General features: G+C 44.2%; 1 protein-coding gene across 1 annotated transcript; it reads right to left on the bottom strand.

The window, feature by feature from the left end:
• Nucleotides 1-79289: 79289 nt before the first annotated feature.
• MAN2A1 (mannosidase alpha class 2A member 1) lies at nt 79290-247452 on the bottom strand. Its single transcript, XM_084778114.1, has 22 exons — nt 247111-247452; nt 226075-226326; nt 225401-225545; nt 214057-214228; nt 201264-201391; nt 191832-192005; nt 182472-182658; nt 179746-179923; nt 174209-174408; nt 170433-170615; nt 165930-166044; nt 164198-164268; nt 128709-128874; nt 127091-127312; nt 125928-126050; nt 123505-123619; nt 105370-105503; nt 102224-102365; nt 101056-101189; nt 94660-94863; nt 83435-83545; nt 79290-81867 (listed from the first exon to the last, which is right to left on the bottom strand). Exons 1-22 carry the CDS (start codon nt 247243-247245, stop codon nt 81715-81717), a joined length of 3444 nt encoding a protein of 1147 aa, XP_084634240.1. The 5' UTR covers nt 247246-247452; the 3' UTR covers nt 79290-81714.
• Between the last annotated feature and the right edge of the window lie 40906 nt (nt 247453-288358).

The raw sequence follows: 288358 nt of genomic DNA, 5'->3' as shown, positions 1-288358 counted from the left end.
TCCTTCCTTCTAGAATCATTTATATATTTGGATGAAAACTGAACTGAATTCTACTAAAATGCATAAATCCCCAAGTAGAGAAAAAAAAATCTTGTTAGCCAACTACCAATTACTGTGAGTGATTTTTATCAAATTATTTCTCAAATGCAATTGTTTAAAAGGAAGCAGCAGACCAAGGGTGTGAGTCAGCACTAGCAGATGTGGCATCATCTGGGGTAGGGAAAAGAGATGTGGAGAGTAAGGAATCGGTCCTGGAAACCCAACAGCATCACTTGTCTGCACAGTCAGCTACATCTTCTCCCCAAAGGGAAAGATCAGATTGAGCCATACCAAGTTTAAGATTGCAAAATCCGAATGAAGGAAGCTCTGTGGACCAGATTTGCCTATCAGCAGCAAAAAAAAAAAAAAAAAAAAAAAAAAAAAGAGAAAAGCAAACGACAATGCTTCGTAACGTTCTGCACAGCTCTCTGCACACATCACTGGCGGCAGCTGCCTAAGAGGACATTGATACAGTGGCCTGCAGAGCCACTAGGTAGAAATGGCTGTGCCAGGGCGTTCTGCAGCCTACAATAGCAACTCAGGGCCTGTGACTCTCTGTGGCACAGAGGACAGACACCACATCTCTACAAACAGAAAGAGGTTGAGTAGCGGCGTGTTCTCCCAAGTGATTCCTTTTACTTTGCTGCCCATTTCTCTGTATGACTGAACCATATTAGCACATTCCATAACCCTGTGAGCCTGGAAAGTCCTAGGCTGCTACACCCAGTGAACCCCCAAATATACTTGTCTTAACCTGTTCGGGCTGCTATAACAAAATGTCATAAACGGGGTAGCAGAGAAGCACTAATTTTTTTGACAGTCCCATAAAGTGGAAAATCCAAGAACAAGCTCTGTCCAACTGACCACTCTGGGTTCACAGATGCTTGTGTCTTGCTGTGCCCGTACATGTGGAGGGATGAGGCTTTCCTCTCGGGCCTCTTTTACAGGGACATTAACCATTTCCCAGGGCATGACTTCGAGACTAAACGCCTCCCCAATAATCCTGCCTCCTAATGGGGTCACCTTGGTCAGGTTTCGGCAGATAGGCTTTAATGCAGGAGACAGAAACACCTAAACTGCAGCAACACTCTGCAATATAAGCAGAGGACATTTTTGGAAGGAAAACAGCAAAATATAGAGAATTAAGGAAGTTGCAGAATTTATTTTATTTATCAAGGAAACTACCCCATAAATTCCAATAGAAATAGTATTTAAAAAAAAAAAAAAGAGCCAATCTGTGCATGGCTGGTAAAGACAGTGTCGTTTGTGATCTTACCACCTATGTCATTAAAACCAGGTACATTTCCAAGATAACAAAATGAGAAGATACTTCATTTGATTTCAGTAAGTGTAGGGTGGAAACCCTGCTGCTACCTAACTGCTTGACAATTAAATGCAGGGACGGAGTGCTGGAGAGCATGCCCTTGACCTTGGCGTGGAAAGCACTGAGTCCCAGGAATAGCGGGGCTCCTTTTCTAAATGCCATTTCTCTTTGTACACAACTCCATTGGCTTCAGACGGGAACCTTCAGGGCTGTAAGTGGCAGGTGCTGCCTTCCTCTGTGGATGGGCTTTAATGCTGGACTGCCACAGTAGAAACCCCAGCTCTGCCAAAGAAGGCGCTGACCCAGGCAAGGTGCTCAAAGACTTTGTGTCGGTCTCCTCAACTATAAAATGAAGCAAATCAGTAATAAATAGTGGCCCCCTAACAGTGTTGCTGGATGATTAAAAGATTAATATAGGGCTGGAGAGATGGCTCAGAGGGTAATAGCACCGGCTGCTCTTCCATAGGTCCTGAGTTCAATTCCCAGCAGCCACATGGTGGTTCACAACCATCTGTAATGGGATCTGGTTCCCTCTTCTGGTAGGCAGGCACACATGCACACAGAACATTGTACATATAATAAATGCATCTTTTTTTAAAAAAAAAGATTAATATAGTCAAAAACATGCCTGGCATTAAATAGATATTATGAGTAAGGTTTGTCATTTGTGCTTTGTTCTGCAAATGTATCCATGTCAATGACTCAGTTACAGAGGGACCACCCATTGGTGAACACAGAGAGAGGAGGGGGGGGGGAAGGAGAGGAATGGCTCCTTCACAACACTTTAAGGAACGGGACAAAGTGACTATCTATTTCCAGAGCCAGAATGGCATCTGTCCAAATGTCCCATAGGTCAACTAGAGCATCATTTGGGGTCCCAGAAATTGGCTCCTCACAAAACTGAAATAAGAAACACTCAGGGCTCTCCCACAGGCCTTTGGCTCAGATTTACTACCTGCCAGGAATCAAGCTGGCCCTGCCCAGTAGGGCCACCATCCCAGGACTTTAGCATCAGAGGCCACCTACTCTCCAGAGACTATAAACCGTAAGTGGCAGGTCTGCGAGTTCACTGCATATTTAACTTGCTTCAGACATATCCCCTTCTCCTCAAATTATGTTGTCTTCCATCCAGTACAGAGCTGAGAAATAAAAGTGCTTGCTGTTGGTGTCAAATATATGATTTGGGGGCATCATTGTTGCATGGATCATCAGCATCTGGTGGTTCTTGGCAACTTCTGGGGTAGGCACCTGTATCACACATCCATCTCATCACAGCTTGTTCTAGTTTTATTCCTATTGATGTGAGGTACACACACACACACACACACACACACACACACACACACACACACACACTCATGCACACACATGACCAAAAACAACTAAGGGTTTTATTTCATCATCACAGCCATCAGTAAGTGACATCAGGAACCTGGAGGCAGAAACCATGGAGGAATGGCGCTTGCTGGCTCACACTCAGTTTTCTTATGAAGTGCAGGGCTATCTGCCTATGGTGCCACTTCTGGTACCTCTCTGTTCCATGTCTAAGGATGAAGATGCTGTAACCTGGACGTCTTCAGCAAGTGATGAGGGGTGGGGGGTGGGGGTTTGGGGGGGGCAGGGATGTATGAGATCGCTGTCAAGAGACAAGGACACATTCTGGCAGAGTGACTGCCCCATAAACACAGAAGATCAACCCTCCGGTCTTCAGCCAGGAGAAGGGAAAGGACACATTGATGGTTCTGGGAGCTGTCCTGATGGTGGAAGGCTCCTCTTTCCTCATCCTTTCCTGCTGAGACTCTGATTGCCTTGCTGCCTCAGCTATTACCATCTGACCAGGAACTTTCGATCTATTCTGGAGGGCTAACAAACCCCTATCACTAATAAGAAACCTAAAAGAAAAACATACCTCGTGTGCGTGTGTGCATGAATGCATACATGTGTGCAGGCATGTGTGTGTGCACTGTAAATGTATTTTAGATGGGCTGGTACAAACTGGTCCTTGCATGTGTTGAGGCCAGAGGTCAACATTAGGCATCTTCCTCTATCGCTCTCACCTAGTTTTTGAAGTGGGGTCTTTTGGTGACCCCAGAGCTCCCCGTTTAGGCAAGACTAGAAGCCGGGGAGCCCTTGGTACCTTTCTATCTGCTTCCCCCCTTGGGATTTCAGGTGCACAGCTGCCTGAAGTTAGAAGCACGTTCTGTTACTCCCTGCGTTTCAAAGTTTATCTTAAATTTTAGGTGCTTACTGGGCAGCTATAAGGTGGTTCCTTCAGAAGCCATGAAAGTAGCCAGGAGTGGGGCCAGCAAAACGCTTCTCACTGTGCAAGTCTCTCTGATTCCTGGAACCCAAATAAAGTTGGAAGTGAAGGACTGACTCCACTAAGTTATCCTCTGGCCTCCACGAGTGCATCACGAGTGCACCAGGGGACAAGATAAGCTTAGTGGTGTTAAATACAAATAAATTTTTAAGGTACTTTCTAAGAATTTATTTTTATTGTTTTTAATAATGGATAGGAGTGTGTCTATATGTGTCTATAGTGTGTCTATATGCTGGTTTGTGCGTGCGAGTGCAGGTGCCCATGGAGGACAGAGGCATCACATTCCCTACATGTGGAGTTACAGTAGGTGGTGGGCTGTCTGACATGGGATCTGAACTCAGGTCCTCTGGAAGAACGAACGGCAAAGTGCTCTTAACCACTGAGCCACTCCAGTGCCAGAGCAATGAAAATCTCACTAAGCCCTTTGCGATTCATGATCTCACTTTCACTGTGCATCTATTGATCATAAGAATTGATCTCCATCCCACATGCTGTGTGTATGTGTGTGTATTATCTTGATATACTGTATATTTATCATATGTAACACATATATATGTGTGTATTTACATGTGTAAATATATCTACACATGTATACACAAATGAATGACTTATATTGTTTTAGAACATCTACTTTGAGACCCTTTTTAGGGACTTAGACATCGATTCCAAAGAACCTTGACTTTCTGTGAGTTAAGTATTGAAACAACTGGGCCTTCCGTTTTAGATTCAATTCTCTTTATTATCTCCTCAGGCTGAACTTGGTTGTAAGGTCACACAATCTTGTTGAATCAGCTCAATTTGCTCATTAAAGTCTCCCCATCTTTTCCACTGATGTGGGTTTAAGTGAGAGCAATTCAAACCTTATCAACTGGTGATGTCCTGAGGCCCTCCAGGCCCTAGATCACAGATGGCCCCTCAACCCGCCTACACCTTCTAAGGTGTTATGGAAATGTTAATGGCCAACCCCTTGACACTCTCTCTGTGTAACTCTCCTGAGTCAGTATCGACCTAAGAATGGACAGAGTCCAGGTAGGGCAGTGAAATCCCAGGCCCTTATCATCTGCCCACGGCTGTAACTAGTGTCCATTAACCTCACCTGAATCATAAGCTCTGCAAAGGCAGAAGGAAGCTCAGTTCATGCAGAGAATTAGCTATAAAGTCCCCCAGGGCATCTCACCCATTACCTCACGAGGCTTACAGTAAAAAGAAAGACCATGCAGAGGCCACGGAGTTTACTTTTGCTAGAGATGTCCCCTGGACTATAGAGAGCTGTAACAGAGACGTGAGAAAGGACTAGTTTGAGTCGATTACAAGAAAAACATCTATTCACAATAACTGAGCTGTTTGCCTATACAGCCGCCTTCACTGCCTGTCATTTCTCCTCAGTCTTCCAGCTTTTGAACATAACTCAGTTACGCGCTCTCTCTCTCTCTCTCTCTCTCTCTCTCTCTCTCTCTCTCTCTCTCTCTCTCTCTCTCTTCCTCTCTCTTGTCCATTCTCCTCCTTCTTTTCTTTCTCACTTTATTTTCTTTCTGGCTGTTGTTGTTTTGAGATAGCATCTTACTAGCAAGTCCCCAGTCATTCAATGTTTGATGCCCCTGCCTCAGCACCCTGAGTGCTAAGATTATGGATATATGTTGCTTCCAACCCTGGGTCTTAACATGTAATATCTGTATGTGTGGTTAAGTATTTGAGAGAAAATATGTAAGAAAATGAAACACACAGTCCCACAGCATATAACGCATCAGAAATGTGGTATAGATCACTTGAAGACACAGGGCCTTACTGTCTTTGAATCCTTATTTTGCAAACACACAAAAGTTACATTGTAACCCTCTTTGACTAATCTCACCTAATTCAGAGGCAAATATTAGTATGGATTGGGTATGGTTGCTTTTATGTCAGCTTGACACAAGCTGAAAGAAGGGAACCTCAATTGAGAAAACGTCCCCATCAAAGTGGCCTAGGGTACATCTTCCTGGTTGATGACTGATATAGGAGACCCAGCTTACTGTACGCAGTGCCACGTCTGGGCTTGTGCTAATAAGAAAGTAGACTTTGCAAGGCATGGGATCAAACAAGTAAGCTGCACTCTTCCATGGCCTCTGCATCAGCATCTTCCTCCAAAAGCACCTTCCTTCTTGCCTTAAGGTCCTGCCCTGACTTCACTCAGCAATGGCTGTTACATGGAAATGTACGATGAAATAAACTCTTTCTTCTCTAAGTTGCCTTTGTCAATGGTGTTTCACCGCGGTAATAGAAGCCTAGCTAAGGCAAACTGTGCATTGTTCTTGTTTGCTTTTATAACTTCACATGCTTGAATATGTTTATTAAAATACAATTTGGTCTGTATATATTGCCGCTTAAGTTTCTGTGAGTGCTGTCATCCTGCCACAGTCTGCACTGTAACATCACTAAACTTAAAAATAAGTCAGGAATGAATACCTAGCACTCCAAGTCAAAGATAATGGGTTTACAAGGTAATGTCTTGAAGGACAGAACCAATTCAAAACTGAGCAAAATCCACATGAACATGAATGATCTGAGGGGTTTTCTGCCAAGAGACAATAGATGAGGAAGATAGGGAAAACTTCAAATACCAAAATACTGGAAAGGCATTAAGGACAGCAACTTCACAAGCAGGGGTTTACTACCTGAACACATATTGAGAGGACCTGACATCACTAAAAGGCTGCAGGCTGGAGTCATGTAGCCTCCCCCAGCACTGGCTCTCCTCCACAGTTAGAGCCACATAGGCACAAATAGGATTCCCCTAGAAGCTTTAAAAAGAGCCTGCGAGCCCCTCCTCAGGGTGGCCGCCATTTTGTATGCTTCTGTATGCAGGCTGTTTTCTGCATAATAAATGCTCTTTGTTTTTACATATTATTTGGGTCTGGGACCTTCCTTCAGTGATTTTTGGACTCTTACAATATAGAGTATATGCGCTAGTCCTGGATGAAGGAGAGAAACGCTTTTGGAAGAGGGTGAGGCTGACAAGCGAGAGACCTTGGATTGTACTTGCATAGTTGCCGATCCAGAGTACTTTAAAAAATGCCTGTGTCAAATTGGCTTTCTCCTCTGAGTTGCTAGGATGCTTCAGCCCTTTCCACCCTCCAGGTCTGTGTGCCTGCTTCCTCAACAAGAAAACACTCAGAGCCGCTCACTCCTTCACCTGCATCTCACAGAGCTGTCTGAGACGTGCCTGCCCTGTCCCTGATAGCTAGCACATGTCCCTATCTGGGACCAAGTTCCCCCTCTCACACATGCTAACATTTTTCCCTAGCTTCCCCCTCTAGCACAGAATTCATCTCTGTGGGTTGTAATCTTGTTTCATGGTCTTTCCTACTAAATTATAAACTCATTGGTAAGAAGGGCTTTGGCATATTTGTCTCTTTGCTCCAGGGTGGAGCATAGAACCTGCTTTATAGAGGTGCTAAATTAATGCCTAAATATACTAATTAATGTGTCAATTAATTAATGGTTAATCAGGGTATTCTGTTTTTTAAATATTTTTATGTAAATATTATGTACTTAGGCTAGAAAAATCATTCCTTTCATGCATCTTGACTTTCAGAGCAGGCATCAGGAGAAAAAACAAATCATAGTCACAACATGAAAGAACTGTCAATAATATATGAAATTAGTCATATAAATTATGAAAGGTAAGTCAAAGAATTATTTATTCTGCAGCTGTGAACAAACCCTTTCTGCCTACAGAAAAGGCATAAGCGCTTTGATGTAACTAACCAGAACATTCCAGCCATATCACTTCCAAAAGGAATGTACCATGGAAAAAGCCCTTAAAATAAAAATCCACTCATCCACTCATGGACTATGTCTTTATTTTCTGGTCCCACAAATGTCTGATGAGCATGTCAGATGTCCCCGTTCTTACAGAGCTTTGAAGGATGGGAAAATACTAGCACAAGAAGAACATGGAGGTACACAATTGTGTCTGAGGGTGGCAACGATGTGAGGAATTAAAAAGCCAATAGAGAAAACCGCAGCCTGTGAGGAAGGGCTGGGGAGTGTGGTCAGAAGTCCCTTCGCAGTAGAAGATGTGCAGCTCTGGCCGCAAAGGCGGGATGCAGGCAGAGGTCTCAGTACCTGCAATCATCTCAAGATGACCAGAGGTCAGGGAGCTGGGGTAGCTGTAGGACTGGCCCTGAACGGCAATGACTGGGGAAGGGAGGACCATGGGCCGAGGTCACAGGGGTCTACAGAGCTCACAGAAATCCATTACAGGCCTCCTCCTATGTCTCAAGGCCTAACAGTTTTTGTTTGTTTGTCTGTTTGTTTTTTAATGTTGGATTGCTTGTTATCTGCATCCTCCATGAGAGCGGAGACCTTTTTTTTGGCCTGGCTCTAACCTTACTCTGTGTGTGTGTGTGTGTGTGTGTGTGTGTGTGTGTGTGTGTGTGTTTTAATAAATGAATAATCAAATGATGGCTTCATTTAATACTCACAACTACGTAGTAGATCATCATTCTATAGATGGGAAAAATATGGAAGGAAAAGTGATTTGCCCATGACTGGCGATCTGGGTAGTTTTAACCATCCATTTGGCACAACCTAGAGTCATCAGGGAAGTGGGGACCTTGGTTCAAGAGTTCCTTCTGCCCGTTAGCCTATGGGCATGTCTATAGGGTGTTGTCTTATTGTTAGTTGATACAGGTAAACCCAGCGCCAGCCTCAGTCAGGTGGGCCTGGGCTCTACGACAGCTGCCTAAACTTGAGCCAGCTTAAGTTAAGCCGTTAAGCAGACTTGGTCCGTGGTTTACACTTCCGTTGGTGTTCCCATCCTGATTTCTCACGATGATGGGACTGTACCCTGAATGGAAGAAGCCAAACAATCCCTTTCCTTCCCAAACTGCTGCTGCTCGGAGTTGTTTTCATCACAGTAACAGCATAAAGCTAGACCCTTGACGTGTCTACTCCTTTGGCCCTAATAATGAAAGCACCCCAGTCTGTGCTACCCAGCCCAGCCTCAAGCCTGATGAGACAGTGAATGCGGGCTCCTTGTGCCCAGCACATAATTCAGGGATCTCTGACAAAGAGAGGACAGTAGATTCCCTTGGTGCCTCTCAGACTTGCTCCCTACCCACAGGGACATTCAGGAGGACCTTATCCACAGCATGGCTGTCTCGCCTCCTCCCATCACACCTCTGCCTGAGCCTCTGCCTCCTCCCTCCCTCCTCTTTTTTCTCTTGATCTTCTCTGAGTCGACTCAGAGATGCAGGCCACATCGAAATGAGGGAGTTTTGAATAGATCACCTCCTTTGATGCCGCTCCCTGGATGCCTGCACTCTTCAATGAAAAGGCTACCTAGCTCTGCCAGAACCCTCTTGGTGGTGGCTGACCTTTTGTGGTCTGATCTTTTTGCAGCCTGTCTTTGCAATTCTCTCAAACCAGGTTTCCCTTTCTGTGCACAGAATGCTGATTTATTTGAGAAAGGTGTCATCAGCCCTGCCTTCCTTGATGCACAAGTTCACAAGGACTGGATTTGGTCCAGCCCAGCAACAAATCGACTAACATCCCCCCCTTAAAATCACCCCTATCCTCCTTGCAGCAATATTTTTTTTTCGGGAGTTTGGGGAAGGCATAGCAGCCAGCTGAAATGAAGAATGGATGCTTCGGAAAGCCCAGAAATCCCAATTTCCCTTTGAGGGTAAACCTCTGGGCAAGTCTTATGAAAGAAAGTGAAAGAAAAAAGTACATAACAAACCATAGGATATCTCCCACCCTCTAGTTTCCATGGAGCCCTGAGCATCCTATGCAGAGAAAGATGAGATAGGTACATCCTCACTCCCCAGCCAAAGGCAAGATTTCAGGCTACACCCTGCCCTACCCTGCCTTCCGGATCACGACCAAAGAAAGCTGCCACAAGTGAAGGTATTAATTGAAGTTGCCTTCCTTCCAGTTTTCTCTCTTTTTCTTCCCCTCATCAAAGAAGGTAGGCCTGCTCTTTGATTTATTGCCTGGGGACAGACTCCTATCCAAGTCCAAAACAGGAAGTGCACTGGTGTTTGCAATCTTCTAACTTGAATTCACTGAGGACTGGGGGTGTGGGGGTGGAGGTGGGGGCTGGAGAAGTAGAAAGTACAGAAGAGAGCTCTGGCTGGTGGAGGAAAGGAGGTCTGCAGATAAGGGAAGGGGGAATTGCTGGGTCTCTGTGATGGTGCCTCGGGGGCATAAAACTGTCAGAGAGGTGTTTGCATAGGTACCTAGGGGCAGGACTCTCAGCATGGGGTACCAGCTCCATCAAAGCTACCCACCTCCCCTACATCAGATATCAGGGGACACTGGGGAGTTGGATAACCTGGATGTCAGCAGTAAAAACAGGAGTCTGAGAGTCAGAGGTCATTTGCATAGACACAAAGGAAATGCCTCCTATATCCAGGTTTTGATGGACACACAAGATGAGGAAGGAATCCCAGGGATAGTGACAGAGTGAATGCAAGTGCTCAGAGCCCTAAGTCAAGTTGAAACAAACAAACAAACAACAACAAAAAGGAAAATGTCTTTCTTAGGCTTGGACAATTTTCTTGGCTTTTGAAATGGGCTTTTCTAACAGCCCTCTTACATCTATGTGAAGAGGCAGGCTCGCCTCGTGGCCACACACTGCCAGCAATGCCGCTTTAATCCCATACCACACTCATGCCAGGGGCTCACTGCAGTCTTGCCAGAGCTAGGAGAGAGCCTCAGACTGAACTTGACCCGGGCGTGCTGCGTTGGAGGCGCGTTTTACTTTGTCCTCTCTACTGCGCATGCTCCATCTCTGTATCTAACCGGCCAAATCTCACCAAAGGAGGGGCTGACTTACCCTACATCTCGTGCTTCCCCTACAGCAGCAGTTCTTAAGCTATGGGTGAGGACCCGCATAGGGGCCACACATCAGAGACCCTGCGCATCACATAGTTATGATCCACAGCAGTAGCAGATTACAGTTAGGAAGTAGCAACAACACAATTCTATGGTTGGAGCTCACCACAACATGAGGAAGTGCATTAGGTCGCAGCAGTTGGGAGGTTGAGAACCACGGCCCTACTTAGACCTGCTTTTCCAAACATCCTGTCAGAAACACACAAGTACTTGTCTCTTTGCTTTCTCCAGCACCACAGCCTGACTAAGGCTTTTATTGATCCTTGTTAGTTCTACCTTAATGAAGATGCCTTGGTAGACATTAGTGACAACTTAGATGAATACGATTGAACACAGAAGAAAGACCCAGATAACATATACTTTGTTATCTAAGTTTAACACTGGTAAGTTCTAATATTTAGAATTAAGGTCTGTTTATAGGGAAAAGACTTACATTTAACATACATATCCATTCCACTGACTACTAGCATGCATATGTTGTCCTTCCATGTACCTGGGTTTGGATATTGTTTTGACTAAATGCTCGCATTACTTGAGGTGAGCTAGCAAAATCAGGACATTTCTGATAACACTCAGACTGTCAACAGCCATTCAGCCTCTGTTCAGCTTGGTAAGTCAACTAAGGTCAATCAATGACTGCTATCTAATAGGTCAAAGAGCCTTTCAAATTAATGCTACAACAATTTGCAAAACTGTCCTCCAGAAAGGGGGGGAAAAAAAGAAAAAGAAAGAAAACAGTTGATGGTTCAATTGAGATATTCATCCATTCTTGGTGAAATTGCATTTGAGCTTGACTTCTTACCCTCCCCCTCCCCCTCCCCCATCTACGTTGCTTTTCAAATGCTACAACAGTATCCAAAAAAGGGGTTTGTTTCAGTGGCTGTGCCCGCATTAGATTACATCTCAGAGATGCACAGAAGGCTGACTTTGGTGACTAACAACTGGAAACTTAGACACAAGAAATTGTGAGAATCTATAAATAGGACACTGTCATTGGCAGATTCGGGGTGTGTTGGCAAGCCTCAAAGCTAACATCCTCCAAGGTGGCAAAAAGGGAGCAAGAAAGGGAAGCAGATGTGCCGCTGAGAGTGTCATGCCTCCTCGCATCCAGGTCTGAGCGTAGGGAAGGGCTCTTTAAATATTTACAGGAGTAAGGGGAAGGTAACTGGTGCACTCTCTAGAAGGTTCTTCATCTTTAGCTCATTTGCTACCAGTCTGGCTACTTTGACTGAAGTACTTGCTGTCTAAACATGGGGACCTGAGCTTGATCCCAAGCCAACACATAAAGAGTTAAGCAAGCAGCTGGAGAGATGGCTCAGCAGCGAAGAGCACTGACTACCCTCCCAGAGGCCCCTTTAATGCCCAGAACCCCCCATGGAGGCTCACACCCATCTGTATCTCTACTTCAGGAGGAGCTGTTCAGTCCTCTGCAGGCGCCAGGCATGCAGGAGGGTGCACAGACACACCTACAGGCAAAACAGTATATGCATAAGACAAAAAACATGGAAAAGAAATTAAGCAAGGTCGTTTTATACACCGGTAATCTCAATCTCTGGGCACACAGGCTAGCCTGGGCTAATCCACAGAGAGACCTTCAGAGACCTTATCTCAAACAAAACAAAGCAAAGTAGACAGCTCCAGTACAATACCAGACAGTTTTCTAGAATGTTTATATAGATCAAATATACTTAGAGTCTACTTTTTGCTGCTTCTTCATAGCCACAGTCGTTTGACTTTATGAATCTGCCTTGCCCACTGGTTTGTGCTCATACTTTTAAAAGGCCAATGGAAGAGACACCCCATGTGGCATTTTATTTTGTATAGTTCTGGAGCTGCCAACAATCCCTAGGCTTTACTTAGAATGCACGCTCAGATACTGGCCGCTCCATGGATCTTCTGAGCCAGGAACACAACGCCCATGCCAGTCAATGTATTCTGACTGGCTTTCCCAGCCAGGCAATTAACCCCAGGATTTATAGGCAAAGTTTGAAGGCTTTTTTTTTTCTTTCTGTGATTGCCTGTCACCCTGCGCTACCTGAAGCAGAACTTATTAGCTTAAAGTTGCATCATCTACCACTCCCAGACGCGGCTGCTTGTCTGTTACCTGGAGTAAATGTTTTAGGCAGTGGGGCGTCTGCTGAATAAGTGCTTTCACATGGAGAAATTCCCCACAGCACTCCCTTCCTTTAGCAAAAAGAAAAGAAAAAGAAAATAGACTTCAGGTTTTTTTTTTTTAAAGGAGATACTCAGCAAAACAGGGAAGATTTTAACCAGGCAGACTTTCTCTTCTCTTCTTGCTCAGGGCCCCTCTTCTGTGCTTTCTTCCTTTCTCACGGTTCAAATGCAAAACATCTTTAATAGTTTCTTAGTACCTCATGCTCGTGAGACGAGGAAAATAGTGACTCTGATAAAAAGCTTGATGAAAATTAAGAAAAGTATGTGTAACTCAGGCCAAACATTTTTATAAATATGTAAAGGCAAACAAATTGATTGACAGACAAATTATGGCCAGTGTAGATCTATTTGCATGGGCAGAGCTGTACACATCTACTGAAATGTGAGCAGTCTTATTGGTAAGGCATACATTAGGCAGCAGTTTGGGTTATTGTATTCACTTACTTCTTGCACTTTCCATATTTGTTTCTTACAATACCAAACTCTACTTCACGATAAGTTCGCCCAGACTAGACTAAGAATGGCGAACTGCTTTTTCTATTTTTTTCCCAGCTAGTTCATTTTCACCTTACAGAAACATTACTGATTTCGCATGTTGATTTTGTATCATGTAACTTTATTGAAGTTGCCTTTCTTTAACAATTTATTTTTTTCCCACAGTATCGTTTGTGGAGTCTGTAACTTTTTCTGCATATTTTTGTGCTGTCTGCTCGCAGGAACCCTGTGGTTCTGTGGATGCACATTTAAAGGGGGAAGAAGGTGATCTACAGATAAGGGAGAGAGCCAGAAATTTCCAAGGTCCACTGTGATATCAGTGTGTTCCGGGTTCTATCAGCACATAGTTTGTAGGAACAAGTGTTTCCTTATCTTTTAGGGAAGAAGATGTTACTGCAATAATGAGCACAAAGGGCCCAAAACTTTGCATCTAAACTAGGTTTTATGTCCTGTGGACCGAATCAGGCCCTCATGAAACTGTTTAAAATATAATCAGTGCCAGGCCAGTGAGATGGCTCCGTGCCAATGAGCCTGAGTCCAGCCCTCAGAACCCACATCGTGGAAGAGAGAGAAATGACTCCTCCAAGCTGTGCTCACGCGCGCACACACCGTGTGTGTGTGTGTGTGTGTGTGTGTGTGTGTGTGTGTGTGTGTGTGTGTAATGTGCAACGCCGCTTGGACTCTTTGTCTGATTGAATCAGAAATGGCCAAGAACATTCTGAGCACGCTTGCCCCACTGATCCTATCTGTTGCTTTATGATAATACGTTAGCCTGCCTTCCTGCCCCGAAATCTAAGACTACCCTCTCAAAGCTATAAATTATATAGGAAGATCTTCTGTGCAGAGGTCAAACCTGGCTGCCTCTATGGCTTTTGTTCCTGCCAAATGCAGGAATCCTGCCTTGTCCTGGAGAGAAGACGCCTCCCACAGCAGGAACAGCAGAAACACTGCTGACATGACCAGTTTTGCTCCTGTTTCCCATCTGCCCTCAACAGTTAGCCTGACTCAGAGTACCAGAATGCCCTCATCCTGATGGCTCAAAGCTCCAAAGCAGCAAGAATTGGCAGCTCAGAGCAGTGAGGAAAGATCTGGAACCCTTCACCGATGATTCCCAGATGACTGTTTCAGAGCAGAAGACACTTCCCTCAAACCTCTGGTAGGACTGTCTGGAACTAGTCACTGTGCTCAGAGACTGAACAGAAACAGGAACACGGGGATCTTTCAGACATGTCCCTCCCATGGCTATAGTGCAGTTCTCCAGCAACCAGGAACTACACACTAGCATGTTGGAACATTTAGACACTATCTTGTTCTGTGTTCTTCTAACTCCACCAAGATGCCACAGAGCTGCCAAGGGTCTGCTGTGTTCTAGGGTCAGTAAATGTGCAAGACACCAAACCGTGCACTAAAGCACAGACACTAAGACTGCGACACTGGGTCTGAAGCTGCTTTCAGCCAGTTTCTTTTGGTCGACTATCTTTCTGTTAGTTACAATTAAGCAAAATTTCCTTGAAATGGCTTTGAGCCAAATGAGGTATGGAATACAGATCTCATGCAGAAGCCAATTAGTTGATCCTCAGAATAAACTAGAGTTAGGAATGAGAAAACCACCTGCCCAGGCTTGCTTTTTTGTTGCTGTGTTAAAATGGCATAGCTAAAGCCTCTTTAGAGGAGTTTGCTTGGGTTTGCAGCTCTGGAGGTCTGGATGTGATGGGGAAGGCACTGGGGAGTGGGAAACCGGGAGACCACATCTTAACCACACACAGGAAGCAGAGAGCCAAAACAGGAAATAAGGCTAAGGCTATAAGCCCTCAACTCCTGTCTCTATTGACATTCTTCCTCCAGCAAAGCTTCAATTCCTGAAGATTCTATAGCCTCCCCAGCCAGAGACCAGGTGTTAAAATGTAAGAAGCTACATGAGACATTTCTCACTTGAGCCTTGTAAGTACAGTGCCCCGCCTTCTCTCCTGTCCCCTCCTTACTCATCTGGTTTCGATGTGGGTGACGTCCCTCATGACTACTCTGCATGCCCAGGACAAGTGCAACTCCAAGTATAAATATTTCTGTCAATAAAGCAGCAGATTGAACTAGAAATGATCATAATGAGTGAGTTCACCCAGAAGCAGAAAGAGTCAAATGGTATATACTCACTTATATCTGGACACTAGCCCAAGGGGCATGTCCCATGAAAGTCTTCACTTACCAGGAAAGTGGGACAGAGGGGAGGACATCCTATTGGGACTCTAGATGAGAGAAGCATGGGAGAATGGAGAAACAGAAGGATCCAGAGGGTCCTAGAAACCTACAAGAAGAACATTATGATGGGTGGATCTGGGCCCAGGAGTCCTGCTCAAGCCAAGGACAATATGTGCAGTAAACTTCGAACCTCTACCCAGATCAAGCCAAGGGACAGGACATTCTCCACAGTTGAGTGGAGAGTGGGGACTGACTTTCACACGAATTCTGGTGCTCCATATTTGCCCACATCCCCTGGATAGGGAGGCCTGGTGGCACTCAGAGGAAGGATAGCAGGCTACCAAGAAGAGACTTGATACCCTATGAGCATATACAGGAGGAGAAGGTCCCCCTCAGTCACAGCCATAGGGGAGAGGAGTAGGAGGAAACTGGGAGGGAGGGAGGAATTGGAGGATATAAGAGACAGGCTAACAATTTAGACATAATATGAACAAATTAATAAAATATATTTAAAGATAAAGCAGTGGAACTGACAGGTATTGCTGAGCCTCGTCCACGCGTCCTCAGGTTGGAGACTACATCTGCGTGGGTTGGGTCTGTCAGCTGTGGTGCGGACCAGGAAGGAGGAGCCAGTGATGCTGTACAAGCTGAAAATGGAGCAGGGAGCTTGAGTGGGCACCAGGATGGGCTTCTTAGACTGGGCATCGTGCCACAAGGTATGGATGCTAGCATTCAGCCTGCTTCAGTTCTACCCCTTGAGAGTTTCAGCTTCTACCCGCTAACACACTGCCCTGCTCACACACTTTGTAAACCTTGAGCTATGGTCAACATGGCCCTGGGGCATACTGCTGGGCTCTTGGCTATGGGAAGCGCATATGCTCCATGGGCCAGAGCAGTTGCAAAAGAAAGAGAAAGGCAAACTATAGGACAAGAATAACAAGCATGGGCATACGGACCAGGGACACCAAGCATGCCTGTCCTTCCCTAACCCACTACACCTGACCACCATCCCCAGTGCAAGCATGCAGGTGGCAACTTTAATGACCCTATTAAGGACCAGGGGATTGGCTGAAGAGATGGCTTGGCTTAGAGGTTAAGAGCACTGATGCTCTTCCAGAGGTCCTGAGTTCAATTCCCAGAAACCACATGGTGGCTCACAACCATCTATAATGACATCTTGTACCCTCTTTTGCATGTAGGCGTTACATGCAGGCAGAGCATTGTACATATAATAAATAAATAAATCTTTTTTTTAATTAAAAAAAAAAAGAACCAGGGAAGGCATGCATTATTTCTGCACAAATGTTTCCAAAATTGAAAATATAATGATGAAATTATCAAATCCCTTACTGTTATTTTTTTTTAATCAGCATAAATACACAGCTCTGTCCCAGAGAATGCATGCAGCCTGGTAGCAAGGAAGGGGAAGTCTTGTGTGCATGCCGAGAGTCTGCCCACGTGTTCATGAAGGCAGTGAAGACACATCTCTGGCTTGCATGAAGATGTGTACCTGCGTCATGTAAATGAGCCCTTGGTGGGATGTCTTGCCATGGTACCTTCATCCTAGCTTACTTCTCATTTAGCATACACATCATCTCCTTCCCCTCCTCCCCCCCATCTGTAGCTCCCTGAAAATGTTTGGAAAATGATAAGGTTTCCTTCAGTGACAGTTACTTCTGAATCAAGTACATTTAGCTACTATCTTGGTGCTTTTCTAAATTACTGTCTTCAGCAAATGCTTAGATAAAACAGTCTTTTTATTATTCTGATGGAATTCAGCAAACAGTGTCTATGGGACTTTTGTTTTGGTGAAGTGCTCTGTTGCCAGGATACCCAGGGTGAAGATGTCAAAAGAAGACACGTTGAAAGGACAAGCTATAGTGAATATCCCCAGGCCTTCCCCTTGAATACTAATCATTTTGGTTTACCTATGCTTTAGCTTTTTGCTGTGTGAAAGATACTGCTAGTCCATAGTTTTAAAATAATAAACTATCCAGAGAACAGGAAACATGTGCCACTAAAGAAGCCACACACGTGTATCTTCTTTTTCTTCATTCTCCTTTTGTTTAAATTATAGGATTCTGACCATTAGAGAAAATTCTTTTCTTTTCATAAATGTGTGTTGAGAGATGAAAGAGAAGTGTATTTCTTCTCAGTGACTTCAAGAAGGTGATGAAACACACTGAGGAGACAAATTAAAGGCTGAGATAAGTGGAGTGGCTCTGATGTCTGTTTACTTTAAAAGCACATAGTAGGCATCTTAAGAAGCAATATTAAGCACCTACTAGGTGTGTAGTATGGCACTAAGACTCGCGATCTAAGCATAACTAATACACTTGAATTTTAATGACATAAAATTTTACCCCAGAATAACTAAAGAGAAAATCCTGGAAAACCAAACAGGGGTGTAGGAACATTGTCCTGATTGTTGTATCAAAAACTATAGAAGAAGAAATGTTTATGGTACGCAAATGATAGCAGTGTCAGGGTGTGGGAGCAATTAATTCTAGACTTTCTGAACTCTGCTATCCTGACCACATAAATACATTGCGTTGTTAGAACGGTTGCTTGCCATACTGTATGGCATATGAAGTAGGTTCACACAGGCATAACACTTTAAGACTATGACATTGGCTAGCCATATTCAAGCCACATGAGTGTCACAGCTTATGGGGGTGTGGATGGTTGAGTAGGGGAAAGTTCTAAAAGTAACCCTTTCAAAATACCCAGTTAGGAAACTGAGTATATTTAAGTCAAGAGAAGGGTGGACCACTGGCAAAAGTTCTATTGACGTATTGAAAGCATCAAACCAATCAAGAGTTATTGAGAGTTCAAATGAAGTATTATCTTCTTATTACTCAAAAGAATAGAAACTACAATGCTATGTTTTCCAAGGAATGCTTAGTGGGCATCCCCTTCCTGACATGCACTGCCAAGCATGGCACACACAGGGCACGGAGACCGTGAGAGCGAGCCTCCTTTCCCCACAGAGAAGCAGGAAGGCAGAGGCTAGCTGCTATTCCTTACAGAGAGGCGGTTTCTCTGTGCCAAAGACAAGGTCCCAGAACACCGTGGGATCATGGGAACCAGCACCTTGGAATGAGCTATTAACGCCAAGAAGACACAGCACCATGTTTCCAAAATCGTGCTGAAATCCAAAGGAGCACTGAGTGTACATCCAAGGAAGTCCATACACTGTGAGCGTTATGCCCCTAGAATCTTTATTAAAATGTGCTGCAAGTACCCAAATGAAGACCACCCGAGTCCATGGAAGCTAGTTAGAAAGAAGAGCTGTCTGTGCTTCCTCCCTTCCTGACGCCGGCTTGATTCTCAAAACAGCCTGAATAAACCTGTAATCAAGACAAGAGGCATCAGGGCTCCCAGGAAAGGATCAGCCCAGGAGACACTGCAAAAGTGACATTCAACCTAGACAACCTGTATGAGTGTCAATTGGTGTTTCATATTGAAAAGGGCAAGTTGCTAATCCATGTTTTAGAGATGTCAACCAATGACTACCATATTAAAATTTTCAAATAATTAGAGAAAAATGAAATATAAAACTGTATAAATATAATTGGATATTAATAAATTATGCTGAGACCTTAAGAGTGACCTCATTAGAATGGTAGACTTAAATATATTTTCTGTAATAAACTTTGATGATGAAAATTATTAATTTTTTTTAGATCTTATTTCTCAATTTATCCTTACTTTGAAAAACTTAAAAAATATGAATCATAAAGAGAGGAAAAAGGGGGCTGGAGAGATGGCTCAGAGTTTAAGGGCACTGTCTGCTCCTCCAGAGGTCCTGAATTCAATTCTCAGCAACAACATGGTGACTCACAACCTTCTATAATGTGATTTGAGACCCTCTTCTGGCCTGCAGGTGTACATGCAGGCAGAGCGCTGTATACACAATCATAAATAAATAAATATTTTTTTAAAAAGAAAGAGGAAAAAGGAGTATCTTTTCCTTTGGACATTCATACTTAGCAAGCACACCACATTATTTCAATATAACTCATGTTTAACCAGCTGCAAACAGCTGCTTGAGCTTAGTTGCGTCTGGACTGACTTTTCTAGTGGTCTTGCCAGTTTGGCAACTTTGTTCCATTTGCTTGATACTTAGTAAACCCAGATCCCTCAACGCCTCTGGTTTTCCACAGAAATGCTGCCTCAGAGGAAGCTTTGCTTGTCTCAGAAAACAGGAAAGAGGGAAAAGAACATAGAAAAGCCTCAAGACATGAAATATGGCAAGAGATCTCAAACGCACCCTGGAGAATCCCTGTGCAATTATTAAGCAGCCCTGGGTGAAAATGATTTCCCAGCTACATTTCAAATTAGCATGCTTCTCTCTTGCAACAGAATTACTCCTAACTCACTTTCTCCTTTTTTCTCAAGCTCTCCTCTTTCGCTGAGTTTTCTACTCCCCCCTTCTCTGTACAACACACACACACACACACACACACACACACACACACACACTACACTCAGGTGAAGAAATAAGTGTGCTAACTCCCTAGTAGAGCTCATATACTTGTAGATGTATGTACATATCCATACTGATAGACAGATGATATAGAAATAGATATACAAATAGATACCTAAATGATTTCTAGATGATGATGATAATGATAGGTAGACAGATGATAAATAGATGATTGATATAGATAAATGATTGGTAGATGATAGATAGATAGATAGAGTTGATAGATAGGTCACTTGTCACATCCATGGCAGATCCAGGGTTTAGCATTCTTTTTCTGTGCATTTATGTGTATATATATCTGTATGTACATTTGTGTACATGTTCATGTGGGTGCATATGTTTGTAGGTGTGCATGCACATACATGTATGTGTACTGTGCATGTTATATATAAGATGGAGAACAACCTTAGGCATTGTTTCTGCTCATGTGACATCTACCTAGTTTTTTTGAGACAAGGTCTCTCATTGGCCTGGGGCTCACTGATTAGGCTAAGATAGCTGAGCAGTGAGCCTACTGGTCACCTATCTGTTTACATATCTCTAGTGTTAAAATTACAAGCATCTGGCTTCTCTACATAGATTTGGGGCATCAAACTCGGGTCCTCATGCTTGCACAGTAAGCATTTTATGGACGGCATTATTTTCCAGGCTGATAGAAAAATGAGGTTCCAACTAAAACTCTACTTCACTGTGGTAAAAGTCCTACTAGCTGACAACTGCTCTGGGTCCCCAAGACAAAGCATCATTGTGAATTTTCTCATCCAAACTGGATAGATCTGCATGGATGTAAACTTAGACCACCCGGGAAAACAGGGCTTGTCAGGTGAGAAGGGGCACAATACAGGCCAGGGCCACCTACTGTCCATTTCCCAAACACCCATGTGCACAAGATCCTGTCACCTTAAAACCTAACACAAAATGTCAGCTAAATGGGACAGCTAAATTGGATCCGTTTGCATGTCCCTGTGCCCCACCTTGACAAGGACATGACAAAATTCATGCAGAACAGCTATTCTGACTGATCCAGTGAGAGGAAAGTTAAGATACATTAAAGATCATTAAACATACAGCTAAGAGATCATTAAAGACAGAAAACTCGAGGTTGACTTTTAATGTCTCAAAAGAACAGGAGGTAGCTTCCTCTCCATATGGAAAATATGACTCATAAAGCCATTTTTGGCTGAAATTTGAGTGCCGACAAACTTACCTTGTGCAACAGCACGTAGCCAGAAGCAGCACTCAAACTGGCCTCTCTCCATGAGCCCATGCTAGAAGCACTGTAGGTCTAAGCAAGAAATGCTTCAAACCTCAGCCAGCTCCATTGGCTAAGGCTGAAGAGATCCAACCCGATAGTTGTGTTTTAGAAGAAAATGTGCATCCTACTCCTCTTACCTAGACTTCCTCATCAGCACGTCAAAGGACGTGCATTCAACTAGGACTTTCAGTTCAACCAGAAAGATACTCACATATACAAAAGCCAACTTCTCCATTCATTTAGCTGTAACTACTTAGGAGGCTGCAGCACAAGCCTCTGCAATTAGGCTAGGACACAGACAGCACCGGTTAGCTGTGAAGTGGGTGCTCTCTCCGCCAAGGGGACCCTTCAAAATCTAGTCTTCAAAGGGAATCCAGGTTTCTCAGTCGCCCCCCGGTCATCGCTTCCGAGCCAAATTGGCTTTGCTCTCTGGCAAAAGAGCCCAAGTTTCCAGGTTGCAAAAGTCACAGATGAAAATGCTTTGGAAGCAAATGAACTACTATCTGTTGAGTAGAAAATGCTGGGCTGTGACAAGCAGCAGCCATAGGGAATGAACAACAGAAGATGAAACATTGCGAATTGCTATGAGAAAGCGTTCTCAAAGAAGTGTGTATCTGATCACGGTATAAAGTTAACAAAAAAAAAAAAAGCCTGACAAACTACAAGAAAAATTCAAAACCAGTGCAAATAATCTTGTAAAAGCTTGATTCTTTATTATAACCTCTTGGGGCCGAGATCCAGATCACATTGTCTTAACTCTAGGTGTGTTCTACTTCCTGCAGAGTAGTCATGCACACCTGGCTCCTACATCATGAGTCCTCCCTGTGCCCCACCATTTACCAGGTCCCAAAGAGTTCACAGGTACTTGCTCACCACACAGGGAGAGCGTATGTGAGGGTCCACATCACATGGTAGCGGCAGGCCTGGAGTCTAGGCTAAGATTTCTGGCTCTGCTCTGTCTCATCACTAGACACTTGACTTTGGAAATTTCTTAAGCTTATGTTCCAATTTCCTCTCTTTCAGAAGATGGAGAAGGGTGAGAATAGAATGTAACCCACGGGACTGTTAGAGGTTGGGTCAATATATGTAAGAGCTCAAAAATGGTGCCTGAACATGATACAGCCTATATGAATGTTGATCATCATAACAGGAACATGTTGACAACGGGAACACGTCTATTGCTCTTCTGTTGGACACGTTGCCTGTGCTTGTTCATGTTTGCATCCCACTGTGTTCTAGACGGAATGCCAGACAGCCAACGAAAACCAAGTTCAGCACAATAAACGTAATTTCCAAGTAGGGTGGAGCTAAAATTAAGATATGACAGTTCTTTGTGGGTTTTATTGATCTGTCAAAGATGATTAAAAGGGCTGTTAACAGCTAGACAGATGCACAAGAAAGGAGACTCCCTGCGTATTATCGACCTAATAGTTTTCTGGGTGATGTCTCATGACATCCTGTGCTTCCTCTGAATTCAGCATCCTGCCCGGTGTTGTCCTCTTTTCTTCTTATTGCTGATTGTTAATGCTCATATCAGAAATATAAGCAGATACTGGAACATACAGTTGAAACGAATGGAGGGAGAGAGAGATAGAGATAAAGAGAGAGAGAGAGAGAGAGAGAGAGAGAGAGAGAGAGAGAGAGAGGGTGGGGGGGAGGGAGCTAGTGCACAGGGAAGCTAAGAACAAAGGCAGGGACAGACCAGAAGGAAGGGAAATGAAGCAAAAAACATTTAAGGTAATACCCGCCCTGCCTGGCTCTATAAATCTAGTGCCCAAAGATGTATTCGCTCTACTCCAGAGGGCTCTGAGGCTCTCAGAACCTACAGGGAACTCCTGGCCTGGCCTCTGCTTCCAGTTAATGCTTCTCATTAACATTTCACCAGGGTGATGCATTTGTCTTCTGAATATGGTAATGACCTCCGAGTTCTTCCCTGTGTTGGGAGAATTTATTCATCACAAGTGCCTGTTCCAGGAACCAATTAGAAGAGCAACAGTCTTAAAGAGTTTCACCTCAGCTTGAGCAGCAAGACTAACTTCAGCATAGGTCACGTTTGTGTCATAAACAAGGAAGCTGTTGGCATTCCAGAACCAGAGGACTCAAGGAGCAATTCAAAGTCGGATGCTTGAAGCTGAAGTGGAACCTTCTAGAGAATGTGGGAAACTGCGTTTTACCCCCAGCTGAGATGACGCGGCCTTCTCTAAACCACACATTCTAACCAGAACACAGGCAGACTACATTTTCCTCATTAAAAGTTCTAAATTGAGCATGATGTGATTTTCTTATTTGCCGATCTGAAAGCAGCGCTGACTGCTCTCAGATGTGGCTTCAGAGCTCTGAGTACAGGACTGACTCCCTTTATAGCATCCCTGGGCCTCCGGTGAACCTTTCCAACGGTCCAGGAGCCATCTGTCCTGGCAAACATTGCTATTTATCCTGAGAATCAGTTATCTGAGCATTGTTGCCATTTCCTGGGGAAAACCACACCACCAGATTATTACATTGGCAAGCATACTTCTATTAAAAACTTCATCAATAAAGTCTACCTGGAAGACCAGAAGATAGCACTTTCTGATACCCATTTTCCTCACTGCCCAAAAATACGGCTGCAAATGCAGTCAGTGCCTTCTGGAGACAGGCCCCTTGGGTCTCATCTATAGCCTCCTGGGCCAGCCTCTTGAAGTCTTCCCTCACCTGTGAAATGGAAACCAGAACTTTAGTGCCTGATTGTTGCAAATGTTAGTGCCATAGAATGAGTAAAGCAGGGATGGAGAAATGACCTGTGGTCATCTCCTCAGAGCACTTGCTGCTCTTGCAGAGGACCTAGATTCCATTCTCAGCACCCACATGGCGGCTTAACTGGTGTAACTCCAGTTCCAAGGGATCCAACCTGTGCTCTGAACTCCGAGGTTCCCTGCACACACATGGTGCACAGGCACATACTCAGGCACACATACAGACACATAAAGTTAATATTTTAAAGTAAAGTACCAGTACAGAGCACCAAATAAAGCAAGAAACGTGTCTAAAGACAGTAAGGAAGATAAGCAGTCACGTGGTAGGACAGTACAGTAAGAGTGATGCCTGGCTCCTGGGAGACTAGTGTCTACCAGAGATGTCACTGGTACTTAGACAGCTCTCTCTATGGACAATCCTCTAAAAGGCTTCTCCTGCCTCCTCTTCTTCATTGTCATGGCGCAGCACAGCTTGGCGCAGCACAGCTATTGCACTCAACAAAACCTTGTTGGAACACAGACACACAGACACACACACACAACACACACACACACACAAATGGCTGATCTACCATAGTCTGAGTTTGTATTCCAGGATAGGGCAAACACAGGAGGGCTTAAGACCAAAGAGATTAAAAGCTTTGTGAACATGTGAGGTTGGATAAGAAGGAAAGCACGCAGCAATGCAAGAACCACACAAATCTTGATTACAACTTCTGGACGAACTGAATAATTCTGAAAGTCCACTCTTACTATGCACTTACAGGTATCATAGATATTTAGTGGTTCCTTGAGGTTTAATCATACAACCTTTTTTGTCATTCTTTCTCCTTCTGTGCTGCCCTTTCTCCCTTGCCCCCCCTCATAGAGTCCTCCCCGCTGATGGAGTTCCCCCCATGGAGTCCCTGCCCCCTATTTGTCCCTCCCCCCCATTGAGTCCCTTCCCACTAATGGGGTCCCTCCCCCCCATGGAGTCCCTCTCTACTGATGGGGTCAGGGTCCCTCCCCCCCATGGAGCCCCTCTGCACTTTATGGGGTCCCTTCCCCCCATGGAGTCCCTCCCCCCACGTAGTCCGCCCCACTGATGGTGTCTCTCCCCCCATGGAGTCCCTCCTCTGCATGGAGTCCTTCCCACCCATGGAGTCCCTCCCCCCCATGGAGTCCTTCCTCCCTAATGGAGTCCCCTCCCCCACCCATGAAGTCCCTCCCCCCATGGAGTCCCTCCTCCCTGATGGAGTCCCTCCCCCACCCATGGAGTCCTCCTCCATGGAGTCTCTCCCCCTACTCCACCCTGAATTCTATTGTCCACTTCATGCACCTGTATCCTGCTATTCCCCTCTCAAGTCCCCTCTCGAGTGTCTCCACCCTGGCCTATACTTTATGCTTCCCTGGCTTCTGTGGTCCCCCTATGTGGGGCACTCACAACTCAAGACTTGGCGCCAGGAACCACAGATGACAGAGATCATGCAGCTTTGCCTTTTGGGGCCTGGGTTACCTCACCCAATAGAGCTTTTCCTAGGCTTATCATTTTTCCTTTACAGGCGGATGGTGCTGCGGTGTGTACATGCACTGCATCGCTATTACCATTACCCGTGCATCTGTGGGTGTTTCTACTTCCTGGCTGCTGTGCACAGGGCAGCAATGAACACTGTGGAGCAAGTATCTGTGGAGTATGATGTTCGAGCACATGATGTTGGACATATGATGGGGAGCGGCATCGTGGGGCCATGTGGTAGATTAATTTTAAGTTTTATGAGAATTCTCCATCGCAACTTTCTGAGTGGATATGTCAGTTTGCATTCCCACCAGCACTGAATAAGGCATCTTTCTTTCTCCACAACCTCACCAGCATTTGATGTCAAAGGAAACCTCCTCTTTCCTGTGGTTAGTCAGGGTGGTCCCAGTGACTCCTAAAACAATATAGATTATAGATGTAGTCCGTGGTTACTTCCCAGGCACTGAGGGTGTGGGCCTCCATTGCTAAAGACACTGCACACTTACGAGGACTTGAACGATTAGAGCTGGATCTGACCTGAAAGCCACTCTCCTGAGGTCTTGCTTCAATGGTTCCTGAAAATACTAGGTAAGCTTTCAAGAGAGAAGCAATTAAACTGGCCTACCCAGCTTCAAAGACTGTGAGCCATGATGATTACCAGCACGGCAGATATGCCTAACGTACAATAGGGGGCACTCACATGTAGGTGGCAACAACCGCTGTCTAATTAGACTTAAGGCCTGCTCAACAGGAGGAAAAGCATGCCTGATACTAGAAACCTAGCCAGCTTCCCTGTGCATCAGCCATCTCTAGGCTTCCTACAGGACCTTCGCTACTTGCAACCACCCACAGGTCCCTTTTGGACAGCCTCCGCCATCCTACTAGATAGCCAGACTTCCTCCTTCCTTCTCTAGACTCTGAATTAGGACCCTGAACCTCCACACCCATGCCTCTGCTACAGGCCACAAACAGTACACTCAGCATACGGTGAACTTCCTGGCTGGAAATGAGCTCCAGGTCTGGGCCAGGATTCCCTCTAGCAATACCCCAAACCACAGGACTCTTCTATTCCTTATCCAAACTTTTACCAAACTTTCATACTCCAGGCTTGGAACAGGAAGGCACTTCCTGAATACCAGCACACTTCCCTCTGTCCACATGGCTTCATCTAACCCAAGGTATTCCCAACCTCTAGACTCAACCTGCCCCCACATCCTCTCTTCTTTCTCAAGCTTTTTTTTTCTATAGAAGACTCAGAACTAATGAGGAAGTTAGTTAGCATCCCAGTAATAACAATAATATAAAAGATCAAGCCACTGTCATCTCTCTAAAACCTACCAGTCCCGTAGAAATCCTGCCAAAGAGAATTACGCATGCCAGGAGACAGAATTTAAAAGAGCAATCATAAACTTCATCGATGAATTTAAAGATTCAAGGAGTTTAAAGAAGAGAACGAAATCAAGGAAAAAGAGTTTACAAAGACTAAACACCTGAGTGATACCCAGGAAAACACAAACAAAAGGCTGATGAAAATGACAAAGACAATCCAAGGCTTGAGGAGAGAATTATGTCAGAAGATATAAACCTTGAAAACAACCCAAGCTAAAATGAAGAAGGAATTGAAAAACCCAATAGGCCAATGAGAATACACACACACACACACACACACACACACACACACACACACACACACCCTTACAAGTAGAAAGAATCAAGCAGTAGGCACAAGTTCTGGCCTTAAAGATAAAATAAAGGACCTAGTAAAAAAGGACCAAAGTAAAAAAGAAACATTAAAAAAACTTAAACATATGAAATGAGGCCGGGCGTGGTGGCGCATGCCTTTAATCCCAGCACTCGGGAGGCAGAGGCAGGCGGATCACTGTGAGTTTGAGGCCAGCCTGGTCTACAAAGTGAGTCCAGGATGGCCAAGGCTACACAGAGAAACCCTGTCTCGAAAAACAAAAAAAAACAAAAAAAAAAAACATATGAAATGTAGAACACTCATGGAAAAAAAAAAGTTTGAATTGTAGGCATAGATGAGAGAAGAATCCTAAGCCAACGGCACAGACCATAGAAGAAAACTTTCCCAAACTAAGGAAAGACACGCCCACGGATATTTAAGAAGCACACAAAACACCATATAAACAAGACCAAAAAAGGGAAATCCCCACAGCATATCATAGTTAAAACATTAAGTACATAAAACAATAAAAGTTTATTGAAAACTGCAAGAGGAAAAAAATTAAGTCCTGTATCGGAATAACAGCTGATTTCTCAATGGAAACTTAAAAAGCCAGAAGAACCTGGAACAATTAATTCCAATTCTTAAAACACTATGAAGGCCAACCTAGAATAATATACCCCCAAAACTCTCTGCATGATTGAAGGAAAAAGGAAAACTTTCTACAACACAAAAAGTCTTTAAGAAAACCTATATCTAACAAACCAAAGAAAATACACAGATCATCCTTCATGTCTGAAAAGAGGAATGAAAGTTGAGAGACTCTAGAAAGAATTATGAAGCCATAACGATCAAAACACAAAACAGCACTGAGAATACAAACAATAACACCAAAATTCTACAACATAATGACCACAACTAACATACATATTTCAATAACTTTAAATGTCAATGGCCTGAATCCTCCAATCAAAAGACAGACAGACTGAATGGATCAAGAAAGTAAGTCCATCTACCTACCACCTACAAGAAACACATGTTAGTTTTAAAGGTGGGGACTGTTTCAGAGTAAAAGAAAGAACAAAAGAACTCCAATCAATGGGGCTGGAGAAATGGTTAAGAGTACTGCCTGCTCTTTCAGAGGTCCTGTGTTCAATTCTCAGCAACCACATGGTGGCTCACAACCATCTGTAATGTGATCTGATGCCCTCTCCTGGTGAGCAGGTGTACATGCAGGCAGAGCACTGCATACATAATAAATGAATAAATTAAACCTTAGAAGAAGAAGGAGGAGGAGAAGGAGGAGAAGAAGAAGGAGAAGGAGAAGAGAAGAAGAAGAAGAAGAAGAAGAAGAAGAAGAAGAAGAAGAAGAAGAAGAAGAAGAAAAAGAAGGAGGAGAAGAAGAAGAAGAAGAAGAAGAAGAAGAAGAAGAAGAAGAAGGAGAAGGAGAAGAAGAAGAAGAAGAAGAAGAAGGAGAAGAAGGAGAAGAAGTAGAAGAAATCGTCAAGTCAAATGGCACCAGGAAACAAGCAGGTATTGGTATGACAACATCCAATGAAAGAGACTTCAACTAAAACTGATCGGAGGTAATAAGATGGACACTACATTCTATCGAGGGACCAGTTAATGAAGAAAACATTACTAGCTTAAACATATACATACCAAATTTGGGGTGACCAATTTAATAAAAATTCTATCACATTTAAAGACACAGCTAAACATCAATCCATTAATAGTAGGTTATTTCAAAACCTCACTTTTCCTAATAGGTCATCTGGAACAAAAAAACCCAAACAGAAACATCAGAATTAATTAGCCTCATGCATCAAACAGACTTAACAAATATCTATTATAATATTCTAACCAAGAACTAAAGAATACACATTTTACTCAGCAGCATAGGGAACCATTTTTAAAATAGACCACATCCTGGGACCTGAAACAAATCTTTACAAATTCAAAGATTGAAATAATTCTTTGAATCCAAAAGTATGATGAAACTTAAAAGTGAAAGCATAAAAACCAAGTTGGCTTTATCTCTGAAATTTAGGGATGGTTCAACATACACTAGTCAATAATGAAATAAACCACATAAACGGATTTAAAGGAAAAAATAGAATCACATGATTGTTAGAATATGGCCAAAGAAAGGGTGCCTGGTGAGCAATGCCTCGGGGGACTATGAGAGAGGCTCCAGGAAAAAGGCAGAGCGCCTATTGCCTCACTTGATCCCTGGATTGTTTTTGGACTTGATTTCATGCCTCCTACAACAAACATTTATATCTAATGTATAAGTTATGTTTATTCTTGTTGGGTGTCAGAACATAGCCATAGAACTCAATCTGGTAAAAGGATACGATGCTAAGTCCTGTCCTCAGTGCACCCTGAATCTGGCCTTCTGCCTTGATTTTGTGTCTTCCAGATATAATCCATAGTATGTGCTGGGCAATTATGTTTAAATTTCTCCACCCTGAGAAAGTTCTACTCTGTCAATATTTAGTATGTGCTTGCTAGTATTTATTTACATTTTTCTGATCTGCTTTTTTTTTTTCCTAAACTCAAACAACCTTCCTCGGATCATTGCGTTTTTTTGTTGCATTTGTGTATAAAAGTACAGCGAAACTGAAGTGAGGTTGTCCACAGCATCAGACTGTAGGCTGCCCCATTCTTTCAGGACCTCAGATCTCAGATCCCACAGACACAAAACTGCAGAGGTTGATGAATGTCAAGACAAGATCACTTCATTAGATGCAGACAAAGCCTTTGACAAAACCCAACATGCCTTCGTGATAAAGGTTTTCATCATGTAGAGCTAGAGTCCGCATTCCTCAACACAATAAGAGTCATGTGTGAGAAGCACATGCAGCCAGCATCATCCTAAGTGGAGAAGAGCTGGAAGCAATCCCACTGAAGTCAGGAATGCGACCCGGATGTCCGCTACTCCTGGTGCTTTTCAATATTGCCCTTGAAACACTAGCTGAATAATAAGGTAAGAAAAGGAAATTAAAGGGAAAAATATAGAAAGAAGAAGTCAGACTATCTTTAATTGAAGATGATCTGAGACTATATATCAGTAATCCCCACAATTCTATGAGAAAACTTCTGAAAACAATAAACAACTTCAGTAATGTGACAGGAAACAATCAACCTGCACAAATCAGTAGATTTCTCATATACAACAACAAACACACAGGGGAGGAGTTCATGGACCCACTCACAGTAAGCTTCCCTAAAACAAACTGTCTATAAGTAAACCTAACAGAGGAAATAAAGAACTTCTACAAAGAAAACTTTAAAGAGATAGAGAACGACACTGACAAATGGAAAGATATGTCATTCTCATATATTGGTGGAATTAACCTTGTGAAAATGGCCATTCTTTCAAATACATTTACAGATTCAATGCAATCCCAACCAAAATTCCCATTTCATTCCTTGCAGAAATAGAAAAGGCTATCCTAAAGTTTGTATGAAACCACAAAAGACTCCACATAGCCAAAACAATACTGGAAAAAAAAAAGCTAGAGGGATTGCCACTACAGATCCTAAGATAGATTAGAGAGCCGTAAGCACTGAAGACCCAAACATAGGCATGCATGGCTTTAGTCACTTATTATTTGACAAAGATGGCAAAATGTAAGCTGGCAAACAGAAGGTAGCAGGAAATGGTTCTGGGAAGCCAAGTGTCTACATTCAGGAGAATGAAATTATACCTCTATCACCTTGCACAAAAACTATCTCCAAATGGTTCAAAGATATAAACTTGAAACCTAAAACAGTGAAGCTGCTAGGGGAAAAAAAAAAAAACATAGGCAGCTCCCTACATGAGACAGCTGTAGGAGACGACTTTCTGAATTAAGGTCCGCGTGTCCAAGAATTTAGGCCAAAACTGACAAGTGGGATTTCATAAAACTAAAATGATTCTGCACAGCTAAGAGAACAGTCAGCACACCAGGGGAGAATCTTTGCCAGCTGTACATTTGACAGAAGATTAATATCCAGAATTCACAAAGAACTCAAAATTAAAAAACAAAACAAAACAAAATAAGAGTTCTGGGACCTGAAGAGTACTTTCAAAGGAAGAAAAAGCTAGTCAAGAAATACCTCAAAAAATGTCCATCATCCTTAGCAGTTATGGAAATGCAAATTAAAATAACTTTGAAATTTCATCTGACCTCAGTCAAAATGGCAAAGACCACAGAACAACTGACAACAAATGTTGGAGAAGGCCCAGGGATGGGAGCGCTCTCATTCTCTGTCGGTGGGACTGCAAATTGGTGAAGCCACCACAGAAATTAGTGTGGAGATTTCTCAAAACCATATGACCAGCTACACCACTCCTTGGCAGTGCACGAAGGACTGCACACACTAGTCTATAGATGTTTGCTCAGCCATGTTCGCTTCTGCTCTGTGCGCAATATCTAGGAAATGAAAGAACCTACATGTCCTACAGTCAGTGAGGAAACAAGGAAAATATAGGACATACACACCATGGAATACATTTCAGCTGTTAGAAAAATGAAATCACGAGCCAGGCAGTGGTGGCTTGTGCCTTTAATCCCAGCACTCGGGAGGCAGAGGCAGGTGGATCGATGTGAGTTTGAGGCCAGCCTGGGCTACAAAGTGAGTCCAGTACAGCCAAGGCTACACAGAGAAACCCTGTCTAAAAAAAAAAAAAAAAAAAAAAAAAAAAAAGAAGAAGAAGAAGAAGAAAAGAAAAAGAAAGAAAGAAATCATGAACTTTGTGGGTAAATGGATGGAATTAGAAAAGATCATATGGGGCGAGGGAGAGAGGGAGGGAGGAAAGGAGGGAGGGAGGGAGGGAGGGGAGGATGGTCCAGCTCATGCTGCTTGTTCTACAGGCCACTGCTGGAAGCTGGGCTTGCTTCTGAAGCTGTCTCAGGAGCAGCACGCTGGCCTGGATCACCTGCTAGTTGGTTATATTCCTCTGTGCTGAGGATTCCAAGAGTGCGATCACCACTCACCACGCCTCCACTGCTGATTCTCTATGTCCCAATTCTTAGGGACACACTCATTTTTGTTTTTCAGGAGAGCTCTTAAACTATAGATATCAGTCGGGAAACAAAAGTCATTGGTCAACTAAAAATTATAAAACCAATGAACTGCTTTTCTAAAAAACAACAAACAAACAAAGATAAAAATCCATATATCCCAAGGAATATCTGGGCACCATTTGTTGCTTTAACCATCTTATGCACATGCTCTGAGAAGTGTTTGCCAACTGGAGTTACACGTTGCCACCCTGTGTTAAGCCTCTGGTTTTACCTATTCAAACCACTTATTTCCAGATTACGTTCCTTTAAAGTTTAACATGAATTTCTCCTGTCTGTATACACTACGCCCTGCCACTCACAGGAGCCTTGCCCACATGAGCATATACACGTCCTAAGCACTTTATTTTATTTACTTCCCTTTTTCACGTTCAATTTATTTTTCATAGAAATGTTTTTTTTTCTCCCCTTACATTAATTATCAGCTTATGTGAGACTAATAAGTTCAGTGATGACAATTTGAAGGATAACTGGACAGGAGAGACTTAGAAACAAATACAGCTGGCTCTTGGTTCACACACAGGCACACTACAGACCGGATGGCCTGTATAGTACAAGAGTATAATGCCGAGCAGACGGCAGGCTACTCATACTCAGGGTGTTTGGAGAAGAAAAGTAGGAAAATCAGTCAGCTCCATAAAGAGATTGGCACGACACAGCAGGGACTTCGTGGTCACCAAGAGATCCCATATTACTTTATTCTCAACTGTCAAAGCGCCCCTTCTGGTGGTGAGGAAGAATTCTCCAAGACTTGTACCATCCATCACACAAACTAAAACTCAAGAGTCAGTGACTGCATCAACTGAGTGCCTGCATGTGACAGGCACTGTTCTGGGCACAAGGGATCAGATTCATTTATGGAGCCTGTCATGGTGGGTGTTCTACTGTGGCAGGGCTGGCAGGCCTGCGCCTTCTCTGCTCCAATAAAACTCAGGAAATTACATCTGCCTGAGTCAATCGGTGAAGGATTTTTTTCAAGGCTGTCCTGAATGGGATGGATGAGGTGGGGAATTTGTTCCTGGTATCTGGTTAAATGATGTTATCATTTGCTGCATGCACAGCATGCTGTTTATGGTACCGTAGATTGATTACAGTGCCTGGAACCAAGTGATAGATAAGGCATGGCTGTAGTGGTAGCAGGAAAAAAAAAAAAAAAGAAAAAGAAAAAAAAGAACAAGGAAAAATAGCTATAATTAACATACAGAGCCACAGGAATGCAATTTTGTCTTCTTTTATTTAAGCAATTTCTAAATTTGATATGAGCCCTTTAATTAATTATATAGCCAAGACTTTTTCATTTTCAGTTTTTATATCTGCCTCTAAATGACTTTAAAAGTTCTGCTTGCAACTTTCAATAAAAAAGAATCTTGCCTTAAGGGTGCAAAGCTATTGCAAAGATTGCGGGACTGTTTGCAGTTGAGGCACATGGCCCTGGGAGCGGCCTTCAGGCTTTGGGTTGTCCACCTGCCTACATAGAGCCACCCACCTTTCTGCCTGTGTTCAGTAACTCCCCTCCTTCCTGGGCTCCCACACTCCGAGGCCGACCATCTCTCTTGCATGCACAGACCACCTCTAGGTCTGACCACCCGTGTACCCACCAACAGCAGCGTCTTCCTTCCTCTCGGTGAACGAAGGCCCAGACTTTGCTATGTGACCCATGAAGGTCCCATCCCTCTCACTAAGCTCCATTTTCTCCCTGCTTCTGTGTCACAGGGCGTGTAAAATGTGTGCTCCATGAATAATCTTTTAGGAATGACCAAGTTCCAAGTATCTAATGAACAAGAAGCCTGAAAATGGCGATCAGTATCATGCGTGCTGTACCATGGGCCCAGCCCAGGGGCTTGTGTCTCCTTGCAAGGCTCCGTTCCTATGGTGTCAACACTGTTGTAGATTTTGTTGCTCTAGCTTTTACTCACACAACACTGTCCTACACCCAAACCCACCTGTTTCGGGTACACAGAACATGGTCACAAGCTGACACACAGGTTCCTTGCAGACAAGGTGTGCGCCGAGCAGGACGCTGGCTGAGTTAAGATGGAGGTGATCAGCTAAATCTCAAATCAGACAGCAGCAGATCTTCCTTCCCAGAAGCCTCCCAGCCCCCAATAATCTCAGGCAGCACGTCTGGGGCCATCTCTAGACTGCCCCCGCCCCCCCGTGCTTTTGATTAACTTCTGTATTTTTTCAGCCTTTGCCGTGCTGAAGAATCCATTCTTTTTCCCCAAGTGGGACAGAGAGCTGCAGGTAACAGGCAGTTAATAAGCTTAACAGGTAGGGACAGAGGCTCATTAATGGTTGCTCTGTGATTTGTGGCCAGTTCCCCCAGCACCTAAATCTTGAAATAAATATATTCAGAGACTCCGTTATCCCGGAAGAGGACATGGATCATTTTTCTTTCATTAACAATGGAGCCGCTACAGCAACATTTTTATTTATATGCACATTTCCAAGCCTAAAAGCTTGTCCCTTTAAACCTGCTCGCACTAAATTTTGATCAGCCCTTGATGAAAGAAGACTTACGGGCGGGAGACAACCTGGTAACCATCTGTGCCAGATGCATATTAAAGGGAATGTAAATTCACAAAGGGCTCCCAGCATATATCAGCCTCCCCATCCCGGGAAGACGGAGCATGATTACAGAATCTGTGACCGGATCCCCAGTTCAGGAGGGCCATGTTAATGAGGAGCTCAGCAGCGCAGTGGGAAGGTTCCTTTAAGGGATGAAATTCCTTAATAAATGGTAGATCTAAAATGTCTTCTCTGTGGATGGCATGATAAATACTTGGGTGTCTCTGTTTAACTGTAAGATCACACACACACACACACACACACACACACACACACATCTTTGAGCTCTAAGCCTTGGGAAACATGGGCCCTAGTAGCCATGTTAATTTTCTCTGTTCTGACCTTCCTGGCGCGCTGACATACCTCCCTATGACCATAGGCTCAGATCTGTTCCAGGTCCTGGCCACTAGTCGTATCCTGAGACTAGACCTCAAGACAAATGCCACAGACTTCCTCCTGAAGCCTTTGAACCTTCTCTGACCGAACCCAAAACCACCAGCAGCTGCTCTGTTGGGGTAAACTCCCCCTGTGTGCCTCAACTTGAGGCTTCACAAAGTTGGAAGGTGTGTGGTGGTGGTGGTGGCCATCTTCTGACGTCAGCATGAAGAAAGAGCAAAGTTTGGTGTGACCAAAGAAAAATACAGTGACAAGTAGACAGCCAGAGATTTGTAAGTCAGAGGGACTGGTTGCAGGAGGGAGAAACAGAAACAGACGAGCGCATAGACAGAGAATGTGAGACAGAAACTGTATTGCTGCTCAAAGGTTCTCACGCTCTAGGTCCACACCCAGCCACAGTGTCTCCCAGGTCCCTGGAAGCAGCCACTCTGAGGCATCCATCCTATGCGTCACTTGAGTTCGCGTATGAGGGAAACTGAGGCAGTCTCCCATCTAAGAGAGAGCAGGGCACAGCCTCAGAGGAGATTCCCCCTTACCCTTGTGACAGCTGAGAGCCTGGTGTCGGGCACACCACCTATGTACCCACTGGCCTGTTTCAGAATTAGATTCTTTGCTGGCCCGCTCCTTGTCAGGGCCACTGAGTTAGGAGTTACAGGTACCTGGATAGAGACGAGGCTTGAGTGCAAATCCAGTGAGAGCTGTGGGCAACTGCGTCTCTTCAGTCTGTTACCAGACGTTTCCTCAAGTCGCTTGCAGTATCAGCCATTCACATTGGAAGCTGCATCCTTGAGCTTCTGCGGTGGAAACACAATGGGCCATGAGGAAAGCTAGGTAGAAACCCGACACCCTTCATCCCCACACAACCGAAGGCCAGCTTTTAGCTTCCACACGGTTTTGGCCGTATTACAACTACGTCAGAAATGGAGCACCCAGCCTGATCAAAGATGGGTTCTTGGCTGCCCTGTACATCTTAGGTACTGAAATCAAAAGAGTTCACCCTCCACCCAGCCAAGGCCTGCCCCAGCGCACTTGGTGGCTTTGTACTCACTCCCCACACTCTTTCCTCTCTGCCTTCCTTCCTTGACAAGCATCCTTTTCAGTCTTTGGACCGCCTGAGTGAAAGGGCCCAATTAAGCTCTGCATGGGACGCACGATCCCGGGAAGGCTAAATATGAGTTGAGACTTGTGACTCTTTTCAGCTCTAATCATGTGCTAATTTCTTTGATAAAGTCACTGCAGCGTTCCATTCAACCCAGACCCTTGGCATCAGGCCTTGGAGCAGTTCTGGGTCTAGGCCGAGGATACCCTGGGCTCTAAGCTCGGACAGTCACCACATCCCTCCCTCCTGGAACCTTTTAACCTGCTTTGTTTTGATTATTTTAAAATCCTGCCAAACCCATTAAGACTAATGCTTAGCTGAAAGCAGCCCCGACCTCTTGTCTGCATTAGCACTGCCAGGCCAGTAGAAACAGGAGGAAGCCCAGGGCTCCTCTGAAAAGGGCCAGAACACCCTGTTTCCACAGAGGCCAAGAAAAGCGAGAGGGACCGGTAGGTACACCTCCCGCTAAACCTCTGAAGTCCGAGGCTGCCCCCGCTCCCGCGGCGCCCCTCAGCCCTTTGAAGCCTGTGAACAGCTGCAAAATCTCCAGGACTCACAAAAGCACACCAGCAGAGCTCTTGGTTTGTAATCAGAACACAGCGCACCCACCTGTGTTTTGGCACGCTTCAAAGGGGTTAGACGCTGGGCCCGAGGACTACAAAAAGAGAAGCCTAGTGTTTCTGCCACCTCGGCTGCTCTGTGACCCTGAGGAGTCACCCAGTGGACCGTGGGCTTATGAAAAGTTCACAGAAGATCAGGTGTGGCATTAAAGAAGGTCACCGCCTTCCAAATCCCCCACCTCCCCCACCCCACCCTCCTCCCACGCCCCTCACTCGCAACCCCCCACCCCCATCTCAGGAATGTAGTCCACAGTGGAAGAAGTCAAAGCCCCCTGACCTTCCCTGTCTCAGACTGGCACCTTTGTTCTAGTATTGAATGGAAGGTCTCACCCTTTGTTCTTACCTTCGCCTTCTGCTCAAGCCTGGAATATTCTTTAAGATTCGGTTGAGTCACTTCATCTTTATCCTAGTTAGGGTCCCTGTTGCTGTGATGACGCGCCATGACCAAAAGCAAATTGGCGAGGAAAGGGTTTATTTGGCTTCTGCTTCCTTATCTTTGTTGCTGCTGTGTAAGGTTGTGTCAGATTGAAGCAAACTCAAGTCATCTGAGGTGAGGGAACCTTAATTAAGAAAATATGTCCATAAGATCAGGCTGTAGGCAAGTGTGTAGGCAATTTTCTTAATTAGTGATTGATGAGGAGGGCCCAGCCCATTGTGGGTGGTACCACCCCCTGGGCTGGTGGTCCTGGGTTCTATAAGAAAGCGGGCTGAGCAAGCCAGTAAGCCACACCCCTCCATGGCTCCTGCACCAGGTCCTGCCCAGTTTGAGTTCCTGTCCTGACTTCCTTCATTGATGAACCACAATATGGACATGTAAACAAAATAAACCCTTTCTTCCCCAACTTACTTTTGGCTATGATGTTTCATTGCAGCAGTGGAAATCCTAACTAAAATACAGTTCATCATCAAAGGAAGTCAGGACAGGAACTCAGGCAGGGCAGGAACCTGGAGGCAGGAGCTGATGCAGAGGCCATGGAGGGGTGCTGCTTTGTCAGAGAAAGGCAACCACAGTTGCCAGTAAATCACGGTCATCTGGGTGTCCCCTTCTTTCTATTACTGCACAATCTTCTGTGTCCTAGTCTGTGGAGTGTTACTCTAACAAAAATATCAGAGGCCATGTAACTTATGAAGCAAAGAGGCTAACCCCTAATTTTGATAGCCGGCCAGTCTCAAAAAACATGGCTCCAGTATCATGGGGTGGGACCTCTGTCTGCACCGGAACATGGTAAAGAAGTGGAGCGATGACTCAGAGGCTAAGGGCACGGTCTGCTCTTCCAGAGATCCCGAGTTCTATTCCTGTCTGCCACACTGAGGCTCACAACCATCGGCAGTGAGATTTGGTGCCTGTCTGTGACAGGCAGAATATTGTATAAATAGTAAATAACTCTTTAAAAAAAAAAAAAGAAGAAGCAGAAAGGGCCCCACACACATGCACACATGGCAGTGTAGCTGGTCTTTGCTCCTGTGTGAGTTCTTTTTCCCACCCTTTATGCTCCCTCCCCCACCCAGTTTTATGTCCTAATACTAGATGGGAGAGAAACAAGGAGAGAAGGGAAAAAGGAATTAGAAAATTCCTGAATCTAATTTCTTTCCTTTTGTTTCTTCTTAAAAAAAAATCAATTATTCATTTATTCATTTTACATTCTGATCATAACCTTCCCTCCTCCCAGTCCCACCCTCACACACCCTCACCCCATTTGCCCCTCCCCTTCCAGCAGGACTAAGTACATCCTCTCCCACTGAGGCCAGACAAGGCAGCCCAGCTAGGGGGAAGGGATCCAAAGGCAGCTAACAGAATCAGGATAGCCCATTGTTAGGGGACTCACATGATGACCAAGCTGCACATCTACTATACGTGTGTAAAGGGCCTAGGTCCAGCCTATGCATGCTCTTTGATCCAGCTTAGTTTGCTCTTTAGGTCTTCTGGTAGGTTCTTGACCCTTCTGGCTTCCTCAATCCTTACCCCCACTCTTCCACAAGACTCCGGAGCTCCGCCTATTATTTGGCTCTGAGTCTCTGCCTCTGTTTCCATCGGCTGCCAGATGAAGCCTCTCAGAAGACAGTTAAACTAGGCTCCTGTCTGCAAGCATAGCAAATTATCATTAATAATGTCAAGGGTTGGCTCTCTCCCATGGGGTAGGTCTCAAGTTGGACCAGTCATTGGTTGGCCTTCCCTCAATCTTTATCCCTGCACATCTTGTAGGCACGACAAATTTTGGAAAGAAGGTTTTGTGCATGAGTTGGTGTCCCCCTCCCTCCACTGGGAGTCCCACCTGGCTACAGGAGGTGGTCACCTCAGTCTCCATATCTCCCACTAATAGGAGTCTCACCCAGGGTCACCCCCATAGATTCCCAGGAGCTCCCCCACCCAGGTCTCTGGCTTGTCCCAGAGATGTCCTCCTATCAATTTCCCTTTTCTCTTCCGTCCCTCGCCCCACCCTGCTCTCCCAACCTCCGATCCTTACCCCTGGTCTCCTTCCCACCCCTTCCCCACCCAGTTCCCTCTATCCATCTATTTCACATGTCTATTTTATTTCCCCTTCTGAGTGAGATTCAAGTATCCTCCCTTGGGTCCTCCTTGTTACTTAGCTTCTTGGGCCTGTGGACTGTAGCATGGTTATTCTGTACTGTATGACTAATATCAACTTATAAGTGAGTACATACCATGTCTTTTCTGGGTCTGGTGATAAAATTATTTTCATAAAACTGTTTGTCATTTTCTCTTTTAACCCACTATCACACAAATAACTGAGACTCTATTATATTATTTAAAGAAGCTTCACAGCACAAGAACTGAGCAGTTATTACTCTAAGCGTACATCCCACAGATACTTGCACTGTGTAGCTATCCTGCTTCAGCAGTCTTCCCCCTCTCTCCTGATGTTACCTGCTATTGAATCCCCTACTTCCTCCTCTAACTCCTCCTCCCCTGGCTGGCCGGAAGTCCAGCCCTATTCTCTCCCCTGCTCGGCGGCTGGCTGTAAGCTCCTTTACTGGCATGCCAGGGGACAATTAGGAATCAGTGTTCACACAACACTGAGAGACAGGAGATTCTCAGAACCAGGTGTGCAAGCAGATATGGAAGGTACGGAAATCAGCACATTTGAATTACACAATAACCTTATGCCTGCAGTCTGGTTCATAGCAACTTTATTCATAACTGCCAGAAACTGGAAGCAACCTAGATGTCCCTCAACCAAAGAATGGATAAAGAAACGGTGGTATATTTATAGAATAGAATACTACTCAGCTATTAAAAATAAGGACATCATGGGACTTGCAGGCAAATGGGTGGAACTAGAAAAGATGCCTTCGCTTCTTCGTTGACCAACCTCCCTAAACAACCACCGAGCACACCTCTCAGGGCCCTGGCATTTATGTACCTTCTGAAAAGTTCCCAGAATTCTAAACATCACACAATCTCAGTAATTATCTGCAGGTGGCAGAACTAGGCCTCTGCTAGAGCATGAGTTAAGTCATAGCTGCTCCAGACAGTCCAAAGCAGCCCCACATCCCTACACCTGGGATTAAAATGAGAACAAACCAAAATGCCAAGATCCTCACTACATGGTAGTCTTTCTGCCTAATAATCTGCTTTTGTGAAAATTAGTGCAGTCCTGGGCTAACTGCATTGAGCTCTTCTGAGAGCGGTGGTATCGTGTTATAACATTTTATAGGAGCCCCCTCCCCCTGCTCTTAGGGACCAATTTCCACCATTTAAATTCTAGGGCAACAAACCATCTCCAAACCAGTACATTCACATCAGTGGAGGACTCAGTAGTGTCAATAGAGATGGTTTCAAATTCATGAGTGCGGCAATCTTTTATTGAGACACATATATGGAACTTCCCAGTCTTTTCCTCTACCGGCAAAGATAGACCCATCGTCTGTCAACCTCAAGAAGTAATGGCTGGACCACAAGTCTCCTACAGCTGCAGAGAGAGAGAGAGAGACCATGAGTGGTCTGAACCACAGGGATGTCCACAGAGGCTTGACTTGTCACTTGGAAGATAGTTCTGGCTGAGATGGGAACGGAGGAAGACTGCAGTGAGGCTTTGCAATGAACCTCCAAATAAGGATCTATGAGGCCGCACAGGTAAAGACCCCTAAGCAATAGAGAGGGAGGGACCTGTACCTGCCACACAGCACCGGAGTCTGTATGCGCAGGCGTGCTTCCGGCTGAGGCTTCCTAGGAGCTGCCCCTTCCGGATGCTGCAGGACGACTAGTGGAGGCCTCTCGTTGCTTACTCTCAGTGGAAGAAGAGGAAGCGAACAATGTATACTCAAAGCCAGGTCTTAACAGAATTCAAATCGTAGGAAGGTTTCAGGGGTGGATGAGGTTCTCAGGGAGGGGGGTACACAAGGTACTGAGAACTGGACTCACAGCCTTGTAAATGCCAGGCAAGGGCCACACTGTTGAGAGGCATCGCCAGGCCCTAAGAGGGGTTGGTTTTTGGTTGGTTGGTTGGTTAGCTTGTTTGTTTTTATCAGTTTATTATTTGACAACTTTATACATTGTGTATGCTCTGGTCATACTCATTCCCCCACTCTCCTTTTCCTCCCTCACCAACAACTCCCACTCCTCCACCCACCCCCTTCCCGTTCTTGTGGTGGTTGTGGGGGGTGTTCTGTTTTGGTTTCGTGACTGTGTTGAGTAGGTTCTTTGGGGGAGGGGGTTGTTGTTTGTATGTTTGTTCTTTTGTCCTTTGGGGTTTGTTTGGTTGGTTGGTTGGTTGTTGGTTTTGGTCAACCTAACAAAAGCTACAAAGTGTGCACATGTGAGAAGTCCAAAGGATGACCTTCTGTCCAGCCGGCCTCACCCAGCAGTGGCAGCATCTAACTCAGCCATTCCTTTCCCCGGGCTCATCACTCCCTCGTCATTCCTCATAACACACTTGGGCTCACAGTCGACACTGCTCAGACAAGCCCATCAGCCCCACAGCTGCAGGAGAAATGCCTGTTATCAGGCTTATATGAGATTAAACTTAGTAATTATCGTAGAGGAGCATTATCTGATGTTGACAAAATCCCTCAAAGTTCACTGCAGAGAACTTTAATTTCCACATTCCAATGAGATTTGAATTTGATCAGGCACCAATTAAACTCTGCGTGTTATGCAGTGACCTAAGCTCTGAGGGAAAGTCACTGCCTGCTCCATGCCAGTTCAACATGAGCATTGTTTCCTCTTGCAGCTACTGTGGAAGGTAACAGGTCAGACTTTAAGATCATGGGCAAAATGTTCACACAAGTACACTGGAGCTGTTGTGCTTCTTAAGACAAAAGCCAGAATACCCTACATTCCAGGCTCCTGGTTCAAGGTCAGCTCCCCCCTGCAGGACACGACCCCTGTTGACTTAACACAAAGGTGTTAGAGCCACCAGACCTGAGGTCACCCCTGTCTCCTGTCTCATCACTCCAGCCATGTCAAGGTTGGGAAATTTAACTAACCTTTCAAAATGGGTAGAGGTGCCTTGAAAACTAACAATAGATTTACTGTGGGTCCAGCAAGGTACAGATTCAAAGGAGAGATTAGTGAGACACCTGCGTTCCCACATTCCTTATAGTACTGCTCATAATAGCCAAAATATGGGACCAATGTAGATGTCTATTGATAAATGTATTTTAATACTATATATATATATATATATATATATATATATATATATATATATATATATACTTAATAGAATACTATGAAGTCATAAAAACAATATTGTTGGAACTGGAGGACATGAGTTAACTTAAAAAAAATGTACAGAAGCCCAAAGACTTCAGAATCTCTGGAATGTATGAAAAATAAACAAGTTGATCTTACAGTACAAAAGAACAGAGCATTGACTGGTAGATACTAGGAAGTGTGGGGGAGAGGGAGTGGATAATAAACACAGAACAGAGAGGCTGGAACAACAGGGTCTAGTGTTCCACACACAGTAGGATGAGCTAACCTTTACAAAATGTATTTTATATTTGGGAAGGGCTGGAAAAGAAAACTCAGAATGTACAAATATTTAAAATGAAGGAGATGGAAAAGCTAATGACCCAACTTCCTTATCACATGTGGTATTCAAGAATCAAAAATGTCACACTGTGCTTCGTAAAGACATGTATTTTGTGTTAAAGGCTGGGGAGGTGTCTCAGTGGTTAGAGCACTAGCTGCTGTTCAGACAACCAGGGCTCAGTTTCTTCTGTACTGTTTGCAATGTTGACATAGCTATCACTTCTTGGGGAGAAATAACTCCCAGACAAATTCTGGTACCCAGTGTGTCCACAAGGACAAACAGTGCACTGGAGACAGGCAACAGAGTGGCAAACCCTAACTCCACAAGGAAGATCTTCTCAAGCTGGGTGTGGTGGCTCACGCCTTTAATCCCAGCACTCGGGAGGCAGAGGCAGGTGGATTGCTATGAATTGGAGGCCAACCTGGTCTACAAAGTGAGTCTAGGACAGCCAAGGCTACACAGAGAAACCCTGTCTCAAAAACAAAACAAAAACAAAAAAAGGAAAGAAAGAAAGACTGTCTCTCCTGATTAATCAATGTTAAACACAGAAATGAGGAGATAGATACAGTAGTAAGCTTTAGAAGTTTGTCTTCAGGGAACTTAATTAGGGAAAATAGAGGAAAGAAAGAATAAATAATTTAAAAAGTATAACGCTACATACTAATATATGCTCTGGAGAAAAGGAGGGTGAGGGAGTGCGGTAAGAAGTCAGCGAGCAAGGACTAGTGTAGATAAGGGCTGTGTGTGTGTGTGTGTGTGTGTGTGTGTGTGTGTGTGTGTCTGTGTGTGTGTCTGTGTGTGTGTGTGTCTGTGTGTGTGTGTCTGTGTGTGTCTGTGTGTGTGTGTCTGTGTGTGTGTGTGTGTGTCTGTGTGTGTGTGTGTGTCTGTGTGTGTGTGTCTGTGTGTGTGTGTGTCTGTGTGTGTGTGTGTGTGTCTGTGTGTGTGTGTGTCTGTGTGTGTGTGTGTCTGTGTGTGTGTGTCTGTGTGTGTGTGTGTCTGTGTGTGTCTGTGTGTGTGTGTCTGTGTGTGTGTGTATGTCTGTGTGTGTGTGTGTGTGTGTGTGTGTGTGTCTGTGTGTGTGTGTCTGTGTGTGTGTGTGTGTGTGTGTGTTGGGGGTGGAGCAATCGTTATGCAAACTTCCTCAAAGACCTGAAGACACCTCAGAGGGAGGGAGCAGCGCCTGAGAGAAGCCTGTGGACCAGACTGGGAATGTCATCATAGGTGTAACTGAAATGTACTGCAGGACTTTAAATGAGAAGAGGCGCCATCTGAAAAGTCATGGCGCATGGCATATGAAGCATAGATTTGGGGTAAAATGGTGTGTTGGAGCTGTTTGCACTCGTTCAGATGGCAAAGGATAGTGACTCGGTAGGACGGGAACACAGTAGCACCTTACTGGTAGAAAGCAGCAAAATTAGATGTGCAGTCTGTGGCCAGATGAGACGCAGGCCATGGAGGAGGCGGACCACTCAGTGGGTACTCCTGGAAGTTTGAGTCGCAGAGTGATGTACTAGACACACAAAGCTCGAGAAATGTGTGGACACTGGCGAGGCCACGGGGCACCTGGGTGTACATTCGGAATTCAAAAGAGAGGCTGAGGCTGGAAGTAATATAGATTCTGGTGGAGCGTCTGGATAAGCCTTTTGGAGGCCCACAAGAGGATGGCACGTAAAGTGTCGGCTGCTCCTAAGACTCCTCCAATGGTCCTGATCCACTGCATACAGTGTTGAGCTACTAGGGACTCCTGGCACACCAGTGAAGTCTCAAAATGGACCCAAGGCTAGGGCGGTGACTGCTTCCCCCTTCTTCACAGAAGTCTCCTAAGCCACCCAACACCCACACATTTCCTCATAACTACACCAATGTTATTGGTTGCTATTGGTGCTTGAGGCTAACATGGGATAGTCTGATTGGCCCTTCAACCTTTTAACGGCCTTTGCACTGGACAATAAAGTTAGATCTGCACTTCTGCGTCTCATCTCCGGAGTCTGTTTCCGGGGATTCTGTCTGGGTTCAGTTGCCATTCACCCGACTTCCCCAGGTTCCTGATCCCCACAATGGATAGAGAGGACACTGGATGAGAGTCCTAGGGATACAGGAAAGAAAGAGTGGGGAACCAGCAGAGAAACTGAGAAATAGTTGGAGGTATAAAATGGACATCAGAAAAACTGATTTCCCAGATGCCAAGTGAAGTGTGTCGATTAAGAGAACTGAAAGCTTGTATAGAATCAGGCTCCAAGGTCACGCAAGATGCTGGTCACGAGGTGGTCACTCGGTGTGACGGTCTGGAAGCAGCTGCTCACTCTACAAAGATGCTTTTGGGGGAGTTGGTAGGCTCAAGTGAAAATAAACAGACTCTTGGAGCGCCCTGTTGTCAAGGCACGTAGGGGGCGGGGCAGCAGCCGGGGGAAGACTCAAGACTTAGGCTGTGACAGGAATCTGGCAGATTTGACTCTGGGCTTTTACATAGTCTTACTACACTGTCTAGACCGGGCTCAAACAACTTCTCCTATGTCTGGTCCTTCTGCTGTTGCCCAAATTAAGATAGAAAGTGTTAAGACTCACTTCCTGCGGGATTAACGCAGTTGAAGGAGGAAATCGATGACAGAGAGAGCAAAGGATGAGTACAGGTGAATACAGGGTGCTAGGCTGCGCCTCTTGAGTGGGTCTAAGAGTCGGATTTTGAGAGGACAACGCTTTCCAATCTATGTGCTTTCATTTCACAATAAAATAGACTACCCATTTCCAGTCTCTCCATCTATAAGGACATTTTTTTTCTGGGTTATGTACACATCAGGAAACAGAGGTCACATCTTGTTCTGTCAGAGAACGACCTACCTTAGCTGCGTTTCTGGTTCCCTGTGAGTAATTTTATTGAGCATGAAGCAAGCAAAAGTGAAAAGATGACTAGCAGGCAGGAATAGGCAGCAGACCATCTTCAAACCGGGTACTTACCACACCCAGCGAAGCGCCTGGCAAACTCTGAGTCCCGGGTGGTAGAGAGGCTTCCCGTGTGTGAGCATATGCAGCTGCATCACAACTGCTGTGGTCATTTCCTGCCCTGGGATTAACAGTAACCACAAACAATGGAAACGGTTTGTTTTCGGTTGGGGGCACTGCTTTTAACATCATTAGCTGTTTGCTGATGTCTCTCTCCCTTTGCAGAACCAGGGGGGCAGCCTGCCCCAGGACAGGGCAGGACTCCTGAAATAAATATGCTTGAATCCGAGACCAGGAGCCCGTGTTGTTCCCAGTCACCTCTCACCAAGGAGAGAAGCCCAGGACAGTTCACCAACACAATTTGGACGACTGAAGTGACTTGTCTGAAGTCACCACTGACAGCACATTAGAACCAGGGCTGAAACCAAGTCCGTGTCCTAACCACAGTTCTTCCTGTTTTCCCACATAACAGCATATGCGAGAAGCAATTAAAACGCAGCTCTCGGGAGTTAGTTCAAAGCAGTTGGTTTAGTATCTTGTGCAAATTAAGTGAGCCAAACTTTGACAAATTCATTCAAAAGCCGTGTTTTCAACTTCGATCCACACCTGTCTTTTCCCCAATTATCCTAGAGCAGAGATTCTGAGCTGACAGATGGCTGGAGCCACTCTGTCAGGGGAGCACTTCTCTCCAGTATGTCCTGCGTGCCCTCCCAGATGCATTTCTCCTCAGACAGCAGCCTCATCAAGGTTAGGTCTCATCCTGCTAGCACAGAGCCCAGGGACAGGCTAGAAGCCCATAGATGGCAGAAGAAAATGGCCTGGAATGCTATGCCCACTGGACAGAGTGCCCACACGTGTAATCAGTTGACAATAATTGTTCTGGTTAGGCACAGTCTTCTAAAGGTCCAAGAGAGGTGGCGTAGTCTACAGCACTCAAACGTGGGCATTTATAACCCTCCTCTTATTATAAATTAGAAACTGGGGAGTGGTCCTTTTAACAGAATTTCTTCTCTCTCTTATTCAACTCTACTACCACCTAACTTGCCCTTTAAAACTATGCTCAGACTCCTCCAAGGATAAAGCCAAAGTGAGAGACAAGAGGATACCAATCCAAAAGCCAGGTTTGGCTGTCTTGCCACATGTGCTCAGAATTCTGCAGCTGGCAGAGTCCCAGAGACTACAGGAATGATTAACAGGTCACCCAGCTCCTAGTCTCAGTGCGCTTCTGAGACGCTCAGGGCTATGGCCACAACCCTGAACATCATGAATGGGAGAGCAAGGGCTCCCAGACACCCAGCTACCTCATCCTTTACCAGGTCTGAATCTTTCCCTTCTGGCTAAGATGCTAACAGACGCGTTAGCTGCTAAATGGTGGCACCCCTCCCCTTTCCGTGCAGAGAGCTATTTCACAGTTCAGTGGGTCTTGTCATCTAACTGTGTTTTCCAGAAAATCACTTGAAATTCATCTTCTGCTAATTTCTTAACATAACTCATGTTTATTCACTTTGGCAACTCACCTGCAAGCAGCCTTTCTCCCAAATTAACAATTAAACAAGTAAGTCTAAAAAGGAAGATCACAAGCCAGCCACATGGCCATTCCTTTCTTTTTTTCTTTCTTTCTTTCTTTCTTTCTTCTTCTTCTTCTTCTTCTTCTTCTTCTTCTTCTTCTTCTTCTTCTTCTTCTTCTTCTTCTTCTGTTCCTCATCCTCATCATCATCCTCTTCCTCCTCCTCCTCTTCCCCTTCCTTAAATGAATCCAGTATGCCAAGACTCTTTGGGCATTGAACACCCAGTAGTTTCATGTTGCGTTTACTCATCTTTCCAGTTTTCACGTCATCACTTCCAGTCACCCCTTGAGCAGTGCTCCTCTACAAGGCCTGGCAGGAGATTCGGTCATCAACACACATTTCTCCTCACTAATTCCTTCCTGGTTCTAATGACCTCTGAGAGTTTCAACAAGTTCGACCTTGTACAGATTACAGAGTCGGGACAGGCGTCAGAAGGTGTATACGGCAGCCAAAGTCAGGGTGAGAGGGTCCCCATCTTCCAGCGGCTCTCTTCTTCCCATGGTGACACTCTGCCTCAGGCCGGTCCTCTTCTCCAGCCACACACTCCTTCTGAGCCCATTGTTCTCTGTTTCCAAGTTTTCACTCAGCCTCCTTTTTTTTCTTTCTTCCTCTGCCTCACAGCTCTTGTTTGCACCCGACTGCATCTGACTTCCCCACCCACCCACCTGATTACACACCCACCTCTCTCTGATAAAGACAGTCTGTGTGGTACACTGAACATTAAGTGTTTTCTCCTTCTCGCAGATTGACCTATGAAGACAATGTGGTCAGGTGACTTTCAAATGACTTTTCCAAAATCATACACCCGTTGCCAGCATCAGACAAGAGTCTGTGCTCTGGCCTTCTGCTGGTCCATCTATCCCTGCTTCCTCTTGACTCTACACAGCACATGTCAGCCACATGCAGTGGGAACAGGCTCCACTAGGGAGGGACTGCACACATGACGACACTTACTGACTCTATACAACACACATGTCAGCCGCATGCAGTGGGAACAGGCCCCTCCAGGGAGGGACTGCACACATGATGACACTTACTGACTCTACACAGCACACATGTCAGCCACATGCAGTGGGAACAGGCCCCGCCAGGGAGGGACTGCACACACGACAATGCTCACTGTAGCTGCTTCTAGCTTTTCTTTATAGAAAATAGGCCTTGAAATTTGTTTTACATGCTTAAAAATAAAAGCATGGTTTCTTACAAAGGTAAATTATTTTTCTTTTTTTGTGTTACATTTAGGCCAAATGTGTTTGCTGAGCAGAAATGCTAAGCAAATTGCATGACAACTGGGAAGTATTTTAAGAGAAGTTAAATTTTGAATAAAAAAAATCCATTAGACAAATTTCTAAAGACAGCCTTCCTTTTTCTCAGCACTTGCTCACATTAAACACCCACCCAGCCAGAGGCAAACACAAAGCTTCCATTGTCTTCAGAAACTCAGGATGTCTTCAGGAGCTGTTCTGCCTCAGAACACGCAGGACTGACTTGAGGGGAAACAAGACCAGAAAGAGCAGCACTGGGAAGGCTGTCGTGGCTGGGTGCTGGCTACTACATCTCTTTTAACTTTTTGTACAATATGAACCATGGTCGATTTATACCTGGTATTTTTGGAAGTTTTTTTTTTAATTCCATTACTCTGGTTTAGTATCTTTAAACACACACACACACACACACACACACACACACACACACGAAGGCAGTCAGTCCTGCATGCACACATGCACACACTCCACGTGTGCACTTTCACAGGGCCAACTGCTCATCCCAGGCAAATTAAATGAAGCCCCTGGCATGCAACTAAAAGTTTGTTTCACCTAATTAAGCAGCTAATGGGTGTGAATAAATTTGAGATTCAGATAAAAATATTGCTTTCAGCGAGCCTCTCTGATTAGCATGCTCTGAACAGGCAAGAGGAAATATTTATGCAGCCATTTTTGTAAGCATGTTCAAATATTAGAGCGCCTAGGAGGGTCTGCTCATGGTTGGAAGAAGAAGCTGAGCGCCAAGCTCCAGGGCTAGTCTGTGGTTTGCCTTCACCCAGGCCTCTTTCGTGTGCCTTGTGGCCTATTTCCACATGCATTTTTTTATTCAGTAACTGTGTGGGTCTCCAGTCCATTGTCTCAGCCAATTAAACAGGCTCCTCTAATAAGTGGCCTTGGTGCCACTGAGCCGCTGTAGTGGGGTGGCTGAGAGAGATGACAAAGAGTTCTTTGAGATGTTAACGTCTTTGAAACCTGAATGTCAAAAATGGTGATCTCCATTCTTCTTAAAAGAAAAAGTATATTTTTAAAACCATCTTTTATTAGCAGCTAACTAGATGCATGTAGTTTCCCACAATGCCCAGTCAGTCACGAAACCAAAGCGTTACAGTGTTTAGACAATCACGATGCCATCCTAAAGTCAGTGAGAACTTTAAAGACAAGTTTTCAAATGACTGTCATTGTCACAGATTTGCCTCAAAGCCCATCTGTGTTATCTTTGTACGTATGCTGGACTCTGAGGGTCTGTGTGTGTTTGCGCCTTTCAGTCACCTCTTGCTCATAACCGAGGGATTGGAGAAATACTGGCCCTATGGTTCTGAAGTTTATGTCACAGAAGCCATTCTCTATGACCAAATCAGGCGACAGTGCCCCAGCTAAGGTTCCTTCCATGGTCGCCAAGCGCTTGCTTTTTTGGATTCATAAGCAAGGTAATCACATTCTACAGTCACTAAAACTAGTGAACCTTTACAGCCCGGGCGCTTCCTGAGCACTGGTGACTCTGCCAGCTGTGCCCTGCCTCCAGGAGGCATGCACTCTGTACCTGTACACACAAACACACAAAGGAAGACATGAATGTGACTCTCTCAGAGCAATCTGAGCCCTCTCTCGCTGGGATGAGAGTAAAGTATCTATTATTATTATTATTATTATTATTATTATTATTATTATTATTACTATTGTTACTATTATTATTATTGGCAGTCCGGAACATGCTTCCAGACGTACAGATGACAACCCCTCACTCTAATTGCCAAGCAAAACTTGTAAAGCAACGAATTGTGTGGCTTTTCTAGTGTTCTCCCCAGCTGACCATAATAAACTCCTCCTGGATTGAGTAACAATGAACCGTCCTCGCTGAGGCCTGTAAGGCTGTGGGACTTTGCTTTCTGCACACTCACTAGAGCTCAAACATTGCTCCTGTCCGTGCTGCAGTCATTTCCAGTCACCTCTCTCCTGGGTGCAAAAGTGACAGATGCTAACTGCACATCATTTCGTTGTTGTTTACTCACTCGATGAAAATGTTAAAGCTCATGACAGGCCTTTCAGATCGTATTGTTGTTCTTGCAGATGAGACAAAAATGAGTTGAGAGTGGCAGTGGTCACTGGCATTTGAGTGTTCTCTTCACAAAAAGCATCGTGATAATCCTACTTGTGTAGCTGCCCCCTCAAATGGAGGGAGCCTGTGAAAGGTCTAGAAACAGGGGCACTGCCTAGTCCTTAAGCCCATAGCAGCTGCTTCTTGAAAGTTGCCAGGAGCAGTAAGAGAGCGCCCGGAAGTGGAGATCTTCTCCGGGATGTCAAGGCTGTGCTCACAAACCATCCATCTCACAGGCCCAGGAAGTGTTTAATGATGCTGACTTGGATCAGTGGAGATGGCACTTAGGCAGTTCTCCAAGATTGCTCAACGGCTGGGAAACGGGCCCACCTCAGGCAAGGAGCTCAATGCTCCTAGTGGCTTGATTGTATTTTATTCTGTCTTTTAGTTTATGTATGTGAGTATTTTGCTTGCATATATGTCTGTGTACCACTTGCTTGCCTAGTGCCAATGGAGGCCAGAAGACAGGGCTGGATCCCCAATAACTGTTTATTAGAAACAGTTGTAAGTAGCCACGTGGGTGCATGGAAGCAACCCCAGATCCTTTGGAAGAGCACCCAGTAATTGTAACTGTTGAGTCATCTCTTCAGACACTGGTTTTATTTAAAAATAAATAAGGAAAAGACCCTCTTTAACAATTTTTAGTTGCCCGTTCTATTGAAGGCTTTCACTTATTCAAATCAAACTAAACAGAATTGTTGAATGCCTACTCTGAGCCAACCACAGCTACAGAACACAAGAGTTAGTGCTCAAGGAGGCTGTGGAACCAAGAGAGTATGTTGATTCCTCCGAGTCATGAAAGGAAGCAGATACAAGGCTGTGAAAGAAGACAGACAGGGCTGCAGGAATTCAGAGCAAGGATTCCGTAGAAGCCAGAAGAGATGCTGTGTATATGAAGAAAGCACCTAAAAACTCATTGATGAGGCCATTCAGTGGACAAGTGCTTGGTGGGCATTTCCTGAGAATTGGAGAGACAAGGGGAACACCACCCCTCCCTCCAAGGCATGTGTATTCCGGCCATAAGATAATTAGAAAATAAGTGAATGAATGAATTACATCTTGCATGGATAGTAATGATCTTCACTGGGCATCCCCGAAAGCAGCGGTAAGGAGACATCACTTTACAATGCTGCCAGTAGCCCAGGGAAGCTCTTTCTTCCATATCCGAAGTTACATTGCTCAAACGATGACCAACAAGGTCCAAAAAGATGAGCAAAGCTTAAAGTTTAAGCAGCTTAAAAATTAAATAAAATTATATGAGTTCCTTTTACTTACTTTTCTTAAAGGATTTTCTATTGTAAATTAAATTGGGAGGTGATTTTGGTAGTAGCATTGTCTATATTTAGGGATATGAGAGCAGTGTTTTAAAGCCAAGGCCACAGATACTTTGCATGACACATTTTAAATATCTTTGCATGATGCATCTTCAGGCGCCCAGCACCTCTCTGTAGGCACTTTTTGTTTTATCAGTTATTTTGGCGCATTCCTCCTAGGTGCTCCTAATTCTCCATCTTTCTAGCCTGCCTCTGCACTGGTTGGGGCAGGATCCCTTCTTCAGGAAAGTGGATAAGGAAGCTCTTGAGTGGGATATAATTTTTGGTGGAAAGCTGAAAGATGGATAAGAGCCACTGAAAAGTGAAGAGGCAATACAGATAAGCTATAAACAAACAAACAGCAGGGAGCTGGGCAGCAAGCTAAGAACGCACAGTCCTGATTCATCTGTGGCTCTGTTTTAAAAATCTGGAGGTGCAAAGGCAGATAAAAGAAAGACGCATTTCAGAAAAGAAGCAAAAAAAATGTAATTAGACTAAGTAAGAGACTAAGGGAGATGAAGCAACATAAACAAAATCTTGGGGACAAAAGCGGTGGGAGAAAAATTATACCCTTATCAAGGGCTCCTTTATCCACTTACCTAGAGAAGATTTCCTTCCCCCCAACTAGTGTGGAGGCAGCACAGAAAGATGGGAAGAATTAAGAGGCCATCATCAAAATAACTGATAAAACTGACTACAGGGATGGTGCTTGCTACTAAATACATTGGCTTTAGTGACAGGACAGCAGGAAAATCTTTCTTGCAATAGTCCTGGGTCATCTTTGTGTGTGGGACTTGACTCTTTTCCTTAGTTCCAGGCTTGTTTCCCTGACTCCTGACAACAGTAATAATGTTTAAGAACTACAGGTGGTAGAGTTTAGACACTTAAGCAAACATCAAACATCCAAAATGCAGTTGATGCAGTATTTACTGCAAGAGACTACGTCTTCTTAAAAATAAAAATAAATAAGATAGGAGGTACTTTGTGACCAGGTCACTTTAGAATGTAACATTTGAGCCCTTGAAGACTTACAAGGCACACTCATATAGAAAAGACTGTAAGATATCTAGTAAAGAAATTTTGTACTTTTGTTCAAACTTAATTTATTTTTTCCTTCTAATTAAACAAGGTCTTGGTCCCTTTGTTGCTTAGGCTGACACTAGGAACCCTTGCAATCACTGCCCTGGGCCACATGCCAGTTATGTAATTTGCAAGCACAGTACAAACTGAAAATATGGGACCCTTTACTAAGAAAACGGAAATGGCACAGCAATAGCGCGGGCATGAGGCTGTTCTGAGGGGTAGAGAGTCTGGCGAGATCATTCAGAGAACACACAGCCAGAAGTCGGCCTTGTGAGCAGGGGAATGCACGTGACAGAAAGGGGAACAGGACCCAGAGAAAGGAGGCAGTCTCCTTAGGGTGCAGTCACACTTGGTCCCAGAGATGAGCCTTAGCCCTTTACCAGTGATGGCTTGTTGCAAGGAGAGGCAGGCATTTGCGTGGGCCTTTTCCATGGGTCCTGAAGTCAGGCCCCAGCCAGATGAATAGCGCCATGTTCACTGGTCTCACAGTCTTGTCCCTGACCCTCGGGTCCCTCTGCTAGCATGCCTCTAACTTGCCACTCAAGGGAACTGCAGTGCTCTCGCAGTCTCTTTCTTGCTTTATTTATGGTCATCAGCCCCAGAGCTTCATCACAGTCTTGATGGTCATTCTGGGGTCTCGGCGTGGCTTTAGGGATTTGAGCTGATTCAGAGGACATGGCTAGGCAGATAAAATGCCCGTTGCCAGGATAATCAGAGCTCTAGCCTGGGGAGTCCAGGTAAAGATAGAAGAAAGAGAACTGGTTTTTGAGGCCTGTCCTCTACCCTCTACATAAAGGTACTGGCACACGCAAACTAATTAATAATAAATAACAGAAGCTATTTGGGCCAGGGAGAGCTTCAGCCTTGGCTTGGATATAAAGGCAAGAAAACCGGTGTTTCAGTTCCAATACAAGGGGGAAGAAAGGGCCCCTCTGCCTATTCCTACCTCCCCTTCAGAAATAGTTTTTGTTCTGTTCAGGCCTTTGTCTGACCGGATAAGGCCCATCTACACTGCGGTGGGTCATCTGGTTCACATAATTTAGCAATTTTTAAATGTTCCTCTTATGTAAAACACTTCCTGAGATAACATTTCTTCAAGTCTGTGGCCTAGCTGAGTTGAATGTGGCATTAACTGCCATTCGTGCACCACATAAGCCATCTGCGTTTGCCTCTATAACTTTTTTTTTTTTTTGAGTGGTGGGGGAAACTACATCTGCTGATGCAGTGAGTGTGACTGAGGCTGACACGAACTTGGAATCTCCAGGAATGAGTGAAGAGAGCACTCTGGTGCTCCGCAGAGAGATGTCTCAGGGACAGACCAATGAGCATCAAATAGCAAGGCTTTGGCAACAAACAAATAACAGATAGATTCAAGTGGGAAAAGAGGCATCTGCTGAGCTCACTAAGCCAGGAAGAGGTAGGGTAGAAACTGTTGGGACCACTCTCTGGGAAGGACCTTCTTAAGAGCAGGACCAATACAAAGAGACACAGGGAGAGAAGAGCAGGTGGTACCTGGGGACAAGGTCAGTTTGACCACTGACTCAATGTTGCCTACAACTTTCACTTGTGTGACTTACACGTGTTAGCTACAAGAGTTTCATTTCATGCTTAAGTGGCCTTACGGTAGGTCCTCATCTTCTGCAACTAATGAGTTTTGGCGATTGCTGCGAGCACATTATGCTCAGGAAATAAGCCAAGGGAACGGGCCTGACTTATCTAAGCCGCAGCATGCCGGCGGCTGGCAGCTCCCAGATGCCCTTTTGAACTACACTTCAGCATCACTGAAGTCACATGGTTGAGCTGGACTCAGCTCCTGAGGCTGAGGCTAAACCTGTCAACAACTAATGTCACACTCTTTCCTGTAAATGATTCCAGCCCTGAAATCCCATCACTTTGACAATGAAAATCACCCTTTGCTATTCAGTGTGGGCATACACGGTCTATGCTATCAGGCTTGGGCTGGAGAGTTAGCACACAGGATAGAGTTCCACTCTTAGCACGGTGAGGAACCAGGAGCGCAGTTCAGACCCTGGAAGGTTTCAGATTAGAATAGTAGGGTGGGAAGACGGAGACACCACACGTTAGTGCACGTCCACCCAAGTGCTGTGCTTCCTTAGATGTTTTCCTTTTCCTCCTCTTTGTGCGCATCCCCACCACATGCACAGTTTCTGAGAACTCTCCTATTTAAGTATGTGTCAGGACTGTGAAAACAAGCACAAGACATTTACCAGCTGAAAAAGACAAGTGTTGTATGTTTCCTCTTTTACACAGAATCACACACAGACACACATATATGTATATAGACATACACACATGCATATGCATGCATATATGTATATAATAAACATATAAGAAAAGAATGGGAAAGGGACTCGTGAGAATGAGATGGGAGACGGCAGAGGGAAGTGAGAGGTAGGTGTGACCTAACTGCATGGTATACTCACTAAGAGTTCTTTATAAAACCCATCACTTTGTACAATTAAAATATATAACTTTAAAGTGTAAATAATTAACTAGTTAAACATTTCCCTACTTTACCTAGAAGTCAGATGGGGGGAGCAGGGACCTTGTGAGCTCTCATGTCCCCAAGCATTTAAACCACAGAGCACTGGAATGTTTATATGCTGGCGCTGGGAAGGTCCCAGTGGTGGACGGGTGGGACACATGCAAGGCTGCTCCAGTGCAGTGTTGAGTGTGTGCGTGGCAACACGAAAGGTTCCAGGTGCATTTAAACTGCCTGAGGCTTTGCCATAACTCCTATAGCAAGGTAGGCAGTAGTGAGGCAGGCTCTTTTCCCAGAAGCCCTTGGGTCAGCTATACTGGAGTACAGTAGCAGCAATGAGGCCATGCTGCATGGCGCTGGACCACCACATGCTCATCTTGGTGCCATGCCCGCATTCACACATAAATATATACCAAATAAGTGATAACCTTTAAAGAATACTCTCCTGGTTTGCCAACAAATGCTACAATCACTTTTCTATATAGTTGTATAAATACTTACCAATGTTATTTACAGTTGAAAAAAAAAAGCACCAAATGTTTGCCCCTGAGGGGTTATTTAATTTTGCCCTGGTAATTTATGCAATAAAACACTATGCCTCCATTTAAAGTTGTTTTCTTTGTTGACAGTTGAATGGCATGGACCACAGAGAACCAAACAGATTGAACAATCAGATACAGTTTCTGGCAGGGAGGAAAGTATTCTAAGGAGAGACACTTCAGTCTGCCACACTACTAAAACAATGCTTCTTGAAAAAGCAAAGTTTCCCTAGGAATGATGGGAGAAGGCAAAAAGCTGAAGCCTGGGCCAGCTAGAAGAGGGCCTTGTCTCTAGAAAAGGAGTGGACAACTTGCTAGACCACCTTACAGGGGAAACTCAACACTGAGCAATGGCCACAGACAAAGCAGAGTGGCCTGGCAGGGATGAAGAGCGAGGCAGCCCCAAAGGCGTGTGGCAGGCCACTTAACACTGGCTCTCGGGGGACAGAGACACTTGCTCACCCTCTAGGCCTCCTTTATAAAATAAAAGTCAAAGATATCCTCTAGGGGTAGTCTGATTACCAAAGATAATCTTTGGTACGGTGCAGAATGACAAGCCGTGGAACTGGCAATAGTGCTTTTTAAAAATGGAACTATTATTTAAAGAAAAGATTTTCATCTTTCAGTTTGAGAAGATCTTTAAATCATTAATGTTAGCAAGACTGAGATAAAAAATATGCTTTAATGTAGCACAGGCGGAAGCGGAAGCTGGAACAGCTTTCTGGAATGTAACGGCGTGATGTATAAATATTCTAATCTCTGTGATCTCATCTTTAGGGTTCTGTCTAAGGAAATAGCTCTTGATGAGTCAGGGGTCTGGCCAGGACTGGGGCTGAGTGTGCATGTACTGCTGAGAAATCTTGGAAATGCCCACAACACCCAAGAATAGGGGCGCAATTAAGCACAATTTAAAAATAATGTAACAAACTTGAGAAAAATGAAAAAATTATTTCAAAGCTGATTTGTGTTTCAAAAACTAGCCTTAAAAAACTAATAATTTTAAAATAACTGTAAATTTCCAAGGAGTTGGATTTCAAGACTATATACATAAATAAATGTAATACAAATGAGCGGCAGTCGGAATGTCAGAAACTTCACAGCAGCTTTGCTTTTTTCTCAGTTGCCTACCATGAGTATATGCTGGTTCAGAGGTAAAGCCAACACTTTAAGTTAGAGGCTTTTCAAAAAAGAAAATCATCTCATTCCCTTTGTAGATTTCATTGATCTTTTTGGAATGAAGAATGAAAGAAGAAAAAAAAAAATTCTTTGAAAACGGGTGTGTTTTAGATTCCTACTCCCAAAGCAGCTTCAGAAAAGACAGCGCAGTGGACCACCATCTCTTATTCAGGAAAGCAGGCGTTGAAGGGGAACTTTCAACACTTGGAAACAGCCAGGGTCTTCTGCAGCTACAAGTGGCAGAGCCAGAGCAACCATCCCTGATCTTGCACCTCTTCTAGACAGAGTGACCCCGAGGTGACAGTTTTCAGGTATATATTCTGATTACTGTAGCCCCACCTGCTCTAATCTCCCTCCCATGCCCATTCACCTCTCACCTCTGGATAAGGTCTCTTTCTCACACTCGTGCCCTTTTATTTACTCAGAGCTGCTCATCTGCCAATGGGGTTGACTGAACAGGGCAGGCACCCAGGCTCAGGGTCACTTAGGCTCCGCAAACAGAGATGCCAAGCAGAGCAGGGAGGGAAGTCCGTGTTTTGGCATCATGCAAGTCTTCCCCACTTTCCAGGTTCTTTCCTTTCCTAGTGCTGTTATTTATTTAACCTCCTTGAGCCTCAGTTTTCTAGATTATAGAACGGAGATTATAATCTTGGTTCTTTATGGATGGTGCACACCTACAGCTATGTTGACCATAAATTTGTGGAAAATCGTCAGTTACAAGTTGGTTAGCAATCCTTCCCTTGGGCTTCTCCAAAGCCACCAGTGCACATCTCTCCCTGGTCCTGCAAGATACACAGAGAAGCCCTCAGGTTCTGCTTGCGCGCACACACTGTGGCGGGATGTCTTTTGAAGGATCCGTGGAGGAAACTAGGAGTTGTTCCGTGTTTTGAACATCATCTCTGGTTGTCGGAATAAAACATGAGTAGGGGGAGTCACGCGGCTGAGATTACAGCCTGCAGAGCTTTGAACTTTACACAAGACGCGTGTGCACAAAGAATCTGCCCAAATCAGGAGGGCATGTTCCCTTTTGGGACCAAGATATCTGCCCTGAAAAGCAATGGAAACTGAAGCAAGGCCTTAAAAACACAGTGCAGGGCGAGACCTCAGAGACACTCTCTTAACCCTTCAGCACTGCCTGCCCATGCTCAGAGATGGGCCAGACACCGATATTTATTAAGCCTTATTACGAAGCATTCACACAACTGGCTGTCTTCTCCTTGTTCTTGCAAAAAGAAAAGAACTAGGTTTGCACAATTAAAAAAATAGCTTTTTGAACAGAAAATAAAAAGCCTTAGACTTAAGCAGATCATGAGAGATTTTTTTTCCGCCACTGATGAACTTGAAAAACAGAACTTGTGTCCCATCTCCCTTCAAGCAAGGCTGCTGGCTCTTCAGAAGACAACAGCTCAGAGGAAAAAGAATCCTCAATGTATGGTCCTGGTGTTTTCTCAAGGCTACTCAGCCCAGCCCTGTGCAGACAGTTATATGTGAATCTCATCACAACAATTACAAGGGAACCATCACTAATTCTATCAGTTAGTCCCGTAACAGACAGCAGATATTCTCAGCCTCCAAATAGTCTGGTGGGAGAGAGACTTTGTAGGACAAAAGCCTGAGAACCTCCTCAAACTGAGGCTCTCCTGCCAGTTTGCCAAGAAAAAGCGTCAAGTCCAGATGTTGGAACATCTGCTCATTACTGATACTTAGGTAAACACAAGCTATGCAAACATAACTACGGTCCTGTACTTGACAACACACTACTCAGAAGAAAGTGTGTGATATCAAGATGGAGCAGTTTCCTGTGAGCTGTGCTGCTTGGTAGGGAGGGGAGGGCTATCCTAGCCTGAGAGCACTGAAATCAGGAAGGATTCAGAGCTTGGTTTTCATGTGCTTGACTTCCTGTTACACATTTCCTGTCTTAAAACGGTGTGTCTGTTCAGCTCAATTCTGTGGAGTCTGGGGCAAAGCAACCGCCACACACAAGTGCATGTGCCTCTTCCGGGGACTCACTTTGCACACCTGTTATACACTGACTGATTTGGAAACTTCATACTTGAAAGACTCCAGAACACCCAAAGACAATTTCATGAATGGTTATTACTTGATTTTGTTTTTAATCCTCAGACAGCAGAAGACTTCTTGAACTCGTAATTAGTCTTTGCACGAGCACAACGCACACTTCACAGGTGATCTGTCTGTGACAAAGGATGCGCTGAGCTTCAACGTGTATCATCTGCCAGCTTTGTCTGGCGACTTCTATTTCAAGACCTCCTCTCTCTAATTAGCCTCCCCAAATGGTCTGTTTGATGCATAACCAATCTTGCTCTTTTCTGTGACTGGAGAGAAAATTGCACTTCATTTTGGTGAGCCACGGTGCTTATGTTGCGCATTTATCAACGAGTGATATTTTAGAATCCCATGTGGCAGCTGTTCAGAACTTTCTCATTGGCAATATTAGACTGTGAATTACTAGTGGAAGATGTGTAAACTCTTTAATATGCAACACGATCAATGTTGTTCTAAATATTTACCTTTCTATATTCAAATTATTTTTTTTAAGTAGATTAGTCTGTGGGGACGTCTTTGGGATGTACAGGAACGGTGAAAGCACTTAAAACATTCAAACATGTTATTATTGATGTTAAGAGCATAATTTGGGGCTGTTGACTCACATAGCTTTCTAGCTCTGCATCTATGCCAATTTTAATGTACTTTCTCATTTTCCTCTCAGCAGCAAATAAAATATTTTAAAAAAAAAGTTTAGCCTGAGACAGGCAGTTGTGCCCATGTCTTGTCTTTCCTCCAAAGGCATTTTTAACATTCACCTTTATTTGTTATTCTGCTGAAAGTAAGGATAAAGCACAAAACAAATGCACACCACCTCAAATACAACTGGCAAACAGAATTCACAACATGATTCTTTGCTATTTATATAAGCAACAAAAAAACCTGTGGTCTCCGTCTCACCAGATGGAAGAGAACAAAAGTCTGATGAGCTCAAGACTCCATGGGACGCTAGATGATGACGCACAAGAGGAACCAAAACAAAGAACATGTCCCCTCACGGTGCTTCCCAAGATCTACAGCCCTCGCTTTCATATATACAACTGTCTCAGATTGAGTAGACAAGAACAACAACCAAATTTCCCTGCGTTTGCAGGCTGGCAGATACACAGCAACGACTTGTTACATTGTAACAAGACGCAGAACCAAAGAATGAATAACGCTATGAAAAGTTGCTATGTCAATGATGTCACAGAAGAAAAAAAAAAGAGAGGGAGATGCTAACCAGTGGGAGAAGAAATAAAGCCCCAGCTATAAGGAACTGCAGCAGCAAGTGAGAGATCAGCAGAGAAGTTACGTACACACCCCATCCAGATCCGAGTCCCTTAGGCAGATTACGTGGATCCCAGTTTCAGCAGCTGGGAATCTCTACTGATTCCCAAATGATGCTCAAGACTGCCTATTTAGTGAGGTGATCTAAATCCAGCGTAGCAACCCTTGGTTCATCTCATAAGAGAATAAAAAGGCTTGAAATTAAATATCTGGAAAACACTAATTAGGAGAACAGTTCTTTGCACAGCATGTGACACAGTGCCAAGGCCAGGCCCTCTGGGCCTTTCTACCACCACTCAAGAGGTGGCACTGGCTTTGTGCGGACCTCCATGGGGATTTTGAGAACCCCTTGTGATGTGATCTCTGATACCAGACTGGCACATGACTCACGGCTGAGAAAGGAGCAGGTGCCTGCTGTTGTTGAATGGTTATTAGACTCCAGAGGGCTTCTCTACCCCAGCCACTTCCCAAATTATCCAGATAGAGACCTTTTGGATTTATAAAAGCCTTAAAGCACACTAAGTTGGCAGGTATCAACCCTCCAAGCTATTTTGCTATTTCCCAGTCACATGCCTCCAGTTACTTCCCATAACTGTTGCTGCCTGGGCTGCTTCTCTTCCATCAGGCCAGCCCTCAGGGCCACATGCTCATGGTCCATACTGCCCCACGACAACATCCTTCTCTCCTGCTTCCTCTCTCTCCTCCTCCCGGCCTCATGGTCCCTCTGAGACTCCGAGCCCGGGAACCTAAGCCCCGCCTACCTCTCTTCTGCCCAGCTATCAGCTGCCAGCAACTTTATTTAACCAGTCAGGGAACATTAGCAAGCAAAGTTTACACAGCATCCCTTGGTGTGTGTGAGAATGTGCTCATCCGGGCTGCAATCAGATCTTTGAGGGGTGGGTGTGGGCGGCAATTCGGCATTTGAATGCGTAGGACCAGACCAACCCCCAACACCTACAACAGGGCTGAAGGAAAACTGGGCTGTCCTAAGGGAAGGCTTTGTTCTCAGAGATGAAGGTATGTCACCAGACATTCAGGCAGCTGTGGGAGGAAGACCAAGGGGTTAGCCGAAGCTTGTGCTCATATAACAAGGATTTCCAGAACGGGGCGTCCCGAGAGAACCCAGGGAATCAATTCTAGGGCTTCCCCAGCCCCTGGTTAGGGGATGGCAGGGAAGAATTGCAGCAATGTTGGCCACATGCTGCCCTCTGTCCCCTCAGAGATGCTGACAGACAGGCACTCGGCTTGTGGCAAAAGCTGTGACTGTCCGTGAGGTTAGAATTTTGACTGAACGGGTGCTAGAGCTGAGACTACTCTAGGCTTTATTTTCCAAGAAAAGCCAGGCACACCCACCACCAAGTTCACCTGAGGCAGGGAAGTTCCCGAGAAGTGGGTTTGCTTGCAGTAGTTGTAAGAAAACAAAAACCGAGTGGTTCTGTGACTGTCCCTGAACACTCCTGTTTGTTCAGTGCAGTGATGATGCAAAAAAAATGAATATAAGTAAAGCAAGCGGGTGAGAGCAGGCTGCAGAAATGAGAACAGGTGCACTGAAGAGCTGCAAGCCTGGCGAGGCCTGAAAAATCTGCTGTACACACAAGGCCGAGAATCCACCAGGTGGTTAGCACAATGGAAGAATACGAGTAAAGGGGACTTTTCGGCACCTTCTGGCTTCGCCTTTTAGAAGGTGTCATCTCTTGGCTTGAAGTCAAATTTTCTTCATTGTGAAAATAAAATAAGGGCAGTCTATTTGTATGGAATAAGCATTTCCTAGTGGACTCATCAGATGAAGAAGAAGAAGAAGAAGAAGAAGAAGAAGAAGAAGAAGAAGAACAACAACAACAACAACAACAACAACAACAACAACAACAACAACAATATTGGTATTTGTGGGTGGGTGACTGGCTCGGATGCTGGGACCACACACACCTCCCCCATCACAGAGGGAAGTTCGTGGCCCTGTGTGAAACAGGCTTCCGTGAGAGTCAGGGGAACAAGCATGCTCTCCCAAACACTCCTCCCTGGTGCATACTGACTCCCCAGATGTCCTGGACTGAGAAAGGACTGTGTCAGAGCTAGCCCCTCCAGTGGAACAGTGACACCGAGAGTCACGGAGACAGTGCATAGAAGGGAAATGAGCATCCTGTGCTTAAATGGCAGGGTTAGTCCCTCTAGAGTCTCTCACACCCACTCTTTGTCTACCCTATTTCTGCACATTGTATACAGAAATTGCTTGCATCTATTAAAGAATTACCTTGGAGCAGGGCTTGTCTCCGGCTCCGTTGCCTGCCTTTGGGTCCCTCTTCTCTAGCTGGGCTGCCTTGTCTGGCCTCCGTGGGAGAGGATGTGCTTAGTCCTGCTGAGACTTGATGTGCCAGGGTGGCTTGGTACCCATGGGGGGGAGCTCCCCTTTTCTGAGGAGAAGGGGAGGGGAGGTTGGGTGTAGGAGGGTGTGAGGGTGGGACTGGGAAGAGAGGAAGGAAGGGGCTGAGATCAGGCTTAAATAAGCAAATCAGTGAAGAAAAAGAAAGAAATAAGAAGCCAAATTAACCAGAAAAACAAAAACAAAAAACTAAGAATTACCAAGAACCATTACCAGAGCTAGCCTTGGCCTTTCCATTAACTAGTGCAGTGATCATGACCAAGTCATTTGCTTTTCCAGACCTAAGCTGTATTACTTAATAAGGGAAAGTTTGGGATAGATCAGAAGAATAAAATAAAAAAAAGTTTTGCTTATGCTTTAAATCATACCCCAAGCCCCTCGTGAGAAATTTGTAATTCAGTAGATAATAGGTAGGTCATCTCACATTCTAACCCCTTGAAGATGAGTCAGAAAAAGATGATTTAAACAATGCATTAAAATACACGATCTCTAAGGCCTCTAGCAATGTGGACTCTGCCATCTGTTTTCATTCATAGCTACCTATTGAGCACTTGTCTTATAAACCCTGGCACAGGTCAGGTGAGTACGTGAAACCCGTAAGCCAGGGTTACTAAGGATTCCGGGCAGGCATTGTCTTACACCCCAGCTCTTGGCTGAATATGCACTCACGTTTTGCCCCACTGGCTCAGGCTAGCTAGCAAGGACAGAGTGTTCCCAGCAGCCACAAGGTGATACAATCCTGACTCTGATCCTCTCAGTAACTCTAGCAGGTGCCGAATGTCTTCTCTGGCATTTGGCAGAACACATATTTACTCTTTCAGGAGGCGGTGGAGAAGTTCTCTATGTGGCTAAGAATGCTGGAGTGGAGGTTCTTCAAAGTTACCACTCCGAATATAGATAGAAATTCATTCTCTATTTTCTGGCTAAAGATACCTTGGATTTGGACAGTTCAAAGTTGAATTTCTTCCTATTACTCTGCTCCCTTACTTTCATCTCACCCTTCCTCTATTGGCATAAAAATACATTTATATTTGCTGCCCTGTGACATACAGGAAGCATCTTCAGGGGTGTCCATTGTCCTCTGACCTTTGCCAGCTTTTCATACCTTGTAGATTGTTTGGTCCAGTGCCCAGGACACAGGGATGGCACCCACTGAAGTGTGGTTTGTTCTTTTCAGTTCTTCCTGCTGGGCATCCCCTGCTGAACTCGCAACCTTTTCTTTTACCTCAGTTCTTTTCTGACCCACCGCTTCCATCGTCTTCATTGCCCTCAGAGAAAGAACGTCATACAGGGCATGGAGAGACTGAGCGAGAGCTAGCCACCAGCCCTCTAGATAGCCCACACATGTCCAGAGCTCACCCTGGCACCGCCCGAGACACATGCCCTGCCACCCACAGGGTCTGAGCACGTGGCCAGAGTGAAGCTGCTTTTGCGGATCAGGTTTCTGTGGCGTCCCCACAGTTTTGGTTCCAGGAAGGCCACAGGGCTGGGTGTTCTTGTCTAATGACCCGTGTTCGCTCTCCTCACTCCTCTTAGCTAGGGCACTCTGAGAAGACAAAGCTTTTCCTGTTCAGGTGATTGTATTCCCAACAGCACCCAGAAGCCTTGCCGCATGCTAGGCCTTAGAATAAATTCTAGTAATCCAGATTCCCTGGGCTCACGTATGATTTGTAAAAGAGATTTTAGCAAAATGAAGCAACACCCTTTCCTTTCTCAGCAAGGCCTGAAAACAACACCAGGAACCCACCATGAAGTTTTTAAAAATATAGTTTTCCATTGACAGCCAAAAGATACCTTTCTTCTCAAACTGTCCCCCCAAATGGAGAAGACCATTGATTAAATAAATGCAGAGTTGACAGCAAAGGATTTCTGGAAATAAGAATGTCCAATTAATGCTTGCAAAAAACATTTTCCTGCAAATCCTGCTCTGGATAGGTCTGCCTCTGGGAGACCGGTCACTAAGAGAAGGGCTGATTGAAGGGTGACAGTTACATCCAGTGCAATCAATGGTAAGCTGCTTACACTCAGGTACCACCGAGCTGTGCTTCTGTATCTCCTACAGCTACTGTGGCCCCAGCAACCTACACACAGGGCATGAAAGGAAAGTGCAACAGAGCTCCATACAGCGAGGGTGGACGGCTCCTCTTAGGAAGCAGATGACACTAACGGTACCAACTCTTCATAGCCTGGTGTCAGTCTAGCACTCCAACCGTGGCCGCCTCTCCTCACCTTTTCCAACACACCAGGAACCCACAGACTTGCAGATACACCTGAAGCATCATTCCAAATGCTGTGGCTGCTCCTACACTTCCTCAGTGGGAACACCGAGGCATCGGGGCTTTAATGGAAACTGTGAGAGCAAGGAAGAGCTATAAGCAGAGGGGATGGGTAAGAGAGGGTAACGGAGTACATATGACAAGAAAACAGAAAGAAGAACTAATGAGAAGATGAAGAGACCCAACAAGAGGGGAGAAGAAAGATGGGGAGATCAGTAGAGTAGGGGTGAATTGGAACAAAGTAATACCAACATATACGTGTGTATACAAACACTACACATATATATATATATATATGAAGAAGCCATAATGAAACCCATTAGGAAAAAACTGAAAAAAGAGTAGTGTGAAAATTCATAAGGATTATTAAAAACCCAATTTCTTCCATGATTTTCATCAGGCAAGAACTCATGTTGTTAAAGGAAGTGCCATATTTAGTTAGGTACTTTTTAAAAAGTGGGTCACAGTGATGATATCTTACTTTGAGGGGAAAATATCATACATAATTACCATTTGCTATAATTTGTCTACTCCTTAAGAAAAAGAAAAAAAAAACCCAACCTGTGTGTGGGAGCCACAAGACTGAGCCTGACTCTTGGGGTAAAGGAGAAAGTGGAGCATAAGCATTGAGCCAGAAGTAGGGAGATGGTGTTTGTTACCATGGTGATGGGTATCCACCCAGGCTGGGTGGTGCTGTTGCTGACTTGTGCTAGAGAGTCAGAGAAGAGCACTTTCCTTCTGGGCTGTGTAGCTGAGGACAGGATAAAGAGAGGGACAAACTAACTCCCAGCTCCGTGGAGACACCCTGGTATGCAACCTACAAGTGGCAGTGTACAGTGGCCACTTCAGAGGTCTCAGAAAGTTAAAGACTCAATTCCCATCTTAAGCATGAAGTACAGTTCCAAGAGGGAAAATGGCTTGTTTGACATCTAATGACCTAGCACGTGAAGGGACAGAGCCAAAGTTTATATCCAAGTCTTGTTTTAAGTCAACCTCGTGCCTTTTCAGTGGAGACCTAGTTCCATCAGGCCACACGTCATGGCAGGAAAATTCTAACTTCACCAAGAGTGCACTCCAGAAATGCATGGTGGGAGATCACCCTAGACTCTAGGGGCTAGAAGCTCGTCACTACTTTCTGTGTCTCATGAGCTTCTTAGAGAAATAGCTGCTGTCCTGTTTCTAAATTAGTTTTCTGATCACTGCTTAATTAAATGCTTAGGACATGATCGTAAATGACAGGCTTCAATGTTTTTCCATCAAGGTGACAATATGGCAATTCACTGGCTCTAATTAGTAAATGGAAGTATACATCAATATGCATTTGTATATATAGTGTTCACATAAATGGATTGTGCTATATGCATTGAGCTACAATTCTCATTTATTAAAATCCCTTACCAAATATTTACATGTCTTTATATGTAATCTACTTTGTCGATTGCTGTATAATGTTCTACATTACGGATATACAATAATTTTAGACAAATAAAATTCATGAATATTCCAACTGATTGTAATTTTAATCTACTCTACAGAGGAAGGGTTGGCAAACTTCCTATGAAGGATAGGATAATAAATATTTTAGGCTTATGCAAACAGAAAGCCTGTTACAATTATTAAATTCTACTGTTATGATAATAAAACAGCCAGAGATGATCAATTTAAAAATAAATGTGGCTGTATTCCAATTACACCTCATTTTCAAAACAAGGCAGGGGGCTGGATTTGGTCATGGTCTGTCTCTGATGCACGGTTTTGATGCTTGTTGCTGTGTTAATGTGGTTTTGCTCCTTCTATTAATTGCTTTTAAATGCACATACACACCACATATACAATGTCAGATGAGATCATCATAACAAAGTACCATAGTCTGCAGCTTTAAACAGCAAACGTGTGTCTTTCACAGTTCTGGAGAGCAGGGTGCGAGATGAAAATGTTTGTTGGTTTGTTCTTGGTGAGGATTCTCATCCTGTCTTCCAGTTCCTTCATGGTTCGTCACACTTGTGGGGTTGCTGGAGCTGTGAGAAGAAAGAGAGAGAGAGAGAACTCCTTTGGTATCTTCTTTAAAATTTTTTAAATATATTTAGCTTAATATCTATTATTTGTCACTCTTGGGTACTGTGTCATCAAAATTCAATGTGTACTTTAAACTTGCTGCACACTTCCCCCTCTCTTTTTATCTGATTACTATTGTTGCATGTACACATACATGTGTATGTGTATTACAACCTGCTGAGTCTTCTTAGTGTTGTTCATATGCCTACGGTTTGGGTGCTGGCCAGTTAGCATTGGATGACAGGGACATCTGTGGGTGAGATTGCAGCTTCTATATAGGACAGAAAAGCTGCATCCATGAAATGTTAACAATGTGGTAGCCTAAGCAAGACCTGAACAATGACGTCACCAGTTACCATACCAGCAAAAATGTGGGAAATATCACAAGGCCCCAGCTGAAAATGAAGTTATAGACATTTAATGACTGCTGGTGCCTGTATTTATAAGGGCTATCACAAGAGCCCACTGTCATGACTATGTCTCTTCAAATATTACACTGCAAGTTAGTCCCCTACATATTAATTTTGGAGGAACAAAACAGTCAGTCCATAACACTAAGTAGAAAAGTAGGTTTTAAAATTATAAATATTAATATATAATCATCAGATTTTCTACAATTTATAGTCCTATCAAAGCCTGTGAGAACATCTAATTCCCTACTCATTGTTATTAGTGCCTTATTATGGCTTATTTTATTATTTGATACTCAAATGGGTTAATGGAATATTTTGGTTTAATTTGTATACCTTTGGTTATTCATGAAGATAATTACATGTTTATTGGTAAACTATATTTTTTTTATCTAGGAATCTCCAATGTATGTCTTTGTTCAACTTGTCTATGCTAACATTTTTCTCATTGATTTTAATAAATTATACATGAGAGATGCCAAGCCTTATCTAGTTTATCCATATTGTAGGTTGCTGTGACAACTAGATGCGACCTCATAATGCTCATCATATTCAGAAGCACTCGCTCCATGTGGTCCCTTACTCAGTACATCAAGTTTCTTGAGGTCAAGATTACATATTGCCATTTTGGTTCTAGCAATGACTGTTATTTCTGTCTCAGAGTTGGTGTACCACAAGTAAACTAATAATACATACTGAAAATATTTTTTCATTTACATTAACTTTATAGCATCTCCAACAATATCATTTTTAACATATATAATCAAATTAGTTGACTTTTTTGTTAGAAAGGCCTTTAGCCTCAAGCAATTAAAGTATTTCTTTTCTATCCCACTGTACATACAGCCTTGGATCTTTGGTGTACAGCTCCATTTTCCTTTGTGTGTGACAGATATTCGATTTTATTTTCCTCCTAATTAATGCTGTGCTGTTGTGAATGATCTTCTCTTTACCAACAGGATAAAATGTAATCTTCATCATACACGCAATGCTGGGACACTTTGGCACACGATGGATATGTCTGTTTTTCTGATTTTTGCTCTTTGCTATATTCATGAAAGAACACTTTTCTTGGTTGGCATAGTTTTACCTTGTCAACTCTCTGTTGAGTCTGTCGGTCACTCCCTACAGGGTAAGCCAACAAGCGGCTCCCTGGGTCACGGAAGCTTATTTCTCAGCCTGGCTTTCTTTACTAGCTCCCTGGCTTTATGCCACAAAACCTTCAAGGCTCCATCATCACACAGGTCTGACCTCTTGCACAGTTACCGTGAGACTAGGGGGTGGAACTTCATCTACATCTAAAAGTTATAAGCTCTTGGCAGGTGAAAACCATTCCTATATCCTATGAGGGACAGATACCCAGTGGTTCCATCTCTAGAAGACTTTACTCAAGACAACTGAAGTGAGGGGAGTGGCTTTCTGTGCGAATGGAGGCGAATCCTTGAAAACATCTCCTTCCAGGTACTTTCTACAGTTCCACACAGTACACACACCAACCCCAGCTGACGGTGTTCTCAAAGGGACTCTAGCAGGCCTGAGCATGGTGCACATGGCTCTGGCAGGCCTTGCCCTTCTCCCCCACTCCCTCTGCCTTGATAAAACAAACAAAAATGCATCAGCCACCAAGGGCTATTCCCTTATTTGGCCACTTCCTCCTCCTGAGGCTGACCACCAAGATCCAGCTACCAAAGCATCGAGGTCCAGCAATCAAAAGCCCCCTTAGGCTCACCTAGTTAACACACCCAGTCAAAACAAGCCAATGCATCCTAACACAGGGTTTCCCCCTTTTACCTTTACAAACTGCCATTTTCCGATGGGCCACATCTGTTTCCTCTCTGTCCCAGAGGCAGTTGTCTGCTGCCTCCACCCAGACAAATATCCTTTCCCCTCCTCTTGTGCCTTTCCCCTCTCCTCTCCTTTGTCTTTTATTCCATGCCCTTTGTCTCTCTTGGACAAATAAATCTCCTCTGGGCTGAGAACTTGGTCTTGGGGTGCCTTGAGCTGACTCCAAGGGTTCCAAGCACCCCTGTGCCATTGGCATGCCTGTGTCTGTTGGGGAATCCTCATAGTTGCTCACTTCGTTCTCTGGCAGGACCACAGGGTGCCCAGAGTCTGCCCTAGGAGGCAGTCAGAATGAATGATTATGATGCTGTTGTCACCAAGGGCCACCAACTGGGTAGCTCAACACAGCAGGAACCTGTTCCATCCTGTTCTCATTCCAATAGTGTCAGCACTGGTCCTCTGGAGAGTTCAGGAACGCTGTCCCCTTGGCCCCTGCCTGGCATTCCCTAACTGGCAGCCACATCAGAGCAGTGGCTGCCTCACAGTTTGGTGTCACCACAGTCACATTGCCACCTGGCCTCAGGGTCCTTAGTCTGTCTCATCAGTACATTTGGCAGTGAACTTAGGGCCTATTCAGAAACTTGGAGATGGTATCTTCTCTACATCTTTAATTCACTGGCACCTTGCAAAGGCCCTACCGCCTAACCAGGTCTTATGTAAAGCCTGCTGAGGTTGGCCCATGCATGCATGCATGCATCAGTTTGAAAGCTACTATTCAATCCACTCTGAGCGTCTCATAATAGGAAATGGATGTTAAAAACGGGCTCAGTAAACATAGTGCTTAGTCAACACGATAGCCACCTGGCCACAGCTGGTGTTAGCGGAAACGGAAGCTCATTCTCAGATAATGAGTTTGAACATCTGATATTTCTCTGTTCCTAAAATACACGTGTAGTAACTAGTTCTGGACTCTGACTGAGACTAGATCTTGAAAATAGATCCTGTAGAAAAAGAGTCAAGACAAGTTAGCAACCGACTAACGCATGCTTACTTCATAATGAGGCATCCTGAATCAGTACCCACTGTCATGGAGATGGGTCTCTCTCAAGACCCTGCTATTAAGGCTGCAGTCCACCACATCTCTGTAGCTCTCTGCGCTCTGTGCAAAATGGTGGAGGACTCCCTTAGTCACTGGGCTTCCTCTCCTCTGCCTGACCTATCTGGAGAGCATCTCTAGGCACAGATGCCTGGCCTTGCTTGGAGGATGATGCTGCACAGAGCAACACAACTCAACCCATGAGTCAGTTACAATAATTACGTACAGTGTTATGACTTATCAGTCCTTCCCACCTGTAACTGTAAGCCTAAGAACCTTTATATACCTCACCCCTAAAACAATAAAGTGAGCTCTCTCTCTCTGAAGCTGATTTCAGGAGTCTTGTCTGTCCTACTCGCGCCTGTCTGACCCCATTTGTCGCTTTTGCTCTCTTTGCCCTCATGGGCTAGTGGCCCATGATCCCCCGGGGGAAGGGAGGACCACAACTAATTTCTAATTTTTTTTAAAGATTTATTTGTTATTTATACAGTATTCTGTCTGCATGTATGCCTGCATGCCAGAAGAAGGCATCAGATCTCATTACAGATGGTTGCGAGCTGCCATGTGGTTGCTGGGGACTGAACTCAGGACCTTTGGAAGGGCAGCCAGTGTTCTTAACCTCTGAGCCATCTCTCTAGTCCCTGTAAGATTAATTTTTAACTACAAGGAGCCCCAAACTAAGATTTCTTTATTTTTGCCTAAGATCCACCTATTTAATTTTTTTTTTTTTTTTTTTAGAACCATGTGGATGTTTGTGTGTCTGTGTGCAGGTTTGTCCATGTGAGTGAGGTACCTGGGACACCAGAAGGAGTCAGATCACTTTGAGATGTGAGTGTCGTACAAGAGGTTCTGGGAACTCAGATCCTCTGTAAGAGCTCTTAACTGCTGAGTCATCTCTCCAGTACCATGAGTAAGCAGATCTGGTGATTTCCCATCTCAGTTATTTTACAAAGAGAGTTCTTGTCTCAGCGTCTCTGAGCTGGTCTGAAGCGATTGCATGCATGAGTTCCCAGCGCAGACCCACAGTTGGGAACACCTGTTTTCATATGATCCTTTCTCAAATTTTCATATAACCCTTCAAATTCTGCCTTCAGCTTCTCCAGAGAAAGCTTCAAGAACATAGTTTTTTTTTTTTTTTTTTCAGATTTAGGTTGTTTCAGGGGAGGAAATCACTGGCATTTACAAAAATAAAGAAAGCAAAAATGAGTTTTGCATTGAGATCATTCTATTCCCAACCCCGAACACCCAAAGGTGTTGAAACCAAAACACAGAGACTTCAAAAAGTTCTTTGGAAATAGCTGTAAGTGTCGCCACAGGGGACCAGGTAAAAGGCACTTGGCTTTATCTGCTGAAAGAACTCTTCCCAGACCAGAAAAAGTGTTTAGGGGAAAAACAAAAACAAAAAACAAAAAACAAAATCAAAAAACAGATTTGGAAACTGCAGTGTGGCTTTAATTAGACCAGGAGAGAAAACTAGTTGCTAGGAGGTGGTGTGACTTATTCCAGGTCCCACGGCAACGTTTGGTGTAGTTAAGACTGGAGTCCAGATTGGCAGACACCAATCCAGTGTTCTTTCTGCTGCCGCCACTGCCCACTTCCTAGTCTCCTCTCTAATTAACATTTCCTTGAAGTGACAGCTCTGACAATTCCCTCTGAAGTGGAAGGTCCTGTAAATAGCCCTATTCTGCAATACACTAAGAGGTTACCCCACCCCCACCTCTCTTTTATTCTGGAAAGGACCTTTAGTAAATGTTTTCAGCTTTGAAAGCTGAAGCCTGCGATTTAGCTACAAGTAGCCCATACAATGTCTATAAATCAATACTATGACTGATAAGAGCTTGTTTATAGAAACAATCAGTGCAGCTTTGGCTAGAGTTTTCAGACCACTGCACAGGCAGTGGTTGGAATTCGGTTTCACCAGTCTTCACTTCCTGTTTTGTAAAATGAATAGGACAAAGATGTACCCATTATAGTGTGGCCATGAGGCTACAATGCTTGCTCTCACACTGTGCATGTTTGCTACTATCTATCAGGACTATGATCTTACCTCCATGCCTTCTGAAAGATGAAAAGAACCAAAGAAACTAATCTTAGCGATACCTTCTTTCCTGGTCACCCCCCACCCACCGCCCCAGCTCCCTCCTTAGCCTAGCTTGCCTCCTGTTGCTGTGATAAACACCATAACCAAAAAGCAACTTGGAGAGGAAAGTCTTTATTTCACCTTACAGCAGTGGTTCTCAATCTTCCAAATGCTGCGACCACCAAAGGGGTCGCAGCCCACAGCTTGAGAACCACTGCCTTACAGCTTATCAGGGGTTGATGTTGACCCCATGAAGGAAGGCTGCTTACTGGCTTGCTTTGTAACGCTCTTTAAAACTCTACTTTATTTAGGGTGTTTAGGCCTCAGCCTCCCAACTCTTATGTAGGAAAGAGAAGGTTAGTGGGGGAGAGGGGCCCCTTACTTCTCCTGGCTATTTAGGGTCAATTGGATTCTTTTTGGTTATACCTGGCTCCGTCCAGCAGTCTCCTCCAAGCCGCTGCTTGTCTGTCTTGTCTCTTCAAACTGCTACATGCCACAAGCCAACATAGCACACCACGCAGAGCGCTCTTAGCGCTCTTATTTAGACCATCAGAGCCCTAGACCACGCCCCTCTCCGTGCTGCACTCGGAAGGCCTTTACCAGCTGGTAAGGCCACGCCCCTCATGATTAACAGGTGTGGACAAGCTAAAGCTTGTCTGAGATAAGCAATTTGCCTTCTAGTTAGAACGCTAGAAAATTCCTCAACTCCAGACAACCTCCTGGCTTTTTGATACCAGGTACCCAAATAATTTTTCCTTCGATACTAATCGGGTTCATTTTCATCGATTATTTCTAGAGTTTTGTTGTTGTTGTTGTTGTTGTTTGTGGGTTTTTTGGGTTTTTTTGTTTTGCAAGAAAGGGTTTCTCTGTGTAGTCTTGGTTGTCCTAGACTTGCTTTGTAGACCAGGCTGGCCTTGAACTCACAACGATCCACCTGCCTCTGCCCCCTGAGTGCTGGGATTAAAAGTGGGCACCACAACGCAGGGTTTATTTCTAGAGAAAGCTTCTAACGAAAACCAGGTGCAGCATTTCAAAGACCAGCCGTTTTTTGTCATTGCACTCTGCTCTTTGCATTTTCTTTTAATTTGAATATGTGCATAAAAGAGATACACTTTCCTTCTGTGTATTAAAGCATCAAGAACAGGTATCTGTGTCTCTGTTAGAGTGCTCTAGAAAGCTCTCCCATTTCATATCATGTACATAGGGTGGAATTTGGGTGGAAGTGACCCAGTCCCTTTAGCTAATGTTTTTCTGAGGTAAACCACCTCATCCTTGTAACAGCACTTCATAAGCACAGGCCCAACAGATTGCATTATGACAAGGGTCTAGTGAACATTAAAATATATAGATTGCCTTCAAAGCTAAAACTATTTTCATATCTATCTTACTCTTTCATGTCTTATGTGTCTAGCAAATATCACTAAGTTTATGGTTGACAAATTAAATACTATAGATAATCCTAAAATAGATTTACTGTAGACTAATGAATGGTACTTTAATAACCTATAATAATACTGTTCTGCCCAAACTTAGATTATATTTTACTATTCCAGTTATAGTGTTTCATTGTATTATTTTATTACAGGGGTTCTGGAGTCAACAGACTTGCGTATAAGGCTTTTAAATTTCATAATTATCTTAATGAAGCATGACATGGCTATAATAAAAAAAAATCACAAATTAGGCATACAAATTCTTTCCTTCCCAGCAGACTAAACTAAGCAGCAAGCCTGAGGGTTTCTGGTAACTATGCCCAGACGTATTTCTTTTCATATTCTTACTGTTTCTACCCTGTATTAACACACAGGCTACCATTTTGTCCCGTCTGTAGAATACACTGTCTAGACCCCGAGAACAGGGCATTTCCTGTCTGACAGCCTACCCGTTGTTCTTCCCCTGACTCCACCAGACCAGAGTCTCGGGTTTTGTGCCGAAGTTGTCAACTCTTTGTTCCCTCCCATTCTAACTCGACCTTTAGGCTCAGCTGAGCACCCCTCCCCAAGGGTCCCAGAGCCCTGTCTGTCATTTGTGCTAATGTGACTGACACTCCTGCCCTCTCACCTCGGGGTACCTTAATTCCACCAGGCTTACTTTAGAGAGGGGCTCCCCAGCGTCCAGCATGGATCCCCTTACCTGGATGGCAAACTGAGCTAATGTTTATTAATTGACAGTAGGATAACAAGGTAGACGTGGCTGCCTTCAGGTTTGATTAAGGATAGGCCATAAATTCTGTTAAGATGAAGCTGTGGAGTGTACTTCAGTTTTACATCTCAAAACGGTATGCTCTGCACTTAGAAAATACATTTAGGAACATAAAAGACATGAGGTAGGTGTTAGGATGCTGCTGCAGTCTGCCTACCTATGATGTCATTGCTTACCTGCCAGGGGGCGTGGCCCTGCCCAGGGCCAGATGTGGCCCCTTGCTCTCCCTCTTCCTCTCTCTCTACTCTACCCCTCCCTCTCTTCTTACTCTTCCTGTCTGTCTCTGTCTCTCTCTGGGGGCACCCCTCCCCCTTTTCCTTCTCTCCCTCATATAAACTCATATAATATCTGGTACCTTGTATCTATTATCTTATATTTATATATAAAATTGGTACCCCTCCCCCCTTTCCTTCTCCCCCCATGCTCATTTAATAAACCCCATGTAACATAATATCTGGTGCCTTGTATCTATCATTATCTTATATAAATATATAAAAGTAGGTACAGAGCCCCCCCTTTTTTTCCCCATTGCTAAACTCACCTCATAGAGTCAGTGTGAATTTATTTTGGCCCTGTGTACAACAAAGAAACCCACCCCAGGAAAGGCAGGTGCTCTGAGCCTTCTACTGTGGCAGGAAGTCCAGGACCAAAACAAGAGGCAATTCCCAACTTCAGAGCAGGTGTGGAAAGCCGACCGATGATGGTGCCTTTAGATTGGTGAGGCCTGACAGACACACACTAGGGACACACTGTGCTCACCAACACTGCCTATAGGTCCTGGATTAGACAGTAAGCCTTGTGGCTCTGCTGTGAACAAGCAAACAGAGCCGTGAAGCAATGCAGAGCCTGGGAAACACTAGACCCATAAAATCAGTTGTGTTTTTCAGCATGTTGCCATTGCTGAATTCGGAAATTCACGCCTTATATTTCAATGATCCAATTCTAGTCAGAAAAACGTCTGTGGGTACCTAAGGGTGAGATATGCCAAAGAAGAGCGCTGCTGCGGCTCACTGTTTCCACATCCGGGTCCCTTTCCCTCCCCCTCGGCCTCTGGCTTTTGGTTTCCACTGGGAAGGGTCATCTTATATCCTATTCGGCCCAATCTCACATTCGAGTCAAAACATTCTCTGCTGTATACGTCAAAATAGCCTTTCAACCATCAAGCATTCTGTTAGTGCCCACATAATTGATTATTAGGCAATTTTTACATTCTTTCCTCCCACCTTATATTCAAAAGAAAACTTCCTCCCTGTGATACAGTGAAATGATCTGTTTTATTAAACAGTTTGAAGAAAATATGCGAGGAAGCGGTGGAGACAGCACGGACCTCTACTCTCACGTTGGGGTATACAACAACGGTGAATCACTCGAGGAACAGAGAGTAGCCAGGAAAGCATCTATCTGAAAGTTTTCTTCAGGAGCAGTGATGACACCCGAGAGTGTCAGCTGAAATGAGTATGTGACATGACATTAAATTGGAGTGACTTGGAAATAAAGTGGTTTATCACTTCACATGAAAGTACAGAGCTGGTTCATTTCGCCTGGTCAACATCTGAAACCTCAGTTGCAGCTCATCTTCACAGGGTTTTATCTTTGTCCTCAGGCCAGTGCTTGCAGGGTTGCCGATGGCTACAGCACCAGCCTTCCCATCGGTTACCCCACAGCACTGACCTTGAACCTGTTGCCTGGTCGCTCTTCTTAAGACAGAAGGAAGAAGCCTCCCTCAGAAGCCCTCAACTAACTTCCCCTGACAGCTCCTTGGCTAGAGTGTGTCATGTGGCAATTTCCAAGGTAAACAGGTGCCTGGAAAGGGGAGTTAGACTGATTCAGGACATGATCCAATTCCTGAAGTCCATGATACTTAAAGCCAGGACTTCGTCAGGAGAAAGATGGCAGAGGGGCAATGACGGGTTGGTAGGCACAGGACCTTCCATAACGTCACATCCTTTGGAAGGATTAGAAACCCAGCTTCAAAAAGTTTTGTGTTCATTTCTGGCCTGGAAATACCATGAGGGTTTCAAGAAGAGGAATATATAAATAAGCAAGTAACAACAACAAACAAAGTGGTAAGGAATTTTCAGCTTTTTATTCTTTATTACAATTTTTTTTGCTTCTCAGTTTACATGTGGTGAACCCATTGCTTACTTATTGAACAAGTATGTACAGGACTCCCACGCTCAACTTGTAAAGGATACAGAGCTTACATCCTGGCCTTGGAAAGGGAAGCAAAGCAAGAAAATGACTTGGAAAAGAGTAGTGCCGGAGGTACTATCATATGCTGCTGGTCAAACGGAGATTCCCAAGGTGACCGCGCGGACACGGCTGCCCTGTGCAAGGGCCTTCTGTGGCGCGACACAGGTCCGTGAGCACAGAAGACAGACAGCCATGCGGGGGCCAGGGGAGAAGATGTGACGGTTAGTCACACAGGATTTGCTAAACTTGCACGGTCAGGTTCAGGCCAGGTGGGTTCTTTAGCCTTTGCACAGCGTTATGCTTTTTCAAGTGTGTCAGTAAAGAGGAACAAAAAACAAGGAAAAGCCTTCTAAATACCTTTTCCAGAGGAGCTCCCTTTGGCATCTGTGTGGGGAAGACAAAGCCAAGCCTGCAGCGAGCAGGCCTGCATGCAAGAACTGCCTGGACCCAGAGGTGCCAGTTGCCAATTGCCTTGCCACTTAGCAGTTGGGAGGTCTTCTAGCATGTTTTGTAGGCCACAGGACTATTTCTAAATAGCCAATTAGAAATCACACAGAGACCACTCTTCAGGAAGCGTGTTAGGCTTAGTGAGGACGGATTCTCAAGAGAGACTGTTAAAATTTGGATTCCAGCTTCCTTGGACTGGGGTAGGGGCCCAGGGTCCGTGGTTCCAGCAAGTTTCCAGGACAGGCCAGTGTCTCAGGTCTAACCAGTACAGCGGGAAGACTGGAGCAAAATGTGGCCTTCAATTTGGCTCATCTTGTCTGTTCTATTCACTCATGTTATCACATGCTCAAGGGACCGCGTGCTGCGTTCTCAGCCAATGAGGGGCCCTCGCTATGAACACTGAGAGGCCTCACCAGTCCAGCGGCTAACGCACCAGACGACTCATGTAGAGGAGTCTTCCTTTGTCAAGATTTGTTTAGCAGCCCTGGAGAAAGTGGACCCTGGTCTTTAGCACGTTTCCCATGTGGTTCTCGTTTTTTTAAGTTTATATTTTCAGTGCAATATTGGCAAATGAGCTAGAAGGCAGGCAGTGACGCTAACTATTATGACACGTGTTTCACACTGCAAGACGAAGGAGCTCTCTCCACCAGGGTCTCTGCAATGTCTGCACACAGGTCTGTATCGTCTGGTGGCCAGGTTGCCGACAACCGGACAGCCCGGGGGTGAGGACACGGGAAAGCCAAGCCAAGAGATAAAAGTGTGAGCCAGGGAAACCCACACTCAGCTGCCACTCTAAATCACTCACGGATGGCATTTTTCTATAGTAGATTAAGGCAGTTCACACTGAAGGATTCTTGTCCATTTCAGCCTCAAGCATTTGCGTTCAGCTTGGTATGACGGCCACACTTGCTAATTCTCCTGTAGGTTTTGACCCAACCATTCAAAACCAAAATCATCTCAGTTGCTTTCAAATCAACTTTTGTAGGATGTGCTTTGTACACATACTCACCTGAAACAATTTTTTTTAACCAGTTTAGTTTTAATACTAAAATCCCTGTGACGTGCCGATAATCAAAACTTATGGAGCCAAGGACTTGGTTTTCATTACTCCCCAGGGAAATATATTTTTACACTTCTCTCCCGCATGGCACCCGGATTTAATCAAAGTTTCCCAGTTAGCATGCACCTGTGGACTTTTGGGACAGTCCTCTTTGCCCTCACCCACTGGAGATTTCTGAAGGAATTCCTCAGCCCTCACAACTGTGTGCTCCCTTGGACAGGGCAGTGACAGCATCCGGAATCCTCTCTTCCTACCAGCTCTATTTTCTGGATCAATTTACATGGACCGACCTTCTTAGCTCCATGTGATGATGTAGCTCCGTTTCCTGGTCTGTCCTGCACTTAGCATACAGAGGATCTAACCCAAGTCTTCCTGTTACCCATCTGGCTAAAGATGGATCTCCGGACCCAAACAGTGGAAGTTTCTCCAGACTCTAATCCAGACAAAGGTGCTCCAAACATAGACGTGCAACTCACTAGTCTTCATGTGCCACCTGGTCACAGAACTCTCTTTTCTTCTGAGAGCTGGGCTGAAGAAAGATGATTTTCTCATGAGGGAACCACAACCAGATTCTACCGTACTTCTGTGCTATAAATGTGTATATAGATCGGTTTACAAATAGGATTAAGAACTAGTCTAGAAGACAATGCTGAGAGAGGATAAGATTATATTTTATTAGAGATCTTATATTACATATTCCCAAAAAGTTATAAAAATTCTTCCAAGAGAAAAATATCAAAACCTGCTGATTTCAATGAGCAAAATAATCAAAATGAAAAGTAAACATTTTCTTCCAGACAAAGGACTGTGAAAACATTTCAGCACAAGGTACAACAAAGACACAGGAAGATAATTACCATGTTTTATAACGTCTTACACCGGTTTATTTAAATCAATATTTTTAGAAAACAAGAATGCTGATGTTTGGACAATGCACCTTTAAAATGAAATTAAAACTTCAAAATGTGGGGAGAGAGCAGTGAAATAATTACTTGGTCCACTGAACATCTGTGGTAATAAATGTAATAAAACCTAACCAAATAGACCACAGGCCATAGCTAACATGTGGCTGCCAGAGGAACTGAACGGTTCAGTGAGTTCCTGACCATAACCCAAAGCAAAAACACCCTCTCTTCATTTCCCTGACGCCGTAGTCTGAAAGTAATTTTAAAAAGCAGAAACTTGCTGGTTAAATGGAATTTCTGCTTCACCTGTGAGTAAATAGCTGGTGGCAACAACGTAGGGCAGAGCCGCTGCTGTCGCAACAGTTTTCATCTCTTCTCCTCAGAGTTGGCTGTGGTGATTTAAGCAGGGCCACTTAACCACAGAACACAGCGAGCATCCAGAGGGAGGAAGAAGCTTAAGAGACAACAGGAAGAGCGGCCCTAGTCCCGGGATTTGCGTATGGCAACCCTAGCTAAGGTCTGTAGAGGTCTACGGGAGGAAGTGGTGGTGTTGCGTTATAGCTGCTTATTACCCCATAGTGAGGAAGGGAACGTATGCCCCATGCTTATTGCATGAAATGCTACCCTTGCAGTATTCTTGTCAGCTCTGGTACAGTGAATGTAGGAGCTGCCTCTCGAGTGCAAATCCAGATGACTGTCAGAATAAACGGTCAGGCACAGGTGACGTTCTCCGCAACGGTGTTCGAATGAGGGGAGGTAAACGGAAGTGTAAAGTCAAATAATACTAAATTAGGGTAAGACACTGAGCAGTTTTCAAAAGTGTACACAGCCAGAGAATTCTTTCTGTACTGCAATTAAATACTATTATTATACTAAAGAAACAATGATCTCAAGTTAACTTAAACATCCTGTGATGGCACATGGGCTAGAATAACACGCTGAGTTCACCATACACACAAGTTTGGGACATATTCTTTAGTAAGATACATCCAGATGAGCTACACACAGTGGGTTTTAACACAGTCTATTTTAAAGCCTTCTCTCTTATATATGGTTAACTACTGTGAAATGCAGACAGCATTTGGATCTCGTGTGTTACAAAATCCTTGCTTCAAGTTGCAGTTTCCTTGGCAGCAGCATATTTTAATTAACAATATTTCTCTTCCTTGTTTTGTTTTCTGACATCTCAGTACATTCAAATAGTCAAAATGTTTAGAGTAACACCACCACAAATTTAATGAAACAGATCAGAATGTGGCCAGCATTATCAAGCAAAAATTACATAATTTATGTGTCATAGAAAGTACCCACCCCCTGCCCCAACCTTCCAGAAACACCACTGCCCCCCCGCCCCCCAACAGCAATACGGACACCAAAAGATTTAACAAGACTTATAAAAAAATAAGGCACATTTATTTTTGATATGGTAATTTAAAAATAGAAAACCCCGCCTTGGAACACCTGTATTCAAATGAGCTGTGTAAAAAGACACCTTGTGGTACCTAAAATGGAATTGCTTCTTCTGTTTCAGTGACAATGGAATAAATTGCACCGATCCCACATTGTCAAGTAATGAAAATATGTCTCTTTTTCTACTGGTGGGTGACTAGAAAAATCAGTTATTTTTTTTTAAAATGTATGGGTAGTCTAGAAGGTTATTGTAAAAGAGTAAGGAAAATCAATTCATCATAAGGATTGCACTTTCCCACACATTTTAACACAGAGAAACATTAAATTTGTATCAATGTTTTGGCCATTAAGCTATTATCTACCAACACTTGATTTTGTTTTCCATTTAGGTCAAATGGGTATTTTTATAAAATGAATGATCAGAAACATGGCCGCTTCTAAGAATCTCTTTACAACCCTCGATGCAAACATAATTAGTAGCATTTAACCTGAGATACAGTCTGTTGAGGGTTTGTTGTCAATAAGTCTTCATTTTTGTTATGTAAGTTCACACTGACAGCGGTAGTTGTGGGACAAACTGAGAAAAAGAAACCTTTTTGGAAGCATGGCTTTTTCTTTTTCTTACTAGACTTGTTTAAAAAAAAAAAACTCACAGAATTCATGTTCTCACAGTAGCCAGAAGCTAAAGTAATGTGCTTGGTTATTGCACGTTACACCAAGGACGGGAAGAACGCCAGAGGTTCTCCATGCAAAGCCAGGTTCACCTCAAGCGGATTCGGAATGTGCTGATTTCCATGGGACTCAGTTTGATTTCACTTATATTGTGGGCATCCGGAGGCGAATGCATCAAGGACAGGGATGAAGGGATAAGACTTTCGACAGCAAACTTGTTGAAAATCTTCGGGACGGATATCTGAAAAAGCAAGTAACAAGATTTGCATATTCAGATGAGCTTCCCCCCCCCCCCCCCAGAGAAGACTAGCAGCACATCTATAAATTCAGTTTAAGAAGAGCCCAGGAGGAAATATATTTATATGTTGAAGTTCCTTTTTAAGACCATGGGGGAGGAAGAACATTCCCTGGGGAGACACATGGCTCTTGGATTTCTTTTAGTATTACACGGAGACATTTCCAATATAAGATTGGACAGAAAGAGCCAACAAATCCCAACTGTCCTGAAGGCCTGAAAGCCATCCGATTCTGTTGATTGATACTTATCCCTAACAATGGAGGTTCTAACCAACTACCCTACCTTTTCCAACAGAATTGAAAAAATACAATAGAGGTTCACAATAACAGTGGCTCACCTTGTTACTGGCCCCAATCTACAGGGACATTGAGAAAATATGTTCTTTATCCTTGCCAGATTATCCTAAAGTGTCTCTTGGAATAATATGCCTCTACTGTCCCTCTTAATACTAGAAGCTTCCTTACATATATATTCAGATCACCTTGACTGGAGTGGAAATACACCCTAAAAACACACGAAATGGGGAGAGACAACCGATCCAAGTAAGCCTTCTTCTCAGACCTTAGGATGTATGCTAACACACAGCCTGGGACCAGGCTGCTCAGATCTGCTCCTCCGTGGTGTGCCTATGGAGTTCTGGCAAGAAGCTGGCTCTGCTGAGCTGCTGGGTGGGCAGACCGGGCTATGTGCAGGGAGCAGCCTGCTAGCTGCTTTGTGAGTCATGGCTCACTTAGAGGCAAAGGACGGGATTTCCATCATTCCCAGGACAGGCTGATGAACTGCCGGAAGACCAGCATGAGGAGAAAAACCATGAACAGGATGCAGAGGAAAGACTTCTTTGGTCTCCACAGTAATGAGTAAGGAGACCCAGACACACATTTCTTCCTCCAAAGGAATCATCTGACTTGACCCTGCAAAGCTGTCTCTAGGCTGTGTTCAATCATTTCCCTGCCCATGGTCTTGCTGTTTGTGCCATAACTGTACTGCTATGCCAATCACCTTCAGTTGTTTTGTTTTTTTAGGGGGAAGGGGGACAGGGTCTCTCTGGGTAGCCCTGGCTGTCCTGGACCAGCTTTGTAGACCAGGCTGGTCTCTGTCTCCTTGAGTGCTAGGATTCCAGGTGTGCGCCACCACACCAAGCTCATCTTCAGTTAAAGCAAGTTTAAATTACCAGGGCCAGACTACACGGTATGTGAACACGGAAGGTCCAGAGGAGTTGAAAATAAAGAGGAGACATGAAGAGCTCTGCAGTCTCTAAATGGAAGACCAAAGAAATGACAGGAACATTGTCTTAAGAAAATGTGCAGACTCCAGCCGTGCATTCTGAAGCTGACAAGGACAAAACTTCAGTGGAGCAAGTGTTTCCTAAAGATGAGCACTCTTCAGCTGGCTTGCAGGAAAGTGTGAACAAATGAGTTCGAGGCAACGTAAGGCCGTGCTGTGCTATCTGCAGGGAGCAGGGATGTCAAAGCATACTGTTTAGACTGGCAAAAATACACTCACAACTTACCTTTCCCTGAGTAGTCGAACAGGGCAGCCCCACGCCTCTGCTGGAGAACTGGCAATCAAACCCTTTCCTGTGGAGGATCAAGGCTGCCTCATCTGAGTAACCTTTACCTGTCTGAAAATGGGAACACCAATACGCCATGTAAGCATTCAAGTGAGGATTCACAGCATGTCACACACCAGCTGATGTCTGCACATTTATTTGGCAATGAGATATGATCAGCTTATCTCTTCAAAGGCTTTGCATTTTACCCCAAAGATTAAGTAACTTCATGCCTTTGTTTCCTCCATGGTCTCCAAAGAGTTAGGTTTCTCTTTGCCCACATGTTAATATTGTTTTATCAAAATATCCTCAAAATACTTTAGGTTTTTTTTTTTTTTACATACACATGTATTGAATAAAACACACCTACATTTAGTTCCAATTTGGTCAAGTGATGACAACATGACATCAGCCTTAACACTGAGAGACGCCTCTTTATGAAATACTGCTTTTCACGAGCTGCACTAACATTTTTAATCTTTAATGTGTTCGTTCATTATTTTTATACAAGAGACATTTAAATTGAATTAGCTATGCTATGTCAGCCCACATTTATTAACTTGATACATCATTTAAGGCCACATTACAGAAATCCTCCTGGGCAAAGAGAAAAATACCAACCATGTTTGGTAAGTGATAAGGAGAAACATACATTTCACTTATTTATTTATTCATTGCAATAAACTCTCTTGCATTCATTTAAATAGTGATGCCACGAATGATTCAGATTTGGGGTTATTTGAAGTTAGAACCATCTTAATATATTTTGTTTTCTAGAGTGTAAAGATGGGGTCTTGGGAGATGACTCAGTGAGGAAAAAGCACTTGTTGAGCCTGGTTCAGATCCCCTGAACCTACACAAAAGGCAGAGGCACAGTGTAAGCGTCCGTGATCCTGGCAGTCCCTACCAGAAATGGGAGACGAGGCAGCAGCACCTGTGGACACTCACAGTTAGCACCCTGCCTCAAACAAGGCAGAAAGGTGAGCACCAACACTGGAAGGCTTCTTCTAAACACACACACACACACACACACACACACACACACACACACACACACACACACACACAATAAAGAATAAAGATGTTGGTGATGATAAGCAAACTGAATTACAAATCATTGGAACTTTTATGAAATGTAGTTACTCAAAGGAGAGCCATCTGTTGCTAGGTACGGATTCTATGATAAACACAATTTACTTCTCTTCTCCAGCCATGGGTATGGTGTGCCCAAGCTCATCAGCATCTTCACTGGAGGGCAAGCTCCATTTAATGTGCTACAGATGTTTACTCTGAGTGGCTGACAGCACCTGCACTGGATTTGATGCTAAGGGGCCTGAGCAGTTTAAACCATCCTACCTCAGAGTCTGACCTGGGACAGCTTATGTTTTGATGCTTGCTTCGCATTGGTATTTTTCAGTGGCATTCCAAGATTTTGTTTGAGGGGAGAGAAAAATTCCATTTAAGGAACTGTGGGTTGTCAAGGGACCTTGTTATACACAGAAACTTTAAATCTATAGATGATAACGATGTCTCGTAAGACACTTCAGTACAATGCTGGGCCCTGACACACACTTCACAAGCACACAGAAAACCCTTCACTGATTATACACAGCTCATCATACGAATGACAAAGAGAATTCAGCCCTCGTGTAGCAACCATGGCACTGGAACAGCAACTTACTTTAAACATCAACTAGTCTACAAAGTGGAACTAATGTTGGTCTACTTCCCACGCAAGTTCATCCTGTGGATGACTCCAGTAGGAATTCTGGTCCACAGTGGTCTCACAGGGCCTCAAAGGACAGGATGTGCTAGCCGAGAAACAAAGGTGAGCGGCTCAGAGCCTAGGTTAGAATTCGGTCAGCCTGAAGTCTGGCTCTGTGCTTCACAACTGAGTAGCTGTATTCAGTAAAACCGGGTTTTCTTTTTTCTATAAAAAAGATAAAATGACCTAGACATAACCTAAACAAGGGTGTGGCCCATCCTTGTTTGACACAGGATGCCCTTGGAAAGTTAGCTATTTGTGTTTTTAAAGAAATTCATCAAATTAAAGTAGGTGATTATCTTATAAATATTACAGATTAATACAAATGAAATTCCTATTCATAAATGTCCCCACTGACAATATAGGTTTTTTACCTAAAGAATAAAAGAACTATTAAATTATATACCTACAATTATATATCAAACCCCCAAATAGTCTATTTGTGTGTGTTCACAGACTAGATGGCCTCTAATCAAACTAACCTAGAAGCATTGTCACTATTAACCTAGAACATGTGGCACTGGCACTCTCTGGATCACTCATGAAGCTACTTACTGTAGTACTGTACAAGATTCCTAAAGGATGTACGAATCTGAAAGAAACCTAAATGGAATCACCAAATGACGGGCAGGAGAATGGCCCAACTATATATCGCTCATTACAAAGCGAAACTCCCAGTGCTAGGGATGGGTCACATCTAGTTGGCTCTCTGGTTAAAGGTGCACTGTGGAAACCCTCAAACATCATGGGCTACGGACAAGGCTGTATGTTGCCCTCCACCACCAAGGTGCAGGCCCACTGCTAAAAACACCACTTACAGATTACACTGAGCACAAAGCTGAGCTTCACTTGAATTCCTATACATTCATTCACAAAAACACTGTTCTGCTATAGGAATACAGCAATAAAATGACCCCCGATGACATTCTGCAATACTCATAGATCAGCGTCCCGCTCAGCCATCATCACAGAAGCTTCCTCTTGCAGCAGATGGGAACGAATCCAGAGACCCACACCTGGACAGTGTGCAGAGAGTGAGCGACTTTGGAGCACATAGTCCTGAACGGGATGTCTCCATCAACCTCCCTCCCCTCAGGGCTCAGGGCTCTAGGCAGAAGAGGAGGCAGAAAGACTGCGAGAGCCAGAGGGGATGCATGACTCCAAGGAAACAGTCTTCCAGGACTGACACACACATGCACTCACAGAGCCCGTGGCAGTGTGCACAGGGCCTGCACAGGTCCAAGTCAGGTGGGGTTCCCAGATGAAAGTGGGGATACTGACACAAGCTCCACCCCTAACCAGGAAGCTATCTGCAACTGACACCCACTAGCAAAGGGAAAGTTAGTTTGCTCCAGCGGAGTCTCGCTAGGCATGTTACCTCAGGGCAGGCACATGTCCAGGAGGAGTTGGTCAACACACAACATGGACTCAATGGTGTTTTGGAAACCTTCAATCTCACTTGCTTTATTTGGGTAGGCTTGAGACTCCTTAAGGCACCCCCTCTTGGAACTAGGTACTCTGGAGAGGAGATGTGTAAACACTGGCAAATGCCTGCCCCGACGAAGCCCTCAGCCACAGACAACAGTGACTTCCAGCAATGGCAGCAAGCTGGCCCAGTCCCAGCGCTAAGGAGGGGAAGCAGATGTGGGCTTCCATCTCCATGAGAAGCTATGTGCAGCAGACACACTTCCAGGAAGGCACCATGCTCAGCAGTAGACGGCCAACAGAAAACAAACTCAGTGGTGTTTTATGAGCTTTGGTCTCATAATGTTTTGTTTGGGTGTATATATATATATATATGTGTGTGTGTGTGTGTGTGTGTGTGTGTGTGTGTGTGTGTGTGTGTGTGTGTGTGTGTGTATGTACGTATGTATGTATATATTCCTACATGTGTTTTATAGCTCCTGGCAGTGTCTTGTAAGAAAGAGAGAGAACTGGTACAACGTTCTTAAATGGGCAGGGAGGTGGGTCTGATTTGGGAAGAGTTGGAGGAGGGGAAAGCAAGATCAGAATATATTCTGTGAAATTTTTTTCAATAAAATAAAATTAATTGAAAATAGTAGGGAAACCGTGAATTTAACTTTGTACATTCAAGCCGGTATATTATGTGCTCTACAAAATCTATCCTGTAATAATTTCAAAAAGGCCATTAACTAATGTGTTATTAATATCAGGACCTCAGAGAAGGAGGGTATATGGGGGAAAATGTATACCCTATGAAAACTCTATCAAATACTGTTAGGCAACTCCCCCATTGGAGGGTGAATCACTGAGGTCAGGCTGACTGGTCAACAGTCAAAAATTCATGACAAAAGTCCCTTCTAGAGACAGAGATAAGTTTCAACATTCCCGGAGCTGGGCTGTGAGGCTATTTCTACAGCTGAGGTGGGGTGGGGAAAGGCGAACTGGTCTACACAAAGAAACCCTTGGACAAGGCTGGGGGCAGACAAAGCTGGACTGAGCGAGGGGTCGGTCCACAAACCAGTCACGAGGCTATGAATGACCATAAATGCAGAGAGTTGGGTTAGACTAGTGAGAGTGATTACTAACACATGTTGAATACAGGCTGTATGCCAGACAAGACATATAATGGTCTTGGGAGATTAACTCACTTTCTGTCACAACAACCTTTATGATGGTTAACAAACCCAGTGAAATGATACAATGTTAGCAGGTTTGTATATGCAGGAAAATCCACACCGCAAAGCATTCTCTCTTACAGTACGAAAGCCATGGTCACTCACAAGCCTGCTTTAGCACCTCCAGGGGCTGCTTCACTAACTCAGTGGGTACTACATCTCTATGGAAGATAAGAAAGGGCATTGACTTATTTATTTATTTATTTATTTATTTATTTATTTATTTATTTATTTATTTATTGTGGTTTTTAGAGACAGGGTTTCTCCGTGTAGCCTTGGCTGTCCTGGACTCGCTTTGTAGACCAGGCTGGCTTTGAACTCACAGTGATCCGCCTGCCTCTGCCTCCCAAGTGCTGGGATTAAAGGTGTGCTAAGAAAGGGCATTTAAAAAAAATATTTATTTATTTTATTTATTGCATATGAGTGCTTTATCTGCAGAAGAGGGTATCAGATTACATTATAGATGGTTGTGAGCCACCATGTGGTTGCTGGGCATTGAACTCAGGACCTCTGGAAGAGCAGGTGATGCTCTTAACCACTGAGCCATCTCTCCAGCCCGAAGAAAGGGCATTTTTATCCACAGCATTTTCCCCTTCTTCTTCCCATGCTAAGAGGCAGCACGGAATGAGCCCTGACTCTGACCAGTTTACAAGGACAACAGGGCCACAACCTCCTCATAGAATTTCAAAGGGGCTCATATAGTAAGGCACAGCTAAACACCTTGCAGGAAGATTGCTCTCAACTGCTCATATTCTTCAGAAATTTAGACTTTTAGAAACATATTTAGTTACCCATATAACACTCATCTTCATTGTATTCTGGCAGTGAGAAGCCTTGAAAATCCCATACTTCACTCCAAGTCCCGAGACAGAAAGTAACCAGTGAAAATTCATTTTTTTGGGACACTCATTAAAATGCCCAGTAACAGTTTTCGGTTTTGATCAACAAGATGAGATAACAGATGCTAGGGGAAGGTGAACAGTTGTTCCTAGATATGTACAACAAAGGACATCCCACCCCTTCAATTTTCACCTTTTCAGAAGCTAGGGAGATCAATAAAGCACCAATCAATTCTTATAAAAAAAGGAAGAAGAAAAACCTCAAAGTGCCATTTATAAGAACGGGGGTGGGGCGAGTGGCGGTCGTGGTATAAACAAATGAAGACAGAAAGTTTCATATCAAAAGTATCATTGATTTTTGAAATGATTGCTTAACTATTTGCAAGAACACAGTTAAACACACACACACAAATCACACAGAAAAAAGTAATATGTGCAAATTAAATGAAAATGTCAAGACATAACACTAGAGTAAGTTGACAAAATCTGGGCCAAATGTTATTTCTCAAAGCATTAAAGCCGATTGGCACCATCTCCAAGCTGAATTCTGGACGGACTATCTCTTTGGTTCCCTCTGTTCCAAGAGTAATTTGCAGGTGAAGCTTTCAGAACTCTGACTCATGATCTGCTTTCCCATGGGAGCCGTAGGGATCTGAATGCGAATGGCCCCCACTGGCCCACATATTTGAATGCTTGGTCCTCAGTTGGTGGAACCGTCTGGGAAGGATTAAGAGGTGTGGCCTTGTTGGAGGAGGTGTGTCACTGGGGGTGAGCTTCGAGGTTTCAAAAGCTACACTGCTCCTAGTTAAGCCTCTCTTTCTATGTCTCATAGTTGTTGTCTCTACACACAAGCACTCAGCTACTACTCCAGCACCATGCCTGCCTGCCTGCCAGCCTGCCTGCCTGCCATGCCTGCCTGCCATGCCTGCCTGCCATGCCTGCCTGCCATGCCTGCCTGCCTGCCATGCCTGCCATGCCTGCCTGCCTGCCATGCCTGCCTGCCTGCCATGCCTGCCTGCCTGCCATGTCTGCCTGCCTGCCATGCCTGCCTGCCATGCCTGCCTGCCATGCCTCCCTGCCTGCCTCCCTGCCTCCCTGCCTTCCTGCCTGCCATGCCTGCCATGCCTGCCTCCCTGCCATGCCTGCCTGCCATGCCTGCCTGCCAGCCTGCCTGCCTGCCTGCCTGCGATGCCTGCCTTCCTGCCTGCCATGTTTCTTGCCATGATAATCATGGACTAAGCCTCTGAAACTGCAAACAAGCCCCAGTTAAGTGCTTTCTTTTTGTAAGTTGCCTTGTCATGATGTCTTTCACATCCTCTCTGCCAAGAATCCTCTTTCCTTAAAGAATTACCCTTTCCTGGTGCCCTGGACTCTTTCCTGCTTAGTAGACTTTGGCAGTGTTCATGTTACCCAGATTTCAACCCTGTAAAGAAGCTTCAGCTGATAGTAAAGGGAAGAGAGGATGCTCAAGAGAAGACAGTTGACAGAGGCAAGGGTGGCAAGGCACTGTGGGATAGCAAGGCATGCGGGGATGGTGAGGCATGCGGGGATGGTGAGGCACGTGGGCATGGCGAGGCACCCGGGGATGGTGAGGCACCCGGGGATGGTGAGGCACCCGGGGATGGTGAGGCACGCGGGGATGGCGAGGCACCCGGGGATGGCGAGGCACCCGGGGATGGCGAGGCACCCAGGGATGGCGAGGCACCCGGGGATGGCGAGGCACACAGGCATGGCGAGGCACCCGGGCATGGCGAGGCACCCAGGGATGGCAAGGCACCCGGGGATGGCGAGGCACCCGGGGATGGCGAGGCACGTGGGCATGGCGAGGCACCCGGGGATGGTGAGGCACGTGGGCATGGCGAAGCACGCGGGCATGGCGAGGCACGTGAGGATGGCGAGGCACCCGGGGATGGCAAGGCATGCGAGGATGGCGAGGCACGCGGGGATGGCGAGGCACCGGGATGGTGAAGGCACGTGGGGATGGTGAGGCACGCAGGCATAGTGAGGCACGCGGGGTGGGAAGCTTAGCAGTTGGCAGCAGCTGGAGTGAGCCAGCCCACACTACACACACTGGCGGACATGGCTTCTGAGGCATCGGCCTATCATCTCATTACAAACACACAGCAAATGCACGCAGTCTAATATATACCTAGATAAAACCGTAAGCTCATGTACTAATGCCGCGATGATTCCTGCAAGCTTGGGACTTTGGGAAACAGAAAGATTAACAAATACCACTGTCTGAGGCCACAAACAGGACTCAGAAACAGACCCGCTAGGTGGTTTTTATGCTAATTTCATCTCTCACCCTTATTTTAAATGGAGGTAACTTACTACTTTTTAGTCTCAAAAGGGAAGAATTTTATAAATTTTGGTTCTAAGATATTTTAAATAAATTACATTAAATATTTATTTAAATTACCATTAAATGTCTAGACTCTGCTCCCTAGACAGACAGAACCAGAATCTCAAAGACGGGGACATTTGTCAAAAATCTCTGTCTCTAAGAGCTCCCAGATGTGAGCTCAATTCAGAGAATCTGCAGCATGGAGCTCAGTTTAACCACAGAAGCACTTTCAAGCCACACCTGGCCGTTCTCACTCTGACCACACTTCCAGCACTCCCTTGGCATCTCTCACTGGTCTCAGGAGAACTGAGTGGCCAAGAATGGGAAATGGACAGAAAAGGTGCTGCCATGGTGCTGCTACGTGTAGATACTGGGCCCCCACCCAGCCCTCTCTGGCTTTCTCTGGCATGGCGCCGCCACTTCTTTGGCATCTTATAGAGTTACAATTGGTGCTTTTCTAGGCAGCAACTTTGTCGAGAGAACACTCACACCCGCTTCATGGAATGATGACCTTCCCTTTTGCAAATGCTATGGACAAAGAGCAAGCCTTTATAGATTTAAATGGATAAATGAACTTCCTCTGCCCTCAGTGACTATTCAAAACATACACTCGGCGTCCAGAGCTAACTCAGGACCTGTTGCCAGTAGATCCAGTCATGCAGAAACAGCCTCACGTCTCTGGTTCCGGTTCCACGCTGGCATGGGACAATGCCACTAACGTGCCAGCCCTTCCTTTTCAAGTCTTGATGCTCTCTTTTTGCCTCTTCTTAAAATCTCTACTTGCTCCCTGACAGTCACACACTGCAAGCATCGCCAGGACCCTTGCCTGTGTGTGTCATCCAGAGCCTTTGCAAACATCACTCTGTTTTTCACAACAGCCTCCATGCAGGTATCCCCGAAATGGCCCCATTTCATAAACCAAGCTAAGTTAGCAATCTCTTGGACTGCAGGAAGATAAGGAAAGGTGCGTGTGAGGGCAGGAGGCTGCGGTAGGTAGAGTGTAGCCTGCGCAGAGCCTGAATGCTCAGGGCCACCAACCACTCTGGTAGGAAATGGGATTTTTCACACGGATTGTATTGATTGGCCTCAACTGTGCCAACTTCATCGTCATCTGAGAGGAAATCTCAGCGTGAGTAAAGTCTTTATCAGCTTGGTTTGTGGATAAGTCCGAGAGGGATTCTTTTGTCTGACTGACAAGGAGGATCCAGCCCAGTACCATCTGCCAGGTAGGTGGCCTAGGGCTATCAAAGAAAACCAGCTTAACACACAAGACAGTGAGTAAGCCAGCAAGCCTTCTATGGCTCCTGCCACAGGTTCCTGCCTTGAGTTTCTGCCGTGCCTTCCCTCAGTGGTGGACTGGTACCTGAAAGTGTAAGCTGAAATACATCTTCCCATTCCCTAAGTTACTTTGGGGTCAGAGTGTTTTATCACAGCAAAAGACCATGAAGAAGTCACCACTAGAAAGCAGTGACGTGAAAAGCGGGGCGGGGGAGGGGGGAGGGGTGGTGGTTACGGGAGGAGGACAGCCTTGGACTATGGAAGGCACAACCCTATCCAGCGCTCAGTGACTCTGGCAACTTGAGCAGCTCCTCAAAAACCACACCTTTAATACAATTACAGGAGAGGAGTCATCTAGAAATGAGGCTGAGGGACAGTGGCCAGAATTCTTCCCCACCCCCTACTGTCAGAAGCCAGTGGGATTCTCAGGTTGCTAATGACCTCAGGCATCTCTGCTAAGGAGCCAGACCCTCTGTTGTGGAGTCTTTTCTGACCTCTGTTCTTTTGTTCCCTTTCAGCTCATGAATTAGTGCCTCAGAGAGGCTACCAATCCCCAGCTGTTCTTTCCATGGGCCACTCTGGGCTTTGTGGGTACAACAGAAAACACACGGAAGGACATGATTAAACGCTAGAGCAAACAGCCCCATGATTTGCTTATTCAAAAGATGGTCCTGTCCCAATGGGAGGCTCTGCTCTAGGCAGGAGGCTATAGTAATGGCTAGGAGAGGCGCTGAGCTCCCATATTCTGGCCATAGGTGTCCCTCACAGTTTCATATTTGCTTTTCATCTTGCCACAGTCATTTTTTCACTGCCCCTTAGGGTCCCCCCGAAATCTGGACTGGACCTTGATTTCCTGACCCCCCCCTCGCCTTCTACTTCAATTCTTACCTTCTTTACGGGGATCTCTCTACCACCCCAAGCAAACCTGCATTGCCTTCTCCAAGCTGCTCTTGGCCCTTTTGCTCTCCCTAACTCTTGCCACCACTTAACATACATTTGCTCTAGTTTTTCTTCTCCTCCCACAGAGACTATGACGGAGGAACGGAGCGCGCCCGTCTGTCTGGCCGACAGCCGTAAGAGCAGTGCCTAGGTAGCACCAGGCAGTCTTAACGCAGGCTCCGCCTGTTCACCTCACATGGCAAGACACGCGTTTCAACACAAACGCACATACAGTTACGTCAGCAAGTTATTACAAGTCACACAGCTTCCTGCGTAGCCCGGCTAAGTTCCTATCTTAGGCGTGGAGTCTGTAAACATCCACAATGCAGACATTCGTCCTTACTTACTCAGTGTGTTCCCTTTATTCTTAGACTCTCCTCTCTTTGTATGTTGAGCTTCTTCCTCTCTTCGCACTGGATCCATTTGCTTTGAGATATTTCCCACAGAATCCCTGTCACCTGCTACATCCAGCTGTGCACCAGCTTGCAACATCAGAACAGCTGCATCACACGTAAGGAGGATGGCAGATGTCGAATCCGTGCTCACTTCATACACAGCCTTTTCTACTTTAAAATGTGGAACACACTAGCAGCTATGCTGGATGCCTAGTAAACCCCTTCTGTGCTCTTTCTCAAACGTCCTAAAAGTTGGTTCCCAGCACAAGGGCAGGAGATGCGGTGTTCTCAGACAAGAGCTATGGGAGGCAAAGCCCCTGCGGCAGAAATGACTAAACACTCTGGACGGTGTTTCTCTGACTTCGAGAGCACTGGCTAACAAACAAGAGCAATGCAAGAAGTGGCTAGAACTGCAGAGCCTGGCTCTGCCCCTAATTACGAGACCCAAGGCTAGCATTGGCTTCCATGAATGGGAAAGGGTCAAACTTCGATCTGCTCATCACACAGGACTGTCCTGAGAGGCAAATAAATCAATACTGGACTATCTGCTAAGCCAAAGCAGCATAGTGGCCAAAAGTCCTTGTCATTACTCCACAATTCACAGGGATGCTTACTACGTGTTATATTAAGATGTTTATTTATCTATGTATGTGGTGTTGCTCTTTGTGTGTGTGTGTGTGTGTGTGTGTGTGTGTGTGTGTGTGTGTGTGTGTACAATGGAGGGTGGTGATCCCCAGAGCTGGGTTACAGGCAGTTGTGAGTCACTAACTCCGAGTGCTGGGAACTGAACTTGGGTCCTCTGCAAGAGCCGGGGTGCTGAGCAACTGCTCCAAGGCTTCCGGTACTTCTTTCTCCTCCCCTTACCCCTTGAGCCAAGTATAGACTGTAAGCAGCAACTTCATTCAAGTACGGAGTATAAGAGACAGCTTGATGCGAGCACAGAGTGCAAGAAGCCATGTTACCCAGGCACATCTGGGAGCTTACCTTTGACTGTATTGTTCGCAAGTTCACCAGATGGATGTCACAAGGCAGAGACGCCTGTAGGAGAGGAAGTTCGCCCAGTATCTCCAACGCAGGCGAGGAGAGCTTGACGTTCAGTACCATGGGCAGGAATGGGTGATTGAGAAAGCTTGAAGTCATGTGGCTGAGGAGGGAGGGGTAACTGACTGCGCTCTTCTTGTCTTCTTCCTATCAGGACGAACCAAACGTGAGTGCACGCTTTATATCTGCAACACCCATCGGATTAATTCACTGTCTGACAAAGTGTACATACGAAAACACAGGAACCCTCCTGAGGTATACTGCACAAAGGACAGTCACAGAAGATACACAGCAGAGGACCATCAGCCCCCGGGACCATCTAACAGCACCCCCAACTCTTGCTTTGCCCTTCTCCCCCACCCAGATAACACTGAAGAGCCTATAGACAATCCGTGGTTTTGATAGTAAGGAGCTTTTAATGAAAACTCCCGGCCTGCCACAAAACCTTCAAAGTCCAAGAAAGATAATGTCCCCATACCACACACAACGTCACAAGTTGTCACCCTTCTCTGGAGATTTCAGCCCCCCCCCCATTCTCAAGGTATAGGTATACATTTAACAAGGTATAGATAGATCTAAAAAACATCCGAAGCCTAAACATTACCAACTTATGCCCCGAAAACCAAACCAAACCAAACCAAACCAAACCAAACCAAACCAAACCAGCTGCTTGTGTTGGCACAACCCTATAATCTCAGAACCAGGAAGTAGAGGTTAGTGGCATTGGCTAAATAGTGAGTTAGAAGCCAGCCCGAGTTACAAGAGATCCTACTTAAAAAAATATAAACAGATATTTCTCAAAAGAATCTGATGTGTTCAAGACATAGATTGTCAAGACTGGTGATGTATTTAGGTCATTTGTGATCTTTAAATGTGTTGAGTTACCACCAACTTCTTTGTTCTATTGTATTTTAAAACATAAACCATTCTGTATATTACTACATAATTAGTATACATTTATACAGTACCCTTTTACTCAGTTCAACTTAAATATACTTCATTCTTTGCTAGGATGTATCTAGTCTTATTAGGCAACATTTATTCATTTGTTTGTTTGTTTTTGGGTTTTTGAGACAGGGTTTCTCTATGTAGCCTTGGCTGTCCTGGCCTCGCTTTGTAGACCAGGCTGGCCTCGAACTCACAGACATCCACCTGCCTCTGCCTCCCGAGTGCTGGGGTTAAAGGCGTGCGCCACCATGCCTGGCCTTAGGCAACATTTATATATGCCAAATATCAAGTAAGTCGGCCAGGGTTAGGAACCTGATAAGCTAGATAACATAAAAAACTGAAAAATCTCTAGGCATGGTGGCATACGCCTTTAATCCCAGCACTCAGGAAGCAGAGCCAGGTGGAGCTCTGTGAGTTCAAGGCCAGACTGGTCTTCAGAACAAATTCCAGGGTAGTCAGGGCCACACAGAGAAATCCTATCTGCCCCCCTCCCCCCAAAAAATTGAAAAATTGAAAAAGCAATGCCTAGGTAAACCCTTAGCCAATAAATAAAAACAGACATAGGAAGGACGGAGAGGAGGGAATAGGGAGAACAGTTATTTGATCACCAGCTACATTTCCTGTGGTTTTTTTTTTTTGAAATGACTGATATCTTCAGGTTTTGCATCTTTTTTGTGTGATAACAAGGCTCAAAGGTTTGACGAGTATAACTGTATGAAAAGACCAGATTCATAAAGAGATGAAGCTTAGAATTCAGAATGTCAGATTAGCATTGGACAGAGGGTGCTAGCAAAAGGCGACTCACATTGTGCCAGAAGCTCAGCTAAAAAGTCGACGTCATTACAATACAGAGCGTGGAGAGAAAAACCACTTAGCAGCACCAGAGGATCACTGAGGTACTAAAACTCTGACAAAAGTTAGGTCAAAAGAATTGTATTGAAATGTATTAATTCCACACTCTTCTTAAAATAAAGAATAAATAAAGCAAATAAAGGAACACTCTCCAACAATCCTGCCATTTAATGTAGCTCGCAGAGCAACACGGCTAGAAAGGGAGCATGTTCGGCGAGGTGCTTGAATGGACTCGCAGATCAACAACTCCATAATCTGGGTCAGGTTTGCTGACAAAATCGCTTTTGAGTAATGGAAGATGAAAGATTCCAACAGAAAGGAAAGCACGGCCTTATCACATTCAAGAGGCGTCCAGTCCACTCCGTGTCAAGACACATTCAGGAAACACTCTCAGCCTCGCTCTGTGTTGGAGGGATCCTAGACACTCAGTGTCAGATGAGGAGGCACTTCACCCACAAATCGCCCACTGAGAATGCTATGCATGTTTTCCCACCTCCCACACCTCCCTACCCACGAGCCAAATCCGTTCCACTGAACCTAGTGCTTCCCAGCTTGGACTGGGTAACAAAATACACCCATGGGTCCTAGGCCAAATCCACAGAGGCAGGAGCTCCAAGGATAAGCAAAGACCTTGGCATTATGAAGCTGAAAAGCTTCTGCAGGCAAACCCCAAGGACTGGGCTACAGGCTGCTCCGTGGGGCTGAGCTGGGAACTGCCACCATAGACTTCCGCATGGAACCAACAAGGCTCAGCATCTAAGCTGTTTTGACAAAAACGCAAAAGGAAACAGTGTTTTAAATGCAACTACTTGCAGAATTAAAGATCTGGCAGTTTTTATTGTTCTCAGAAAGACAAGTGAACTAAGAGAAGGGGGTAGTTGGTTTCCTCCATAAAAGCATGGTGGACTAATAACAGCACTGGGGCTGGCCTGGCTAGTAAATAAAGTCCCAGCCGAGGTCCCCTATTCATGTACATATTGACACTAACAAGGGGCTCAACAAACAGAATGGCTCTTGGCAAACAGGATGCTTACAGATGAAGCACCACGCTTTGCAACTCCCTAAAGAAGCCCAACTGTCTGAGACGTATTTGCAGTAGAAATGTTACCTATTTGACCAAGCTACAAGTGGACCTGCCAGCCATTCAGCTATCGATATTGTCAGGTACTAAAAGCGTTATTTGCTTTCTTGTTGTTTGGAAGGTTTCAGATGATGCGAGTCTATAGCCTTCTTAGCACAGCCTGACATTAAAGAGTTTCCTGCTTGTGCTGATTCAAACCACACAGGGGTGCTGAAACCTTCTTCGTGTGTGTGTGTGTGTGTGTGTGTGTGTGTGTGTGTGTGTGTGTGTGTGTGTGTGTGTGTGAGTCTTTAACCAGAAGCTGAGCTTCTCCTGCTGCTCTCTGGTACCTTTTATTTATTTCACTGGAGTTGTCTGATCTTTAGACATCAAAGGCTGCCATGTCACCTACTCAAGACTTGTTGATTATGTGTAAGAGGAGGCTTTCGGTTATTTGTTTGTTTGTTTGTTCATTTGTTTGCTTGTTGGGGAGGAGCCGCAGCTGGAACCCAGGATTTGGTGTCTGTGATGCCAATTCTCCAGCACGGATCCACAGCCCTGCCTATCGTCGCTGAGGAAAGCCATCTTTGCTGACCCACTTTCACCCGACACATGGTAGGGGCATTATACATGTTTGTGGAAATAAGTCCATTCATTTAAAAAGCCATGATTCTGTAGGTCTGCATTGCATTAAAGCTTCTTAAAGCTACCTCTTTAGAAACTTAGACTTCACAACCAACAAGGGTGGGCACGGTGGTGCACACCTTTACATCCCAGCACTTGGAAGGCTGGGAGTGAGTTGGAGGCCAGCCTGGACCACATAGAGTTGAGCCTGCCAGCTCTACATAGTGAGATCCTGTCACAAACAAACAAACAAACAAACAAACAAACAAAACAGTATCAATAGAACAAACAAAAAAACATACAAAAGGTAACCCCCAAGCTGTCTCTAAGCAGGTTTTTTTTTTTTTTGACCAAGGAACTAGATCTCTGAGTTGCACTGGACCAGCATTCCCACAGAGAAACCTGGAGCTGACTGAAACTCTCAATGGGATGTGTGTCCTCTAGTTTACCAGGACTTTCTAGTTCCCACCAACACCAACACTTGCTCTTAGACGTGGGAAGCTCTCCTTGCTGGGTGTTAACTGATACTGATCTTTCCCCATCTGTTTTCTTTATATGAAAAGAACTGTCACCCGGAGGCACAACACGACTGCAACACTCACATGGCTTCTACACCATCAGCAATCTTTTCTATTTCAGCCATTGCCAAGAAATGGGGAGGGGTGTCAAAAAAAAAAATCAAAACTTGAAGAGGTCAATGGCAGAAATAACCACCATTTTCTCGGTTTTGTTGCTCATCAGCAGGATCGTCCCAACTGGCACCCACATCTGTGTCCTCCCTGCCTCTCCAGGACAGGCTGAGCAGGCCCCATGGCACTCAGTTTGCCCAGTGTTTCTACAAATCTGAGGAATTCTACTTCTAGGACTCTTTCACTATCAAAGACACTTTCTAGAGAAGCTACACCATGGGACACATAACATTTTTTAATCAAGTGTCTTCTAAATCAATTTCACTACAAATTAAAATGTATAGTTTTTTTCTCTAGTTTATTTTTTATTTAAAAGAAGCTATGGATTCAAGCCTTAGAATCTATAGTTGAGTAAAAGAAAAATTTAACAAACACAGGATTATTGAACTATTGGACCAAATTTGAATCAATTGCTACCCAAGGAGTTTTGTATGGAATCAACAAATTGTTTAACCGAGTGAAAGCTCTCTAGGTCTAAAATGAATATTTTTTATTGCTGTAGTAAAACAGAAGTTTTGTATGTTAGTGTCAATAACGAGAGAAGAAACCAATGTAGTTTTAGCTCTTAAAACTAGGCTATCTTGTCAGTGATTGATTAAGACCAGAAGTCTTGAGGGCTAATATAAATTTTAACATCCAAATGGATATTAATTACTTCTTTTCCAAATAATTCTAAATACTATAAAATCGTTTGTGTTAAACCATCTGTTTTCATCCCATCAATCTATTTGATGAATGAACCACCTACATGGGCAAAGCAGCCCTATGATCCCTGAAGATGAGGTGGACACGCCCCAGGAGTCTACAAGGGAAGACCACAATACCTCTACGGTCCGCATTCACCTACACATCTGGGCACACATCTGTATGACAAGTCAGACCCTTCCTCTAAACAGAAACGATCGTAGAAGCAGAGAAAACAGTCCCACAGTCCCTACTCTCGTGGAATTTATGGTCCAAAGCAGGAGATCAACTCATCACACTCCAACATGACTACAAGACGGACAACTCAGAGGGGCCACTAGAGGAGATGATGTGGGCAAGAAAGACGTTAGCTCTGGTCTGACCTACTGCTAAGCCTTCCCTTGACAGGGAGGAGGGAAGGGTGTGTGCAAACACGCCACAGAACAAGAGGGCACAGGAATGGCTTGGCACTGAATGGAAGCCAGTGGGCCTGAAGCCAAAGTGGTGGGAGGTATGTGAGACCCTCAGGTGACAAGAGACCCAGCACGAGGGGCTCCACAGCCAGTGGTAAAGCTTTGGTGAAAAGACAGGTTGCTCGCCTAGAGTTCGGCTTGTCCAATTGCTTAACACCGTGCTGAGGTTTTATGGAGAGCACTAAATACTGACTACAGAAGGCATAAAGCCAGTCTGTTTTCAGATGATATGCTTAAGATTACAGTATAGTCACCAAGGTTTAGAATACACTGCATGTATAGTTAAAACTATCCTGTAATTCTTTTAAAAATTAATTTATTCACTTTATATCTTGATCATAGCCCCCCTTTTTGTCTCTTGTAGTCCCCCTCTCCCTCTCTCTTCCCCTTCTCCCCTCCCCTATTCCTCAGAAAAGGGAGCCCCACCACCCACCGACCCCTGCTCACCAAGTCGAATGAAGACTGAGCCCGCCTGTTCTCTTTCCCCGTGGCCTGGTGAGGCAGCCCTGCCAGGGGGAGCGAGCAGAAAGCAGGCAACAGAGTCCGTGTCAGAGTCGGCTCTCACTCCCCTTTCTAGGGGACCCGCATGAAGCCTGAGCTGTCCATGGCTACATCTGTGAAAGGGTCTAGGTCCAGCCCATGCGTGGTCCTTGCTTGGTGCTTCAGTCTCCACAAGCCACTCTGGGCTCTGGTCTTCTTGTGGAGACCAACAGAGCCGACTATTCTGTAATTCTTATCTCAACAGATCAGCCTTTCTTTGAAAATAATCTCACCCAGCTTGCTTCCTTGAAATTATTTTTGGTTGCATAGTAAAGGAAAAGAAAGAAAAAACCAATATGGCCTGAATATAGCCCTTATTTGGTATTTCTAACTGAAGACTTTCTATGAAGATAAGCTAACTCATTATAACATCTCAATATTAGAAATTGGGTTTAAAGCTTAAGTTATCCTTTGTATTTTTGGGGGAGAGAGAACCCCGGCATAAGAAGAGCTGGTCAGTGTTTCCTACCACATTCACGCCACCTCGCCTCTCCAGCAGGATTCGAAACAAATTCGCCGTGATCTTATTATCATGCACGCCTTGCCCAAGGCCACGGTTATCATCCTGCATCAGTCTCCGATCCATGAAGACTTCGATTTGACCTAAAAACGAAGAAACAAAGAGATGTGAGAAGCATCATTTTGTGCAGATATTCACCGAGGGCTGCTTAAAGAGAAGCCCAGGTACCTCGCTTTGAACTAAGCTCCCCTTGACTTAAGGACGGGATCCAGGCACTCTGGGACATGAAATGCTGTGGCTACTGAAAACGCATAAAACAAGAGACCGTTTCTGCTTCCTTCAGTACTGCTTGGCCGTCACTTTCCAGTCCCAGCCATGGGAGCAGGTCTTCATCACATGGGCCTTTGAGGGGACGGGTCATAGGACCACAATCCAGGGGGGAGGGAATAATACTGTCCATGCAAACTACAGCATTGCTTTTGCAAAGTCACACAAATCATCTAAACTTGTGGGGTTTTAGGTTTCCAATACAATAAGTCACGATGACAACACAGATCTCTGAAAACGATAGGCTAGCAAAAGTAAATCAGAGCTGCAACTTGTACATGCAAAGCCTCTGCATTTTGGAGGCCTGGTCCCTAGTGATCAAAAGGAACTAGATCAAAACTAACTTCGTTAATGGTGACGTGTCGATATTTCACATCTGAGCGGGCTGTTACAAGGCAGAGCCTAGTAGAAGGGTGTCATTGGACCGAAGCCTGAACGGTGGACCCTGAATTCAGGTCCTCTGTCTTCCCCTGCCTTTTCCTGTCTCTCATATTCTCCCTCCTAATTACCATGATGTCAGCTCACTACAGCTTCATGTCAAGAGAGCCACGTGACGGCCTGAAGCTGCTGGGACTATGAGCCACAATGAAGCTTTGTGCCAAAAGTTGTTTCGGGTGTTCTGTTACAACGGGAAGCTAACAAATATGCTCAAAGACCACAGAGACGTGGCGTCTTAGCCTCCTGGTCACTATCTGGAGACTGAGGTGCTTCATCATGCTTAGTTCTCACAAAGCTCCAAGTTAGCTCCCTGTCTACTTCTGAAAGGAAAGCAATTGCCGGGGGAGGATAATTAACATGTATTTGACCACAGAAACATTATACATGGGACAGGATGTTAGACAGCACACACCGGGAGCCATACTAGACGCGCCGAGAGCCTGAGCAGAGAGCAGCGTCAGCCGGTGCTCTGCATCCTGGATGTACGCCATGGTGCTCATCGGGTAAACATTGGCCTGAAGGGGCAACTTGCTCATCGTCCTTCTGGGTTGGATCTGTGAAGCCAAGCAAGCCTCATTTCACAAATGTATTTATTCACACACACACATTCTCATAGCTTCGATTATTTAGTTGTCTCTTTCCTAAAGAGAAAAAGGCCTAACTTTCGCCCTTGTTCAAGCATAGAAATATTTTAATGTTACAACACTCCTTAAAATGCTACGCAGAGAAAACCACAAGGCTCTTAGGAGACAAGTTTTAGGTGTGAAAGGTAGAACTTGTCCAGATTTTAAAATGGTCATTTCTATTTAAAGTCACAATGAAAATGCCCAGCACAAGCTGTCTAGCTTTGTATATTTGCATAAAACAAATTATGAAGGCATTAAGTATTCATTTCTCACCTAGATCTAGCACGCTGCGTTTGTAATAAATGCTAACCGCAGTAGCTCTCTAGCCCCATTCAAGAAATGTCTATTATTCTTGAATCAGTTTTAATAAACACCACAGAGCAGGCCACCAAATCTTCCAACAATATTACATTGTTATCAAGTGCACACTTACAGTTTGAATTTTTCAGTGTTTGCTCTTCTTTAGTTTAAACCGAGACAATTCTGAACCCCAGCGTTTCAGCCCCATGTTGGAAGGGATGAGACAGAATTGCACCCTTTGAGAGGCTGTCAGTCCTGAAAGCCATTACAGGCTCAGGACCCTGTCACCATTAGAGTTTACTCATCCCACTGCAGAATGCCACCTCCTTGTTTAAATGTGTGAAACTTTAAAACGAAACTCAAATGGCAAAGGCAGAAAGTTAGTACCGCGGCTCTCATAAGCTGAGCACCCAGCAACGGAAGGGTGGTCCTAACTAAGCATGCTGGGATCTGACCTTCGACCTTCCTAGCAAGCTTCACCATTCCCACCACCCACTGGTCAGGCTGCGTCTCTTCAAACTCACATTTAACTACAAGCTGTGAATTGATCTTATTTTTGAGACCAGAATCTGTTCAGAAATCGACACAGCTGAAACCTAGCATCATTCTGAGAAAGAGATGTGGACACACAGTGACGCACACAGTGACACAGTTAGAACATCATGTGACACCCGAGGAAGAAGCTGGGGAAACAATCACGGGTCATCTAAATGTGTAAATGTGAGAAGCTAGGCAGCAGCAATCGAGGTGCTGTCCTCCAGGCTTCCGGGGGTATGACCCTGCACACGGTCTGACTCTAGCCGTTTGGGCTCCAAGAGAATGAAAGTATAAAGGTCTGTGCTCTTAGGAGGCCCAGATTGTGTAAAAACAAATGCATGGCTACCCTAGGAAAAGAATGCACTGCTACAGACAGGACAGGGTCGGAGGGGAGGAGAAGAGGAGAGGAAAAAGGAGGAACGGAGGAGAAGACAAGGTGGGAACACAGGCAGGCTACCTGCAAAGACTCCCCTGTCGCTCCTACTAACGCCACTCTCCACACCTGGCTAGACCTGTCCTTTAAAGCTAGGACAGGACATGTAAGGATGCCCCAATTGTGTTCTTGCCATCCTCGCCCTCCTCCTATGAGTCTCTCTAGTCTTGCCCCAAAGCTACTATTCCCATAGGTTAAAATATGGCTCGTTTTAAGAACTATTTACACTGTGGACTTGAAATAATATGACTATCTCATTTGATCATTGGCAAAAAAAAAATTACATTTTTAGTAATTCATGTTTTACCAAGTTTGCTTATTCACGTGTAATATGCCATACACAAATATTCACTTCTGTGAGGTTTTAAGAAAATTTTCTTTTGTTCATAAGAAAAATGCATCACCATAAAGTCAGAGTTTCATTTGAAGACCAAAGGGCTGTAATAGAGCTAACATGCTAATCAGAATACATTCTGCAGTTTTTGTTCTCTGGAGAAGATTTAAATTTAACTTTTTGCAGGAAATCATAGAAGAGAAAATTATCCAGCCCTTTCCACTTATAGCCAGTTGAAAAATCAGACCAAGTGAAAAGCATATGCTGTGAAATTATTTCTATTCGTAGCCAGGAATTTTTGAAATGCAAATGTTTCAGAAATATGCTCATGTTTTTAGTGGTATTATTCAAAAGACAGGTTGTCACATGTATATGCTCAAAATAAGAAATTAAGACCACAATCCAAGAAGCTCTCTTAAGTACAATTAAAAGAATCGACAATATACAAGTAAAATGCAAGAATTAATTTTCCTACTATAGTTATAATTACTGTACGATGGTCTTGGTTAAGTATATAGCAGCCCACATTTCTAACGTGGTATATGCTTCCCTGTATACATGCATGCGTGTATAAATGCTCACTCCCATCTACGTTAACAGACACAAAGAACTGTCATAAAACTTAAAAGATACCACTAGTATATCACAAAGAATAAATGACATATGTATACATGAGTTCTTTATGAAGAAAAAAGATAGCTTTCAATCCTAATTATGTTTCCTTTCATGTATAATTTTAGAAAAGTATTTAATATATGTATGGTCATCAAATTCTCATTTTTAAAATTTTGTTTTAAAAAAATTGTACGTATAGGTGTGTGTGTGTGTGTGTGTGTGTGTGTGTGCGTGTGTGTGTGTGTGTGTGTGTGTGTGCGTGTGTGTGTGTAATGTGTGCATGGAGGTGCCCAGACAGGCCCAAACCCCTGCGACTGTAGTTACAAGCGGTTGGGAACCACCTGACGCGGGTGCTGGGAACGGGACAAGGCCATCTTCACACAAGCACTCTCGCTAGCCCCATGGCTTTCAGTCTGAAGAGTAAACTTTTACAAGTAGATATTCTAAAAAACATCACCTCTCAAAGATTTACCCTAACTGTGGAAATTTGACAGTAGGACCTATAAATGTCTGTCAAAATGTACCTTTATTCTAGAAATAGTTTGCAACTTGAGGAATATTTTCCAAATGACTCAAACTTAACTGGACAATTATTCTGCATCAAAAAATTACACACTCGCAAAACGAACATATGCATGCCCCGCACATTCCACATAAACACATAAAAATGGCAATATAAATATAACTATCACAGTGGCCTTAGAGAGTGTTACCTGGTATCCATTTAAGTCAGTATAGTATCTGTCCTGGCTGTTTATTTTAGATGACATTCTCATCACGATCTCACGGTTGTGCACGGTCCGGATGTCCACGATATTGGAAACTTCTATGGACTGGCCTTCTATTCCTAAATTAAAAAAAAAATACACATTAACAAAAGCAGTTATTAATATACTGTAAAGAGCTCTTCTTGTGTACTTCCTTGTTTTCTGATTCCTAACCAGCTCTCATGTATAAAATGGTGTAACAATTAATCATTTTTTTCTTTCTTGATATCAGACTGTAGACATTAGTATTTATCTAAGAGTATATGAAATTCAATAAAAGGATGAGATAAAGCAGAAATATGGCATGCCAAATTTTTCTCAATGAAGTCTGAGGGGAAGGAAGACAGGAAGTGAAGAAAGACCAGGCTGCACAGGCTGGCCCTCTCTCGCTTGCACCACACGCTTTCTTTACACCCTAGAATCAGGAGCTACTGAGTTCACCCTTGCTCGTTCAACACAGTGTGCCACTGCCCTGTCCATATCTCATAAGGAGGCAGGGGATCCCATGGGATAACTTATGGCTAGAATCTTCACTAACATATTAGTATTTATGGTTTATAATTTAGAGAGAGCCTTAGAAATTAAATCTATTTAATTTGAGTTTCCTTGTCCCTTTGGGCCCTCCGTTATGCCTCGATCCAGTCTGCCTTGTACTACCTTAAGCAGAAGACAGCTTGAAGATGGGTCAGACTTAGAGCTTTAACATTCTTTTGCAGGAACCTGAGTGTTTATTAGTATCTATCTGCCGCTCTGCCCTAGCTGCATTGCTGGATCCTCAGGGAAGCCTTGGGTTGATTCCAGAGACGAAGAGGGGTGCTGTGAGGAGATCCTACACGTTTAGAGGAGACGGAGTCTCGCCAGGAGCTAGTGCAGCCTCTTCTCTGTGGAAGCGAGGGAAGTGGGCAGAGAGGAGACCCAGTCCTGGACCCAGGCCAAAGCTGATACTTTGTGATGTTCAGTTACCCTGGGGACGCGTGCGTGCATGCACGTGCGCACACGTGTGTGTGTAATGCATGTGTATATGTGTATGTATGTGTGTATACGTATATATGTGTGTATAATGCATGTACGTATGTGTGCATGTGTGTGTAATACATGTGTGTATATGTGTGTATATATGTGTGTATGTATGTGTGTATATGTATATGTGTGTGTATGTGTATATATGTGTTTGTGTGTGTGTGTGTGTGTGTGCGTGTGTGTGAGTGTGTGTGTGTGTATAGTGGCCCAGCCCCATGCTGACAGCTAGCACAGTCTTTAACAAGGTAAACTAAATCAAGAAAAGGAGGACGAATAGAAAGGAAGACTTTTTTCTCTATGACCCAAAAAGAACCCATTTGCTTAGACAATGACAACCAGTCACAGCAACGAGTCTTGGGGGCGGTGTCTGTGGACAAGGGGAAAGTGGGGCGCCACAGTGTCTGGAGGTACACTGGACAGGACGAACCATGTTTTAGTCAGGGTTTCTCTTGCTGTGATAAATCACCGTAACCAAAGCTGCTTGAGGAAGGGCTTGTGTGAGCTGACACGTCCCTGTCACTGATCACTGCAAAGGGAAGTCAGGACAAAAAGCTGAGGCAGGAAGCTGGAGGCAGGAGCTGACGCAGAAGGCGTGGAGGATGCTGCTTCCTGCCTTGCTCCCCATGCCTTGCTCAGCCTGCTTTCTTATAGAACCCAGGACAAAAATCCAGGGGCAGCACTACCCACGGTGACTGTGTTCTCTCCAGTCAAGCATCAATCAAGAAAACCATAGGCCTTTTTGTTATTTTGTCTTTTGAGGCAGGTGGACTGCTGTGAGTTCGAGGACAGTCAGGTCTACAAAGTGAGTCCAGGCCAGCTAGGGCTACACAGAGAAACCCTGTCTCAAAAAAACAAACAACAGCAACAACAACAACAACAACAACAACAACAAAAAAAAAAAAAAAAAAAAAAAGAAAAGAGAAGAAAAAAGAAAAAAGAAAAGAAAAAGAAAGCCACTGGCTTACCCAGAGGTCAGTCTTGTGGGAACATTTTCTCTATTGCGTTGTTCCCTCTACCCAAGTGACCCTGGCTTGCGTGACGCTGACAAGAGAGTCCCAGTGCAGACTGGGAACAAATGATGCTAAGGGCAGGAACTGGGCTGAAGCCAACCCCAGTGCACTCTGCAGAAGCTTCACAGAACTTCACTCTGGCACATTCAGCGCTTCAGCTCCAGCACCTCACCTGGTGCCAGCCTCGGTCTCCCACATGTTTTCAACTCATGGGGTACAGCTGCAAGGAATGGGGTGTAGAGGCATCACCAGTCAATAAAAAGCTGATGGCCTGTTATCTGAGGCAGGAAAAGGGTGGGAGGGGTTCCAGCAGAGAGAGATGAACCCTGGGATCGAGTCAGAGGCGGGAGACTTGTCCCAGACTCTGGGGGACCTATGAAACTGAGGAGAGGTGACCAGCCATGTGGCACACATAGGCTAGAATAAACGGGCACGGTAAGTTATCAGCTGGTCAGGGAACGAGCTTAGGGCCTACGCATCTTTCATAAATAGTTATTATCTCAGAAGCTGGGGCGTGGGTAGAAAACCTGAGGTTACAAAGGGGAAGAAATGAGGGAGGGAAGATACTTTTTAACGACCATAATCAGAACTATAGACCAGAGAGTTTAAAAGAAAGAATACCTCCACCACAATTGACAAGTTAAATGACGTGTGTGTGTGTGTGTGTGTGTGTGTGTGTTATATGGTACAATACAATCTCCTTTGAGCTAGGATATACATCACTCTGGATGCAAACATTACTTTTATTATGTTTACAGAAACTGGAGTGTTTTAAAACTAAAATGAAATGCATGAGGAAATTTAATGAACCTAAGATACCCAAATACATAACACAGGGCTCGGGGTGTAGCTCAGTGGTAGAGCGTGTGCTTATTAGCATTAAGTGTGGCCTGGAGTTCAATTCCCAGGATTCAAACCCTCAAAATTAGATGCCCCCCAACAAAAATGAAAGTCCTCGTGTAGCTTGAAGGAGCGCAGATGGTGACAGGACGTTAACGCTAGTTCACTGAGAGTGCCTGCAGGACTTTTGGGTGGTGTTTCATCTTTCCTTCTCTCTAGATTAGATTTTCTCTCAGGGGTCAGCAGAATACATGAAATAAAATGAAGTCTTAACAAGAGAGAGCATCATTAATTTCAATTCATGTCTCTCCAGAAAACATTTACAAAGAACATGCTTTAAGGAAAAAAATTAATAATTTCATGTTACCCCTGGCAATGATAAATTATTCTGTCGAGAAGCTCATCTTTCTCAAGCCCAGTACTGCGCTCAGATCCTGTTGTGGCAACAGATATTTCAAGTCCCTTAAAAGGAGCCCTATGTTCATTCACAAATCTGCAAGGCATTAATTTAAATTCTGAACCAGGCTAGTCTTCTAAAATAAGTTCAAACCTAAGATGCCTATTATGAAAACAATGAAGCAAATAAAAACCTGTAAGTGCAATAAAAACAAGCCTGTGCACCAGAGTCCTCAAAGAGAGATACAAACAGTATGTGTGACTAGGACGGAAGACCCGCCCACTTCACCCTTCCCTGTAAAGAGTTCCCTCAGCTCCTTCAGAAAGACCTGAGGGTTGAACAGAGGGCAACCTAGGGGCATGTTAAAGCCACTGGACTGTGTTCTCTACAGTAAGTGACAGAAAGATAGTTAATTTACCAAAGTGGTTCTCTCTGGTCTGGGCAACCAGAGCTTTCTAGGCTCTTGTAAGTTTTTCTGTAAACTTGGGTGGGGGGTGGGGTGCAGGAGGGGGTAGGTGGCAGGGAGGCAGGGAGGATAGGTGGAGGGGAGGCGGAGGGGGGGGGGAGAGGGAACTGGTTCCAATTGTACAGGATAGTCCTTTGCTGGAACACATAGCAATGAGAAGTAAGTGCTAAGCTCTTTGCAGCAAAGAGAATGTTGTCCTTACTAACATAAGGCAAGAGTAAACAGAGACAGGTAAAAGGCAGTGCACAGAACAATGAAGAGGCCATAGTCTTTCCCTAAGGGGAGATCCCAGTCAGCCTCTGGGTGAGGAGGTTGTCTTCTTCGCAGGGTGCAGCGGCTCAGCAGACATGCTATCTCACATGTCATCCTTACATTCCAGTTCTGAGCACCCTGAGCACTGAGTGCTCAACAGAAATAACTGTGAAAGGAAAACACATCCCTCACCAAACAGAACTAATGTGGTATGGGAGGGAATAAAACTGGCCCATGAGAGAGTAAAAGCATCTGGGAAGATGGGGGAATAGTGATTTTCCTCATGGACAAGTGTGCACACATGTGAGAGTGTGGGCTCCTCACAGCCATGGTGCTATGTGTACCAACTGGAGGGCAGAAGCTGAGAGGGCGAGGGAACAGCCAGCACGCGCTTGCTCTTACTGGCCACATTTTCTTGCGAGTTTCACAGATCACATACTTCATCCTGACCCTAAGCCTGGGAGGAAGTCGCTGGCCAGCGGTACCAAGGCTGGAGGCCTCAGAGTTAAAGCTGCCTCACCGCCACCATGCCTCCAGCTGACCCATGACCGAAAAGTTGAAGTTGCTTTAGAAGAAGAAGAGAGAGAGGTCTGGGGGAGGAGGAACCATGCTAACAGTAACTGGGTAGAAAGAAGAGCTCAGAGAGAAGGCAGGGAGAGCCGGGAGGAGTAAGGAAAGGGGGAGGAAACAGGGGAGGGAGGGGAATGGGAGGCTGGGAAAGGGAGGCAGATGCTCAGCTGAGATGACGCAATGCAGGAGGAGCCGCCCGGTGAAATGTAAAGGCACAGGGCTTGCCAGCTCCCAATCAAAACTCTTTACCAAACAACCCCAAGCCCTACTTTTAAAAGGCCACTTTTTTCTTTAGACGTCAGGAAAATAATATATATTTTAAACCCTGGCTAGTCTAACTGTATAGGTTTATTGAGATGTATATAGTTTCTGGGTCTAGTTAATGTCAGTTAATTGTAGAATGACTCCAGACATGGGCTCTGTCCCCCAGCAGTTCCTACTGACCGCACTATACCCCGCCTCGGCCCAGAGCCCCAGAGTGACCCTCCCCACCTCAGAAGTGAGCTGAGCAGTGCTGGCTCAGGAAGCACGCACTGGTATGTTCTCTGCTACCACTTCTAAGAGTACAACACTGGAGAACAGTCTGGGAGATGACTAGAGGACCACCGTGCTATGGGACTCAGTGCTAAAAGGAAAAAAATGAGGCAGTTGTCGATCGGGCAGAAAGATCCCTGGAGAGAACGCACACTTGTACGCAGTTATAAACCTTAGGCTGAAAACAGACATTAACACGATGCTCTGGGTTTCCAGAGGCGTGGAAGTGTCTGTGTGCGCACGTGAACACACTTGCGTTTCTGCTCCTGAAGAGTGCATGGGGCAGAACGATTACAGAGGGCATAATGTATTAAAAGTGTGGTAAAGGAGTATGTGTGTGCTATTTGTATTTATGAACATACTTTAAAGCACCCAGAAAGAAAGAATATTTTCTTAGCTGTCAAGAAAACCATGGGTCACCATAAGGAGACCTGGTCAAACCATCATTTCAAGAAAGGAGCTGCAGACTCACAGAGAAATGGTGCTGGTGTCTGCAGAGCCTCCCCCCACCCACGCCACCCCCACCCCCGTTTAAGAGCTCAGGAGAAGGGGGGCAAGAGGGAGGAAGCATCACCCACTTAGTATTTGCTCAGCATTAGCTTAGTGACAGCAAAGCTCAAGATCATCCTCAGCATCCCCTGGGTGTGGAAGGTGGGGTGTAGGAAAAATCCCAAGGTATACAGACTCTGCGCATGGCCAGGGGCGGGGGCGGGGCCGGGGTCGGGGGGAGCTCAATTCTGACCAGCAAAAGTGACGATGGGTTGTAGTGACGCCTCCTGCCCACTCCCTATGGCCCTTCCCTTATCTTTGCCAAATCTATCTGGAGCAGCCTAACTCAGTGCCGAACAGATCAGTGTTGGCCTTCTCTCTCTCTCTCTCTCTCTCTCTCTCTCTCTCTCTCTCTCTCTCTCTCTCTCTCTCTCTCTCTGTGTGTGTGTGTGTGTGTGTATGTATGTGTCTATGAAAGTACCAGGCGGGACCAAACCGAGAGAGCGAGGCAGGAAACAGAGTTTACCCCTGGTTTCTGCTTCAGGTTCCTGCCTTGAGTTCACTCAGTGATGGGTTGCAGTATAAACTATGCAATTGCAGCGATGGATGTGCAAGTAAAATATGATATAAACTCTTTCCTGGAAGTTGCGTTTGGTGAGAGTGTTTTATCACAGCAACAGAGAAGTAATGAGAACACCTCCATAGGCAGCCTTGCCACTAATGCCCCACTGGGCACATCTCACCTGCTGGTCAGTATTGGAGGCACAGGGGTTGGCACTGGCAAAGATCACTGATGTTTGCTCTCCCCAGACACCTAAGTGGCTCCTTCCACTACTATGAAAGTTGGGCAGCAGGGAGAGGTTCCTGGACAGTTCAAGACTGGTTTCTCAGTATCCCGCCATCAAAGTCTGTAGTGTCTTCAGTAATCCGTGTTGGGCAACCAGGAGCAATGGCAACATCTCTCTCAGTTCACTATCCCTCAGTGCCCCAATACTAGTTTCCACTTGTATTTCAGGTTACACACACACACACACACACACACACACACACACACACACACACACACACACACACCCCTGGACTACCTGTCTGAGGAATGGTGCCACCTACAGTGGGCTCCTACCATGTCCACATACCAACCAGCCCTAGGCAATTCCTCAACAGAGAATTCATTCTCCTTTCAAACGACCTAGGGCTGTGCCATGTTGACACTTATGGGCAACCAGAACAGCAATGACTCTCTTGGTTAGATTAGAATGGAAGGAAATGCACCCCTGGTACTGTAACATAGTAACAGAAAAATCATAGTAAGGGAGGTCAGATGCCCTAGATCTAGGTGGTTGTTGTTGTATTTTATATAGTCATGCTAAACTGCCTTCTAAATATTTGTGTTTATATCCATAGATTTGTGCTGCTCCCAACCTTGATCCGAGAAGCTTTTTATTGCAGTGGGTCATGGTCAATGTTGTGACCCATGACCGTTTACTGCCAATCATAAGGGACTGAGTGTTCATCCACAGCTGGGACATCTACATTGATCTGCACCTCGCCCCGCCCCACCCCAAGCCTCGGGAACACTATGGCATGCTGCTGTAACCGCCTTCAGCCCCTTCGTCTCATGTCTGAGCTGAGAAGGACTAAGCAATTACACACACAGAGTGGCCAATAATAGCTGTTGGGGAAAAAAAAAAAGGAGCTTTTGACTTTGAATATTTTCCTCCAAAAATTTCAGAATATTTTGAATCACCAAAAGTATAAAAAAAAATTTTTTTACCATGACAAGGTGTGTGTGCTTCCATATGCACTGTTGCACTAGTTACTATAGCTAAGAAATGGAACCATGCTAGATAGCCATCAATGAGTGGATAAAGAAAATGTGATATATTGATACAATGGAGTATAAGAAAGAGATCAAAAGAGGGCACGACATTTAAGTGGACCTGTAAGTCATGTGTTAAGTAAAATAAGCCAGGAAGAGGAAGCCCACATTTTCTCTCCTATATGGTTACTAGATGTGAGTGACACGTCAAGATTCTAGATGGAACTATGAAATAAAGAAAAAGAAAAGAAAAGAAAAGACCTTAAAGGGGAAGAAAACAAGACAGAGAAGGTACCAGAACATATGTTAATGGGGAGCAGAAGGAGACTATCAAAAAGAAGGCAGGGGGCCAGCAAGTGGGGACAGGAGAAGAGAGCGGGGTGCTGAGGTCCAGAAAGTCTGGAGTTGTCAAGCACAAACCGTGGCCCGATGTGTCTCAGTGACTACAGGCATGAGTTGGCCTAGGAGGAATGTCCTCCAGGGCAGCAGAAATGCAGACGGAAGTTCTTAGTAAAGGGGTAAAGTACAAATGTTGCTTAACACAGATCAATTCAGAATAACTCATTTAAAGAAGGGTTAAAAGATACCCAGCAAAACAACAACAACAAAACCAAAACTGTTTTTCAAAAAGAAAGCAATGATTTCATGAAGCAACAGGCTTGGGAAGGAACATAACCCACCAAACAGTTCTAATTTTTAAATAGATCACCAACAAGACAGAGCACCAGGCTGGGAAGACCGTGAAGGGACTCATATCCCAGTCTCCCTGGGACTTCCCCTACATACCCGGCTTGTCCCGGCCAAGGGCAGAACTGCACCCACTGGGCACTGAGGACTACTCTCAGGCCACTTCCTGCCAGCTCTCAGCCATGCTCCTGTCCCAGGTGCCCTTCACAGAAGCAGGCAGTTCATAAATCACTCTTTGTTGACCTGTCCAAACCAATCCTTCCAAGGAAGCACACACCTATAATCTTCTGTTTCAATTACTCCTTTATAGAATTCCTTCCCACTTACACAGGTAGTGTGGAACAGAATCTCATTTCTCACCCATCTCCACTCACATGGGTGCTAAGCAAACATAATTTGAAATATTAATGTCTGATTAGATTTGTTAATGGCTAACAAATAACTTTTGTCAAACATAGTTTCCAATTGCTTGGTATTGTTAATACCTTTACGATAACCTTTACCAAAACTGAGGAGGTGCCCAATCAGGTTGACATGCAGTAGTTCATTAAAATAATTAGCCAAAACTAATGTTTGATAGTCATTCTGTGACTTGCAGTGCCTAACACAGAAGGAGTTCAAAGTGTTAAATGACATTCCTATAACCTTTTTACAGCTTTTAATTTGTATAGATAAGATTCCTTTATATTTGGTACTTATAAAAACCAAAAGGTACAGTTCATTGACAGAAACATTTTCTTTTTTCTTTTTTTGGTTTGTTTTTTGTTTTTTTGTTTTTTGAGACAGGGTCTCTCTGTGTTAGCCTTGGCTGTCCTGGACCAGCTTTGTAGACCAGGCTGGCCTCGAACTCACAGTGACCCACCTGCCTCTGCCTTTTGAGTGCTGGGATTAAAGGCGTGCGCCACCATGCCCAGCATTGACAGAACATTTTCATTAAAATTTATAAAATAAATTCTAAAAATGGTTATGTATTATTATTTGCATCATTTGGATAACCTAATCCAGAAAAGAGCCTTAGGATGAGTTTTTAAACTTTCAACATACACGCACACGCATATAATCACAGATATGATTACAGGCTCAGAGAAGCCACGAAAAGTAGATCAACAAACAGGACTCTCAAACACAAAAACACATTATTATGACATATCCAGTGGAGACAAAGAGTGCAAATGTGACAACAGGGGGAAAATGAGGATGTGAAAGTGGTGACTGCCAGAGAACAGTTAGTACAACCTTTTAAAAAATTCATGACTGTGCAATGAATTGCTACCCGTGGAAGTGTTTATTTTTAAATGTCAGTGTTAACAACGCCAAAATGATGTCCTTTGCAATTATTTAAATATACAAAGAAAAAGAGCATGTCAATTAAAAAAAAATCACATTCTTCTTCAATTTTTTACAGGAACCAGAGTTTGATCTAACCAAAGTCCCTTTATTCTTTTCCTTTCTTTCTGCTCATTCAAGTGATGTTTTACCAAAGCCAAGCACCACAAAATTCACTTCCTACATCAAACCTTCCCCCTCTCCTAGCTCCAAGGACTATTCTGTGGCCGTTTAGATATTTCATATACAAATTATACAGGTTGTCTGGCTCACTGTCTCTTAAGTGGATTTGGTTCTTCGCAATTCACCAGGCTTCTGTACTGTAACTTAGTTATCCCCTAAAGCCTGTACCGTGGAGCCCATAACTGTCAGCACTGCAGGGTTAGAGCTAGGAGTTGTTCCTATGGGCTTCCCCTGTGCTTCCCACCCCGCGACCCCAGGGCAGAATTCAGCAAAGCACACCTACGCCAGGGATGCCATTTCCCTGTTAAGGAGCTGTGCTCTGATCTGGCTGCGCCTAAAACAGCCCCAAGACAGCCCGAGTCTGAATTGGTGCAACCAGGCTGTGCTTACTGACCCTTAAAATAACTTCTCTTGCATGCCTGTAGGGGATAATCAAGTTCCACACATAGTGGCTTACTTCAATTTTTAAAAGTTCCAATTAACAGGAAAAAAAAAAAGGCACATTATGCTATTCCGAAAGTGTTTTAATTACCTAGGTCTGCCTAGCCATAACTTACTGGTTCTTACTCTTATACTAAATATGGAATATAGCTCTGGGGGAAAGCAGAAGATTGATTGCAAGCCCTTTTAACATCCTCATGAATCTTTTTATTGAAATAAAAACAACTTCAGCAGAGTTCGGGGATCTTGGTTCCAAGGGGGCAGACCCCGGGAGCTGGAGGCCCTAGACTCAGCCATCCTTAGCAGGCAGCTTTAGAACTAAGCAGTCACGTGCAAGGGACTTCATAGGCGTCTAAGTTTTATGAAGACCCCTGATGGTTATTCATAAGTGGCCCTGTGCTCTTAAGATTAAGGGACAGAGTTCCCAAGATCTTAGAGGATGGGTCCGAAAGGTTATGTGGCTTTCTCAGAGATGACAAAGGATTCACAGTGAACACTGGGCTCCCTCTGCCTTAATGGGAACATTTAACACGGCTAAGCAGGAGAAGGTCACCTCGAGCCTCTAAAAGTCAAGCTTCATGTAATAAACCCACCGAGGTTTTATATAACATGCTCAGAATTGCACAGCTGAGCAAGGATACGAATCTTCTGAGTGAAAGGAGGCTCCCCTCCTGCACTTCTAACAGCAGTCCGTTGCGCTTTTGCCTCGGGCTACTTGGTTCCTTTTAGCAGGATCCATTACATGTACACAGTACTGTTATAATATATTGGTGAAAACAGGATAAAAATATTGCACTTAAGATATTTCTCCTAAGGCTGAAACATGGCTCACACATACATACTCACTCATTTGACAACCACCTGCCCACAGCCTTGAGGCGGTGCTGAACTAGGTGGACAATAGTTAACAGAGCTGGGGCCCAAACCTCTTGCCAGTGAAAGCATACACGACACACTCATAACCCATAGCAGCCTAATATTTCAAAGTAGCGGCTGATGTCAGAAAACTGGGGCATTAAAAAGCCTAACAATTAAAATTGTGAATAAGAGTGAAGCTTTAGTTGCCCGTGCCACTTATCGATCGCTATGTTGCTCCTTTTGTAAATATTCAGCGTCAGATACAACACACACTTATATCATACAGTTCTCTACAGAAGGAGAACACGAGGACGCTTCAAACGTCAGCTTAATGAAAAGAAAGACGAGTTCCTACCCCCACCAAGTTGTTTTTTGTTTGTTTGGTTGGTTGGTTGGTTGGTTTTTTGTTTTTGTTTTTTGAGACAGGGTTTCTCTGTGTAGCCTTGGCTGTCCTGGCCTCGCTTTGTAGACCAGGCTGGCCTTGAATTTACAGAGATCCACCTGCCTCTGCCTCCCGAGTGCTGGGATTAAAGGCGTGTGCCACCATGCTTGGCTCTCCCCACCAAGTTTTAACACCAGAAAAGTGTCATTTTCCGACAATCTAAGTAATCTTTTAGAAGATGATTTCAAATGGTTCCAAAAGGGTGTTAGATTAAGTTGTGTGGGTTATAAATGGATTGCTTACTAAACCTGGAAAAAAAAAAAGCAAAGGATTTCCTCGGACATGGCTGAAGTTGTTTTGATACTGATTTTTCAAAGCTTGTGAGCATTAGATTTCCTTCCAGAACCCTCCTGAATGTGCCATGTGAGAGATAATGAAAAGGGAAACACGATATTTGTTTTTCTTAAAACTTTGTGTGTGGGGTGTGTGTGTGTGTATGTGTGTGTGTGTGTGTGTGTGTGTGTGTGTGTGTGTGTGCGCGCGTGTATGCACCACACACATGAAGTGCCTAAGGAGGTGAGACAAGATCCCCTGTAACTGGAGTTAGGGATGATTCTGAGGCACCATGTCGGTGCTGGTCATTAAACTTGGATTCTCAGCAAGAACAGTCAGTGCTCTTGGCTCTCTAAGCCTGAGCCATCTCTCCAGCCCTTAAACATGGCATCTGTGAGTAGCTAAGTGATGTTAAGAAATAGAGAGCCTTTCAACTGAGCTCATTATTTTCCAAACCTGTGGAGAACACAAAATGAGAAACTACAACTCAATACCCAAAGCAGGTGGCTGCCCCAAGCCCTCCCAACACAGTTCTTTTCACAACCGATAATGACCAAATTGGTCTGTGAAGTTTGGGAAGTGTTTTTTGATTTATGTTCTTGGCAGAGGTTACATTAGGGGAAAGGGGGGCCACAAAGCCAGCGGAACAGACACCAAGGACTGGGAGGGTGCTTGGTACGGTCTACAGATTTTGGAAAGACTATTTCACTAAACTGAACATTTAACACAAACTATCAATTAAGAGACAATCTACAAGATCAACTCATTTTCTATTTGTCAATGTTGCTTAAAAAACAATAAAATATTATAAAGTTAGCAGTTAACAACCTAGTACAATGATATGTACAGGATCACACAATAGTAATAAGCCCATTACTTCCTGTCTCATGAATTTGGTACTGTATGAACCACACATTACTTTATATGTTAACCTAAAATCTTAGTAAAGGGGCTAGAGAGACGGTTTAGCGGTCAAGAGAAGATATTGCTCTTGCAGAGGACCCAAGTGTTGTTCCCAGCCTGTATCACCAGGTCCAGGGGATGCAACACCCTCTTCTGGCCTCTGCAAGTTAGAGAAAGCAGAATTAGCACATACAAAGAAATAGCTCAGGAGGTAAAATGTGATAAGTATTTTTGCCATTTTAAGAAATATTAGCTAAGAGTCAATCTACAGAAACACAGACATTGCCTGTAGGTATTTTTCTATATAAGAAACTAACCTTTTGACTACGCATTCTGATTAGTCATCTAAACACTTTGTTTACTCAGGAAGCCAAACTGCAGGGTTAATCAAGAACTTCAGGGTGTGTTTACATACCTGGAAACTTCATCACATTTTAAACCTCAGATATTGTCCACTTGAAGACCCTACTACAAGCCTTGAGTGACTACAGAAACCTTGATGAACCAATACCCTGATAGAGTCCTCAGGAAACCATGAAAGAGGACGTCGGATGGGAATGGACCACCGAGAGCAAGGAGGGAAGGCTTCGTCTCTCCTGGGCGCTACCAGTCTTTTCTAAGAGGCAAGCTTATTGAAAGGTCAAATCCAGATGAGGGAGGGGATATGGTTTGTAGACGATTCAGGTCTCTCATCTCCCACCCAACTACTTCCATGTTACAATAAATAAATATAAATGCTCAGGGCTAGAAAAAAAATGCAAGGCTTATACGTCACTTCAAGTTTGTATATGCTCACTTCAGGTTTAATCTAGACAAGCAGGGAAAAAAAAAACCAACTCAGCCAGAAAAGCACTCTCGGTTAACTTCACACATACTTCCTTCCCTGTCACTTCGAATACATTTCTAAACCCTCCTGCTTTTGAGCTCAACAAATATCTAATATTGGAACAAAAATGTGTGATATCAAGTTTATTCTACCCATTGAGAAATCCAGAGGAAATATAGAGCCTGCATTAAAAACAACGCAAAAAAAAAAAAAACCCAAAAACTATGTCAATATTATTTGTGCCCTATTCAGAATACTCTCCGTTGCTTAACTAAAGTTTATTTTAAAGGTATCACCATTCCCTAGAGGCCAGACTTCCAGAGATTTCAAGAACTTGCAAGAAATTATACTCTCAGATTTGGAAGTATTTATCAAGCATCTACAGTAACAGATTATGAAAGCTGAGGGAAGGTGAGGGAAGGTCAGGGAAGCTGAGGGAAGGTGAGAGAAGCTGAGGGAAGCTGAGGGAAGCTGAGGGAAGGTGAGAGAAGGTCAGGGAAGCTGAGCCGAGGACGAGGACCAGACTCCAGCGGCTACTGACGCACAAGGCTGTTCAGCTCGGTAGTGAGACCTGCCCACTGGCCGTATCTCTAAAACCTGTGCACCTGATCCTGGAACAGGGAAGAGAGAGAGAACCATCCAGGAAGGAAACACCAGGAAGAAATAAAAGGGCAAACTAACTCAGGGAAAAGAGACAGAAGTCAAGCCAGCAAATAGAAATGGACTCCCACAGAGAGCCAGCAACTGCCAGTGGAACAGGGCAGCAAGAGGCACCGGTTGGAAGCCAGAAGCCATTGGAAGCTCAGTTTCTGCTGCTGGGCTGCCAGTCAGGCTGGACAAGGCTGAGTCCAGGAGCAGGACAGAGGAAAGACGGGGGAAGGATGACAGGCACTTAGTTGTGATGAGCACAGTGTTTTGGCAGAAGCTTTTTGGCAGGTCAGAGCTGATTAGTTTCCAAATCGGCTGCTGGTCTGTGACAGCAGGCAAAGCTACAGCCACCAACAGCAGGAGAGACTTATCTCCCTGACAGGCCATCCTGAAACAGGGCTTCCCAGGCCCTGCAGAACCCAAGGAAAGCTAAGGAGACGCAGCGGCATAGATGGGCAGGAGTAAATAAAAGCCAAAGCAACTAAGGAAATATATTTCAATGAGGTTAGACTTTTCAGAGGAGATGCTCCAGTAATTATTCTGAAATACTGTATCTAAGTTCAACTAAGGAGAAAACAAAGGTAAATAAGGCATGGGTCTGCGAGGTTGTACTTAAGGGGCGGGGTCTTCCTGTGGAAGGAGAGGAGACAAGGAGAAATAGAAGGGGAGGACACGATTGAGGTACATTATATGAAGTAAGGAAATGCCAGAATGAGACCTTTTACTTTACACCTTAATATGCGCCACTAAAATATCTTAGAGGCAGCGCTGAGGGCTGAGCCTGGACGTACAACTGCTAACCAATCACGCTGCCACTCGGCGCATCCCTACTTAGCCTTCCTTTCTTGCTTTGAGGCCAGGTCTCACTAACTTACCCAGGCCTTTGTGTAAGCAGGCAAGCCCCTGACTCAGCCTCCCAGGTAACTAGGGCTATAGGCCTTAAAAGAACAAAAGCCAGATGAATATTTTTATGTGAGATGCTAGTTCCCACTAATAATACGAAAAGGTGACCTTAGAGCTTTCAGAAGTGAATTACTAAAAAAATGGCCAAAAAGACTTCCCCCGCCTTGGTTCTGACTGACTGGAGGATTTGGAAAAGGCTGTTTTAGTGCTCGCCTCGGCAGCGCATATGCTGAAATTGGAACAATACAGAGAAGATTAGCATGGCCCCTGTACAAGGATGACACAAAAATTCAGGAAGAGTTTCATATTTTTTTTTCCTTTAAGGGGGGTCGGGCAGGTTTTTCATTGTTTTCTTGGGCTATATAGGGTTATTATCAATGGGAGTTGGTTACAAGTTATTATTGGTTTTATTTATAAAGAAAGCAAGGTTATATTCAGCAGTGTCTCTCTTTTCCCTTATCTTGCATTCTTAAGTTTGGAGATAAGGGTTGAAAAAAGAAGAAGGGAGAATATAGAAATATATAGGGAAGATAGAACAAAAAGATTAGTGAATCTACTCCTCAACTTAATGCCTCAATTGTCACTCACAAGCTTATTTTTAATTCACTGGTATAGACTTTTGTATATAGCTGCAAAATAAGTATAATTCTAGATACAGTGGTATAGAATTCAAATGTAAGTTTATTCTTCACACACATTACATACATATTTTTCCTACTCTAATATGAGGTATTGTAGATATATAACTCAATTATAATACAAGGTTTACTTCCAATATTTTGAAAGTGCTGTTGCAGGCTGTTTAGGATAAATAAGTTATATAAGTTAATTTTTAGCTGACCAAATCATGGTCATGTCAATCACTAGTCTACTTTTATCAGAAGAATATACATCTTAGGCACAGCAGATAGATATGATTCTATAGAAAGATAGGTAGGATAGTTAGATAAGGTCTTCAAAATCCTCAGAGACATGCAGAATGTGGCATTTAAAAATGTTTTTATTATTTTAAAGATTCACGGACAATGAGACAGGTTAAGTCCTGACAACACCCAGCCTACCTCAAAGTGGATGAAGAGCATCAAGGAACCTCCTTATGGAAATGGCTTCAAATGTGGCAAACAAGCCACTGGGCAAAATGTCCTCATTTCTACCACAGACAGAATTCTGCCTAAAAAAGGGCAAGCTTGGATGCAGACAGAGTTGACGGCCAAACTCTGCCAAAACAAAGTAAGCAAGTCCTCAATAGTTCCTGCCTCACAACTATGTCTGTCAGATATATTGGGTCAGAAGGCTGAAGAATATACTCCAACATTATAGAGAGTTTTGGGTGACTCTGTATTGTGGTAGAAAACTGTCTCTGTCATCTCTCACTTGGAAAGGTACTAACCTGCACTCCCTGCATACTCAGGTAATCAAGTTTATTCTTTCTCAAGTCTCTGATGGGGTTGAAGACCGGGTAGCTTAGTTTTATAATGAAGCTTAGTTGTTCAGGAGTTAAGATGTTTTTATGTCTAGATAGATGTTTTAAGTTGATAATGACAAGATGTGATAGAGATTGATTTACATTCAGAATTTTAGATGCACCAAGATAGGAAAGATGTTTTCTTTAAGGCTGTCAAATACAAATAACCAAAACACTAAGAATGTAACATTTATATAATTCCTGATTGTGTCATGGTTCTTCTTGTTATAGGTAGTTTATTATATATACATGTAATAATATAAGTGTATATGTAAAAAATAAAAATGTTTAATTAATAAAAATAAAAAATAAATGAAAAAGAAAAAAATTATTCAAAAAAAAAAGAAAGAAAAAGAAAAGAAAAGAAAAAAGAAAAAGGCTGTTTTATAAGTACAGGCTTTGCTGTTGGTGGAAAGACAGTCTACATAACACAGAAGTCACTTGACGTTGGTTGATATCTGGTGCTAGCCTTTACCTCTCTAGCGGATTCCTGATTCAACCCAGGAACCATGGTTGACCAGTGAATGCTCTGTATTACTCCCAAGAAGTCCTAGTAGAAAAAGAAACTGACCATACCTAGTAACAAAACTAGTAAAATATGAAGTGACAGAGTTAAATAAAGCAAAATTAAGTTTAGATTGTGAGATCAAGACAGTGACCATCAGGTATCTAAGTAATTCTGACTGACGATGCCCTCCCTATAACCTAAGAACAGCCCACGCGTGTTAGCCAGTCACTGTTAGTTGGCGGTACTCCTCATTTTCTACTGCATGAAAAGTCACGGTGGAATAGTCCTGCTTCCCTGGATTTTTTTCTTCAGTTTAGGTAACAGTAAGACGACTTCAAGTGGCATAACTTCAAACGCCATTGCTAAGACAGTTGATGGCACCACAGTTTTGCTGGTCTAGTTGGTAACTATGCTACTATTTTATTTTATAAAACCTAAATACTGAATTGCTTTCAGGTCTTAAAAAATAAAGATTCCTGGCTGATAATCTCGTGACCAAGACAACTGCTAACAAGAAAGGAGGAGACGTAGAAAGCTGAATGGGGAGTGGGAATGCTTCACTGCTCCCTCTATCTGTACGTAAATAAGACACTGGAAGTCATACTGTAGATAAAAAGCCAATTTAAAACATCCTGTTGTCTCTAAAACAACTTATAATTCAGTAAAAACAAACAAAACCAAGATGCATTGTAGGCTATTTGATCAAACTGTGAACCCTGAGACTGTGTTGTTTACTGGGGGGAAAATATGTTTCTAGTTGTGGTGTGGCTCAGCCCTAGCACACACCTTTATTCCAAGAGCTTTCTGTAAAGAGGATTAAATAAAACCAACCATAGGTCAAGAGGTGGAGAAAGCTGCAAGTTGACAAGGAGTGAATATAGGGAAAAACCAGAGAGAGTGAGAGGAAGTCAGGAAGCAGATAGGAGGGACATTTAGTTCGAGGTTTTTTGTTTTGTTTTGTTTTTGTTTTGTTTTGTTTTGTTTTGAGACAAAATGAAGAAGGGGACTTTTTTCCCCCATTTGGGGACTTTGGCTGAGGAGGAAGGTCAGCTGGGTGCCTTCACTTCCTGTGTGAGCTAGCAGGCTTTCACCCCAGCATCTGGCTCCTCAGTTTTTACTGGTAAAAATGAATGACTGAGATTTTGTTAAAAACAACAAAGACGGAAGAAAAGTAAAACTCTGTCACCAGGTGGCGTGTTTGACAGCTGCGCTGTGTCTTACCCTGTATGTTGTACAGTCGGACTTTATGAGTGACATGTTCAAGGAAGCAGGTCACTTCTGAGTAGATCCTTCCACGTGTCACTCTGACAAAGGGCCGCCTTAGGGAAACGTACGGCTGAGGAGGAAAGGACGGTTTTAGCAAAAACAGGTTGGTTTCTAAACTTTCCAAAGAAGTGTTTAGGGATAGTTTGTAAAATGACAAATTCGTACAATTCAATATTCATAACTTGATATGAAAGTCTTATAACATCAGAATACACAAGCTATAGACCGTGGATGGACATATGGTAAGATTTTTTTTTTTCCTTACAAAAAAATTATAAAGCCTGTATTGGCAAATGCTTACAATTTGGTCTTAGATAATCTACAAATACTCTCCTCACTTACAAAGACTTCTAATTAATATTCTTCTATTGCCCATATAGTTATTTATTGGAAATGAAATCATTCTAGGTGGTGACATCTCCCAAGCTGGCACTTATGACCAATAAGATGGGCAAGTGGTGGGATAAGCAAATAGGATACACACAGTGAGGCTTACTGAGCTCACAACACTCCGCCCTCTGCAGGAAAGAGCTGGCTGAACAGAAAGCAAAGTCATGATCTTAGAAACCATTGGGTTAGTTCTCATTATTTAGACCCAAGAAAATTAGGAAAATAAGCGCACAGGTTACGTGACCTGAGAACAAACGTAAAGCATCTATGTGAATATCATTTATTTTAGCTCATCAGAAACACAAAGTGGAGCTTTCGATGGAGCACCCTTGAGCAGTGAGAGACTCTCAGAACCGTGTGGCTTTACTGCAAGCCTGCGTCTTTCCCAAAGAAAGAGACACTAAAGCCAATAAAATGTGTACCACTTGCGAAGCTCTTTTGCATAATTAACACACAAGTAGAAAATGGGTACAGGGGATGGGAACAGGACAGAGTTTTCTGGGCACCACTCTCTTCTGATACAGCAGCCAGCCATCTCCTTCCCTGATGTTGTCACTTTACCCTTTGTAATATTTTCTTAATTGTTTCATCTAACGTTATAGATAACTTAATTACTATATTAATTACTATATTAATATTATCCATATATAATATTCCATAGTCACAGTGAGAGGCTGAGGCAGGTGGATCATGAGTTTGAAGCCAGCCTGGGCTATAATCATACTGAGATCCAGTCTTAGTTAAAAAAAATTTTTTTTAAAACAAAGACTCTGAAACAATAATTATCAAATGAAAAAAAGCTATTAAGTGAGGCACATCCAAATGGCTTAGAAGTAAGATTCCCAACTCATTCTGGGATAAATCCTATAAGCTCTAACTCACCTGCAATCTTTCACGGGCGTGAACATAAACAAACAAACCACCCCAGGGTGGCCTATATAATCCCTAAAAAGCTAATCATTTTAGTGGGCAGCTTCTCTAAGTTGTAGAAGAAAAATATCTTTCTCTGATGGTTAGTCACTGGGCAACAAAACGTTACTGAGACTAACTCAGCCTGAGGTAGGGAAACATGAAGGAAATGGGAAAAAGCAATGTTTAGGCAGCATCTTCGATGGGGCAATTCTCAGGGCTCGGGAAAGAGTCAAAAAACATAGGTGGGAATGAACTTTCATACAGTCCTTCCAAGGCAAGAGAATCAATAAGATTTACGAGCCCGTAGAGCCTTGCTTCACACACTGACCCAGAGCGCCTCTGCTCGGCTTCTTGGGAAAAGAAGCTACCAAGAAAGCCAGTTACAGGTCACTCTAGTGAGGACGTGTTCCCAAGTGGACTTGCAACATTCGGACATTCTGACACGCTAAAGCCAGGGTTAGGATTCTGCTTCCAATGAACATGCCGCCAGATGGGGTTAAGAACGAAACCCAAAATACGTAAAGGCAGTAAGACAAAATGGGGTGTGTGTGTGGCTACGCTCAAAGAAGATAAAAATCATGTCCAAACGTTGGCAGTAATTCTCACGGGGCTGCCGACCACTGTAAGTTTCATTGTTTTCTTCACGTTAGCTACACTCGCAAACTGTGCCAGACTCCGTATGTGTTGCTTTTACAGTCAAGAGTAGGAAAAAACTGTTTACTAAAATCCCTGAAGAACAGGGAGACGTGATCGAGTGAGCAGTGGTTTCCCCTCAGGGGCAAGCACTTCAAGTCTCTACGTGCACAGTGCTGCGCAGCTCGGCAGTACCTCAAATCACCTCCCCGGGAGCCAAGTGGAGAAGGTTAGCGTTCTTCACGGAGAACACCCATTGTTTGTGCCTCCCTGGCACATCAAACTTTCAAGAATAACCTGCCAACCTTTACTAAGGACAAATATGATTCCACAGCCAAGAGCTGATCCATCTCTGAGGCTAAAGCAGCGAGACCGGCTTATCTCTGTCCTTAGCCCCCGCCCCTCCAGTAAGCAAGCCCACCATGTGTGGGAGCAACGCTCACCTGGCCTTGCCCATCAGGCAGGAAGAGGTAGGCACCACTTTTGTCTCTTTTATTTGTGGTTCCGTACCACAGGAACTGCACCTTTACTTCATGCTGTTTGCTTTCTTCTTTCATTTTCACTTTCTAAGGGTTATAAAACAGAATAAACAGACAGACAGCAATTCATTACCAAAATACTATTAAGATTGAATTAAGAATGGAAATACAAAATATATAAAGGCGGTAAGAGAAAACTGAAAAGAAGGACTGTGGGTATGATCAAAATAAAAAAGACAACAAAATCTACCAGGATAGGTTAAAAATGCTCAAGTACGGCTAGAGAGAGAGATGGCTCCACGGTTCAGAGCAGTTGGTTTCACTGCCAGTGTCCATATGGCAGGTCACCACCCTCTGTAAATAACGCCAGTTCTTGGGAATCACCTCAGGGACACCCAGGGGCACACCTGCATGGGAGGAAAGCCCACATACACATGATTTTTTTTTTTTGGGTTATGTAACTTGGAAGGCTACAGCAGAAAGATTGTCTAAGTTGAAGGTTAGCCTGGGCTTCAGAATGAGCTCCAGGCAAGCCTAGACTACGTAGTCTCATCCTGTCTCAGAAAAGAAAAGAAGAGGAGGTGGAGTGAGACGTAAAAATGTTAAAGTAAGTCTCTAATGTGTGAAATATTTGGTTAGCGTCAACATTTTATACTTAGCCTCAGATTTTAAACCCTTAAAATAGGAACAAAAATGTTACAATATACTTTAGCAAGGAGCAAAGGACTAAGATTTATGCTTCTCAAACTTTCTATAAAAGGAGACTTATTATAACTGCCAAGATGCATGGGTCAAAATACAATAAAAGTGAACTAAAAGTCAGAATTAACCTTTTAAAAATTCACTTTGCATTACACTCAGTAAGTATTTCATCCCATTAACACTGTTTTCCAACGTTTCGATAAACACTTTCAGCCCCCACACTTACCTAATGGATAGCCAGCAGTTCTGCACAGCATCCTGTGAGCAGCAGGTGGCCATGGGAGGGAGACAGCAGCTAAGCAATCCTGTGTCTCAAGAGTGTCCACCGCAACCCTGGGTAGGAGGGCTGTCCCCCTCGGCACAGTCACAGACACAAGCAGGAAACACAGCGAGGTCTACGGTTGTCAAAATTATTCAGAACATACCTCCATGAGCCCAGACTGGTCAAACCAGAGTGTGAGGAAGGGGTTCTCTATAGTTATGGCTTCCCCTGCATCCACCATGTTCTTCGTGTGGAAGAGCCCGCTTTCTGCTAGTCCGTCGTTATTATACAGGAAGTATTCCGCCAGGTGTGTACTTGAACTCTGTGACTCCAAGACCCTGTAGACTTTCAGTCCCAGTGGTGGCATATGAGCCAGAAAAGAAACCTTTAAAGACAAGAGAGGGCATTATTATTTAAAAAAAAAAATCTAGCAACCAAGGTACAGCATTTATATTTGTGGTTAAAACATCAAACTACCAAACTCTTAGAAAGAGGACATCTTATTCTACAAACGCTTTGGCAGCTCAGTTGGGCCATCCACACCTCAGTCAACCCAGGAAGCTAACACCTCAGGGTGAAAGGCTGACCAAAAGCACCCATGTTTCCATTGCTTCTATGAAATTATATAACCATCCTTCAAATGTTCCACAGTATACTCAATACAAGCCTCAAGGCAGAAACTCTCCAGAAGGTAAGGACTTAGTGTAAATCATGATTTCTTCCTAGTTATCAGGAATCCTTTGGTAAAATTATATTACAGTATGCGAAGAAGATAAGCATTGCTCCATAGATATGATATCGGCCAGTTCGGCCAGCACCGGCCATCGAAGCTGCCTTGGAGTGAACACACACTGGGCAAGGCCTGCAGGAGGCACAGTGAGCTGGACCCTGTCTGAAAGACCCATTTCACTTTTGAGACGGGACGCCGACTGTAATGCTGACCTGACCTTGGACTCTACTTGACATTTTATTTGCAGAACGATGATTATCTGAGATGCAGCAGCAGTGAGTTTACAAAGCAGACATAACCCCTCTTACATTGCTCATTTATTACTGTGTCTCCAAAAGTATTTAAATCACCCCCAGAGCCCAAATACTTAAATGTTTCTAGTGATATGCGGTTCATTTAAAAACCGTTTACTGAACACACACACACACACACACACACACACACACACACACACACACACACACACACATACACACACGGGGGTGGGGGTGGGGGGTGGGGGTGGGGGGTGGGAGACTCTCTATAGGTTGAGTCCAGTGTTCCATCATTAAATTTCCAAAAAAGATATTTTAATGATCTTAATTAAAAAATCTCTCTTCCCCCCAAAAAGTCACCATTGTTATGAAAAATTACAACAAACCAACATTATTATTAAAAATAGTGCCAGTTGTCTAAGTTCTCTGAGTATAATTATTCAGTTAGACACAAAAATTCCAAAATTATTTACTTAATTTATTATTTTAGAATCTAGTTAAAACATGCATACTTAAGAGTGATATACGAACCCTGCTAGTAAAACGATACCTTCTAAAAATATTAATTTTTTTCCTTTAGTGTCACTTAGCCACCCAGTTATATCCTTTGGTATGGATTTGACTCCAACATGGCAGCTCAATGGGCATGTTGTATGTTACCATGCAGGTACAAGCTTTGTTGTTGTTGTTGTGGGTTACCATGCAGGTACAAGCTATGTATCTGGACTGGGTTTTTTGTTGCTCTTCTTCTTTCATCCTTTTTACAGTGTCTTTTTAGTCCTGTGGCTATCACATACCTCATAGGCTGTCTGTGAGGTAGATTTCACATCATTCCAGACGGCACTGACTTGAACCTCCACAGGTTTCCCTGAATCAGCCAGCACTTTCACTGAGGCCGAGTTCACACAGATTGACACCACTGAGTCCCGCTCTTGTTCAAAGGGGTTGTAGACCACAAGGTACCTGCAAAGACAGCTGTGTCAACAGTGCACTCCAAAGGCCCTTTCTGTCTCTAACACTCTTCCAAAAGCTTCTGTGTCACTCCTTTTTAAAAAAATTTTTTATTAATTTATTCATATTATATCTAAATTGTTATCCCATCCCTTGTATCCAGAGACACTAAATTGGTTAGAAGAAAAAGTGGGGAAGAGCCTGGAACACATTGGCACAGGGGACAACTTCCTGAACAGAACACCAACAGCCCAGGCCTTACGGACAACAATTAATAAATGGGACCTTATGAGACTGAGAAGCTTCTGTAAGGCAGGAGACACTGCTAACAGAACAAAGCGACAGCCTACAGACTGGGAAAAGATCTTTACCAAGTCTACATCTGACAAAGGTCTAATATCCAAAATATATAAAGAACTCAAGAAATTAAACACTACCAAACCAAATAACCCAATTGAGAAATGGGGCTCAGAACTAAACAGAGAATTCTCAACAGAGGAATATCCAATGGCTGAGAAACATTTAAAGAAATGCTCAACATCCTTAGTCATTAGGGAAATGCAAATCAAAACAACTCTGAGGTTCCATCTTACACCCATCAGAACGGCTAAGATCAAAAATTCAAGCAACACCACATACTGTTGAGGATGTGGAGAGAGAGGAACACTCCTTCATTGCTGGTGGGAATGCAAACTAGAACAGCTACATCACTCCTTAGCCATAGACAATGCGAAGGGAAGCACGGTGTGGTGGTGCATGCCTTTGATCCCAATATTTAGGAGACAGAGGCAGGCAGCAGATCTCTGAGTTCAAGGCCAGCCTGGTCTACAGATCGAGTTCCAGCCAGGGCTACACAGAAAAACCAATCAACTCAGCTCAGTACGTGCGCGACAGAAGCACTTTCTAAGAGTGAGATTGTCTGCCAATGGTTCACCCTAATATGCACATTAAACATGCTCCGAGTCCCCCAAGTGACATGTAAGCATTGTTTCAGTCACCTAAAGGAATCAGTCACCACTTTAACTCTGGTCCCTGGCTCATCGTGTTGACTAACGTAAGCATAATTTGTCTTTGCAATTTAGGCATGATTAACTTCAAATAAAAAGCTAACATTCATTTAGATCAGGAAAACACTGTGGCAAACATGATTCTATGCGCAGATCTCACAAGGCACATTTTACGTAGACAGGGTCTTTGTTGCTATGCTCAAGAAACTTGGTCATGGGATGAAAAGAATCTAATTACAGTGAAGCCACTTATTAATAAAAAGGCACATATTTTATGATAAATACTATTGATAAAAAAGTTTTGGTAGGGGACCCAGCCAACCAAGGGAAAATTAAGACGATAAGAGTTAACTTCCATCAACACCAACAAGAACATCTAATTCTTAGTATAAACAAACGTGAGCTGCGATGTTGGCAGAATCTTTGACATCCTGCATGAGTACATTTCAACTTTATAGGTTGGTTTCAAACACAGTTATTTGTAAAAGATTATCTGATGCCTTCTTCCTTTCTCCTGTGGTTCTCTCAGTTCTCCACTGAAGCCCTCACATCCTTGCTTTCCTCACCATCCCAACCTCTCCTAATACTGCTGCACACCACCAAGGGATGGACCTCGGCAAATCAGCATGGCTCGTGATCTCACGTTACGGCTCATGCACACAATATTACCTCCAAATAAACCAGCATTTCTGAAAGACAGAGGCTGGTACTGTTCCCTGATTCACTGGTGAATACTTATTACCTCAAATGTTTTCCCTAGAAAACATGCTAACTGCAGATTCATCAACAGCCTAGGCAGATTAGAAACATCTCCCCATCACCACAGCATCTAGAGCAGTAGAGAGCTAGATAGGCCCCATCTCCCCATCACCATAGCATCTAGAGCAGTAGAGAGCTAGATAGGCCCCATCTCCCCATCATCATAGCATCTAGAGCAGTAGAGAGATAGATAGGCTCCATCTCCCCATCAGTATTAGCATCTAGAGCAGTAGAGAGCTAGATAGGCCCCATCTCCCCATCACCATAGCATCTAGAGCAGTAGAGAGCTAGATAGGCCCCATCTCCCCATCATCATAGCATCTAGAGCAGTAGAGAGATAGATAGGCTCCATCTCCCCATCAGTATTAGCATCTAGAGCAGTAGAGAGCTAGATAGGCCCCATCTCCCCATCACCATAGCATCTAGAGCAGTAGAGAGCTAGATAGGCCCCATCTCCCCATCATCATAGCATCTAGAGCAGTAGAGAGATAGATAGGCTCCATCTCCCCATCATCATAGCATCTAGAGCAGTAGAGAGCTAGATAGGCCCCATCTCCCCATCATCATAGCATCTAGAGCAGTAGAGAGCTAGATAGGCTCCATCTCCCCATCACCATAGCATCTAGAGCAGTAGAGAGATAGATAGGCCCCATCTCCCCATCACCATAGCATCTAGAGCAGTAGAGAGCTAGATAGGCCCCATCTCCCCATCATCATAGCATCTAGAGCAGTAGAGAGCTAGATAGGCCCCATCTCCCCATCACCATAGCATCTAGAGCAGTAGAGAGATAGATAGGCCCCATCTCCCCATCACCATAGCATCTAGAGCAGTAGAGAGCTAGATAGGCCCCATCTCCCCATCATCATAGCATCTAGAGCAGTAGAGAGCTAGATAGGCCCCATCTCCCCATCATCATAGCATCTAGAGCAGTAGAGAGCTAGATAGGCCCCATCTCCCCATCATCATAGCATCTAGAGCAGTAGAGAGCTAGATAGGCTCCATCTCCCCATCACCATAGCATCTAGAGCAGTAGAGAGATAGATAGGCCCCATCTCCCCATCACCATAGCATCTAGAGCAGTAGAGAGCTAGATAGGCCCCATCTCCCCATCACCATAGCATCTAGAGCAGTAGAGAGCTAGATAGGCTCCATCTCCCCATCACCACAGCATCTAGAGCAGTAGAGAGATAGATAGGACCCATCTCCCCATCATCATAGCATCTAGAGCAGTAGAGAGCTAGATAGGCTCCATCTCCCCATCACCATAGCATCTAGAGCAGTAGAGAGCTAGATAGGCCCCATCTCCCCATCATCATAGCATCTAGAGCAGTAGAGAGCTAGATAGGACCCATCTCCCCATCAGTATTAGCATCTAGAGCAGTAGAGAGATAGATAGGACCCATCTCCCCATCAGTATTAGCATCTAGAGCAGTAGAGAGCTAGATAGGCCCCGTCTCTCCGTCACCACTAGCATCTAGAGCAGTAGAGAAATAGCTTCCATTTGTTCAGCTGCATCCCAGAGTTGTCATACATTTGTGCCCATGCATCTCCATTGTCACACACGTTACAAGCCTACATTAAGAAATAAAGTACCTAACAGAGCAAAATGAAGGGCACAGGAAGAAAACATGCAATCAAAGATGATAAAGAACAAAGCCTATAAACCATTTCACTTATAAACTGCTTAGGGAGAGACACATTTATGTCCTCAATATTGTTTTAAGGTACGGCAGGTAATATAATTGTAAGGCTATCTCTAAGTCCTGTAGGCTTGTAGGTCTACGCAGCAGGTCACAAGGACCTAACCTGCAGCCCTGTATTCACTGACTCATTGGGATGCCACACACATGGACAGGAGCAGATGAGAGAAAGCACCAGTCACAAACATATTTACAAAGAACACTAAATCCCACCGCTCATTAAACCCCATTCCTAACCCCGGAAGCAATTTCAAGGAAAGTCATCGTGGAGCTTGAGGAGGGGTGTCCAGCAGACTTATCAGGCAAACTTTACAACTAATTTGTATACTCTCGGTGTTTGTAGCCACAGACTTTTCCTGGCTCTCCTCTGGTCATACACACATGGACAATCACAGTACTGGGATTTTGTGTGACCAGAGGGACTGTATGAGACTCCTACAGTGCACTAGGGGAGAACAGTGGGAACACATTCTAGAGTGCCCTAAATGAGCAATTCACTGCTAAGAATCTACAGTGTCAGAGGTTTCCAAAGCTAAAATGTGAAGGATTGTACAGGCCTAGAGTACACCCAGGAGCTGGAAGAACACTCAGCTTCCTTAGCCTGCTGCTAAAGAGTCTGGACAGAGCAGCCATGAAGGCTGGGGGCGTTCAGAAGCTGAAGCAACAGAGTCTGAAGCCGTAGAGCATGATTCCTTCCCTCAGGGAACTTGGAAAGTGACTCACGCTTAATCATAGCTCTAAGCACATATCTGGCTTTGTACTATATAAAATCACGTTATATGGTGGTCTGTGAACTGGGTTTTGTTTTGTTTCATTTAAGTAGATAATTAGTATTTGGCCATAATATGCTTCTACTGTATTGAATGATTATGTAATTTTTGTGCCAAGAATCTATTTAAAAACTAAATATGTAAGATATTAATGAATAAAATGCAGGGCTAAGAAAATAATTTCTGACATAATTAGAGATTCACAAGTTTATCTGACATACATACAAACTCCAATTTTTTCATTTTTAAGTGAAATACAGAGAAAGCGTAATCATGAACTATATTTTCTTATAAATAAGTAGACCCTCAACATTAACTGAGTCCCGTGGCTACCGCCACATTTGGCGGTCAAACAGCCACCAAAGTAGCAGTACCAAACTCTCAGCAAGGGTTCTCTTCCTAATATTATCTCTCGGAGAATTTTGTGCAGTCTGTTTTTGATAAGACTCAATTGCTGAAGATACCACACACCCGGAGTGAGTCACAGAACAAGGACAAATCAAACTAGTACCGTCATGGAAATTTCTCCCCTCCTGGAGAGCTTTCATAATACCAGAAGGGGCAGTGCAGGCTACCAGGGGAGAAAAGTAATCCGCAATCTCACCCTGGACCAAACCCTGGCAGCCACAGGGATGCATGAGCTGGCAAGGCAAGCCCGCTGCTGCAGTAGAAGGCACGGACAGCACGGCAGCAGAGTAAGCCTGGGTTCTTCTAAGCCCATCGGGTGGGAAAGACTTGAAGAAGTTTCCCTATCGTAAATGCTACCACCTATACACTTATCTCCATAGTAACAAGAGTGTTGCTCATGTTCTGGAAACGGGAAGGGTCTGCTTCTCCTTTACATGATCCTGAACCGAGCAGGGAACTTGTTTTATTAATAACTTCTCCTCTCCGGTTCTGCTCACATCAGCATTGGCTCCGCAGACACTATCTGTCACCAAGTCATGTCTGGCCTCGCAGGTCTCACTGTGACACCAGAGCTTCGTGACTTGGTGTCATGGGCAATTATTTCAAGAACAGCTCATCTCGGGAAGAAAAAGCACTCATTTGTTACCTGTCAGTCAAATTACAAAACAGGAGGATAATGGACCTCAGCGAGGAGGAGAGTAATGAAAGGCCACTCGGAGGCTTGTGTCAATCTGGAGACTAATAGAGGAACCAGAATTTCACTTCCAAGAAGGCTCCGTCCTTGAAAACCCAATGAGAACAAGGATCATTGGACTTCCTACGCCCTCTGAGCAGAGATAACTGACGTCATGTTAGGAAGGACAACTGCAGCAGTCACTGATCCTCCCAATGGCGCAGAAGGGTCAGGGCCTGCTAAGTACCGTGTGGAGCACTGCTTAGGTGTGGGACAGTCCTCAGGAGTACGTAGAACCCGGGAAGGCTCAGCACTCCATCCTCCTCGTGAGGATCCTTCTGAGAGGTAGATATGTCACCAAGACCTACAGGGCTAAAAACGCCATAAGCTCAGAGCCATTTTCTTTTGTTGTTGTTGTTGTTTTTGGTTGTTTTAGAGACAGGGATTCTGTGTATAGCCTTGGCTGTCCTGAACTCACTCTGTAGACCAAGCTGGTCTCCATTCACAGAGATCTTCCTGCCTCTGCCTCCCTGAGTGCTGGGATTACAGATGTGCGTCTGTGTGCCAGGCTCAGAGCCATTTTCTTAACTAAATGGCTCATAGTCAAGTATGTGAGGGTCATTTTGGCAGCTGGGCTTCTCTGTGGAGATTCCTACACTGCCAAGTACGTGTGAAGAACTTTCTATTCGGCTGCTCTGAGCATGCTCATGGAGACTCTTTCCTCAGGAAACTCATGGTAGACACAAAGTGATTTACACTTAAAGTAAAAGAAAACTACAAACAAATAAAGGCAGGGGAAAAAACCCCTTATAATATGTACTAAGGGTTTAATCTGATGATCTCATTGTATGCACTAAGCCAAAACAGCATTCAAGGAAATATTTGAAAAGCTACGTATCTTTATGACTGTGTAGGGAAGATTAAAATAAATATTTTTGGGTCTTCTATATGTGCAAATTAAGAATATTTTAGCAAACATAAGAAGGGTCTATAAAAAATAATTGTAACTTGCAATGTGTACCACAGTGACTGTCATGGAAAAACATTCAATAGATGGTTCATAACTGAATAATATAAAAAATTAAATAAAAAATTACTTATCATTCATAAGTAATACCTACTAGTATGGGGCATTATAATTCTATCAGTGCATTTTTATTTTGCTAATTTTTATTCCTCAAAACGTACAAAGATCAAGTCCTTTGTAAAAATAAGGAAAATGGCAGGCTGATCCAAGGTCACAGAGAGTTAGGATCAAAGCAAAGACTGGAGCTCATTTTCTGTGATTCTTAACACAGTACATTGAAATATTCCTATCACACAAAGACATATTCATCTTTTCCAAGTAACCTAGCTAGTGAAACAAAAGCAAAAGAATAGATTTAAGTACTCAGAATATGGAAATGCATGAACTAATATGTTAAGAAACATGGCAAACTCTAGACCTGAAGTTCTTTTACATTCTACCTCACTTTCTATGAGAATAAAATGCTACCAGGAAGTAACGATATTAAAAACAAAGGTACCGAGATGTTAGATTTCAAAAACCAAAGTCCTGTCCTGTGACCCCTGGGATCTGGAAGTCAGAAGCATTTAAGGCCAGATTCCCACTGTGACATCAGAAGATTTCATTTCTCCAAGATCAAATAAAATGAAGGGGGAAGATTACTGCTAAGAGCTAAACTAGAAAACGCTTGGAACACCACCTTGGAATAGCTGTCTTCAAGCGGAGGCTGGTAACCACTCACTTCCTCATCACTTCCATCTTGGCCACGGTAGCCCTTTCAGAGATCCGGTAGGTCGGTCAGTCAGTCAGTCAGTCAGTCAGTCAGTCAGTCTTCGCAACATAACTGCTCTGCTTCAACGTGCATGTGTACATGTGTGCATGTGTATGTGCCTGCCCGTGCATGTGCCTGCACGTGCATATGTGTAGATCTATATAAAGGAGATGAATGGCAAATGAAATGTCACTGCCACACTGAACCAGCGGTGGTGGTGACGCGGTAGTGGCGGGCAGGTTGAGGAACCATGCACTGGCACGGAAGGGGCACACATGCGAAGTAAGCACACGGCTTACAACTAAAGTGAGAAGAGGAGCTTCCTGTGTGCAAACACGGAGTCTTTGGCATGGAAGCACCACCTACAAAGGAGAGCGGGAGACACTCAAGCAAACGGGTAACTTATTTCAGTCACAAATCAGACAAAAGCATGCGTGCTCCTGTCACTTGGGGCATACACAGAATGAGGGTCACCAGGGTGATTACAAACTAACCAGGGGAGCAGCTGTTTTATAAATTAATTTTTATGCCAAACTGAGTAGATTATACAGAAGTTGACAAAATTCTACTGAGAGAAATAAAAGGGGAGAAAAGAAAATAATGTAAAAACCTTTCCCGAATGGATTCATTAATCTCATTCAACATTAAAATAGCATGCTAAGTCCTGGTGAGGTTTAAAAGTTAGAGTGGGGCCTAAAGAGTAAGACCTGGAGGGCTGGAGAGATGGCTCAGTGGTTAAGAGCACCACCTGCTCTTCTAAAGGTCCTGAGTTCAATTCCCAGTAAGTACACAGTGGCTCCTAACATCTATAATGTGAACCGATGCCCTCTTCTGCAGATAAAGCACTCATATACAACAAATAAATAAATAAATAAATAAATAGTAAGACCTGGAAAGCTGGGTAAGAAAGAGATGACATCTTTTGGCTTCAATCCAGCGCTCCGGGATGCTGTGATAGCATCAAGCAAGGCAGGACTCCATCAGCGTGTCTAGCACTCAGTACGAATGAGGAGGCATCCCAAAAGACTAAGCATTAGGAAGAACTACACATGACCCATGCCATGGTGCAAGCTTATAACTAACCTATCTATGAGTGTATCAGTAAGAGGAAAAACATGATTAAAGAACTTGAGAAGGTAGAACTCAACATACTGCAGACAAACCAGCAAGATTCCGGAAGGACCGAGGTGCAGAGTAAACGCCACAGATACATTTGTCACGAGAGTGAACCCAGCTCTACCCAGGGAAGCGAGTGCCCAGAGGACGTCACTGAACATCTAAGTGAAGGTGCAGGCGAGACAGAACGGTGACTAGAAATGAACATGAGGGACACAGCAAATCACTGAGATGAATGCGTAGACGGCAAGAAAGGAAATCCACACATTACAAAAACAAAGCAAAGCTCTCTGTGCTCCCCAAACACACCGTACACATGAGAGGCCATGCTGTCCTCTCAAACCTCAGAATCCTTCATAGCACCCAAGGAGAGACAATAGGGTCAATCAAACATGCAAAACAAGCCAACGGGCAACACATTAGAGAGGAAGGGTTAACATTTGAAGAGATTGAGAACAATAAGGAAACTGCCAGCCTTGTTATCAGTATTCAGGGAAAAAAAATTCTTCAGAAAATTAAAGGATGATTTTTGAGAGAAATTGAGATTTTTGGTTACTATCAAACTTGTACTAAATGAAATATTAAATCCCTCAAGCAGAGGAAAAATAATCTCAGGGAAACACGGAATTGTAGGAAATTAAACAGAAAAGCAGAGCATAGAGGGATGCCGGCCTATAGGAAAGTCCAAGCAGAAATGTGCTATCCAAGAGCTGTGACCTGAATTAGCCAACACTAAGTCCTGCGTGCTTCTGTATGATAAGCACTCCCACCACAGAGAAATTAGCTACAGCTATGAACTGGGATGGAAAATGCAATTAAAGTAAATGCAATTAAGTCCCAGCTCTTGGAGTGGATTATTCAGACCTGGGCAATCCACCCCACAAGGGTCCTTACAGGAGTGCAGGCAATGGGAGAAGAGGAAGGAAAGCCACGAGGACGGAAACAAGGCCCAGGATGGCTGGGGAAGAAAGGACAAGACACAGGTCCCTCCCCAGGGGATGCCGGAAGCAATGGGTCAAAACTGTAGTCCAAAAGAAAAAGGACACAGAAGAAATTTCCCCAAATTATCAGCAAGAGCTATGTTCAGGAGGAAGCATTACAGACATTTAAAAAAAATATTTTCATCTTTCCTATATCTAGTATTTATAAGTTGGGAATAAGAAAAATTAGGAATATTTTTCTTTGGAAATAGTGTTTCTCTTTTAATATAGTAATCCCCGCTTTTAGAAATATAAGAGCCAGGCACAGTGATGCACACCTATAATCCCAGCACTCAGGGAGGCAGAAGTAGGTGGATCGCTGTGAGTTCGAGCACAGCCTGGTCTACAAAGGGAGTTCCAAGACAGCCAAGGTTACACAGAAAAACTCTGTCTCAAAAAAATTTTTTTCAAAGAAATAAATTATAAGGAGCAAAGCAGAGACTAATAAACAAAAGTATTTAGTTATATTATACATGAACAATCTAAATGTTTTAAGAGCTAGATAGAGTATTAAATTTCTTATTTAAGTAGCATAATGGTTGAAATTGAGAAATTTAGCAATAAAAAGTATACTTATATGCTACAGCATTAGTAACTTTTAAGTTATTGAGAAAAAATTTAAATACTAGAGAATGTTATACTATTAAGCACAAAGGAATATTTTGGACTATAAATAAGAAATGAACTAAAAAACTATATAAAATCTTAAAGAAAGACAAATTGATAATTGATCCTTCTAGATTCTGGGCTTCTATGGTCAATCTGGTGATTAGTGACCTCTCCTCCCCCTCCTCCCTCTCTTCCTCCTCTCCCTCCCCTCTTCCTCCCCCTCCTCCTCCCCTTCTCTTTTTCCTCTTCTACTTCCTCCCCCTTCCTCCTCCCTCTCCCTCCTCCCCTCCCTCTTCCCTTTCATCCTCCCTCCTCCTCTCACTCCTCCCCTTCCTCCCTCTTCTTTCCCCCCTCCTCTTCTCCCTCTTCACTTTCCTCCCCCTCTCCTTCCTCCTCCTCCTCCCCCTCCCTCTTCCCTGATCCCTGAAGAATCTAATACTCTGCTTTTCACCTACTAGAGGCCTGGCCACCTGAAATCCTTCAGTCCTGGTTTCCTTCTCCAGTATCCAAGCCCTTGCTTCCATTGTCATGTGGCCTTCTCCTCTTTTGAACATTCCTCTTATAAGAATCTGTGTTTAATGCACTGTTTCCATCTTAAACTGACACCAATGTCACCTTAAGACCCTTAATGTAGTCAGCACCTGCAGAGTTACTTTTAGGACATAAGGTTCTGGAGAGTGGGGTATGGACATTGTAGGGGGTCCACTTTAAGGTTTATCCTGTTGTAATAAAACAATATTTCAGCTTACAACTTGCAGCCTAGCATCCAGGAAAGTCAGGACAGGATTCAAAGCAAAAAACATGGAGGCAGGAGCTGAGGCAGAGGCCATGGAGGAAGCTGCTCACTGGCTGTCCCCCGTGGCTTGCCCAAGCTGCTTTCTTATAGCATCTAGGACCACCAGCCCAAGGCTGACACTGCCATAGCAATTTTCAATCAAGAAAACACACCATAAACCTGTGCCCACAGGTAAATCTGGCTAATTTTCTCAACTGAGGCTCCCTTTGCCAAAATGCCTGTAGCTTTTCAAGCAGACACAAAGCTAGCAACACAGGACCATCATGTCAGCTGTCTCTCCGGGAATCCCGATTTCTCTTTCTTCTACTGGAAAGATCTATCATCAGTTGTAGATAGACATAAGGTCCTCAGAGTCCGCCGGTATGGATGTCCCTCACACATATCCTGACCAACACCGGAGTCTGACTTTGTTAAGTCTAAACCTGGGTTGGCTACTTGACTCTTGAAACCCCTCCCAGATCTAGTGTTTAGCGCTCAAATGTAGCTAGTGGCACCGCGGTGCCTAAACTACACTAAGTACAAACCGGGCATTGCTGTAGAACCTTGTCTTTCACCACTCCATCTTCGCCAAGCACTCTACTACTGATCTCTATTCTATGATCTCCTTCTAAGAGGTTTCTAGAAGTAGCAGTGACTAGATTAAGAGGCAGATACTATTTTACAATTATTTTTCTGAACTTGTAATTTGCCTAATTATAAATATTAGCTCTAAAAATATTTTAAGAATGGATTGTAATGTCACCTTCTCAGAATAACTATTGCTAACACACACTTGCCAAGGGACCCAGGATTTATTCCTGTGTTTGCATTTCTCTTATTTCAGTTTTCACGTGCCCTTCTGGATGCATCTGAACCGCCTGCTTGTTCTTGCTTTGAGTCAGGGGTTGACCTAAAAATCCTCCCATTAAAAATAGATATTAAAAACAAGAAGTTTGACCCTGTTGAGGTAGAGGGTATATCCCACTGGGTAGAGGCTGTCTGGCATGCACAGGACTATGGGCTCAGCCCTCAGCACTCTATCAGTTCAGCATGGTAGCCTTCATCACCAGCACTGTCAGGGGAGGCACGGAGATCAGAAACTGAAGGTCGTCGCTGGTTACAAAACAAGTTTAAGACCAGCCTGGGATACATGAAACTGTCTCAGGATAGAAAAGTTGGCCGTGTTAAGCCTTCCATTTAGTCACCGTCACGTGCATAAGCCACATTGTGAGTCCCCTTGAAGCTTCAGTGGTCCACCCTACCACATAGTCCGAGTGATGCCGGATGCTCTCTGACTTAGAGCGGCTACCCCTTTGGCTTCCCTTCATCTTCTTTAAAACACCTGCTTGATTTTGTCACAGAAATGTTAAAGCACTCAGGGGCTGTGTCCTCACCACAGAGAAACCAACTACAGCCTCAGAATCCTGTCACCCTTCCCACTCCTCTTTAAACACCCACCCCAGCAAAGATTCATCAGTGTAACAACTCCAGCTTTCAGGTGCAGGGCAGGGTGACGATGCCACCCATGGGGTGATAAGGATCTGGCCACTCCTGGAGCACCTGTTCCTACTTCCTGTGAGAGGGGGGAGAACAAACCTGGCTGTTGTTTTGTAATAAAGTGAGGACGGCCTGGAAGAGTTTCCTCACCCTGTATACTGTTGGACAGACTACGTTATTCTCCAGAGCTGAGTTTGAGTGCTCTATTCCTGATGTGCCTCAGCAGGCAGAGAAACCAAATGTAACTAGATACGGTGGAAATCCTCTGTGCCCTACTGCCACCTCGCTTCCCTGCTCCCACCCCGCTGCCCTGCTCCCACCCTCCTGCCCCTCTCCCACCTCTCTGCCCCACTCCCACTTCTCTGCCCTGCTCCCACCTCCTACCTCTCTGCTCTGCTCCCACCTCACTGCCCTGCTCCCATCTCCCATTTCGCTGTCGTGTTCCCACCTCGCTGCCCTGCTCCCACCTTGCTGTCATGCTCCCACCTTGCTGTCATGCTCCCCCCTCGCTGCCCTGCTCCCACCTCGCTGTCTTGCTCCCACCTCGCTGCCCTGCTCCCACCTTGCTGTCATGCTCCCCCCTCGCTGCCCTGCTCCCACCTCGCTGTCTTGCTCCCCCCTCGCTGCCCTGCTCCCACCTTGCTGTCATGCTCCCCCCTCGCTGCCCTGCTCCCACCTCGCTGCCCTGCTCCCACCTCGCTGCTCTGCTCCCACCTCGCTGCCCTGCTCCCACCTCGCTGCCTTGCTCCCACCTCGCTGCCCTGCTCCCACCTCGCTGCCCTGCTCCCACCTCGCGGCCTTGCTCCCACCTCGCTGCCCTGCTCCCACCTCGCTGCTCTGCTCCCACCTCGCTGCCCTGCTCCCACCTCACTGCCCTGCTCCCACCTCGCTGTCATGTTCTTTGCAGACTCTGATAGTAAGATCTGACAAAGAGCAATGACACAAAAAGTAAAAAGTATGAGAAATGTCATCACAGTTTGTAGCAAAAGAAAAATGCAATTCAAAACCCAGTGCATTAACCCTCAGGAGCACAAACGTCAGGGTTTCTGTGTATTGTAGAATCATTTCCAGAATGAGAGATGTGCGCAAAGTTGATCCAGCATGGAATCCTGGCATTTTTATGGCTAAAAACAGGCTAAAGATTCTTATTACTTCACTTAGGGCACAACAGTAAAAGAGAGTAAGCTAAAAGGAGAAATGGCCCTTCTTAAGCATGGTAAACTCTTTTGATACTAAATCAATTAAAAAGAAGACAGACAGAAAACTTGTATTTAATTTAGCTGATCCCAGGAGTGTTGTCACCAGTCAACCTGCTTTTACCCTAAAGAGTTTTGTCTAAAACAAAAATACCATCTGTTTCACCTAAAACATTAAGATGTTCTATTTTCTTGTCAATTCAGAATCACATCTGTAGTCATTTCCAGAAATGACAGCAAAAGGCATTATATTTATGGGTGACTGCATAAGAAATGATTTTTCAGTCAAAATGTAATTTTCATCTACTGGAAGGAAACCTCATCTCCCTGATGAGTAAACGCTGCCGGTCTGGAAGAACACACAGTACGTAAACAGGATGATTTTCACAAATAAAAATCGTCACACTTAACACAGTAAGATAAAGCTGTCCTGTCCAGAGTTCACATTCTCTTTGTGTATCTTTATTGATGAGAGAAATCTAGCATCTACCAAGTTTCCAGATGAACAGAGGAGAAAACGAGGTTTTCCTGGCGCTGTCTGCCTTCCTGTTAGAGAGGTGTCATACGGGAAAACTACAAAATGCCAGCCACTTTCTAGTCTGAAAACCACTGTTAGAAACAACAGTGGCCCTAGAAAAGAATCCTTCTCGTGTATGCAGCGCACTGTTTGAGGGAGACCCAACACACCAGAGAGACTGCTCTCACAGTGAGCGCAGCCATGGGGTTGAGGCAGACAAGGAACGCATTCCAAAGAAAGACACACACCCTCCAACCGCTTGGCTCACTCTCGGCATGGATTGAGAACACACAACAAATACGAAACCCAGCAATGTCTTCCTAAGTGGCCCAATATTCTTGCCATATGTGTGTGTGTGTGTGTGTGTGTGTGTGTGTGTGTGTGTTTGCTATTTTCCAATATGGATGGAATGTGAGAGTCCACAGGCTCTATCTATGAAGTGCTCTGAAACCGGCCGGGGGGGGGGGGGGGGAGGGGGTTGGGGAAGGCCTCGCCAACCTCTTCAGGGTCAGGACGCCTTCACTAACCTCCTTCTCCTTCCTCCTCCTGCAGCACACCCTTTATTGATCTGGTTCAGACGAATGGGAGACCTTAAAATATGCCACATCACTTCTTTCTAAGCTCTGTACTGCTTTCCCCTAATATTCACAACCCCAGCAGGCCTGAGGGCGGGACATGCAAAGGAATCTCCAGGAAGCTAGAAACTGGGTGCAAGAAGCCAGGGGGGAAAAAAAGCTGCTAATGGAACCTGCCACACCATCACCAGTAGTCCCTAACCCTCCCTGAAAAGCACTCACAATCACTCAGAGTCTGCATGTTTAAAGTACTTCAAGTGCCCACACACTTAGTGAGTCCAAGTCCAGGAGAGCAGAACTGGGCATCACTGAGAGACTGGGCCAGATGCACCAGCATCAATGCCAGCAACTCCTAACTGAGCCCCCCCCCCATCCTTAAAGTTACAAACTTCTAAGTAGCCTAAAAATAGAACTTCCAATCTTTGCTGGACTGTGTATGTGGTATTTACTCTTATTTGTCTTCATAGCATGAAGGATCAGAATACATCATTGTAATTCTACACAAACAGGTATTAAGGGGAGGTTGCACGATGCTATGAGGCCCCACCAGTCATTTTAATTTCATCAGGCCAACCACATAACTAAAATATACTGTGTGCAAACCTAATCAATTATATAATAATCTGACAATAAACTAGAACCGTATGGCTAGTTTTCAGAAGATTGATTTAAAAATATAATAAAGGACAATTAGAATACAGACTAGCCAGGCCACTTAGCAGGTGTTCTTTGAACTCTTAACTGCATTGCCACCATCACGTTTCAAAAATAAAACTCAAAACCATCATTGTAATGTAATCTACCTAATTACTTCCACAAGTAAAAGTGAAAATAATTTGTTCCAAGGAACAAAATCACAGCCGACTAATTAGAAAACCACAAGGTCGCGTCTTTTAAAATCAAGCGACAATGACAAAAGGCCTGGTTTCAGACAGCATCCCTTAGAAGCTGTGAGGAGCCCAAGTCCACACACTGTGCACCTCTTAAAACCAGTGGGAGCCACTGGCCTACAAAGAAACAGTTTCTCCAAACTTCTGACAGTTAAAATGTACGTAGTTCACAGTCACATTAAGGTGAGCTATTATAGACGTTAAACTGCCCCGGGGGAAGAATTGTCTAAGAAATGTTATTGCTGGGACTGCAACAACAGAATAAGGAAACAGAAGCTAAACAGTGGGTTCTGATAGCGAGCAAACACGAGGGGCACAGAGCCTGGCGAGACTTCGGGGTCAATGCCGGCACGTTTCACGCTTAGAAACTGCAGTGCAATGTAGTGAGCCGGCGCATGTTCCTGGAGTGGCACGGTGCTCAACAGGTCTTAAAGGGACCGAAACAGAGAGAAAGGCCCAAACGTGGAAAGTGCAGAGCATATACTTAGAACTTGGCACAGCTCAGAATAGCTAAGGCGCACTCTGTGGCAGGGTCTTGTACGAAGTGGCTAATTGCTTTAGTCAAGTTCTTACATTTCCAAAGCCGCTACTCTACTCTTCTTGACCTGTCATCTACAAAATCCAAAAAGCTTGAGGAGGAGAGGGGGGCGGAATAAAGAGTTTTCATAACTCATTTAGTGGGAAAACCTACAGTGAACTCATACAATGCAATATAGGATCTTTATCATGTTTGACGTGAACATCCAGAGACGTTAGCAGAATCTGCGGTTTTATCCCATGGATACATATGACTTTTCCTAACATTAGAAACAACAACAACAAAAATCCCTCACAAGTATATTTCCCTCTGAAGGCTTCAGGCAAGACAATGGAGACTGGCTTTCACCGCACACCATATTGCAGATGCTATTTCAGAGACCATAACAAAAAGACATTGTGTAGGTTCTGGGAAGTAATTCTCAAGAAATCAAAGGACCAAGACAACACAACTTTCATGGATGCACAGAGAATGCAAGGCAGGCTTGATGAAAGGACGATGACGTGGGAATAAAAACCTTATTTCACTGTGATCCTGGTACGAAAAACTGCCTACAAACATTCCATTTCGTTGTTTTGTTTTGTTTTGTTTTTCTGAGACAGGGTTTTTCTGTGTAGCCCTGGCTGTCCTGGACTCACTTTGTAGACCAGACTGGCCTCGAACTCACATCATTCCTCCTGCCTCTGCCTCCAGAGTACTGGGATTAAAGGTATGCGCCACCATACCCGGCTCATTTTCTTAACATTTTAATACCCCTAGACCCAGCAGGAGATACTTATTTTTATTTCACAGGCTTCTACTTTATATATTACTGATTCTTAATTTTTCAGGATCTAATTGTATCTTAGTTTTGGAATAAAAAAAATGAAATTTCTCATTTCCATTAATAAGTGTTTAATTCTATTTTTCTACCTAACTTATGTCTTGAGGTCAAATTTTTAAGACTTTTCTCGCTCTACAGAAAAGCTCACTTGCTCAGCATATCTGATGGTATACAATGGAGGACCCCAGTTAATAGTGCCAAGGAAAAACAGCCAATATAAATGGCAGCCACTCTTTGATCTGGTTAACGAGCCTGAGTAGAAGCAGCAGCTGCCAACCCAACAGCAATCACTGATGAATAGAAATCCAATTTGCTGCAGGTTGGCAACAGTTCTGTTTTGAGGGGGTGGGGGACCATTCAAAAGATTGGTAAGAATACAGTTCGGTGGTAGAACCCTTGCCTGGCATGTGCAAATTCTTCAATCCTTAGCAACACACACACACACACACACATGAACACCCACACACACATGAACACACACCCACACCCACATGAACATATCCACACACCCACACACACACACATGAACACACACACACACACATGAACACCCACACACACATGAACACACACCCACACCCACATGAACATACCCACACACCCACACACACACACATGAACACACACACACACACACACACACACACACACACACACACACACATGAACACACACACCCCAAATGGACATCTGCATTCTTCTAGCCAGTAAGTCATCGTTACTACTAAGTGGAGGTCCTGAGCAACTTATTACGTTCCTACGGAAGCCTCCATCGTTTTTACGATGGACCACACACGCAATGACTAGAGAAGCCTGATCCACCAGCGACCCACAAGATTAAGAGCCGTGAGCTGAGAGTGGCAGAGCTGAAAGGCAGAAGGAGCCTGGGCTAATGATGATGCCGGAGATCGGATCATGAGGCTTCAGCTGCCTGCTGGGAAACTCCTTCACAGGGCACAATCAACCCCTGCCTGTGACGACACTAAGTTTCAGTTACAGCGGCTGAACCTATTAACAAAGTAAAGCACTGCACGTACAAGAAGCAGTGCTAGGTCACAAAAGGGAAACACAATCACACTTACAAAAATCATAAGCAAAGATGATAACACTGACTCTAAAATTGATTGTCATTTTTTAAAAAGTCCCCAATAAAGACCTGAGTGAGGCAATATTGTGAAACTGTCTCTTACACTCTGAGAGACGGACGGAACTTCTGCTGGACCTCACAGCCAGAGTTAATAACACACCTTGAGGTCTCTTAGGACTTAACACTACTATCCTATTATGGCCTCAAACCGTTTGTTTAATCTGCCTTTAAGAAAACAACGTAACTGAGACTGCAAAGACAAATCACTGGTTAAGGGTGCAAGCTGTTCATTCAGAGGACCAGTTTTGATTCGTAGCACCCACGTACCAGCTCATAACCATTTAAGGACACTGGTTGATAAACAACATCTGGCTTGGTTGGGATCGTTCAGAGTCAGTGACGGGCAGGCCCTCCTGCAGAACTGTCAAAGACTTCTGTAAAGTGTCCCATTCCTGCCCCATGCCATGCTCTCTGTGCTGTTCAATAAACAGAGCAAAACCCATTTATAGGCACACAGAAACAGACAAATGTACACAGACACTGAGAAATTATAAAATTATAAAATGTAAGACGCTTGCTTGCCCTGCCCAGAGGCTTCTCCCAGTTCTCGTTACTACCAGCCTCAGAGTCCCACCCTAGTTCCCAGAATAGCTACATGCGAGCTCCCTATATCAGAAGTCCCATATGGTTTCTAGTAACCGCCCTAGGGACCCACACCCAAGTCCCCACAAGAAGTCTCCCACTGCCAATGTCCATATGGTTTAAGCTTGATAAGGAACCCCACGTGCTTTGTGGTTTTTTGCCCTTAAAAACTAGTCTGTAACAGCTACTCGGGGTCCTTCACCTCCCGAAGGCTGAGGGACCCTGGTGCGTCAGCAATAACAATAAACCTTTGCTTTTGCATCTGTGTTGTGCCTCGCGTGGTCTCTCACGGCGACCCCCCTTCCCGAGTTGGGCGTGAGAGTCCAACAACACTACTCACAGACAGACACGCAGACAGGACAGACAGAGACACAGGGACAGACAGACAGAGTCACAGGACGGCACAGATTCAGACTCATGCAAAAGTCAGAAGACAGAAGACATTGGGAGCCTAAGGCCGGGATTCACATCTGGATTTGCTCTTTGTTAAATACTCCAAGGGGAAGGGGTTTAGTTAACAGCCATGTTTGCTCAGTCAAACAGCACACGCAACGTTTTTTTCTAGTATTTCACCACTGGCACTTCCCGATTTTACTTACTAGCTTAGAAAAGACTTCCTGTTTCCTAAGTACACCTTATAAACTTCACTGTTTACAGTTATTTTAATTCAAACATTTCATCTTTATCTTCTCTAAGGAACTTCATGAAATCTTAGGCTAAAACCTCAGAATTCACTATTTTTCAGATTGTTCCCTGTATTACAAAAATGTTATAATAGTAATTTTTTTAAAAAAATTTTGAACTTCCTGTAACATCCTGTAATGCTGGATTTTGATTGGTCCGCTCTTATTGGTGAGAACCTTATGTCTCTCAAGACATGTGTGCCCTTGCCACACAGTGCCAAGAAGCAAAGCCTGCCCACAGTGCCCCCAGCTCTTCTCCACCCCCAGATCTTCCCCGCCCCCCCCCATTCCAGCCAGCACTGATTCCATCCAGGGCAATTTATAGATAAAATGCCTGCGGCACACACTGCAAGACGGATTTCCTCAGTGACTGCTGGGTGCCAGGTGACGATATTGAACCAGAAACAGCTTACCTGTCACAGGTTTACGCAGAACCCCTTCAGAGGAGCATCACAAACGTGGTCAGTAGGATCCAGGGGGGCAGACTGACACCTACTCTTTCTTCTGGGTCGAAAAGAAAGCTTCCCCATGATGCCAACAACTAAGATGAGTTCCTAGAAGGCATTGGCAAATGCGCCCGCGCTAGGTGGCAAGTGGTTTTTGTGGTGGTGGTCTGGTTTTGTTTCTGAGCAGCGAGGACCCGGAGGTAACATGGTGTCTATGAAAATTAACAGTCACTAAGAGCCTGCAGCAGACAGGGAGGGCTTGAGTGATGTGGGAAGCAATTCTAGAGTCCAAAGTACAGACACAAGCCATGTCAAATACTCTACAGTCCATACTTAGGGCAATGGAAAAATACGGGTTTCAAATGCAGGAATTAGCAGATAATTATGATTGCTGACTAAGTTCATACACATCATTTTATTTTGGCCACTCAACAATATAATTCAGTTACCTGGGTAGTAGCATCAGAGGATGACAGATGACACTTAATGTAAAGAGGACAAATTCAATGACAAAACTGAGCTCCATTTAGAAGAGAGAACTAAAAGATCCACTGCATATTTGAGTACAAGGTGAAAGAGGAAGATAAAGGTCCTTGTAGAATTTATAGTAGAAATCAATAAACATGTGAATGAAAAAAAGCCACTAATAAAAAAATTGTAATATATGGTCACTCTGAAGTTGAAAGAGTTTGGACCAAAAACATGTTCAAACAGGAAAGAGGAGTACTGTTTGTAACCTGTTGAGAGGCGTGCGGTATTGCACTATACTCCAGAGCCATGTAACTGGTGTGTGTGTGTGTGTGTGTGTGTGTGTGTGTGTGTGTGTGTGTGTAAGACCCACACTTTTAACCAGGTGTGGTGGCTCACGCCTTTAATCCCAGAACTTTGGGAGGTAGAGGCAGGCGGATCTCTGAGTTCGAGGCCAGCCTGGTCTGCCAAGTGAGTGCAGGACAGCCAAGGCTCTACAGAGAAACCCTGTCTCAAAAAACCAAAAAAAGAAACCCCCCCCCAAAAAGACCCACACTTTTGCCAACAGAGACCCATGTGAGAAGTGCACAGGGCCTTGATGTAAATGAAAGCAATTCTGTAGGAAACATCTCTCTATCAGAGGCTTCCGGTCTACTCAACTTCCTGAGGCAAAACAATCACTGAGGGTGCTGTGCATGCTTTAGTAAGACATCTGAAGCTGCAGGCAAACCTAAAGGACTGGGAGTAAACTTGCCTGATACTTTAAAAATTCTATGGAAACCGTATAGAGACATCTACCTCCAATTCGGCAACAGTAATTCTTTTCACTTCTCAGTATTATTTCCAATGCCCTTTCAATTTATTTAATTAGATCATTTAATTTATACATTACACATCTTAGCCTTTGAGAATCGCACATGCGCACTCAATACGTTTCAATCAGCTCATTCCCTGCTTTTCCTCTGACTCCTCCCAGATTGCCACACACATCCCACCTCCAACTTCATGCCCTCTTCTGTTTTATACGTAGCCCACTGACTCCATTAAATGCTGCCCATGTAATCACAAGCATGGGGCCATCTACTGGAACATGGCCAGCCTGCCAGGGACCATAACCCGAAACTCACTCTCCTTTCCTGAGCAGCCAGCCATTAACGAAGTTGGCCATAAAGAACTATCCTAAACTGTATTGTTAAAGCGGAAGGGCATGCTTCACATTTTGATATGTAAAAGTATCTTTTTGTTGCCTTCAAATAAGAAATGTAACTTTGAGGGGTTGAATACTGGTCTAGTATGCATGAGGCCCCAGGTTTAATCATCACCACAGAGAAGGAGAGGAGGGAGGGGAAAACTGGAGGAAAGCACTGGGAAGAGAAGAGGGAACCAGGAGGCAGGCAGGCTTAACTACAGTCCATTGTAAGTATCCCATTTTATCACACAGAAGTTACGCTGATTCTCTGCTTTGTTGGTATTTTCTCTTGACTTGTCGTTGGGTTGAGGTATGAAAGTATCCAAAGACATAATTATTTGTTTAGTGCAAACATCTTTTTTTTTAAAATAAAAAAAGCCCTCATTATGTGTAATCATTGTACATTAAAGCGTGTCTATTGTGGACATTTTTATACATATCTATGATGGAGATCAAGTGCATTCCTCCTTATACCTCCACACCCTCCTCTTCCTCTCCTCTCCTCTCCTGCTGATTCCATTTGGCTAATTAGTTTTGGTTCATTTATCTATACAGTATCTAGGAACCACAAATGAAAAAAAAGACACACTCAAAATTTGTCTGTTTGAGTCTGGCTTAATTTGCATAGCATGATTATCTCCAGTCTTGGACACGACACAATTTCATTCTTTACGGATAAGGGGAATTTTTCATTGTGCATATTTACCACATGTTATTTATCCACTCCTCCGCTGATGGACACCTAGGTTGGTTCTATAATCTAGCTATTGTATATAGTGCTGCAGTAGGCACTGATTACTAGTATGCTGTGCTGTGCTGGCCTTGAGCCCTGCAGGTAAACAGTCAGAAGTGGTGTAGCTGGACCATAGGGACCACATGGCTTTTAGTTCTTAGGGACACTGCCATACTACTTTCTAACGGCTGCCATTCTGGCTCGGGCGAGATGTTACTTCAATGTATTGACCAGAATTTCCCTGATGGCAAGAATGCACAAGTATTTACATTTGAGATCTTCTCATTTTAAGGCTGGATCTACGTTTTATGGTAAAAAGTATCACTTTGGAGAGAACAAACTGGTGGATCCTAGGGGTTTTTGTTTGTTCGTTTGTCTGTTTAAATCCATTCTGACCTGTGACTTTCAGTGGAAAAAGAGACCACTAGTATTTAGAGTTACTGAAAAGTGTGTATTGATTACGGTTTATTGATTTGATGTTTCCTTATTCCTCACTTGCTTAATTAGCCTTCTAGCATAGATTCATCTTTCCTGTAGCCTAATGAGCGTGATTATCTTTCTGTTCAGTATGAAGAATGTAAGTATCTTTGCAGAGATGACTTAACAGTCATGAATTCCTTCAGGCTGTTCTTACTGTGAAATTTGTTTGTTTCTTTGTTTCTCCTTCCATCTTAACAGATAGTTTTGCTGGGTATAGTAGCTCAGGTTGGAAGTTACTGTTTTCTTCATAACTGGAAATACATCATTTCAAGTCCTCCTTGTTTTTAAAGTTTCCGTTGAGAAATGTGATATCTTGAAACTTTCAATAGACTGTGTTAAGTCTAATATGGAATGGGAAGATTATTTTTTCAGTGTTGTTTGTCGGTATTCTAAATGCTTCATGTACCCAGATAGACATTTTTTGTCACACATTTGAGAATTTTTCTGCTATGACTTTTGACATGTTTTCTATAGTTTTAACATAGAATTCTCTCTTTCTCCTATGAACATAATTCACAGGTTTGGTTCTTCTATGCTGTCCCACAGCTCTCATATGCTCTGTTCATACTTTAGTAACTTATCTGTCATTGCCTGAATGTTCTGATTCATCTACCTTGTCTTCCCTTGGTTTATTCTGCTAAAGGCTTTACGTTGAGCTTGTTTGTTTATTTGTTTTTGGAGACAGGGTTTCTCTGTGCATCCTTAGCTGTCCTGGACTCTTTGTAGAGCAGGCTGGCTTCTAACCCACAGCAATCCACCTGCCTCTGCCTCCTTGAATGCTGGGATCACAGGCGTGGATCACCACACCCCACTGAGCATTTCCTTTTTTTTTTTTTTTTCCCAGCATTTCTGTTGGTTTACTCCCACTATTTCCACCTTTTTATGGAATTTCACTTTCTTGGTTTGTACTGACTTCCTTATTTCATCCAGCTGTTTCTATTCTCTTGAAATTTATTCAGTTTATTTCTGTCTTTTTAAAAAATATTTTTCAACATACTTGTAATCATACTCTTGGGTTCTTTATTTGGGTTTTTATCTAATTTGCCCCCAGTGGAGCCAATACTGTGGGGTTATTAGTCTGGTGTCTGCATGTCTGTGTGTGTGTGTGCGCGCGCGCGCATGTGTCTGTCTGTGTGTATGTCTGTGCGTGCACACATGTGTGTGTGTGCACACGTGTGTGTGTGTGTGTGTGTGTGTGTGTGTGTGTGTGTGCTATGTAGATGTGAGTGTGGAAACACTTGTACCAGGACGCATGAGTGAAAGTCTGAAAAAAATACTCAAGAGTTGGTCCTCACCTTCTACCTCGTTTTGAGGAGGAGGAGGAGTCTCTCTTGTTCTGCGGCCTCACGGGTATTGCAGGGAGGCTACCCACAAACTTCCAGAGGATGCTCCTATTTTTGCCTTCCATCTCACCACAGAAAGATAGTGACTTCAGTTGTACATGACCAAACCTGGCTTTTTATGTGGCTCACAGAGGCCTGAAGTCGAGCCACCAACCAGGCTTGTATTACAGCGTGTTTGCCCACAGAGGCATCTTTGGTTGCCCAGAATTAACAGTTTTTGAAGGAGTTCTCTGGCTTGGTTTACCACATCTCTTATATTTCTGTGTTGTAACCTGCATCTCTGGAAATAGCCGAGGTTAGGACATCCGTTGGGTCTTTTTTTAGTCATTCCATTCTTTCAGTGGAAGTGTTTTCAGTGTTCAACAGAGACTAAGTGATTGTTATTTTCTCTGCTCGGCCGGTGCGTGCAGTACCAGGCTCACACACAGTACCTCCCTGAGAACAGAACACTATCTGCGTAAATAATCATTGCCAGGGGTGGGCGCACAATGAAATTACAAGAATAAAGCAAGGCAGAGCAGATCTGAGCAACAGAACTGGGTACTATACAAACGAGGAGTAAATGTGACACGGAGAGAACGGCTGGCAGTGCAGAGCTGAGTAACATTTCCTGTTCGCTTCCAGTCTTGACTACGCCTCTCATACACAAGACACATGTCCAGGCAGCCCTTCATTACGGATGCTGGCTCCACCCCTGGGCTCTGGTCCTTTTCAAATGTCAGGAGTTCCACCTGCTCTCTATGCCCAGGCCAAAAAAAAAAAGACCCTGGGTCTGGCTAGATTCTGATAAAAACAAATTTTAACCCTTGTAGTTGGAGGAATTCCATGGGGGTACACTGCATATCATGGTCTTAGAGTACCTGCTCTGGGTCCCAAAAAGTGCAGCTTATGGCAGACCCGGAGGGACCAAAACACTTGCTCAGCTGGGTCTCTTTCAGATGGCATCTCTGCTACTCCAGCCGAGCGCCAAGGAGAGAGAGGGTTTTCTTAGCATCTCTTCCATCTGCCGCGTGCAACTTTTCACACCTTTCTGCCCGTCTCTACAATGTGTCTTTCTGTAGCCACCTGGAGCTTCTGCCTTTCTGTGTTATGCCATGGCGTCAGTCACTGTCTTCTCTTGGGAGGGGATGGCTCTCTAAGCCATGCCACTCTCTCATTAATGGACTCTAAATTTCTTTCCTGTCTTCATTTGTAAAGATTCCTGTTTCCTTTGCTAAAGAAAGAGGGCTTCCCCCCCCCCCCCAGGTATCCCTCCACCTCTCTGATAGCCGACATTCAGCTTTCTCAGAACCTAGCTCTGTTTACCACTAGAGTGAGGTCGCATTTCGGCGGACTCTCCCTCAGTCGCAGCTTTGAGCACTGCCTCTCGTTTTCTTTTGCTTTCCCTTAAAGGAGATCCATAACTTTTGTTTGGAGCCTTTGCTCTTCTTTTTCATTGTTTTCATGCACTCTTAAGCAGGCTCTCATGATGTTTTTATGCCACTTTCAGTTAGTATCACTCTGAGCATCTTGTTATCATCCACTGAACATGTTTTTTTTTTCATTCCTCCTCTTTTCCATTCCACCTGCCATTTAATTATTTTTTAAGGTTTTTCCTGTTTACACTATTTGCGTTTTCTGTTTTTTAATTTCTTCTTTTTATTAAATTCGTGTAGCATTTGGGACTGAGCCCAGGACTTGAGCAGGCTAGGCAATCACTCTGCTGCTGATGCACATCTCCTGTCAACCTTTTCCTGTCAGCTTTGTATTTTAGGGGAGATTTCTTAGAGATCAGAGCTCAAGTTTCAAGAATTTTAAGTAGCTACCTCTTCTCTTTAATGGCCCCAGTAATCAATCATTGCAGAGGTAATTTGTTTCATGCCTTCTTGTTTCCTGGCTCTGTTCATCTTCTGGGCTCCCTATAATTCTTCTCTTCACTGATCCTCAAGGCAGTAGGCCTCTACCCAGCCAGACGCTGTCTGCGTCCACTCCCTTGGTCTTTGCTGTTTTAGTATTAGTTGAAGTCCTTCTTTTAGACAGAGTTAATCTGACAAGTGTTTGTGAACAATCTACAGTGTATCTGCTGGGGAATTCAAACGCAAACTGCTCTCTGCCTTCATGGAGCTAATGTTTTAGCAAGGTAAATGTACATCAGGTGAAAAAAAGAAGGAAAGAAAGAAAGGAGAGAGAGAGAAGGAAGGAAGGAAAGACTAAATCATTTAGTTAGCCATGTGAAGAATGAAAGGGATACCAGCTAACCAACAGGCAGTAACAGCTTGACAGCAGGTTGCCAGAAGGCTAGCATCCAAGATGCCGCTGCCTGATTGGCATTCACTCTTCCACCTCCACTCAGGGGCTCCCAACAAACGTCGCTCCTCTCTTCAGCACCACACACCACAGTAATCTTCTGGCCTATGCTCCCAATACCAGCAATTTCCCTGAGCAAACACTTCCCTCGGTCATTGATCTACCATCAGTCTCGACTTGTTTCTAGCTAGTGTATGTCTGGCAGATTCAGTTTTCCAATTCATTACAAAATATGCTCAGCGAAGCATAGCGATCAAGGCAGGCAATAGACCTGCCAATCAAAGAGTAAAGTTGACCTGTAAGTGTGAGCAGGGAACCGTTGGACAAGCATGTGCCACTCTCAAGAGTTTTACTTCACCATAAAACATACAAGTGTGCATCACAGTCTCCTCTACTGATGCTTGAGCAAATCCTTTTCTGTGAGAAGGAAACTACTAATTGAAGTATTATGCGTTAGTTCCTACACAACCAAATAAATACACCCAAATCGTCTGTGGCATTAAGCTTGGGCTGCCTGGAGTCCACTCAGGATGTACATATTAAGCGATCGGATGACTGATTGTGTCTGTCTTTTTATGATCCCTTCCATACCTCACACAGCAGTTTGACCAATATTCTTCAGTGGCTGTTTCATGGACTCTTTCCAAAACAGACAACTTAGTATAAAAGAAGCTCTTTTCTATAATTTATTAGTTTCATAAAAATTCATCAGGTCGTAAAAGAGAAATAACAATAAAATGTGGTTTGGAAATAAGTGGCTGATTCATGATAATCACAGAACCCAAAAGCTAGATGCAAAGAAATGCACTGGGCTCCCAAGGACTGTGGCCCCAGATGAGGTCCGCACAGCACCATGGAGCAGGGACTGTCCAGTGAAGGCTCAGAAAAGGGAGGGGCTCATCTGCCTCCTCGCAGCTTCAAAATAAAAGCAGAACAACACTGTCTACTCCTTTAAGGACTGAGCACCAAATTTTCAAAGGCAGTGGGGTAAATGTTCGGAAACTCAAGAGGGCTGAATTTCATACTTGCATCTAGAGACTTACGCCTTGTACTCATTTCCAGCTGCTGTGTCAGCAGCTTTTCAGCCCACTGCCACCAGTCCGTGCAGCACAGACTATGGTGATGACTTCACTGTAAATGCTCCTGAGATCTGTTTGTTTTCATGAGCACTGATAGGACACTGAGGGTCTCAGGGTCCCTGGTCAGTCATCATGGCAACAGGGAGTCTACATTTTTTTCCACTAATATAATAAGTACTACTTCCCCTAAGTCAACGAGAGGTTCAAACCGTATTTCAGGAATTAATATTCATGATTCTTAATATCGTGAGATAAATGGGATAGTAAGGATGAGGAGAACATTGTGGGAGTGGCAGAGTCATAACTTCTGTTTCCCTAAAGCATGAGGCAGAGTGTACACTGCAGGCATGTGCTTCCAGCTCCCTTAGGCCCTGAGCGGTTTTTTTAAGTTCTGTATTCTATTTGGCCCTTGGGGTATATCCCAAACACACTTCAGCAGATTCCAGGCAGGATGGAATATACTTCTATGTCATCAGAGGACTGGCCAAATGCTATCTTTAAAAAGTCAAAACTAACCAAAACAGCACCAACAGGATAGGCACAAACACACAGATACTTTTTACACCTAAATTATATTTAAGCAGAAAAGCATCTTCTCAGAAGAGCTTAATGAAATCAGGCCTTAAATCTAAAATAATTTCATAAAGGCATTGTGCTACTGTACTTATACACCTACATCACGTTAGATCAGCTCCAATGATAGTAAGATTCTCCAGTCCTCCCAGTCAGCAACTGTCCCACAAAGAGAAAACTCATGGATTAGTTTTGAAAGGAAGAGTATTTGAGTTGTTTTCAGAAGCTGTGGGAGGTCTCATCACTGAATTATAACTAATTTATATTCTCTATTACAGCCTTGACTTCCCCTAGGATAAACTTCTAAAATGTGATGCATCATTTTCAGGGACACAAACTACTGAACTTCCGGTGTTATACATTTACTGGTCTGCTAACCAGTGTGAAGGCACGTCTATGCATGCTTTCTAGCACAGTGGGTTTGATTTCAAGTAATTATGGTCCTTGAGCAGCTCTGTAGCCTTTATTATCATTGCTAGCATCTCCCATCCTCCCACAGTCAAGCATTAGGCATGCTCCCTCTCTCCACACATGTCTCTCCTCCTGAGATATATTTCTCAGACTAGAGTAGCCTCAATTCAAGTCCTCAAGTCTCAGTTACATTATAAACTATACATGCTTCTGTCAGTTCTACACTACAGTAATAAATAATAATAAATATTATAATACATAAAATTGTCAAGCATAAGTAGATATTAAATTCTATTCCCTAGAAATCCCATTTACAAAACAAAAGTAAATATGAAAACTTGGTTTGGTCATTTAAAATCTACACTTATACAACTGGTTACATAATCTAGATATTTTCTCGAGTACACTCTCAGCTAGTATAGAAAATACCAATGTTAACAAGTAAAGCACCAAGAAGAGACTTGATACCCTATGAGCATATAAAGGGAGAGGAAGTCCCACTCAGTCACAGTCATAGAGGAGAGGAGTAAGGGGAAAATGGGAGGGAGGGAGGAATGGGAGGATACAAGGGATGGAACAACCATTGAGATGTATTATGAATAAATTAATTTAAAAGGATTAATTAATATATACAAGAAAGAAAAAACAAAACAAAACAAAAAAAAACAAGTAAAACTACAAGTCATCAGCAGCCTTGAGCCCCATTACCCAGGAGGCGCCTATACGAACAAAACCCCTCACAGAGAAATGCTAAACCATGTAACGTCCATAACAACAGCAAAGTTCTGAGTGTGAGAACACACCTGATGAGGAAGCCCAGCTCTACACACCCTTGTCCTGAAGACTCTTCCAAAATATAAGCTCATGGGTGTTAACTTCATGAAGATGCAATAATTAGATGAAGCCTAAGATCTTTCATGTCTGTTTCATAACATGAAACTCTAACACCTGAAATGACTAGTTATACAAGTTCAAATATCTCCTGGATTGTTAGTTTATTTGTATGAAGTTCATTAGGACACACTATGGCACCCTACCTCCCAATACCAAGTGGGAGACAGACGTAGAAACTACACCAGGTCAGGACATTTTTCCATGGAACACAGCACATTTTATGCATACGGTGTCTGAAATTTAATATTATCTTCAGTCAATAGTTAGACACACCCTAATAAATCTTGATATTGAATACTCACTACATTAAAGACACAGGCACAGTGGTCACAGTAAATTTAAGTGTGTGTGTGTGCACAAAAATAAAAGAATCCCAAATGGAGCCCATTACTTTGTATGATGATGATGATGACGATGACAATGATGATGTTTTTTGAGACAGGGTCTCTCTGTGTAGCCCTGGCAGTTCTGGACTTGCTTTGTAGACCACGCTGGCCTTAAACTCACAGAGATCTGTCTGCCTTTGCTTCTCAGGTGCTGTAATTAAAGTTGTGCACTGCCACCACCACCCAGCTTTGTATTATTAATTTTCCTTTGGCGTGCAATAGTTAATAGCAGAAAATTTCTGCTACTGATGATGATATAACTAGGTAAAATTATTGTAATTTCTGAAGTGGCAGAAATAAGTCACTATTCACTGCAAAGCTGTGTAAGTGAGCTGTGTTAGACATGATAAAGATGGGAAATGAGTCACTACTGTAATAGAATGAGATTTTAGACATCTTGGAGGGTGAGCTTGCGTTCATACACAGTAGGTAGGTGAGCAGAGGACAGTAGGCCACATCTGATAGTCTCCAAAGATGAGAGACATCATCCTTGTGTATTATATAAATATGTGTTCCTCCAGCATCTTCAACAAATGCCTCTGGTCAAACCAGACCAATCCAAAGAGATCCATACTTAGTGCCCTGCACAAAACTCAAATCCAAACAGATCAAAGACCTGAACATAAAACCAGATACACTGAACCTAATAAGAAGAGAAACTGGAGAATAGCCTTGAACTCATTGGTACAGGAGAAGACTCTCTGAAAATGATGCCATTAGTGCAAGGACCAAGATCAACAAATAATAAATGGGACTTCAGGAAACTTGAGAAGCTTCTGCATGGCTAAGGACGCTGTCATTCAGAGAAAGTTGCACCTACAGAATGGGAAAAGATTTTTACCAACTATACATCTGATAGCAGGCTAATACCCAAAATATCTGAGTAATTAAAGAAACTATAAATCAAGAAAACAAATAACCCAATTAAAACTGGGATACTGATCTAAAGAGAGAATGCTCACAAGAGGAAACTCAAATAGCTGAGAAACAAAGAAATGGTCAACATTCTTAGCCCTTAGGGAAATGCAAATCAAAACTACTTTGGGATTTCATCTTACACCAGTCAGAATGGCTAAAATCAGTAATGCAAGTGACAGCTCATGCTAGAGAGGACGAGGAGCAAGGTTAATGCTCACTTGTTGGTGTTGGGAGTTTAGACTTGTGTAGCACTGTGGAAACCAGTAAGGAGGTTCCTCAGGAACCTAAGACTCAATTTACCTCAAGATCCAGCTAGAGCACTCTTGGGTACATACCCAAAGCATGCTTCTGCTACCACAGAGACACTTAACCATGTTCACTGCTGCTCTGTTCAAAACAGACAGAAGCTGGAAACAACGTAGACGGCCCTCAACACAAGAATGGATAAAGAAAACGTGGTACACTCACAGAATGGAGTATTACTCAGCTGTTTAAAAAAAAATGAAATTTGCAGGTAAATGGATGGAACTAGAAATAATCATCCTGAGTGAGGTAACCCAGACCCAGAAAGACAAATATAGATACTTGTTTATATGCAGCTATTAGCTGTTACGACAATGATAACAAAGATACAATCCATAGAACCACAAAAGTGAGAAATGGAATGAGGAATGGGGTGAGATCTTCCTAGAAAAGGGAAGTAAAATAGATAGTTATGCATGGATGGGAGGGGGAGATGCAATCCCAGAAGTAGGTGGGTAACAGAAAATGAATTCAATGGCATCTTCGGATGTTCTGTGTCTCAAAATGTTATGTCAAGGCTCTTTCTTATTGTTTGTTTGTTTGTTTTATTTTTTCTTCTGTTTTTAACCTACAGGTCTCTGCTGTATATATTATCACTTCTGGTTCAGTGTTTTTAATGGGATTCCCAAGTGTGGAAGAGTGGGTCACTCAGCCATCATCAGAGAGCTTCCTCTTGCCATAGATAGGAACACACACAGAACCAATGCACGAACAAGTATGAGGCTTTGAAGTGCTCAGTCCTGAATGGGGTGTCCCCATCAAATATCTCCCCCAGGGGCTCAGGGATCTATGTAGGAAGAGGACGCATAATGGTTCTAAGAGGCAGAGGGGATGGAAGATATCAAGAAAAAAAAAACTCACAACCACAACAGGACTGACACACACATGCACTCACAGAGACTGTGGCAGTGTGCACAGGGCCTGCACAGGTCCAAGTCAGGTGGGGTTCCCAGATGAAAGTAGGGATACTGACACAAGCTTCACCCCTAACCAGGAAGCTATCTGCAACTGACACCCACTTGCAAAGGGAAAGTTAGTTTGCTCCAGCAGAGTCTTGCTGGGCATGTTACCTCAGGGCAGGCACATGTCTAGGTGTCCAAAACTCAATGGTGTTTTGGAAACCTTCAATCTCACTTGCTTTATTTGGGTAGGCTTGAGACTCCTTAAGGCCCTCCCTCTTGGAACTAGGTACTCTGGAGAGGAGATGTGTAAACACTGGCAAATGCCTGCCCCGACGAAGCCCTCAGCCACAGACAGCAGCGACTTCCAGCAAAGGGAGCAAGTCTGCCAAGACATTCAGGCCTGCCAAGCTTGGTCCCAAGCTCCACCCTAAGTGGGAACAGGCCATCAGTTCTCCAGAACCCTGAGAGACATAATAAATTATATTCAAAATGATACAACTGAGATGATTTTTGCTTTGTTGTTGTTGTTGTTAAGGAAACAGACTACTAAAACATGACTGTTTATTATACTGCCTCTGATAGGTAATACATTTCCTGGAGAATGCTATGAGAAACTTTCTGAGAGCACTATTTTTGACTAGATTCCACCAATACACAGGTAATAAATTATGACTATAAAAGACTGAAAGCAAAAGAGCCACAAGACTAAAGTCATTCAAGCAGAGCATAAAAGGCAGGTAAGAACCAGAGTGATGGAAGGAGACAGAGCAGCCAAGAACCAGAGTGATGGAAGATGGAGGAGACGGAGCAGCCAAGAACCAGAGTGATGGAAGATGGAGGAGACGGAGCAGCCAAGAACCAGAGTGATGGAAGATGGAGGAGACGGAGCAGCCAAGAACCAGAGTGATGGAAGGAGATGATGGAGCAGCCAAGAATCAGAGTGATGGAAGGAGATGATGGAGCAGCCAAGAACCAGAGTGATGGAAGATGGAGGAGACGGAGCAGCCAAGAACCAGAGTGATGCAAGGAGATGATGGAGCAGCCAAGAACCAGAGTGATGGAAGATGGAGGAGACGGAGCAGCCAAGAACCAGAGTGATGGAAGATGGAGGAGACGGAGCAGCCAAGAACGAGAGTGATGGAGGAGATGGAGCATCTAGGAAGGAGACAGAAGTCAGGGGGAACAGGGTAAACATCAGAAGACTCCACGCTCTACACTACATTAGACATGAACAAAGGCAAGGTCAAAATGAATTCTGGGATCAGAATAGAAAGACTAAAAGAAAACAAGGCTATCTAGCACATTGGGATCCAAAAGGAAAGCAGGCATGTGGAAAACTAAAGGATACTAAATAAGAGTGCAGGAAATGCCAAGGCGGGGTCAGCCAGCCAGCAAAGAGCAAGGGCAACATGGAGGGTCTTGTCTGCACTAGGCAGCTCTTATTCCTAGCTGTTAGTGCAAAGCCCCTAAACCACTGACTTCTTTTTCTTCTGTGTCAAGTTAAGCACCTCCCCCTCTCTCTGTCCTTTTAAGAGAGGAAGTAAGGAAGGAAAAGGGGAGGGGTGGAAGAAATGGAGAAAGGGGAGAAGAGTATTATTTGCCAATAAATGCCTTACTAAAAAGTAAAACCACTTACAGGTGCATGTGTAATAATAGTTTAAGTAAGCTTATCTCCCCCTGCAGTCGCCTGCCATGGTGTGCGGGTTCCTGCTGAGATCTGAGGATCTGCCTATGATGGACTGGCTAGTATCAGAGGAAAAGGCTCATTACGCGACTGCAGTTTCTGGTAAACTGACGCACTTGCCGCCCCCACTTCTTACTATCCTCCCACCTGCCACACGCGATGGCCCATCACGAAGCCCTCCTCAGAGGCAGCATGTCCACCTTAGACTGTCCACTAATGGAGCATGAGCCACTTAAAGTTATGTTATGGTCATTAATGTTCAGCCAGCCTAGATTTCTGTTGCAACATCATACATGAAGTAAAACAACACATTGACTTGAAATGTTTCCATTCTTGGGTTTATGAAGTTACTTTTACATGATTCTGACTTTATTCTTAGTGATGTTTCAGAAAATCCACCTCCTAGAAAACTTGCCTTTACAAAATGGTCAAAGTGCATGGCCTCCTGGCCTGTGTGACCATGAAGTTAATTCTTTGTTTTCCTGAACGGGTGAAAAGCAGTCTTCACATCACCTGTCTTACATGCACAGCCCACACCATCAGTGATGTCCAATACACTAAACTCCCTGCTATTTTCTAAGCCTAGGAACACTCTAGAAGATCTACAAAGGCTGAGAAACGCTGAACAGCACAATTCTAAGAGCTTCAGTTAAAGACTCAGAACAGCTGTTTAACTTGTAAGACCAGCTCAGTGAAACTGTCAAATCCTTCTGCTTTTAATGGCCACGGTCACCCTTTTAGCTCTTTGGCATTTTACTAGTAAGTAGGTGTGGTCACAATGTTATCAAGTACAAAACAGAGAGACAGAGAATTGATAACCAAACTACAGAATTGGCCACAGCAACCTCTCTGGCAGAAAAGTATTATGGAGAGAAAACAGGAGATAAAAATATTGCTTAAACAGAAGCTGTTCAAGGGCATCTTGTGGGAGAAGCCTTAAATCCAGTCTGTGCGAATCTGTGAGTGCGGGCATCTCCTTCACTGTAGCCGCCTAAGGCCCGGCTCTCCCTCCGATGTGCTGAGACCCCAGCCTGCCTCAACCCACCACAACACGCAAGGTCCTTGGGGCCATGCCCCAAGTCAAGACCTTCCCGAGTCAAAACAGAAAACAGGGGCAAAGTCTCTATGATCCTTCCTAAAGCCTGTGGCTTACCATTGCATGATGGTTAAGAAGCAGACGTCTAGCAGACATACATCCAAGCGTTCTTTTAAAACAAAGAACACATTTCTTAATTGATGTTTCTTCCCACCCATCCTACGAGTTGGCAGTTAAAGATTTAGTGACCTCAGTGGAGTTTCTGAGCACCCATGTAACTGACGAATCCCCACTTCTTTTTCTAAGGTGCAAGATATGTACGTCTCTACTTACAGGAGAAATTAGACAATTGTGAATTTGGAGAATGCTTCTTCAAACTGCCAACTTCACTCCCTCTGTAAATTGTCTCTAACGCTACCTGCATTTGGTTTTCATACTTTTAATAACTCATACTTAGTTAAAAATCGTGTTGCCTTTAAAATTGTTTTTGGCCTTCAGTTTGTAAGAGGTAACAATAAGTTTCTCAATTAAAATTAAAATTAAGTTGTATCATGAAGAGACACCACGTGCCAGGTCCATGGGTAGTAACAGTGGGACATGGTCACTAAACACAGGAAGAGCTGCACCAGGTACCCCGGCTTTTGTCTCATAAACAACTTGGTGGTTAATGTCAGTCAGAGTACATAAACAGTGCTGCGGCCTGATGAGCCTCCGGGTGCTCTTCCTATGAAAATGTAAACGAAGGAACTGTGATCTGCAGGTAATTAAATTCCTTCTTTAAAATCATTCACGTCTCGGATTAATGAAAATCAAGTAACTTCACGAAAGGTTAATGCAGAAATCTGAAAACAGTATTACAGAGACAAGTAAATACTTGGATCACAAGCTACATAATTACCATCCCTTGACTGCCATTTATAAAAGTATTACAGTCATAAAGGCAGTAATCACTGTGCCAAGGTAGTTCATGGAAGAAAACCTATTTCCTCAGGAAAAAAGTTTAATTGATTAATACTTGTTTTAATGAAAACCTTCCTTAAAGTATGAACTGAATAAGGTCAGGAACAAACACACACACACACACACACACACACACACACACACAGAGAGAGAGAGAGAGAGAGAGAGAGAGAGAGAGAGAGAGAGAGAGAGAGGAAGTGCTAAGGAATTACAGCTTTACCTTGGCTCCTGTGCACTCAGTTGTATTATAACTTTTTTTGGCAGAGAATCTTGCGAACTTTGCTTCGTATCCTGAAGAAGAAGAGAAAAAAAAAAGACACAGTATTTTTAAATTTTACTTTTTAAAACTAAGCATCAAAAATTAGCTATCCAGGCTGGAGAGATGGTTCAGCGGTTGGGAGCACTGACTGTTCTTCCAGAGGACCCGGGTTCAATTCCCAGCACCCACATGGCAGCTCACAACTATCTGTAATTCCAAAATCTGACACCCATAGGCATACAATGCACATAAAATAAAAATAAATAAATTTTTAAAAAAATTATGTAGCTATCCAATACAACCTTGCAGAAGTTTTGAAAAGAGTATAATAGAGGACAATGATTCTCTTACAAAGTAGATGAAGCACGTTAAAATTCAAAGCAAAAAATCCTGGACAGGGAGAAAAACAGGAAGAGGGTATCAAACTCAAGCACACACGCGTGATGGGCCTGGAATCCACCAGGGCACAACGAGCTGCTCCATTTTGTAACCAAATAAGTCTGAGAACTAGAGAGCATTCTCCAGAAATCTTTGCATCCTGAATTTCACATCCTTAGGAAATGTATCTCCACTTCCTGTGTTTTTTCACTTTAAAATGAAAATTTGTAATCATGACTTGATTACAAGCATCCATCTAAGAAAATATGGAAGCCGCGTCTCTAATTGCAAATGTGCAAATTCAAATTGCACATAAAATTCCAAATCCCAACATTTATAAAAGGTACTAATGGTAACTAAGTTACAATTTTACATATCTAAGTTGCAAGGAGGATGTGGAGAGGGTAACCAGCCACCTCCTCAGTGGAGCTTACTGCCTGAGGAGCGGCTTGACCCTCGGCGTGCGTGCGCTCTCTGCTATACTAGCTGTTCTGCTCCTCACAGCAGCACAAGCCAAGGCAAGGATTAGCCCTGTGTTACAGATAAATAAAAATGACTACGAAAACTCCTTCAAGGCCCCCACATCCTGTTCTGACAGTGGCTAGTGGCCTAATGCAGTGGTTCTGAACTTGAGGGCCGCAACCCTTTTCATAGAAGTTGCCTAAGATCATCGGAAAATGCAGATATTTATATTACAATTCATAACAGTAGCCAAATCACAGTTAGGAGGTAGCGATGAAAACAATTTCATGGTTGGGGGTCACCACAGCATGGGGGACTGTATTAAGGGTCACAGCATTGGGGAGGTTGAAGACCACTGTCCTAATTAAACTTTGCTCCATCACTGCACATGCCTCAGGCTACCCACAGAGCCAGTGGACTTATCCTGACACCAAAAGGGCCATTACAATCAGTTTTAGCAAAAGCAGATAAAAACAATCAAATATCAAGAAGTTTCTAATTCAAGCCAAGCAGAGCACCTAACCATAGTGCCCAGTGGCTTTACCACGCAGCATCCTAATAAGAAAAAGAATCCATCTCATTTATGTGCTTAGAAATAAGTTCACTGGGACATTTTTCACACTGAGATTTGGGCAGAATCAATTATACATACAGAAACCAAATGGAAACACGCTTATGGAAAAGAGATGGTTGAATATGCAGATAATTTATATAAACTGATAAAAATGTTTAAATAATATAAAAAAACAATTCTTCTGCTTTAATGTTCTCTTAATGGGGCTTCGCGTTTCTTTTCTAATCCAAGAACAAAAGAGTCGCCTGGTTTCTACCATGGCGGAAGGGATCAACTAACCATCTCCAAGAAGGTGTCAGAGGGATGAGACTGGTACGTCTTCTTGTCCTTCAGAATGAGAAGAAACGCAGAATCACCAATTACCTTCTCCAGAGAATTCAACGACTGAAAGAGTCTGCAAAGCAAAACTGTATTAGTTTGAGAACTCAAATACTGCATCTTTTTTCATTTTTAAAACAGTGGATAACAATAACAATTGAGATGTAATATGAATAAATTAATTTAAAAAAAAACAGTGGCCAAATCACCACCTTATATTCACAAAGCGGACTACATGGTGGTTCCGTAAGGAGCTGGCTCTTTATTTTCCTCTAGAGCTAGGCTCTAAGGGAAAATGCTGGATCAGCAGAGCCCACCAAGAAGAGCTCAGTTAAAATAAAATGCCCTCAAACTAACTTATCAAAAACGCTCACAGTTCTTACAAACACCGTGCCAAGTACGAATGTCTACAACGACCACCCCAAGGGCTCCAAAGCAATGATCTACTTCTTCACCCCAGGGAGCAACCTGAGTGCTGCTGATAGAACAGCAAGAGAAAAATATGCTGTTAACTCTTTGTTAGCAAGAATACCCAGTCTGTATGTAAGCCATCCCTGCAGGAAGGAACACCGATATCTGACTGGATGTTTCACGTTCTTGTTCAAGACAATCACATAGGAAAAAAACTTTTCTCTGATCCGGATGATGGACCAGTCTTCATCCTTGTGGCTTTTCCTGAGTGCTGACGTTAATAACTATGCTTGTCTTATTTTATACCCCAGGAAAAAAAGCAGACCTAGGAATCCACTGATTCTTAGTTGTGGTGTATAAGTCTCAGTAGATCACTGGTAAGGTAACAGCCAAGGCAAGCCACAGTACGAAAGGACTTGAGGTAAAGGTCTCTACAACTTTCCAAGCCCGTGCTTGTGCTCGGCTTTATGGACCAAGCATCCTTAAGCAAACATGTGTGTAGAAATCTGCAAATAAACTTCGTCAACCATGCAATCTTTGGTCAGAACGACCTATTATGCTTATAAAATTGACCAGCATTTTCTTTAACACTGGAATCAACCTAGTATCTAAGTGCTAAACACTTCTGGCATGTAACAACAGCAGCAAAATTCTATAAAAAAGAAGCTGGATATGTGTATGACTTCCTCGACCTCCACACGCAGAGTGTGCAGCTAAATCAGTCAGATCACCATAAACGTGATACCAGCCAGGAAAACATGCATGCTGAGGTCAAGCCTGAACTACAGAAGCTCTGCCTCAAGACAAACAAAAGTCTCCAAGTGAATTAGAAAGGGGGGGAAAAACCCAACCCTTCTTTTTGCAGAATGTAAAACCTTAAGTATACAGGATCAATATTATTGCATAGTAAATCTTTAACATTAATAGCAAAATCTCATGTGCTGTAGTTCATATTATTATCCAGATAAATTTCTCAGCATGTTCATGTGTAATAAGTGTTCTCAACAGGCTCAACACCAGATGCCTGAGGTAGTTTAGTTAAGGAGATGCTTCCTTCGACCCAAGCTTGTTCTTGGTATCTGCATGTCTATATCAGACAGCTAGACCTGTAGAATAAAAGCCATGCTCTACAACAGCCTATGCTGTACACGGGTCACAGTGTGTTAAACAGCCCTAACTAAAGCGCGTGAAAGGCCCTGGTTGACGCTTGCGTATGTGCCATGCATGTGCAGTGTCCTGACGAGCAGTGAACAAGAGTGCTCCCCAACAGCTCCTCAGGATATATAAGACTGCTTTGTTTAAAACAGAGCCAAACGAAGCACAGTAAATACGTTCAGTAAACACGGAGCAGAACGAAACTGCAGGTGTTTAAATCTCTTGTCAATGTGAGACCCACAGTGCCCCGAACACTCTAACATGACCTCCTCATCTTACTACAGAACACGGTTCGGAGATGGAGCACTCAGGAGCCATGGCTTCCCATTTACGGCCTGCTGTTTAAACTGCGGGCACCACGTGTGTCAGCCAACAGTTTCATCTGTCCATTCGGACCCTCAGACTCACTTTCCATTAGGCTCTCTTTACTACTTTACAAGACGAGGATAATTGAGAAAACTTTAACCTTTACGCCACCGACGTCTTCCCCCGTCCACCCGCCTATTGTGTGTGAAGCTCAACATAGTGTCCCAGGCTGCTTCATTCTTTTTCATGTCGTAAAATTAACCCTCAAATATGCCACGAAGCAGTCTCTTCCTCCATCCTAAACAGCCTGGTCTACACAGACTGTTTAAGGAGTTCTATCTAGAACATTCAGGGCTACAAAGAGAAGCCCTGTCTCAAAAAAACCAGAGACAGAGAAGGAGGTAGAGGTGGGGATGGAAGGGGGAGGGGGGAGGAGAGAAGGGAAAGGGAGGGGAGGGAGGTGTCAGGAAAAACCCTTTTGAGAGCACAGCTCTCAGCCTCAGCCAGAGAGAGAGAGAGAGAGAGAGAGAGAGAGAGAGAGAGAGAGAGAGAGAGAGAGAGAGAGAGAGAGAACCTGGAAGGGCCTGGATTCCCTCCAGCACTGCGGAGTTGACATACTGACTGGGTGATCTCCAGGCTTTTAAATATGACATGAAAACAAACAGGGCAAGATTAATCCTGCTTGGAGCTGCTCTTAGCAGCCTTCAATCCCTCCGTCATGCAATTGTTCAAAGGGGACACGCCTGCCAACATCTGAATGAAGAGCAGTGAGCAGCAGAGTGTAAGAAAGCACCCATACAAGCTGCCTTTTTGTCTCTAATTCTCTAGCATGTGTTTTGAAATTTCTTTCTTAAAAGTGTCTGTGCTAATGACTTGATAATTGTTTACAACTTTTCTGTTGAAGTGTGAAGTACTGGCAGAATAAATTTACAAATGTCAAGTACAATTTGAAAATTACTATGTCTTTCCGCCACCTCGAACACGCAGTTTTGCACAGGCCTGGTTGGTTGAGCTAGAAGCATTAGATACCACACTGGGTACCTAGTTAGTGACTGGCCTACAAAGGTCATGAGACAGAAAATGGATGAAAACTAAGTGTCCTGTGGTCAGGAACATTTGCTGTGGTGGCCAGATAGAGTAAGGAAAGCAGGAGAGCTCCTTCCCCACTGCCCTGTGTGTCCAAGACTTATTTAGAAATTCTCAATTAGTCAGAGGCAAGAGTCAGGACTAGCAGACTCTGACACGACTTTCAAACTGCTTTCTGTGAGAGGAACAGTTAGACTGTCAGTAAGGACAGCTTGACCTTCGTGCAGAATACATTCGGGAAAAACTGAGACAATATTCAAGATACTACCTTAAATATACTATTTTGAAGGACTGCAATCAATAGTGAGGCTTTAACAATATGTTTCCTTTTTGTTTCCTGACAACTAGTTAAAATATAATAACTAAAAACTTCAGCGCTTCGTACAATGACTAAGTCAACTGAAAGGCAGTTGTTTTGTGTTGATTTGATATGTGCTGCACACTTTTCACTACAGAAGTAGTTATAAAACAGTTCAAGTTTTAAATGTGTAAGAATATCATATCATATGCCTGATCATTTTAAAATAAGAAGGTATCGCATCTTTAACGCATACTTTTTAGCACAGAGGATTAAACTATCAGGTCACCTGCAGAGTATACAAATTCGCTACCACTGGATCTCCCCCACCCCCAACACCCCTACACAGCAGTGAAATGATAAGAAAATGTCGACGAAACAAGAGACAAGAAGTAAAGCTCCTGGTGCGATGCGAAGCCCGACCTGAGTAGACAGAGGCCGGCGCCTGGTTATCCCATCTGACGTAAGGACTGAGATTTCAGTCATGAAAGGTCAGCGTCTCCGTTACTAGGAAGCACTGGGTGTGAAGATCACAGCCTCTACAAGCCACACAGTGCTCATGGCTTCTAGTTCTGTAATCTAACAAGTTGTTTTGGAAGTAGCCGGGTACCTGCTTCCTCAGTTGTCTGAGAAATTCTCCATGAGGAAGATCCCTTTATCTCAAAGCCCCAGCCACCATTCTCACTTCCAATTGCTTCCATACCCCCTCTTCAGCCCCCCCCAACACCACTGACTTATGCCAGGCCTCTTGTTATCCTCTGATGCTGCGCTTCCCCATCGGTGTCCCTGTAAAAACATGTCAAGCATCCAACAGCAACTGGGTATGAAAGAAGACAGGACTGAGCGGCTGTCCAGTGGAACGGCACTCCTTTATCTCCCCAGGTTATATGTGATGGATTAAATGGTCAAGTTCTTGATCAAGAAGACAGCCTGGACTGCCACACTGTGCTTCAGAGAGAGCAGAATTGGCTGGAAGACGGTACTTAACATCTGGAGACAAGGACTGACGTTGGAAGCTGAGGCTACTACGATGCTTCCACGGGAGTTCTTGAAAGTTGGTGATGTTTGACTATAGCAATATATAGAACAAACAGCACTGTGTGTATGATCTGTTATACACTGGCAGCATCACACACACACACACACACACACACACACACACACACACACAATGTTAAAAAGATTTTACGTTTCTATAGTTACATTACCTGGTACCGTAATCCACAACCACCCAGTCCTTAGCGGTCCCTGTGATGGCATCGTGATGTTGAAACAATCCTAAGTTCCTCCTGGCTTCCGTCAGCGTTGTGTAATGCGGTGATGAAAGAAACTTGGTTATCTTGTATTTCTGAGCTTGTTTCAAGGCCAAATAGTAAAGAGTTTCAGCAGCCCTAAGTGCATGAAAGAGTCATTAATGTATTTCCTGAAACGAATATTTTAACTTACAATCACTGATACTGTTGTTGTTGTTGTTGTTGCTGTTGTTGTTGTTGTTGTTTGAGACAGGCTGCCTCTGTCCACCCCATCACTGCCCCCACATGCACTACCATACCCAGCCCATTGATGATTTTCAAATGTAGTTTTAAAAAGAGCAATATACAATATCAACACAAATTCTTTATATAAAAGATACAAGTGATAAAATTTTCTATAAAACCAACATCGCACCTATCTACTGTATTTACGTTCTCAGTCACCAGAGCCCACTGTGAACGCAGTGATACTGCTGGTTTCAGCATCCTGGAAAGAAGTCAGAGCCTGCTGGCAGGAAGGCAGGTTCACCTGTTTGTCACACAGTGAGAAAGATGAAAGCAGGCAGAGCTGGAGGCTGAGCCTGGTGGAAGCCTTTGAAACCTCAAAGCCTATCCCCAACGACAGGCCTCCTCCAGGGACACACCTCCTACTCCTTCCTGCCAAGTGGGGACCCAGCACTCAAGTCTATGAGGCCAGGTTAGCTTCCACCTCTCAGCCTCTGGGTGCCAGTTTCTTCATATGCTTTAAAGATTAGAATGCCAAGCTTACGATCGTCAGAAGACACGCTTCAAAATTGGTTTCCTCTGAAATGTTTTCAAAAACAAACATGTACTAAAAGACCTAAGGAGGTTCTGTGTCACACACATGCTAGAGAAAATGGATATAGGTGTCTTAAAAATGTATCGACACTGAGGAAAAAGAAGATATTAGAAGTGCTTTTTCATAAAAAGTCATGAGTTCCCTAAATTGTAGAAATAAGGAAAAGATAAGAAGTAACCCCCACTTCAACTTTCTTTTCCAGACTCAAGCCAGGGGATTGAGCAAATCAGAGTTAAATAAATCATATGTATGCCACATACATCTAGGGCAAACATAACTGCTTCTGTAAACAGTAAACACACTACAGCAGTGGTTCTCAAACATGCTAATGCTGCGACCCTTTAACACAGTTCCTCATGCTGGGATGGCTCCCAACCACAGAATTATTTCATTGCTACTTCATAACTGTAATTTTGCAACTGCTATGATTGCACTATAAATATCTGATATGCAGGATGTCTGTAATGCGGCCCCTCTGGGGGTTGCAACCCACAAGCTGAGAACCACTACATTATAGGGATATGTCAAAATATTCATTGAAGGTTTTGGAATGAATGTTCGTGTGTGTGTGTGTGTGTGTGTGTGTGTGTGTGTGTGCATGTGTGTGTGTGTTTTAGGAAGTGAACTAAGGATTGACCTCAGACATGTTAGACAGTTACTATCACACTATGTCAAAATATCAGATTTTCTTCTTTATACCTTTCTATTTGTACCTGCTCTTTAAAAATGAGAGTGCAATAGTACTATTGGGCAATAAGTTTGTTTTTACACTCAGAAACTCAAACCTATTATATACTTTTTACTTCATCATGCCATAAAGTATGATTTAAAAATACATTCCTAGTTATATTCCTAGTTATAACCACTGTGCCTTGAATATATTTCATAAATTAAGATATTCACAACTCCTTGCCATTTGAAACTAATTAACACTTAAGACTCACTAATCCCTTGGTATAAATCTTTATACTATTTATCATAAAAATCTACAATGGTAGACATCACTTTATGCTCATCTCTTTAGTATATGAAAACTATTTTATAATAGTATAAATGTAATAAGTATAAGAAATATATTACAGCAGGATGTAGTGGCACATGCCTGTAATCCTAGCACTCGGGAGGCAGAGGCAGGCGGATCAATGTGAGTTCAAGGCCAACCTGGTCTACAAAGTGAGTCTAGGACAGCCAAGGCTACAAAGAGAAACCTGTCTTGAAAAACCAGAAAAAAAAAGAAAGAAAGAAATACATTAAAATATAACTATTCTCCTCTCATACCTGAGATATTATCTTAAAGAAATGAATGATATTTTAAAAAATGTCTTTCTAAGAACTATTCACAAGACATTAACACATGAAACAGAATGGGCAAGCTCTTAACTTGATTTTAACATCAAAACTCATCTTGCAGGGGCTGGAAAGAGGGCTGGGTGGTGGTTCAGAGAACCAGCTCCTGTTCCAAGAGGACCTGGGTTTGCTTCCCAGGCCCAGCTCCCACAGGGCAGTTTATAACCATCTGCAACTCCAGGCCCAGAGGATCTGGTACTTCTTTCTGGCTTCTGTAGGCATCAGGCACATACGTGGTACACATGTACAGCAAAACACACATATGCATAAAGTAAAAACTAACAAATTGAAAATAAATTTCTCTACTGGGTCCTAGGTGAAGAAAAAGACTTAGGCATCTCAGGGTAGTTCACTTCACAGAACATCTGACTTGGTTTCTTAGCAACCTGTTTCCTAACATGTTTCCTAATGGGACCATATGTGGCTAGAGACATGTGGACAAAGTGTAATGTGGGAAAGATTAAGCTTTGTCACAGGTGGAAGCAATCTTGGCGGGCTTTACCCTTGGGGCACCCCATGAATACCTTGTGACAGACTGTTTGGAGCCTTCCTGGGCTTGGAATTCAGGAAGCCGACCTGGGAACCCCACCGTGGCTATTGTTTTCCTAATTGACCCTCGAAGGGAGAAGGAGACCGCCCTTTGCTTGTGACTGAGAAGGTGGGGAGAAAAAAAACAACAAGTGGAGGCCAGGAGAGCGCGCATGGAGAGGAGAGCAACTGGACCGGACCAGCTCGAGGGACAGAGAGACACCTAAGGACCCATCCTGTGGAACGGATCCCGGAAGGTTCACTCTTCTGTTCCTTTAACCTTTTTTTCCTTCTTGTGTATGCTAGTTGGGTTGTACAATAAAGTTTAATTGTTAAAAAACAGAGCCAACAGTGTACACTCCAGTTCTCAGCCACACTGGCCACATTTCCAGTATTCAAGTGTAGCAGTGTCCACAGTGGAGATCATGGAAATCAAAGCTGTCTGCCAGTGACTGAAACTGCACTGGATCTTGCTGTCTGATGCTCTAACACTTTCAGCCGACATCTCTACAGAAGTTCATTTCCTTATTCAACCAATCATCTGCTTGCTCTGTGAGTTCTCACCTCTTTCAAACTTTGTTCTTCTAAGAACATCTATAGAAAAGCACTTAAAGTGAATCAGAATTGAGATGGAGCCTCTGAAGTTCTCCCACAAGAACATCCACTCACTTTAGAGTGTGCACTTAGAGCCCACAGCAGTAACCGTTTGCCTGCTAGGTTACCTGCCTGCATGTACACATGGGATCGCCCCCTAATATTAACCTAGGGCAGGAACAACACCCAAAAATTAATTAGAAAACACGGATATGAACTGAAGAAAATACAATTCAATATATTGCTTTTCCCTCAGAACAACAACAACAACAACAACAAATGTGACAAATTGATTACACTAAGGAGACATATTCTGAGTGCATTAGAACTTTGTAATTACATTAAATACACAGCACCACCCAAAGGACATGTGCAAAACTCTCTTAGGATGCTATGGTGATGTAAAAGAATAAACAAAGGGAGCTACCTCAAAGTCTAGTACCTTAGGCGTGACTCTATGATTCTATCCATCCGTTTGTAGAAAGGTCTGGATGTGAAGTAGCCGCTCCAATAATGATCGTCTCTGTCAGCGTAGGTGAAGAAGTCTCCACTCAGGGCGGGGAACAGAGACTGGGCACCCTTCTCGGCTGCCACCGCTTTCTCCAATGCATCGAAGTAATCCGACAACGTTCCAAACTGAATCTAGGAAATACAGTTTATTTCCATGTTTCACTTTCCCTTTATATCTTAAAATAATTAGTTCTTATGCAGAAAGGGAAAAAAAAATCAGTATTTAGGAAGAGTTTCCAAGTTGGCCTGAGCACAGAGGTTAGGCTAATGAGTGAACAGTGGGGAGTGGAGGATGTCAGGGACTCTTTTCTTTGACTTGCACCAAGGTCCGAATTTAACTAAGAGAAAACATGCTTACCTAAGTAGTTTAAAGAACTATTCAGATCTGCAAGCCTACAGACCCAAAACTGCACAAGGGCTCAAAGGGCTGAAGAATTCAAGCAAAAAGTAGTTCAGATGAGCATAGACAGGACAGTAGTAAAAATGTGAAAAGTGCAAAACGCTCCAGAGATCTGGAAACACTGTTAGCCACAAGGCATCTCACACGTCAGATCTCTCCAGACCTTATTCCTATGAGAAAGGATGGCGCAGCTGTCAGAACAACAGGCCAGTCACACAGTGGACGGACTTCCTCTAAACTGAGCAGAAGGAAGCAGTAAGAAGGTCAGGAATTGCAAGGCCGGTGCCAAAGAGCAGCCAAAGCGTGAAGAAGGGACAGGGTAAGATCGGAGGAAGGAAATAGGGGAAGAGTGTAACACATGGGGAGGCCTGTGTATCCACCGCACTCCACGCGGGGGACGTGTCTAAGTCACCGCATGAGGCAGGAAGACCGAGCAGACGACACCGACAAAAAGGACAACTGACACAATGCAGCACTTAGTCATATAACAAAGTTTAAAAAGAATAAAAAATAAAGCAGTAAAACTAAGAAATAGCAGGAGGAGTTCTCAATCTGATGTAGGGATTGTGAAAAACCCTATAGCAAGCTGCTAAAAGCCCACACACAACTCAAGTTAACAACTCTATTACAAGGCTCCTGGACATAAGGCCAATGACATTATTGTACTGAGAATATATCAAATTCACAATGCCCAAAGGTTAGCTGTGAGCATCCAGAACTGCATATGCTATATAATTCTAACAAGAGATCAAAGTTTTGAGGGTTGTTTTTGTTTTGTTTTGCTGTAGAAATGTAAAAGCTTGCCTAGACATACATGGAACTATAAACAGCTCTGGCCCCGCGTAAGCTCAAGCAGACGTGTATTTGTCCCAGCCGCACAGCACACACTGTGCTCTATTCCAGACACGCATGTGGACCCAGTGTGTGTCCAGGCTTGTTGCAGTACCATTCACAATAACCAGGTACAGTTTCTGCCTGGACATTTATCAGTGGGTGAATGGAAAGAGTATGTGGCACATACACATCACAGACTAGTACTCAGCCATGAAGGAGGAGGAGGAAGAGGAAGATGAAGAAGAAAAGCACCACCATCATCACACTGGATACAGTAAAATGGGTGAACCTGGAGATCATTCTGATAAATGAAAAAATTCTGACTCAGAAAGTCAGTAAAACAAATATAACGTTTTCTCTCTAAAGAAAAAGAAGAAGAAACCAGATAGGATATTATTAGGGAAAGAGACTCTTATGAGGAAAAATCAGGGATGAATACGGATAACATGAACACAATACCTGACCTATATGTATAAAAACACGGAGAAGCCTGTTATGGGATACAATTAACATACACTAAATGAAACGAGAACACAACAGCAACTGACTTATTTATTCCCAGGGTAGCAGAAAATGAACTCCCACGTCTATTAGCATGGTTTGGTTCTGCAGACCGCAAAGGCTCGTGTGTGAACACTGAGTTCTTCTTTGATGGCACAGTAGGAGGTGATGGACTCTTTAGGAGGCGGGACACATGTAGAGGAAGCAGCTCACTGGGTATGCTCTTCAAAGCAGAACTGCAAGCCTGGTGCTTTCCTTTTTCTGTTCTTTGGCTGTCATGAAGGGCAGCATCCCTCACTATGCCCTCCCACCACAAGGGGCAGCATCCCTCACTATGCCCTCCCACCACAATGGCAGCGTCCCTCACTATGCCCTCCCACCATGAGGGTCAGCATCCCTCACTATGCCCTCCCACCACAAGGGCAGCATCCCTCACTATGCCCTCCCACCACAAGGGGCAGCATCCCTCACTATGCCCTCCCACCATGAGGGTCAGCATCCCTCACTATGCCCTCCCACCATGAGGGTCAGCATCCCTCACTATGCCCTCCCACCACAAGGGCAGCATCCCTCACTATGCCCTCCCACCACAAGGGGCAGCATCCCTCACTATGCCCTCCCACCACAAGGGGCAGCATCCCTCACTATGCCCTCCCACCATGAGGGTCAGCATCCCTCACTATGCCCTCCCACCACAAGGGCAGCATCCCTCACTATGCCCTCCCACCACAAGGGGCAGCATCCCTCACTATGCCCTCCCACCATGAGGGTCAGCATCCCTCACTATGCCCTCCCACCATGAGGGTCAGCATCCCTCACTATGCCCTCTGACCACAAGGGGCAGCATCCCTCACTATGCCCTCCCACCACAAGGGGCAGCATCCCTCACTATGCCCTCCCACCACAAGGGCAGCATCCCTCACTATGCCCTTCCACCATGAGGGACAGCATCCCTCACTATGCCCTCCCACCACAAGGGCAGCATCCCTCACTATGCCCTCCCACCACAAGGGGCAGCATCCCTCACTATGCCCTCCCACCATGAGGGGCAGCATCCCTCACTATGCCCTCCCACCATGAGGGGCAGCATCCCTCACTATGCCCTCCCACCATGAGGGGCAGCATCCCTCACTATGCCCTTCCACCATGAGGGGCAGCATCCCTCACTATGCCCTCCCACCACAAGGGCAACATCCCTCACTATGCCCTCCCACCACAAGGGGCAGCATCCCTCACTATGCCCTCTGACCACAAGGGGCAGCATCCCTCACTATGCCCTCCCACCATGAGGGTCAGCATCCCTCACTATGCCCTCTGACCACAAGGGGCAGCATCCCTCACTATGCCCTTCCACCACAAGGGGCAGCATCCCTCACTATGCCCTCCCACCATGAGGGTCAGCATCCTTCACTATGCCCTCCCACCACAATGGCAGCGTCCCTCACTATGCCCTCCCACCATGAGGGTCAGCATCCTTCACTATGCCCTCCCACCACAAGGGCAGCATCCCTCACTATGCCCTCCCACCACAAGGGGCAGCATCCCTCACTATGCCCTCCCACCATGAGGGACAGCATCCCTCACTATGCCATCCCACCATGAGGGACAGCATCCCTCACTATGCCCTCCCACCACAAGGGCAGCATCCCTCACTATGCCCTCCCACCACAAGGGCAGCATCCCTCACTATGCCCTCCCACCATGAGGGGCAGCATCCCTCACTATGCCCTCCCACCATGAGGGGCAGCATCCCTCACTATGCCCTCCCACCATGAGGGGCAGCATCCCTCACTATGCCCTCCCACCATGAGGGTCAGCATCCCTCACTATGCCTTTCCACCATGAGGGGCAGCATCCCTCACTATGCCCTCCCACCATGAGGGGCAGCATCCCTCACTATGCCCTCCCACCATGAGGGTCAGCATCCCTCACTATGCCCTTCCACCACGAGGGGCAGCATCCCTCACTATGCCCTCCCACCATGAGGGGCAGCATCCCTCACTATGCCTTTCCACCATGAGGGGCAGCATCCCTCACTATGCCCTTCCACCATGAGGGGCAGCATCCCTCACTATGCCCTCCCACCACAAGGGCAGCATCCCTCACTATGCCCTCCCACCATGAGGGGCAGCATCCCTCACTATGCCCTCCCACCATGAGGGGCAGCATCCCTCACTATGCCCTCCCACCATGAGGGGCAGCGTCCCTCACTATGCCCTTCCACCACGAGGGGCAGCATCCCTCACTATGCCCTCCCACCATGAGGGGCAGCATCCCTCACTATGCCTTTCCACCATGAGGGGCAGCATCCCTCACTATGCCCTCCCACCATGAGGGGCAGCATCCCTCACTATGCCCTCCCACCATGAGGGGCAGCGTCCCTCACTATGCCCTTCCACCACGAGGGGCAGCATCCCTCACTATGCCCTTCCACCATGAGGGGCAGCATCCCTCACTATGCCCTTCCACCATGAGGGGCAGCATCCCTCACTATGCCCTCCCACCACAAGGGCAGCATCCCTCACTATGCCCTCCCACCACAAGGGGCAGCGTCTGCCTCACAAAGCCAGAAAGACAGAGATAAGAGACTCTAAGACATCAGAAATCCTCCCCATATTCAAGATGTTTCTCTTCAGAATCTGTTACACAGACAAAAAGCCTAACACTTCTATTGGAGATGAGCTGTGGAGAGGTGACTCCATGGTTAAGAGCACTGGATGCTCTTCCTGAAGACCTGGGTTCAGTTCCCAGCACCCACAGAGTTTACACCCTTCCCTAACTCCAATGCCAAGGAATCCGATGCCCTCTTCCTGCATTCTTGAGTAGTTCATTCATGCAGTATACTGACATACACGCAATACCCATACACATAAAATACAAATAAATGATTTTTAAAAAAATAAAAATACAAAAAAAAATAGTTCTGCTGAAAAAAAAAAATTCTGCTTGAAGCTGTGGAGCAAGCCACTCCCTACGAAAAAGCAGCGGAAGCACCAGAGTCCCTCGTGTTACAGATGGGTGAGTACGCACATACCAGACGACAAAGGCCCCGTGCCACAGCCACACGGATTCACACAGTAGCCAAAGCCTGCCCGATATGTTCAAGCAGTTTTATTTACAGTAGAAAGAAACTGAAAACAAGCTAAACACCAAACAGTAGTAGAAATGTTGGAAGTAGGCTACAGACACTAAATGGATACCAGAGACACGGGACAACACACAGTATAGTAAAAGAATGCAGAGAAGCTTCCGTGATGAGGGTGAGGACCACACTTATCCATGGGTGTAGGGACAAATACTTAGAAGGCACTTAGGGATGCTGTTGCTTTAGTAAGGGCAGCAATGGAAGTGTGGGTCTCCTAGGAATGACCAAAATTGCAAGTGTGTTCTCTGAACGTAAGACATCTGTAAAACTTGTGACATGCGTATTTGCAACATCCCGTCAGGCTGGTAAATCACAAGGGTGCGACCGCCAGGAGGAAACAGCAACCTTCCGTGCTGTAAGCAAAGCGGACATGCCCCAAGAGAGAGCCATGGCATAGTGGGTGCACATTAAAAAGAAAAAAAAAATGACATAAACATGTTGCTTCTGTAATCCCTGCGCACTAAATGTCCCCACCCGGGAAGGAAGGGTGGCTTTTCAGAAGGGACTGGTGGGCAATGGTAACTTTCTATCTGTGTGAGAGAGTGGCAGGTTCCGGGGACACTGACTTAAGGGCGGAGCTCAACGTTACCTTCACTTTAAGATGGGGTTGGGAATTCATGTAGTTAAAGAGCTGCTCATAGTTCCTGTACTGCAGATCCCATTCTGTGTACTCACTGAACCGAAAATCATCTCCTAGTGGAGCCAGAAGAACCTTAGTACGGAAAAGTTTCGACTTCTTACGGTATTGGTCCAGCAGCATCTGGGCCCTGGGAGAGAAACGGGGGAACTGTGAGAAGTCGCATCAGGAGAAAGCCAGCACAGCAGCTCAGTGAAAAGGGGGGGAACTGTGAGAAGTCGCATCAGGAGAAAGCCGGCACAGCAGCTCAGTGAAAAGGCAGCTTGCAGATTCAAAAGTGTACCATATGAAAAAATACCAATTTTTAAAAATGAGTGAGATTTATAAGGCAGGCTTTCTGCCATCACTTACTATCTGTCTTCATGGCCACGAATTCTTATTGTGGGGAAACGACATAGCTTCCCAATGGATTATCCTGTGAGAAAGCCCTGCCCAACTGAAATACCAGCACCATCCTAGAATCCCCTTCCTCGCCACGGCAGTTAGACACCAGACAGCACATGCTTTCCAATAATCTCACATAAGAAAACTTAAGGTTCCTCAACTCTACATCAATACTGAACTTTGCTCTACTTTAAGAGTGCACTTCCTACCAATCAAAAATTCTAACAGTCTGGTAAAATGTAAAAGAAAGCAACATTTGAAAAAAGATTAGAAGCCATAAATCATACCCCATAATATTTTGTAGAATTTTATATATTCTTTTCCAAAAGAACACCCACTCAGTGCACACCTGCCAACGACAGTCTGGTCGCTGTCGCACTGCCCTTTCGCTCACAGCTCACACTTGGCAGTTGAATTAGCTATTCAGGTTTCTACCCTCTGGGTCCATGACCCCCAAGGCCCCGCCAAACAGGACACGCTGGTGTCAGCAGCTTTGCTACTTCACATCTGACACTCTCTTTTTGGGGGGTGTTGTGTTGGGGCACCAGTGAGAAAATAGATAGGCTCACAGAATGGAATTAAATGAGCAGATGAAGCCAGAGTCACTTGGTGTGCAGAAAGCCAAAGCTTATGAAACTAGTGTTTAAATGACAAGGATGGGGTTTTTTTTTTTTGCCTAGTTTTCCAATTTTCACTTCAAAGATTATCCAAAAGTAAATTCCAATTCCCAACATAAAACCTACGAGAGTGCATCAATAAGAGGTATTTTATGAAAAATAACATTTAATTAAACTTAGAATCCCATATGGGCTTTGTGAAATTTATAGTCCCTGAAACTGCTTTGCAAATACAAAATTTTAGCAATAATTTAGTAGCTTGATGAGTAAAATATAACCATAGCGATTGCATATAATATATAATTCTCAGTGTTCTGTGAGCAGCATTTGGTAAGATAGTTCATCTTTATTACCAATTACTTAAACTTTTCATATTTTCTAAAAGTACTTTAAATTATTATAGTTTCAGATGCACATGAACAATGGGATTAACCACATATAAGTTGAAATGGTAGAAAAAGAGATTAAAAAAAAAAAACAAAATACAACAGATAAAACATGTACTATAGATGAGCACCCAACTACATTCCTGATGATGATGATGATGATGATGATGATGATGATGATGATGATGATGACGATGATGATGATGATGATGACTGATCAAGCAAAGCTTCTATGTGTGGCTTACACACAAAGTGAAGACAGAGCAAACACCCTCAGGTGTTCACCTTTGGCATCCTTCATAACCACAGACAGACCTCCTCCTTCCTGATTTATGTACTATCATCTCTATTTATTTAAAGAGTTGCTCAACCTTCCCCACGCAAGTGCCCTCTTGCTCTGCTTCAGGTTCATAGCCTTTATTCCTTTAGGTGTGTGTGTGTGTGTGTGTGTGTGTGTGTGTGTGTGTGTGTGTATAACTGACATAGTTCTAAATATACTAGAGAACCTACAACTCGCACTTTAATAAACTCTGCATTTTTTCCAGGTAAATTTCAAATACACACATAAATCTTAATTTATTCAAAAGCTATATTCTTTCCTAGCAGAATGTAATGTCTACATAACGGCACAGGGTACTATGTACATCTCACTGTAAGTGTGGGAACTGAACTTTACAGGAGCCACAATGAGAACTATAGGTAACTTGAAATGAGAAGTTTCCTTCGGTAGCACTTTTTTTTTTTAAAGAAGTGGTCCATCCTGGTGATTTTTATTCAAGTGTATTTAAATATAAATCTAATTAAAGTCTTCTGAAAGTCAAAAACATGGGAAAGATGCAAAGATGTGTATTCATCCGAGTGTGCGAGTCCCATTATTGAAACTGCTATTAAGGTAGGAGATAATTACACTCTTCATGTGCTCCATTTCAACAAATGTGGTTTTGCAGCTGAGTTGCTTTTCTTACCAATTTGTACAATGGGGACCAAAGTCTTATTATCAACAGAAGTATATGAAATCAATCAAACACAGTAGAAAGCTTTTATAATGAGTGCAAAGGAGATGGTAATAGCAGCATATTGTAAGCTGCCCATTGTACATTGATCTACCATTGTTCACTTGCCATTAAATTGTAACACGAAAAGGTATGGCCAAGGCGCTGACATTTTAAAGTTGCTTTAGACCTCAGTGAAGATAATGTTGACTGCCAAAAAACCCTTTATTCAACCTTCCATCAACCCAGCTGAGTAGCCACGGTGTTCTTGACGTCTTACAAAATACATATTTTAATACCTGCTTTGGACATTTCCAGGAGATATTGCTTCTGGGGGGACTCCCCAGGGACAACCATATCTGCCTCCAGGAAGCCGTTTGAAATCAAACTGGCAGCATATTTTAGGATCAGGTCCACAGGTGTGGGGGATGTCATAGCTGTAGAAGGGCATCATGTGGCACAAAATATCTGTGACAGATCCAAGATCTAAAACAAAAAGTCAACATATTTCCGTTCACAAAATTGTTTCTCTCCGAAACTATCCAAACACTGCCTGTCTAGGTAATGCAAGCTGTGCGCTAAATCAGCAGTCATTTTTATACTCCAGAAACACTTCACAGCCACAGCTGAAGGAAGGTCTGTAGCTCGCCCTCGTTCACCTCGTCTGTCTACTAGAACGGAAATAGAAAAGCCCCTGGTGAACCAGCAATTGCTGACCTGGAGAACACAACCTGGGCAAAAGTAAGAGTTACAGCTGGCTCATGCACAGCCATGACCTTGTCCACCCTGGGCTGCCAGCTTCTGCTACATCTTTTCCTAGGGACACACTGTGACAGCTCCATCCGCCAGGGTGGCTCAGTGAGAAGTGAAATAAGAGGGAGAGCTGAAGGAACAAAGGAGAAACGGTGGGCAGAGGAGGAGGAGGAGGAGGAGGAGGACAGCGCTGGACAGAGGCCAAGTCCCCTACAGCAGCAGAGAAAGTGGAACACTGCAAAGTTCCTGGAGTCTCTCCTGCTGGTCCCCAGGAATGACTCAGTGGTATTTTCCATCACAACGGATGGAACAGAGGAAAGGGGAATTTCCAATGCAAAATTCAAAGCAAAGCAAAATAGTATGGAAACTACACACTATCCACAGATAGAGGGCTGTGCTTTAGTTAAGACCTCAGAGTCAGCAGGAGACTACTGCCCTGAGCAGGCAGACACAGAGCACACACCAGGGAGATGGGAGATTTTGAGGATGCTCCACTCTGGCAGCACTCTCTTTTTACACATATGTGGATTTCCAGCTTCTACAATGGGTATTGCTTCCTTAATAAAGACAAGGCAATCGGCAAATTTTTTAACAATGAAAATAACTGCTTCATTAAGCCCAAACCACACAAACAAGCTACACCTAATTTGAAAACATCTCTCAGGATGCCACATTCTCAAGCCTGTGCGAGAAGGCCTATCCAGCTTTAACCACATTTTTGACAACTTTTCAAACTAATTAAAACCTGTGCTTCTGTGCTGTGCCCTGCACATGTTGATGAACTACACCCCGTAGTGTGACACCAAAGACAAGGATCACTGATGTTTGCTGCATGATACGGGCTGACAGGAGTCCCAAAACTGGTGGCTAATAACCTCCAGCGTTCCTCTTTGGTCAAGACTTAGCCTGGACCCTTCCTAACCGCCACCACTCGGCAGCTTACGTCACACAGTTCAATCTCCTGTGTTCTACACTAATCCCACATTAAAATATCATTTCCTTATACACAGAATATTCTCTATAGTCCTTCCTTAGCTGTGATAAGTACAGAAAACTACTCAATAGTTTCTTACCAAGTGATAATTCTAAGCAACTTGTAACAGGGCAATTGTCTAGGCAAAGCTCCTTTAAATTAATTCTGTTTTTCAGATTAAGGTGTCTTTTATCAAACTACATGTGATGTAACAAATACCTTGCAAGATATGGGCCTCCCTGCTGGGTAAGTTTTTTTCAGAATTAAATTAGACAGACAGACAGACAATAGATAGATGATACATAAAGCATTTCATGTAAGGTATGCCCCACAATAATACAGATAGATAGATAGATAGATAGATAGATAGATAGATAGATAGATAGGGTAGATAGAGAGATGATGGATAGATAAATAGATAACATAGCTAATTATGTTCCTTACTGAAGCATAGGAACACATATGAGAGTTAGTTTCTAAATGTACAAACAATTTTTTTTCTGAACACTGGGCCGGGGGTGGATTACTCAGAAAGCAAGAGTGGGGGTTGGTGACCTCCTGATAGCATTTCAGCACCAAAATCCCTTATAGAGATGGAAGCTGGACTCCAGCACATTGGTCCTGGGGCAGAGGCTCCGGCTCAGGAGCTACACAACACTAAGTTCTACCTCTCCATAGAAGTCCTCACAAGTCCATTTCTTTGCCATAAAATAGTTAAATCAACTCAGGACACTGAGTTAGAGACACACTGAGAGAAGATCATAAAGCATTTCATGTAAAGTATGCCCCACAATAAAGACTCAACAAATAAAAAGAAATATAAGACACCCAATGGGTACCCAGACTTCGACTTCCCACATGCTCCTCCAGGGTCTAGCTGGGGAGTACCCCTGACATCCAGATCATGATGTCTCAGAAACCTGCCAGCTCTAACCCAGGTCTTACTCCCAATGCCGAATCCCGACAACCCCATGAGTGTAGTGACCAACCTCTAGGCTTCCACAGAGCCCCACGTCCCTTGCCCAGCTACATGAGCACGCCCCCCCCCCCACCTCTGCCACAGCCAACCTATAGACTTACACTAGAACCCACCCTATCTGCAAGAACCCACAGGCACTTTCTGCAAGCTCCCAGTCACCAGGCTTGGGAACTAAACTCCCATGTCCACCCACAGCAGGCTCCAGCCTGGTGAGGGCACCTCACTTCCCCATCCATGGTTTTTCCAAAACCCACCAGATCTGGCCTGGGTCCCACAATCTAGGTGGACCAGCCTAATCTGGCTTCTCCCTGCCTACTCTGCAAAGGAGCTCTAGACATCAGCCAAGATCAACCCTATCTACGACCTGATCCACAGGATCCGCCCAAGTCACACACAACCTTTCAAGCCAGCAAGATCTACCCCCCAAACTCCAGCCTTGGAACAGGAAGCACAGTTTAAAAACTTGCCTCATCCCCTCTGTTTATTTGACCTCACACCACCCAAGCTATAGAGCCAACCACTAACTAGGCCCAAAATGGCAGGAACATCCTCTCTTAACAAAGCTGCTCTGTCCAGAACACATCCAGCTAACAAAGGAAGCCCACATGCCCATATCTCATCGCAAAAATAGCAACAATATAAAAGATTAAGCCTGAATCTTCCCTCCAAACACTACCAGTCCTGAAGAGATGTTTATCAATGACAATTACATAGATATACCTCAGGCTACAGGAGTTAAAAAAAAATCATAAACTTCATCAAAGAATTCAAGGAATTTACATTAATTCACAAATAAATAGCTCAATAAACTTGAGAAAAACACATGCCGGAGTGATAACCAAGAAAATAGGAAGCAGAACTTATAAAAATGGCGGCAATTCAAGACTTGGAAATAGAATTCAGTCAGGAAACACAACACTGAAGACGACTCACGCTGAAATGAAGATAGAGTTGAAAAAGAAGGAATCAGGCAGAAGACAGAATATCAGGATTCAAAAATAAAGCAGGGAATCTATGCTGAACAAGCAAGTAATATGAAAACAACAACAACAACAACAACAACAAAAAACGCAGGAAAGGAACATGAAAACACCAAGCCTTCCAAGTTAGGCATAAATGAGAGAGATTTCCAGTCAACCACACAGACCAGATCTTCAACAAGATCACAGACTATAAGTTCCCCCAAACTAAGGAAATCCACACTTAGGGATAAAAGAAGTCTATAAAACATCAAAGAGACAAGAAAATAAAATATTCATAGCATATAATAGTTAAAACACTAAGTATAAGCCAGGTGTGGTGGCGCACCCCTTTAATCCCAGCACTTGGGAGGCAGAGGCAGGTGGATCTCTGTGAGTTAGAGGTCAGCATGGTCTACAAAGAAAGTTCCAGGATAGCCAGGGCTATTACACACAGAAACTCTGTTTAAAACAAAAACAAAAGTGAAAAACAAAAAACCACAAACAAACAAAAAACAAAACAACAACAAAAAACCACTAAGTATATATAACAAAGAGAGTGCACTGACTCTGGTGCCTTACCTTTGACCATGTCCCCTGGAGGGGGAGACCTGGTGGCACTCAGAGGAAGGACAGCAGGTTACCAAGAAGAGACTTGATACCCTATGAGCATATATGGGGGCGGGGGGAATCCCCCTCAGGAACAGTCATAGGGGAGGGGAATAAGGGGAAAATGGGAGGGAGGGAAGAATGGGAGGATACAAGGGATGGGATAACCATTGAGATGTAACAAGAATAAATTAATAAAGGAGAAAAAAAAAGAGAGTGCACTGAAAGATGCAAGAAAGAAAAAAAACACACAAGTCACATATAAATGAAAACACACTAGAATACTGATTAATTGCAATTAAAAACTTTAAAAGCCAAGAAGAGCCTGGAGAAATCCAACCACTAAGTGCCAAGAGACTATGTTAGCCAACCTAAAATAATATACCTAGCAAAACTATCTATCATGATTAAAAAAGGAAAAACAAAAAGCAAAATGCAAAACAAAACAAATTTCTACAATAGAAACAGCTGAAATAAAACTATACCCAAGTAACCAAACCTAAAGAAAACTTAGGAAGCATTATTCAGGCTGAAGAGAAGACTGAGTATAACAGAATCTGTGGAAAGAAATATGAAGTCATACTTATTTAAACACAAAACAGTAACGAGAACACAAACATCAAAAACGTAATGACCACAATTAACACACCTATTTCAATAATAACTTTAAATATTAATGGGCTCAATTCTCCAATCAAAAGACACAGACTGAATGAACAGATCAATAAACAAAATCTAGGGCTGGAGAGACAGCTCAGTGGTTAGAAGCACTGGTTGCTCATCTGGAGGACCTGAGTTCAATTCCCAGAACCTGCATGGTGGCTCATAATCATCTACAACAGAATCTAATGCTCTCTTTTGGTATGTAGATACATACATAAAATACATAAGTATATAATAAAAATCTTTTAAAAAACAAAATTTATCGGTTACCTACAAAAAAATACACCTCAGTTTTAAAGATAGGCACCACCTTAGAGTAGAAAGATGGATGAAAGTGCTCCAATAAAATGGTAGTAGGAAGCAAACAGGCATCACTATTCTAATATCTCACAAAACAGAGTTCAAACTATAGTTAATCAGAAGAGATAGAGAGGGACACTTCATTCCAGCCAAGGGAACAGTTAAATAAGAAGGCATTGCTATCCTAAACAAATATACACCAAATTCTGGGGTGCCCAAGATGATAAAATATCTACTACTGGATTTAAATAGATTTTTAAAAAATAGATTAACATCAGTCCATTAATAGTAACTAACTTCAGTACCACACTTTCTCCAATAGACAAGTCATCTAGACAAAAATTAAATAGAGAAACATCAGTATTAATGATATCATACAACATATGGACTTAACAGATATGTAGAAAATATCCCACAAACATGAAAGAGCATACATGCTACCCAGCAGCACACAGCTTTCCTAGCAGAGATCACATGCTAGCACACACAGTCTTACAAATCCAATAGGGTAGAAGACTTTTCTTGTATCCTGAGACTACAATGAAATAAAACTTTAAATTGACAGCAAACAGGCCTCTAATAAACAAACAAAGTCAAGGAAAGTAAATAACCAATTACTGAACGATGTATGGGTCAAAGGGAAATCAGGAACTAAATGAAAATGAAAACACAACACAAAAACCTCTGGGACATATTGAAAGCAGCCCACAAGGGAAATTCGTAGCTCTTAATGCCTACATTAAAAAAAAAATCAGGACGAGCACAAATACACAGCTAAATGAAGTGACTCAAAAGATGGAAAAATGTCAACAAACCAAATCCAAATCCAGTCAATGAATATAGTAATAAAAACAATGAAAACCAGAGGAGAAATTTACTATATAGAAACAAAGAACAAAACAAAACAAGAAAATAATCTAAGACCTGCTTTTGGGAAGATAAATTGACAGACATGTGGCCCGACTAATCAAAAGAAAAAAAAAAAAGAGGACTCAAATTAACAGAGTCAGAAATGAATAAGGAAAGGAAACATTACAACAGACACGAATCCCATACATTACTTGGGAATACCTTAAAGACCTGTACTCCATTAAGTTGGAAAACCTAGACAAAATTGATGATTTTTCTATGGTTAGTGAAACTGCCAAAATTAAACCAAGACTTTAACAACCTAAACATACCCCTAACATGAGGAAATTTGAAATAGCCTTCCTTCTGGCTTAAAAAAAAAAAAAAAAAAAAGTCCAAGGTCAGTTGAAGTCACAGTAGAATTCTACCAGACATTCAGAGAAGATGTACAGCCAATCCTTTGTAAACTGTGAAGAGAAAGAAAGGAAGAAAGGAAAGGGCAGGGAGAGAGAGGGGAGAGAAAGCAAATAAATGACCCACTAGAAAAACGAATGTGGGACATGAATAAAAGTTCTCAAAAAGAATGGGGGGGAAATACCTAAAAGTGACTTTTTAAATGTTCATCACCCCTAACAAAATTAGGGAAATGCAAATCAAAAGAACTTTGATATTTGATCTTAACCCACTCAAGGTGGCCAAAGGTCAGCAGAAGATGGAAAAGCGAACTGTCGCGGAGGTCCCAGGGAGAGGGAACCCTCACTCCTGTCGGTGGGGCTGCAAACTGGTGCAGCCGGTATGGAAACCAGTGTGGAGAATCCTCCAGAAGCTGAAAATAAATTGACCATATGACCCAGCTATGCCTCTCCTTGGCGTGTGCCCAAAGGACTCGACACCCTGCTGTATGGCTCATGGCTTTGTTCAGCCATGCTTGCCGCCGCTCTAGTCACAACAGCTACAAAGTGGAAACACCCTAACGTTCTACAACTGACAAGTGGCTAACGAAATGAAGCACAGGCAGGTGATGGGGACTAGGAGAAATAAAACCATCAACTCTGAGAAAAGGTCATATTGAGTGAGGTGACCAAGACCCAGCAAGAGTAATGTCACAGGTTCTTTATGACTGGAGGCTCCTGGCTCCCAATCCTCAGATGTGAGCACAGACCCTGTAGTAACTACAGATACCAGAGGAGCAAACCAGGACCCCTGCCAGAATGGGGGTGGGGAGCAAGAGAGAGGAGAGCAGCAGGGTTCTGATCATGGAAGTGGAAAAGGGGAACTCTTTAGGGAGTGGAAGGGAAGTAAAGAGAGAAAGAGGAAGAAAGCAAACAGGAAATAGTAGGGTACAAGGGTTCTGACAGAGGGAATAGGGAAAGAGGGCATCTTTAGTTGGGAGAGGGAGGCAAAGACATAAGGAGGGATGTGGGTAAAATAACAATACAGGATTCTGAGAAAGTCATAAGGAATTGTACTATTACCTACCTTAAAACTAAACCCTGTAATACATGTAATCTATGTATAAATACACATAATTGTCTTAATAAACATTTCTAATTTGGGTTAACAGTGCTACCTCCAAGAGTGAAAGACCACCTAACAAAAACCTCAATAACAGCTGGGGAAAAGACACTTTTGAGTTGTTGGCCAGGGCTGTCCATGAGCCTCCCAAAACACACGAGCCTATTACCACTGGCCTTGGCTGAGGCAGAAGGTAAGTCCCTAGGGCAGAAGACCCATGCCTTTCAAACACAGGCCCAGAGCTCCGTGAGCTGGAACTGACCTGTAAGACCCCTCCCCAAGGACTGGATTTCGATAGTATCAGAAGGTGCCATGCAAGCAACGTCCAAAGGAGGGAGGCGAAGGGCAATCCCACCCAGCTGTGATGCGTAGGAACAATAACCAGGGGTCAGGTCATGGCAAGTGTGCCTTAGCAGCAACCAACATCTCTCTAATTGGCCTTAAGTCCCACTAGAAACCTGGCTAACTAGCCAGTGCTAGTGAAGCCACTTACTGGAGGAGACTCGACATCCACTACTTTACTAAACCAAGACAGCTCCTAACAAAAAACCAAGCACCTCTGTCCTGACACACACAGTCAAGGTTAGTCTTCGCCCCTCATTAAGACAACGTCTCTGCCACAAACAGAGATTAGTACATAAAACTACAACCAACCAAATGCCAGCGTTGTAGAGGCCAGTCCCTATGGATAAATCTAGAAAATGCTCCTACGCCTAAGGCTACGGGAATCCTGTGGGAGAGTGGCTAGAAAGATGGTTAGAGGCAGAGGACCAGAGAGCTTGCTATGAGATTATGTCTTAATTTATCTGCACACACACAGGTAGCTGATGACTCCCTAGGAGGACAAGATCCAGGTCATTTCAAGAGAACGTCTTATAAGACACGGAGACAAGAGAGAAGGAAGGAAAAGTGGCTGGGCACGAGACACGTGACTACATGCTCAACTTTCTGAGAAAACAGTGCTTTTCCTGCTAGACGAGCAATTCTTAGCCTGTGGGTCATGGCTCCTTTAACAAACCACTATTTCCAAAACTATTTACATTACGATTGATTACAGTAGGAAAATTACAGTTCTGAAACTGCAATGGATTCAATGTTATAGTTGCGAGTCACTACAATGCGAGGAACTGTATTAAAGGGTCACAGCACTAGGAGAGTTTGGAACCACTAATAAGCCATGTTTACTCCATGGGATTAATTAATTAATCATTATAAAGACCAAAGTAAAGCAGCAGCCGACACAATACTAAATGCTTATATCTATTTGCTTCTGCCAGTCATAAAAAAAAAAAATCACAATCTTCCAAACATAAATTGACACCAGTGCCTATAAGACACTTGACACAAATACAAGGGGAAATAATTGTCCTATAAAAGAAACTGTTTTAGAGCCTATAGTGTAAGTAATACACACTATAGTGTGTGCTTTCTTTTATATATTTTGTTTGCTTGTTGTTTTAGGGGTTTTGGTTTTTGAGACAGGGTTTCCCTGTGTAGCCTTGGCTGTCTTGGACTTGTTTTGTAGAGCAGGCTGGCCTTGAACTCACAGAGGTCACCTGCCTCTGCCTCCCTGAGTGCTGGGACTATAGACTTGTGCCACTGCGCCCAGAGTTGCGCCTTCGATGAGAACGGACTCGCAGCTCCTATGTTTGAATGCTTGGTCCTAGTTGATGGAACTTTTGGGTAAGGATTAAGAGGTGTGGCTTTTGTGGAGGAGGTGTGCTAGTGTCGGAGGAGGTTTAACACTGAGATGAGCTTTGAGGTTTCAGAGGCCAATGACATTTTAGCTGGCGTTCTGTTTTGAGGTTATACCTCAAGATGTCAATTCTCAGCTACTGTTCCAGTGTCATGCCCACTGCCATGCCCCCACCATGGCGAGCATGAATTCCATCCGCCTGCGGCCAACAGACAATTTCTTGTACAAGTTGTCATCATCCTGGTGTCTCTTCCTAGCAACAGAAAAGTAGCTAAAAACACCCACATGGTACAAGGTCAGAACCCCCAGACCATCATCTCAGCCAAGTGGACTCATCGGAGCTCACCAACAAATTCTACATACCCCAATTCTGTCTCCAGAAAAATTCCAGAGTTTTTTGCACAGAGAAGTGCTTTTTCACTGAATAGTGGACTCTCTGGATGAGCATGTGCGAAAATCCAGCACGCTTTAGAAGATAGGCCATTGTGGGCGAGTGTCCAAAAGGATCTATGGCCCAACCAGACCGAGGTTTCACTCCTGTGAATAAAGAAAAGAACTGTTAGTGTTCCCTTTGTTTTTGTTATGTTTTAATGATAAGTGAAATACAAAGACATTATGACGCACTGAGACGCACCGCCACGGTCTGCTGGGCTTAAAGATAATGGGCGTTCTCACTGCACCAGCCTACAGCTATGACTAAATGGCTGCCAACTAGTGGAGTTAGACCAATACCCAGTCTGTCATGTGGGGTTAGCAACCCCAGGACCTGGCTGGTCTGTCAACTCAATGTATATTTCCCAATCCCAACAGGCTGCCACTGACACCTTTACACAGCCCAACAGGCTGAAATAACTGCTCCTGGGGTGTCCCCGAGTCCCCAGGGATCTTGGTGCTCCTCCTGACTGTCTACCCAGAATGAGGTCAATGAAATGGTTCAAATATGCTCAGATCAGTTACAAGAGCCATCAGCTAAAAACGCACCTCTTTCACAGAGAACACATGGGACAAAAATAAATAAATAAATGCATAGATTATAATTAATCAGACAAGAATATTCATCTAGCATTATACAAATTGGATCAGTCAGTTATTCAAGACTCTTAAATATGCCTTCTACTTACAGTGTACAATTTGGCATAAGTAGAGCTGTGCAGGGTTTTTTTTTTTTTTCCATTCAAGCACCTGTTAAGCGCTCCCACACAGCTACAGTTATGAGAGGGGCCGGGGGTTAAAAAAATGAGTTAAAGCTGATCTTGGCTCTCGTAGCAAAGACTATCATTCAAAAGCTATGAACCAGAGGAACTAATGAGACAGGAGAAAAAGGAACTTTGATGACTAACTCTAAAGTATCACAAAGGAGACTAAGAAGGAAAAGTGAAGACCGAAATAAGTCAAAATACACACATACATATGCACGCACGCACGCATGCACGCACGCACGCACAGGTGTTCATGAACGAGTTGGTGAGGAGTAGAAAGTTCTTATTCCTAATACATCTCCTATAAATTTATTATATTTCATTTTTATTAATTGTGCTACATAGTTTTAGATCAACTTGACACAAGCTATAGTCATCTGAGAGGAGAGAACTTCAATTGAGAAAATGCCTCCATAAGCTGGGGCCACAGGCAAGTTTATAGAGCCTTTGTTAGTGATTGATGGCAGAGGACCCAGAGCATTGTGACCTGGTGGCCCTGGGTGCCATAAGAAAGCAGGCTGGACAGCAAGCCAGTAAGCAGCAGCCCTGCATGGCCTCTGAACCAGCTCCTGCCTCCAGGATTCCACCCGGGTTGAGTCCCAGCCCTGATTGCCTTCATGATGAACTGTGACGTGGAAGTGTAAGCCAAATAAACCCTTTCCTCCCCACATTGTTTTGGTCATGGCGCTTCATTGAGGCAACAATAACCCTAACTAAAGCATTAATTATTTGTGTATCTTGTAGCGGGGGTAGGGGGGTAGCGGGTGGGGGGTTGGGGGGGTGGCGGGGGTATGTGGACTTACGTGTGGACACCCTTGGAGTGCACAAGAAGGTGCTGGGCCCCCTGAAGCTGGAATTACAGGTCTGAGCTCCCCAACATGGGGGCTATGAACCAAATTTGGGTCCTCTGGAAGAGGAATCACTGCTCCTAAGCGCCGAGTCATCTCTCCCATCCCCTCCTACTTTAATGTACTAGAAAGAAGTTCAGCAAATACACCTGAACAAACGGATCAAGGCTAGCACTGCCAGCCTGGTACAGGGAAACATCATTTGCCTCTCATAAGAAGTAGGGGGAGTCGGGCGTGGCGCTGCACACCTATAATCCCAGCACTGGGGAGGCAGAGAGGCAGGCAGGTCTCTGTGAGTTCGAGTCGGCCTGGTCTACAAAGCGAGTCCAGGACAGCCAAGGCTACACAGGAAAGCTCTTTCTTGAAAAACCAAAAAAGAAGAGAAGGAGGAGGAGGAGAAATAGTAGTAGTAGCAGCAGCAGCAGCAGCAGCAGCAATAAGAGAAACCATTGGCACAGAGACGTTCTAGCTGAAGAGATAAACACTACAGCAGTGATTTAACCTAACCCTGAGAGAACAAATTCAGATTGACAGAGTTTTGTTTTGTTTTGTTTTTTAAACTGGCTTGTACTCTTCAAAATACCATGGTGAAGAAACTCCAAAAAGCTGGACGTAGTGGCGCACGCCTTTAACCCCAGCACTCAAGGAGACAGAGGTTGACTGAGGCCAGCCTGGTCTACAAGGGGAGTTTAGGACAGCCAGGGCTACACAGAGAAACCCTGTCTGGGAAAAAGAAAGAAAGAAACAAACAAACAAACTCCAAAAAAAGCTGAGGAAATGTTCAAGATTAAAATAAACTAAGAGACACTATAACTGACTGTGACCCATGTTCCTGGACAGGGTAGTTGGCTTGGAGGGCACAGCAGCCTCTAAATGCAGTGGTGAGCAGTAGTTGAGACGCCCCAGGTGCTGCCTGTGGTCAGACTGTCCTGTGACATCACTGCTTACACTGTTGGCTTGACAACTACCTTCTATTCACACCTGAAAGCGGCCTGATGTCTTAGCAAATACACTATCAAGTGTTTACAAATGGGGACAAACACATCTCTGACTTATCGTCACATGGTACATTAAATAAGACGGCCGCAAATCTCTGCTCAGGGAATATGGCGCCCTTCACAAGGGATGCCCTAGAACATTTTATAAGTGCGGAACTTAAGGAGGAATAAACATCATCACAAATAAATGGAGTAGTAACATTCTACACAGGACAACAAGTACATCAAATGTCAGCATTTAGTGCCCATCATCTTAGGATCGCAGGGTCATTGATGATCCGTTCCTATCAAAGTCACTGGACCCACAGAAGAGTGACTAGCTTCAGTTGAAAAAGAACCCAAAAAACATAACAATACTGAAAAGACATAAATTGCATTTAAAAAAAACCCTGTGGTATGAAAGGAGTTAAGAGGTGGGGAGAGATTTCTGGATTCCAGAACTTGCCAGGGTTTTCCTTGGCATTGAACATATCTTAGTTGTTGGTACTTAATAAAAGGGTAATATTTTAAAAATCCAAACTTTTATAATAAAAATATATAAGAAATTCAGATTATTATAATAGTATATGTCACAAACAGTTACGAATTATCTATTTCTTCTTGCATTCTGTTGAAGTGTTACTGTCTTACTTTTCTACAAATAGCAATTTTTATTTAAAATTATTGTTTAATACAAAGATGTCTATGTATAATTATTATTTTATATTATAAATAATTAAAATGTTGGTAGCTCTGGTTAAAACAATTTCATTTGACATTTTAGATGGAAATCAGATTATTTCTATACTTATAGAAATATTTTAAAATAATTTTTAAAAATCTACCTACAACAGAAGGCTCTGTAGGTATAAACTGTTGCAGTAAGTTTTTCAAAAATGCCCATAAAATTCTTGGAATGTAAAGGGTGAAATGCTGACTAGTTATTACATTAAATATCATAAACCAATAAATAATTCACATAAATGTAGCACATTAAGAAAGAAATCTAATCTCGCTTATGAAAACAAATATAAAAATCATAAAACAAAAAGCACTATAAACAGATTGAACTCCACAGCACCCAAGCCAAAAGAGGTTTACGCTGGAAGTCAATGACTTTTTAATTGAGCAAACTGCCATTGCACTCAGAGAACAAATTAGAAAGCCACACAGTGTTAATAGATAGCTGAAAAAAGAAACACAGTGCGTACTGCAAACTGAAAAGTACTAAAGAAAGGTTTTCTCAACACTATTAAAAAATATCTACATACAATAATAGATAAAGTGATATTTAATGCCTCTAGGCTATTTCATTAAATATCCTAAATAAGAAAGTCGAGTGTCCCTGTTAACATGTGACAACTACTGAAGATTTGAACAAGGCAAATAGCTACGAGGTCAAAACACTAATCGTACAACAGGTTTCATTGTTAAGGCAGTACAAATATACTATATGTAATAAATTATATAAACTATCAACAGTAATAAAAAGATAAAGTAAACTTGCTAGGTAGATTTATATAGTTACATAGTCACCCATACAAATCAAAAGCTGTCTTAAATCCTAGAATTAAACAGCTAAAAGAAAGAAGAGAGACACTGTCATGGCTGGCGCTCATTGTACACGTGGCAGATTCTGCAATCACTTGGGTGATGGACCTTAACCTACCTGTGGGGATCCTCTTGACTATGGTAATTGATGGGTGGAGACCCTCCTAGCTGCAGGCTGGGGCCCAGACTATGTCTGGGAGGAATGTGCTGAGCACTGGTTTGTATTCACCCCTCTCTTCTTAGGGTGGACTCCAGGGAGCAACCACTTCAAGCAGCTGCTTCACCTTCCCAGCATGGTGGACAGTAACACGGAAGTGTGAGCTAAAATAAACCCTTTCTCCCTCAAGTTGCATTATCAGAGTATTTTAGCACAGCAACGGAAAAAGAAAGTAAGATGGGGATCATTAAAATGGAAAAAAACATAGGCTGGCAAGACACCTCAGCTGGTAAAAACACTCGCTGTGGCAGCTGGATGACCCAAGCTCAACCCCAGAACTCAAGATGGAAGGACAGAGTGAACTAGTAAAAGTTGTCTACTGACTGCTATACACCCACCAGATGCACACCCGTCTGCACTCACACACACACACACACACTGACAACATATCATACACACCATAGCCCCCACACATACAACATACCATACAAACTCACACACACACACAACATACCACACACACAGAAAGAGACTCAGACAGAGACATAGAGAGTAATAAACTCTTGTTAAATTATTTATTATTTATTCAATATTCTGCCTGCAGGCTAGGAGAGAGGACCAGATCTCATTATAGATGGTTGTGAGCCACCATGTGGTTTCTGGGAATTGAACTCAGGACCTTTGGAAGAACAGGCAATGCTCTTAACCTCTGAGCCATCTCTCCAGCCCTAAACTCTTAAACAACAAATGAACAATCGAAAAATGGTAGGAAATCTTCATACAACATAGATTCAGCTCAGATTCAGAACAAAGAACACACAAAGGTAACAACCCAATTGAAAAGAAAAGTGAAAGCCAGACATGGTGGTGCACGCCTTTAATCCCAGCACTCGGGAGGCAGAGGCAGGCAGCTTGCTGTGAGTTCAAGGCCAGCCTGGTCTACAAAGTGAGTCCAGGACAGCCAAGGCTAACACAGAGAGACCCTGTCTCAGAAAAAAGAAAAGAAAAGAAAAGAAAGATAAAGAAAAAAAGAGCGAACGACTTGAAAACTTTAAAACAGGCAAAACCCTGGGCAATAAAAACAAAAATGTACTCAACATTCTCAGCTGTGAAAGAAATGCAAGTTGAAACAATAAAATCACTTTATCTCTACTGATACTGTTACTCGAAAAGACTGTCACAAGAAACGAACTGGCAAAAATATGGAACAAATTCATTGCTGGTTGACTGTCCAATAGCAAAAGCAGTTTCAAAGTGCCCTGGTACCTACAAAGTTAAACACACTGTGTGCAGCAAGTCCACTCCCAGGATTACCAATAACATGCCTAAAGAGAGCTGGTACGTAACTGCATGAAAGCCCGTGCCACACAGCTAACACCCAGAAGCACACAGTTAACAGGAATCTAGTCTAAAAACCAAACAGCACCCAGCCCTGAAAAGGAGTGAGCTAACAGCATACATAACAACCAATCACAAAACTTCCTGGCAGTGGCAAAATATAAAGTCGCTATATAAAGACCAACACACAGAGTTATGCACACCACTACCAACTACTCCCAACTGAAACCAAGAAAATAAACCCACTAGCAGTGGCAGCCAAAAAAAAATAATACCTAGAACCAAATCTGACAGAGATGCAAAACTTTCACAATGAAAGCTATGACCGCATTGCCGAGGGGACTGAAGGTCTACAGGAAGGGAAACTCGGCTCATGTTCCTCTGTCAGGCGTTCCCGTGGTTAACATGGCAGTGTTTCTTGTTTGGCTAACATATTCCACACATGCCTACCAAAATCAGAGTTTGTATTTATTTTTATTTTATGTATATGAGTGTTCTGACTGCCTGTAAAGTATGTGCACAAGTTGCATGTAGTGCCCAGGGAGGCCAGAAGAGGGCATCAGATCCCTGGAACTGGAGTTAGGAGCCAACAGGGTTTTATGTATCCCCAGCTGACCTGGAATCCGTCTACTAGGGAGACAAGGACCTCCAACTCTTGATTCCCCTGCCTCTACCTCCTGAGTGCTGGGACTACACTGAGGTGTACAGGTGTGCATCACATACGCCACGCCCACTCTAAGTGATGCTAAGACCTGAACCCAGGGCCTTATGAATGCTAAGTATTCTCTCTATTGGGCCACATCCCCAAGCACAGGTAGTGCTTTTGCGAAAAACTAATTCAGTGATCTAAATAAAATTCTTGGCAGATAAACAAACAAAAAGGAGTCAAACAAGTTCTTTCTTTTTGTTTCAAGTTAGAATAGTCATACTTCTGAAGATCAGGTTTTAATATGCAGCTAATTATCGAGGCAGGGATAAGGGTAGATTTTGTCAGCAAGGGAGCCAGGACAACACAAGATCAAAAGAAGCATGGATCACAGACACAAAACCTAAATTCTAAAGCACTTACCAGAAGGAAAACTAACCCACAGCCTTGGTTTGGCCAATGTCATCTCACTGGGCCATCAAAACCACAAGGGAATAACAACCAGGAAAGTAGACATGTTAGGAGAGAAAAATGAGCTGGGCGTGGTGGCGCATGCCTTTAATCCCAGCACTCGGGAGGCAGAGGCAGGCGGATCGCTGTGAGTTCGAGGCCAGCCTGGTCTACAAAGTGAGTCCAGGATGGCCAAGGCTACATAGAGAAACCCTGTCTCGAAAAACCAAAAAAAAAAAAAAAAAAAAAAAAAAAAGGAAAAGGAGAGAAAAATGAGCCTGACGGACTCCGCACACATTTCTTGTTTTGCCAAAATAGTTTTTATGTAGCATATACATTTTTCTTAAGCCAGTCTCTATTATATGCGGGAGGCAGTAAGTGTAGCGGTCTTATGTAGACACTAGGTCATTTATTGAGGGCACCTTGCCTTTTGATCTGTGGGGAATTCTAGAGCCAGCCCCCACCCCTCACCCCACCCCCACCCCACACAGATCTATTGAGGCAGAGCTAATTCAAAGAGTTCGGTGGGAGCCTGGGGCAGGCCTGGAGGTCACAGGACACGAGAACAGTGAGTGTACTGGATATGAGGTTTGTTGTACATGTGTGTAAAACTTCTAAGAACAGATCTTGGTGATCACTACGGAGCTGTATAAGCATAACACACCACCAAACCGCAAGCTTTAAATGCATGCGCCGTATTATATGTAAATATGCCGCAGTCGGGTTGTAAGACAAAATTATACTACGCACAGAAACCAGCTGCAAAGGAGAACGTATCTGCAGCAGTAGGAATTGGGGAGCACTTGGCTGGACGGTGAGAGATGAGGGCAGGAAAGAGTGCCCCTGAGTGGTGGATGAAACTAGTATCTGTGTACATATGTGGATCTGTCAAAACTCACCAACCTCTACATGTAAGATTTATACAGTGTACTGCGTCTAAGTTATATTTCAACAAAGCTAAACATTAAGAAGAATCCAAAAGTCAGGTTTATATACAGTGGATCTCTTGTCTTGGGACATATTTCAATACGTAAGGAAAGGGGCCATCCATCCCAGGCAGGTCTGCAAGATTCCCCCATCCCCACACAATCACCCAGGTTTGCTGACTCACAGAAACTTCTGAGCCTCAGAGTATTGTCACTCGGCTGGGACTTAGGACTGAGAAAGAGCAGAGTAAAGACATCAAAGATAAAAGACACAAGGAGGTGCATCCGGAGGAGGAAGCCTGATGGGCATACACACCTAATTCTTCTAGCACCAAATTTTAGGAGGATGCGTGACATGCCATCAAGTGGGAGGCTCATCACGCCTTTGGTACCCAGGATTTCCACTGGATGCTGCTCACACAAATGCCAGGTTCCTGAAGGAAGCAAGTGCTAAGCACACAATAGGCTTTAAAAAGCAGTAAGTTGCTCTTAGTTTTAAAACTCCAAGTGCCCAGCAACAGCCAAAGGCAGACTCACAAGTCTGGCCTTAGAGGTCAGATCTCAGCCACAGTAATGCATTTCCACCCTCGAAGCACAATGTATTCTCTAAGCTGTGAGAAACAATTACCAGCACAACAACGGTATGGAAAATAAAAAAAAAGAAGAATATCAAAATGCTAGCAACTGGCACATATGGAAGTTTTCTAAGATTACTTTGCAGTAGTTTTTAAGTTGTGTTAAAATAAAAAGGAAAGAAAATACTTGTAATAGCAAGGGATGTTGATTCCTAACAGAGGAAAAAAAACACGTTATCTAGAAATAACTTCAATAAAAATCATGAATGCTTATCATAAAGAAAACCGTAAAAGCTACGGTGAGATATGAAATATTTGAAAAGAGCTTCAAGTCCTGCTGCAAAACGCACAATGAGGCATAAAGAGGATGCCAGGGAGTTCTAGGTTTTGGTGAGCTGCAGAGGACCGCTGATGCTGTCAGCCACAGTCCTCCTTGATGCAGTCACACTGAGGACCTGCCAGCACAGTTCAGGGGTAACCCTTCCCCTGCCATCCATCTCCCTAGAGGACCACTGACATCAAAACAAGTCCTGCACCTCAGCGCTAAGGCCAGTAAGATAAAGCATTAAGAGAAATACCTTATCCTGGTGGTTACACTGGAAGGGGCAGGCAGCATTTCTGCTGCCTGGGGCCACCTTTCTTACACACTGCTTAGGAAAAACAGGATGGTGACCAACACACAAAGAAGATGAGCCCAAGGAAACAACCTCAGTAGTGTACCTTAGGGCCCTGGATGGAAGCATGCCCGCAGCTGCCACAACACCCAGATCTCCAGGATTCTCCCCGATATAATAAATGAACGCCTTTTCTGTTTCTTCTTTGCCACCTCCAATGTGGATTAAGCTAATAATAAGGTTTTGCCTCCTGTGATCAAGTCTTCACTAATGCATAATTAAAATAACAAACTTATAAACAAATGAAACAACTGCCAATGAGTAAAATAAAAGGCATGATTGACGTCCATAAATGAAACTTACATATGTCTATGTAATTGAGACCTAATAAATACAATTAATGAAGGATAAATCATTCAACAATTATTAGGAAAATTAGTTCAGATCCCCTAAGTATAGCTTCCCCAAACAGCCCAAATGAAAGGGGGGGGGGGGGCACACTACAAATACATACCTAGATTTTTTTCCAGCCATTGGTGTCCTTCAATTAGCTGGTCAATTAAGGAAAAATAATGCGGAGTGGCTTCATCAGGCATTACCCAGCCGCCAGTCACAATCTCGAGCTGACCACTCTGTAGTAAACTAGGGGGAAAATAAATAGAGATTCAGGTAACAAAATTCAGAGAAGAAACTAAAGTACATAAACACTTAAGATCAATCTTTATAAGTAGCCAATACTTACTGAGGGAGGGAGGAAATTCATTTTTAAGCAAGTAGCTGAGTTTCAACTTGAGGCCTCAGAGATGAAGCACCCGTAATAAAGACTCTTGGGTGACCTTTCTTCCCCTCCGACACTTTTCCCCCACAGGCATAATACAAAGTCACATTTTTTTTTCTGAATCTCAGAGAGCACGGATCAATGTGCTCTTCCCAGGCAACATGTTTGGTGTTTACTAGAGGCTGTCATTTCAAAGGTGGTGTCTGTTTCAATGTACCAGTATCAAAAAGTGGTATTTACCTCTGTCCTTAGAACACAGTTAAGGAAATTAAGCACACTGACCAGTAAACAGTAATTAACCACTGTGTTTCAGTTTTAGTAAAATGTGGGCAATAGGGCGTTTTTAATTCATGGGTTGAAAAGCTGTACCATTAATGTTACCCATCTCTTGAGTGTTCCTTCGCAATCATATCATACAAGACAATGATTGCTAATTGTTAATTATTAACATCTCTTTCTCTGAGAAGGAAAGAAAATTATGAAGTATCAGAAATTTGAAAAGCATCTTAGAAAGTACACAAGTCAAAGACTGTATCTCCGATCTCACAGACTGTCAGTTTGAGAGGTGTGGAAGTTTAGAAAGCTGGGACGCTTTTATAAGTATTCATCGAGACTTGACCAGAAAGAGCTGGAAGCTCTAAAATCTGCATTTATTTAAGAACACAGCTAAGCCCACAACTATGTACCCTCCCCACTAGTGGGCAACAGGCGTTTACTTAACTGCTTTGCACTGACCCTTAGGGCTAACTTTGCCCCACTCCAGAGGCCATGTGGCTATGACCGCTGGGCCTCAAAACCAGAGTTTGGTACTGTGAGATGTCAGCACCCGTCAAATATGGATACACTTTCAATTCCATTGTTTTACTATCCTAATCAACAAATATTATGTAAATTTTCAGATATGATTGCTTGAAAACAAATTATTTTCTGGCCTTGACTAGACAGAAAGTGCAAGTTACTAAGAAGTAAAATGAAATAGAAAAAAAAATAATTATTCCAAAGACAGACAAATTTTTTTCTTTTCAACCTATATCAGTTTTATTTTGCAAAAAAAAGAGAGAGAAAAAGAAAGAAAGAAAGAAAAAAGAAAAGAAAGAAGAAAAGAAAAGAAAAAAAAAGAAAAGAAACCTCCCCCATCCTATATGCCTGAACAATCTCCAGGAATAGTCAAGCAAGAAAAGCATTATACATTCGATGTCACCAGCTGCCTTGGTTATTAGCAAACCCCCATCCTTGCGAGGCCTGGGACGCTCCTCTGGTGAAGTATCTGAGTTCTTGTCTGTGCGGAATGGTCACTCCAAAGACTGCGCCTCTTTCTTACTAAATACTATCAAGCAGTTTCATGCTGCTCCTCCTCATCAACCTGGATGGTTCCAGCTGTCTTGATGTCTCAATCCAAATACAACTCACCCAGACCACTGAGCCCCAAAGCAATCCAATACTCCCCTCTACCTCTCACTGTATGACAACATAACCTTTATCACAGAGCAAAATCACCTGCTCAGCCCTGTCTGCTCTCTGCCCTCCCTCTTACCCACCCACAGAATGCAAGCACCGGGTCAGGGATAAGCATGTCTCATTAAATGCCTGGTGCTGAGAAGCCTGCTTGAGAAACAGACCCATGACACTCTCCGTTTAATATTAGTAATTAGCGAGTAGTTTAAATTAGGTCAGGCTCACATACAAAATAAATCAGTAAGGCTGAGGTCGCTTAGAATGGAGTTTCAACAACGTAGGCCGGTGGTAGAAAATGCGGAAGAGGAGCAAAGAGGGTCCATAAAGACCTATCTGTGGGAAATCAGGGTATGATTGGAGCAAGAGGAAGCAAACACTGAGAGCAGCACAAAATGACTCTGCGTTCCCAGGTCCAGGTGTTTAACAGTGACATTAACATGCACTGGGGTCAAGACTGAGAAGGCGGAAGGCGCTCTGTGGTAACAAACATAATCCAGGGCGGGGGTGGGGGTGGGGGTGGGGGTGGGGGATGGGCTGCAAGGCAAAGGTAAGGTAGGAAGTGTAACTCCTGGAGAAAAATCAGTTTCACAGACTGAAAGGAGAGGAAATACGGATTGACAGGAAATCTTTAAAAAGAAATCAAAAGGAAAAATCAAAGGTCAGGTGGGAAGAGAGGAAACAGAATTGACAGGAAGTGTTAAATAACTGTGAAAAACATCTAGAAAAGAGTCTAGAAGCCAAACTGGTCCTTATAGTTTGTAAAAAGCATTAAAGTCACTGTAACTGTGGCAGAAGAGGCAAAAGAGTGGGTCAGACTCTAAAGCTGAGAAGTGGGTTATTCAAACAGTGGTGCTAACGAGGCATCAGAGAGACTGGAAAAAGGAAACCCAGATCATGGCATGGAAACCGAGGGACTTCCTGCAAAACAATATTCTCATGCAGGATTTTAAGAAAATCTGCAGCTGGGCCCAGTGGTCCTGCATGTCTTTAATCCCAGCACTAAGGAGGCACAGGCAGACTGATTTCTGTGAGTTCGAGGCCAGCCTGGTCTACAAAGCAAGTTCCAGGACAGCCAGGACCACACAGAGAAAACTTTTCTCAAAAAACAGAAGAGAGAGAGAGAGAGAGAGAGAGAGAGAGAGAGAGAGAGAGAGAGAGAGAGAATATCTGCATAAGCAGGCTAAAACCAGAACAAGAGCAATTTTAGTTATCTTTGCATAGTTTGTCCAATCAGACAAGACAGAACACTGAGTGGAAAAACCCACTGTGAATCTTAAATGTGCAGCAACAGCCTAAGTGCTATGACAGAGACAGAGATAGCCAGGCTGGAGGGGTCACCTAGTCTATGGCAGCATCTGTTTCCTACTGTGGAACCCTTTGAACCATCCACAAGAATATGGGAGGTAACATTATAAAACCAAGTTTCTCATTGGCAGGAAGGTTTGGTTTGACACAGATACCTACTGAAGTAGACCAAATAACCCCCGTGCAACCACTCACCCATTCACCACTGTCAACAAGAACAAACAAAACAAAACAAAACAAAAAGGCACAAACAAAACAGGATGCGTGTCTACAAAAAGTCTCGCACTTTAAACTGTTTGCAGTCACGTGAAAATTAGTAAGAGTGTATCGGTACTTTCTAGACCTTAAAATTAAAGGGAATAAATAATGGGAAATACCTGTATCTACAGAAATATTTATTTAAGTAAGTACTTCTATGTACTTAGTGTTCAACCGCATCAAATGAAGCATTTCTGTAAAAAGTGGGGGAAACAGTGCACCCAACGATGCACACCTACCCTACACGGCCTATTTCCTAGTCTCTGAAAGGCTCTCTGCTTTCTGGCAGATGTACACGCCATTATCTGAGCTAAAACAAGTGAGAGCTGCATGCAAACATGAGAAAGAGAGAAAACACACTGAGCAAACGCAGAAGCCTGGAAGCTAGCACCTAACTTTTTAAACCACCAAGGCTCACACTTCACTTTTGACAAAGGTGCCTGGCTGCCTGGCAGAAGATGTTAGCCGTGCCTCCCAGCTTCTGCTCCAAGGCCAGGGGATTCGGTATAAAACGCTTAAAGAAATAACTGATCAAAAGTAAGCTGCGAGTGTCTGTCACTGCTCATTGTGCCCAAGACGCAGCTTTTACACTTAAGAACATACTGCAGTGCCCAGGAAGCTGTAAGCCGTTTTTCAGTGACTGTCATGTCTTCCTCCTTGTAGGCGCATCAGACATTTGGAATTCGGTCACACACAGACTGATACACTCAAAGAGCTTTTCTCCCTGATGGGGAGATTGTTACAGACAACCCAGCAGCAAACAATGCATCATTTAGCAGGCTTCAAAGAATCACAAATTAATTTCACAAGAGAAAATGAGTTGAATTTGTAATCACGCATGGAGGAAATATGAAATAATGTAAGATGACATACTGGGCTCCATTCTTAAATACAAAATTAGTTCAATGGAAAAGTGAAAGGAAAAAAAAAAAGCTGTTCTCCCCCACAGAATCAATTCATGCCCTGAAGATATCTGTTAATCGGATCAAGTGATGCATACTCCTTCTGTGTACAGTACCTAGTGGAAAAGCACACCTAAGACTTGTCTTAAACCCCCGTGAGAACGAGGTATCTTTACATTTTCTTTTTCTGGAAGCCAGACTTTGAAGATTGAGTATATGAGAAGGAAAAAAAAAAAAGCAGCCATCTCTCTAATTCCTTCCTCTTTTCTTTCTAGATTTGTTCCCTCCCTCAATAGGCCATCCATGGCTTACCACCCTCAACCGCCTCCCCTTCTAACAGTGCTCTAACTGGCTCTCATGAACTCACACTAGCCATCGTAGCCTACACAAATGCCAACAAAACCATCAACCCTCACAAAATCTAAAACCCTCGTTCACAACATCCATAGCTGAGAATGCACGGTCACTTCCTTTCTCCTCCAGTAGGACATAAGCGCCAGTAGGGCAGGGATTCCCTCTGCTGATGCTTTAACACTGAGGAGTCCCTCCCGGTATATATATAAAAAAAAAAGTAAGAAATGGGTACCATTAACACAAGAGGAAAACAGCGAATAAGCATCAGAAATTTCAGAAATAACTGATCTCTAAATAGGAAATGTCGCCTCATTCAAAAAGAAAACACAAGCTGTTTGGGAAGTGGCATGCCGACTCTCACCTATCAGGTTACAGAGATCAGAAGGTTACGCAACATTCTGTGACGAGGCAGACATGTGGAAACAGGTATCCGTTCACATGTGATACTGCAGGATCTATCCAAACACAGGCTGCAATCCACCCAGAGTCACTCAGAAAAGTCAGAAAGTACCAACACTAAAGATAAAAGATGTGCTCTGCATCAGCACGGGACAAGGAATAAACTGCAGGGTCACCAGAGGGCAGGGATTAAGTTAGGTCCCTTTCATAAAAGACTCCGAGGCCAGGCTCTGTAGCATGCCTGTAATCCCAGCACTCGGGGACACGGAGGCAGGCAGATCTCTGCCTTTAAGGCCAACCTGTTCTATAAATTGAGTTCCAGGACAGCCAGAGCTACAAAAAGAAACCCTGTCTCAGACAACTAAAAAGAAGTGTATTTCATTAACTCATCTTTTATTGCCAAGTAACATTCTATTTGGTTTTTGTTTGTTTGTTTTGGTTCATCGTCTTGTTGACAGACATTTGAACTATTTCCAGTCTGCTGTGAAAATGTATGCACAAGTCTTTTTGTAAATAGGATTTCATTTCTCTCAGGTCAATTTCTAGATCAGCCCCTCACACACAGCATGTACGTTCATTGGAAAAACTCTGTGGAAGGCACGCCGTTTAAGATCCAGCAGCAAACCGCTACGGCGTTCCAGATGCAGTGTCTTCCCCACGGCCTTTGCTGCTATCCACCTATGTTAACAGCCTAGACGGGCACCTTCCAATGGCTGCTGAACAGCCTGTGCCCGAGGCAACAGCCTAACCATTCTCTTCAGGTGTTTGAGGTGCCAAGTTCTTCCCACTCCTTGGCCTTTAGCCACAGTTTTCGCCTCGGCACCTAGAATTTCCTCACAGCCTCTTCTTGGTTGGCTAGTTTTATTCACCCTCAGATTTCATCCTGAATACAAAACATGCTTCCAAACTTCACTGAAAGTTGTTCTGTTGCTGTTCGGTATTGTTTTACAACACTGTGCTTAACTGTGCCCTTTCTGTTTGCTGAGGGCTTACCTTAGATCTTAGCAATGTAAATATTTATCAAGTAAAGGGCACAGTAAGTAAGGGAAGGCTTATGAGATGTGGAAATATTTTACCTGAGTCATGGGAAAGATTACGTATGAAATTACTCAAGGCAGAGATGGGCAGATCTCCATGAGCTCAAGGCCAACCTGGTAGCGAAGCAAGTTCCAGGGCAGGCAGGGCTACAGAGAGACTCAGTCTCAAACAAACAAACCAAGCAATGAATGGGTCCCCTAAATAAAGAGCCGTCACCTCACAGGTGAGAAGGAGACCAGGGAAGTAGTTACTTCAGATGCCCGTGCAGCGCCTCTGAGCTCTGAGGAAACACGGCAGGCTCCTCACACAATCTAAACTGCGACTGACTTTAAACTTCACAAGAAAGACACACTAACTTCACAGTGCTTTGTAAATTTTACAGCAGCCGTTGGTTAAACACCATAAAACTCAACCTGTATAAATATATTATAAATGAGTCTGTGCAAGCGCCTTAATGGGCCATTTTCCTGGGAAAACCCAAAGTGTGCATCAGTTATGTCTGCCTGAGTTGAGTCCAGCAGTTCAGCAAGTAGCAGCAAATGTAGATGAGCTCCTTTCACTTAAATACAAAACCGGAGAAGATGCAACAGGATGCTTGAAATAGTAGATGTAAAAATACAAAGTGTACACTTAACTGATGTACAGCAGACATGAAATACATAGTTGTCACCAAAAAGCAAACCAAACAAACAAACAAACAAAAAACCCAACAGAGTGAGGCTGCTCCAGCCACTCAGTGGGTTTCACCACTATAGGCTGGCCATGACAGCAGGAGCAGATGCTGCATATAGGACATTCCACTGTCTCAGAGCCCAGGGAGGAACCAAGCAGGTCAAAGGAAATGCGAAGGGGCAAGGATTGCCAGACTCAAACACTAGTCAGCTGCTTCTTCCCATTTCAATGGATTGTAAGCAGTATGCACTATCTCACTACATACACCCAAGAACATCCAAACGTAATGCCAGAAAGGTGAGCAAAACACGTGGACAGAATGTGCTGACAGTTTAAAGGGGGTTTCTTTTAAATCCTCAGAGAGGGCACTGCCACTATAATTGATTAAATTATTTTGAATTACAAAGAGCAACAGAAAGCTCAATGTTGTTTGCATGGATCTCTCCTTAGGTGACTTGATTTTCATTTTTAAAGGTTTATGAAGCCGAATGCTGCACCACTGTGGGGGAAGAATGCAACAAGTCATTGCTGGCGGCATTCACAGGATGGCTCCCACTGTTTCTGTCCGACATCAACTAGTGCTCTTCCAGAAACAAGGAGTGCTTCAGTGGGTTCCATGGGAATCCACAGGCCTGCCATGCAGCAGACAACTTGTACATTTAGGGTTAGGCATTTGATCTGTACCTCATCTTTATACAGAGGGAAAAAAAAAAAAGCAATTGTACAGGCATTACAACAGGAGCCAAAATATGATATCAGCCACCTATTTAGTACTATTAAGAGTTTTAAATAATGGAGGGGAAACTTAAGAATTATAAAGTTTGCTACGAAATGCACAGGTGTTGCCTATGCTTAGGAAACAAGCACTATGGATGCTCAGTTCTTGTAAGAAAGCAAATGCCATTGCTGTAGATCAACGGTTCTCAACCTGTGGGTCAAGGCACCTTTGAGGGTAGAACCCTTTCACAGGAGTCACCTAAGACCACAAGAAAACACAGATATTTATACGACAATTCATAACAATAGCAAAATTGTAGTTATGATAGGAACAAAAATAATTTTATGGTCGGAAGTCACCACAACAGGAGGAACTAACTATATTAAAGGCTGAGAAGCAGTGCTCATGATCTATAGTCAGATGCCAGAAGGGAAACAGGTGAGTAATTATAGCTAGAAGAGAATTTCAACAAACTTAAATAAAATCAAAACTCAATTTTCTGAGACAGCTTTTTTTTTTTTTTTTTTTTGTCAAGCAAAATGGCGCCATTTCCCCAATCAAACCCTCTACTTCCCAAAGCCAAAGAAGCAGCTTCCGAAGATTCTGCTTAAGATGACAGATTGAGGGCTAGTTTCTAATCTGAATTCGACACCCCCCCATTACCACCCTCTCTCTTAAATATTGAGTTGAATTATATGAAACAGGCATTTTTGCACATATCAAAAAAATAGTCAGATAGTAACGTTTTTTCTATGGTCCTGTCTTGGTAAAGTGGACAAGAACAAAGAAAACATAAAGAGACAAAACACACAGGGAAGAATCAAGAAGGGGCCATGCGCATGCCATCAAGTTGGCAACATTTCTCACAGAGTGGGAAAATGTAAAATAAATCCAACTCCGAGCCGACTGCTGACTGCCTGGAAAGCCAGGGTCCTCTGCCGAATGAGGGCGCTGTCAGGCTCGTGTGCAGCCTCTCTTTGTCCAGCCAGGCACTGCAAGAAAGCTGAAAGGTGGGTACCAGCTAAAATCTTTTCTTGGGGAACCTTTCTCCCCATGTACGCTGTGTACCAGGTGCAATCCACAAGCCTCAACCTGGTTTCCTTGTGTTTCAAAAACAATTAGAAAGTAACAATTAGTGAAAGAAAATGGATTGTTTACAAATTGTCCAGAACTAGAGAGAGAAAGCCTCTACTTTCCCAGTAGTAACAGTGTTACAGTTCTATAGAACAGATGAAACTAAGGCCACTCCTGCTTTGATTTGTTTGTGTGAAAGCTCTTAGACCTTGGCAGTCTCTTCCTGGGAGGCTAGTTTCTCCTCAGCCCCAGGCTTCAGCCGATTTCCTCCACCAGCCAGGGAATTTTCATTTTCATTTTAGGACCCCAGGTCCACTGCCTGCAGCACCTGACCCACCAAGTGTGGATTCCAAGCCGGCCCTCACTTCACCAAACACACAGGCAGCAAGCACAGTATCCAGGCTCCACCCGACTTACTACTGATGGTGTGCCCAGTCCACATCTCCTACACAGGTGACACACATACACAAAAAAGCCAACCACAGGAACCCAGTCCAGGCTCAGGGCTCAGCAGCGTCACCAAAGAAAAGTGAAAACCAGCAGATAAAGACATTTCTTCTCCAGGACTTCTTAACAGCCCTAGCTCCGATTCCTCTGACCCAGCAGCTAGAATCTCAAAACCTCTTCCAAATTCCTTTCCCCAACAAAGGGGCAACGGAGAGACATGACCTAGCTTTCTCAGAAAACAAAACAAAACAAAACAAAAAACAAAAAACAAAAAAACAAATTGGGAGAACATTCCTGGGCACAAACAATCAAGGACAAAGCTAAAAGTCCAAGCTCACTGATGGGCTGGAGGAAAACGAGGTCAGTCCGCAGGACCACTCCACCAAACAGGGATGGACAGACTTCGCCGGTACGTTTCATGAAAAACTTACAATGCCTTTGTATAATTTAGTCCCTGAGGAACAGCAAGTGAAGGCAGCTGACTGCCCAGCTGCACTCAGTCCTGCAGGAGGGCACACACATGGGGACCAAGCGCTCTCTCAGCTCATCACTAGGCAAGTTGTTCTCACGCATACCCTAATGCATAGCTTTGCCTCAGATCTCAGAAAGCACTCTTGCCACAGCCTCACAGTAACTCAGCTCCATCCTCCTGACACCAACGCCCACGAGCACACTTCAGATCTGTTTTTTAAAAACTGACATTTTTTATAACATGTATGCAACTCTTTACCAATTGCACACACACACACACACACACACATATATTATATATATATATATATATATATATATATATAGAGAGAGAGAGAGAGAGAGAGAGAGAGAGAGAGAGAAGAGAGCAGACAGACAGACAGACCTTTATTGGATCTCTTTTTTTTTCCATGTTCTTTCGTGTGTCACTAAGGAATCTGCTGAATGCTCAGCCACCTCACCCTTACCTATTTTCCTACAACCCTTGTGCTTGCATTGTGCAATTTTGCATAGCAGTGATTTTAGGAAAGGGTATGTAACGTGGCGGAAGAGCTGACTGTGCATGGGTGAAAACAGTGGTTATAAAACACTGACCTATCAAAACGCATTTTAAAACAGCTCGCTCTTCAGGTCCCAATACAAGGTCCAACACTGGTCTCAGGAGAATGAAACCTGTGGCGTTCATGCTCTCAGACCACTAGACGTTCAAACTAACTATAAATATAAGTGGGAAAATAGCTCATACAAGTTGCAAAGTATCCTCCAGCGTGCTCAAGTCAGAAAAAAATAAAAACAAACACAAAAAACAACAGTTAGGTACAGCTGCCGAGTACTCCGAGAAAATGAAAGAAAACAAGCGAACAAACAAACTAGCTGTTAGGGATTAAAAATAAATAGAGAGACATATAACAGAACTGACCTGAAGAGATTTATTTGGGGGAAGGGGAAAGGAGAGGAGTTGAGACAGAAAGGGGGTACCCTTGGAGAAAGTGCAAGAGTAAGGGAGACAAAGTAAGAGACAGGGAAGGTGGCAGGTCGGTCCCTTTTATATCCTGGGCCCCTGGCACACACCTGGTGTGGCAGGCTGTGATGATGTCAGAAGTTGCTAAGCAACCTAGTGGAGAGGCCACTTATTTGTCAACATTCCTCCCTTTTCCTATAGAGAAAGTACAAGAATAAGAGAGGCAAAGTAAGAGAGTGACCAGTGGCGGGTTTCTCCTTTTTATATCCTGGGCCCCTGGCACACACCTGGTGGCAGGCTGTGATGATGTCAGAAGTTGCTAAGCAACCTAGAGGCAGGTATGCTAACACTGGTCAGTTAAAATAGTGCTAAAAGGAAAGCAGGCAGATGTGTCCTGACGATTAGAATAATTGGACTGTCCATTTAGCAGCAGTACACAGGAGGAGAAGGAATTAATTAGGAAAGATGAAGGGCAGAAAAGAAAAAGGATAAAACCTAGCAAAGTATAAATTTATTCTGGGTGTTATAGGAGCCAGCAAAACCCAGCAAAAATAATGAAAAGTTTTATGCAGTCTAATTTTTAAAGTGAAGAAAAAAAATCAGGTAAATCATTTTGAAAACAAAACAACTACAAATGGTAAAAAAAAAAAAAAAGCCATCAAACTTAAGCAATTTCAATAAATTTTCTGTTACTTTTTAGAAAATATGTATCAGAGTAAGATGCAAACAATCAAATATCTCCTTAAATCTTAGTTCTTAGCACTTATGAGTTAGTGATAAAGCAAATACCAGTTCTACTTTACAGGAATGCAAAGTTTTAAAGGTACCAAAGGGAGGTAGATCTATGGACTCCGAAGCTGTTTTGTGTTCTCTCTCCTTCTCTCTCTCCCTCTCTATGTTTGCACACATCTCTGCTCTCTGTCTCTGTTCTCTTCCCTCGCTCTCCCGTGTGTGAGAGAGAGGGAGAGAGAACATCACTTTAATCTAAAGCAGTGTTAATACTTCAGCTTAGGAAGTCAAGATACAGTATATATCCCTTTGGAATTGCAGAGTCTCTTGTGTTAACTGGATGCTGTCAACCCTGGTTGCTATGGCAGCCAGCACTTGTCTGTGGAGGAAGAGCAGCTTCTCCTACGGCCATGGCAGTTCGTTCCTCAGTTTATTCTCAAAGCCTGTACCTCTCTCCTAGCTAACTATGAAAGACTATTACCAGTGGGGGAAAAAATAACCTCTAGTGAATACGACAGTCATCAATTATCTTTAAATGTTCATGTCAATCTATTAAAATATAAAGATATTTTTGATGAGGTAGGAAAAAAATTAAAATTAATTCTAAAACCCTAAACAGTTACTCATTAAAAGGCTTTTCAATGCAGAAAGCTGAGATTTATACTGTCAGTTACTGAAACATTACAAAATTCCAGTAATTTTAAATAATAAACACAATCAAAATCCATGAAACAAATGCAAAAGTGCAAGTCGGTGAATTTTAGTACACTAAAGATGACGCTTCCATCAGTAGAAAAGGATGGACACAGGAAAACACAGAGATGCAGCCCTGTGCAAAGGGCTCAGCAAGTGCAGGCCGGGCCAGGGCGGACCACAGCGACCCTCAGGGAACCAGTGTCCTGGACCACAAAGCTACTTCACACAACAGTGGAGAGGATTATCCACTATGACTGTGACGGGCAGTGCTCAGAACAGTGACTCCTGGGTCAGGAGCAGCCTGGGGACAATACACGAACACCCCTTGACAATGCCAATCTCGTCAGGGCAAACACACTCAGCTGAGAGAAGCCTCCCCGAATACCAACTTTTCAGTCATTAAGTGGGGATTTTAAAAACTCAGGATGAAAAAAAAAAGTTAAGAGGATAAAAAAAAAATGAACTGTTTGCCTTAACTGCACATTGAGAAAGACCTAACTCTGGCAACGAAAAGCTACATCAAAAGAAAAAGGATTAACAATTTGACTACATAAAAAAATTGGTCTGTATATCATAGACTAAGAAGAAAATAAAATCTTCAGGAGACAATACATCCCTACAAATTAGTAAAAAAAAAAACAAAAAAAAAAAAAACAGAAAGAACGAGTCATGCCACAAGATAAAACCAAAACCCAACTACCTTTGTTTATATAAGAAAATACTCAAAATTATTGGCAAAAAAATAAAAATTAGTTTTCAGTCATGTTGGCCATGGTTTTCAAAAATTCCATGGCTGGAAAGAAGCAGGGACACTGGACATTTATATTTAGAAAAGCAGGCGATGCCCCTTCTGAAAAACCCTTAAAATAACTCCTCTGACCCAGGGAGCCCATTTCTAGGACAGAGGAAGAGCAGGAGGATCTCAACGAGAAGGCTTCGCTTCCCTCTCCAGGGAGGAATGAAAAACCAATGCAATGCGTGATGTGAGGAATCCACATCTGTTACGATCTTTAATGTTACTAAATTAAAAAAAAAAGTTTTGAAACAAACCTTTTAACAGCTTCCTTCTTCGGAATATCTATAATATCCCACCATTTTGCAAGGTAAGAGATCTCAGACCACATAAACTTCCTGCTTGCGTCTTCTTTCAGCTTTAGGACCATGTTATTAAAAATATACTGGGTCTTGTCTCTAAAGTAGTCATTGAAAGTCTTCAACCAACCTAAATCAAGACACAAATACACCACAAAGTCCGAATGATACGGCTGCTTCCAACTTAGTCACATTCCAACGAATTACTACTGGATACCCTTAGCTCTTTCATTCAAATAAAAAGCACATTTAAAAAGCTTTCAGTTGTGTTCAATTAATGAAATTCTCTTATTCAGTTGACAGGGAAGTAAAAATCTACTGTCACTGAAATGATGAACTACTCACACATCACACAAAAATTCAGACAGAAATGAAAACAATTAACTAAGGCTAAAAAACAACTGGTCATTTATATTTAACAGTAAATTCAATTACTTATCTCTATGTAAGGATTTTTTGATATTTAAATAGTACTAACAAGTACTATTCTTATAGCTTGGGATTAAAGTTGTACCCTCTAGCCATACACCTGAAATCAAATCCCCACCCATCCAATCAGTTAACACAACGACAAAGCTCGCAGCAAAGCAAGGGTGGTTGCGGGCGCTGCAGTGAGCACTGAGCACAGCATCCTGCCAAAGACAGGCGTTTGCTCCCAGAGGCCACCATGCAGTCTCTATGAGCACCAAGGAACACTAACCAAATGACAAATGTGAACGCACTAATGTTGCCCACCCCCAAATCATTTACCCTACTATTTCACAAGGACCTTGGAAATTACCCACCCCTGAATCATTAACATTTGGGGGTGCACAAAAAACGCTCTTAACAGGACTCACTAGTCCAAGCGCAGGCCTACCAGATAGATGACTAGACCAGCAAAGGCTACAATGCACACAGCCACCAGCTGCACAGACTGGTGACAGACAAAGTGGGCCTCATAGGGCATGATTTGTTCTCACGTCTTAAAGGGAGAAGAGTTGCTACTTCCAGACTGAGCTGCTGTTCAACTGCTACCAAAACTCACATATTCAAGAGACCTGAAGGAGAGCATGTCCAAACAGCACTTGTTTGCCTATGGTAACTAGCTGTATTTGCTAGTGACAAAGAAGAAAAAAAAAAAAGAAAAGAAAAGGAAAGGAAAGCCTTGCTACGAAAGTGCAGGCGCATTGGGAAAGCGTACTGCACTGTGACACTAGGAGCCCAAACAGGAATTCAATGTCAATTTTTCTTTGTAAGATATTCTCAATCTAGTGCACATTTGAGCCAGCTTGTCACCAAAGGATGCTTTCTGGATGGTTTGGTTTTTCCCAAGATCTCTCGTGCAGGCGTGGTGTGCGAAGAATCCCACCTTGTTTCCCTAGGGCCCTACCTCCGAGCCCGGCATCAGGCATGGCCAGGACCTATGTCTAGATTCCCAGAGAGGAGCGAAGAAAGTGCTATCGTCCCCGAAAATGGGGGTGCCCATCCCAACGGTCTTGAGCTTGAAGATGTGAGCAAGAGGAGGTAACAGGGAACCTGAAAAACAACGGAATGGCTGGTGCTCTACTTACAGTAACAACCCTGGCACTGGCCTTTCCCTTCTGGACGCTCCAGTAGGGAAAGGCAGACTTTTTAAAGGCATTTCTGTGTCAGGCGTTGAAACCCTGGCTCCTCCTGCCTCAGAGTGTGACTGTTTAAAATAAGGTCTTAAAAGAGCGAACTGGGGTAAAAGAGGCAATAAAGGGGGAATCTTAATCTTATGCAATATTAGGATCCATTCACGATACAGGAACACATAGGATACATGCACAACCCTGCCAGGGCAGATGAGATTAAAGGTCATTAAAAGCCAAAAGCCAAGGGGAGAGAGAAAAACAAAACAAAACAAAGCAAAACAACAAAACAAAACAAAATCACCCACGCTGACTCCTTGACTTGCAAGGCGTAGACTGAGAAAATAACCTTGAGCCTGAGCTGAAGCTCTCAGTCTATGGCGCTTTGTTCGAGAGGCTGGAGACTACTGCGGCCTGAGAACCAATTAAGGTTACTACTTTTCAAAAACTAAAGATTACAACATTGATTCAGCAGTCGTGACATGTTCGACTTCATAGTATCTACCTTCACAGTGCAAGATTAAGCTGAATTCGGAGATGTAGAAGCAGTTATGTATTATGATCTCAGATGTGTGGAGCAAGGACTACAGGTACTTACTCCCTGAAGGGCTCAATTAGAATTATCATCTTTAAATTATCACATATAGCTCTTGCCAGCATTTTAGCAAAGGTCAGTGCTAACTCCTAATTACTTGCCTACGGACAAAATTAAGGAACTCTGGGCAGCGTAAAGCCTCCAAAATAAAAACAAGAACCTCCCATAATCTAGCATAAAAGGCAAAGGTAGAAGGACTATTTTTCATCAATCAAAGACCTTTGTAGAATAATAACTGTGTATTTCCCACAGATGAAACTGCATGCTCAGAGATCGCTGCATTTCGAGCCAGTTTATTATCACAAGAGTTTCCACGGAGGAATTACAGTGAATGCGTCATCCATCCCGCCTTCAACACTTCATCTGCCCTTCAACAATCAGGCAGAAAATATGTCAAAGATGTTTATGTGAGGCAAAACACAAGCTCAGAGATGTCAACGAAGAAGCCTTCCGTGAAACTCGTCTATACTTGATACTAATATTCCTTCAATATAGCACAATCAATGAATAAAGAACTAAAAGGTCCTTGCAGCTTTCAATATTGAGTAATATAACAGTAAATTAGCTTTTATTGCTCTTATACAATAGACTAATCAAGTATTCCCTTTTACCCTGAATTAGTTCTTTCTTCCTCTAAATTACTGTAAAAAAAATTGCATATTAACGTGAGACCAATCAGAAAGATAATACTTTATGCAAAGCTGCATGAAAGGAATTTTTGTGATATAAAATTATATTCCTACCTCCAGTTTTAATAATCTGAAGGCACTGAGTTGCAAGTTGATTTACTTAAATGGTCACTTCACAGCTCTTCTCCCTCCCTTGAATACACTCAGAAATTGAGCCGTGACTAGAACTACATTAAGAACACCTTTCTTTTACCCCCTTTTTGCTCTAACAATGCAATCACCCATACAAGAACTAACAGCTATTTTAAGTAGGTTAGGAAGCTAAAATGAGTGAATAATTACAAGTTCTATGACGAACGTATGAATCCCAATTCAATGTCACTGTTTTTTCAGTTCTAAAATTAAAAAAAAAAAATCTAATGACATGGAAAACCTAGTTATTCATTTCCTATGTGCATTTAAGCAACCTAGTATTTATTCACTGGCAGATCGTGCTTTGTATTTTTGTATTTTGAATTCTGGATCAGAGCTGGAAGTCTGGAAATCGGATCGTCTTAAGAGACACTTCCTTTCCTACACAGTTCCACCCCCAGAACCTGGGCAAAGGCCTGTGGCCAGAGAACAGGCCTCCAGAACCATTTCCTCACTGTCCCCTGACCACATCCGTTTCTACAAAAAGTACCCAGGGCAAAGAACTTGCCCATTCAGGGTGCGCTCTGCCCATAAATCCCCACAGCCTAGGAATCAGAGTCCAACAGCCCAACCTGACTTTAACAACCTGCTGGGTCCCTCCTTCTCAGTCCCTTCCTCACCAGGGCACTCTGCCCTGCAGTAGGACCTGCCGACTGAAAGTCCCCAAGAGGCTCCCACTCAACAGTGTGTAAAGAACGCCTCTTCCCAAATATGCCGTGCCATTTCTGTGGGAGACTGGGCCGGAGAATCCTAAGCCCACGTTCGCTCTGTGGCATCACTGGGCTACCTCTGGCTGCAGGTGAGAGAAAGGCCCTCCTTGCCTCATTTCCTCCTCTCATCTCTTCACAATCAGCTTCTTTGATTTATGACTCTTAAATATCTAGAAACAAAGACTGTGGACCTTTGTGTATTTGGGCCCTAGCTGGTAAAAAAAAAAAAAAATCTAGAAGCAGGGCTGGGTATACACCACAGCTAAAACTTCAAAACACCCGGCTCTCATGAATCTAAGGGTTGGATGAGTTATGTGCACGACAGATGAATGAAATGTAAAGCCAAAAGACCGAAACTGAAACGCATGGATTACATATGAAAATGTATTCCACCATAGTAAGGTACAGCTTACTACAGGCAACGTTCTGCTACCCTAGTGCTCAGTGCCCAGGATCTCTAAGCTGCTCCACTATCTATATTTTCAAAGTCTCTAGCAGGCCAGGCAAAGTGGGCTTTAATCTCAGCACTCAGGAGGCAGAGGCAGGAGATGCTCTGTGAGTTTGAGGCTAGCCTGGTCTAGAGTGAGTTCCGGGACAGCCAGGGCTACAAGAGAGAGACCCTGTCTCTGGGGGGGGGGGGGGAGGGGGTAAAAAGTCTGTAACCGGTAACTTTTAGGAATTCATGAAAAGATTTTGAGCTGAAAGTAATGATATTCGCATAAATGGGAAACATAAAACCTGCGGCTTAAACTTGCCATGGTTCCCACTGCACTGTTACAGAGTCGTCATTTTGAAAATAAGTACAAAAAAGGCTCACAGTCTACCAGGAAGCTTCTCTACCTTACTAATAAAGCTCTCCCTATCAACAGATGCTCAGCAGTCTGCTCCCAGCACTTGCTAATCCTCCAGTATCAAAGGACAGCATCCCACCTGGTACCCAAGGGACGGCATATCATCTCAATTGTTATTACCATTATTTGATTATGCTGCTGATTAATTTTAATTCCTATGTTTCCATTGTAAGTTAGGCTCCTCTGTCCCCCTAATAAACTAGAAGAGCTTTAATTAACATTGCAGTTTACTCATCCAAACGCGTATCGAGTATCGCATGAAGGCTAAGTAATAGGGCAAAGCTAAATGAAAACAGATCCTATAGAGAATACCAGAAGAAAATGCTGTGGGAACAGAGAAATAGCAGAGTAGCAGGATAAGGGAGGAATCTTAGAACACGCATCATTGGACAGAGGCGGAGAAACAGTAAGCCACAGGCTGGGCAGGGCACAGCCGCCACGTAGGTACAGTTGCACAGCAGCATACATGACTAGAATATGGTAAGCAGTACTAAAAATCTCCTACACATTGTCTAGAACACAGGAGGGAGGAAGCTAAGGCTTCCTAGCATGGCGGGACGTGTCTACACTGAGAGCGGTAGGCTCAGACTACAAGGTAAGGCTGGGCCAGAAGAACGGGGAGAAAGACGCTCTAGTTCTGGCTAAAATGGTCACAAACTGGAGTGGAAATGGGCGGAAGGGAGTAAGAGCACAGCGAAGCAAAGAGACCTCTGTGGCTGACTAAAAGCTTTCAGGATAGGAAGAGTGCAAAAAAGCGAGGCCGAGGCTCCGCGAAGGACTCTGCAAACCTACAAACCCGCTGACTCCTCTAAACCTCTAAAGGCTTTGAACTCGGGTTTCCAAAAGCAGATAACCTTTCGTTCTAGGCGGCTCTGAGTCATCTAAGAGCCTTCTGAACATATCAGCTTCGCTCCCGTACCAGCGGGATATGGCACCTTTTAATGCGTCGGAGAAGCCCGCACTGGAAATTTCACCCCCACACTGATCTGCATCATCCCTTACAATAGCTGAGGGGGGGGGGGCTCCCCCTGTGGCTGTGCAATGCCCAGCTGGGCTCCCAAGAGGCAGAAAAAGACCTGCATACCTTGATATCTGATATTAAAAACTATGACATCAGGCTCCCAATTAAGTTAGACATCTCTGTTAAACTTATTCCTCTTCTCTGCTAAGGGGACTCTATGAACATCTACCACCACCACCCCACAGGGAAGTCCTCCTCACACAGAGTAGGTGCTTAAAACTATGAGAGGAGGGGCTTTATAGTAAATCCATTGATGGGTTACTCCTATGGTACATCACCGGGTTATTGAGACTTAGGGTCACCTAAGCTGTGCAAAGTATCACTGTTTCCAGAAGTCACTTTAAGAGCTGGAAAACATTGCTTCTAAACCACTTTGAATCATAAAAGAAAATGCAGCAACAAGGAGGGCCACCCGCCACTCATGTATTTAAAGACACAGACATCCATTTCAAGCTGAATAAATCAGAAAGGGAAGAAACAGAAAATAGCATGGTGATATGTGCACATCTGCATGACATTTAAAAAGTTATTTTGTGTTTAGTAATACTAGCATGGATGATGTTAGCTATGACAGCACTAAACTTCCCCATAGGTGCTTTACCTGTGGCTTCAGGAGCAGTGTTGTATTAAAGAACAAATCTCAAGGTGTGGTTCAGAAGCCAGGGCAGTGTGCCAAGTCCACTCTGCCACGCACAGATCTTTTATCTTCTCTCCTGCCTTTTTGCCTATGAAGCCAGGGTAATGCTATAGAGTTGCCATAGCGCAGCTGAGAGGAGCAATGGTTGGAGTAAACGTAAAATGCCCAGGATGGTGGGACAGGCCTGGACCACAAGCCTAAGTGTCAGCACTGCCTTTCATCACTAGGGCCCACGTGAGCTCGCACACATCCAGCTGAGGAAAACAGATGGTGGCTGAAAGGAGAGGAGTCAGAAGATGTACGATGGTCACTCTCATCTCTCAAGAGCACCTGGCACGCGTGTTCCTCAGGAGTGACAGCCATGGACAGCCCAAACCACCCAGCCTTTCCTCCTCTAAAAAAGGAGCCTCAGTCTGTGCAGTTTTGGATATCTCTCAAAAACAGAATCCCACAAAGCTCTGCATTAGGTAGTTCTCAAATGCTATCCTTCAGCTAAAATTCAAGACACCAAGTTAAATCTGAATTTCAAATAAACACCCTTTCAAACAAACAAACAAAAACCTATCTATTGTTTATTAGAAATTCAGGTTTAACTGGGTGTCACAAATTTTTATTTACTAGCTGTATTAACAATCCAGATAAACATGCTAAGGTGGTGAGTGTCTGTAAAATAAGACACAGAGCATATTGGATTAAATAATTTTAAGAAACAGGACGGCTGACAGGAAGAGCATGGATCTCAGAGGCAGACAAGCCCGAGCTTTGATGCCCCAGTCTCAGAGAGATTATCATTGACTGGCCTCCCACAAATCATGGCACCATCGACGGTGGCTTCATTTGCCACTTCCCCCTTCGTTGGTGCAGGATAGACCAAGCACCCTGCCTCTCAATACTTCTTCATGCTAATGGGCTGAGGGAAGTGACGCTTCCCATGGTGGCTGTCAAAGCCAAAGAACACCATCTACCCTGCACTGCCTCACAGAGTCCGGCTTCCTCCCCACACTGACACGGAAGTCCCTGTGCCAGGCACTCACTGGGGCCCTTCCACGCTTTGATCTACACAGACACTCACCAACAACAGCTGGCCAAACACTTAAACTCCAACAGCGTAACATCTGACCAAAACTGTTTCAAAACTCACACTGTGATTTCACGTTTTAATTCTTTTTGAACTTCAGACAACAGATGTATAAACAAATCTGTTTCTAATTATTATGTAACACTAAATACAAAAATATTTTTTCTTTGTTTTAAAAATGGGCAAAAATCCCATCACTTATTAAGTCATTTTTTTCCTAAAGAGCTATAAATAAATGCACAAAAGAAAATTATTTTCCGGTATGAGTTGAGGGACTAGTTCTCCCTGCTGTTTTAGAGCCATACCACAAGGGACGTTCATTTTACCAACTGCCTCACTGACAAGATGCTGCCCAACCTTCCATTGAGGACACTTTATCTTTTCTCTACACACTGCGATGCCTTTGAAGGAAAATTAACTAAATATTTCGGCAGTTTAACTAGTGCGGAGTGAAGAATTAAGATTATAGATACAAAGGTGCTGTAATTGTGCTCTGATCAGCTCATTAAGCCTAACATGAACACGTATCAATCAACTCATAGTTAATTTCATGGTCTATGATTCAAAACTTTTCAAACCCATAGCAGTACAAAGGTATCGGCATTTACCTAACAATTCCTTCCCTATTTTGTTTTGATTAGTGTAAACCATTTGAGTATTGCACTGCATGTCCTTGTGGCCTGGAAGAAGCCTAATTAGGAAATTTATTAAGATACTGGTTTTTTTTTTCTTTTCAAATTTACGTTGTCTTACCTACTAATACTAACTCAACCCAAAAAGGAAACAATCTACGTGAGTGTGTGTGTGTGTGTGTGTGTGTGTGTGTGTGTGTATCCATGCATATATAAACATCATAAATTCTTTGTTAGGGCACAAACACAGGACTTGTTTAGAAATCTATTTCAAATATTTCTATTCCCAACAGACAAAAATCCACAGATGAAACAAACTACTGAGCCAAAGCTTGTTTTAAATTGTTGCTGCAGAAAATGCAAACAACTCTCTATAAATCTCATTTAGAAAGTAAATTGCCTAATTGCACATTCATTTGGGAGTATTCTACAAAGATTTCCCATTACAGTCATATTTTGACTTAGAATACACACCACATACTTTTCTGCTTTCTCCCTATTAAGACAGTGATTTTTCATGATCTGAATGTTTCCATTTCTCACATGATAATGTGGGTTATCAATATTCTATTTTTGTTAGGGAATAGTGAAAATTACTCAAAATGTCAGTGGGTCCTTCTCTGTGCCATTTCGCTTCGTGGCAGAAACTGCTTTAGGTTTAAGGGGCCGGTTCCTGACCACTATTTTTAACTCAAGTGGAGAAGAGCCTAAGGGTAAGGGTCATTAACATCTTCTACTAAGACAAAAGATCCCACTGTGGTTGCTAGGCTACCAACAGACAGATTCATTTATTGCAGTCAGAAACAGTTATTAAGGATGTCCTCTCACAAAACAATATACTACAGGAGGAACCCTAGGATGAACAAACAGGGATGTAAGGAATGCCTGCCCTCAACGAGTGCAATGCTGCTGCCACGCTAAAAAGTGCCAAGTACCCGTGAAATAAAGTGCTTATTAAAAGAACAGCAATAAGGAGGCACCAGAAAAGATGGCAGTGAACACAACAGGCCGAGTGCCTGACCCTGACCTAGAGGGTGCATTGCTATTGCAGTAACCTGAGAGCAAGAGGGAACGATGGGGTGCCAGGCACCAGCCACTACTCCAAATGTTCCCCAAAGGGCAGTCTGTGTGACCAAGTTCCAGCGAGCTTCAACTCAGTGAGCAGGCATCCATGCATACACACACACACACACACACACACACACACACACACACACACACGTGTGGGTGTGAGTGTGGTGCAAACCTGTGGTAAAGGAGTATGTGGGCAAGTCAGAGAAGGCCTTCTGCCTTTACAAGTTACCACACGTTAAGCATTGGGCTCTGAATAAACAGCATTGGAGAGCAGACACGTTCTTTGCTACTCAGGTTTCCGCTGCAGAGAAACCCAGGTGAACGTTACACGAGGGATTCCGGTCCGCTCACTGGTGCTGTCACCTTGACAAGATGATAACACCTTTGCAGTGCCTGGTACCACCGACCTTTTCCTGCGCATTAGATGTTTGCAAAACATCCAGTACCCTGCCTCAGGAGCCACGTCTTTCAATAAATATCCCAGCCGAGTGCTTAAGTTAGGGAAGAGAGAGAAACAGAGCTGCTGGAAGCTGAGCATGGAGGAAGGGGAAAGAAGGCACGGGGAAAAAAAGGCTTCGGAAGAACCCAAGCGAGAAAAGCAATGGGCTGTGTTCAGACCTAAAGTTGGGAGTTGCACTTAGACCACAAAGAGCTGTCACAGAAAAGAGCATTGCCAAGTAAACTAGGGGAGAACGTATGTCGATGAGTCACACACACAAGTGTGAGCCAAGAGAGAGCTCCTGGAGAGCAACAGGTGAACTGGAAAGAGCTAGGCACTTGAAAAAAAGGAAGACACAAACTTGGTGATGTCCCTCAAGAAAAGTGTTTAGAAATGCGTCCTCCTCAAGGAATGCTGTACTAGGGGCCACAGAGATGGCTCAGGGGTTGGTTGCACTGACTGCTCTTCCAGAGGACCCGGGTTCAATTCCCAGCACCCATATAAGCAGCGCACAACTGTCTGTGACTCCAGCTCCAAGGCATATAAAGTTAAATAAATTATTAAAATAAAGAAAAGAAAGAAATACTATACTAAATTCACTGGGCCTACTAAATACGCTCTGTGCTGCGAACTCATACCTGTAAGTATGCATGTCCAATCACGTGTTCCACTAAAATTATAGCAATTTCCCCTTACCTTGTGGGGGGGGGGCGGGGGAAGGAAATCACTGGTCTCACACAAATGAAAGCCTTTGTGTGAAATAACAGTAATTACAAAGATAGCAGCTATCTGCGCCATGCACGATTCCTTCCCATTTCATCCCGGAAAGACAGTGTCATCCTAATTCTGCTGGATAGAAGCCTTAGCCACCGAGGGATTAAACAGCTTACCTAAAGCCCTCTCACTCTGCTGGCCCAGGCTAGGACTCGTGCCCCTGCCTGACAGACAGAACAAGCCCCAAGGATCCCAAACCACTGAGTACTGCGCCTCTGTCTTCTTAAAGTCTCATAGTTTCCCAGTGAGCACTCCACCTTCTGAAGCGGAGTTTACAGGGATGAAATGATTCTCTCATGATGTAGTTTTCAATTTTTGCACCTCTGCTGAGGTCAGAGGACGGTGAGGTATCTCCTGAAACTGGAATTATGGGTTGTTTTTGGTTGTCTATTTGTTTTTGTTTTTAACCACCCTGTGGGTTTTGGAAATTGAACATGGGTCCTCTTTAAGAGTGATAAATGTGGTGGGTGCAGTAGTGGCACATGCCTGTAATCCTCACATTAGGGAAGCAGAGGCAGACTGATCGCCGTGAGTTCGAGGCCAGCGTGGTCTACAAAGTGAGTTCAAGGACAGCCACAGCTACACAGAGAACCCCTGTCTCAAAAAACCAAGTGTGGTGGCCCACACCTTTAATCCCAGCACTCAGGAGGCAGATGCAGACAGATCACTGTGAGTTCGAGGCCAACCTGGTCTACAAAGCGAGTCTGGGACAGCCAAGGGCTACACAGAGAAACTCTGTCTCGAAAAACCCAAACCAAACCCAAAACAAAACAAAAAACCCAAAAGCAAAATAAAAGTGTGTAAATGTTCTTAACTTATCACTATCTCTCCAAAACCAAGTAAAACAAGCTATCAGTACCCTGAAATGGATGTCCTCAGATTCCTTCTGATGTTTATCGCTTCCTGCTCTTCAAGTCCTACCCTGTAATGGCTCATGAACAGGTAAAATGAGGGCAGGACATAAGAAGAACACAGCAGGTGAAGTCAGAACGCTGTGAGCCCTCCCAGGCTCTCACTACGGGAGGCGGGTGCTGGACAAGCTGGCTGAAGCTATTCGGAATTACAGCTTTTTTACCTGGGTCGTTGTGGGAGTGCGGCACCACAAAGACCTGAAGGGGCTCCTTGTCCCACTCATCAGCTTCGTACTTAATGTCAAACCCCTGCTTCCACACTCCGCCATCCGGATTATCAAAAGGGATCAGATTGTAAACATCCAACATCTAAAAATAGGAAAGAAGAAAAGTCAAACTTTAACCACTGTTAATTTATACTAAATTCTAGTCAAATAGTCCTCAAAAATATTCTTTGCTTTTTTTAATCAATATATAATGAAAAAAAACTATTTCTGTACAAATCAATTGAAACTTTTTAGGCCAAAGGTGTTTGATCGTCAGTCAAAGGCTTGGATGGCTAGTCCCGCTACATAACTATGCTGATAAAGGAGCCCTCCCCATGTGATTAGGATAAATACAGTTTTATCCACTTGTTAGAATCCCTCCTCTTGTTTTTACTGCCAGCGTGATTTAATAGGAAAACAGAGACACACTAAGGCATCCAAAATGGCGGTGCTCAGAAAATAGACAGACACACAGGAATGGAGAATTGTACCATAATAAAGAAAAATAGTTGTGAGGACAAACAAACTACGGCAAAGGAAGGGGCTGGAAACCAGAGCTTAAAAACTGACAGAAGAAGATCAAAGCTGAAAGCAAACAAAATGGCCTCTGATGACCAGTGACTACCCATTACCTGCACATCCGGGTGCTGACTTCCGCTCTGTGAGGCAAACAGACAGTCTTTGGGGTCAGCCTGAAGGGCTAACTGTGAAGAAAGGAGATGTGCAGAGCCTTGGCTGGCGTTGCCTGGAGAACCTTTAGGGCCGTCCTCCACAGACTCGCTTAGGTTGATGACAGAATCTCTGATATTTGAGATGATCTCATTGTTTTCGGCTAGCAAGCGCTCCAAGTGGTCTATCTTTTCTTGCAATATTGAAAGCTGACCCTGGAATTAAAAAAAAGAAGAAGAAGAAGGCAGCTATATGAACCGTGACTGCGTAGCTCTGCCAAGGCACACAGAGGACAGCCACCTGCCCTGCCCTTTCCATTTCTGTATGACACATAATGTAGGGTCAACTGTGACTGAGATACTGTCTTGCAGCATAAAAACCTTTCTGTAGCCACCCTCTTTGTATAATCTTATTTTTAAAGTCTACGAGAATGACCAGGATATTTAGAGGTTGTTTCCTACCCCGTCCCCAAATCTAGTCCTAACTGATCCTTGGGTCTCTAGAATCATAAACACAGATGCATGTTATATTCAAGAATGAGATTTTAGATTTGAGGAAAATAGACCGGAGTTAATTTTCAGGGTCAACAACCACAGAAACTGAATGAGAATATTCACCTCAGCCTGTTAACAAATACTGGACAATCCAAAGAAAAATCAACTAACTGCTGTAGACACAGGCCCATCCTAATAAGTTGTCCAGAGCGCTTGTATTTTTTTCAATTGTCCCCACATTATGAGGCTTGCCATCCAAACAACCTTGCTTTACAGAATACTGCAGCTAACGGCATAAAAAGCCATCGCTGACCTGTTCACGTCTGTATGCTCAGTTCCAAGTACAGGAAAGGCATACATGCATTTGTCATGTTTCCAAACAACAGTTCTGAACTGAAAGCCCAGAGCTGGGCATAATGCCACACAGTGGGCACACAAAAATACTTAAGATATATACTGGTGTCTTTGAATATACGAGATGACATTACAAGCAAAACACACACACACACCCGGGAGGGACAGTCATCTCAAAGGCTGCTGCAGACATGAAAAGTGCTGCTCTCAAGTGACATAAGTGGCTGTCTACACATCAAAACTGTACGCCTTGAAGGCAACTGTGGCTCTCGAGTAGAGTCACCACAAGAGAGAACTCATTCCTGGGCACACATGGTAAAGCGCAAGGCTTCAGCATGGACCCCTCGCAGCAGGAGAAGCCCACTTCCTCTAGGGACAATCTAGAAAGAGAACACGCACCAACTCATGTCTGGACACAGTAGAGCAAAGGAAACCTGGAGTATCAGCACAAGTCTGACTCGCAGCTCACTCAAAGAAGCTGGAAGAATCGTGTGGGCTCCGGGTCAACAAAGCCCTTCAGTGATAAGCTAGCCAGGAGCCTCCAGCCTGCAGCCCAGGGGAACTATTCATGTGGCCCAAAACAAAAGCTTGTTTATTTAAACTTACTTAAAACATGATGAAATTTCCTGTGTGACTTTTTTTCCCCCCGTAACTAGAGCGTGTAGTTCTAGAGTATGGAGCTGGTAGATTGCAATCGTGTGGCCTTGCCAATACAATGCAAAAAGGCTAGACACTGATAAAGGTCACATCCACGTTGGTTATGAGCCAGCAGATCTTTGCTACTTAAAGACCAAAAGCTGCCTCCTGTTGTAGCCCCAAGTCCAACCCAAAAGAGTAAAAATGCTGAAGAGTCAAGCACTCGGCACCTGTCTGTACTTCCTGACACTGTACGGAACAAACGGAGAGCTGCCTTCACACGTCATTGCAGCAGACAGAAGCTTCCTGCCACGGCTGACTCACCCGGCCTGAGAAGTTCCAGGACTGAAAACAAAAACCCCTCCAATGGGGGCCTCCTCACCGCAGAGGCCACGGCCAAGCGAGTCCCCACGCCGTGCAGAGTTAGAACTTCAGAGCTGTGTAACGCGCCTCCCGAAGACGAAGCTTTAGCGTACTCTCTGAGCTTTTAGAGATACTGTGTGTGGATTCCCAGATCTTAATCCATCCTTCTAGAGCTATCTGCGCTTGGGGGCAGGGCGGGTCACCTTAGACCCACATCTGCAGCCAAGCTGCCTACTACTGTAGTTCAACATGGACAGTGAAGGAAAAAAAAAAAAAGGACTCCAGGGAAAGTTTCTGCTGTGCAGGCTGCTCCCAAACCCTGCGTGTCAGAGTTACTCAATATAAACATGAGCAGGGATGGCTCATGAGGAAGGAGCCAACAGACATTAAAGACGACTTTCACTTTCATTGTAGTTCTAAAGATACAATTAACGGCCAGTACCCAGGATTCCATACTGAGTTAAGTACATGTAGAAACGTGTGGCCTGGAGCTATGTCAGCATTAATGGGCTAATGAAAGCCATTTTTAAATTATATATTACGCGCTGGTAGACGGTCTCCTTCCATACGGCCAAAATCCTGAACAGATGCCTCGTAAGCAAACCCCATACATGTGCTGGAGAGGAGGGCATGACCTTAAGGGACGTATTCACAGCGCACATGAAAGAAACAGAAAGGGTAGATAACGTTTCAATTATGCTGACAGGTCAAAGAATGCTGATAGCAATATTGAAAAAGACAATTTTCTGCAGGGCAAGAAAATCACTTGTGAGGAAAGCACGCTATCCTTTGATTTGCTAATCAGTTCTATAGGGAGGCATCTTCAGGGTTACACTACTGAGGAGCGGAGAAGAAGGTCATATTTGATTCTCCCCCCCTCCCCCGCTAGTGGTGAAAGAGAAATGCCAAGAAAAGAAGTCGCACATATCAAAGACAGTGACAGTGGGCAGAGCTAATTTAGAGTCTACAACAAGGTAGACCAGGATCGGTGCCCACTCGAGCCTAGGAGCAAAATCAATGACTGCATCACAGTTACCTCTGACCACATTACACAACGATCTGGCCTGGGCAGGACACAGCTGCCTGTGACTAGAGCCACTGTGAGCACTCAAGCACGGCCACGTGCGCATCCTCTTCCTTCAAGGTCCACCTGAAAGGTGGCTGTCTTCTCCCTCAACCACCTCAGAGGCGTCACACTCAGAGGCCAAGGCCCTTCTCCATCCAACGGCTCCCAGGCTCCCTTCTTAATAAAAGCCCCTAGGTGCTGCTGCACCAAAGCAACTCATCCCCAGTAGCGTTGCGATTCTACGCTGAGCAACGTGAAGCAGGCAGTCTCTCACAGGACTGTGGTTTAATCTAGCCTAATTTTTTTACTTTTAAATTAATGCATTAGTATATACGTGGGTTTTCTGACTGAGTGCAAAGCTCTGCATGGCATGTGTGTAGAGCCCAGGGAGGACAGATGAGGGCAGCAGATCCCCCGGAACCGGAGGTACAAACACCTGAGTGACCATGTGGGTTCCAGGAAAGGAACCTAGGTCCCCTGGAAGACCAGTCAGTGCTCTTAACAGATGAGCCATCTCTCCAGCCCCACCATCTACATTTTAAAAAGTCAGTCTCTCCCCTATGCCTCCCTTAGCTACAAGAGATGGGCGATTGGGATGCCATGTAACTGAACAAAGGGATCCCCAAAAGAGATAAAAATAGCCCTCTGTACTTCTTAGCTTGATTAGCTTCTGCCAACCAGCGCTGGCTCCTCGCAATTCTGCTAAAGGAAAAAAAATCCAAGCATGTCATCCAGAGTAGCATCACAGGCATTTTAGAGAACTTTGGGCCAGTGGACTAAGCGGTAAGAATGTGTTCTCATGTGGACCATCTGTCACCAAAGGCCCTGTTTGAGGTAAAAATGCAGCCTAAACGAACTCTTGCTTTGCTTTTTATACAACAGGTTCTTCCAGCCTTTTATCTCCAGAAATCTATGCAATAGATTGCGAGCTCTGCCTGACAACGACGCCAAGAGCTTCCCAGAGCCTGGGCCTGTGTGCTTGGAGCAAGCCAGACAATGCTTTGTGGCTCTGTCATCTGCAGACTGTGAGGATTAGCAAGGCCTGTACTCATCCTTCGTCCTGTCTTACGACCCCCAGCTCACTCACAGACCCACTGCATTCAGTTTCTGTCTGTCCCTATCACTAAGAACTGCCCAAAGAAATTCCCCAGAGGCACACAATTCCAGCCTGAGGCAAAGCAATGCTGGGACCTCATCAGCCCCCTGGAGCACACAGCAGAGCACCCTTCATCCTGGAAGCTGCAGTCACTGATTTGATTTGCATACAATGTGCCCTTGGCTTCCTTCCTGTGGCCGGCTAATCAGGCTCCTTCTCCCTGACCTCCTAACGTCAGCCTCCAGGTTAGCTCCTAACCCTGCTACCTCTCTTCAGTCTATGATCTCATCCACTGTGACCTAAATGCCGGGCTGGACTCATGTCTCCAGCATCTGCCTAGTCTCCCAACACTTCTGAAAGGTGTGTCCAGATAGTCAAGGCCTGCGAGTGCTCTATTTGACATCACCCAACCTACAGGCTGAGCGCTCGCTTCTCCCAAAGCCACACTGTCCTCACACCTCCAGGAAGCGGCTTCAGTCTCCGCATTGAGAGCTCCTTCAAAAACCTTGCTGTTCTGATTCTTCCTCTGTCCTCACAACACTTCCACAACCAGTTTCCTTTTACTTCCAAAGCACTTGTTGAATCAATAAACCCCTCTCTCTCTCTCTCTCTCTCTCTCTCTCTCTCTCTCTCTCTCTCTCTCCCCCCCCCCCCTCCTAATACTCTGCCCACACAGCTCCAATGATGTTCCGTGTCAATTCCATCCCCTGCATATCTCGGCCAGATACCATGCCTGCTGTAATATCCACTGCTAGCTTCTGGTTTGGAACAAAACTAAGACACCTCTGTTCTTGATCACAGTAAAACAAACAAACAAACAAACAAAAACCAGTGACGCCTCCGATAACACAGGGATGCAGCGCTTTCTTCCAGCTTAGCCTGTGCCTAACTGGACCTTGCTCCTTCTTGCCCATTCTCAGTACCTTCATGAATATTTTTTTTCCTTTGTACAGTGCCTCAGCTCTCTCCCTGAAAGACACATAGCAGCCTGCTCAGGCATTCTGTCTAAAGTGGCCTTTGTGCATTATTCTCTCTCAATTCCACTGTCATTTTCTCCACAGCATTATCACAATTACCCAGTGTCCTCATGCGTGGCACCCCTCTTTCCCCACCAAGTGGACAGCTGTTTTGCTCCCCGTGCCTGGTGTCTGGCACAAATGCCTGACTCACGGGAGCATCTCAACGATGCACTACAAGAGAAAACCAGGGAAAGCGCCAAAAGGCTGTGGCCCATCGTGTTCCAGAACAAGATAGTATAGGACAGGACAAGATAATTCATAGCCCCGGCCCTCCTAAAAGCACAAGACACTCGTGATCTTTTATGAAGAAAATGAATCTTTGGTGTATCAAAAAATAAATTAAAAAGAAAGAGTAGAAATGTTAGGACCTTGCGAAGGGGACGTTGTGGAGGCGCAGATGCTAACGGCCATTGCTTGAAATGATTATGTCAAGACTTAAAACACAAAAACCACTAAGGGCTCCAGAAGGCTAAGTGTTAGAGTAGCCGCTATAAGCTTTCAAAACTCCACTCTAAACAGTACATAGACACCTGCAAAAAGAGTGTGCATCCAGATTAGAGAAGGTTAAAGTGAAGTGACAGGCGAACTCCAGCATCGCTACCTGAACATGAACCTGGCTGGACATGTTGCATAACTTCCCTGTGCCTCACTTTCCCCACCTATAAAACAGGGGCAGTGAATAATACGTAAATCAACAGAATTGTTCAATACATACCAATAAATTTAAATAGTGCTTGCTAAGGTCAACAGAAAAATGCTTAATGGAAGATGTCTATGTCCCAATTCCAGAAGTTGGACCATGGTACGTTTATGGTGAGCTTTGCTGGTGAAATTTAAGATTTGGAGATGGAGAGAAAATCCTAGCACACCCAAAAACGGCACTCAGGAGCTCGAAGATTCTCAAAGGGAAAAGAGACCAGGCAGCGAGCAAGGCCCAAAACGGAAGCTTGAGACCAGAAGAGGGGGGGATAATGCTCCCTGCAACATCCCAGCGCGGAACAGAGTGTGCAACTTGTAGAAGCTGGAGGAGAAGCAGACTCTTCTCTAGAGCCCCAGAATGCATTGCAGCTCTGAGCCCTCTGAGCGCCCGCCCGCCCACCTGTGTCACACCTCTGCCCTCCCGAACAATCAGCTACATTTCCCGAGTTTGTGTTTGTTACAGCTGCAGCAGCACACTACTGCCCCAGCTAAGGCATGAGTAAAGCTGAGAAAGCAGTCTATGCTGGTGGGCTGTGGGCTCCCAGGAGAGCTGCAGAGGCTCGAGCTCCTTGCAACAAAGGAGGATAAGAGGCAGGACTGAAGCAGTCTCTCCTCGGCGCACAGCGCGTCTCCCTGTGCCTCTGCATACAGGAAATGAGGAAATACAGAACACGCAGGGGAGCTGGAGAGATGAGCAGTCAAGACGGAGTCCTCACTGCTCTTACAGAGAACTTAGACCCGCTTCCCCACACCCAGAGTGCCTCACAACTGCCTCCGAACCCCAGTTCCCTCTTCTGGCCTCTGTAGGCTCCTACACACAGGGTGCACATAAACTCACTCAGACACACACACACACACACACACACACACACACACACGTAAAAATAATTTTTAAAATATTCTTATTAATTTCCAAGAGAAGAAACATCAATGCACTCATCTTAAACACTGTTTTAAAGTTTGAGGGATTTACATATGTATTCAAGCTACTCTGAAGCTCTCTGAAGGGACCTCGGTTTGTCCAAGAAAAGCCCCGTGGCGTAGATCAGGCCAGTACAAGTAGAGGATTAGGAAGAATGGGGCACAGATGAGATCAAACAATGAGAGCAATAAAGGAAGCTAACCGGTCTCTTGGTGTGTCCCTGGGGCAACTGGACGGATGTCAGCGTCACTAAAGAAAAACAGGTTGTTGGAGGAGGAGGAAAGGGAGGGGAAACTGAGGCACCCTGCAGTGGTGGGATCAGTGTGTATCCAAGTCTTGGACTAAGAAGAGAAGCTACGGCTGAACAGATAAGAAACCAGTATAAATAGGAATTTTAAGCTCTGGGAGCAGGTGTCTGGATTATAAAACAGTTTAATAAAATGCAGCTTTATTAATTACAAACCCATTTAATAACTACAATTTAAGTGGCACTGCGAAAATTATCCATTGCCTAATAGAATTCTTTAATTCAGCACTTTCACAGATCTATCCCCCCCATTTCTCTCTTCCCACCCCAACAATGTTTCTGAACTACTGATGTTTCTCCTGTGACTTACTTTTGATATACTTACATTCTTCTTCACTAGTTTTTACTTTTGATTATAATTATTCATAGGGAGGACGTGCACCCGCCACAGAGCTGGTGTAGAAGCCCTAGGCCAGCCATCGGCACTTGGCTCTCCACTTCCATCCTGCAGGGCCCAGGGATCAAACTCGGCTTTTCAGGCTTGGGAGCAAGTGTCTTTACCCACTGAGCTAGCCCTGGTGCATTGCTATTCTTCTACTTGGCATTGTGAGAGAATCTAGCAAGAGTGGGTCTACTCCGCACCCAAGGACGTTCACGTAAGCTCCCGTGCTACACGTGAGGTGGCAACAGTTCACAAGTAACCCAGTTCTGTTGGGTATCGCCCGTCGAGAACGGCTGGTCTATTCCTGTCTCTGACTCCTATCTATGCCAGCTGCTTATCTCTTTATCCACAATGTGATTATGAATGTATATTTATCCTCAACTCCCTTTCCAAGGAAGAAGGGCCTGTACTGTATCTTCGAATCTGCTGGCAAAAGTTCCGTCAGCATAGCAATTTTGAGAAAGCACAACTTCAATGCAAAAAGAGAATAAATGTCGGTAATGGGAAAAGCCAATCAACCTAAACAGCGTTGGTCTATTAAAATAAATGCAATTGGCATGCCTAAGATCATTTCCCATTCAGAAATGGTTTGGGAAAGCCTCTGAAAACGGGGCTGTATTAAGTGGATTATCAGTCTCCCCGACAATCTTGTTGATGGGAAGCCTTCCCCGAGTAGGTCCCTTCTAGTCTTTACTAAAAGAAACCAGGTAGTTAGGCACGCTCCAGCTCCATTCATGTGAACACTGAATTTCCTAAACATCGATGATTATAAAGTGTTACAGCATTTCTCCTAACACCTTATGAAATAAGCAGTAAGCTGAGCCAATGGGCCACAGGCAAAGAGGGACGGTGAGCAGCAGCAAGGCACAGCACAGTTCTGAACGCCACGGTGGGCTGGACAGTTGCTCCAGGTTAAGACACGTAAGCGCATGCAGAGGGCCTAAGTTCAGTTTCCGGCACCCATGGCCAGCAGCTCACAAGCACCTGGAACTCCAGCTCCGGGGTATCCAAGACTTGCTCCACTCCGTAGGCACCTGAACTCAAAAATGGGTGTGCGCGCGCGCGCGCGCGCGCACGCACGCACGCACGCACGCACACACACACACACCCACACACATAACAGTGACAAATTTTTAAGAACACCATTTACTGAAAAAAAAAGATGCATTAAGGATATGAAGTTGATTCTCACATCTTTTTTTTTTTTCCAATAGTTACTGGTTAGAGCCTCCCAGTCTTAAAAGTCCCAAGAAATGTTTTGCATTTCAAGTCTCGTAGCTCTCTGGCCCTGCAAGTTTTCAAGAGATGGTCCTGGGCCAAAGGCAACTCTTAGTTCTTCCACATGTGGGTCAGCCAAACAAGAGCGGCTCTTCGTCCACAGCAGGCCCGCCTGGAGCGTCTTGTCAGCAAGATGGCTGACCTCCAGTCCATCCCTGCGCTGTGAAGCATCTAGCTGGAGTCCCCACCTTTGATTCTTTATGAATGAATATCTCTTCATCTACCTCAAGAACACATATAAAATAACCCAGGTTCTATCCTACAAAGTAGGGGGGAGGGGAAGGATTTGGTCCCATCAAGGGTGGTAAAGATGAGAGAGGTTTTTTGGGGGTTCCCTATTGAAAAGCATCCAGGAAATAAAAAGCCTCCTTTCGGATAACGTCTTTCCATAGGCATGTTCACCCATGTGCTGGTTTCTGATGACCTAGACACAAGCTGTTTTACTTTATTAACATCTGCTGCACAGTAATATTAATATAAAAATTTCAGATTTGGCCATAGGAAATAGACTTGGCTCCAGGGCTCCCCTAACCAGGCATGGTCCCACAGTGAGCTCATCCGTCCTCAACTCTGATGACTCCCCTGTCGGCAGCTCCTTCCTTGAACTCTCAGCCCACTTGGCTATTTCCATTAACGTCCACTCCGTCATAAATAAAACTGAACTTGGCTTCACAAACTAGCTTGTCTTTCAAACTATTTGCCTGTGAACAGTATAACGTGCCTCCAATGTCCCACAGGGGAAAGTCATGGGAAAGCGTGTGACTGGAACCGCCCATCACTGCTCTTTCCCCACCCACTAGAAAGCCCTGGTGTTCTCCCCACAAAACGTCTGTGCTTTTCTTTCTCCTGTTTGATTGTAGCCAATTCAGCGCTGGAACAAAGATTTACTGCCTTAGGCCCGTTATATTACCTCACACCAATTCTCAGCTGCCTTCCTGTTTTTGAGTCTTCCTACACACTGCTACCAGAATAATCTAGATTGAATATTCTCTTCGCTCCCTTCCAGGGCTAAAATTTCCTACAAAATGAATTCTCTAACATTGCTGCTCTCAAGCAGCTGCCTGGTACACAGCGTGACCCTGAGAAGATTGCCCCTGCCTGACTCCAGACTGTAGCCCGACTCCGGGCAACTCACTGTTTCATTACAAGCTACTCTTTTGTTTGGTTTGCTTTGTTTTTGAAACGGGGTCTCTCTTTGCAGCCCTCACTGTCTTGGAACTCACTATGTAGACCAAGCTGGCCTTGAACTAAAAAAGTGCCGCCTGTTTCTGCCTCTGGAGAGCTAGGATTAAAGGAGCGCGCCACCACACCAGGCCTCTGAAAGCACCAACAGGCTAGTCTAGATGGGAGTCCCTCCCCTCAGCCCTTCTCAAACGCCCAAGCTCGGGACTGCAAGGCCCGGAGAAGTGCTAGTCCTTCATTCCTGCAAGGAACTTCCGGGCTGCCAAGTCCAATCACAAATACTCAACGTCTCCCCCTGTTCTTGAGACCAACCAACAAGGCCATCATTAGAACTCAGCTGTGTTTCGGCGTTCCCTTTCAAGTCTAGGCCTCGAGACACAAGAACAGGGACAAGTGCAGGCAAGTCCAGTCTGTGGTCCAGCAACCTACACAGACGCCAGGGCAGCTGGAGTACAAAGGAAGGCTAACAACATCTGCATGATGTCGCAATGTCAAAAGGCTGGCTAGCACTAGCCTATTGTTTTCTTCTTCACTCCCGTAGCCCCCCCAGGATCTGCAACAGTCTGTAGGGTACATAATCTGTGCTCTGTATGTTTCCATACATTGGTAAGGTTGGGCATTTATTGGCTACCTAACATGTGCCCGATAGCACTCTAATCTCGTCAACTGACAAGGTGAATGGCACTTAGCTATCTGTTTCACATATAATAATTATATTTCTCAAAATAACAAGAAGCACTTTAAAAAAAAAATAAGTGCTTTTTTATTTATTTAGTGGGAGGGTTATGAGCACTTTCTTATTGAGAGGCGTTATCTAGTCTGTCAATCATAATCTCTATAAGACCTATTACTCTGCTAAGTTAGAAAACTTATGCTTACATGGCACATCTGAAAGGCTGCTGGGCCACACACTAGAATGCATGCGTGTCCAGTGACATATGACGATGACCGGGTACATCACCAAGATCTAATTTATGGCACCCAGAGCCGTAAACAATGACTAAGTTCACTAACCCGAGGACTCTTCCTCCCCTCAAATTTGTTTTCTCTTTCCTTATGTCTGACTTATCATCAAGAATGCTGGTGACGGGCAAGAAGAAAGTTTTACTCTGAAACAGCAAGTTGCAGACTTTGTCTCCCCCACCCCACCCCACCCCCAAGACAAACAATGATTCTGGTGACGATCCAGTCTTGGCCTTCCATCCCTGAGGGTTCCAGTCACAGGTTGCCACCCTCCAAAGAAAATGTCACATAAGCCCCCACCCGTGAACGCCACACCCGTGGCACAGAAGAACTCAGAGGTTTACCCCAGCTGAGAATGTCACTGGTGGTGTCATTAGCTCAAGTCTTGTCTCAGCAGCCGTACTGCTAAGATGTCATGGGTGTAACTTCCCTTTCCCAGCTAAACGATGCATTCTCTCGGCATACGTCCTGGTCCTGGTCTCCCCTTGTAGGGTTGCTGTGCTGTAAATATACCAACCCTATGCTCAGCTGTTATCTCCATTTTTGACCAGCTGTGGCTTTCTGTAATGGTCTCACCTGCTGCAAAAGGACGCTTCATTGATGAAAGGCACTAGGTATCTATGGATGAAAGACATCCGTACAACCTACACAAAGCAGACGCAGCAGATCGTATGTGTGTAACACACACACACACACACACACACACACACACCAATAATAATGAGAGAAAAAGAAGCCACAGATTTGAGAACAAGTTGGGGGTGTGGGAAGGGTTGAAGAGAGCAAGGTTCTTCCCATTTTAATTTGTATGTAAGCATTCTATTGCAGACAAGCTGTATTTTAATCAAATTAAAAAAAAATAATAAAAGAACTCAGAGAGAATGCCTCAAAGGATGCAGGAGGCCAAGTGCTCGCCCTGAAGGAAGGGGCTTCCCACGTGAAAGGAGATGAAAACACGCTTACCCTGCAAGAAATGTGGCAACTGAGTCAGCATTAGCCACCAGCAAGAACCGGAAAGGGCAGAACTTCTTTCTTTTGATCCCATAAAACCTTAAGAGTCTGAAGTGTTGACACGTGCTGAGTTGTAAAACTACTTTTAGCAGAGCAAGATGCCAGAGACAGGATTCAATGACTCCCGTTTCCTCAGTAATATGAAGGGGAAATAAGTTAGAAATAGACACAGGAAACAAAAGGCGGCACAAAGAAGGCACCATCCAGATGTGAGGGAACTGGATCCAGCATGATTTTTAACAGCTGGTGTATAAGATACAAGCATCCACTTGCTCGGATGCCAAGTGGAACGTGACCAGGAATGCAGCGTCATGTCCCTATGAGGCCAAATCACCTGACACAGTGAGCAGTGCTGTGCTATCAATACTTACAGTGTTTACTACATCTAAATGTTTTGATGTATTTTGATTGCTAAACAAAAATCATCAACATTTTTTCAGGTAGAATATGCTGCTTTGAAATGTCTATACATTTTGGAGCATTGAATCAAGTAAACATGCGTATTACTTCTCAAAATTAGCACCTCTGTGATAAAGAACCCTTGGAATCTACTCTCAGCAGTTTTGAAGCCCAGGATACATTGTTATTATCCAGTTACCACAGTATACAATAAATCTCTTGGGTTTATTCCTCAACTGGAAATTCTTTCTGTGCCCTTTGTTTCTTTCTTTTGTTTTTGTTTTGTTTGTTGTTGTTGTTGTTGTTGGTTTGTTTGGGTTTTGTTTGTTTGTTTGTTTGTTTTTTGTTTTTGGCTTTTTGAGACAGGGTTTCTCTGGGTAGCCTTGGCTGTCCTGAACTTGCTCTGTAGACCAGGCTGGTCTCGAACTCACAGAGATCCACCTACCTCTGCCTCCCAAGTGCTAGGATTAAAGGCGTGCGCCACCACACTCAGCTTTGTTTCTTGCTTTTCAACCTTTGTAGCTGACAGGCAGGCAGAGCGGGGAGGACATGAAGTCCTGGAGTGAAGTGCAAAGGACTTAAAGCTTGTGGGTGCAAAAGCCAATCAAGGACAGTGACAAGCTGATGGCTCAAGGAGTGTGGAGAATTAAGAGAAAAAAAAGAACCAAGTGAGAGATGGCTGAGAAGCACTTACCTCCCTGTGTGACAGGCGGGGAGTCAGAGCGCAAAGCTAAGGGGACAGACTGCCAAGGCAAGAGAGTGATATCCTTCTCCATCACTAAGGACATCAAACCGAAGAACAGGTACCAAACTAAGGTTTATAAGAGGGAGAGACAAATCCCTAATCTTTTATGAAAGAAAACATTAGCTCAAGATGAAACGACATATTTTTCAGGTGTGTGCGTGTATGCTAGGGTAGGGAAAGAGCCAGTACTGGACTGGAGACCCCTCAGAACCAGGACCGAGAATGAACTGGGCTGGTTGGCAAAAAAAGGAAGAGTCCCGTTGGCAATGCACAGCACTCTGTTTGGAGAGTTTTTCCCCCCACATGTACCTATGCCTTCACAAACCTACTTAAAAGAGAGACCACTGTCAAGGCTGCCAGTTCTACAGATCCAAGATGAAGCCATTCACTAGAAAGGTTTCAGCATAAGGTCTGGCTCAGGATCTGTTTTGCTCTTCATTTAAAAATAAAAGGAAATAATAATATTCCTAGAACTGAAAAAGAATCCATGTGAAAAATACACAACTACACACATTGAAAGGGGAAAGAGAAGAAAGAAAGAGAAAAAGGACTTTAAGACACCAGCCATAAACAATGGGAGGTGTCACACCAATTTGGTTAAGACCAAGTGTGCTGTGGTTTACAGGCGATGGTACAACTCTAAAGGTATATAACTAAGAAGGAAGGTAAACATAAGTGCTAAGAGTGATGAAACAGAAGAATGAAGGATGCATCAGTCAGCAGAGGAGCAGTCTAGGTTCTGGGCAACTCTCTGGACCACGGAGAGAACTGTCCTCCACATGTGAGCTCTGCGTCAGCACCACTGACTAACGCACGTGCTCAGACTGGGCTCTGCACTCCAGCCATCGGGGAGTTACGGCAGCAAGACACAACAGAGGGACAGGTTCCAATGGTTCATGGTCACAGCGGTCCTCTAGTGAGAAACCTTCAAACTGTAGGGTCTGACGGTGTACACCTAATCCTAGGTACTCTGGGGGCTGAGGCAGGAGGGACCCAAGTTCAAAGCCTGCCTGAACTACACAGTGAGTTCTAGGCCCGGCTATACCACTCTCTAAGACCTTGTCTCAAAATAAAAAGTTAAAAAACAAAACAAAAGGGCCAGGAGGTGGGGGTGGTGATGGAAACGTGGTTCAGTGGGGAGAATACTAGCCTAGCATGTATGAGGCTAAGGTTCAATTCCTAGCACAGAGATAGATAGATAGATAGATAGATAGATAGATAGATAGATAGACAGACAGACAGAATGATTGATTAATTGATGTTAGTTCATTTAAATTTTCAGGTGACATACACTAAGTAAATTAAGTGGATCATGTATGTCTATGCTCTAGCATGGACGTTCCCCAAGGATATCTGGAAATCATCGAGGCATGTAGATAAACACAAGTTTTGACCCACGCCTTTAAGATACAAGTTTTACCCAATGCTTATTTAATAACAAGTCTATAAGAATTTTGCTTTCAACGAATCTACCTTTGCTTCCGCATACTGCTTGCCTCCCAAAACAGAGAACAGCTGAAATCCAGGATTACCAAATCTTTTTTTTTTTTTTTAAGATTTATGTATTATGTGTACAGTGTCCTGCCTGCATGTACATATCATGCACATCAGAAGAGGGCACCAGATCTCACTACAGATGGTTGTGAGCCACCATGTGGTTGCTGGGAATTGAACTCAGGACTTTTGGAAGAGCAGCCAGTGCTCTTAACGTCTGAGCCATCTCTCCAGCCCAGGATTACCAAATCTTCTTCTGAAAAAAATGTCAAGTAAGAAGTGTTTTAGGTTTTGTGGCCCATAAGGTACCTGGCCAGCCATTTGACTCTAAGAGAATTCACACACAACTAGCCATGGAGATGCCACAAAATAAAACTAACTATTCAAAGATGTTTAAAAAAAAATTTTAGCTATGGCCCTACAGAAAGAGCTACTAGGCCAATGTGCTTCACAGTTGGCTGCCACCTTAGGCAGGGAACAACGGAAGAGGAAGAAAAGGCGTGGCTAAGAACGTCACTGGCTTCCTGCTCACCTCCCATCCCTTCTTTATAAATACCACTTGGAAGACAAGTTGCAATAAACAGCAGGAAAGAATGCATTTTCCAGTTTTCTACTCTGCTTTTCCCATCTAAGAAGGTACACCAAATGGAATAGACACAGCATCATATTGAACAAAAACAAAACAAACAACAACAACAAATCCAAGCTGAGGAAACCTCAGACTTTCAACTAAAGCTTACAAATGATTTTATACCACCTTATCAGTGATCGGTATATCTTACCTTCCCGTTGTAAAGGGCAAGGAGAGTACATCTGAACTACTGCCAACCTCCAGTGAGCTTGGAGAAAGCAAAGCCACCTAATAGCTATGGCATGACGTGGACAGAGCACTTTTATCAGAATGTGTATGCCCAATTGTTGAAGGCAAGTTAGCCTTCCCTTTTTTTTATTTTCTTTAATTTGTATACGACCATAATTAATTCTTATGGGGTTTTTTTGTTGTTGTTTTTTGGGTTTTTTTGGTGACATATTGCCATTCTAGCTGTGTAGCTGTGTGTTAGGTACCCAGGGAAAGAACACAGTGTGAGCATCTAAATATGCTACTGCTTATCCCTCTGAGCATTAAAACTAAACCTTTGGATTTCCGAAAATGAAAAATGCCCAGAGTACACCGTGTATAAAAACAGGTCCTTGTCCAGACTTCAGCCAGACTATTTTCGGTGGGGACAGATTCCCCCCTCCAGGGGCTATTTATATCCAGCAGATGCTGGGGACATTTTTTGATTGCTACAAATGGGGGTGGGCAAGAAAAGAGACAAGCAGCTACCAGAATATACTAGAAAGAGAACAGAAGACCTAGAAAGAACCAGATGCCCTACCATGCAGAGGCAAGTCCCAACACCAAAGAGTGTCTGGCCCAAACAGTAGCAGTGAACGGGTTACAAAGCCCTCGAACAGAGGAGTGAAAAGATAGCATGTGCTGTTATAAACTCAAGTGCCTCAACCCTGGCCTTTTCCCTGGGAGATACTCTACCAGACTTAGGAATTTAACACTGAAAGATTGATGGCATCTACTCTCTGTATAAAAGTACAAATGGCACTTGCTTAGACACACTCACCATCCACTCTTTTATCTAGTCTTACGCAACAGGATTTATCCAAATCAAGTAATTTATTTCTTCTGTATCAGAAGGCAAAATCGACAACGCTCATTAAGGGGAGGGTATGCGCTCCATTATAGTGCAGCCAACTCTCAACGTCCGAAGATCAACATGGTTTCAACCATAAAACTAGTGGTGCGGCATAGGAGGGGGAATTAAAACCCATTTTTACTCCAGTGCTTGCGTCCTCCCTTGATCAATCTCCTAGGAACAACTATAAAAAGAAGTGAAGCTCCTCCACTTTACAGCATCCCTCTCCACAGTTCTACAGAGACACAGGCAAGAGGCTGCCACATCAGGAACCTGACCACTACGGAACAGAAGCCAGAATATAACAAGGCATTTAGAACTCAGAACCCACAGCAGAGCAGAACCAAGTAACTGGCTTTGGTTTTCTTAAAGCGTTTTCTATGGAAATAGGAAAGCAGCCAGGGGAAACTGAGGCCTCTGAACACAGAATGAAAGCTGGGGGATGAAGGGAGCAGCAAAAACAACACCTCAGTCTTCCAGTTAACACCAGAAAAACCAACAGCAAGCTCAGAGTAAAAATCACTCGAAAGTGGTCATTTTCACCAGTGTTTTGTCTATAGCACAGAAACCCCTTCAGGCTAGTGAGTGGCTAATGGAGCAATCCCCTCTCAGTAAACACAGTCATGGCACCTGCTATAACAGCCTTCCGAGCAGGCATCTGGTCTCGGTTATTCCCAGAAGCTCAAGTCTGAGACCTGCGCTTAGCAGAGGAGTCCCAGAAGACTCCTGACCTGGGAGGGGATGGTGGGGCCTGTCTCAAGATACAGGTCTTGAATTTCTAATCACAGCTGCTATCATAGCTCCATCCTTTCCCAAAGGCCCCAGATCTCAATCGTTATAGCTCAGGAAACCAGGCAACTCCCGGATGTTCCCTAAACAAACCCCAGACATATGTTTCAGCCAATCATTTTTATTAGATACCATGTTTCAGACTAAACAATGTATACATCAAACAAGGAATCCCCAACTAGGAGAATATGCCCTCCTTATAGTTTCTGCTGTGGGTCAATTTTGTTTGTTTTTTGTTTGTTGGTTTGTTTGTTTTTCAAGACAGAGTTTCTCTGTGTAGCCTTTACTGTCCTGAACTTACTTTGTAGATCAGGCTGGCCTCGAACTCACAGAGATCCGCCTGCCTCTGCCTCCCAAGTACTGGGATTAAAGGTATGCACCACCACTGCCCAGCTTTTATTAACATGTTCTGCATTGGACTCAAAACTCACTGGGGTAGGTTTTGGTTGTATGGTGGTGCTTACTTATATGTCTACGTAGCTTAGGTTGGCCCAGGACATGCATCAATACTCCTGCATCAGTTTCCCAAGTGCCAAAAGATGCTAGTGGTTTAAAGTATTTAAGCATATTTCTATATATAAATCTAGTTTCAAGGTTGTTGGGGTTTTTGGGAAGGTTTTTTTTTTTTTTGGCTTTGTTGTTGTTGTTTTGGGGTTTTTTCTGGGGGGGGTGGGTTTTTTTGTTTTGGTTTGTTTTGGTTTGTTTTGGTTTTGGTTTTTCGAGAAAGGGTGTTGTTGTTTTTTGTATGTTTTTTTAAGGCATCAAAATTCCTATCATAATGGCTTTCAAATCAAGTACCTCAACACATTTTCATTTCTTCACTTGGTAAATGTTATCTGGGCCCAAAGATCAAACATGGACTTCACTGGCACATTTTCGTCATTCTCCAACTTCTGCAGAATGTTCAAAAGCCAAAAGCCAGTCTCTGCATCACATGATGTACCAGTTAAAGATTGACTCTCACTTATACAAATCTTGATCCTGCCTTAGTTCTCTGAATATAAGCTTGAGACTTGGGAGTTTTCCCTGATGTACATAGTAACAACTAGGGAGACTGCCTGTTGGAATGACCAGCCCTTTCAGGGAGAGGTGACATTTGTCACCCCATCTGCTCATTTTCTCATAGCCAGAATAAAGTATTTTCAAGGCCTTAGGTCCTCAGCCAGACTGGAGGTTTTTGGTTTTGCGTGTTTGTTTTTATTTATTTTTATCTTTTAGCTAAAAACAAATAATCCTTAAAACATAGGCTGCCTGCTGCCTCCAGCCTTAAAGGAATTCCTAAAGTAACACTCAGGGAGAGAAAGCCTTCTATAGGTGTCCCAGAGGCAGGCCACTGCTCTGGGGGCGGGACGGGGCAGGGAGGGAGGGCTGGAGGTGGGAGTGGGGGGGTAGGGGGGGTGGTATCTACCCAGGTGGCAAGAAACAAAGTGGCAAGAGGAGGAGGGGAAAGAACAAAAGTCCAAAGAACAGCAAACAGAGATTGCACTCAACCCGGGATGGTCTTAAAATAGTTTGCAAACTAAATAGACCGCAGAGCTCACTCAAGTTTCCAAATCAAGTGAAAGAAAGCAGAATGGACACTGTAAGCTTTCTGGTTGAGTGGATGCAAGACCCAAACAGGGCACAGACTGACAAATTTAGCTCTACTCAAACTGAAGAACTAACAACGAAAACCTGCTTAAGGAAAAGACTGCAACATAGATTTTGCTATGCTTGGTATTGCTGTGAAATTAAGGTTAACATATAGTTCAGACACACACACACACACACACACACACACACACACAATTATAGAACATCCATATTTGGATGCTCTGTACATGGTGGTTTTCATTGTGACAAAGTCTGGCTGTGAAGTAAGTCAGAAGACATTCTGGAAGAGCACCAGCCTGAAGCACTGAATGTTTTGAGCCCAAGGACCACACTCATTATGCCTTCATCATAAAGGTTACTTTTCAGGGAGGGTGAGACCGAAAGCTAAGGTGACATCACAAAGTCTGTGTCTGTTCTACACGGATCTGGCAAGAGGCAGGCTGGAGCCCAGCTCTAGCCAGAGGATTCCAGGAGACGAGACAGCTTTGTAGCTCTGAGATTACACCCTCCGTGCTGCCTGTTTGAGTCCCAGATTTTGTCTGTGTGACCTTGGGCACACCTTAATCTCTCTGTGCCTCAGTTCCTCACCAACTGAATGGCAGCCCAGTGAAGGAAGCTCATACGAAGCACTCTAGCTGATGTCAGACACATACTAAACCTTTTCTCTACAGAGAAGTCCGGATGAAACACAGAGGACACCACCCCCAAACCCTCTCTCTGGGAACAAACAAGGCACCACTCACTACAGGCACTGCTGAAGGCCAGCACCACTGTTTTCTACCAGATGCTGCACGCTCTAGGCAGAACTTGAGCTTCTCCGTGAGCTAGGGGCTCATGTGAAAACAGGAGAACCAGCTGCCTAAGATTTCTCAGTAACAGAATGAGTCACTCGCTGCTTTAGAAACAGACGGAAATGTCAAGGTTGCCAGAGAACCCCATACAGATGTTTGCATAAATCATGTTTCGGTGATCACCCAATCAAAGCCAGAGGACATTTGCTAAGACATCCCTAGGTAAAGGGCTCCGTTTTTTATACTTCCTGTAAAGGAGAACATTCTAAAAGTGGGGTTGAGAGGATCACAGTAAGTTTAACTCCAAAATGAGAGAGAACATGGAACAAAGCTCAGTAGTCCTGGGCTCTGGCTGCCAGGGTGCATCTGCCGCCAAGCTATCTATCCTAGCTTCATCAACAGGTTCTGAATTTAAAGGCAGCCAACAGTACTTGCTATATGTTTTCCCTATCGTACTATATAAGGGAATCAGGACCCGGGAACATCTGTCTGCAGCCAGCTTTTTAATTCCACTCTTCTAAAATATATCTCTCGTGTCTGTACTAATAACAGAATCCCTAAGTCCTCATTTTAATTGCATAATACTCCAAGTAAAACTTGTACTTTCAAGTTCCCCCCCCCCATGCCATATTTGTTAACCCTAGGATATCAGAAGAAATGGCAAGGATTGTTTTCAGTCATTTAAACTGTCACATTAAGAAAAAAAATTAAACATCCCAGCAGTCGGGAGACAGAGGCAGGCGTTTCTCTTTGAGTTCGAGGTCAGCCTGGTCAGCCAGAGCTGTTACACAGAGAAACCCTGTTTTAAAAAAAAAAAAGAAAGAAATGAGAAAGAAAGAAAGAAAGAAAGAGAAAAGAAAAAAATTAAACCTCGGCTTTACTTGAGTAGATTGTAGATTAGTTGTTAGTTTGTCAATACTCAAGAGTCTTTGGGTTTCTCCATACCACATCTGCTTTCATTAAAATGTGTTCATGGCAACAGCAAAGGGCTGTAAAACGGCCACTCACAACTGCTGCGTGGTATCCTTCCAAACAGAGCCCATTGCATCCATTTGTTTATTTTTAGTAACTTTTCCTGAAAGACTTTAAGTGGGTCGTGTTTTTTTTTAAGCCCTTTGCCAATTTGACCACCCTGCACAGAACTGAGCGCCGCACAGCTTCCAGCAGGAGTATAACACGCGCTTCCCCACTCAGCTCCAAACCAACCCGATCTCACAGCTGAAGGATGACGACACTAAAATCAACCCTACTATCCACATCCAAAAGGGCTGCAACAGGAAATAAACTTTTGTATCTCTTAAAAGACAGTCAAACGGGAAGGGGCCAGAAGCAGAAATCTGCCTAGGTGGGCTGTGTTTAATCAATGTCTGCGACTCGGTGCGCACAGAGAAACTGAGCAGCCTCTAGCAGCTTAACCCTGAGCTAGCCCAAGCGGCGACACTCGTACTGCACCGGTTCCCTGCCAGCAGGTGGCCCAGGCTACTTCCACTGACCCCGGGTGCGAATGTGGGAACATGTCCACTTCTGCCCAGAGCAGAGGCTGCCACCGCATGACGCCCAGCACTTCGGGAACTGGGCGGTCTGAGCGCGGCGGAGCCTCAAACGGATGAGGTTCTGCCGGTCGCCGGGTGCGGCCTCACCCTGCCCCAGAGCCGAGCGTCAGCGGGAAGAAGTCAGAGCCCCCAGGCTGGCCCTCCAGCCCCGCGCCCGCTGCCAGGTGCTTACCTGCGGGAAGGAGCCCTCCTGGCGCGGGCCCCGAGGGTAGTCCAAGTGACCCCTGTCCAGCATCAGGTAGAGTGAGAAAATAACGACGCAGAAGATCGCGCTGCCGAACACGGTGAACTGGCGGCTTAACTTCATTTTCCTCGATAGACTCGGGGCCAGGACACTGTCCTCACCCGTAGGAGGCAGAGGACTGAGGACTCCAGCCAGCGACCTCCAAGGGCTGCACACGCCTTGCGCAGGGTCCCGGCCGCGCACCGCACCTTGTCTCCGGATCCACCACGCGCCCTCGGCCTACGCCCTGGCCCCGTAGCCCTCCCCGGGGCTGGCTGTCCCTGTAAGGTGGACTCCTGAGCAACAGGGAAAAGGTCCCCACAAACTTGCTCTCCTGCTGGGTACCGATACCCGGTAGGGCGCACGGGGCAGGCAGAGGAGAGGTCGCTGCCCGACTTCCTGCCACCGCCGCCACGACTGAGTCGGCAGGAAAAGTTTTCACGACAAGGGCAGGCGTGTCCTCCGCGCCCAGAGAACGCGCGGGTTCCGCGGCTCTGGGGCCGAGCGTGCAGCGCTGGGAGCGAGGAGCGCGTGGAAGAAGGAACTGGAACTGGAGGCGCCGAGCCTCACAACTTAGCTCCGGGACACCCAGGCCCACCCCCGCAACACCGCCCCCGCGTCCCCTCCGGAGCCCCTTCCTGCCGCGGCTACTGCGGGGGCCCGGCCGGGGTGCACCCCGAGCGCCGGGGCGCTGCGATCCAGGACTTTACTCAGGGTGTGTGTCCGATCCCCGGCCTCTCCCGGCCCCCGCCGCCCCTACCTTCCTCCCTCGCGGGCCCGGGCTGCAAGCGGAGGGCGCAGGGGGCGGGCGGCGCCGGGAGGAGGCGAGCAGAGCAAGGAGGAAAAGGACCGTCTCTGGAGAGGAGCCCGCTCTAGCTGCAGCCGTTGAGCACCCCCTCCTTCCCGCCCCGAAAACGCGGAGATGGCGGCGGCAGCCGCGAAAGGAAGAGCCGGTTCCCCAGCGCCACTCGGCGCTCCCGGACCGCCCGCCACGAGCTGGTGGAGACGGCGGTGGCGGCCCTTGGGTCAATAGGCGCCCGCAGCCCAAGAGCTGGGCAGCCGGCTGGCCCCGCCCCCTCCCGACGCGCCGGGATGAGGGGGCGGGCCCCCTGGCGCCCAATCACAGCGCGTCTCCTGCCAGGCCCGCCCAGCGCCTGCCTCGCTGGGCCCTGACAGTAGGAAGACCTCAAGAGGCTTCGGTGACAAGGGAGGCGGCTTTGCGGGAATTGAGGCCAGCAGCGGGGTGCTTCCAAGGCTCCATCAGCCTACGTTCCATAGCGGCAGTGGTGGTTCATTCCCCAGATTCCATCCACCGGTCGGGCTGTCTATCCCGGAACGCCCAGATCAGCGTGCCTTGGAAGGGCTCGTGAAGCGCTGTAAAAGGAAAGGTAGACAAGAAATCTGAGAAGCCTTTTTGGACTCATCAGTCCCTCTTGCTTTTGGCGACATCCTGGTGAAACCTGGGAGGGAAAGAGGCTGGCGAAGCCTCTTACAGGCAGAAGTAGACATATGGCGACCAAAAAAAAAAAATCTAGTAAGAGGGGGATCTGAGAAAAGCTTGTGTCGACTATTGAATTATGGCCTCTCGCCTCCAAATTCACCCTTCTTTACTGCCCTGTGAAAACGAATCTGGGCCTTTTAAGTAGGTTTGTCTTTGCCTTCTGGGACGCTGTGTCAGTAGAGGGTGCTGAAGAGACATTACAGGAAATCAAGGAACTTGCGTCCTGGTTCTAGCACATCTGATAAGCAGTTTCTCCTAGCATACCTGGCTTTTTCAAGTCCCATACTCCTTGGTGGCCAACAGTTTTGTGATGGTGTTGGGCATGGATAGCTTTGCTGGCACCTTATTAACAGTGCAATAAGGTTCAGAGGCACTGTCACAATGACTTCTCTGCTCTTCAGTTAACAATACTACAGGCACATGCCTTTAATCTCAGCGCTCGGGAGGCAGAGGCAGGCGGCTTGCTGTGAGTTCGAGGCCAGCCAAGGCTACACAGAAAAACCCTGTCTGGAAAAACAAAAAAATTAATTAATTAATTAATTAAAATAGACTCTTTCTTAGCCTTTGACTGAAATTGGAAGCTCATCTTCTGGAGGCCCTTTAATCAGCTCAAGAGGTAACTATAAAGCTTGCCCTCCACAGTTTCTGTCCATATTCTCTCTGGTTTCTTCCTTGCTAGCAAATCCCAAGCAACTTAATTTCCCACTAGAGTTAAGAATTAGCTTTATTAAGCCCTCTGTGTCCAGGAAGTAGTCCCAGGAAATAGGACCTGCAAAGACAGGATTTAAAGCTCATATTGCTTGACCTTTGACTAGTGCGCCTTGCCAAATGGTATGGTTGGTAATTTGGGCCGTGAAGAGCATCACCTGAAGAGTTGATCACCTGTGGTAGATTCTGGTGATGTGCCGGTGGCGCAAGTAAGGGGGGACCATGTGACAGCTACTAAAGCGATTATAAGGACAATGGGGTGGGTTGTGGGGGGGTGCTTTGGAGTGCTTTTGAATGCTTATAAGAGAAATGACAAGCCCAGATCCATCAGCTCTATGATATGAGAATCCCAGAGATGCCATAACGAGTCTAAAAGAACCCCTCTTATAGCAACCAAAGACCAAATGCTCTGTTTTGGTTTTGGAGTTACCGACTTCACAGACTTTTTACTATTGACTTCACAGACATGACAAGTTTTTTTTTCTCCCCTAAAAAGTTGATGGATTCGTTGGAGAATGATAAAATTCTAAAACTTGGAATGTGTTAGCTACAGCTAATTCTAGCAGTCCTGTCTGGTATGCCCCAGCACACACCTGCGTGGTCACTCTAAGCCTCTCTTACCAGGAGAAGCAGGGGGTCATTCTGTGGCTGAGCAGACTGGGTTTCCTTTGCTTAAAAATCTTGTCATTTTGGACTGGAGAAATGGCTTAGTGGTTAAGAGCACTGGCTAGTCTTTTAGAGCAGTGGTTCTCAACCTGTGGGTCGAGACCCCTTTGGAGGTTGAAAAGGTGAGACCCGCTGATGTAAAGGCCCTGGATTCTGCACACACACAGCAGCTCAGTAACCATGGGAATCTGGCACCTTCTGGTCTCTTTGGACACCAGGCATACATGTAGTGCCCAGACATACATGCAGGCAAGCACTCATATTCTGAGTGCTCTGGGGCTTGGGGGATTGTACACATGCTTATGTTTTCTAAAATACTCATCTTTCTAATGAAGTCCACCAGAAATGGACTTTCTCATCTGGGTCAGATTCCGTGACATGGAATTCACATCTTTCTCAAAAACCACCACAGCCTGTGAATGTGATCCCACTTTAGCATGAATATGGTCACACTTAGCGTTAATGTGGTCATGCTTTAGTATGAATATGGTCACATTTTAGTGAGAATGTGGTCACACTTAGAGTGAATGTGTTCACACTTAGAGTAAATGTGTTCACACTTAGCATGAATGTGTTCACACTTTAGTATGAATGTGACTACACTTTAGTGTGACTGTGATCACACTGTAGTGTGAGTGTGGTCACACTTTAGCGTGAATGTGGTCATACTTTAGGGTGAATGTGATCACACTGTAGTGTGAGTGTGGTCACACTTTAGTGTGAATATAGTCACACTTTAGGGTGAATGTGATCACACTTTAGCATGTCCTTGTGGAATAAAATGGAGCAATAATTCACACACCAGAATTACTACAATTGTGTCTAATATATATTGGCAAAAAATAAATCTGGGAAGAAATGGTTTCAAAGGGTTTGAGGCCACGAAAGATAGAATGTGACACTAGATATGGTGAAAATGCATTGGCACTCTGGACTGCAAAGACGGCTCAGTGGTTAGCCTGTCGCTCCTGCAGAGGCCTTGGGTTGTGCCCCCAGCACCAACCTGACAACGTGGAAACCTAACTCCAGCTCCCAAGGACCCGACACCCTCCTACAGCCTCCTTGGTCACTGTGTGCATATGGTGCACAGATACACATGCAAACAAAACACCGATATGCTGAAAATAAATACATAAAATATTTTAAATGTAGTTCTGCTCTTATGCATGTAGCTCACGCAGTTACAGGCAATTTGACTGACAGACACTTTGTGAGATTGGGATGCCAGTGCTTCGTGGCCTGAAGTGGGAAAGGAATCCAAATGTTTAGAGAAAACCACTGGATTTATCACCTGCGACTTGCAAGCCCATCCCCAGCTGTGCTCCAGGCAGACACAGAAGATACGCCCTTCAATGGAGTTTCTTCCCCTGTGGGCCAGGTATGGCTATAGACCATGTCACCTACCTGATTTGCAAGAAGATGACAGGTTTCCAGAATAGCAGAGACTTAGCAGTACTTAACCAACAGACAGAGTAGACTCCTTTATCTTAAGAAGTAGCAGAGACCGGGCATGGTGGCACACTCCTTTAATCCCAGCACTTGAGAAGCAGAGGCAGGTGGATGGATGTGAGTTCAAGGCCAGCCTGGTCTACAAAACAAGTCCAGGACAGCCAACACAGAGAAACCCTGTCTCAAAAAACTGAAGAAAAAAAAAAGTAGCAGACTATGTAGGCCCACAGAGATGTTCTCACAACGTACTATAGAGGCACCCTAAATAGAATAGTATTTCTTTTCAATAGGTAAAGCTCTAGATCAGTTTAGCCAAACTCTGACTTTAGTTGCCACAATTGAGAGGCATAAAACTTTCAGTGTTCAGGCCTAAATCAGCCCACGGATCTGGAATCATCTGGCTTCCTTTTTAGGAAAGACCTTGTACTGAAGCCACAGCACACAAGCAAAAAGGCAGATCACTTTGCAGGAGGAGAAGCTGTTCATTTAGCATATAGTAACTATATATTTTAAAATGTCAAATAACGTTGGAGCCCTAATCCAATCTAACTGATGTCCTTAATAAGAGAGAAATATGCTATAACCACATACGTGATGCACATCACAACCATCCAGTGACACGGTGGAAAGGCAGCCAGCTCTAAGCCAAGAAAGACAAACCAGCCATGCTGACACATTGGTTTTGGACTGCTGGCCTGCAGACTCTGAGAAAATAAACTTAGGTTATTTGTGGTATCCTATATTACTGTGACAGCCTCGGTGTAGGTACACTGGCACAGAAAGCAGCCACCCACTTAGCACATAGTATATAAAGAAATCATGCAATTCAGTAGGGAAAAAATTGAAATAGTAATGGACATAAATAAACATTTTTTTCCATAGAAGACATACAAATGGCCAACAGCTATATTTTAAAACTGCTCAACAACACTAAACATCAGGGGCTTACGGATTAAGATCAGAATAGATATCACTCCATGCTTGGTACGATGGTATTGAAAACAAGTAGAAAATGTTATTGAGGATATGGTGTAAAAGGGGGTGCTTGGAAACTGCTAGAGGGATTGTGAATTGTCACATCCAGTAGAAAATCTGTGGTACAGTTTCAGACAGCACTGTATAAATCCACACAGTTCGTAGAAAACAGTATGAAAAGTCCCTACAAACTAGAACTGCCCTGTGGCCCAATGACACCACTACTGTCTGTGGTGTGTGTGTGTGTGTGTGTGTGTGTGTGTGTGTGTGTGTGTGTGTGTGTGTGTCTACAGTCTACAAACAACTTCTCTTTTCTAGAAAAATTAATTTCCCTCATATGGCTTGCGATTCGTTCCACTAAGACATTTTACTGTGGTGTCCTGGCTACTGGGAATCATGCTGCAAAAATATCGGAGAATAAATCGTAGCTAATAAGATACCGCTCCACTCGGGCTGGAAAAAAAGAGCCAGTGGCTAAAACACTCGTTGAGGAACACATGAAGACAGAGGTTTGGATCTGTGACTCCATTGCTCCTGTAGCATGACGGGAGGGGGAGACAGAGGACCCGAGAAGCTCATGGGCCGGCAGGTCTAGCACCTACAGCACAACGGTGAACAAGACAGTCTGTCCCCAACAAGGTGTGAGTGAGGTCCCCTGCTCAGGCTGTCCTCAACCATGAAAGGCCAAACTGTTTCTTTAAAGTACCGCTTCACACCCATTCAATTTATGCTTTAATAATTAATTAGAAAAAAATTTTTTCTATGTGTGAGTCGGCGTCTCCTAGAGTCGGTAACAGCCATTCTAACAAGGGAAGTGATAGCTCAGTAGATACCTGTCCTCGTATGCTCACAGAGCTTTTGAAATTCTTATTGTTATGACTGTAGAGAAAACCCAAAGTCATGGAAGGTTTGGCCCTTTGCTCTCCTGGCTGTTGGGAAACTCTTGTCTGCCAAAGGGCCTAAGCATCTGTGCATGTTCTTCCTGGATGTGCTGAGGATGCAGGGCCTGACCACTCTGCAAGCAGGGCCATCTTCAGGGCTGCCTTTGTCGGAAAAACAAAGACAACAACCTGAATAGCCAAATAATAGCTCCTCTCAAAGAGCCAATTTGCTTACCTATCACACACACAGAAACAGGAAATACCCAAATTCATTATTCCTTGACTATGACACAAAGCCACTGTACGTGTGGTTTCCACCTGAACCCTTCACCGCAGACACAGTGGGTCTCCGAAGACATAGGAAACCAGCACCAACAAGTTCATACAACCTGCACGTGCCCCCTTGGTCCCTAATCCAGGTGTCGCACACTTCGTTCCAGTATCTATAAAGCAGTAACTGACCATAGATCCTTCCCAAGTGCTGAACCACCCACCTACCAAAATCAGCCTTGGCACTGGGGTGTCGTCTCTCCCTGCTTGGGCTTAAGTCCCATGACAGAAACTTAGGAAGAGGGTGAGTCAAGGAGAACAACATGTGACTAAAGGGGCAGCGGAAGGAAAGGGAAGAAACTGGAAGGTGACTGCCTTATCTTTAGGATGCTTCCCACCGCTGATTGACGTGGCTTCCAAATGTCTTTTCCAATAGGATGGGAGCTCCTGGGAGCCTTACAGTTTACTGCTGTGTCTCAGTGGGCACAGTAGTGCCTGTCAGTAGTAATGCCTGCCAAGGGTCCAAAGTACCAGGTGCAGTAGGCTTACGAGTCCTAGAAATGAGTTAGCTGCCCTGGCATATACTAGAGGTCTGTTTGCAAGGCTACATTTAAAGCTGTTCTTGGGGCTGGAGAGAGGAGGCTCATTACCTAAGGGTGCTGACTGCTCTTCTAGAAGTCCCCCACATGGCAGCTCACAACCATCTATAACTCCAGTTGCAGGAGATCCGGCACCTTCTGCCCTATGTGGGCACCAGTCATGCACGTGGCATAGACATACGTGCAGGAAAACTCCCCTACACATAAAGTAAAAATAAAACTTTAAAAGATATTCTTTGCTTTATGAATCAGCACTGTTTCCCCCTAAAGCGTTATCTTCAAAGCCCTTGCAAAGAGAATTCCTGAAAAGAAATCTTCCTAATCGTAATCACTACAAGAAAGCCAATATTTTGATAGAAAGAAATAAAGTGGCCGGGCACAGTAGTGCACACCTTTAATCCCAGCACTTGGGAGGCAGAGGCAAGCGGATTGCTGTGAGTTCAAAGCCAGCCTGGTCTACAAAGCGAGCCTAGGACTGCCAAGATAACATAGAGAAACCTTGTCTTGAAAAAAAAACAAAAACAAAAAAACAAGGAAGAAAGAAAGCAAGTATTTTTACACTGGGCGTTTAACATGTCTCCCCATTCAGCTTTTATAATTCTGCCACATTAATGTATTGATACCTACTTTGTCTACAGTGATACCTACTTTGTCTAGATGCTGAAAGATTGGATAATTTGGTTTAAAGTACATAACTATTAAATGCACAGCTTGGTTCTTCTGTTTTCAAAAGTTTTCTATTTCCTCTAGCATTCTATAGAATTGAGTAACTATCAAATCACTCAGGAGGCAGAGGCACATGGATCTCTGAATTCAAGGCTAGCCTGGTCTACAGAACCAGTTCTAGATAGCCAGGGCTATCTCCAAAAATCAAACAAACAAAAAAACTAGAACTGAGTATAATTAGTTTGTGTAACATGGGTAGATTTTCCATGATTACCTTTGGGACTATGTTATTCAGATTCAGTGTAAACTGCTATAAGCATTTCTAGGGGCTTTAGGTTGTTTAATAGGGCACACTGACAGGATCCATGCCCACAGTGTCGAGCTGGGATCCAGAATGACCAGCAGAGCAATATGGGGATGATCAACCTGTGCACCTAGTAGCTCTGGTGTCTACTGGGATGAGATCAGATCTCTGTGGGCTCAGGAGCATCATCCTACGAGAGAAAGAGGTATCCAAATGCTGCTGCCATCACTGCCAGTACTTGCTATGTCTCGGTACTTGAATGATGAACTTAGGAACACTGTCTCAGAAAGGGAAGTCACTGACTGGTCAGGGGGGGGTGTCCATACTACTCCTCCCAAATCTAGCATGAATGTGCCCAGGGGATAAACATAATTCAAATCTACAGTGCTGGGTATAAACAAGTCTGGGAAATGGAAGCTGCCAGTCTCTGCAGTATAAAGGCAACAGGAAAGGGAGGTAGAGGCACATTGAGGGAGCCAGCTTATAGAACTCATCAATTGAAGAACAAGATGCTTCTACAGTAAGAATGGACTAAGTTTAAAAACAACTCTCTCCAGGAAGACCTGTAATGCATAATGTATGACCAGTTATTCAAACTCCAAACTCCTGGCATCACAATCTTTATGATTTACTCTGAGGAAAATTTCTTCTAGTCACATGATAATTAAGGCCAATAATACGTCTAAAAATGTACACATCCGAGGAAAGAAAGCTGTTTGTCAGATAGGATCCTTTCTTCCAGAAGCCCTTTGCTTGCTGTCTCTGTTATTGGCATGATGTGAGGATCAGGCTCGCTTCCAGCAGCCCTAAGCTGTTTTCTCTGGACTGTCTCTGCCTCTGATTTCTCATATGCCATACTCAACAAGAAAAGGCTTGGTAACTGAGCACTCGAGAGCTTCAAAGACTGCAAATCCAACCCCAGGGGCAAAAGCTTTGCCCAAGGTTTCAGAAAGAACAAACAAGAGGCCAAGCTTCCTACTTTCCAATCAAAAGCTTTCTTCATGGCAACAGAAGCAACCTTGAGATTATATTCTGTCTAGATACCAAGTGATGGTGGTGGTGGTGGTGGTGGTGGTGGTGGTGGTGTGTGTGTGTGTGTGTGTGTGTGTGTGTGTGTGTACACTTGTGCGTGTACAAGTGTGTGCACATTTGTGTGTGTGCACTTGTGTGTTCCTAGTTCAATAGCAAGCAAAACTTGGCAGTCACTTTAAGGAAGTGTTGTCATATGTAAGTTATAAAGCAAAACAATAGCACTAAGTACAAGGGAACGGCAGAGGGAGGCTGCCGTCCTTGAGAAAGGGGACATGGGCCTTCAAGTTCCCAGAAAACAGTTTTAGAAGAACTTTCCCCCATAACTTTGAAATCCAATGCAATTGACTTCTTGCCTTTAGATTTTTGGGCCAAGCCAAGTACTCCCTGTGGATTCCTTCTTTGACTCTGACAGGTACACTGCAGAGAGGAATCCTTGTGAAGCCCATTAGCAGGTAAGAAACTGAGGCACAGCCTCCATTAGTTTTCCCACCCCGTGCTGCTTTGTAGGAGAACCAGGGCGTGTTACGTCTAATGACAGCGTGGTTTCTGCTCCACAAGCCACAAGAAACCTACAGGGTGAGGGAATGATGGAGCCCTAGTTTTATTACTATTTTACAGCCAGAAGAGTGAGGACAAATAGGAGACAAAATCACACACACATAGATCACACATAATTAAGATTACATCTGTTAAAAATATACATGAATGCCAAGCACGGTGGTTCATGCCTATAATCCCAGCACTCGGGAGGCAGAGGCAGCAGATCTTTGTGAGTTCAAGGTCAGGCTAGTCTACAAGGTGAGTCCAGGACAGCCAGGGCTACACAGAGAAACCCCTGTCTCAAAACATACATATGTGTACACACACACACACACACACACACACACACGTATGTACTATGTATGTATGTATGTATGTATGTATGCATAAGAGACCAGAACATAGTCTGGCACTGATGAGTTAAGGTGATGAAAATATTTGTGCTGTCCCCCTTCTCTGTTTTTGACACTTATTATAAAGCAACCACATCAAATTACAAGGAGAAAACATACATGGTCTAGGATGCACTTGCCGCTAAGCTGGAATATATGAGTTGGCTTCTGCTCTCCCCTTTCCCCCAGCTTCGGAACCCTCCCGTCCCCATGAGTGACTTCATTTCCAACCTGACGGCACCAGATCCTTCCAGCTATGCAAATCACGAGGCCACAGCCAGCTGAGGAAAAGGTGGATGAAAAGATGACATTAAAAATTAAAGCAGTGCGTAGAGACATAGAAAAGTGTGCTTACAGTTATGCCTACATAGTTACTATTCATGCGATTACGAAGCCAGTCAGGACAAATATTAACTCTTGAACCAGATCCCTTCTGCCCCTCCGATACTGTGACCTTGAAAGCAAGTGCCAGATAAGACATAAGCAGTGGCTGCCAGAGAAATCTCTCTCAGGCAGGCGTGAGTGACAAATGCCCTTCTCTTAGAACGTGATCTCTGTGCTCCCTGGCTTTTCTTTATTTCCAAGGCCCTGTACCTTCTTACTCTGCTGTAGTTTGATCACAGAAGGACCTGGCTTTAGGTCTTCCACACCTTGTGTGGCTGAATGGTTGCTGCTACTGTTGTGATGTGCTGTTTCCTGTCAGAGGAAATGTACGGCTACATTAGCCTAGCTGACCGGCACAGCCAGCCACCAACAGGCTTTCCTAAAGAGAAGCATCCACAGGCCTCTTGGCCTGTGTGCATGGCTTCGAGTCCTGGCTTTAATTCTCCTACGCCCAGTGCACAGCGTTGAAGTGGTCTACAGTAATTAGTTCCTATCTCCACAGCAATCTGAGGGCTGCAGCCTTCGATAAAAGCTAATGTCTTTCTTTCCTTACAAGCCATATAGAGACCAAAGAATGGATAGGTAGAAAAAATTCTGGACACTGAGGGAGAAGGTAGCAATCAAGGGACATGCAAACAAAAAGCATTATAATTAACTTTTATTGAAAGTGTGTCAAGAGAAAACTCTAGAACAATTTGCTTTTCTCAGTGTGTCTAGAAAAAAGTCAACAAGAAAAATATTATTAAAAATTCAAAACTGCCAGGCGTGGTGGTGCATGCCTTTAATCCCAGCCCTTGGGAGGCAGAGACAGGCAGATCGCTGTGAGTTCGAGGCCAGCCTGGTCTACAAAGTGAGTCTAGGACAGCCAAGGCTACACAGAGAAACCTTGCCTTGAAAAACAAACAAACAAAAAAGAAAAATTCGAAACCAGAAAGTAAGAAAACTAAAAAGGTAAATTATTTTCCTAGAAGATTACAACTAAATGAATATATTTCCCTCAAGGTGGTCGGGGAACCAAAAGCCTATGCACGTTCAGTTTCTTGAATATTATTTCTGTGCCTCAGGGAGCTCGCTAAGATGGAGCAGTTCTGGCTCACGTAGACTCTCATGCTAGCTGAGGATGCTAAGGCCTGTGTGCTGTGCGAAGGCCCTCCTGCCTTCTGACTAGCCACCGAGGGGAGCTGTCTGTTCTGAGACTGTGTCCTTTGTCCTTTGAGCCCTCAGCAAGTCACTATGTAACCCACAGAAGCTGTTTACAACAGCCTAAAATCACATGCGATAGGTCTTGGTAGGGGAGTTACTGCCTATTTCTCCTTGCCTGGTGCCTTAGTTTGAGGAGGACCCCAGGACCCAGATCTGCCTGTCATAAAGTTCTTCTTGTAGGTTTCCAGGGCCCTGTGAGTCCTACTATTTCCCCATTCTTCCATGCTACTCTCGCCTAAAGTCTCAATAGGATGTCCTCTCCTCTGATCCACTTTCTTGGTAAGTAAAGTTTTTCATGGGACGTATCCCTTGGACTAGTGTTTTGATATAAGTGAGTATATACCATTTGTCTCTTTTTGCTTCTGGGTGAACTCACTCATTATGATAATTTCTAGGTCAATCCATTTGTCCACAAATGTCGGGAATTCCTTGTTTTTAATAGCTGAGTAGTACTCCATAGTGTAAATGTACCACAGTTTCTTAGTCCATTCTTCTACTGAGGGACACTTAGGCTGTTTCCATGGCTATGATGTATAAAGCAGCTATGAATATGGTTGAGCATATGTCCCTGTTGTGTGTTAGGGAATTTTCTGGGTATATTCCAAGGAGTGGGATAGCTGGGTCTTGAGGAAGCCCTATTCCCATTTTTCTGAGAAAATGCCAGATAGCTTTCCAAAGTGGTTGTACTAGTTTGCATTCCCACCAGCAATGAAGGAGTGTTCCTCTCTCTCCACATCCTTGCCAACATGTGGTGTCATTTGAGTTTTTGATCTTAGCCATTCTGATGGGCATAAGGTGGAATCTCAGTGTTGTTTTGATTTGCACTTCTCTGATGACTAACAAGGATGAGCATTTCTTTAAGTGTTTCTCGGCCGAACATGATATTCTCCACCATTGAGTGGAGAGTGAGATCTGACTCTCACACGAACTCTGGTGCCCCTTTTCTGACCATGTCCCCTGGATGGGGAGGCCTGGCGGCACTCAGAGGAAGGATAGCAAGTTACCAAGAAGAGACTCGATAATCTTAGAGCATATACAGGGGGAGGAGGTCTCCCTCAATCACAGACATAGGGGAGGGGAGAAGGGGGGAAGTGGGAGGGAGGGAAGAATGGGAGGAAACAGGGGAAGGGCTAACAATCAAGATGTAATATGAACAAATTAATAAACAAAATGGTAAAAATAAAATAAAATAAAATAAAATCACACGCGCCTCCCACGAGTCTCATATTTGCCAGGACAATCTACAGTACTGGTTGGGGCTGCATGCCGGCTGGGTGACTAGAAAAAAAACCCGGCACAAATCGCAAAGCCAGGGTGGGTGGTTTCCTTGGGACTTGCACTTTAGCTAAGTATCTGGGATCATCCTCATTTTCTATCCTTCTGGCTCAGCCTGTGATCCCGGGATGCTTCAGCGGCGCTAACTCCAGCTGTGTGCCCACGGTCACTGTCCCTTTCATCTTCAGAGGTCAAATGGGAGCTCTGCCCTGTCTCAGGTAGCATGGCAGTCAGAAGAGACTGTCTCATTCTGGATTCTGACCTGTAGGCTCGTTCTTGCACCATGGCAGGAAACCTCTTGGCCTTTTGCAGTTTGGAAAAACTGAGGATCCAGACTGGGATTACAATTTCCAAACTGTACCGAGGGCACCAGTCCAGCCATCCCCTCCATGGCAGCAGCAAGCCATTGGAGAGACACAGGAACTGTAGGCAGATAACCATGCCCCATAACACACTGGAAACCAGAGCACCAGCCACGAGATTTTGGCATATGGCCACTCTACATTGAAAGGTATTTGACACTCGGGAGGCAGAGGCAGGTGGATCTCTGTGAGTTCGAGGCCAGCCTGGTCTACAAAGCAAGTCCTGGACAGCCAAGGCTACACAGAGAAATCCTGTCTTGCAAAAAACAAAAACAAAAACAAAAGAAAGGTATTTGAAAAAGAATTAATTTCTCTAGGAAAGTTTGAGTAGCAGCCTTGCTGAAACAGAAGGTCAATTTAGATGACAGCTCAAGGTGTCATAAGTTCATTTTTGTGTTTTGTTTAATTCACAGAATTTTAGAACAATAACTAAATGTTCATCTCATAAACAATGCACATTTGTTGTTTATATCTAAACCGCTGGGAAGGATTTCCTAATTTTCACATTGAATTGTCTGAACAAATAGCTGTCAAATGCTGACCTTTGACCTTGTGCCTGGAAGCCCCAGCTGTAGGCACTTGAAACACATCAGAGAATTCCTACTAAGCCTTCCGTATACACACTGTATCTTGATGCCAAGAATTCCTGGGGCCTTTGGACACGCCCACCCAGTGTTTCTATACTAGCTAATGCTCTACATTCTCCAAGCCACGAGTTCCACTCTCCTCTGACATCTTCTACCACTAAAACTAAGACACCCCCACATCGTGGGACTGTTCTCACTGAGATGAGAGCCTCCACAAGCTGCATTTGTCAAAATCTGGAGAACCCATTGACTTTGCCACTGAGAGCTCTACTGCAACTCCATGTCTAGGCAGATAAACTGACAGGAGGGACCCTGGAATGCAAAGCGTTTGGCAGCCTGGGTGGCTGCACACACAGCCATCTGGGGGACACTATGTGTGAGGTGGGTACAGAGGGAAAATTATTCACCTGGAAGCCTGGCTGTCAACAGAAAATCCAAACCCAGGAGCTTTTCTCCTAAGAGCCCCTATGACATTTTATTCTTTAAATAAATCTTTTCTTCCTCTCTTTAGGTGAGAGATTGACATTTTAAGATCAGTCATCCTCTGCGTTGCAGGTTTGGTAGAAGAGAACAAGATAAATGGAAATTAAGCACAATTTCCATTTTTTGAATAAAAGTACCTGAAAAAGGTCCCTCCTAACTCAACACAAAAGAAGAGGCGCAATTTCCCCCAACAGCTGTTCTCTTTGTGGTGTTATCCCAGAGTGTTTAGATGTCACAGCCTTGCCCTGTGTTCTCTCTGGGATTCATTCCGAACTTATATATGTATGCCTGCTGCTTGTACATCAGTTGAAAGCAAAGCATATCCTTGCCACGTTTTTTCTCCTTTACAGCTAAGGATGCTTTAGGCTCCAGACACACTCACTCTGGCTAGCTTTGTCAGCCCTTCTCCTTCAGCAGATAAATTGAAATTTTTTTTTTTTACTGTAAAACAAGAGTTCCTTATGCTTTTTCCACATGTGATTCTTTTTCACTGGAGAAACTTTTATGAAACTCCAGATATCTAGGTGTATATAGTAGGTATATAAACCAAACATCTATAGTAAATCATAAATAAATATATTTCAAGCCAGTCCTTTGCTATAGTTATGAAGGACAAAAGCAGACTTTTATGCAAATGAGAGAATTGTGCCTATTTTCTTCTACATAAGAATCGAATCTTGGCTGAATATTTAATACTGTAGAACATAGAAAAGGTTCGACATTTTCAGTATTATTTGAACATTATTTTGATCTTATAATCCTCAATGCTGAGAATGGCATTTCTCATAAATACATACCACAAAATCACTAAGGTATGTTTAGGACCATTTTAGAAAGTAATAGAAACTGTCTTAATCCCAAGACAAAATTCACTAATGATGTATGTGTGTGTGTGTGTGTGTGTGTGAGAGAGAGAGAGAGAGAGAGAGAGAGAGAGAGAGAGAGAGAGATCAGGTCCTCAGTTAATCCTTTGTGAAAATGCTCTCACAGATATACCCCTAAGGGTTTCTTAATCTAATCAAAATAACAATAGAAACCAGGCACGATGGTACATGCCTTTAATCCCAGCACTCAGAAGGCAGAAGCAGGCAGATCTCTGTCAGCCTAGTCTACAAAGAAAGTACAGAACAGCCAGAACTACAGGAGAAACCCAGCTTTAAAAAAACTAACTAAATAAATAAAATAACAATAGAAATCAGATGGGCTGTGGTGATGCACACCTTTTGTCCTAGCACTGGGGAGGCAGAGGCAGGCAGATCTCTGTAAGTTGGAGGCCAGCCTGGTCTATAGGGTGAGCTCCAGGACAGCCAGGGATACACAGAGAAACCCTGTCTTGAAAAATCAAAACAAAACACAAAAACAAAAAGAACACTAGAAATCAACTATGGCTCCACTCTCATTATATACAGTGGATCTATTAGTAGTTGGCTGGCCTCTCTAAACGTCTCATTTCTTTAGTGTTTTTGGCTCATTTTAAATCATCTTAAAAATATAATGGCTCTTGCATCTCCGAGCCAGTCAGCAGGTGCTTCCTACAGGGTACTGTTTAGTGGGCTTTAGGTAAGTGCTGGACATCAAAGAATCCTAGGGTGCCTGCTTCAGGGAGGGGCCGTGGCTGATGGCAGGCACCACCGTTCCGTGAGTGTCTTCCCTCTGACTAGTATGAGGCCTGAGCAGGGGCACGGGTCTCTGAGACTGTGGCTCTTTGTTGCAGGAAGAACTGCTTTTCTCCAGTTGCCACTGGTTTGATGAACATGTTGCCGTGGAAGCCCAGAGGCCTCACAAAGGCAAATGCTCTCTCCAGGTTCCTAAGAATTCCTAATTCTGGCCCACAGTACAGTTCTGATGCTAAGACATATGCTTTTGGAAGACCCAAAAAGATATTTCAAGGGACACATATGCACACAGTTCCTCTGTTGTGTATTTAAGTGTATTCTCCTACCTCAGGCTTGTCCTATTTCCAGGACTCCGTAGTATAGGAAGCAATCATGGTGGGCCCATTAGAATTCCAAGCACCTTGACCTAACTTCAACAAGACAATAGCCAATAGAGAACCAGATTTAAAAACAAACAAACAAACAATAAGTCCAGATAACAGGGGGCTCACCTTTGTGACAGTTCATCAGAACAATTCCTTAACTACCTGGCAGTTTCATAACAGCTTTCCAAGTATCCGCATCTCAGGGCCCACCACAGCTGACTTGTTTTGTGTCAGTTAAACAAACACCTTCGGGTTGCACAATATTGCATTTTCCCTTATGTGCAAGGCACCAGATTATTCTTTTCAATATCATGAGGGAATTGTCTCCCCCCCCCCATTGTCTTCTCACTACCCAAAAGGTGTTTTATTAAAAAAGAAAAAAAATGCTTTCTATAATTTATACAGGCTTCAGAGACATGCAACAGTTAGTATTGAGACCAGGCAGATTATTTGAAATTCAGTACAATCCTCCAATTTCTAACATCAAAAAATAAGAAATAAAGAGAGAGGGTGGAGGAGGGAGGGAGGGAGGGAAGGAGGGAGAGAGAGAGAGAGAGAGAGAGAGAGAGAGAGAGAGAGAGAGAAGGATGCCTTGTGCTTCTTTTTAGAGCTCATCTGCAGACATTCTATTTAGTTAATTTCAATTTCTGGTATCAAAAATCTGTAGCAGCTTCCCATATGCCATTGGTCCGAGGGAAGACGGAGCCTGGATTCAGTTTCAGTGAACCCCCCTGGTCCAGCGTACATTTTAAAAGTCAAGTAGTGCAGTATGAGTTATCGAGAGCTACCCTCTCTTTCCCCCTGACTTCCTAATAACATTTCATGACTTTCTCTTCTTTCTTCCCTCCGTCTTACTATAAATATCAGAGCTGAAGACTGACTTTTATTGCCGCCCTTCACGCAAGCTCCTCCGGCTTGCAAATCGGCTACAGATGGGGAGCCGTCTCCCAGACTCCTGCCCTACTCACACAGTCTCGTGGTGGAGCTTGGGGCAAGAGAAGATGCAGAGACACTGTACAGAACCTTGATATGAATAACAAAACTCAGGTTGAATTTTTGACTGTTTGTTTCAGCAGCTTAGGAGGCCTCAGTGCGTGGGAGAGGAAAGATGCCCCCCCCCCCAAGGCGGTTTCCCCGTGGAGAGGGTGGTGGAAGGTCAGTTTAGATAGGCAGCGCCCTTGGTAATGGAGAATGAGACACATTGACAAAACAGAACTGGGAACCAAAGAGTTACAGTGGTGAGGGCCTCCTGCAAGCAGGAATTCTACTCCAAGCACTGTTGCTCTTTAACCAATGTCATTCACTTTTGTGACCTTGAGCTGCCATTAACTAGCACCGCTCAGGTTAACCCCATAACTGCTGTCTTCTGGCTTTCTCATTGCACCACATATTAATAAGAGGAGATGCTTAGTGGCTCTGTCGACACTTAGATACAGGCGTGTGTACGTGCAGAGACGTCATGCTGAAACACGGAAGAATGCAACAGCTTTAAAGACTTGACTACCCTAACGAGTACTCTCATTTAACAGAATCATTTGACTTAAAAACCAATACAAGTTCAGCTTTATAGATGAGAAAACTGGGACACAAAGGTAGCAAGTGACTCATGGAGGCCAGATATAAGATGGGGTCAGAGCAGACAAGTCCCATCAGCACTGTACTCCCTCTCCAAAACAGATGCCAAGCGTCAGTCAACAAGCGGCACTCACAGATGCTGTCTGGGGACTCCACAAACATCATCTAAATGTGTTGCTTCTAGGGGAGGTGGCAGTTCCAAGGAAAAGGGCTACGAATAGCATTAAACATTCCACAGGGCTGATTAACTGATTAGCACTGCAGGGATTGTAGCGTTAAAATGATACAGGTGCACACCCAATTACCTTGGCTTATGTTGGCCCCTTAAATAGACATTTACTGCCCACCTCTGTTTGACCTAATCACTCACGTGATTAACTGAGTCCTCTGGGAATGTACAAACAGACCCCTGGCTTGCACCCACCCAAAACTTAAAGAATGTCATCAGACGGTTTCTGAGATCCAAAGCAGAGCCTCTCTGTCAGCTGTAATTGTCTGACACTCCCGCTGAAACATTTTTTAAAATGTCTTGACTTCTAACTTTCTTTGTTTTGTTACTATTAAAACAAAACAAAACAAAACTCCATGAGACTGTTACCACATTTTAACATGGTGTTTGGGCAATACCAAATCTGAAACATGGTCACTCAGTTTTGGCTCCAGAATAAACAATCTCTTAACGTCTTTAGAGATGAGAGCTATGAGGGTGGGACCAGGAAGATAAGAGCAAGGGGATTACAAATGGATATAATGGGAATAAATTATAATAATAATAAAATTTTTAAAAAAAGAGAGATGAAGGCTATGTTTGGAGCATCAAAACCATAACCCCCAAGTTGTATCAGCTGTCTTCCAGTTGTGTGTCATATTCTCCAAAGCAAGTGATTTGCAAACACACTCAGAACAGGAACTGACATGTATTTCTGAGGAAGGGCATTTACAGAAACGTGCTCTGACCTGGTGGTCAACAGTCAACAGTAAGGAGCAATAAGACGGATGGACGTGGTCTCCACCTGCCCTGCGGCTGTCTGACGCTGCTGCAGCCAGACAGCCTCCAGGGAGCATGGTGTCGCTGAGGCAGATGCAGGGAGCAAGGGACTCCGAAGGCCGAGAATATGGACATCCAAGTTAACTTTGGGCCAGATTTCAAGCAACGCTCTCTAAGAAGGAAGAAGCCTAAACTAGGGCGTTTATTGTGAGAAGCTGCAAACAAATACAAGTGGGAAATGTTCCTGACAAGAGCAGTGGGCTGTGTCTGGGCTAGCAGAGAGCTTATCAACCTTAAGGAAATTAAAAAAGGACAGTAAAATTGCTTTCACTACCCTTCTGTCTCTTAGGATTTGAGGTACATTCTCTCTCTCTTTCTCTCTCTCTCTCTCTCTTTCTCTCTCTCTCTCTCACCCAAAAAAGGCAAGGAGTCATGGAAACAAAGCTCCAGAACCCTGATGTATCCCAGAAGGCCTCATGCGAAGAGCATGCCCAAACATTATCCTCTGACTGACAGCAACCAAGCAGCTGCCCTGCATGAAAGGCGGGTGCCAGGCACCAGGCAGGGCAGTGCAGTGGCCTCATTTTACTCAACACCCCCCCAACACACACACACACAGGCCTACGCCTTTCCTCACATGCACAATCACGTGGAGTTTGCCAGATCCTCCTGAAATGATGAGCTTTGTCCATTCGGCTTTAACGCCAGGTTTTAAAGAGCCCCAATATTGTTACTGCTACACAATAAATTATGAAAGCTCATTTTAGAAAGAAATTGCTAACCCTGCCCACAAGGATCATTGAACTGAATGAAGTTAAGGTACAGAAGGCAAACAAAAGGACTTCGGAGAGAGGGAGCACACCACTTCCTCATAAAGCAGGGACTCGGGCAGTGCCCTCCCTGTTTTTTTCAGAAACTGAAATAAGTGAAAGGTCTATCAATATTCACTAACCACAGGAGACTTTTTGGGGGGTCCCAGAATTTTCCAGAAAAATATGCAAGTAGGAGCATTTGTGGCTGGTTTTTTGTTGTTGTTGTTTGGTTTTTGTTGTTTTTTGTTTTTTTGTTTTTTTCCCTACAACAGTGATGAAAGCTGACTGAAAACACCTATGATCTACAGCAAGACACTTGGAGCAGACTGTCTCCACAGACCTGCCCTTGTTAGATCACCTTAATACGTCGGAAGAGATTTTATGAATAAACACAGGTAAAATTACTGTGGCTTACGTCTTTGGATAACATGCTTCCTTCGTATCAAGCAGTGATCAAATATGCGGGGCATGAAATAAGCAGCGAGTTTGGCTTCGAAGCCATCTTGCAAACTGTATGCCATCCAAGTCAGACCATATGCCTTTAAATCTAGGCGGCTGCCTACGTAGCCAAGAGAAACCTAGTTGCTTCTGTACAGCAAGAGCCTTCAGCTGAGGAAGAGAGGCAGATCTGGGCAGCTCATCGGATAGATATGTGCTAACAGGTGTGCCTGCTGAGGCCGGGCTAACCACTCTCAGCCATCTCTTTCAGGATGATGATTCGGTTCCATCAACATAAACCTTCCAACCGGCAGCTCAAAGCAATCTTACTTCTGAGTAGGTCGCTGCGGCATCTGTGGGAGTCTTTGTCAAGGAAGTATTGCCACCATTTTCTTTTGGCTCCTCCAGAAAAGCTCCTCCCCTACTCCACACAGGATCTGGCCATTCACACCCTGACCCCGGAACAGAGGGCAGAGGTCAGCCCTGAACATGTGACACAGGCAGACCAATCTGTGTCTTCTTTGGGGTTGCTACTCTGACATGAGAGGAAGTCTTCCACCCGTGGCGCTGACTAAGCTTCCCAAGGGCACTAAAGGAGCCCCCAGTTCCTATCTCAAGTAACCTGATGAGCACTTGGCCACACAGAAGGGGATCAAGCACTGATGCGAGCCGTCCATGGTTCCCCCCCCCCCCCCCCCGCTTTGTTTGATGCTTAGAACCTCCAAACCAGCATTAACGCCACCCTTGGCAACACTCGTTGCTTGTGTCTTTCTCAGGAAAGCCAGTGAACTAGGAAGAAAATAGATAGACCAAGCGTCTGACGTCAGAGCAGAGCTCCCATACATACTTCCCTGCTGCTCTCTCACACTCGCTCAGTCGTCCCACCCTAATCAAGGAAGTTGGTTTCTTTCTTTCTTTCTTTCTTTCTTTCTTTTTTTTTTTTTAAATGACACTTCATTTCCTGGAGGAGGAAGAAAAAGAATTAGTTAAACCCTAAAGTGGGAGCCATGGCAGGAAGTAGGTGACATAAGCACTGACAGGCATGTGGTTTTCTAACAGTGTGAAGAGCCAATCTGTGCTTACTTGGCCATTAGCCAGAGCACCATCCTAGGAAGTGGGCAATCTAGGGCGTTACAAATACAAAATTGATCAACTTGACACTGTTTAACCTCTTGAAAACAAGAGAGCATGGGCGTAATTAGTGCTAAATATTAATTGTGATTTAAAATTCAATTACTATAGGGCAGGTAAAACCACCGTTAATGAACGGCGTCTGGAAAATATACATCTTGTCACCTCCACCAGTTTGGCCAGACAAACCGTTTGCTTGCACAGTATATACGACTGGCTGGTGACCAGATTGGGCTGTTTTTGTCATACAATCTGTGTGGTACAAAAATCCTAAAGGTAAGTCCTAAACCCTTATGTTTGTGATATTTTCAGACTCCACAAGCAATGCCGTGAAACTGTGCAATTTAGAACTGAAATGGATCTTACAGACAAAAGAAACTAAGGCGCAGAGAGGATTAATGCACTGGTGAATGGAGAGGCTGGGACCGCATGCCCTGTGTCCTTGGTTTCAGCTGGACATCTCTCTTTTATACCCTGTCTCATATGCAATAACACAGAACATTAGCAGAGGAAAAGGCTCCTGAAGTCATCCAACTCGCTCATTTACAGGTAGGAAACGGGGCTCAGAAAATGAGGCTTTTGCCACAGGGCAGAAAGGCACCAGGCTAAATATATTGATCCCTAACACAGATCCCTAACAGTGTTCACTAAAAGACACAATACATGCCACCACTTAATTTCTGTTCAGAGTGCAAATAAACTTACAAATATCCCATCATTTGCAGGAAAATCCTAGTGATGCGCCAGGTATGATTTGTGAGGGACCCAAGAAGAGACTTGACACCCTATGAGCATATAAAGGGGGAGGAGGTCCCCCTCAGTCACAGTCATAGGGGAGGGGAGTAAGGGGAAAATGGGAGGGAGGGAGGAATGGGAGGATACAAGGGATGGGATAACCATTGAGATGTAATATGAATAAATTAATAACATTTTTAAAAAAGGAAAAAAAAAAAGATTTGCGAGGGTCACATGGTCTCTTAGCCAAGGAAGTTCAGGGTCAAATATAAGCAGCTGAGCTGAGAACCAGAACCTCCCACGCATGTTTTTGGTGTCTTACTTTGGCCCCATACCCACTAGATATAGAGGCTGCAGCTATTTCTGAAAGTAAAACTTGCCTGGCTTCAGTGAGAACCGTTCTTAAATAGCCCAAAGTAGCAAGTTCCCTTTCTGGTTGAGACTTAGTCAATCTTCTGCGGTGCTGTGGTGTTTACCTGTGTGTCTGCTGCGGTAGTTGCTTGCTCCCTGCTGTCCACTTTCCCATGGAGCCTGTGTGACAGCATGAAGGTTCCCCAAAACAGTCTCAGCAACCCCCGACCCCACCCCACCCCACCCCCACCCTCCACCTCCTCTCCACAAATGACTGGAGTGAAGTCATTCTATCTAAGGAAGAGGGGCTGGTGGGAAGCAAGTCTGAGAGTTGCCTGTCCGCCTACGGAGAACATTAACACTGTTAATGTGCTGGAGGCTTGGCTTGGCTTCCCAGGGAAATGGTTGATAGGGGCTGGAAATGTTTCAATCCTATCCTAGCCAGGGGGAAGGGCGTACTGGTTACTGTTTTGTTTTCTCTTGTTTTCATGTGCGCTATCTCGAAACCTCACGGTTTGGTATTAACTAACAACAAAGAACAAACAAATGTCAAATCAGTTTAAAGAGGAATTACCAAGTGCTTGCTCGCTTCCAAGCATCCTGCCAAAACCCTACCAGATGTTCAGAAAATTATACTGTCCTTGCCCTTGAAAAGTTCACGGACCTCGTGGAACAGGATAGTTCATAGCAAGAACAATAAAATGCCCTTTAGATATGTTGAATTTGGCTAGGTCCACCGTTGTCCTGCAGGCTGGGAGTGAGAGGTCAGGAGTTTTGACTAGCGTAGGCAGCCCTAGGATGAAGGTAGTCAGTCCCTCAGGAACTTCCTGTTACATAAACATTATTTTGTTTGCTTGCCTACTTTCACTCCCAAGGACTAAAACTCTTCCTGTGACCTTCACCCTACATCCTCACATCCTACCCTTATCTTTTGTATTGGAAAGTGAGATGCCCAAAGTCTTGCAGAGGTGACATGAGGGAGTCTTTTCCTTCATTTCTTGTTTACCTCACTGCTGGCCTTGACTCCGGGAACAAGGAAACTCTGACCAAACCTTCCTGAGATCCTGAGTGATTAGCTTGAGGCCAAACTTGGAGTCCCTCTTTTGGTTCTTTGAGAATGAGATGTCGTTGTGTTGCTGTTTCCCCTTATTTTTCTAGGCCCCGTGTTCCCCTGTTGGGCCACCTTATTTGTTCTCCAGTTCCATCTTGATTTGCCTAAGTCTTGAGTAAACAAAGCAGGCTGCAGCCACCATCCTTAAACAAAGAACAATGGCCAATCAGTCCCTTAACCCCTGCTGGGGCAGTGCCCATGTCTGCCAGCTGCACAGTCTCAGGCACAGAGCTCTCAGACAGGCCCAAGATCCTGTGAGTTCCTAAGTAAGATTGGTAACCATTCAGGTTCTGGGACTCTCCTCACCTCTCAAACAGGGACAAAAGGATATCTGGGCAGTAAAATGGAGTCACAAAGGCACGGAGATAGATGTTGCATTGTGTGTGTCAGGTGCAGTGGGGGTGGGGGTGGGGGGAGTGCTACTTGATGCATGAATGGGTCGGCAATGTTGGCTTTTATTGTTATCTTTATCCTTAACACTGATTTGGGTTTTCGTTCTACTCAGTTTTACTGGACAGATGATGTCAGAGCTCAGTTCATCAGCCACAAGGACGGTGCAGGATTTCGCTGGCAATACACATAGATGTGTACCAGGCAGACTACAGGACTTATGAATGTAGCATGCCCTCTCAAGGGCGGAACTGTTGGCAACATGCCTTCACTTAGGTAGTCAGCCGTGAGGCCTTGGTCGGCACTGTCCATACAACTTTGCAGTTATACTTCAGGATAGTTTGGATCCCTTGAGCCGTTACTGACTGCTGACTGCACTCTGAGTACCAGGCATCCACCAAGACACAGGTGCAGGGAAAAGACAACCTCTTCAAAGAGTTACGATCTAAATTAAGTATCAGCAGTTTTTGTTTTTGTTGAATGAATACATACACTGAGATTGATAAATAGCTAGATAAATAGATAGATAGATAGATAGATAGATAGATAGATAGATAGATAGTTTCACAGGACATTTTTACACAGTGATATTGAACTAAAGGACTAGTTAGAAAACAAAAGGTGGTTTGAATGAAAATGGCAGCCGTGGGCTCACAGGAGTGGCATTACTGGGGGCGTGGCCTTGTTGGAGGAAATGTGACACTGGAGGTTGGGCTTTGAGGTTTCAGAAGCTCAAGCCAGGCCCAGCCCCTCCCCCCCTCTCTTTTCCTGTGACCTGCAGATTCAGATGTAGACTTCTCAGCTACCTCTCCAGCGCCATGCTCCCTGCCATGATGATAATGGACTAAACCTCCAAACTGTGAGCCAGCCCCAGTTAAATGTGTCCCTTTATAAGAGTTGCTGTGGCCATGATGCCTCTTCACAGCAGGAAACCCTAACAAAGACAAAAGGTAATGCTGACTTTAAGGTTGATCGCAAATAGAGAAGAAACTGGATTGGTCCATTTATATTACAGAAATGGTGAAAATAAGAATAAGGATTTCAGTGGTGTGAACAAAAGCTGTAATGAAGCTGTGTCCACACAGACTGTCCACAGATTCCTTGTGTCTACAGATTCCCTGTGGGGAGGTTGGAATGTTGCAGGTCCAGAGGCCAGTTGCCTCATCTTGGGCTCTCAGAAGAGCCATTCCTTGGCCAACTCTGTGTTGGAACTAACATCCTATGACCAATAGTTAACTTAGCAGACCATTATGTTCTACCAACCTCAAAGCTAAGATTGGAATCAGATAGCATCATGGGCCTAGAGAGCGCCTCCCCCACCTCACCATATCTGCCCCTTTGATGTACCCGCCAATGTGTTTTAGACTTGCCTTCACTTTTGACTTAAAAAAAAAAAAACTGTAAAAAAACCTCATGAAACTGCTTTCCCATGGGAATTTGGGACAGCCTAAATCTGTGTTCTTGGTCCATGGTCACTCAAAATGATTCCAGAATAAACTCTTCTTCACTTCAAGATGAGAGCTGCAGTTTTTGCATTGATAGTGGGCTGGAGAGAGGTGCCAGTGGTTAAGAACACTGCATGCTCTTCCAGAGGACCAGGGCTTGATTCCCATATACAAAATAGCAATGCTCAGCCATGTGTAACTCCAGTTGGAAGGAATTAGTCGCCCTCTTCTGACTTCCATGGGATTCAGGCATGCTTTCTGTCCACAGACATACATGCAGACAAAACACTCATGCGCATAAAATAATAACATATGCTTTTAAAAAGAATAAGACTTTATATAAAGTGGGTGTATTCCATGTGGTAGACCCTGAGCTCCATTCATCGTAGAATACCTGCAATAGCAATGTTAAAGAAATAAAGAGACAGTGAAACATGAAAAGGAATTATTTATGAAAATGAGGTCGGGGGATGGAGGGATGGATGGCTCAGAGGTTAAGTGCACTGACTTCTAGAGGTCCTGAGTTCAATTCCCAGCAACCACATGGTGGCTCACAACCACCTACAATGAGATGTAGTGCTCTCTTCTGGCAGGCAGGTGTACATGCAGGCAGAGCACTGCATGCATAATAAATAATTAAATCTTTTAAAAAAAGAAAAAAGGAAAGGAGGTCATTAAGGCAATGAAAGAAAAAAGAAAACCTTGGAAATGTAAAGATAAAGTCATTCACATTCACTGTTGGCTTCAGCATTGTAGTTACCATGAAACAGAAATGCAGGCCAGAAAGAAAAAGTATTCCTTGATAGAAAGGGTAAAAATGCCACAAACCATTCACTGTGCCCAGATGACAACTGAAGCACAGAAAAATTCTGTAAAAACAAACGTTGGCTTGTGAGATGGCTAAGCACGCAGAGGTACTTGCTGTGCCTGTCAGGTGACCTGTGTGTGCTGTCTCTGAAGCTCCTGTGAAGGTGGAAGATTGCTAACCCCCAAAGCTGTCCTCTGACCACCATATATGTGCTGGAATGCTCGCATGCACACACACAAACGCGTACGTACACTACGCGCTCACAAATGATGTAGGTGGGATGCACTTTGCACATGTTGTGGGATGATGTTTCGTGTGTGTGTGTGTGTGTGTGTGTGTGTGTGTGTGTGTGTGTGTTTGCTTGCTTGTTTTCCTGAGAACTATGGTCGCCTCAGACTTACTCTGTAGCCTTGGCTGGTCTTGCATTCTGATCCTCCTGCCCCAACCTTCCCTTCCAAGGGCTGGGATAGAAAGCATGTGCCACCACAGCCAGCCTCTAGGGGCGCTTGTGAGTCCTCTTTTCTACTGGGGTGCTCTTGGGCTTATTAAATTCCTTTGGGGACTCACGTGACCAATTAAAGGCGCACATACAGGCTTGCCGAGACCTTAATGATGTGTAGGTTTCCTAGCAAGCCTTCCTTGCTATCAAAAAGAAATCGTATAGTTGGTCACCAAGAAATGCCGCTCTCCTGAGTCTTAGCACACAGGAAGACAAAAGCATCCAGCAGTCAACTTAACAGGGTCTCAGCACATAGCTGAACAAGCTGACTGAGAATCTTCGCTAAGTCAGCGCTTGGGGCAGGGTCTGACTGCTGAGCTCCCCTGTCCTTCCTCTAGTCCGGTGTATACATCGACTAACAGGATGAGTATTTTAGCTGGTGTCAGTCATTTTTATTAAAAGAAATCCAAAAGATATCTTAAATGGTCTTAAGCTGAACACTGAAGATTGTGATTTCAAGGCAGAGGGCTACAAATCAGCTGCTAAAATAAGACACACAAGCAAATGTGCTATGGGAAGCACAAAGGTAAGTAGGATACGGATTGCATATGTGCTCATGTACACACATATGCATATATGTACACACATACATATGCATACATGTACACACATATGCATATATGTACACACATACATATGCATACATGTACACACATATGCATATATGCACACACATACATATGCATACATGTACACACATATGCATATATGTACACACATACATATGCATACATGTACACACATATGCATATATGTACACACATACGTATAAATGTAAGATCACAGGTGTGGAGAGGTGCTCCAGACAGGCACTAGATGCAGACATGTACTTATGTACATATGCTTTTAAAGTAGGAAATGCACATACGGAATTATCTTTTTTGTTTGTTTGTTTGTTTGTTTTTTGTTTTTCAAGACAGGGTTTCTCTGTGTAGCCTTGGCTGTCCTAGACTCACTTTGTAGACTAGGCTGGCCTTGAACTCACAGCGATCCACCTGCCTCTGCCTCCCAAGTGCTGGGATTAAAGGCATGTGCCACCACCGCTCGGCTATAGAATTATCTTTACAAGAGGGGCTGAGCAGCGAAGGCCGTGGGAGTGTGGTCATAGGGGGACTTATTTGTGCTTCCCTGTTTAAACATGCTCGTCCAGTATCAGACAGTATAAACCAGCTTAAAATGGAAATAAGTTTAATTAAAAACCATTGTAAATGTAGGTAATGGCAAAAATCAAATGTATCAAGGAAAAAAAATTGGAAAATTAATCATGAGAAATCATTACTCAGCCCAGAACAGTGAGATAAGTAGGTTTTTGTCAAAATAAATGATATCTCAGAACTCTAAAATAATACAACCAGAAAACAGAAAGCCGATCAACACATCCAGCACATTAGCGGCCACGCGCTGACAGTTTAGAACATCAAGCAAAGCTGTGAAGGCAACGGTTTCTTCTCACTAGGTTTGCTGCGACTACCAAGCATCAGACAGCTAAATGAAACTTTTCCTAAGGAACTTTTGGAGTCCCCCATGAATATGCATCGAAAAGACAGAAGGCCTCCTTCCTTGCTTCTTAACCGCACTCGCACACAGACAGCTCTCATGCACTTTTCAACATATGCTCCCTCCTTAGGAGAATTTCATTTCATGACCCACCTAAAATATCAGCATCTAAATGTAGACACGCTTTGCATCGGACGAGCTGCGCCAGCCATCCCCTTACAAGGTAAAGGAAAAAATTCCAAGCCAACTTTGTGATAAGTCAAATGAAGGTGTGTGTGTGTGTGTGTGTGTGTGTGTGTGTGTGTCACACGTGCAAAGGACAGGCTCCAGGGAGAGGGGCCCTGTTCTACTGCCATACTGCAGGGCCAGCAGCTGTCCTCTGTCCTCAGGTGTGCCTGATGTCCCCTCCTGAGTTCATACTCCAGGGGAGTCTTGTTGTGCCAAACTTTGTATTAACAATGGAAAGGGTAAAATGAGCTCTCCCGAGTCCACCCCGGAGAACGAGTGAACAAGATGCTGAGATGACTCTGCAGACAAACGCTGCACAGCAGATGGACATGGGTTGGTGGTGGAGACTCCCAACAAGCATGCATGCACTGCCTCAGTTTCTCCTCCATGGCAAGATGCCTCTGTTTCAGTGTTTTGCATTTAGTTAAAATTTAAATACAAGGTCTCTGGCAAGTAGATTTCTACTGTATTAGCTAGCTGTATTCTTTTACCACTTTGGAATTGTGCATATTAAAATTTCAGTGCCTCTAGACAGGTCTGGGGGACTGGCGCTAAAGCATAGTTTCCATATTTCTTCGTTTTCTCTTTCTGCTGCCCAGGATGAGAACCATCCTACAGACCCTTTGAGAAAAAAATATTAGTTTACACTTTAAAAAAGATTGTTTTTGTGAGAACGAGTGGCCATGTGGCTCTTGCTTAAGGTCACGGTTGAAATGACAATGGTGTAGCTGCAGTCGCTGCTTACCTATCACACCCATGGGCTTGGAGGCTCACGCTACTTCTCAGGGCTCCACTGACGCCCCGCTGTCTCGTCCACACGGACTTCCTGTGAGATCAAGACTGATGCAGTCATTGTGAATGTAAATGCAAGATTCTTGAATCTTAGAAATATGCAACGGATGTTACAAAATATATGTGAAAATTCAGGACGATGTTTAACTAAATGCTTCTGAAAGATGGAGCCAGGAAAGTGCAAATAGGTATAAATACTGTAGTCTCTTTTGTGAAATAAATAAGAGAATAAGAATATACCCATACCTGCTTATCTATACACACATACACACACATACACACACACACATACATACACACATACACACACACATACACACACATACACATACACACACACACACACACACACACACACAGAAAGAGAGACAGACAGACAGAGAGAGAGAGAGAGAGAGAAAGAGTCAGAGACAGACAGACAGACACACATACACACACACACACATAAGAGAGAAAGAAAGAGAGACGAGAGACAGACAGACAGACAGACAGACAGACACACACACACACACACACACAGAGAGAAAGAGAGACAGACAGACAGACAGACACACACACACACACACACACACAGAAAGAGAGAGAGAGAGAGTCAGAGACAGATAGACAGACAGACACACACACACACACATAAGAGAGAAAGAAAGAGAGACGAGAGACAGACAGACAGACACACACATACACAGAGGGAGAGAGGGAGAGAGAGAGAGAGAGAGAGAGAGAGAGAGAGAGAGGGAGAGAGAGAGAGAGAGAGAGAGAGAGAGAGAGAGAAAGAGAGAGAGAGATTATATCCTCTACAGAATCTACATATTCAAAGAAGGCCCAACCTCTAATGTCTCAGAATGTGATCGTATTTGGAGATGGGTTTTAACATTAAAAAAGTGAGACTCTTGGGCCCTTACAACAATCTAACTGGACTAGAGCCCCCCTGAAAGATTAAATTATAAACGGGACACCAGCGAGATGTATGTGCACACACACAGGAGGCTCTGTGAGGAGGAGCAACACGTGGGCCACCAGCAAGCCAAGATGCCTCCAAGGAAAACAGGCTGCTGTGTATTGATCTGAACTTCCAGCCCCGCAGCCTGTGAGAAAATAAATATGTGTCACTTAATCCACACAGACTGTGGTGTTTTGTCATGGCTATCCTGGCAGACTAGACCTAAAAGGTAAAACAGGAAACAGTGAACTCCGTTACCTCTATGGAACGAGAGAGGACATGAAGAGGCACAGGGAGGCACGTCACCGCTCTCTTCAGAGCAGTTTGCAATTCTGGGATTTAAAAGCATGCTAATGTTCTACAAATTTACAGTAAGGTCAAAGCAACCTGTGTGAGACATGGGGCAGGGCGGGAAAATAAAACAGAAAACAGACTATAGCAAATAATCAGTACTCTATTCCAAATGTATGTCACAAAGACAGTGAGGGAGGGAGAAGTGATCCCAGTAACTGACAAACAGTATGCATTTGTCTGTATGACCCAAGTCTTGGTTGCAGGGTAAAACAGCTGGGGAAAAAAAAGCTAAACTTACTAGGTTTATTTATTTGTGTTATAATGATATGGGCAAAGCAATATGGTGCTTATATTAAATGCATTTTATAGAATTAAGCAAATGAATATATGTGTTTATATTGTTGAGAGCAAAGACTATCACTATGAAAGAAGAGACCTATAAATACAAAACCAAGAAAGGGACTTACAAACACAGATCTAAAAAGGCAAGAATTCACAGAGATGATTTAGAATAGGAAGCACCAAGCCGGGCAGTGGTGGTGCACGCCTTTAATACCAGCACTCAGAAGGCAGAGGCAAGTGAATCAATGCAAGTTCAAGGCTGGCCTTGAACTCACAGCAATATGCCCTGCCTCTGCTTCCCGAGTGCTGTGATTAAAGGCGTGCACCACCACACCGGGGCAATGAGCACACTTAACGTGCATATTTTGGGTGTCAAATCTCTCTCACTAAAGGAAACAAAAGCTTCCTGGAGAAATAGTTGGTTACGAGACTGGATCAGAATAAATGCAAGATAGCCACGTAATGTTCTAATGTGCCAGAAAGAAAATGTGCTTTTAAAAAAACCCAGAAGGACCTGGAGGAGTACACTGACCAAATCTAGAACAACTACAGTGCCAAAGAGCCAAGTATAACAATGAATGTAACAAAATGGACAGAGAGAACGCAGTGTTTCACCATGTCAACTAAACTAACATCACCTGTGAAGAGCAAATAACTATCACTCCTTATAGGAGTAAGCATTGAAAAGGATACAGTGTTTGCCGGCATCTGTCCAGTAGTACATAACATTTAAATAAGGAGGAAAGAGCCTGGAGAGATGGCTTTGTCCATTAAGTGCCTGTGATGCAAGCAAGTGAACCCATTAGGATGGCCAGACCACACATAAAAAGTGGTTGATGACAGGGAAAACAGGCTGCTCCTTAAGGAGGAAGGGAGGGATAAAGGATAGCAGGATACAGTTGATGTGATGGGGGAAAGGAAGGGGGGACTCCTTAGAGGAGGGGAAGGGGACAAATACAGGAAAGAGGAGGGAAATGACAATGTGGATGGCTGAAAAAGTCACAAGGAACCATACTATCAACTGTTCACCTAGAAAAAGACCTATAACTCATACAATTCTGTTTTTGTTTTTGTTTCAAGACAGAGTCTCTCTGTGTTAGCCTTGTCTGGCCTGAACTTGCTTTGTAGACAGGCTGGCCTCGAACTCACAGCAATCCACCTGCCTCTGCCTCCTGAGTGCTGGGATTAAAGGCGTGTACCACCATGCCCGGCCAACTCATATAATTCTGTATATAAATATACATATATAGTTGTAATAAACTTTTTTTCATGTGGGCTGATAGCATTTCCTACAAGAGGCAAAGGCCATCTAACAAAAATCCCAACAACAAGCCTGAAGAGCCCTCTATGGAGTTACCGGCCAGGGATGTCTAACAGACTCCCAAAGCATACAGCCTATTGCTGTTGCCCTTGGCTACCCACAGAGATAGAGGGTAAGTCCTGATTGTTGATGACAAAACGCACTTCATGGCGTCCCCGAGTGCCCCTTCCCTGAGAACCAGCATGCATGGCACTATGCAAACCTCCAAAGGAGAAAGACAACTAACAGCTCTGCCCAGCTGTGACACCTGTAAACCACATCAATGACCAGCAAGGGACAGTAACCTCACAGGTGCAGTAGTGGCGAACATATCTTGGTGGTAACCAAGACCCAGTGAGCACGAGGGATGGATCCCACATATGTCCTGGAACTCTAGCTACCCAAGCAGTGCTAGTGAAGCCATGGTTGCTGAAAGAGAATTCTCTAGACCTACATAATCTCTACCAACACTCTATGCACATCTGCCCTTGTTCCCATAGATGGGTACAGTCTTTATCCCTCGTCAAGAGAACTTCTCTTTGCAACAGATGGAGAACAACTACAGAAAACCACAGCCAATCAAAACGCAGAGTTGCAGAGCCCTGTCCCATTGGATACATCTCCAATACATTCCCACACCTCAAGCTCAGGCCACATTTCAGAAGAAAGGGAGGAAACATTGTAATAGCCAGAAGATCAGGGAGTTTGCTGTGAGATTATCTTTCCTGGTGGCTTAATCACTGTTCTATCCCTGTGAAGGGACACCATGAACAAAGCAACTGTTATAAAAGAAAGTGTTTAATTGGGGCCTTGTTTACAGTTTCAGAGGCTTGGTCTATTAGCATCATGGCAGGGAGCATGGCAGCAGGCAGGCAGGTGTGGTGCTGGAGAAGGAGCTGAGAGTTCCATATCCTGATCCATAGGCAGAGAGCGAGAGCGAGAGAGAGCAAGAGAGCGAGAGAAAGCGAGAGCAAGAGAGAGAGAGAGAGAGAGAGAGAGACAGACAGACAGACAGACAGACAGACAGACAGAGACAGAGAGGCAGAGAGAGAGAGAGACAGAGACAGAGACAAAGAGGCAGAGAAAGAGAGAGACAGAGAGAGAGACAGAGACAGACAGACAGACAGACAGACAGAGACAAAGAGGCAGAGAGAGAGAGAGACAGAGAGGGCCTGGGCCTGGCACACTTCCTTCAGTAAGGCCACACATCCTAATCCTTCTAATCCTTTCAAAGAGTTCTACTCTCTTGACACTAAGCAGTCAAGTATATGAGCCTATGGGGGCCATTCTTATTCAAACTACCACACCTAGTCATAGCAGAAGCTACACTGGTAAAATCTTACCAACATGGCTACCCAAATGTGAGCTGAATAACAACACACATGGCAAATGATGAGAAAAGTCCAGGAGACCTCAACCCTACACACACACACACACACACACACACACACACACACACACACACATAATATAACAAAAACAAACAAACAAACAAAAACCCAAAAAACTATAGGAATTTGAGTAAAGCTAGTAGCTAGAGACATGGTCCACCCCCGGGAAAAGAACAATTGGTAGTCCAGTGTCAAGCAGTCAGCACTGAAAACATACATACAAATTACATTATATAGACTCAACATGTGATTTTTAGGAATATGTATACATATGCAAATACACATATGCATACAATAACAACTGATGAAAAAGGGGGTCATGAATTTGTAAGAGAGGAGAGAGGGGTGTATGGGAGGGTTTGAAGGGAGAAAAGGAAATGGGAAAACATTGTAGTTAAAATATAATCCCCCCAATTTAAAAAAAATAAAATAAAATGGTTGGCAGCCTGCTCCTGTAGCCATCCCAGCTCTGGTGAATAAAGGAAGAGGATCTCTAAAGCTCCCTGGACAGGCTGTCTAGCTGGGTTGATGAGCTTCTCACCCAGTGAGAAACCCTGCCTCAGAAATGAGCATGGGGAACAACAGAGGAAGATGCCTTAGGTGACCTTGGGCCTCCACATGAGTTTGCTCACAAAGACACACACAAATGAAGAGGAAATCAATATTCTAAAAGGTGAAGAAGGCCAGCGGAAACAGTACATTGATAGTACTAAATTCAGGATTTGATTCTAGACTAGACACCAACTTAGGACATTAAAAAATGCCATAACTGCGCTCCTTCTGTGTGTAGGGGTACGCAGGCTCTCTGTATTTTGGTCCTTTTGAACTGTGGAGAACTCCTGCTGCAGTGGGGTGGGGAGCCTGGTGTTCCTGGTTCAGAATTCCATGCAATTCCCTGAATCATTTACTGGAGCTTCTAAACACGGTCCACACTGCTCGCCGCCATCTTGGATCTACCCTATGGATAGGACATTCTCCACAGTTGAGTGGAGAGTGGGGTCTGACTTTCACACGAACTCTGGTGCCCTATATTTGACCACGTCCCCTGGATTGGGAGGCCTGGTGGCACTCAGAGGAAGGATAGCAGGTTACCAAGAAGAGACTTGATACCCTATGAGCATATACAGGGGGAAGAGGTCCCCCTCAGTCACAGTCATAGGAGAAGGGAGTAAGGGGAAAATGGGAGGGAGGGAGGAATGGGAGGATACAAGGGATGGGATAACAATTTAGATGTAATATGAATAAATTAATAAAACACATTTTTTAAAAATGCCATAAAGATGTTATAAAACCTGCCTTGCTGGAGCTGGGGTAGAGGAAGAGGGTCTGTCTGCCCCTCTTGTGTACACAAACTCCACCTCAGCCCTACCCTCCACCCTTCAGCTTTGGCCCCACAATGGCAGAGCTTACAGGGCCAGCCCCTACAGACATGGATACTCTAGGCTCCTTCACGAATTCAGAGAGTCCTCTGCTCCACGTGCCTGCAGGACTGTCAGGTGTCTTGAAGTGTCTTGCAGAGCTGATGGATCCTAGTGACAGGGGAACAGCACAGGCTTCTTGCCATAGCTGTGGTGAACTTTATTCCTAGTTAAGATACCGGCCCTTGGGACTACCCGCTTCACTTCCTAGAATTACATCATAGAGGTTGGGAAGGACACTCCTGAAGACGCATACTTTTGGCCTAAGAATATCCCAGACTTAGCCTTTCCATGTCCCCTCTGTCCTGAGACAATCAGAAAGGTGTGGTGGAACATTGTCCACCATCCCACAGTCTGTACGCCAAGTCTGTAGTGTATCGGCTTTATGCCAAGATGCCAAGGAAACCCCATAAAACTCAGTACCTGGTTCATAGGGAACGTCCTACAGCCCAAATCAGTTTTCTTGAAGATATGCTTCTGTGTGTGTGTGTGTGTTTGTGTTGTAGTGTGTGTTGTGTGTGAATGTGTGGCACGTGTGTGTGGTGGCACAAGTTTCCTTAGGACTCTTTTATGGACTGGGATGTTGACAGAGGGACAAGATGAACCAGTTCTTATAACTTTAACTGCTCATCAGTGAGCAGAATCTGGAGTCTGTACCATCTGTGTCAAGTTCAAGATCTTCCGTTCGGTGTTTAATGTAAAACTTTTGAGTCAGACGTCCTACCCATACAACACCTGGAAGTCAGCCCTTCGTGTGCGGCAGCATCAATTTTCAGGGAGGAAATGGGTCTCTGGGTCTGAACCTGGTTTCCCAGTGTGCTCTCATCAGAGCCGTCTTCACTGGGGACCTTGTTTGTCACTTGCTTTGGCGGTTGTCACCCTCCTCTGCTTCCTGGAGCCTCTGCTTCCTGGTCTGGAAAGGAATCTAGCTTTGCACACACACACACACACACACACACACACACACACACACACACACACACACACACACACCTCCCCCCATGTTCTGTTTCCTGTTTGTTCCTTGTCTGGCATTACCTTTCAGGTTATCTGTTCTGCCTAGGACCCTTTGCTGGGTGACAAGAGCAAAAGGGAACACCCTCGGCCTGTTGGTAGGTCATTGCCCTCTGCCAGGAAACATTTTAAGAGCCCCACTGTCGTGAGCATTCTGAGGTTCATGTAGTGGGATGCTGGAAATTTTGATTAGTAATGTTTTCTGACACCCTCTCCCACACTTAGGATAACTGGATCTGTCTTAAATGGCTGCATGTATAGCCATATTTGTATGTGTATCTTTATTTGTGTGTGTGTGTGTTCTTTGTACATATATGCTCATTTATTCATGTGTGTATGTATGTTATGTGTGTATGTGTGCTTGTGTGTTTGTGTGTGTGCGCGTGTTCACACGTGCACATGGGGAGGGCAGATGACAGTTTCGGTGTCAGTTCTCGACATCTGTCCGCTTTGAGACAGAGGCTCTCTTGTTCATTGCTTTGGAAAGCCAAGCTAACTTGCCCACTTGCCCAAAAGCTTCTGCAAAATCTCCCGCTCCATCTCCCATCACCAGGTCTCTGTGCTACTGCATCTGGCTTTTGTGTAGATTCTGTAGATTCAAGTATTTAAGATTCCATAATAATCTGTTTTCCTAGAGAGCCACATCCCTAGTCCCCTAATTTATGTACATTATGGGAGTGATTCTGTAGGGTTGTTCAAGTACATATATTTGTGAATGGGGGCGGGGGGGGGGTGAGGGATACAGGGAGGTCTTAGCTTTTGAGTTCTCGTTTTCAGACTGATGTAATGCTTTAGATGGCTGGTCCTGGGTACCACTATTGGGAGCCTACTCACATCCTTGTCTGAAAGCACAAGAAGAAGCATTAGAAATGATTAATGAGAAGCTCTCCAGGATCCGGTGGCTGCCTGTCCTTTTATCGTTGACTACTTTGCAACTGAGTCTGAAGCGAGCCTTGTTTGGCTGTTACATTATGTTCCTTGTGCTCCTACGACCCTGGCTCCCGTGTATCAATCTGTGCAGAGAGGCTGGAGGAATCGAGTATCACACGTACTGTGTCGCTTCTGACAAGATACACTATCAGGAAGGGCCGGCACATCCCCTGTGAGCAGTTAAGGAAAGCTGTCGATTGGACGGACGCTCTCTGCAGTAACAGCTCAAGCTCAACACTGTTGGTGTTGCTGTCGGTGACAGCAACGGCCGGGAGCCGTCACAACTAACCGCAGGAACAGGTCTCCCAACTGACCACAGGCTTGTGGACGGAGGCCACTCTTCCACGCCGCACGTTTTTAATCTTGTCAGTGATTGCAGATACATGCGAGGGCTGGCTTTTGGTGCTGAGACCTCTCTCTCTACCTGTCAGGGGGACAGCAAGTTCAGAGTCTACAGACAGGATAGGCAGGGCTCATTTGAGGCAGAACAGTTTCTTCCACTGTGTGGCTACTTGGAAGGACCCAGGTCATAAGGTCCTCTTTGTCACTGTAATTTCTGAAAGAAAGTTTGCTCAGACTTATCCTAATAGAGATAATCTCAATAGAAGTCAGGCTAGAGGTCCGAGGAGCCTGCAAAGGGCATATCCCTCCTGCTGCTGGAGAGGAGACATGTTTCCTTAGTAACTAGACTTCCTGTGTTTGCAGCGAAGTGGCTTCTTGGGATGTGAAGCTCTCAGTGTTTAAAAGGTGAAATGGGGATACATAATTGATCATATCCTAATTTATCTAAAATAAATTTTTATGTTAATGGATACTTGTGACATCATAAAGAGAATAAAGTAGGCAAATAGTGTAGGTCCATAAGGAAAAATACCTAATTTGAAGTGTGCATTAAAAAAAGGGTTAAAGATCATGAGACATACATCTTCCTCTCAAATTGTTCTGGGAGAAGTGCACACACATAGTCGTGTGCACAACTAATAGACTAAATAGGGTCATTTAATCATTTGTGAGTCTGCCTAAATTAATTTTCTCTTCACTAACCATAGTCTTGCTTCTCGGTATAAGTTTGGAATTATTTGCAAACAAAACAGTTGTTGGGAGGCTTTTCTTGAACCCTTCTGGGGGCCCTTTTTAAGATTCCTACAAGGATTCTCTTAGGACAGAGTTCTCTTCTGAGAAGATTCCAAGCTGGGCATGGTTGTACGTGCACACAGTCTTTTCCTTCAGAGGATTCTGTCCAGCGGGGAGGGCCGTCATTAGGAAGGCAACTTAAGAGGCTGATCTGGAGAAAGATGTCCGCTCCCTTCATAAAGAGTAGTCAGCTCAAGAGCGGACAACATTTTTGTAAGGAGAATATGGGATTGTAAGTTATAGCACGTTGACATAGAACGTTCACCCTAAACAGGTGACGGTGCGTGTGAGTCAACACAGGACTTCGTTTCCTACGATGCAGGCAGAGCATCTTGAGAAGATGAGAAAGGAAACTTGAAAGGCCCCATCAACAATCACAGTCCTATACGTGCAGTGAGCATCAACCCCCTACCCAGATCTAGCCAAGGGACAGGACATTCTCTACCGTTCAGTGGAGAGTGGGGGACTGACTTTCACATGAACTCTGGTGCCCCATATTTGACCACGTCCCCTTGATGGGGAGGCTCGATGGCACTCAGAGAAAAGATAGCAGACTACCAAGAAGAGACTTAATACCCTAGAATCATATTCAGGGGGAGGAGGTCCCCCTAGTCACAGTCATAGGGGAGGGGAGTAGGGGGAAAGTGGGAGGGAGGGAGGAATGGGAGGATACAAGGGATGGGATTAACAATTGAGATGTAATATGAATAAATTAATAAAAAAATTATACTGCGAAAAACCCAAACCAACCAACCAAACAAACAACAAAAAACCCCAATCACTGTCCTTTTGTGCTCACTTCTCCCTGGGTTGTCCAAGCGCTGAGTTCTGTTTACCAGTCTGTTTGATGTGCAGACCATCTGCTTCACCCGCCCTCTCTCTTCCCTCAACGTGGGTCAGATCGTAGAGTCCAGCCGGAGAAACCCAAGCATCCCCACCTGCTGAGCAGCTAGATTTAGTCTCTTTTTTAAAAAGTTGCTTTTTGGGGGGGTAGGTGGGTAGGTTGGGGTGTGTGTATGAGGGATGCAGGCGTGCGTGATGTATATGTCCCGGCTTGTGGAGCTCAGAGGTCTATGTCAAGTGTCTTCCTCAATTGCTCTCCACATTTATTTATTTATTTATTTATTTCTGAGACAGATTCTTTCACTGAACCCCGGAATCACTAATTTTGCTGGGCGCTGTGGTCCCTGGGCTCCTGGGCTTGGCCTGTCTTCACCCCCTGCACTGGTTATTACAGGTCAGCTCTGCCATGCCATTTTGTGTGGTGCGTGGGATCTGAATTTGGTCCTCGTGCTCTGGGGAAAGTGCTTCATTGGATGAACCATCTTCATAGGCTCCTGGTTTGAGATTTCATTATATAGTCCTTTCAGGACTTGAACTTATGGACATCTGCTTGCCTCTGCCTTGCATCCCAAGAGATAGGATTAGAGGTATGCCACTACACTGGCTATATTCTGTTTCCACTTGTACCAATATTTGGCTACAGTTATTCTAAGCTGATAATTTATCATTTAACCTCTCCCCAAAGCAATGATAATTTATTTGTTAACTAATTATTATTTTGATTTTTTTTTTCGAGACAGAGTTTCTCTGTATACCCTTGGCTGTCCTAGACTTGCTTTGTAGACCAGGCTGGCCTTGAACCCATAGGGATCCATCTACCTCTGCTTCCTGAGTGCTGGGATTAAAAGTGTGCACCACCATGTCTAAGATAATTCTCTTAGATTTTTAAAGCAAATATTCATAGGGATGTTGGGGACAGTAGGCCATATGGCCAATGTTCAGCCATCTTGTCAGAGCCTAGACCTTTAGACTTCCATTTCTCCAGCAGTCTGTCATTTACCAGAAACCAGCTGACCCGGTCGTGGTTCAGCAGTTAGACTAAAGATAAGATTAAGATGGAGCCACCCTGTTCTGGGGGATGGTCATTCTAAGAACCCTGAGCTCATAGTAAGAGCTACTCCTTTCTGGCTATAAACTTTTCCAGACTACTGGTAAAATCAGATTAAAGGCCAGCTGCCCACGAGCAGCAGTTCCGGGAACTTTTTCCTGATCCACCAGATCTTTTACAACCTCTCTCTTTCTCTGGAATTTCTTCCCCTTCTGTGATTATAGCAGCTGTAAAGGTAGACACCTGCCGGAGCATTCCAGAGTTAGGTATCCACAGCAGCCCTCACTTACGCAAATACCCATGACCCTGTGCCTATAAAAACCCTGTGAAATTTTTCAATAAAGGGGGCTTGATCAGAATCCAGACTTGCCCTCATTTCTTCATGTCTCCTGCCTCCCACCCCCACTCATCTGCCCCCTCCACAGGTACCTGTTGAAGACCCCACGGACAGGAACATAGGGACATAAAATTAGCTGAAATGCCACAAACCATACACAGATCGTAGTCCACTCAGACGAGTCTGTGTATTCTTCCACTGAGTACTATAGAATTCTTTCTAAACATTTTTGTTATGAAAATGTTAGGATGTATGTGAAAGGAGAGAGCATCAAGTGGGGGAGGTCATGTGCTGACCACCCAGCTTCAACAAGGTGAGTGCAATCTTGTTCCAACTAGAACGGCAAGCTTTCCCACCCCATCCCCAGCGAATTACTTTTGAAGAAGAAATCAGATGTTCTATCTCCTCAGGGAAAAATGCATCATTATACAAAGCAATTTAATGGTGATTTAAATTAAAGACAATTAAAACTCAACTTCAAATAATTGAGGGTTATTCCTTTTATTTGTGGCATTTCTTTCTTGATGTTTTTGGTATGTGGACTATATTAAATGTGACACTTTCACACACGTATGCATCATTTTACTTTGTTCTTATTCACTGCCCCCCACCCTCACCCTGACATCCCCGCTCTTGATCTTTCCCTTTGCTCTCCAGCCCTCTCTGAACCATAGTGAGATGCACAAAGGCAGCAGCCATAGCTTAATATCCAGAAACCTCCAGATCCTAAGTAGCCCACAGTTATGCTCATGGTTTGAAGCTGCAAAGCTTTAATATCTTAAAGAATACTCTATGAGAAACAAAACACAGAAACAAGAAGCTAAGTGAATATATTTTAACCAATTTTTACAATATGAATATTCTTTAGCTACCTCTAAGGTCAACTCAAAACTTCCCATGAGAATCGACCCAAAGAGTCCCTCCACTCAAAACATCTCTGATCTGATCTCATCAATTGCCCCAGACCTGCATTGTTTCCGAGCTTTGTTGCTCTAGAGCACGAACCAGGAGCTGCTGTCTAGCTCTGGATGCCTGCTTTATTTCCTTAGTGTATGTTTTTGAGGTGGTGTATCTTGTAAGAAAGAGTCCACAGTTATTGCACTGAATGTTCACCGCCTTCCTTATCCACCAGCAGCAACTGGGCTTGA

The sequence above is a fragment of the Acomys minous genome (genome assembly GCF_964271855.1).
Source record: "Acomys minous genome assembly, chromosome: 4".
NCBI classification, from domain to species: Eukaryota; Metazoa; Chordata; class Mammalia; order Rodentia; family Muridae; genus Acomys; species Acomys minous.
Note: the sequence above shows the minus strand (reverse complement) of the source record. Positions and strands in the feature narration are given on the sequence as shown.

Coding starts and splice junctions, on each gene's coding strand:
- MAN2A1 (XM_084778114.1), bottom strand. CDS start 247,245: ATGAAGTTAAGCCGCCAGTTCACCGTGTTCGGCAGCGCGATCTTCTGC. Junction 182,659..191,831: donor TTTCTGGAGACAGAATTGGG/GTATGTAGAATT, acceptor TTTTTGTTTTAG/ATCTTGGATCTGTCACAGAT. Junction 101,190..102,223: donor CGCGTCTAGTATGGCTCCCG/GTGTGTGCTGTC, acceptor CTTCGTTTTTAG/GTCAAATCGAAGTCTTCATG.